The 288358-nt window shown below is 43.4% G+C and overlaps 1 protein-coding gene, 1 long non-coding RNA gene and 1 other non-coding gene across 3 annotated transcripts; 1 reads left to right on the plus strand and 2 right to left on the minus strand.

Moving 5' to 3' along the window:
- Positions 1-27788: 27788 nt before the first annotated feature.
- MAN1A1 (mannosidase alpha class 1A member 1) lies at positions 27789-137319 on the minus strand. Its single transcript, XM_053283003.1, has 12 exons — positions 135967-137319; positions 118427-118523; positions 95720-95835; positions 73447-73527; positions 70891-70985; positions 56086-56209; positions 53043-53136; positions 49840-49955; positions 46453-46672; positions 44408-44580; positions 35286-35401; positions 27789-33548 (listed from the first exon to the last, which is right to left on the minus strand). Exons 1-12 carry the CDS (start codon positions 136606-136608, stop codon positions 33425-33427), a joined length of 1998 nt encoding a protein of 665 aa, XP_053138978.1. The 5' UTR covers positions 136609-137319; the 3' UTR covers positions 27789-33424.
- Positions 137320-137412: 93 nt separating this feature from the next.
- Positions 137413-140258, plus strand: LOC128339325 (uncharacterized). Its single transcript, XR_008312994.1, has 2 exons — positions 137413-137547; positions 138243-140258. It is a non-coding gene; the product is annotated as an uncharacterized LOC128339325 (long non-coding RNA).
- Positions 140259-283203: 142945 nt separating this feature from the next.
- On the minus strand, positions 283204-283276 carry TRNAE-CUC (transfer RNA glutamic acid (anticodon CUC)). The gene has a single exon. It is a non-coding gene; the product is annotated as a tRNA-Glu (tRNA).
- Positions 283277-288358: the final 5082 nt, after the last annotated feature.

A 288358-nucleotide genomic window follows, 5' to 3' on the forward strand; every position in this document is an offset into this window, starting at 1 on the left:
CCAGGGCTCATTTTCAGTGCCAGGCCTCCGTATTGCAGTATGGAAAACAATAACAGAGTGTTGTTGAGCATGTACAGAACACTATCCCTTTACCTCAGACAACTACAACCAGTCTCCAAACACCTCAGGATTCCCAGTGTAGAGGGAAAGATGAGGAGTTACTTTGATTGTTGGACTGGAAGCAAACTAAACCAGCTGGAGGTTTTTCACACCTGCCTTTTAGTTCCTATCTCCTCCGGAATGGAGGTGCGCGTTCACATATAGGCCAAATTTACCCCAAAGTCCCTGTGAACTATCAGGGAGCACTTCACACACAGTTTGGGTTTTTCATAGTGGGTTAGAGTATAGCCTGATTTAAAGCAGGGGTTAAAAAATCCACTTTTTTGCATCAGTTTTTGGGGGGCAACTTCAAACTCGCAGTGGTGAAACAGCTGTCAGGGAAAGCTCCTGGTGCCAATGCCCTTCATACATTTAAATCGAAGTACTCACCCTCTGCTGATATACAGCTGGCAATATTAGCCTGGAAGCGTGCAAAATTGGTGTGCTTTCAAGAATCGAGGAGCTGGCTGAAGGGAATGTTGCATTAGCACTTGGTGGTGGCCTTTGCCCTTCTTATTAACACTCCCTTTGCCCAGTGAAGGAAGGACCCTCTTGTTTCCCTTGTGCTAAGCACTTCTGCAATGTTTTCTTCTCTCACACCAGACGCTTTAGCAGTATGAGTCATTTTATACTTCGAGCAATTTTCTGCTGAGAGCTTAATGAGTGCAAAAGGGCACTTTAGACTTACAAACATCACAAGGCAAAACAAGAGCTATGTGGAAGCCAAACAATTTTAAAAAGAAGAAGTATCCAAGAATGAAAAATAGATAACAATGGAAAAGTGGTGGAGGACAATACAACAAAGACAAAACAGATTCTGGATGCTTTACAATGATATTTTGCCTCCATTTGTCCTGCAACATCATTTCTAGATAATGCTTGATTAATATGCACTTAATGTGCCCGTGACATTGTGAAGGTCACTATTGCTTTGACTTGCACTATTTGAAATCATTTCAGATTTCATTTGCTGATACATTTGCTGCTCCTTAGGGGAAAAGGTCTAATTTTTTGAAACCTCTTGAGAGGTCTTCAGATTGTATTTGGATGATGGGCCACATCTTCTGCATGAAAATGAATGGAAAGGAAGATGCTGCTGGAAAAAATCTTTTAAAAAATCTTTTATCATTGAGTTTGCTGTATTCTGCCATGTTTGGAGACAAAAGAGGACTGCTTACTTTAGTCATAAGAGGCTGATCATAGCCCTTCTTTGAGGCTGGGCAATCAAGCATCCCAGATAGGGACATCGCAAGGTTGGAGTGGGACAAAAAGTGAAGAAAGGTGCCTGCCCCACTACTTCTTGGAATAAGGCAGAAAGGGGAGTGTGACAAGCAAGCTGCTTTCCAGCTAGTGTCCCCCTCCCTTCTTCAGGAACCCAGGGACATTTGTCCCTCCTTGTTCAATTATAGCTATGCCCCTGATCCCCGACCATTCCCCACATATTTGTTGTCTTTTTTTCACCTCAGGCCTTGCGCATGCCTGTTTCCTCTCCTGATGCTGCAGTAGAATCTATTTATAAAGTACATGTGCCAAGAGCAATAGCAGTTCCAGCTGCCTTTTTGGTGTTGTGTCAGTTGAGTACTTTGAAGAGATCTTGTCCCACAGAGAGAGCCGATGCCAATCCTTTTGGCTGGCTGTGCAGGTTGGAAAGGAAGTGCCCACAGTCATGGCTGGAAGTGCCCCCAAGTGAGCAGTGGCGCAGGATTTGTTCAGACATACGGCTTCAGCTACGTTTGTCATTTCAACGTGATCTGTCATTTCAGAGAATCACCATGCTTCACGTGAGGCAAAGCTTAGAGACTGGATGCGCTTCTGAATAGCCACGGGGGAGGGCTATTGCCCTGGAGGCATCTAGCTGGCCACCTCTGGAAACTGGATGCTGGAGTCGATAGGCCTTTGGTCTGCTTCAGGTCTTGTGGTATAGAAAGAGATTTCCAAAATGCTTCTTACTAAGCTGGAAATTATGGGACAAATGAGCACAGTAATGAATAATGGTTGGAGGAAGGGGAACCCCTATGTTATAGTCATATTATGGAAGTCATCAGTTTTGTATTAAATGGATTTGAACCCTAACAGATGTTGAGAAGGTGGGGATGCTGATACGAGCCAATTCATCTTCACAGAACTGAAGCCACGAGTGAGTATCTGCAAAAAACCAGGAGGTGGCAGCATAGAGCTGTCTCTTTGCCTAGTTTAGTGAATGCTGTGGAGTACTGTATATGTGGATGTCAAAAGTTGTCCATATATATATTTATATTTAGTCTTGTTTCACAGTAGGGGAGAGTTTAATCTTCACCTAGTTTAATTTTGGCAATTAAAATTAAAATTCTTAAGAACATTGTGTCATTCAAAGAATCTCAGGCATATAGCTTTATTTGCGTGCTATTTAAAGAGCACAAAATCCACACCTTTCTAAAGCTAATCCCAACAAACTGGGCAGCATCCAGACTAGTACTTGCAGGCACAGAAGTTTCATTCCATTCCACTGAGCAGTGGGGTGGGGCGTTTTTCACTGACCCACCTTCCCTTGGAGCTTCCTGCTCTCCCCCCAAAATATGTCATTGAGGGCTGGGGAATGCTCAGGAGCGGATTGGGAGTGGGGATGAAGGGAGCAGTAGAGGGAAGTAGGGGACTGATGAAAATCCTTCCATCCTTGCAGTAGCAACATTTTCTGCGTACTGGTGATGAATGGGCTCATAGCATCCCCTCCTTCTCAACATCTGTTAGGGTTCAGATCCATTTAACAAAAACCTAATGACAGTACCTCCAGTAACTGTTGCTGGTGTCTATCTTATGTTTATTTTTAGACTGTGAGCCCTTCGGGGACAGGGAGCCAGCTTATTCATTCATTCATTCATTCATTCATACTCTATGTAAACCGCTTTGGAAACTTTAGTTGAAAAGTGGTATATAAAAATTTGTTGTTGTTGTTGTTGTTGTTGTTATGCAAGTACAAGTTTGGATGCTGCCCATTAATTTCTATGCAACTGGCAACTATGTGTGAACTTGTGGCCTCTTTGTAATTAAATGTTTGTCTCAGACAGGTAAAATATTTAAAGCAAAATCATCATAACCAGCTTCATTTTTTCCAGTGTGTTTCCTTTTTGTCTTGCAAGTGGAAAATCCGTGTTTTCATTTTCATATAGAGACCACATCTCAAATTGTGTAAGTGTGCAATACAAACCATTCCTAGTTTTCTAAGAGAAGCAGTAGATATTTTTTACCACTCTGCAGTGTTCTCATTTAGGAGCCCCAGCACAACCCATCCAGAGCTGGATGAACAGAACTTGTATTTCAGATTCTCCTGACCTGCCTTTCAGGCTTATCCTAATACACTTTAATCACGACTGTTCTGAAACATACACCAATATCCCCTACCTCCTTAGTTCCTTCTGCATGTTGCTGCTTGCCAACCTTATGAACCTCCTTATCTGTTTGTGAAAACTAGGATTGCATTTCTCTTTTTGTTATGAAACCTCTGGATGGATTACAGCCTCTGTTGCTAGTGTTATAGGGGCAAGTTCAATTTTTTCTGAGGCAGCTCTTGACTTGCAGGCCAAATCAGCAGCATACGGAATTGGAAGACCTTAAATGTAGATCAGGGCAGCTTATCTAGGTTGGAAGAAGCACCATACTCTCTGATTTCTCGAAAGGTTGAAGAGCAATTGTCTGTCAACACATTAATTTTTTTTAACTAACCAGACACTCTAATAAGATTAGATCAAATTGTTTCAATTCCTTTTGGCGTTTAAACACAAAACCTAATTATCATTTCAGATTTCTGACTCCTAGGAAATTAGATCAGATCAATATTTTCCTGCAACTGTTGGAAAGTCTGCCTCAATGAAAATTTTACTTTTCCTGTCTGGTAATCAATCATAGCTCTGTTTAGTCTCCGCTGAATATGGGTTTCCTTTCTTCTACCCCTCTGCATTTTAACCACTCTCCTTCCCCTGCGATTACATACTTGTTGCCTGTGCCATGTTTCCTGATAACAGATATTGTAATAATTGTTTGGGGCAGTAAAAGCTCTCATGTATTTATAGCAGTGCAGCTATCTGAAGGGTTAAAAATAGATAATCCATAAGAGAGTTTCAACGGGACTACTTATTAAAGTAACTGTCAGTCCGGCTCCTCATTTCTTCTCATGCCACTGGCAGACTGGACATTTGGTGAGTGGAAGTATTGTGTGTGTACAGCCTAATTCTAGGTATGGCCATTCAGGAGTAAGCAGGGCTGGCCCTAGGATGAATAGTGCCCTGGGCAAGGAGCGCCTATGATATCCTCCCTCTGTGGTTAGTTGATCAGTGTTGCCAAGTTGTGTTGCTTGTGCAGGTTTGTAAAAGCTAATAGTGTAACTGGTCCTACAGTTACACTACTTTCTCAATAATGCATATGAAGAGGTCCCAGAATGACCTCAGCAATTTGCTGCTTTGCTGGCAGCAGAGTGGTGTATCTAGGGAAAATAGCATATCTAGGGAAAATAGCGCCTAGGGCAAGCACTGAAATTGCGCCCCCTGTCCAAACATCTGACACCCATTTTTCAGATAACTTTACTATAATATCAGCTGAAAACTATAAGTCAAGCTCATTAATCTTTTAAAATTTCAAAAACTATTTAGCAGTGGACGTAACCAGACCAAAACATGCTGGAAAACTACAAATTTCAGTATGCTGGGGCTCATGAAATACCCAAATACAATGTGGAGGTGTACTTGGAAAACTAAACAGAAGTGCCTGTCGAATTCTCTACTATGCATCTACTAGCATCACTATTACATAAGTTTTAAAAATAAATGGAGAATTTGACTTTTCCCAGATACTCTGAAAATAATTAAACGATATGCAGAGTAAACTGTGTCACTGCTTGGAATTTATTCTAGTATTTCAGAAAGACAGTTAAAATGGGAGAAAGAGAGCAAGAAACTCCCAGTGGGCCTTAATACTAAGGATTTCACACTGATTCAAAGACAAACTCACCATTAATAACCATATTTTTAAGACACCACATTTAACTCACTTATCATAAGCAAAGTAAGAGCAAATGAATACAATCCTAGCTCATAAGCTTCAGCTCAGTATTCACTGATTCTCTGTACATAGTGCCAAACTGAATATGTGTACTGTGACTTATATTACATTAATTTTTTTTTACCTGTAGCCCCTTCGGGGCGCTTCCTATAGGCTGTGTGTGTGGGGGGGGGGTTTCTGCAAAGGTCCCACTGTTGGCCACTAGGGCCTCACAGAGACCATTTGATCATGTGCAGTGGCCATTTTAAAAAATAATTGTGTGTTTTTTTAATGGCCACTGGAAACAAAATGGCCACCACGCATGCGCAAATGGCCTCTGCGAGGCCTGGCATGTCCTAGGACCTCACAGAGGCCATTTGAGCATGTGCAGTGGCCATTTTGTTTTTGGTGGCCATTTTTTTTAAAAAAATAATTTTAAGAATTTGCGCCCCCCTTCAAGTGGTGCCCAGGGCATGTGCCCTGCCTGCCCCACCCTAGATACATCCCTGGCTGCCAGTGCTGCCCTGTTCCAATTCTGGGATCCCATTGGAGTCTCACAAGGCTTCACTACAGACAGTACACTTAGCAAACAGCAAGCCACAAAGCTCAGCACAATGCCCTCTTCAGGTAGGCACCTGGGCAAGTGCCCAGCTAGCCCACCCCAAGGCCAGTCCTGGAATTAAAGTCCAGTGAGCTCAATTGAATTTATTCCCAAGTAAGCACACATAGGATTGCAGGTTCAGGTTACATGACCCTCTTCACAAGACCCTCTTCAGAAGTCCCTGCATTCATTCAATATAAAGGCCACATTCACACATAACACGAAACTAGAGCTGAAGGGCCTCCATTTGAAATTTGTGTACATCCAAATGCGTGCAACCACAGTTCAGGCAGAAAATCTACTCTCAGTTTCCTTTCCTAGTCGCTGATTTGTACCTACGGTTTATTGTGAGTTTTGACACCTTTAATTCTGGTTTTGCGGTGCTAGCATCATGTGCAAACATGGCACTGCCTTCCCACTCTCTGGCAATCAGAGTTGAGGGAGGAAGTTCCTCCCTCGCTCCAGCTACGATTGGCTGCGGGGCTGTTTTTTAGTCGAGAAGGAAGACTACACAGCCAGTCCCCCTCCCCCTGTGGCTGCAGTTCACCTCCTGTTTGTTACATGTGAATGCAGACAGGAGAGTGGGGGGAGAGGGGAGAAGAACCGTGGATCCACATTACATGCAAATGTGGCCAAAGAGGGGGAAGCAGGAGCCCATTTCCTAACCATGTTGATGTGCTCTTTGGCCATACCCTTTGTGCTTCCCCGCCTTTGGTGTTTATTTGCAGAATGTAGGGAGGATTCCTCCATGCAATGTGGAACTCTGGGGCTCAATGCTGCCCTCTGCAGGCAAGTGCTGAATGTGCAGAGGCCCAGGTTGTGGCTAGCAAGTGCATTGGTGGTGTGCTCTGGTGAGCTCCAGCTTGCCCCTCATGCTTTCAGACAAAACGACTGAATAGGGCTGTAGGATTGCTCATATCTTTGGCTCACAAACTAACTTAAGGCATTGAGTCATTGGATATTGCTTCCTGTTAATTACAGCCTGTGGCAACCATCTGGCTCTGTCTTCCCTTGTACAGGGGAAAAATCCCTTTCAGGATTGCTGAACTCACCCATTTAACTCCTCACTGCCACCACCGGGAGAAACAAAAACAGGCTCATATGCAGCCTTACTTTGGCTACTATACTTCTCTTCTTTCCCACAGTTCTCCCCTTGGAGCTTTCTGCCCTTGCCACAAGGTAACCTTTTTTGGTTGTGTGGTGTGGCTTTAGGCACAGGATTTTTACAAACTGGAATTCTACCGCCGCTTAAAACAAAACCAGGTTTTACTCTTAGTTAATAGCATGCATGATTACTTGTCTGACAACTGCACACAAACATTTTCTCATATTTGCTTTACTACTGATCATCAAAATTCCAAGGGTGACCTGAGCTGTGGCAAAATTCCTGTCAGTTGTTATAAACAATGAGGAAGCAACTTGTGAACTAAGGATGATGGAAGGACTGTTTCGTGGCCATGGGGTGGGGGTTATTTAGGGCCATTTGATCAGTATATATGTATTGTAGGGTTTGTTGATATTCCGATACTGAATCTTGTGTTGCAGCTACAATTGTTTTATTTCTGTTTCTGGTCTATTGATTGCAATATAGTTACTGAACAGAACTGAGGTCAGTTGAGGTCAGGCTTCTTAGGAAATAAAATGGAGGGAAAAACCCTACGGATCTAACTTTCTAATGCATACTGTTTTTCCCTATCAAATCTGATGCTTTCCTAACCTCTCTCAATTTAGTTCTTCAAATAATTACCCCCTTTTCTTTCAGATAGGCAAACTTTCCAATCTTCATACAGCCAACAGCTTCTTATCAGCTGCCCCTTATAAACTCAACTGTGCCTCTTATTTTAACAGAACTTCCTTGCCCTCAACTGTCATTAAGGCTGCGTTTGCACGTAACACAAAACTGGAGGTGAAGGGGCCTCCAGTTTCAATTTCTGTACATTCAAATGTGGGCAACTGCAATTAAGGAAGAAAATGGACCTGCGGTTTCCCTCCCCAGACTCTGATTTGTACCTTCAGTTTGTAGTTGAGGTCCGCTTCCTGTACCTTTTGTTTAGCAGTTCCAGCATTTCTTCTGAACGTGGCACCACAGTTTGGCTGTTTTGCAACTGGAGTTGAGGGAGGAAGCTCTTCCCTTTCTCTGGCTGCTATTGGCTTCTTTCAGTCAAGAAGGAAGCCCAGGCAGCCAGTTCCCCCTCCTCTCTGCAGTCTCACTGGCTGCAGAGAGGGAACAGAACCATGTTCCTGCATTACGTGTGAATGCAGCCCATCTGTCACTCTCTTCTTTAAAACTACTGAGAATATATTTGAGGGGTGTTGTTGAGTCTGTTCTGATCCTTTAAGAGCAGTGTAACCCCATTCAGGTTTTCTTCATGGAGGTGCTGTTAAGACTAGGTCCTATGTTTGGCTGATGGAAGTGGCATTGATGGAAGAATGTGGGTGACATACTGCACAATCTTCTCTGTGTGTTTTAACACACATTTGAACATTCTACCCCACTCTACAAATCCTGCCTGAGGCTACAAGCTCCTCCTTTTCTATATACTCAGTGAGGAGTAAATGGATGAGTATTCCACCATTACAAGTTCTGAGTATTCTATCATTCACATATATCACTGTGACACAAATTAGCATTAACATAGAAATCCCATTTGTTTCATTTCACCACATAGCTCGTTCATTACTGGCAATATTCTATTCTTTATGGCACCAGACTACTCTCCTGCATCCCAATCTACCACACCAAGCAGAGCACAGAACTGCCATTATGTAAGGCGGCCAAATTGGCGCAAAGCTACAAACCCAACAAAATCACCTTTTTGGGAGACATCATAACCAAGGTGTTTTTAAAAAAGGCATTCTTATTCCAAACTTGAGACAGATACCTCAAACTACACTTCTTTGTTTCTAGCTCTTCCCTATTCTGAAATGCTCTCAGGCCTTTTATAGGGCTCAGATTTCATCCAAGGGTACCACATTCCAAGAGACCTGCAACCTGTCCCACAGCTCACCTGAGCTGCTGTTGGTGCTTTAGGAAACGCACAGCAACAAATGCTCAGGCAAGGCTTTGGGTAGGTAACTCTACCTATTCTCACAACCAGTAGATGAGGTGTTTCTGAGCTGTACCACTTCAGACTGCAGATAGGGGTTCACAACAGAATGCTCCTCACAATAGCAACAGCAGCAAAACCCCAGCATATAAAATTAGCATGTCATGGAGTAAACTAAGCTAGTACTTTTCTTGTTGACATGAAATTTTCTCTGTACAGACCGGGTGGTTTGTCTACCTGTTTGTTTGTTTTGTATGGAGGAACATTTAATGACATGAGCCCTCACTTGCAGTGTGAAATGGTACAGTCAAGGAACAGGTTTACCACCTCAGCTGTTTTTGAGAATTTGGCCAAAATCCCACCTTGTTGGGGACCCCAACATTCAACCCAGAGCTACCAACCCAGAACTATATGGAATTCAGGCCTGTGTCTAGTTCCTTTTTATTACAGGAATTAATGCCTGGACTCAGGGTGAATGGACACCCAGATCTGCCTGGGTAACGCCTAGTAAATGAATTATAGAGGCAAGGGTAATCTAGCATTGTTTATCAGTGTTTGTGGAGCTCACAAGAGACTCAATGGGTCATGCTTAATTACCAGTCTCACACTGCTGAAATTAACCTGCTGTCCAGTAATCCCCTTACCTCACTGACAGGATGCTTCTGCCTTAGTCAAATGTGTTGATTAACTTGCCTCACACATGTACCCCTTTTGATGTTATAATTACACACTAGATAGAGGTACACAAGAAGTAATTTAATTGCTGTCTCACACAAATAGAAGTAACTCTTTCACTAACTCCTGACTTAACATTCTTGGGGACCCAAGAAAAGATGAGGAGATTTGAATAGGCTCTATGAGAGATCAAAGGAAAATACAACTATAAAGAACAGGCTTACTGGACAGAGAGCGAGCAGTCTTGTGCCTATGAGCAGTCTCTTGCCTACAAGCAATCTTGTGCCTACAAGCGAGATCTGCTCATGAGCAATCCAAGGGTTTGCTGCCCAAGCCGCGGGGCTAGAGGCAGGAACTCTTGCCATGGGAGAAGGGACTGTTTGTGACTTCTGCTGCACAGTGAGAAGTCAAGACTTCCCCAGCCATCGTGCTCTGACTCTCAGCCGTGCTCTGAGCAACTGCATGCTTGATCCAAAAGCTCCTGTCTCCAGCCAAAAGCTTCTCTCCTTCAGCTGAAAGATCCACCGTTCTCAAGCCTCTGATCCTGGTAATATGCTGCCTCTACAAGCCTTGGATCCCTCCATCCTTTCCCCTTCTTCTCCTTTCCCCTCGTCCCTCTACTAATTCCTGATCTCTCCAAACCATGCCAGCCCTCAGCCTTCCTTACCTCCCCCCGCCTTTTTCCGTCTATATCTGAACTGTATTAGGCTCTAGGAAGATTTAATACACACACATATGTTAGTTAGGAACACTGGGTGAATATTGGTGCTGGCTAGGGTTGAAATACTGTTAGTAATACTGATAGAATGTTCTGCTTTCAGCTCAGTTAGATTGATGTTGTTATTCTTTTATACTCAACTAGTATTTTTAAGCCCGTTAAAATAACGGGCGCTAGAACCTTTTTTTGTTTGTTTGTTTGTTTCCTTTATTGCTTCTATCTCTTTCTTTCGCCGTCCTCTCCTTTTTTATTTTTCTCTTTCTCTCTTGCACTCCTTCCTTTTCTCTCCCTCTTCCTCTGTTTCCTTTCCTTCCTTTCTTCTCTCTACCTCTCTCTCTCTCTCCTTTTCTTCCTTTCTTCCACCTCTTCTCACTCCCATCGTTCTTTCTTATTTCTCTTTTCCTCTTTTCTTTCTTTAATGGGATTGCTCTTTGCGGTTGGCTGTTCTTCCCTTTTTTCTGTCTGTTTTCTGTCCTTCTTCCTTCATTCTTTCTTCTTTCTTTTCCCTTCCTTTCTTACTTCTTTGTTTCATAATTTCCCTCCCTCCCTCCTCTGGCTGCCCTGTGCCCTCCTCCTTATCGCTGGGCCAGTGTCTTTTCTGGTGTGGGGTGCGTAATTTTTCTGATTGTTCTCCTTTGCTTGCTCTTCCTGTCTTTTGACCCTTATTTTTGTATCCGTTTTTCTTTCTCCCTCCCCACCCTTTTTTATTCTACCCTTCCCTCTCCCGTACTCTCTTCTTTCATTTCTTCTCCCCCTTGTCCCTCTGTCTCTTCTTTTCCCCTCTTCCCTCTGTCCCACTTTCTTTTGATCTGCCATCTCCCTTATTTAGTTTTTAAATACTTATGAGGCTAATTGTAGAGCATATTTTTTGTTTAAATTATTTTATTTTTTTGTTCAACTCAGTTTTTAACTTAATTTACTCATTTTATTCTTTTTTTTTGGTTCCCCCCCAACCCTCATAGTATTTCTTTATACACCACATTCTTTGTGAATGGGGATTTACCAAGGTTGGTCAGCTCCCAGCGGTACTGAGCTGCATCTCGCTTGATAGCCAGGGCGGACCCACTTTGCTGGCGTGGCCGAAGACAGGACGGGAGGAAGTGGAGCGCCGCTTGGAATTTTTTGGAAAAAGCGTAAATGTGAGCTCCCGAAGAGGAGCTCGCTCGCTCGTGCAGCGTGCTCGCGAGGTCGGGAAACCCCCGCCCCCAGCCAGTCAGCTCGCCTCCTCCCTCCTCCGCCCTGTCACAGCGCCTGCCAGGGCTTCCCCGCGCCAATACACAGCCCGGGTGGAAGGCGCTGCCTGCAGCTCAATCAGCTCCCAGCCCGCCACTCCCCACAGTCACAGTTGTTGGCCGCGCCACTTCTTAGTTAATGGTCATATGCACGCCACCCGCAAGCAGGCTCTTGCCCTTTGTTGGTCGGCAGGGACAACAGAGTGAGGTGTTGGCGAACTGCCAGGAGAGGGTTAAAGAGTGCCCCCTCCCCCTCTTCAGTGGAAAAGCATTTTCCCTGTCTCCTCCTCCCTTGAACAGCGGAGGAGTGCGCGCACCGCCTCTCGCACTGGCATTCCGGGATTTTTGAGTGGATTCTGGGTTTTCCGCAGCGGGCTGTTTCTCCCGCCTGTTTCCCTGACTGAGAAGGCGCTGTGGAGATAGCGTTTCTGTGCGGCTGCTCCAGTGTGCTGTTGATCTCGTGGCGGCCATTGTATATATCGTTTGTGGTGCGCATGCTCCAATCATGTCGGTTGTTTTCCTGCCCTTGGCCGTCAGGAGGGGGGTGGGGGCTTATAATTGGGCCTGTGGGGGGGGGATTGTGAATTCAGCGGTGTATTTTCTCCCGCCGCTTTTGCTGTTTCTGAGGTAGTTGCACCTGGGCTGGACTCACCCCCTCTGCCGTTTGAATGTGTGTGGGTTTTTTTTTTTTTGTTTGGCTTTGTTGGTTTTCGGGCGACTGGGCGGGAGGGGGGGTGTAGTGCTTAATGTTAACTTTGTGTGTGTGTGTGAGAGTGAACATGAGAGTGGTGAAAATCCCCGCCTCTCCCCGGTCTACGCGTCTTATTTGTTTTACTGGCAGGGCTGGTCCCGCCGCTTCTGCCTCTGCCTTCGCTGGTTTTTTTTATTTTGTTTGTTTGCTTTGATTCCGCAGCTTCAGGCTAGTTCCACTTCTGTTGCTTCTGCCCTTCTTGGCTCCCGCCTCTCTCTTTTTTTGTTCGTCATGCCGGTCTCTTCTCCCCGCTCTTATCTCCTTGCCGCTTTTGGTTTTTCACTCCCGCGGGCCTGTCTTTTCAATCCCCCCCCGGTCTTTTTTGTTGGTTCCCTGCTGCTCTCTTGGGTACCACGCTGCTGCCACAGCCCTCCCGGTTCCCCCACTGCTGCCTCAGCCCTCCCAGTTCCCCCGCTAATGTCTCTGTCCTCCCGGTCCTGCTGTTCTCATCTAACATGGCCACCTGGTCCCGGTGGTTGTGTCTCCCTCGGTCTGTTCTGGGCATGCGCTTCGCGCATGCCCAGAACAGCCCAGGGAGGCACGGACACACGCTTGGCTGTCCACGGACGGACACCAAGGGTTTTATTATAGAGGATACAGCCCATTGAATCATTTAGGATTGGTTTGATCTCCTTTCTTCCTTGCGCCCAGATCCTACATGGTCACTATATAAAAGAACTTGGTCACTTGGTGACACTATGAGACAGGCCTAATTTTGTATGCTAGCTAATGAGCATATTTAGTATATAAATCAGGCCTGGACCAAAACAACCTTAGCTACTTGTATATTCAGTGAGGCTGTTCTCATGACCAGCCGAAACCAGGCTAAGGTTCAGAATCTTATGAATTGTTTGACTTGAGCCATGAAGAGCCATGCATACTGGCACATGCATAGACCAGTCTCAAGTGAAAGAAAGGCGCTGAGCAGAATCAACAAGGTACAGCCAAATGACATTAACTACACAGCCCTCTCACCTTCCCCCATAACTGCTGTTTCTAGAAAGCTACAGGGAGGCCATATTGAGGTCAAATTGGTGGGGAACAGAAATCAGAAGTGGAGGCTTGTGGATTTCATTAAACACTGCCCTTCCCCTCATTCTCCTATGATTTGAGCAGCGTGTCCCGAGATTCTGCCTCTCATGTACACTATGTGATGTTTGCACTGAGATCAGCACTAGGCAACTGAGAAGATATGGTTGTTCATCCGAATGTTGCACTAAATACAATTTTTAGATTCATATTTAAAAATCTCAAAGAGCAAAGAAGGTTTAATAAAATGAAATGTTTGAAATGCATATACTTTTACATCAGCCAATGTGACATTTGTAACTTAACCTGAAGTCCTTAGAGAGCCAAAATTGTATGTGAAAGTAATGATTATGATGCAGTCCAATCTTGCAACTGTTTAGGAATAGTCTGTCTTGTTAACATTTATAGCAAACTGCAACTTCACCTCCGGATAAGCACATTAGAGAGCCAGTGTGGTGTTGTGGTTAGAGTGCTGGACTAGGACCGGGGAGACCCGAGTTCAAATCCCCATTCAGCCATGAAACTAGCTGGGTGACTCTGGGCCAGTCACGTCTCTCTCTCAGCCTAACCTACTTCACAGGGTTGTTGTGAAAGAGAAACTTAAGTATGTAGTACATCGCTCTGGGCTCCTTGGAGGAAGAGCGGAATATAAATGTAAAATAATAATAATAATAATTACATTGCGGTTCCATATTCTTTTTCTCTCTGGGCATAAGACATAGGTGAGCTCTCCTGTTGACCCATGTGTTTGACAAAAAACTTCTCACTGATATCCATGAAGAGGCTGAAACAATGAAATAACTTCATTTAGTAATGGGGGGTGGGGATCTGGTAGTGAAGGAAAATAAGAGCCAAAAGGCAGAGATGTGCAAATCTTCTACAAAAGAAGAGACGTAGCTTCGTGCTATAATTGCTTGAATTTCTCGACATGTAGCAATGCTAAAATTGCTTGGCCAGCTATTTTTAATCCTATCCCCCCCTTCTTTCTCTGCCCTAGTCCCTCTGATTACTGCGTTACAGTCAGAACTTACACTAGTATTGCTGTCTCTGGAAGAGTGACCTCTTGCAAAAGATCCCTTGGCATTAAAACTACTGAGAATATATTTGAGGGGTGTTGTTGAGTCTGTTCTGATCCTTTAAGAGCAGTGTAACCCCATTCAGGTTTTCATAATGGAGGTACCATTAAGACTAGGTCCTATGTTTGGCTGATGGAAGTGGCATTGATGGAAGAATGTGGGTGACATACTGCACAATGTTCTGTGTGTGTTTTAACAAAACACATATGCAGATGTACAAGAATGTTCTTGCACAAATGCACAGCATTGTGCAAACATAGTTGCACGATGGATGATCATTTCCAATTGCCATCCATTTCACAACACCATTTGTGCAATTTTGTGCATTGCTCAAGAGCTTTTGTGCAGTTGTGCACACATTTCATTAACACCCACACAGAATAGCTCATGCCTTCAATTAGCTGTGACCCTTCCTGAACAGAGTTCACCTGGCCAGTTTAGCCAAGCTCTAGCAATCTTCAGATTTGATTTTTACAACATATTGTATCTAGGGTTACCTTTGAAGACTACCTGGAGATTGCAGGTGGTCCAAAATATAGCTGCCAGACTGTTGAGTGGGACTGATTGGGAGAATATGCCAGTTCTTATATATTGGCAACTGGTCTGTTGCTGAGCACAGTTTAGAGTGCCTGTATAAACCTTTAAAGCTCACTATGGCTTGGGACTCAGGTGCTGAAAAGGCTGCATACAGCCATACAAGTTTGTCTGAGTACCGGGCTCATCTTCAGAGGGCCTTCTTCAATGGCTCCCACTTTCAGGCAGATGGTGTCCAGGGCAGATGGTGGCAGACGGTGATCGGGGAAAGTCCTTCTTGGTGCAGCACCACCCTTGTGGAGCACTAACCCCAGAGAGGTGTGAGGATCTGCTTTCCTGGTGCAAAGCCGAATCCTTCTTATCTAGGCCATTTCGGCTATTAATTACTGCTATTTTTCTCTTTCCTTTTAATACTGTGCTATTTTTAGTCTTTTAAAAAACTTTGATGTCTTTATTGTTTTACCTTTGTAAACTACCTTGAGATTTGTAATTGATCTAAAAGGTGATATATTGTGATGATGTCATCCACCCCAATTCAAGATGGAGGAGGCGCAAGCTGCGCAAATGGACTAACAAATCCACCTAATGGATTTGAACCAAATTTGCTACAGCTGTAGGGGAACATGGGGAAACCTCAATGGCATAGTTTGTGATGATCTCATCCACCCCAATTCAAGATGGCGGATGCATGAATGCAGGTACTCAGAAGCAGGGTCATCTCTAGTGGGGTGTGGGGCTGGGGGGCAAATCAGCATGTGCAGGGCCAGTGATTTCTCATCTCTAACATTTCCCAATGATTTCTCAACTCCTTTCAGCAGCTCTTCAGTGATTTCCAGCTCTAACCACTCTTCTTCGTTCTTCTCTCCTGGCTTTCCAAGACTATCTCAATGGCCCAAATCCTTCCCTTTTTATACATGTTACTTCACACCCCCCCCCTTTTTTTAGTTCTCAAATCAGAACTAATAAAAACCAGACAACATTTTTCAATTTCTAGACAGAACAATTTAACAGAAACTTTGAATTTTTGGCTTTAGAACACAAGCTATTAGAACACACAATGAGGAACAGAGAGCCATTATAGAACATAAGCAACTTAATATATAATGTAAAACAAGCAACAAAATGGAGGATTAACCTCCATCCTTCACAGCATGCTTGAGCTTGTGGATGGGCCTAAAGTAGCCCTTTGGATCATGCCCTAGAACCTAGATCCATCTGTTTACTTATTTACAGTCATGGTTATGATTTACGGTCATAAATGTGGCATAGTGGTTAGAGTGTTGGACTAGGAGTTGTGGAGACCTGAGTTCAAATCCTTGTTCAGCCATGAAACTCATGGGATGACTCTGGGCCAGGGTTGTTGTGACGATAAATATAACCATATACACTGCTCGGGGGCTCCTTGGAGGAAGAGCGGGGCATAAATGCAGAAACTAAACTAAAATAAAATAGTCAGTGTGTAGAACCAATGAGCTGGCTGTGGGTGAAACAAAGAAATAATCAAATGTGGTATGAAACACAGCCGCAGTTTGTCCTCTTTGCCTCCCTCCACTTCCCGGCACCTTGGAGGAAGAACAAGGTTCTGTAAGGCTCATGCAAGCTTCTTTCATGTCATCTCTTCTATAGAAATGTGAGGCACTGTTTCATCAGATAAGATTATACATCTAGCAGGGGCTTGATGTACAAGTGGTGCCAGCCTTCATATCACAAATACATGCACTGTGCAAATAATAACTTTTTTAAAAATGCTGATCGTGTTTTATTGCCCAATTAATAACAATTTGGTAATATAAATAAAATGGCATTTCTAGCTGAATGTGATTGCAGGGAAGATAGAGGATATCACCCGAAGAGGAGCTACCGGTCCCTTCACATCTGTTCCTCTATTTGTTAGATTTCCATTTTTAAATTAATTCCATTATTCTTATGAAGCCACATCCTTCCCTCCCGTCCTTTCTGCATCTGTCCCTCTGACACTGTTGTTGATTCCTCATGCAGGGAAATAAAAGCAACTTCATGGACCAGCTGGTAGAGGAGAACTCTGTAGCCTTCTTCCTATTCCCTTGTGGGCTTTCTGAACGATGTTCTTTTGAAATACTAACAGCATCCTCTGGCTTGCTCCAGATTCTTGATTAAACTCAGCCTTTCTAGTCAACATCTGAAAGGGACATCTTTAATAATTTATTTAATTCACTTTTGATTAGAAAAGTGGAAAATCAGAGTCTCTACCACCTTTTCGTCCCACTGATAAAGCACAAGCTTTTTAGTGTGTAGTGAAGGGAACATAGCAAAATGAGCCTATTTTTCAGAGTAATAATAATAATAATCCCCCAGTGAGGCACTACCTTGGCATGGTTGTGGGGCTTGCGTGCTCTGAGGAAGGTGAGAGCTATGCCAGAGATCCAACCATACTGGACAGGTCTCACCAGAGGAGCCAGACAAAGAGTGCCTCTCCCATCAACAATATGGTGAGATGTAACTTTAATAAATCTATACCGGACCGGTCGTCGCCCGGGTCAACAAGGACCGCACCAGGTGCTGGAGTCCCTGGACATCTGGTGGCAAGTGGGCTACAGGACTCAGGATCTTCAGTTGAGCAACCAGGGCTGGAGACTGCAAGGTTACTGGAAGAAACGTCGCTTAACCGGAAAAAATATACGAATAATGCCAACAAAGGAATAATGATCTGCTGTTACAAGTCTAGTCCAACTAGAAGAGGTTATTTTAAAAAAATGTACCAAATTTGGAAAGAGAAGCATCCAGATACAGAAATAACAGAACAAAGGATAGCAGAACAGAGAAGATTCATAATAAGAAATAAAGTATTCACAGAAATTGAGCTGGAAGAACTGCAAAGAGTAACACAGGCTCAAGATATGGAAGAAGAATTACCACCAACTGAAGCAGTTGCTCAGGCGCAGGTGGAGGAGGTGTTGGAAATAGAGGATGCCACTGTTGCTCAACTGTTCCAAAATCAAAACCAGGCAACCTCCCCTTTGCCTTCACCTCAAAAACCCAAATGCCGTTTAACAGAAAAGCAACAAGAACTAAAGCAAAAAATAACTGAGCACATGAACCAAACAACCACCAGGGTTCGACTTCCAGCTCTAAAAACAGTTGCCAAAAAACAACTTGCTCAGGCATTAAAAGATGTCAATGGTGCACTTGCAGAAATAACAACAAATAATTTGCAAGAAACAAACCAACTAATGTACAGTGCAGCAACAATAACAACACAAGAGCTTGGATATAAGATCAGTGCACCTGTAAAAACTGAAGTAGTACCTCACCTAAATGGAAGATTAGATTAGAAAATAAAATCCCCAGGCTTAGATCAGATGTTAGTAAATTGAAAGATATGAAAGCCAAGAAGCTGAAGAATGAAAACACCAAACAGTATCTGATCCAAAAATACCACCTAGGTTCAAGGAAAATTAGATAAGTCCTGGAAATAATAAAACAGCAAATAACAGCACTGTCAAAGAAGATTAGCAGATATGAAGCCAGAATTACACAACACAGGCTGAATCGCCAATTCCAATCAAATCAGAGACGTTTCTACCAAAGCATAGAAGGAGAAACTACAAGAAACCTAGAAACACCAAATAAAGAAGAACTAATGCAATTCTGGGGGAAATTATGGGATAATCCAATAGATTATAATAAAAAAGCAGGTTGGGTGAAAGAGGTTGAAAAATGTAACCAACAAATGCAAGATCTAATAATAACACCAGAATTAATAAGAGAAAGAGCAAAGAAAATTAAAAATTGGACTGCACCAGGTGACGATGAGCTGCATGGCTTTTGGCTTAAACACCTAACAAGCCTTCATAAACAACTATCAAAACAGTTCAATCACATTTTGCAAGGAGGTGATATTGAACAATGGCTAACAACTGGGAAAACTCATCTCATCAAGAAAGACCCAGCAAAAGGTGCAGTTCCAAGTAATTATAGACCTATCACCTGCCTGCCAACCATGTTGAAATTATTAACTGGAATAATAGCAAATGAAGTAATGCAACACTTATTAACTAACAAACAGCTTCCAGTTGAACAGAGAGGAAATTGCCCGAACACCAGAGGCACAAAAGACCAGTTGCTGATTGACAAAATTATTTTAGAAAATTGCAAGAGAAGAAAAACAAATCTAAGTGTTGCATGGATTGACTACAAGAAAGCCTTCGATTCATTGCCTCACACATGGATACTAAAATGTTTAGAAACAACTGGTGTCAGCAAAAACATTCAGATATTTATTAAAAGAGCAATGAGCATGTGGAGTACACAGTTAACGATCAATGGTGAGACACTTGGATAGGTTAGCATTAGAGGAGGTATTTTCCAAGGGGACTCACTATGCCCTCTGTTGTTTGTAATCGCCATGACTCCACTTTCACAAATACTAAACAAAACAGGCCTCGGATACCAAACATCTAAAACATCAAGTAAAATAAACCATCTGCTGTTCATGGGCGATCTGAAGTTGTATGGAAAGTCCCAGTCAGAAATTGAATCACTGCTAAACACTGTCCGTATATTCAGTAGCGATATAGCAATGGAGTTTGGACTAAACAAGTGTGCTGCATTAATAATGAAGAGAGGAAAAATAAGAAAAACAGAAGGAATAGAACAGCCCAATGGAAGCAACATCAAGAACCTGGAAGAGAAAGAACATTACAAGTACTTGGGCATTCTCCAGGCTGATAACATCGCACACACTGAAGTTAAAAGAAAAATTGGAAGTGAATACATCAGGAGAGTGAAAAATCCTCAAGTCCAAACTCAATGGCGGGAACACCGTGCAAGCCATAAACACCTGGGCTATACCTGTTATCAGATACACTGCAGGAATAATAGACTGGACCCCGGCAGAGCTAGAGACGCTAGATTGTAAGACCAGGAAAATAATTACCATCAATCATGCTCTACACCCCCGCAGTGATGTAGATAGGCTATACCTCCCTCGCAGCTCAGGCGGAAGAGGAATGCTGCAAGTCCATAAAACAGTAGAGGAGGAGAAAAGAGGCCTTGAAGAATATATCAAGGACAGTGAAGAAGATGCACTTCAAATGGTCAATAACGAGAAACTATTCAACACCAATGAAAGAAAGCAGGCCTACAAGAAAGAACAAGTCAAGAACCGAGCAGAAAAATGGTCAATATTTGCACAATATAAGTGGAAAATCAGACATCACCAAGACCTGACAATGGCTTAAGAATGGCAACTTGAAGAAAGAAACAGAGGGTTGAATACTGGCTGTACAAGAACAGGCACTAAGAACAAATACAATAAGAGCAAAAGTCAAAAAATCTACAACAAACAGCAAGTGCCGCCTTTGTAAAGAAGCAGATGAAACAGTGGACCACCTCATCAGCGGTTGTAAAAAGATCGCACAGACTGACTACAAACAAAGGCATGTCAAGGTAGCAGGGATGATACACTGGTACATCTGCAAAAAAATACAAGCTACCGGTAGCCAAAAATTGGTGGGACCATAAAATTGAAAAAGTTGTAGAAAATGAAGATGCAAAAATATTATGGGACTTCCGACTTAAGACTGACAAACATCTGCCACACAATACACCAGATATAACTGTAGTCAAGAAGAAAGAAAAACAAGTCAAAATAATTGACATAGCAATACCAGGGGATAGCAGAATAAACGAAAAAGAAATAGAAAAAATCACCAAATACAAAGATCTACAAATTGAAAGGCTGTGGCAGAAGAAGACCAAAATAATCCCAGAGGTAATTGGCGCCCTGGGTGCAGTTCCAAAACACCTTGAAGAGCACTTCAACACCATGGGGGCCACAGAAATCACCATTAGCCAATTACAAAAAGCAACTTTACTGGGACGATATATTCTGCGACGATATCTATATTAACAGCAACAACATTGATGATCAAATTTAGCCATCGGTCCTTGGGAAGGACTCGATGTCTGGATAAAACAAACCAGTCAATAACTCCTGTCTGACTGTGTAAATAAATAATAATAATAATTATTATTATTATTAAAAACAGGAAAGAGAGTAACAGCTGTCCAAGGGATGAGGAGGAGGGTCTGCCAAGAGTGAGATACAGGGCAAATGGCTCACCTGATCTTCAGCTTTCTGGTAAGGCTTCTTGCGCAGCAGATGAAAGCAGGGGGTAGGGACGGATTCTGTATCTCTCCTCTCCCTCCCAAAGCCCTTTCTCCCTGCATAAATATGTTCCTGAGGGTTGTGCAACCCTCAGAAATATATTTATGCCCAGGAAAATGGCTTTTAGAGGGAGGGAAGTGATGCGAAAATAGCTCCCTCTGTGCCAGTCCTCTGTACAAGAAGCCTTCAGCACAGGGACACTGAAGACTCCTTGTGGACCTGCAGCTCTTCTTCTGTCTGTGGACCATTCCAGCCATTGTGATTATTAATGCCTGATATTATGAGGAAAATTACTCAAAACAGTCCCACTGAAATTAAAAGGACAAGTTAGGCACTGCCGGAATTGAATCAGCGATGGTAGAAGCTTAGTTCTCACAGATTTCCCTATTGTTGTGAAAGAGGAAATCTCCAGAAAGGCTGCTTACACAAAATTGGGTTTAAAACAGCATCAGGGAAATGTTCTTTTCCATCTAAATGAGGGCTGCCTGATTACAAAGCTGGTAGGCTGTGCATCACATCAAACGAAGGTGGTGGTGGTGGTGGTGGTGGTGCTGCTGCTGCTGCTGAGGATTTGCACGGCACTTGAGAGGATTCATTCTTACAACGGTCCTGTTAAGATAGACTATTACTCCCAGAGAGGGCTGGAAATTGCTCTGTAGATGTCCTTGGAGTTGGTTATAGGTTCACCTGATGAAATCCTAGTCAAGTCTATTTCAGCTGCCATTGTGGAGCAGAGGTTCTCAGAGTGTGTCATAAGTAACCCCTGAAACATTTGGGTTTGCCCCACTGTGGATGAGCCGAAAGTAGAACAGTTGGTAGTGTATACTCTTCTCCTGAGCTTATACCACTCTTCATGGAGCTTCCAATGGTTTCCCATTCAGGTTACTGATCAGGGGTTGGATCAGATGATACCTGTCCCTGAATCTGCGATACACTATGTAGGGAGTGAGGGTGTGCCTGACCAAATGGTGTCTGCCCTGAATGTTGAACATTTGAACGGGTTCTATGCAGTTAAAAATCCAACACATGTTGGGCCAGATCACACAGATTTTATCCAGAATGTTGATTGCAGAAATGGACATACATGTGTTGGATTTTATGTGCGATGGCCCTGCTTGCACATGATGGTCTCCATGCACATTGGAGGCAGGCTAGGTGGGCAGACAAGAGAAGATATACTCTTGCTCTTCAGAAGGGTAAGGGACCAATCCGGGGACCGCTACTGTCTGACCCTGCCCCAGGCTGCAGCAATTCCTAGTGTGCAATTGTAGAATTGGGGATATCAAGGTCTTTGCCACTGAAAAGATGAATTCTCATAAATTTTTACTTGAATAGTGGCAGACAGTTGTTGCATCTGAAAGTCTTCTGGATACACCGCTTACAGGAACTGAGTAGTTTTTAATGAAGATTTTACCTTATCTGTTCCTCTTGGTTAGCATAGTTTATAAAGCCCTGTCCAGACATTGTATGTGCATACAGGTATCTGTGCACATGTGCATGTTTATGTGTGAATAACTAACCAATAATGTTTATGTGTGATTAATTAACTGTACATGTGTACATTTTAAAAGGGAACCTGGGTACAGGGCCCCTCAAATGCAGACACGTACTACTGGGTGCAGAGGCGTATCTAGGGAAAATAGCACCTAGGACAAGCACTGAAATTGCGCCCCATGTCCAAACACCCGACACCCATCTTTCAGATAGTTTTACCATAATATCAGCTGAAAAATACAAGTCAGGCTTGTTAATCTTTTAATATTTCAAAAACTATTTAGTAGTGGACGTAACCAGACCAAAACATGCTGGAAAACTACAAATTTCAGTATGCTGGGGCTCATGAAATACCCAAATACTATGTGAAGGTGTACTTGGAAAACTAAACAGAAGTGCCTGTCTAATTCTCTACTATGCATTGTAGCATCACTATTACATACGTTTTAAAAATAAATGGAGAATCTGACCTTTCCCAGATACTCTGAACATAATTAAAGGATATGCAGAGTAGACTGTGTCACTGCTTGGAATATATTCTAGTATTTCAGAAAGACAGTTAAAATGAGAGAAAGAGAGCAAGAAACTCCCAGTGGACCTTAATACTAAGGATTTCACACTGATTCAAAGACAAACTCACCATTAATAGCCATATTATTAAGACATCACATTTAACTCACTTATCACAAGAAGCAAAGTAAGAGCAAATGAATACAATCCTAGCTCATAAGCTTCATCTCAGTATTCACAAGCCCTGATTCTCTGTACATAGTGCCAAACTAAATATGTGTACAGTGAATTATATATTTTACCTGTAGCCCCTTTGGGGGGCTTCCTAAAGGATGGGGGGGGGAAAGGTTCCCCTTCCCCCCGCTGGCCTCTAGGGCCTCGCAGGGACCATTTGAGCATGTGCGGTGGCCATTTTTAAATTATTATTTTTAAAGGCTGCTAAAAACAAAATGGCCACCGCACATGCTCAAATGGCCTCTGTGAGGCCTGGCCTGGCCTAGGGCCTCACAGACACCATTTGAGCATGCATGGTGGCCATTTTGTTTCCGGCAGCCATTTTTTTTAAAAAATAATTTTAGAAAATGGCACCCCTTCAAGTGGCGCCCGGGGCACGTGCCCTGTCTGCCCTACTCTAGATACGCCATTGACTGGGTGTTGAGCATAAAGTGTGCTATGTGCATTGCCTTGCACACAGCTTGTATACGTATTGACCATAACATCTAATTAGGACGTCATTAGCTGCAAAATTGCTACGTATGATTGAAATGTATATACGGGGCCCTTTAGGAGGGACTTTTCACATTTTAAAAGTTTTTGAGAAGGTCTCCTGTCTCTCTACTTTGTTGTTAGAGCTGTGAAATGTGTATATTTGGTACTGCATTGTTTTTGTACCCTTAATTCATTGCTAGCTGCACTCAGGCTGTTGTACCATGTGGCAGCATTTCTAATGCTCTTGTTCTTTGTGGGTTATTTCATGCAGTCTTAAGAGGAACCTTGTCTCTTTGTAGCTGTGAAGTGAGACGTGTCTAATGAACTTTCCTAGCTGCTTGCTGCATTCATGTTTCAAAGAGCAACACAGTACTGACATCAACCACAGAGTTTGAGCCAGCTCTACTCATGATGAACAAACCCTTGAAACAGCCGCCTGGCCTACAGCAGAGCAGTGGACCATTGCAGAATGGAGCTTCCCTGCCACTTTCTAACAGCCTGCTCACTTGCACAGTTTTCTCATTCATATTGATTTATACTTTTACATATAATATAGTGGTGATTATTGTATGCATCTAGGTCAGGTGTTCCCAAACAGTGGTACTCCAGATATTGTTGAAATACTACTCCCATCATCCTCAGCCACAATAAATTGTAGCTGGGGATGATGGGAGTTATAGTTCAGCAACATCTGGAGTACCACAGCTTGGGAACCTCTGATCTAGGTTATTTCCAATATATATTTTTAGTCTTGACCCTCCCTTCATGTTATAGGTGAATGTTTTGTCTTGCAAATGATGGCTTTTTAAGGCATGAACTCATGATGCACACAACCCCCCCACCCTTTTTGCAAGCTATTTCCATCCCCCTCACTTCCATGGTATGCTTTAGCCATAATTTAACATTGGTGCAAAACTAGTTAAAGCTAGCCAGGTAATTAAGGTTTGGAAAAGGTAAAGTGTGCTGCCAAGTTGATTTCGACTCCTGGCGCCCACAGAGGCCTGTGGTTTTCTTTGGTATAATACAGGACTGAAAATAGTGAAGCTGCTTCTAACCAAGCCCCGCCATTGCTTCATCTCACACAGTATGACATGATGCCTTTCAGCATCTTCCCATATTGCTGCTGCCCGATATAGTACCAGTGGGGATTCGAACTGGCAACGAGCAGTGTGGAGAGCTGTAAGGGGTTTGGCGGGAAGGGGAGGCTTGACCTGCACTCCATGCACAAGAGCAACGAGCCCTCCCTGGATGGCCGGATCGGCTGCCCACGCGATTAGCAGCTCTGTCACAGAGCCAGTTGGGGCTGTGGGGACTGGGGGCCACTCGGCCCCTAGAAACCCCAGAATGCCCTGTGCGAGTGCCCCAATGCCAGGAGGCTTGTTTTAACCTACTGGTCAGGGGTCTCCGCAGCATGACAAATGGGGGTAGTGCTGCTTGCACAACCGCCTGTTCTCTCCAGTATTGATACTGCCTTACGAGTCTGCTGCAGTCCTGATGTACCACTGTGCACCATGCCAGCCATCATTTCTCTTCTGTGTTCCATATCCAAGGCTCCAAAGCACTTTCAAGACCAAGGCACGAGAACACTGATGCCAAGGGACGATCGAAAACCAGGGATAAAATTATACTCATGCAAGGTATCTTTGCACAAGTGGAACCCTCTTTTCATTCCCAAATAGAACTCCTGACGCTGTGCTGTTGCACCCAAGGTCTGGATGCCACCCCCTGCATGTTTTTGCATATTTCTTTCGCAAAGTATGCAGGGAACGGAAGGGTAGGTGGCAAGACCACTGAGCACGAGAACTCCAGCTCTTTTTCCTGACTTCTGCACCATTCCGGTGAGAGCACTCATGCAACCTTTTGCATCTGCGGAGTAAACCTTGCTGAACACAAGTCACTCCAGCAACAATCTCCTACTATTTTGCCAACCGTTTCCTTTTTGTTAGCTTGAAATGTACTAGAAATTCTGTAGGTGTTTACACTTGCACACAGATCCAGCGTGCTTCTCCTTCTCCCCCCCTTTATGTAGTGCAAACTGTAGTTTGTATGTGCAAACAAAAAAAGCCTTGAATGCTGTAGCCTTGCCTCATAAGGAGCATGTTAACCATCTGCGCTTTTTAGTTTGGAAAAGAGGCGACTACAGGGAGACAGTGTTCCCTCTCAGGTGTGTACATGTGCGTGTGCTTACAGTTTTTGGTATCTGCTCAGTTAATTTTAGATCCCGCTCAGGTTGAATCAGGAAGACGCCACTCTGAATGTATGTGTGCATACACAGCCTTGATACTGCTGCCCAGAACTCATTCCACACAAAACTCATTCCACACACAGATGAAGAAAACTAGAGAGAACACTGCAGGGAGACATGATAGAGGTGTATAAAATTGTGCATGGAGTAGGAGTGGACAGAATTTTTTCTCCCTCTCACAACACTAGAACCAGGGGTCATCCCCTCATGGGATGAAACTGATGGCCAGGAAATTTAGGATCAACAAACTTTTCCACACAGCACATGATATGTGGCATTGTTTGCCATGGGATGTGGTGATGGCCTCTAGCTTGGATGGCTTTAAAAGGGTTTTGGACAAATTCATGAAGGGCAGGTCTATCACTGGCTACTAGCTTGGTGGCTATAGGTCACCTCCAGCCTCAGAGGCAAGATGCCTCTAAATACTAATTGCAGGGGAGCAACAGCAAGAGGGCATACCCACACCTCTTGTCTGTGGGCTTCTTGGAGGCACCAGGTGGGCTACTGTGTGAAACAGGATGCTGGACTAGATAGGCCTTGAGCCTGATCTAGCAGGGCTGTTCTTATGTTCAAGGCTAGCAAATGAATGCAAAGGCCTGCCTTGTATGGCTTGCTAGCGAGTCTACAGCCATCTGAAAAAATAGCAATAATAAAAAACAGTTAAATTCTTTAATGATGAAATAGACATTTTGCTGGGCCAGAACAGAGCAGTTTGCGTTTTGAACATTTAACAAACAGTCCCAGGTCAGGTCTAGTCCTATGCAGCAGTTAGTTGCTCTGGATGGGAATGTCTGCTTCCATCTGCATCAGAAGTACTTCTAGGTAGTTCAGTCGGCCCTGGATGAACATTGTGATGCAGGAACAAGTCTGCATGTACAGAAGCCTATGTTGAAGTGTTACTCTCCTTTGCTGGATTGGAACATTTCTGTTTCGCATTCTCCATCTCCTAGCTTTTAACAAGCTGTTATTTAATGAAGCAAGCTGATTTTAAATGGAAATGCCAGGCAGTATAGAAAATTTCACTTCCATATTTTTAATGTTCTTAAAAGCAGAGGGTAAGAGGACGAATTCACTGCTATTAGCAACACAACTCATAAGATGACTTGTCTTTGAACCATTACAGTGCTGTCAGGGGGTAATGGTCTGTCTGTGCTGGAGCTGCAGAGCCTTTCTTGCATTCATCAAACTGGCAGAGTTTAATTGTTTTAACATTATTACTAATTGCTATAATGATCATTCTGTTTGTTCCATTTTGGATGGATGTGTTTAGTTCCACTAGATATGGTTAAGATGCAGGTTGCCCACACTTAATGGATTAACAGATCACTTCTGCAAGAGGACTGCAGGAGGAGGAAGTTTGTTCCTCTACATTGCTCTGTGGGATGTTGCCTCTGCCCTATTAATCAGCTTTATTTTGTAATCTCTAAAACACGTTAGCAAAAATTTGATTTCAGCATGGGACTTGAAGTAGTAAGCATTTCACTTAAAGCAGTATACTATCACGGTAGCAGAGACAGCCAATAGTTTATAAACTTGAAAAATTGGCAAACATTGGTCATGAGCAACTCTACAAGCTGGACATACAGGAAGACGTCAAATTGGCAGCTGACCAATCTACTCGCATAACCTTTAAGGGGCCCTTGTGTTCAGTTTTTTTTAAAAAAAGGTTCATAGAAGAAATGAATACAAGGAAATCAGATACACAAACAGTCTTAGGGAGCAGCAAGGTATCATCAGAAGATCCTTCTCTGCTTCTGGAAGGAGACTTGTACTCACACAAGGATGCTTAGCATGAGTGCAACTCTCCTTCCATTCCCAGGACTTCTGCAGGATCAAAGATGCAGTCCATTAACTTCTTTCAAATGTGTATACCTTCCATGACTTTAGACAGAAAAAACACCTTCCAGAATAAAGGATGTATTAAAAGGCTTTATTCACAATAGTTTTCTTTTTTTACAAATATAGTTCTTAAAAATTAAGCATTTTGATCTCTCACAACTTCAGAGATTTCTATAAAGGTGGAAAAGGACTAAGTGGGATATGCACAAATAAAAAACATTAATACACAAAATGGTCGCATGAAAAGTTTACCGTATCAACAAGGTGTCATTGGGGATCATAGAGCCGTCATACAACACACATGGCATTTAAATGTGTAATTTCCAGGATTTAATATCTATATTTAAGCAACTGCATTGTGATATGCTGAAGAGCAATGGAAGTTTAGATACTGTCTAAACAGAAAGACATTAACAATGAAAATGGCTTTACTTTAAAGTTACACACACACATATACATATGTATAGTGGTCAGCACTAGCTCCGTCACCCCATAGTTGGCTCTTATTGAACCTCTCGGGAAACAGTGCTATTTCCAGATTGGTTTGTGTGACAATTGCTAGTAAATACTAAACATCATTCTGAAACTATTTACACCACTGTAAATAGTTTCAGGATTGTAGTCTTAATATTTTAAAAATAGTGATCACTCTGAAGTTTTATACTTTGGTGGTTTTGTGTGCAACACACATAATCACTGCTTTTGAACATATAAAACATGTTTCTCTTGCACTCTGCAGTTCTACAAGTAATACAATCTTCTTGTCTACTTACATCACTTTACAAAAAGGTACATTATAGTGCATCTTTTACATACAACCTGATTACCGTATCAGTTATGGGACTATAGAAATGTTGTGCTCTTTCAAATTAACACATCCATGAGAAAGTTACCATAATCAGAACTTCTCAAAGACAACATGAAGCTGATCTAAACACTTGCATCCATGACTTCAAGGGGGATTATGTCTAGCTACGTGGTTGCTGAGCAACTCCACCTCCATGCCGAGTTGCCTCCATGGTACAATGCTGGCTGCATTTATAAACTTATTTTCCTCATTTTATTTGTAGTGACTGGCAAATATAAGTGCTATAGAAGCTCAGAAACTATTTCACAGATTGGGCGGCTTCCCCCAAATGGTACCAGAGGAGTTTGATGGTGATACACACTGAAAGCTTGGCAACGAAAGGGGGAATGGAATATTAGGCAATAGAAATGATGACTATACTTGAAATATTAACTAAATATTACCATTAGACCATTTTGAAGGAATAATTCATTTATAAAGCTTTCTATCTAGTGTCAGCACACTTTTGGAAACAGGGTGCTTTAGCTGTAGACCCACCTTAGGACATGAGGTTGCACTAACGTTTTATCATGCTATAAAATATCACATATGGCAATAGTCATTTCTTTAAAATGAACCAAATAAATACTTTTGGTGCTATGGGATTCACTGAAATCTGCCTAGCCAGGATCTTAAGATGGCTTTATGTCTGAAAATCTTCAGCAGTTCAGTTGGTGGAAGCCTAGCAGGGTAGTTTACAAGATCTACTTATATCCGGTGGTGTACATTCTCTTGTAAAATATTCTCTGGATTGTGGCCCGCTTTTAGAACTGGGAAATTTGTTTTCTGCGCAGAACAAAGCAGATCATTTTTCTGTACAGGGATTTATAGAATTTTCTTTCTTCTTCTTCTTAAAAAAATGGAACATTCTGGAAATGAACCTAAGTGCTGTAGCAAGAAGCAGCAGTTGATTGGAACAAAAAATGTCTTGCTGATGCTACAAAACATTACTTATGGAGCATGGATTTGGGAGCACTGCAAACCAAACTTCAAGTAGAAAAGAAGTACTATGCTAGAGAACTGCAAACCACATTGAACAGAAGAGGATCATTGTTTTTATTGGTTCTGTTTTGGACAAGATAAGAACATTCTGACAGGGCACTGTTGCACTTTGATTAAAGGTTTATCCTTTTTACAGGATCTCACAGAGGGAAAGATTGATTAGTATGCAACATGCTCATCAGGGTGGATGCTAGCAAGTGGTTGGAGGAGGACTGGCTGCTATAAAAAGGCAGCATTGGCAGAAATGGTATGCAACTAGGCTTCTTTATTGGAATGAGGTTTTTTGAGATAACATAATACCATGAATCACTCCTCCATGGCAGCTCCCACAGAAAATAAAGGAAACTGAAGCAAAAATTTGGGATTAGGAAATGGACACATGGCATATATTTTGTTGTTAAAGCCGCTATACAGAGTGCCACACTAAAATTAAGATGCCGCACTCATGGCTTTTCAGCCAACAGCACTGCACAATTACTAGCCCATACAAGTAATCACTGTTTTGCATGTCCTTTTCCATCATGAGTTTAAGGTTAACACAGTCTTTCAATTAGAGCCAATAAATCCCAATCTTTCCTTGTTGACAAGCTAGAAAAGCAGTGCATATTTTGACTCTGTCCCTGCCACAGTTTGGTATTTCAAATCTCTCTAATGGCAGGAGTCATTCCAATTACAGGAGTCCTCACAATTGCTCCAAAATTTAGGGCATTTAAGTTCATTCTACAATTAAGTTTCACTTGAATCTACACAAAGCAATGCTATCTATAATGTGGTGAAATGCTCAGTGTTATCTGAGAAGACCCTATAGCCTGAGAGTAGTTAAAATATAGTAGCTAAGTGACAATAAGGTTGTATTCCTATGTACCCTTATATGGGAGTAAAGGCCATTGGTTGACGATTGAAGCACAAACTCACTCAGGCCAGATTTTGACAACTTCCACTTACCCAGGAAGTGATTTGAGACACCCCCAAATGTCCAAGGGTCATGTAGCCCTAAAGAATATATTTTCAGGTGACACAAAGGACTTCCAGGGGAAGAGGAGACTGTTGGCATTCCCCAACACACCAGTACCAGTGAAGTGTTAGTTTGGAACCTTTCAGAAGCACTGGTGCTACAACAGTGCTTTGTTAGGTTGTCAGTCACTGAAAGCTTACTTCTGTAAGAGTGAACTGTAAGCTAGGGAAAGGTTTCCTTGTAAGAAAGATATTAAACTGAATGCTGTTTGGATTTTTTTTTTTTGGTCTGCCCTACAGATTTGAAGTATCTGGTTTGTTTTCATATGCAAGTTTTCCCTGTTCAAACTTGGGGGGGGGGGAGTCATAAAATAAAGATTATCTTTAGTTCTGCACTTCAGAAAGAACAGTGAAATAGTGTTTAGATTAATATTTACCACATTTTTTTTTTGCTCATCAGGCTTTCAAACTGCTTTCTAATTAAAAACATGAAGGTACAGAAATGTGTAAACAATTAAGCAAGCACATGGGGTAAGAGCTCAACATATGCAGGATGAGAAGCCTCTTTCAATGTAACTAACTGATTTTCTGAATGAGTAAAGTAGAAGTTTAGACTTATTCTAGTTAAAGAAAAAAACTTTTGGTATAACACAGGAAAGCAAAGCTGTAACTTTTATTATACTGGCTCTTGTGCCAGTATAATAAAATATGAGCCACCACACACTTACAACATAACCCTGAATAAGAATGTTTAAAAAGCATTTCTTTAGTAGAAGTAGCACTAATGTGCTAACCGGCCAAGTATCTACAAGAGCTATGATCCAGAGATATATGATGAGCAGGCGTGCCTGCATTAGTTCTTATCTGATTCTTCAACTGCCACATGCGACCCCTCAGAGAATTTTTCTAAGTTTGGGGGTGAGAATTAAGTCATTTGGCTTAGACAAAAAGAGATTCAAACTTTAGGAAAGTTATTGCTTGTGTAGTCTTTCAGACTGCCAGATGAGAGATAATAGATTATGTTCCTATGGTTCAATTCTGTGGGAATTCAATGTATCCAAAATTAAATAGTCAAGAAGTCACTTACATTGGCTCAAACATTTGGTCCTCATATTTGACGGCCTGAATAAGATTGCAATAAGCAGGCAGTTTGTAAGTTTTGCTGTCCTAGTTTCCTTGTAGGTTGCCACAAAGGCGATATGGTATACCAAGTATGGTGCCATGTGTGGTTACTACAGAGATCTTTTAGGACTAAGTTTTAACTTTAAAAGCAACTAAATTTCATACAGCATCAATGATTCGCCTCTCATTTCCCATTCTTCCCTTGCACAGTTTCTGCCAGTCCTTTATCATGTCTAGAAAGTTTACCTCTAGCAGCATCATCAGTTTCCATTTTCCATTGTCCAGGAAAGCCAGCTGTTACAAGCAAATGATCATTAAAAACCCAAACCCAACTCCAAGTGGTTATGTCCAATAGTCATTCAAGTTACTTCACTCACAGAAGGCATCCTAAATGATATCTGAGTGTTACAGGAACAGCCCAGCAACAAGGTATGGCGAAGTAGTGGATTTGCTACCTCTTCTGATCTGCTGTAGAAAGGTTTTACAGGGGGCGTTCGGGAGCACAGCAAGGGATTCACAACGGGGGTGGTGGCACAGAAAGCCACCTCAGACACTGGTGAGGTTTGAGCCTGGCCTGGCCTGTTAAACTTTCTGGCAAAATTAAGCCTTCACAGCTAACATTCCATTTCAGTCTTTTTGATTAAGATGAGAAGAAAGGTTTTTTTTAAAAATAAAATAAAGCAAAGCATTTAAAAAGCAGCAGCCATCAGGCATTTTTCTTCCTTTCAAAAGTGAATTAAAGCGGAACATAAATTTCTGAAAGATGGTATCTTTCATGCTTGTTATGCTCCTCCTACTTCCACATCATTGTTCCTGGTATGCACCAAGTGTCATAGAGTACTAAATGAAATGTTTGGTGACAGATTTAAGAACTGGGCTTTCTTCATCTCTAAAATGGAGAAGGCTCAATCACACAACAAAGGATTTCATACACCAGACCAACCCATCTTACAGGGCAAATGAAAGGTTAGACAAGAAATGAGCTTTTTCCTTCTGTTGCAAACTGTGCTGAAGCTCCATTTGACTGAGCGTGCAAGCTTTGAGGACTGAAGTCATTACGTTGTTTTTTTGGAAGGGACATGCCCAGAAGGCAGCTTCCATGCTCTTGGTTTGGTGACTGTTTGCAAAGCTAAATACTAGAACAGAATAAAAGTGGATATTAAATTTACCTATGGTTAAATTTGATGTTATGTTCTAAACAAAAATTCAGATGTTTCCAAACTCATTTCAAGACAAGTCACAGTTTTACATAATAGTGTGTCCAGATGCGATGAAAATATTCTTACGTCATTTTTATGAACAGTACATCTTCTTAAATATTCAAATTACCAGTTAATGATAGACCCGCATAAGAAGAGGCTGTCACAGTTAGATTTGTCTCTAGTGATCAGACAAACCACATTAACATAGATTAAAAAAGAAAAAAGCTCTTCATACTTAATTTATGGCTTTTTGCAACACAGCAAAGTATTACAGCTTAAAGCAGACATCTCCTCACAGAGGAGGAAAGAACTTTGCAGTCAAAAATAAAACAGAATACAAGTAACAAGGCGACCTCTCTATTCTGTTCGGCTAGATGCACACTGCAGCCTAACAAAATTTAGAGATAATGTTACCATTTTTGTCAAAACATAAATAAGATTAATTATAGTTAATGATTTTAGGTCCCTAGATAAATATTGTATGAGTAGACGTCAGACTGCAAAAAATTGGTTTGAAACAAACACAACAACTCAGGGATTTTTATAACTGCATCACGTGCCCACCCCAAAATTCAGCACGCTTATTTGTTTTTTGTTTTTTCTCCCTCATCTTTTCTGATGACTGGGAAAGGGTGTGCCTCAGTGTTAAAGACCCAATGTTCAAATGGAAGGAGGTCATCTTCAGAGAACATCAAGTACAGGTATCTGGGGGAAAAAATAAGCAAACTCACTACAAAATCATCCTAGAATGGAAAGGGACATGCATGAATCACAAAGTATCTATATCTTGTATCTATATACACCAAAACAACTCTATACTGCTACATCAATAATGGTGCAATGTCTTTGAAAATTAGAAAGTAAAGAAGTATCTGCACAAGTAGGGATGTGCGAACCGGTTCGAATCCGAACCGGGGTGGTTCAGAGGTTCGGATTCGAACCGAACCAGCCATCAGGTTCGAGCTGCAGGTTCGAATTCGAACCGAACCAGGGGGTGGTTCGATTCGAACCGGTTCTGACCCTAGGTGCTCCACAATAGGGGATATGGACTGGTTCGGGTCCCATTATACTCTATGAGAAAAATAATTGAAAATATTTCAAATATTCATTAAAAATCATAGGACTGTCCTATTGCTTCAGGGTTTGGGTGGTTGTTGGCACCCATGGGTGCTCCACAATAAGGTATAATGGCCTGGTTCAAGTCCCATTATATCCTATGAGAAAAAATAAAAATAATTTTCAAAAATTCATAAAAAACCGTACGAGTTTCCGATTGTTTTGGGGTTTGGGTGACAGGTACCCCTGGGTGCCAGCTACCATCCTACCAATTTTTGGGTGTCCGAACCAGTCCAAAACCGAACCGAACCAGGGGGTGGTTTGAACAAAACCAAAACTGAACCACCCCCTCCTGGTTTGAACCCGGTTCAAATCTGAACCGAACCGGGCGAACCAGTTTTGTGCACATCCCTGTGCACAAGTTCCCAGCTGTGGATGCGAAAAAACTGAACTTGAGCTAATTCCAGATCATTCTGATGCAAACACACACAGAAGTTTCAAGTGAAACATGCAGGGGGAAGGACAGAACTTTGAAGTGGGAAAAGGGAGGAACCCAGGGATGGAAAGGAGATGTGACATGAAGCTTATCACCTTGGCCCCTCAAGGCCCAAACATTTCTGAAGCTTGACTGATGCTAAGAAGTGCTATTGTCATCTACTAGTTTGTTTCAAGAGACACTGTAATTACTATTGAAAGCTCACAGTGTAATTCTGTTGGAAGTGCCTTCACTGTAATAAACCTAAAAGCATTTCCTTGAGCAGTCTTGAACTTTCAGACAAAGAAATGCTTGTAGCTTTACTATAGTTAAGACACTTCTGAGAGTGCAAGCACGAGCAAGCAATACTTTCAATTACACTTTCAATAGTAAGTTTAGTCCAATTTTGAGCATAGGTTACGCTTGCATCCAACCCCTCTCTAATGCCAAAACAGAAAGCTCAAGTTGGGTCAAGGAAAGGGACTCAGCATTCTTTAGTTTGTTAATTCCCCCACACTTCTAGCCAACACCTGAGTTAAACATACACCTGCCCATTGCTCAGGTCCTTATTCGGCCTTGTTGATTCATCAGCTATACTGGCCCCAATTCTAAAGGCAAAATTTGGATACAAGTTTGCTTTGAGTGCAAAACTACGTAGTGTCTTATATCCAAGATGGCATGCTCATTACTGACTTGTATTATTTTTATTTGAAAGGCGATGTATAAATGTTTGAAATATATTCTTGCTAGACAGTTAGGGATAACCTGTTTGGTTCTGCTGTCCACACTTGTTTATCCAAGTTCTCCAGCCCATTTCTTGGCCCCTTTCTCCTGTCCATTGCCTCAACTCAGCCAACGACCACCACTAATCTTTAGTACAAGTTTAAAGCAAATGAATCTCTTCAACTTACTTGAGTGTTTCTGAAAGGAAGAAACTCTGTTGCACATCATCATGGCTTTTATGGCTGCTGTAAACATCTCTAATGCCAGAATAGCCTCCATCTACTCTGCAGTATTTTTCCAGTGCCTGCATTCCAAAAGGAAAGAGTTTGATAGAATACATGCTTCTGATTAGTAAAGTTTAAATTACATAATTTGTAATAGTTACAGTAGTATTGTAAAAAAAATGCAGTACATTTGAATATCTAAATAATACACACAGCAAGTTGTCTAACAAGATTTACAGATAGATTTTGAATAAAGGTTACTTAATTTTGATAAAACCATCCATTTAAAGGATTGTACTGTTAATTTCAGTTGAACGGATAATTATGAGTCCCTTTAATTTTCAGAGGACGTCAGCATGACTAACCTTTTCTAGATCAAGATGTTAGTCTATATGGATCAAAGGGCTGAAACCAGCAAAGTTGATAGTATTCAGTGGAACTTAAATACACCTTTTTTCATTCTGCTACATTTTCACATTGATTCTAGTGACTGAGTTCCAAAAGGAAATAGTTTGATAGAATACATGCTACCTCTATATCAACCTCAATATCTCATATATAAAATTCTACAGCAATAGGAAATTTATAACGCAAGAACAGCCGTGTTGAATTAGGTCCAAGGCCTATTGAGTCCAACATCCTGTTTTACACAGTGGCCCATCAGATGCCCCTGAGAAGCCCACAGGCAAGAGGTGAGGACATGCCATTTCTCTTTCTGTTGCTTCCCTGTAATTGGTATTTAGAGGCATCTTGCCTCTGAGGCTGGAGGTGGCCTATGGCCAGACTAGTAGCCATTGATAGAGCTGTCCTCCATGAATTTCTCTAAGCCACTTTTAAAGCCATCCAATCACTACATCCTGTGGCAGAGAATTCAATAGATTAATTATGTGTTGTGTGAAAAAGTACTTTTATTGGTCCTAAATTTCCTAACCTTCAGTTTCATGGGATGATCCCTGATTCTAGTGTTGTGTGAGAGGGAGAAAAATTTCTCTGTCCACTCTCTCTACAGTAAAAGGTAAAGTGTGCCATCAAGTTGATTTTGACTCCTGGCGCCCAAAGAGGCCTGTGGTTTTCTTTGGTAGAATACAGGAGGAGTTTACCATTGCCTCTTCCTGCAGAGTATGAGATGATGCCTTTCAGCATCTTCCTATATCGGTGCTGCCTGATATAATACCCGCGGGGATTTGAACTGGCAACCTTCTGCTTGTTAGTCAAGCATTTCTTTGCTGTGCCACTTAAGGTGGCTACTCCATGCATAATTTTATACACCTTTATCATGTCTCCCCATAGTTGCTTCATTTCCAAACTAAAAAGCCCCAGACGCTGTAGCCTTAACTCATAAAGGTGCTCCAGGCCCTTGATCATCCTGATTGCCCTCTTCTGCACCTTTCCCAATTCTACAATGTCCTCCTTAAGATATGGTGACCAGAACTGTATATAGTACTCCAAATGATTTGCCGTACCACAGATTTGTGTAAGGGCATTATAATATTAGCATTTTTATTTTCAACCCCCGTCCTAAAAATCCCTAGCATGGAATTTGCCCTTTTCACAGCTAACCTGCACTGAATCGACACTTTTAACGAACTGTCCACCATGACCCCAAGAACTCTCCTGGTCATTCACTGACAGCTCAGACCCCATCTGTATAAATGTGAAGTTGGGGTGTCTGTTTTTTGCCCCAATATGCATCACTTTACACTTGCTTACACTGAGCCACATTTGCCATTTTGTCACCCACTCTTGGAGAGATCCTTTTGGAGTTCCTCACAAAAGAGCACAAAGGAAGCTCCTCACAAAGGAAATCACTATCTCTTTTAGATTTCACTACCCTAAATAGATTAGTGTCATCTGCAGATTTGGCCACTTCACTGCTTACCTCAACTTCTAGATCATTTATGGTCACGTTAAAGAGCACTGGTCCCAGTACAGATCCCTGGAAGTCTCCACATCTTATTTCCCTCCATTGTGAACACTGTCCATTTATTCCCACTCTCAGTTTCCTATCCTTCAACCAGTTACCAATTCAAAAATGAACCTGTCCCCTTATCCCATGACTGCTAATTTTACTCAAAAGCCTTTGGTAGGAACTTTTGTCAAAAGCTTTTTGGAAGTATAAGTATACTATGTCAACTAGATCACCTTTATCCACATGTCTGCTGACACTCTCAAAGAACTCCAAAAGGTTCATGAAGCAAGACTTGCCCTTGCAGAATCCATGCTGGTTCTTCTTCAGCAAGGCTTGTTCTATATATTTAACAATTTTGTCCTTAGGTATACTTTCCATCAATTTACTCGGCACAAAGGTTAAGCTAATTGACCTGTAATTTCCTGGATCCTTTTGAAAATGGGAGTTACATTAGCTACGTTCAAATCCTCTGGTACAGAGTCTGATCGTAGTGACAAGTTACATTTTTTGTTAGGAGACCAGCAATTTCACATTTGAGTTCCTTCAGAACTCTTGGGTGGATGCCATCTGGCCCTGGTGATCTGTTACTTTTTAGTTTTTCAGGACAGTTTAGAACATCCTCTCTCATCACTTCAAATTGGCTCTGTTCTTCAGCCTCCAAGCCTGAGAAGCTCAGTTCCAGAGAGGGTATATGGTCAGTATCCTCTGCCGTGAAGAGAGATGAAAAGAGCTCATTCAGCTTCTCAGCAATCTCTTTATCCTTAATTATTCCTTTCACGCCCTCATCCTCTAAGGGTCCAACCGCCTCCCTGGCAGGTTTTCTGCTTCTGATATATAGTTTTTGTTATTATTCCCCTTGACACTTCTAGCTATGTGCTCCTCAAATTCTCTTTTTGCATCCCTTATTGTGTCCTTGCATTTCTTTTGCAAGAGTTAATGTTCCTAACTGTTCTCTTCATTTGGGTAGGACTTCCATTTTCTGAAGGATGTCGTCTTCCATTTTATAGCTTCCCAGACTCTACTTCTTAGCCATGCTGACATTCTCCCGAACTTGGTGGTAGCTTTCCTCCTCCTTTGTATACATTCCAACTGAGCTTCTATTATTGTGGTTTTACATGAGTTCCATGCTTTTTGGAGTGATTTGACCCTCCTGACTATCCCTTTCAGTTTCCCTTTTAACCAGTTCCATTTTATATGCAAGTGGAGGAAGCCTGCCTTGGATCCCTCAGAGTTAAGCAACTACAGGCCTGCCTCCAACCTTCCATGACTGGGCAATGTGACTGAGAAGGTGATAGCCTACTAGCTCCAGGAGATCTTGGAGGAAACTATTATCTAGACCTATTTCAAATTGGCTTTTGGGCGGGCTATGGGATGGAAACTGCCTTGGTCAGCCTGATGGATGATCTCCAATTGGGAATTGACAGAGGAAGTGTGACTCTGTTGGTCCTTTTGGATTTCTTGGCAGCTTTCAATACTATTGACCATAGTATCCTTCTGGAACATCTGAGGGGATTTGGGGTGGGAGGCACTGCTTTACAGTGGTTCTGCTCCTACCTCATGGGCAGATTCCAGATGGTGTCTCTTGGAGACTGTTCTTCAAAATCTGAACTTTCCTATGGTGTCCTGCTCCATATTATCTGCAATGTTGTTTAACATCTACATGAAACTGCTGAGAGAGATCCTCAGGAGATTTGGTGCAGGGTGTTAGAGACGAAAGTTTGGGGCGGTGTACAAATGTAATAAAATAAATAAATAAATAAATAATATGCTGATGGTACCCAAATCTCTTCCTCTATGTCAACATCATCAGGAGAAGGCATGACCTCCCTAAATGCCTGCCTGGAGGCAGTAATGGGCTGGGTGAGGGATAACACACTGAGACTGAATCCAGATAAGTCCGAGATACTTATTGTGCGGGGTCGGAATTCAGGAGACGATTTTGCTCTGCCAGTTTTGGATGGTGTCATGGTCCCCTGGAAGGAACAGTTATGCAGTCTAGGGCTGCTTCGGGATCTGAACCTCTCTGTGGTGTCCCAGGTTGACGTGATGGCCAGAAGTGCCTTCTATCAGCTTTGGCTGATACGCCAGCTGCATCCATTTCTTAAGATGAACGACCTCAGAACGGTAGTACAAATGCTAGTAACCTCTAGGCTGGATTACTGCAATGTGCTCTATGTGGGGCTGCCTTTGTATGTAGTCCGGAAACTACAGTCGGTCCAGAATGGGGTGGCCAGTATAGTCTCTGGGTCATCTAAGAGATACCATATTACTCCTGTGTTGAAAGAACTGCACTGGCTGCCAATACGTTTCCAGGCAAAATACAAGGTTCTGGTTATGACCTATAAAGCCCTAAACAGCTTAGGCCCTGGGTATTTAAGAGAATATCTTCTTCACCACGAGCCCCAGCACCTGTTAAGATCATCTGGAGAGGCTCGTTAACACATTTAATTAAGAACATCTGCAGTTGCCATTAACACGTTTGGCGGCTACTCAGGAACGGGCCTTTTCTGTTGCTGCTTCTAGACTTTGGAATGCACGCCCTGTTGAAATAAGAGCCTCCCCATCTCTGGCAGCTTTTAAAAAGCCACTGAAGACATATTTATTCACTCAGGCTTTTAATCAGATTTATACTTTTATTTCTTTAATGTTGATTTTCAATGATTTTAATTGTATAATTGATTTAGTTTTGATTTTAATTTTGTTTTTATTTTGATGTAAACTGCCCTGAGCCATTTTTGGAAGGGCAGCATATAAATAGATGAATGCATGAATGAATGATTTTTATTCTTTTACTCTTCTGAAGTCCAACACATCTGTGTTGGACTTTCTTCACAATGCTCCACTTATGGGCATCACTTAGGATTAAGTCCAAGGTCACCTTCTCTATGGTTGGTTCCCCAAGCAACTGTCCTAAGGTACAGCCATTTAGCAAATCTAGAAATTTGGCCTCTCTGTCAATACCCCCATGTGAATTTGCCCAGTCTATGTGAGGGCAAATATCTATGTGAGCACCTAATGGTGCAGCAGGTAAGTGGCTTGACTACCAAGCCAGAGGTTGCCGGTTCGAATCCCCGTTGCTATGTTTCCACCTATATTGGGCAGCAGCAATATAATAAAATAATAATAATAATAATAAAAATAATAATTCAATTTCTAGAAAAGAAGATGCTGAAAGGCATAATCTTATACCTCATATCATAGGAGATAGTGGTAAACCCCTCCTGTATTCTTCCAAAGACAACCACAGGGCTCTGTGGTCACCAGGAGTCGACACTGACTCGACGACACACTTTACCTTTATGTGAGGGTAATTGAAGTCACCCATCATTACAGCTCTGTCTGTCCGACTTCCTTCTCTAACTCCATGTCACTCTCAGCATTTTGATCCAGGGGGCAATAGCATGTCCCTAGTAAGATTTCCTTCCAGTCCTCATATTGTCACCCATAATGATTCTGTGGAGGACTCTGGTCCTCCTATGTTTTCTAGCTTGTTGGATTCTATCCCTTCTTTAATATACAGTGCTGCTCTATGCCCAACCACCCCTCCCTGCCCTTTTTATAGAGTATGTATCCAGGAATAACAGTGTCCCACTGGTTCTCACTGTTCCATCAGGTTTCCATTATGCCCACTACATCTATTTTTTAATTTGTTTCTGCTAACTGAGCTAACGTTTTAAAATGGTGATTCTCTTTATTTAGCAAGGGGAGAGCAACTGGCCTTATCCATCCCCAGGGCAGCATCCCTCCAGTGGCTATGGAGATCTCTTATGTTACTTTTTTAGATTGTGAGCCCTTTGGGGATAGGGAGCACAAATGTGTGTGTGTGTGTGTGTGTGTGTAAGAAATCCGCTCTGGGAACTTTTGTTGAAAAGCAGTATATTGTGTTTGTGTTCATTAGCAACCAAGTACTTCAGCTCTCCCATCTTGGCTTGGGGGCTTCTGGTATTGGCATATAAACACCTATATGCAGCGTCTCTTACCTGGTGTTGGCATGTGCTAGCTCCCTTACTGTCATGTGTTTCCATCTGCTCTACTCCTGGTTCTGCTCTGTCCCCTTCTGGTTTATCTGAAAAGCTTGCACCCTCGCACTTAGGGGATATTGCTTGCCAAACCAGATACCACCCAGTTCCTGCCAGCATCCCTCTGGTGTCATTTTAAAATCTGTTCTGCGACCTTTTGGCTTTTAAGCGCCAACAATCTGGTTCCATCTTGGTTCAAGTGGAGCCTGTCCCTTTTATACAGGCTTTGCTTGTCCCAAAATTTACCCTACCAGTGCTTAACAAATCGAATCCCCTCCATGCATTGAAACCCCTCAGCAACGCCTGTCTCGTTGGCCCTGCATGTGAAACAGGTAGCACCTTAGAGAACGCTACCCTGTGGGCCCTGGACATCAATATGATACCTAGCAGCCTAAATTTGGCTTCCAGCATCTCCCGACTGTATTTCCCTGCATTGTTGGTGCCGATGTGCACCACGACAACCGACTCCTCTCCAACACTGCCTAACAGCCTATCTAGATGCCGTGTGATGTCTGCCACCTTTGCACCAGGCAGGCAAGTCACTGTGCATTCTAAACCCATCTCTGCCTCTGACAATCAAATCGCCCATTACTAGGAAACCCAAATCACCGGAGGAGTATCCTTTGTGTGAGAGGATATGGGTGCACCACCCAAGGAAGGAGTCCCCTGTAAGGGAGCATTACCCTCTTCCTCAGACTGATGCTCTCCTTCCCTGAGACCTTCATTTTCCATCACAGCTGAGGAACTATCAGCCTGGGAGTGGGATGCTTCTATCACATCCCTGAGGGTCTCATCCACAAACTTTTCTGCCTCCCTGAGCTTCTCCTGGCCAGCCACCTTGGCTTCAAGGGAACAAACTTGTTCCCTGAGAGCCAGGAGCTCTTTGCACCGAATATACACCGACGACTTCTGCCCCTTAGGCAGATTGTCATACATGCAGTACACTGGGAAGTACCCCCTCCCCTGCTGGCATTTTACCTTCATAAATGGTTTTATTGGCTATTTCAAATATATAAGAGCTTGTTTACAATGATTATCTTGAGAGTAAAATTACATGGATGCTCTGCTCAGTTCCACTGCAGTTAAGACACATAGCAGACAGTGTATAATTGAGTAGCATTTAACGCCTTCTGATCTTGCAGAGCGCTTGCAAAGTGCAAGCAGCACTCCAAATTTTTAGTCCTGTGGCACAACAGTGCACACATTGGAGGTCTGGGACAGTTGCATGTGGACTCCTGGCACGTACCCACAGAGCTTCCTTACGCATGTGCTTCATTAGTCAGGATGTCAGCCAGCAATGCCGGAAATAGAGAGTCATTAACCTTTAATGCATTACAGCAAAACTTTACATATTCCAGAATATAATGTACTTGTTGGGATCTTAGCATAAGGACTGAACAAAACTGAAGTTAGATATATTAAGCCAGACCAAGTAGGATTTATGAAAGCAAGTAAGTCAAGGTATCGTATTGGGCAGACTATAACTGTTAATAGTAATGAAAAAGCATTCAGTTGAGTACATTGGTTGTTTTTTTTAAAAAATGATGTTCGTGAACCCAATGACAACTGGGGGAATATCAGCTAGAGTTATCAGCATACAATTAAATATCAGCATACAATTAAATATTAATTTTTATAATTGTATGCTCCTACTAGGTCTTCAAGTTGCAATCCAATTGAATTATTGGTAAATTTCTTCAGTGTAAGAGGCATGGGTATTGGGATATGAAATTAAGGAAAAACACAACTTTATTAGAGTCGAAACTGAATAAAGATCTGAAACAAATATTGCACAGAATCTCAAGAAGCTATGGGCATCTAATGAAATATTTAGGAATATATCTATCTGAAGATCTTGTTGAGTTACTTGCTATAAACTATGAGCTAGCTATCAAAATGAATAAATAATTAAAGGATTTATAGTGAGAAAAACTTGAAATTATGTTGCTTTAACCAAATAGCTACAGTTTAAACCATGTTCCTAAATGGTTTCCCATTAATGTATCACCATCTAGTGTTCTCATATAAATATTTTTTTAAAATAGCAAAAGTGAGATCAGATTCTGCCAGGGGGAAAGCGCCTTTGAGAACTGGGCTTGACATGAACAACAACCACAAAAAAAGAGTGAGAAGGATTTAATTACCAAATTTAATACCATTATAAGACTACAAAATAAGGCCAGGGATTGGTTAACAAAAACAAAGTAGAACATACAGAAACCTTTAATAAACTGTAGGATGAAACATATGGGGTAATGGAATAATAATTATATTGGACAAGTTTCAGAATAGGTTTTCAGTATTTTGAATTCTTCATGAAATATAATTGGGATATTTGCATTTTACTAATAATGTAAAAAATAAAATTAACGGGACATTTACTGGTCCTGAAGACTGTTTAAAATTAAATAGCTGACATAACAAATGAAGGACTAGTGCAGCAATGGTGTGCTGCTGATGGGGGGGAGGGGTGATTCTTATCAATGTGTCCTTCCCACTGAAGCCGACTAACTCCTGAAAATGTGTCCTTGACGGTTGTGCAGCCCTCAGCGACATATTTTTAGGAGTCAGAGTTGGCTTCAGTGGGAAAGGCACATTGACAAGAATTACCCCTCCCTGCAAAGCAGCAGCACACCATTGCTGCACTAATGCTTCATTAGTCTGGCTGTTCACCACTGTGTTCTGTTACAAGCTTAATTTCTTAATCAGTTTGTTTGAATCCATTGCATGTTTATATTCAGATGCCATTATACTGTTCTTTAAGCTACTACTACAAATATTTATATACCGATCTTCAACCAAAGTTCTCAAAGTGATTTACATAGGAAAATGCATAAATAAGATGGTTGCCTGTCCCCAAAAGGCTTACAGTCCAAAAAAGAAACATAAGAGACACCAGCCACAGCCATTGGAGGGATGCTGTGCTGGGGTTAGATAGGACCAGTTGCTCTCCCCTTGCTAAATATAAGAGAATCACCCATTTAAAAAGGTGTCTTTTTGCTCAGTTAGAATGGGTATGTTGCTATATAAACATGCTATTTACTGCAAGCACTCAGACATATTTCTTCAAACTGAAAACATACAAGTTGTATAAGTTGCTTTCTAAGTTTTTCAAAAGTGCTTTGCTCAAGATTAAAAACTATTAAAGAAAAGGTTACCTCTACAGCTTCCCAAGCCCACTGCCGGTACTTTGGGTCATGGGTGAACCTCCACATATACATGTAGGTTTCAATAACTTCAGGCCGCAGGATGTAATATTTCTCATTCTGCCTGGTAGCAATTGCCTCAACTCCACCATCAAACCGGAAGGCTTCTGGTCCCAGCTTCATGTCTAGACACAATTATCCAACATCCAATAATGTCAGCACTGATATGGACTTTCAACTCTTTAACATCTACAAACTTACAAATCTCCCCCTTAACACTTTTATACTGCTTCAGTTTCACCACCCTCAGCTGTCTGATAGTCTCCTGTTCCCTCAGCCCTTTCTGCCCTTATGCCTCAAACTCCCTTCCAGAACATCTGCGGGATGCCTTATCTCTTATTTCCTTCAATTCTCTCCTCCTGCTTGAAGTCTTTTGTGTAAGCCTGTGCTTGAGCTCAGTTCAGTTTGTCCCTCTCCCCTAGACATAGGTTTTCCCCACTGCTGCTTTCAGTCTTAGTTTTAATTAACCATTTTAATGTTTAAACTTTTTTTTTTAAGTTGCAAACTTTTGATTTATATATAATTATTTTGTTTCAATGTTGTAAGCTTCCTTGGAAGCCCCTTTAAGGGCCTAAAGGCAGGATATGAATCCTTAGAGAGAAATTTTAAGTGTAGTTCAGATATAATATTGTTACATGCATGAGCAGTCAAGGACTCAGGCATATACATGCTCCATTTTTTCGTGTACAGGGATTCCATGCTTCTTGTCCTGGTCTGAGGAAAAAATAGTATGATGGTTTAGACAAAAACAGCAAGCCATGATAGGAGGCAGAGAATTGCCACATGTGAGGGGAGAAGAGCATGTGTGAGCTTGAGGTCCCCCTTTATGTGCGGGAGATGGCAATGGTAAACCCCTCCTGTATTCTGCCAAAGACAACCACAGGGCTCTGTGGTTGCCAGGAGTCGACAACGACTCGACGGCACACTTTACCTGTTATTAATAAGCCATCCATTTACATGGTACTTTACAATAGATGAGATGACAAGCTGAGTCCCTCCTTGGCCTGAGGGGCTTACAATCTACAACACAGGAAGGGAAGAGAAGGGGAGTGAAAGCAGGGCACATGGGAGAAGAATATGCACGAGTATGCACTTGGGATTAATTGTAATAGTGAGGAGTGGGTTGTGAGGAGGCCTTAATTGTGATGAGGGGGTTGTGCCAAATGCTTCACAGGCTTTGAGGAGGGATTTGAAGAAAGTATCCAATTTCTAGGTTTTTAGCCTTAATGTTTTTAGGTTTAAGGTTAAGGTTTTTAGCCTTAATGTAATCAAAATATATCTGACTTCTATGTTTATTGATTTAGATATTGTACACAACATTCTATGGAGCTTGTTTTGTCAAGGGCAGGAATAGAGTTATGGCATGTGTGTATGTGTTTGTATTTGCAAGTTTTCAAATAACTCCGTGGGAGGACTTTCTAGCTTCTCACACATGCCTATCAAACTAGTAGAGGAACTCAGGATCTGTTGGAGCTGCTAAAAAGCTTGCTACCTATTTTAAAACTTATTTTAATTAGTTAATACAAGAACAGATTTTAAACACTTGACCAATGATAGCTTCAGACTGGTTTCAGAAGTTTGGCTTACTGTTATTTTTACCATCTTTAAGTATACAGGGCAAGCCATGTATGTTGTGCTTTACAAAAAGTGAGAAAACTGTTCTTTCCAAAGGAATAAAAAAGCTACATGCTAGTGGGTTGCTAGAGCTTTTTTCAACTTTGTGCAGCAGCCCTATCACTCTTCTCCAAGATGAAAGAATGCAGTTTCTGTAACCTTGTTTCAGTTTCCTGTTTCAAGAGGAAACTCTCCAAACCTCTCTCATACATAACGTATAAAGGTAAGAACTGCATGCAACAGGGATTCAACAGAGAAACACACACAAGTCCCAGGTATCACCTATGTACTAAAAAGCTAAATGCACAGAATCAACCATGAAACAAAGACGAGTTTTAAAAGATAGCCTGGAACAGAGCTATTCAAAAGTTCAGAATGCTTACTTGTGCGATCATATGACTCGTGACATGTGCGGGCAATTTCAGCACCAAGTTCAATGTGGCGTCCAGTTTTACCCGCAGGAGCTCCATCAGCACCCAGAACAAACATCCCTCCAGCAAAACAGGTGAGGTGCCCCATTTTGTGTTCAAGGAGGCCACCCTTCCACTCAGCAATGTACATCAAGCCATTGCTAGATTTCCTGATCAGATGGGTCTCTATGGACTGGAAAAATTCAAAACAGTGTGCAGTAAATTAATACATGTTAAGAAGATGCCTAAATTCCAGCATTAACAGAACACCGCCCACCCCTCCGTAGGAAGCCAGGGTTTTTGCAGAAGGTCAGCAGAGCGAAGTTTGGACCAGCACCTGGAATCAGGAGATAGGCTGACCTCTGTTTGGATTAAACAGGTCTGTCACCCTGAACTGCAAACGCTATCTAAATAAAAGGTACTGTACACTTCTCTCCCAAATTCCATGTAATCTTAATGAAGTCAGAGTTTCTGACACAGCAAAAAAGTATTTTAGATTAAAGATTGAGAAACAGGGAAAGCACATCCTAGAGTGAAATCTATGTCAAGTGCCAAACATGTAGATTTGATAGAATTGCACCCTTTTGTTCAGTTAGTAACTGATTAGTAACTGATTAATCTGATTAGTAACAATCGCACCCACACCTTTAAGTCCGATACCTTGAAGTCCCCCTTTGTCCCAAATTTTCCCACCTTGTGCAGAAGGCAAAATCCTATAAGAGTCTCCCCGCTCCCCACCCGAGAATGATATTTTTGACTGTGGGGCTCCTTTCTGAAGTCTCCGTTGTAGGAAGTGTGGCTCATGTTGCCGCCTGCTGATCAGTGGTTCTGCCATCTGAGCAGTCATGTGCACACAAACCTTTTCCCTAAGCTGAATCACTGGACTGCTGAATCCATAAGTTGGAACAATGAACCACTGAGGTGAGCTGAAATCACTCTCCTTGAACATGATGTGTGTGCTCCTGATGTGGAGAAACTTACCCTGCCGTGGACATTATTTGAACTACGAGTCCTTGAGCTCCGCGCTGTGTGGGCCTGCCATGGGCTAATCATGGTGCTTGACTGCCTGAGAGTTCCCAGGATTTCAGAGTGAGCCGCTCCCTACATGAGCTTGGCGAAGAGGCACCTTTTAATGTGGTGATTCTCTTTATTTAGCAGGGGGAGAGTAACTGGCTCTATTCACCCCTAGCACAGTACCTCCAGTGACTGTTGCTGATGTCTATCTTGTGTTTCTTTTAGATTGTGAGCCCTTTGGGGACAGGGATCCATCTTATTTATTATTTCTCTGTGTAAACTACCCTGAGCCATTTTTGGATAGGTGGTATAGAAATCGAATAAACAACAACTACTACATCTGTGCCTGTCTCCAAGCCTTATTGATTCTTCTCTCTCCTTTATTTTCCACATTTAGTCTGCCACCAGAGCATGCTACTTCCCCTTTACAATATCACAAGAATACAATCCTTTGACTCTGCCTCCTTGGTAAGAACTCTAGTTCACAACCTCAACCCCTTGCCTGGACCACTGCAAGCTTCTCCTTGCTGGTCTTCCATTGGCTTATGTCACTCCCTCTCATCTCCATTCATTACTCTTCAGATAAGAACTTTCACCTGTCACACCAACCCCCATCAACTCCCTCCTTAATGCCTTTACCAACTTTGTTTCCACTCTCAGATCCAGCACAAGCTCCTTGTCCCTACATTCAAAGCAGTCCATGCCTTTACCCCTCCCTCCTTCTCAGGGCCCTGTATTCCATTACACTCCTGCTCATGACCTTTGCTCCTCCAGTCCTGCCACACTCAAGCATCCATAGGTCTTCTGCTCCCTCAAGCACCTGTACCCTTTTTCTCTTGATCTGCTTATGTTTGGAAATGCTTCCTGGAACACCGAGTGACGTTGCCTTTCTTATTTCCTTCAGATTCCTTCTTAAAATCCACCTCTTCCATGAAGCCTTTGGCAAAACAGTTTAATCCCATTCCTTACTGCAAACTAAGTACAAGTAAATGTAACTGAAACACTGACACATTCTTCTGCTGCTTACCATTGCCTCATTTCCCACCCTTTCCTCTATTTTTTTAGAACCCACCAAGGCAAGATCTCTTCTCTCATTTTATGTAAATGGTTAGAATAATACGGATAATATGCTACACACTTCCATGAAAATTAGTGCTAAAATGCAAATACAGCTGGAGATCAATCCAACTGTAGCCCTCAAGCAGGGGAACTGACATCCATGAAGTACTGTCTTTTGATCAGTGATCACATGCAAACAGCCAGTGGGAGTTCCAGTTCTAATGAGTTACCACTCCAATATCAATATCACTCCAGAGATATTGCTTACAATTAGAACTGATAAGTGATTAAATAGTTTTAGTGATTAATCACAGGGTAGACAATTCATTTAAATAAATGTGACTGCCTCAGAATATAAATTGTTTCCAAAAATCAAATGGTGACCTTAACACTTTGCCTCACAGGACTTCACTGACCAACTAAATCTAATATTTGGGATCCAGACGGCCATATGCATGGGTGCTTCTTGGCCTGGCTCTCCTGGCAGCAACCCCTCAAAAATGTTCTCCCAAAGTTGGGCTTTGGAGTTTAGTCAGTGAATCTGATTAAACCACAGCCCTATTTGTGTTTTAATGCAGGGGCAAGAGTTACATTTAGTATGGTATTTCAGAATATTACACATCTGTCCTTTTAAACAAAAACCTCCAGCAAATCAAACAATATAGAAACAGTCATAAAATGCATCTTAGAACAGCCAGAGAGAGCTTAGTTCAAAAATATAGATTTTCCATGTTTAGTTTTATCATCTTTTCCAGAGCCAACAAAACAACTCTACAAGCTCACTGTCAGTATTCTGAAGAATAATAATAGTTTAACATAAACATTATTGAAAAAGAGAAGAGTCACTGTAATGATTCAAAAACAGAACTTGAACTGACAATTTTCACACTTTCTATAATTGCAATTGATCCTTTTGCCAAGCAGAATACAGGATAAGTAAGTTGCATGTTTTGCCAATACAGCATCTCTTCTAGCAGATGGAGTATGTCTGCTAGAATTTTTACAATTTAGGAGACACTGAGATAGACACCTTCCTATATAGACAGGTTACAATGTAAAGAGTAGAAGGAAAACATTATGTTCTCAATTTGTAAGTTAGGAATGAGGGCATATTCATCAAGAATTGTATTAACACTTGTAGCTACTTATGACCAATAACTTAAGAATCATGTTCTCTCATTGCTAAGTTGTCAGGAATCCTAAACTGCATTTCTTCCTGATTTTTACATGTGATGAGTATGTTTGATAAAAATAGCTTTATTATACATAGGTTGCTCTCTCATTTACCTGAACAGCATCATAATACATTTGCTTGCCTTCTTCATCCATCTTATCTGACATCAGCCATGCCTTAAGCAAATATTCATAAAAACTGTCTCCAAGTCCTCCAATAGACACATGATCTGGAAAACACCAGCAGGGCATTGATTCAACAGTAATTCCATATTAAATTTAAGCAAATACAACTGCTCTGAAGTATGACAGATGAACTGCAAACTTCCTCTGTGTAGCAATCCTTCAGCAGAGACTGAAATCTCAGAATATACTTCTAACCATTATTCAGCAAAGGATGCTCCACACAAAAAGCATTTTGCATGAGGCTGGATGTATACATATATTACTTCAAGGTACAGAACACCAAAAGTTGAGCCCACTTAATTCAACAATTTCCTCTAAAAACAACACAATCTTTCACTGGGCCAGCCTGACTTGGACCAACTAGGGATGGGAATAACAGTTCGTGGTCAGAATGTTCTGACGATGAACCAGGCCATTTCAAGTGTTCTGAGCTTGGGGCAGAATGCCCTTTGAATGAAGGGCCTGTTACGAGCTTGGAATGGAATGACCCTGTTCTGACTTGGAACAGTAGAAACGTTCTGAGTGCCATTTTGCAAGTCCAAAATGGCACTCTTCTGGTCTCTGGACACACATGTGGTCAGGACCACCATGCAAATGGCTGCCACGCATGCAGAGAGAGGCCAGAAGAGCACCATTTTGTATTCCGATGGAATGATTCAGGCATTTTGCGTTCCATTCTGAGCTCGGAATGCAAAATCCGTTTCATGTACATCCCTAGGACCAACCCATTTTATTTTTATTCTATGGGACCAAAATAGTCAAATTCAAAAGTCAACTATCACATGTTAATTACTATTTAATTTTGCAAAGACTGCTCCTTTAGCTTAGAAGAATACTGATCATGTACTAAGCATTTTTCTGGATCAAATGTTATATTTACAAGAAATAGATGCACAGTATTGGCTCTGTAATCTAAGCTGAAGAATCCACACAGTTAACTGCATAATGTTTTATACCAAACAAGGCACATTGGTCTCTTCCTTGTCTTTTAAAATTATACCTTAAAAAAGGAAAAAAGACCATGGACATTTCTCCCCCGACCCCCCCCCCCCAATCATGAGAGCACAGAATCTCCCCACCCCTCGCCTTCTATTGAAGGCTTCACCTTTACAATGTGCTTCTTTCCTCATCAATCTATGACCTGGTATTTAGTTATCTTAAATGTTATAATGTTACTTCACTATCCTTTCCCAATGAAAGGTTCTGTGATGCCAAGATAGGATTACAAAGAGCTAAACAAACAGAACACTTTTTAAAAAACACTAAGGGGATAACTAATTAATTACACAAGTTTTCACAATACAAAGAGGAAAGAAGCTTTCCTCAAAAGAATGAGTGTGTGTGATGGAAGGCTGATCTCTGAATAGCAGCATTTAAATGACCTTTACAGGTTCCTAAATGAATTACCTCAGAAACTCTTGACATTTGCAAACTAAATAGCACAAGCAGAGTCTCATCAATAATAAGTCCTGCTATTATATCTATTATTGCTAGAGACAAATCTAATTGACCCATGACACTGCAAATCACTTTCAATTTACTGCCAAAGTAACAAAGGCTAAATAAATGTACAGGAACAATAGCAATAATTCAGGAGTGACCTTCAGAGAGAAAGTGGTTCTCGTCTAATAGTAACAGAATGTATTTTGTCCACCAAGACGAATGTTGAGTTCATTATTCCTTAAGTTATAGTGATAACTTTTGGGTAGGGATAAGCATGAACCGCGGTCTGGCCGAGCCTCAAATAGGTCTGGCAGTTCGAGGCAGCAGTGGGTGGGGTGGGGAGAGGCGGCACCTTTAAACTAAGGACTGAGATGCTTACCAGCGCAACCGCCACTCCAAGCAGCTTCCTGTGATGCTCCCCCCAGCAGCCCGCATGTGGCGGTGACATGGCTCATCACTCACTTGGCCTCTGCACATGCATGGAGGCCATTTGCGTGGTCAGCATGGTGTGTGGTCCGTGCACACCCTTACTTTTGGGGAAGTACTCCATAAAAGACAATCACGACTCCAGATAAAATTTCCTATCAGTATGGAGCTCTATATTTAGAAGTATTATTATGTAAATTAATTAGGGGTGTGCACAGAACCGCAGAGCTGCGGTCCGGCACTGGGGTGGGGGGTTCCAAAAAGACTAGGGGGGCTTTACTTAACCCCCCCAACAACCGCGCTGTATTTCTCCGTGTAATCGGGCGGCAGGATAGCTCCCTGCCGCCCCCTTCAAAGTCCTGCTCGGCTGGCGGCCACCCACAAGAAGACCCGTGGCGTTCAAACAGACCCATCGTGAAGTAAATCCATCGTTACGAAGATCCATCGTTAAGAAGATCCGCTCTGTGTAGTCCCCGCTTGCAAGAAGTCAAGACCCCCTCCCATTCCAAGTCACAAGAGAGGGCGGCGGGAGAACTCCCCTGCCGTACCCTTCCCCTTTGCCGGTCTGGCTGCAAATGGCTTCTAAGAAGCCTTTCACGCGCGTGCGCGTGTGCGAAAGGCTTCTTAGAAGCCATTTGCGGCCAGACCGGCAAAGGGGAAGGGCACGGCAGGGGAATTCTCCCGCCGCCCTCTCTTGTGACTTGGAATGGGAGGGGGTCTTGACTTCTTGCAAGCGGGGACTACACAGAGCGGATCTTCTTAACGATGGATCTTCGTAACGATGGATTTACTTCACGATGGGTCTGTTTGAACGCCACGGGTCTTCTTGTGGGTGGCCGCCAGCCGAGCAGGACTTTGAAGGGGGCGGCAGGGAGCTATCCTGCTGCCCGATTACTCGGAGAAATACAGCGCGGTTGTTGGGAGGGTTAAGTAAAGCCCCCCCTATTCTTTTTGGAACCCCCCAGACATTCTTCCCGAACCAAAACCACCCCGTGTCCGGACCGGTCTGGAGGCCTTTAGAATGGCCTCCGAACCGGTCCGTGCACATGACTAAAATTAATTGAACACTTTCATTTCCAGGAAACTATAATATTTCTGGTTATATTCAACCACAGCAGTATTTTATACACAAACAGAAATAGGGAAGAATGAAAGGCCCGTATATGTTAATCCAGTTCACGGAGCTTTTAAACACTTTTTAATTTACAAATACAGGAGGACAACTAGTTTTTTCTCCCCCACCATTGAGTTGATATACTTACGTTGACCCCATTGGCCACTACTAGGATTTAGGTAATTAGGGTAAAGACCTTCTGGTTTCTTCAGCCGATTTAAGACTTTCCTAATATTCATAACCTATTGCAAACAAATGTTTAAAAAGAATTGGTTTTTATTCATATCTATCACTTTTTGGTGTACATTTATACATACAGTTGAAGATTAAATTCTTTATAATATGAGAATTATACACATTATTCAAGAAGAAAAGGGAAACTCTTAACATATTCTCTCTCTTTCTCATATTTGTAAAATGTCTTATCTCTCTGTGACTAGTCTTTTTCTCTGTCTATGAGGTATCATTCCCCATGCTTTCCAATGGTAATTTCCCCCTACATTTCCCCCACATTAATGAATGTTTCTGGACTTTTGTGGTAGTGTAGCTGAAGGGCTTGTAGTTTGCAAGTATCTTCTCTTGTTGTGATTCTAGTCTTTTTCTAGCTCCATGAATTTCCAGGACATGAATGAATTTTCCTCATTTTTTATTTTGGTAGTCTTCGCAAAGTCTGGAATCTATCTGCAAAATGGCATGTTTCTATCTTTCATGGTTTGGTCTGGCAGTGTCATGTCAGTTAGTGAGGGCTTGCATTTTGAAAACATATTAATAGCTTCACTTTCTGTGACTCTAGTCTTTTGCTATCTCTATGAAGTATCATTCCCCATGCTTTCCAATGAGAGAGTTTTCTGGGAAAGTAATGAATTTTTCCCATACTCTGGGCAAGGTTTGGAACATACCTGCAAAAAAAGGGCACGGCAGAGTTTCATGACATGAACCTCTGGGAGTTTCATGTCAGTCAGTCAGGCCTAAGCAGCTTTTTGTATTATAGAGATACATGTGTGCGCCCCCCCCCAACAAACCCACAGTTTACACCAGGGTGAATATCACTCTTTTGGGGGAGCTCACAGCTTCTTATAACCCAAGTTCTCTCCCTCTCAAAACTTTGCACATTATGGCTGCAGAGATTAAAAGTGAGGTTAGTGATAGCCAAACAAATGGTGCACATGCTGGTAACATCCAGGTCTGACTACCTGCGATGCACTTTCTATGCAGTCCAGAAACTGCAACTGGTGCAGAATGTGGCAGCCAGGTTGGTCTCCCGGGCTACGTGAAGAAACCACATTACTCCCATCCTAACGAAACGACAATAGCTGCCAATACTTTTTTGGGCCAAATACAAAGTGCTGATTATTACTTAACAAAGCCCTGAATGGCTTGGATTGAGGGTATTTAAGAAAGCACTTTCTTCTTCATTAACTCCACTGTTTATTAAGATCAGGGGAGGTCCAGTTGCAGTTGCCACCAGTGTGTTTGGTGGGGACTCAGAATCAAGCCTCCTCTAGGGCTGCTACAGGACTCTGGAACACACTCCCAAATAAAATCAGAGCTTCCCCATCCTTGGTGGTTTTTAAGAAACAGCTGAAGATGTACCTTTTTAATCAGTACTTTTACTTAACAAGTTTTAAAGTTTATACTGAGAATTTAAGTTGTTTTAATCATTGTAATGTATTATTGTTGGTTGTTTTAAATTTTATCTATCTATTTATTTAACATTTATATCTTGCTCTTCCTCCAAGGAGCCCAGAGCAGTGTACTACATATTTAAGTTTCTCCTCACAACAACCCTGTGAAGTAGGTTAGGTGGAGAGAGAGAAGTGACTGGCCCAGAGTCACCCAGCAAGTATCATGGCTGAATGGGGATTTGAACTCGTGTCTCCCCGGTCCTAGTCTAGCACTCTAACTGCTACACCATGCTGGCTCTCATTGTTACATTGGTTTTAGATGTATATTTACATGTATATATTTAGATGTATATTTATATAGATCTAGCAATGTATATTTTAGGGGGTATAAAAATATGCAAACTAAAACAAAGTCATTCATCTTGTTCTGTGTTTACACACACAGACTGTATTGTGGCAAAATCCTACTAAATGCGTACACACCCTGCCCCTGGGGGAAAAAAAGGAAGCTAAAAATATTTCCTGTAGCTCAGCAACCAGAACAAACTATTATTCTGTAAAAGGCACTATAGAAGCACAACACAAGTTTGACAGGACTACCAGCTGTGAAACTGCTAATAGTGGGATACAAAACTTCATGGAGACAAATTCCACACTAAATTTGCCCCCCTGTTTGTCATACAAATGCAATTTTGTACATTTAACAGAAAGCACTTTAGTCTTTCAGCCAAAAGCATAGTGACTCTGTCGTTTTACATTTTTAAAACAATCAACTAGAGTACTAAAAAGTGACAGAGTCTGTTCTCACAACCACAGATTCCTGGCTAGGATGGGATTAACCCAGGAATCAGTGGTTTTCTGGGGAACCGGGAAGCCTCCTGACCCAGAAGCTCCAAACCTCGGTAGTCCAGATCTTCTATTATTATTATTAATTCGATTTCTATACCGCCCTTCCAAAAATGGCTCAGGGTGGTTTACACAGAGAAATAACAAATAAATAAGATAAATAAAATGGATCCCTGTCCCCAAAGGGCTCACAATCTAAAGCCATTTACCCAGATGGCTTGCTTTGTAGGCAACAAAGCAAACCATCCTACCTTTTTCTTTGAGTCTGCAGCACTGGTTCAATCTAAACTGTTCCCAGGCTGCAGATGGCCATGTTTACTGTCAGGTTACGTGGAAAGTGGGGCCAGGCAGAGCTGCTGCAGTACTGAAAGCTGCCTCTCCTCTACTCACACAATGCATTCTGGGATATGTGGAGGCCTCAGCTCCCAATTTCAGCAATGGAGAACATCGCTGTGGTTTTTGTGTGTGAGCTGCAGAGCTCAAGGAGGCTCAGGTTGTCTGGGAGAAGGAAGGTAGGATCATCCCTCCTCTCCAGCCCACTCCCATTTGGTCGTGAGAACAGCCCCATAACCTTTAGTACTTTGAGAATATTATCTTCAGAGGACCAGAAGTTGCTAGGTAAGGTTGGGCATAATCCAGACACTTCACATAATTCATCACACTTCCAAAAACATTGTGACTGTGCAACCTGAAAGACACCTGTTATGGTAAGAAACTAACCTTTTCAGCAAACACTGGATTTCCGGATAAATAGCTTAGGTGTATGAACTCCAAATGCAATGTTCCAAATTCTGCCAAAATACTGCTTCCTCCTGAAGCCCAGGGCCAATTTCGCCCAATACCACTAAAAATGAAAAATGAAGTGAAATTACAATATATAAAACAGCTCCAACATTATGCAGTGCTTAACTGACCAAAAAGAATGGTTAAAACCTTAAACACTCGTTAACCTGAAACCAGCCAAATTCTCACAAGATTACTTTAGTATATTTCCAGTGTGCTCACATTCCTTGCTATCAGCACTGCTAAATGATGTGCCAGAGTGACCCTGGCTTAGGAGTAGGCCTAGTTCAAAACAGTCAGTTAAGTTGCATCACCAGTTCATTCTTCTGTGCTCCTGATTACACTCACCAATGGAGTCCTGTTTACTTTGAGACTGTGGGTGCATACTGGCACCAAAAATAAATATGCTGTTATCAGCAAGAATCAAACCCAATGAGAATTCAGGAACCACAGCATACTGTAATGTAAGTTCCAAAAACTATGTGAACACACTTGGATTGTCATTTGAACTGATCCAATTGATCAAATTTTAATACACCTGTCATTTTCCTTTTCAATGGTGATGACTAAAGTAGTCTATTTTTAGCCTTCTTTCCAGTAGGCTTATGAGATCACCCAGCATTGTGTGTGTGTCCCCCCCCCCCATCAACTTCACAATGCCTGAACCAATATGAACTAAATCGGGTATAGTTGTAGAGACACACAAGAACACCTCAACGGTGTAGTTTGTGATGATGTCAATCACCCCGATCCAAGCGTAAACTTTTGAGGCACAAGTGGGGGGCTAACTTGTGAACTGCTTAACCAATTTGAACCAAATTTACTACAGCTGTAGGGACACATAGGGATGCTGTGATGATGTCCTCTACTCCAATTCAAGATGGTGGCCATGTGAACATCTGAGGCGCAAACTTGGACTGTCTAACCCATTTGAACCAAATTTGATACAGTTGCAGTGAGTGACACACAGGGACACCTCAATGGCATAGTTTGTGATGATGTCACCCACCCCAAACCAAGATGGCAGACGCATACACTTTGGAGGTGCAAGTGGGCTAACTTGTGAACCGCTTAACTGATTTGAACCAAATTTGCTACAGCTGTAGGGACACATAGGGACACCTCAACGGTGTAGATTGTGACAATGTCATCCAACCCAATTCAAGATGGCGGACATGTAAACTTTTGAGGTGCAAGTGCAATATCTTGTGGACAGTCTGATTTGAACCAAATTTTTCTACAGCTGTATGGATACAGATGTCCCAATGGTGTAGTTTGTGATGATGTCATCCACCTTGATCCAAGATGGTGGATGTGTGAACCTTTGAGGTGCAAGTGCACTAATTTGAGGACTGTCTAACCCATTTGAACCAAATTTGATACATTTGTAGTGAGTGACACACAGGGACACCTCAATGGTATAGTTTGTAATAATATCATCCACCCTGATCCAAGATGGTGGATGCATGAACATTAGAGGTGCAAGATATCTAACTTGTAAACCTTGATTTGAACCAAATTTAGTCCAGCTGTAGAGCCAGTGAAAGGAAAGTAGGCTGATTAGTTCTTACTAGAACAACTTGTTGTTTATACACAGGCTTTTTAAAAATTAAAAGCCAAAAAGTGGCATATATTAAGACAAATACTACCATATACAATAAACCAATATGCTACAGTAAAATAAAATGAAAAAAACCCTGCAGCAATAAGATAGCTTTGTACATGTCATCTGAAGTGGCCAAAGAAGGGACTAAACAGATATCCCTAGGAAGAGCTTTCTACAGAAAATGAACCACCACCGGGAAAGCCCTCTCTCCAGTACTTGCGAACCAAATATCAAGACAAACCTCTGAGGCCAATCTCAACACCTGGGCAGGTTGGTATGGGAAAGGAGGGTCCTTAGGGAAATTTGACCCCAGGTATTTTAGGGCTTTAAAAGGATTAAACCAGCACTTTGTGTCCAAAGGTAAATGGGTAACCAATGCAGCTAAGCCAAAAGGGTCTTGTATATTCCAGTTGCCCTTAAATTGTCAGTCATCTGGCTTATTCTGCACCAATCTAACCTGCTGAATCGTCTTCAAGAGCAGCCCCCCATGCATGTACTTTGCAGTTTAGCAACCATATTTGGAATGTTATCAGAAGTGGTATGAAATTGGATGCATGCAGCATATGTGGGGTTGAAGACCTGCTCTATTCCAACTCTAGAAAGTTGACTGAAATCATGTAAATCAGATTATGACTGTTGGCAGAAACCAAGGAGCTTTTCTGCTTAAGAGTTTGTTTTGAGATCCTACTATTACTACTGAATGACAATCAGGACGACCTTTGTAGCAATTTTTGGAAAAAATCATTTTAAAAACACATTAAAAATGTGTTTAAGGATCACAGCATTCACTCAGCCAGAAGGTGTGGGGGTGGAGAGAAAGAGGCCACCCAGATCCATTCATTATGATCTAACAGGATCCCTGTTAGAGTGTTGGACCATATTGAATGTGTGTACTTAAGTCTGGAGACCAGGGATAGACTGGGACTTCTGTTGGTGTACCGATCGCCCCGCTGCTCAATTGAGTCCCTAACCGAGCTGACGGACTTGGTCTTGGACTAGGTGTTGGAGTCCCCCAGGCTTGTGGTTCTGGGGGACTTCAATGTTCACTCTGGGACCAATTTGTCCAGGGCAGCTCAGGAGTTCATAGCGGCTATGACGACTATGGGCCTATCCCAAGTGGTCTCAGGCCTGACGCACATTGCTGGTCACATGCTTGATTTGGTCTTTCACTCTGATCAGGGTGGTGTTTTGTGGTTGGGGAATCCTGTGATTTCCCCATTGTCATGGACAGACCACCATCTGGTTAAGGTCGGACTCATAATCACTTCCCACCTTCATAGGGGCGAGGGACCTATTAGGATGATCCGCCCGAGAAGGTTATTGGATCCAATAGGATTTCAAGAAGCCTTGGAGGGATTTAGTGTTGGCTCTGCTGGTGATCCTGTTGATGCCCTGGTGGAGAATTGGAACAGCAAACTCACTGGGGCAGTAGACATGATTGCTCCCAAGTGTCCTCTCTGACTGGCTTCAAAATTGGCCCTTTGGTTTACGGAAAAACTACTGGGGCTGAAGTGGCGAGGTAGACGACTGGAGCGCAAGTGGAAAAAGACTCGGCTTGAATCCGACAGATTGCAATAAAGAGCTCATTTGAAGACCTATGCTCAGGCCATACGTACGGCAAAGAAACGATTCTTTTCTGCCCGTATCGCATACGCAAGTTCATGTCCGGCGGCGTTGTTCAGGGTTGTGAGAGGGCTAGTGAGTGCCCCTCCTCCCTTAAATCAGAATCTGGAACCATTGATTACCCGCTGTGATGTGTTTAATGAATTCTTTGTGGAAAAAATCTCTCGTATTCGGGCCGACTTAGACTCCGTCTCCACAATTACCTCAGTGTCTGATGTGGAGGTGTCCAGCGACTCCTCTTGTGTGATTAGGTTGGATTAGTTCCAGTTTGTGACTCCTGAGGATGTGGACAAGCTGATTGGACTGGTGCGGCCTACCACCTGTTCTCTTGATCCTTGTCTGACATGGCTTATATTATCTGGCAGGGGGGTTGTTGTGGAAGGCCTGGTGGAGATTATAAATGCGTCTCTGAGGGAAGGTAGGATGCCTCCTTGTCTTAAGGAGCCAATTATTAGACCGCTTCTGAAGAAGCCTACCCTGGATCCCTCAGACTTGAACAACTACAGGCCTGTCTCCAACCTTCCGTGGCTGGGCAAGGTAATTGAGAGGGTGGTGGCCTCCCAGCTCCAGACAGTCTTGGATGAAACTGATTATCTTGACCCATTTCAAACTGGCTTTAGGGCTGGCTATGGGGTGGAGACTGCCTTGGTCGGCCTGACGGATGATCTCCAATTGGCAATTGACAGAGGAAGTGTGATTCTGTTGGTCCTTTTGGACCTCTCGGAGGCTTTCGATACTGTTGACCATAGTATTCTTCTGGAGCGTCTGAGGGGGTTGGGAGTTGGAGGAACTGCTTTGCAGTGGTTCCGCTCCTACCTCTCAGGCAGGTTCCAGATGGTGTCCCTTGAAGACTGTTGTTCTTCAAAATCTGAACTTTTGTATGGTGTTCCCCAGGGCTCCATATTGTCTCCAATGTTTAATATCTACATGAAACCGCTGAGAGAGATCATCAGGAGATTTGGTGCAGGGTGCTGTCAGTATGCTGATGACATCCAAATCTATTTCTCCATGTCAGCCTCATCAGGAGAGGGCATAACCTCCCTAAATGCCTGCCTAGAGTCGGTGATGGGCTGGATGAGGGATAACAAACTGAGACTGAATCCGGCTAAGACGGAGGTACTCATTGTGCGGGGTCGGAACTTGAGAGATGATTTTGATCTGCCTATTCTGGATGGGGTCACACTTCCCCAGAAAGAACAGGTACGCAGTCTAGGGGTGCTTCTGGATCTGAGCCTCTCCCTGGTGTCCCAGGTTGAGGCGGTGGCCAGAAGTGCCTTTAGCAGCTTCGGCTGATACGCCAGCTGCATCCGTTTCTTGAGGTAAATGACCTCAAAACAGTGGTACATCTGCTGGTAACCTCCAGACTAGATTACTGTAATGAGCTCTATGTGGGGTTGCCCTTGTACATAGTCCGGAAACTACAGCTGGTCCAGAATGCGGCAGCCAGGCTGGTCTCTGGGTCATCTCGGAGAGACCATAGAACTCCTGTACTCAAGGAGCTACACTGGCTGCCGATATGTTTCTGGGCAAAATACAAGGTGCTGGTTATAACCTATAAAGCCCTAAGCAGTTTGGGCCCTGGGTATTTAAGGGAACACCTTCTTCAGCATGAACCCCACTGCCCACTGAGATCTGCTGGAGAGGTCCGTCTGCAGCTGCCACCGACTCGTCTGGTGGCCACTCAGGGACGGGCCTTCTCCACTGCTGCAAAGGCTTTGGAATGTGCTCCCTAGTGAAATAAGAGCCTCCCCATCTCTGACAGCTTTAAAAAAGTCTTTAATAACACATTTCTTCAGCCAGGCTTTTAATTAATGTTGTTTTAATGGTTTTAATGCTGTTCTAAAATATTATTTTAAAATTTTTAAATTGTTGTAATGTGTCTCCCCCCCCCATTTTTGTCTTAACGAATGTTTTACTTTGTTTTTATTCTGTTGTAAACCGCCCAGAGACGTAAGTTTTGGGCGGTATAAAAATGTTTTAATAAATAAATAAATAAAAATTCATTCTAGATTAATTCAGGCTGCCTGCTAATTATGTAGATTCCTAAGAGCCTGGGTTCTTCATCACTTGTCATGTGTTTTACTAAAGAAAAGCTAGATAATATATATCTGAACCATACAACAATATGCAGCGTTAGACACCTCATTAATGGAACAACATTGACTTGGCGAAGAAAACAGCAGATGTAAAAAACAAATCAGTGATGAGATCTGTTATCAGTGATGAGATCTGCTGTGCCACTTCAAGTTTGCCTGATGATACCTCTGAGTAGCACTCCACAAGGGTATTCCTGCATTTGCCACCATTATGTCCTCCCCTCTCCACCCAACCCAAGCAGAACAGAATGAGCCTGGAAAGTTCATCAGAAAACATGTAATCTACATTTAGTGCAGAAATTCCTGTAAAAGTAAACCATTCACATTTCCTATTGCTTTATGCACCAAAGTTTAAGCTCTGAGAAAAGTGATTGATTAAACACAAAGGGTGGGGGGATAAGATACAAGAAAAACAGGAAAGACTATCTGTGCCAGTGAGCTATCCTTAAAATCAAGTCCCTGAAGAAAAGAATGCAGTGCAGTAAATCAGAAAGTAATGGATATGCATCTACTGTTCCGTCATCCATGCGATATTAAGTTATACTATCAAGTTCTTTACAACAGTAGCTTGTGCAGTGTGGTACAAATTGAGGGATTCATTATCAATACCAACATACCACACTCTGAAATCAAAAGAAAGTCAAAGAAAAGGAAACTACTGTCTAAATGGTAACTCATTGGCCGTAATTGCATGATCAAAGGAATGGAACATGTTCTGTTAAGGTAAGTGAAGCAGATGTTGGAAGGTCTGGCTTTAGATAATGCATTGCAATATTGCATCTTTGCTTCCCAGATTCAGAGGGTAGAACTGGACAAGAGGATTGTGCTCTTCAACATATGGAACTTGTATATTCCAGTAAGCATGTGTTCAAGAAAGGGTGTTACAAGTAGAATATTCAAAAGATGCATTAAACGAAAGGCCTCTCTATATTTGGTCAGGCACTTAAAATAACTAGTAACTGGGACTCCAGAATATCAGTTTTAATGAATCTAGAGACGTTATATGGTATGCAGGGGGGAAATGACATTTGCCACCATATAGGAACGTGTTTGCTTCTACAGAATATTTATGACAACTCTGCAGATGGAGCTCAGAAATCTAATATACAATGCTTGCTGCAGTAACTATTGGGGAGTACAATTCCAATTCAACCAGCAGTTCAAAACCAAATGCAAAAGTAAACTGTAAAACTTAGTTGCAGATTAACCAGAAATACAGCCACCTAATGGCGCATTGGGGAAAAGACTTGATTAGCAAGCCGGAGATTGCCAGTTCGAATCCCCACTGGTATGGTTCCAAGACTAAGGGAAACATCTATATCGAGCAACATCAATATAGGAAGATGCTGAAAGGCATCATCTCATACTGTGTGGGAGGAGACAATGGTAAACCCCTCCTGTATTCTACCAAAGTCAACCACAGGGCTCTGTGGTTGCCAGGAGTCAACAGAGACTCGACGGCACACTTTACCTTTACAGATGCTAAAGCTTCAAAAGGCAAAAATACCATCTAAGGGGTTTACTATACACATAACTTACAATATTTAAAAAGTGAATATACTGGTTTTTGTAGCTGGTTATGGACTGAAATAAAAAGGTATGTAATGTTTATAACAACAACAGCTGTTAGCTGCCCCATAACAAATTGTTCTCTGGGCAGTTCACAACACAGCATCAAAACATCAAGTAAAAACACACCACACACTCCAAACCCACATTGGTTTTAAATTTAATGTTTTTATTTCTATTTTAACTGGTTTTATATTGTTGTAAGCCCCCCGAGAGATGGGTTTTTGGAAAGGTGTAGTATAGTGTGATTATGCTGTGTTTTTTTGGTTTTTTTTGGGGGGGGAGACACCAGTAGCAGAAAAAATACTAAGGTGATAGATGAACTTCTGCAGGAGTGGTGGACCAATTAGAAGTGCAAAATTTAGTGGCAAGAAAGAGGTTTGCGATATATTTAGCTATTAAGGGTTAAGAGAAGCAGGGACTGCCAATAGCTAGGCAGGCGCTCTAGTGTACATACTTACAATCAGCTTGTTGAGAGAGTCTGCCTCTATCACACAATTTAGGTTATGCTTTTCAAAGCCCAGTTAATTTTTTTAGGAAATTTCTCAGGAACCCATCCTGATAAACAGATCACTGGAAATCTGTGAACATTGAAACAAGTAGGGTCTAAATCAGGGCTTCTCAACTTCAGCCCTCTTGCAGATGTTGGTCTACAATTCCCATAATATCTGGCTATTGGCCACTGGCTGGGGATTATGAGAGTTGTAGTTCAAAAATAGCTGGGGGCCTAAGTTGAGGAGGCCTGGTCTAAATTAGGGATGTGCACGGACCGGTCCGGAGGTCATGTTAGGTGGTCCGGCACCGAGGGGGGTTCTCCCTTTAAGGGCGGGGGGGTAGAACTTACCCCTCCCGCCACTCTTTCCCCTCCAGCGCTGTAGTGTTAAGCGAAGTTTTTGGGCCGGCAGCGTTCCTCGCTGCCGCCCCTGCCCCCGTCGTTGTTTGTAAAGCCTTTGTAAGTGCATCACACATGTGCGCGTGTGCGTGACGTAGGTGGCGCATGCGCCGCCGCCGTGCGCACATGCGTGCTGCACTTACGAAGGCTTTACAAACAACAACGGGGGCAGGGGCGGCAGCGAGGAACGCTGCCGCCCCAAAAACTTCGCTTAACACTACAGTGCCGGAGGGGGAAGAGTGGCAGGAGGGATAAGTTCTACCCCCCCGCCCTTAAAGGGAGACCCCACCTCGGTGCTGGTCCAGACCATGCACATCCCTAGTCTAAATGAAGGGCACTTATTCGTACTATGCAACAAAGCAAGATTGTCACAAGTATGTCACTGTAAGACTAGTGAATATCAATAAAGATCCAGACAGTAGTTCTGAAGTGCAAAGAATACTGGTAGAAGTGGAAGTGTATCAAAGGAACGATCTTTTCAGATTCTGCTTGGGGGATCTGGGGAGTTGAGGGCCTGCTCTATTCCAATGGGTAGACTGTGGGAGTCTATGCTATCTCCAGAGATGGATCAGGCCAGGATTCCAGTGAGAGTGGTTTCCTTGATCTCTACCCCCTTTTCAGTCTTCTCCCACAGTCTTCCAGGGGCTGCTGAGGTCAGAGAAGATGGGTGAGAGCAGTCCCGCCTTCCCCTTTGGCTTTTTGTTTTATTTAAAATGAGCTTAAGGAAACTATTTTTAAAAAAAATATCCCTCAGGACAGAGGACTGAGGGCAGTCTGGGGGCAGCCACTTCTTAGGTGGTGGGCAGGCCATTGCAGGGGAGAAATGGTCCAAGCAATTGAGACTTGTTCCTTTTCCTGGTTCTTCTTCCAATCCTGCAGCTTCAGAGAGTTCTGGGAATACTTCAAGGATTAGGGTTCTGCTGTTGAAGGCCGGGTCAGTAAGTACAACAGAATCTGTCATCCATGAGTTAATTATGGTTGAGTGTGTTGACCTTGTATGTGCGACTGAGACCTGATTGGATGATCTGGGTCTTCCACAGTTTTGTTCTCCAGGTTTCATGATCCTACAGCAGCTCTGTCTTGAGGATCAGGGAGGAGGTGTTGCAGTCATCTGTCATGAATTCGTTCCCCTTTCCAGATGCCTGGTTAGGCAATTTGAGAATTTTGAGTGTTTGCCCCAATAGTGGGATAAGAAAGGGATTCTGTTTATGTACTGACCACTTCGCTGCACCTCAGTCTCCCTGTCTCTGCTGGCAGGGATGGTCTCTGAGATGGCATTGGGTTCCCTTAGGCTTATTGTCTTGGGGGACTTCAGTGTCTATGCTAAGGCCTCCACAGTAGGAGAGGCTAAGGATTTCATGGTCACTATGGGACTTTCAATTAATATCGGGTCCTGTTAATGTGGCAGGTCATACACTGGATATTTTTTTTTTACAACCAGGAATTGAATGATTTGAAGGTGGGGGAGCTTGATATAACTCTTTTGTCATGGACAGATCACCATCTGGTGGGGTTTAGTTTGACCACTTCAACCAACTTCTGCAGGGGTGGTGGACCAATTAGAATGTCTACCTGCAGACTTATAGATCTACTCAGTTTCCAGACAGTCCTTGGGGAGTTTCCAGTGTCCACAACTAGGGAATCGCTAAAACGCGGAGATAACCTGGACTAATGACACAGTTGCTCCTAAACACCTTTTCTGGCTTAATGGAGCCAGTTCAGCCCCTTGGTTTTCCCTCAGACTTCAAGGCAATGAAACAACTTGGTTAGATTGATGCTGGAGAAAGACATAACGAACCTAACTGAACACAAGCTAGAGCCCATTATCAAGACTACTATGTGGTGGTAGTGGTGGGGGAGCAAACATCTCTCTGTCTCCATTGTGTCTGCTCAGTGTAGGCCAGTGGAGCTGTTTCATGCAGCAAAGCAGATGCATCACAAAGGCCCTTTTGTGATGCGGGAAGAACCATTAGTAGCCAGCAGTGACTAGTTTGCTTGTTACTTTGCAGATAGTCACTCACATCTGTGCTGATTTAGGAGATGTGCCTGAGCAACCATCTGGTCCTATCGTGTTGGATTCTTTTCAGTTAGTGCAGCCTGAGGAGGTGGACAAGATCCTGGACAGTGAGTGGGCAACATCGTGTGTACTGGACCCTTCCCCTTCATGGCTAATAAAATCTGCCAGGGAGGGAACAGGTAGGTGGTTGGAGCTAATACTTAATGTCTCATTAAGGGGAAGATACCATTAAGCCACAAGCAGGCAATGGTAAGACCACTGTTTAAAAAGCCCTCCCTTGATCCCTCCAACTATGACAGCTACCAGCCTGTTTCAAATCTCCCTTTCTTAAGCAAAGTGATAGAGCACATGGTGGCTATGCAGCTGCAAAGGATCCTGGATGATACTGATATCTAGACCCCTTTCCAATCTGATTTCCACTCAGGGTTTGGGACTGAAACTGCCTTGGTCACCCTGGTGGAGGACCTTTGCCAGGAACTAGACGGGGGGTGGGTGTGGTACATCCCCTGTTGGTTCTGCTAGACCTCTCAGTGGTGTTCAGTACCATCAACCACAGTATCCCTCTGGACCGCCTTTTGGGTATGGGGTTTGGGGTACTGCATTAGAATGTTTCCAGTAATCTCAAGTGGCAGTTCCAGAACATGGTACTGGGGGGACGTCTGCTTGATTCCTTGGCCACTGGCCTATGTGGTCCCACAAGGTTCAGTTTTGTTCTCCATGCTGTTTAATATTTACATGAAACTGCTAGGAAAGGTAATCAGGAAGTTTGGACTGAAGTGTCCATCAAATCAAATCTTTATTATTTTTTTATATATATATATATATATATATATATATATATATATATATATATATACACACACACACACACACACACACACACACACACACACACACACACACCACCTGACTCCAAAAACTCTAGGCGGTTCACAAAAGTGAACCATCAATGTCCAGCTTCATATACTTAATAGTAAGTGTCAATATGCAGATGCCACTAAATTCTACCTCTCTGTCACTAGATCTTAGTGAGGCAGTGGATGTACTGAACCACAGGTTGATGGTGGTGAAGGGCTGGCTGTGGGATAGCAAACTGAGGTTAAATCCGGTCAAGACAGAGGTGCTGTTAGTTAGTCGGAAAGCCAATTGGGATAGGGAGATTCAACCAACTCTGGATAGGGTTGTACTCTCCATGAAAGAGCAAGTGTTCAGCTTGGGGGTATGGCTGGACGTGGCTCTGCAGTAGCCCAGGGTGCCTTAGCACAGCTTCGGCTAGTGTGCCAGCTGTGTCCCTTTCTCGAGAAGGCAGATCTGGCCACAGTTACCAATACCTTAGTCACATCATGGCTGGATTACTGCAATATGTTTTATGTGAGGGACTGTCCTTGAAGAATATTCGGGAATTTCAGTGGGTGCAGAATGCAGTGGCTAGGGTTCTTTCTGGAACCTCTTGTTCAGAGCATATTATGCCTATTTTGAAAGAGCTGCACTGGCTACCAATTTCTGGATCCCATTCAAGGTGCTGGTTATCACCTTAAAACCCTTAATGGTTTGGGCCTTGGCTATCTGAAGGACGATGTGCTTCCAAGGGTTTCTGCTTCTCAAACAAGGTCAGAGGGAGGTTTGTTTTCCGTGCCAACACTGAGGGAGGGCTTTCTCTCTTGTTGACCCCAGGCTCTGGAATGCTCTCACAGGGGTGTCCATTCTGAAAGCTGTGGCTGCTTTTAAAGGACAATTAAAAACAATCTCTCTGCTCCTCTTTGTCTTTTTATGGCAATTTATGGTTTTTATTGTTTTTAATTGATTTTAATATTTTAATGTAATTTCTATGGAATTTTTATTGTATTAACTTCTATAAACTGCCCTGGGATGTGTCTTATGAAAGGCGGTATAACAAAAATAAATGGGCTTGGAGCTGAATGTGTGAGGTAGTGGGGGAAAGCAATACACCTCACTGCACAGTATGTTTGGGGGAAAAGGTGAATCAGCAACTCTTGTAGAGTGATGGTTGGCGGCAGTGTTCCCTCTAACCGGGATTCTCAGATGTTATTGACTAAACCCCCAATAATCCCCAGCCAAAAGCCATTGCAGCCAGGGATGCTTGGAACTGTAGTGAACAACAGCTGGGAATCCCTGTTAGCGGGAACACTGGTTGGCTGGTCAGTCAAGCAGGTAGATCAACTGAGGAAGGCTGGTACTACTGTACATAAACCAGCTCAATGTCAGACAGCATAGGTGAGGAAAGACCAGCAGGTCTAAGAAGACATTAATACAGAGAAAGGAAGAATAGTAACATTAAGCAAATGTTTTAATTCCTCAAGTTCTGCTCCTATATCATCTGTATTTAGAGACTCCGTTTCCAGTAAAGAAAAATATAAACCTATCTTGGAACAGAAAACCATATCTATAGCTTTTGCTGTTGAATGAGGTTTTATGATTTTTGAACAACTATTCCCACTGTATGGTCCAAGATAAACAGCTAATAATTTTCAAACTTCTACATGTTTTTTTTAAATTTAAGACTAATCATCCATTAACACACTAATACTGCTAGCCACCCTATTCTCAATTTTGCAATAACATTTTATGGCAGAAAAGTGAAATCACGTGTCTGGTTAGTAGCAACTTATTTATAGCAACAATTAATTTTGTTAACTCCTGAAGTTGTTTCCCATGAAGCAAATATAGCAGTTCTTATGGGTCTAATGATGTACATTTCCTCAGCTTTTTGACTGACACCCAATACATTTTCTTTAATGCAGAAGATGCAAGAACATTAGTTGTGAATAGTGGTTCGTTCATCACTGGTGCTATAATATAGACTATGACTAATGCATAGCTGACAACTCATTGTTCCATTATATAAGAGGTTTCCTATTAGATTAATGTTGACATGGTGGCATGCTTAATTCTGCCATCAAAACATAAAATAGCAATTCTTCACTACACACCTGCTTGAATTTTCACTTTGTTATACAAGTTCATTTGCTAGAAATATCTTTATTCACCATAACAGACGTCCGGTTTGGTGGTTATTATGGCATGCCATGTGTTCACACAATTTACCTTCTACATTCTCAGGATTCCCAATCAGCAGCAGATTTTGATAACCCTGCACTCTCTAAAGCAGAGCTGTACAACTTTGGCCCCCCAGCTGCTAGACTGCAATTCTCATCATCCTCAGCCAAAATGGCCAATAGTAAGGGATGATGGATGTTTCAATCCAAAATTCTGCAAGGAGGCCAACGTTGTACAGTCCTACTCTAAAGTTTCCTTTTACAGTAGAAAGAGTGGAAATATTAAGCATATGGAGGAGCATCAAGATCAGCAATGAATGCTACAGCATAGGACAGAAACACAAAGGGACAGTTACTGTAACTGATGGTCTCTACATGACAGCTTGAGTATGTACTGAAAAGCATATAAGCAGTTGCCCTGTCGAGAATAAGAATGTGCACAGACTTATTCCTGGTTTTCAGAACAAGGATCTACACTTAACTGAACAGTCAGCTTGTAAGAGATACAAACCTAATCCATTTCATTTATTTTTCTGTGTAAACCACATTGGGAACTTCTGTTGAAAAGCGTATGTAAGTATTTGTTGTAGTATATAAATATTTGTCCTAGTAATTTGCACAAAGCATAATAAAGAATTTTGATGGCCATTTTAATATAACTCATGCTTTTAGTGTAATGAGAAACCACCCTACCAAATATGGATTAGGGCTTCCTAATCCACAATAGCTTGTACTGAATATATAAGAGTTTCTAGAACTTCCCAACCCAGAAGGGAAGAGGTACAAGCTTCTAGGTATGTTGAACATCAATTCAGGACTTGCATCAGCAGAAGTGTACAGTCATCCCTTGCCAACCACGGTTTTGAGTATTTGTGACTGGAAAATTGTGACCAGTCTTGCCAACCATGACTCGAGTATCCCCAGTTTGGAGGATTTTTTTTTTTAGTGGTTTTGGGTCCCGCCCTGACATTTTTGGGGATTCAAGTGTTTAATCCACTCTTGCTGACCCTGCCAACTCCTTGTGATGTAAAGCGACTTTGAGTGGTTTTTTGTGGTTCAAAAATGCCTTCGAGTGATTTTGGGGAGTTCAAAATTCCCCAGAGCTTCAATTTGCTCACTACTCTTGCTTATTCATGGTGATTTTAAAGGATTCCAGGTGACGTTTGGCAATTTTTTGGCATTTTTTCTTTGCGCCCCCCCCCCCAGTCTTTTTCTGACTGCAGTTCCCCTAATCTCGTTTCCTATTGATTTCAATTGCTTGCCAATCAACAATTTGCCAACGGCAAGGTTTTGCCAGAATGGAACCCTCGTGGTTGGCGAGGGATGACTGTAAACAAGTTTGCGCTATCCTCTGCATAAGAAGTTGTAAACAGCACATTTCCATTCCTTTTCAGTGTCTTTTCCACTGTAGAAAATATCAATGGAAAGCAGAATAAAAATTTGCAGATATCTTTTTGTATGAAAGAGCTAAACATCATACTTAGTTCATTTACCACTTGCTAGAGAAGTCTGAGGAAGGAATGCAACCAGAATCAGAATCAATACGGACTAATTTTTGAAAGTCTCAAGGTGAACTGCAGGAAGATTAACATACAGCTCAGAGTATTGTGATGTGGCCCGTTTTACTATCTTTTTTAGGAATTCAGAGCAGACTTTGAAAAGACAACTGTCATCCCACTGAGCACAAAAAGGCAGAATGTTTGCAACTTGCATTAAAAATACAAGGAAAAAGGCAAGAGATTGCTGATGTACTACCTCATGCTATGCCAAGAGTAATCTATTCAGGGACACTGGGAACCTAACTGGTGAGGCAATACAGGAAGGTTTGTCGGCTTGACTATCTAGATCAGCATGTAAAGCATAAAATAGAAGTTTTTTAAAATATATATATATACTACAAAATAATGCTGATTTGCTTTTACCTTTTGATATTTAATAATGCCCAAGGAATTCCTGTAGGAGTGTTAAAGGCTGGAAGCAACTTCTCTCCTAGTTCCACTGCTTTCTTTCGAAATATCTTATTTAAAAAAAGATAAGTGTCAGAAGATTATAAAAAACAAAGTTTTCTAATCAAGATATCAACTATAATATGAGTGGATATTAATCAAGAAATGATATTTAAAGATATCATTTCTTGATGAATATCAGCTCATTTCTTGATGAATATCACCACATTCCCAATTGTCCAGCCATGGTTTGGAGGATTGCTTACAGGTCACAGGCTCCTGTGCTCCCTCCCCACCCCACATGCTGGTGCACTCTTCCTTTCCTAGTTTGCTTAACCATAGGTCGTTGAGAGCAGAGATCAGTAAGCTATGGCTGAGCAAATCAGGAAAGACAAGAGGGAACTTGTGTCCACAAATAAATGCATGACCCTGCAGCACATTTCTGATCCTACATAGCATGACTTGAATGACTGCCAATGTGTCACTTGAACTGAACCGCAATCTTCAGCATATATTCCTCCTTCCAGAGAGCAATACTTTGATTTGCAAGCCATGCTTGAATTTTAGATGAGATTACGTATTTCAGAATCCAATACTTTTTTGGGTGATTTTTGCTCCATTAAAAAAAGAGAAAGAAAATGATATCCAATTCATTCTTCCTTTCCCCCCGCACAACATCAGACATGTCAACTAAATTACTTACATCTGAGTAGTCCCAGAAACAATTTGGTTGATGGGCAGGGTCTTGTCTGTGCTGCTGCCCACTTCCTAGCCCATTAGTGGAAAAGCAAAACCCCTGAAGGCGTGAGGGGCTAGGTGTATAGTGAATCTTAACCTTTAAGTATTACAGTAACTGACCAGCAGAAGTAAACACACTCAACATACAAAAAGTGTATGCATAAGATAAGATTAAAAAGTACAAAGCAATAAAAATATTAATACTAATAAGAGGGAGGGAAAACAACAACCTGACAAATAATTATACATTAACAATAACTTATGCAATCAAATAGATATCATGTCTTGATGAATTATACTAGCTATCAAGAAGAACCTGGCAACCTTTTATGATATCTTATATTGATCTGCAAGGAGATGATGCACATTAAATTCATACAAACGGCCTGTCCACAAGAATGGCACTATCAAGTAGTTTATAAAAAGAGGCACTCATGCCAAAAAGGACACCACTGTTCTGGCATTCAGGTTAACACTTTGGGACTGATGTTTCTTTGTTTAATGCTGGGACACGTGTTGAATATTTGGAAAAACTAGAACACTTTGGTAACATGAACTATGGTACTCCAGGACTTCCTGGCTGTTAGACAGACTCTGTGATACCTAAAGACACATTTTAAAAACATCCTCTGATATAGTTACATAACTTACATAAAGTGAAGAGGGGTAAAATCCCAGACAAGTTTTTCAAAATAAAATTTAACAAGATTAACAGGCATCTTTTGGGTACCATCATCATACATCAGACTGAATTCTTGCCTTTTGTTAAGAGAGCACTGGAGCTGGGTTTTCCATTTTGCAGATCAGAATTGTCAACTCCTTCGATACTTTCCTATAGGGATGCGCACAAGCTGTTCATGCAGGCATGAGCAGGGAGTAGTTCCCTTAAGAAGGTCTTTACCTGCTGCGCTGTGGTCCTACCATTTCCCCCAGACACAGTACTTGCTTGAGGAAAGGCCGCGTGCAGCTGTGGCAAGGTTCCCTGCAGGCCATGTGCAGCCTGCAGGGAACAGCACCACAGCTGTGTGTGGCCTTGCATGAGCAAGCAACGTGCCTGGAAAAGCGGCAGGAAAGCAGCAGAGCAGGTAAAGACCCCCTTACCTGCTTCTTAAGGGAACCACTCCCCACCCTGAACTGGTTTGGGGGTGGGCACCCGAGCCAGTTTGGGGCTTCCAAAGGAGATGCCGAACTGGCTCGTGCATATCCCTACTTTCCTGTTCCCACAGCCCAAGGCTTAAAAATGGTATTCTCTTCTTCATTTTGAGGGCTGAATTGTATGTGCCCGAGAGATCTGAAATAGCTTTGCCTCCCCGTTAAGGCAAATAAAGTCCCTGTGCTACCAGCCAGGCTTTGTACTGTCATCACCCTGGTGTTCCTCCAACGGACTGTGGCCCCACCCTGCCAAGTGGCTAACTCTACTCTGAGACAGTTATCCAGTGAGTCAGTGGCCGTGTTGCTGTTTGAATGATGGGCCCGACTCCAGGAGTTTATCCATTGTACTATGCTGGCTTCATAGGTGATGGATTTCATGTTTTGTTGTGAAATTGACTTGGGAAGGTTTAAGCAATAAGAAAGTTATATTTGAAGCACCTGTTTTGTTTTCCTCAGATGCAGAGTTACAGTAACCTTTCAGAAAGTTACATACATTTAATTATCGCCAATGCCAGAAAATACAATATTGGTCCACCTGGCATTTTACTGGCTTATCTAGTCACCTAGTAGAAGTATGGACTTCAGCCTGTAATTCTGTAGTACAATTTTAGAGTTATGACTAAAGACCATATATAGTCTTACCTCTTCTCCAGAAAGATAGTATGCAGACAGTAGTCCACCAACAAAGCGAATGTTCACTTCAAAAACAGATATTTCAGTATTCTAGGGAAGAGAAATAAAATTTAAAAGGTTAGCTTTCAGCATGAGGTGGTTACATAAACAGTGGTATCTGATCCCTTCTAGAATTTCTAATGTACCCAGCTTGCAAAAATTTATATTTGAATCTTCTTTATATCTATATATTTACTTCTCCTAGGCGTACCCGTTGCTAATCCCATGTGTGGCAGCTCTCGCAAGAGAGCTGCAGATTAGCAGTGGCGGGCCCAGCCACCAGGATGAGCAGGCGGCGGTGGGCCCGGCAGGAGGAAACGGGCCAGCTTAAAAGCTGGCCAAAAACTGCAGGGGGAGGGGGGATTGGGCCGGTGGGCTGTCAGAGGCACAGAAGCTCTGTGCCCGGCCCAGCTAGTTTTACTCTAATTGTTATGGACAGTTGAATTATAGGTTTACAAAATTAATCAGAACAAGCTCTAGGCCAGGCTAAGGATTTACAGTAACATTTTGGTCAATTCTGAATGCCTGGGAGAGTTCCTGGAAGTTATAACAAGACAACTATCAACTTCCACTCCAAACTTGCTTCTCTGATGCCACCCCACTGATTAATGCCAATGAATATGAGCCCTATTCTCACACACTGTTCAACTCATGTGTAACTTGTGTACAATATACACACCCATACATACACAGTTAGTTATTCACAAGTTGTGCTGAAAACATGCATAGCAGTAGGCTTCCTAACTAGCCTTTGAGGGGATCTGTACTAATATTCACTTGGGTAAAGGAAATGCATGCACAGTCTCACACAAGCACATGTACATGTGTGCAGATACATGCAATATTTCTGAACAGGGGGCTATTAACAGCAGAATCTATTCTAAATATATCTCCTTTGATAGCTGTTAACATTCTTCCTTTCTCCTCCAATATTGTACACAAAAGTTACATTCTGACATTTCAGTGAGCCACCTCTTTTCTTTCTGCATCCACTTCTATGATCTCCTCCTGTACCTCTATCTTCCGCCAATTCAATAAGTACACTAAAATAATCTTTGCTACATCATCATGTGTTATAGAAATGTCAAGTAACAGCCCATTTTTGAAGGAGTATATTGAAATATAGCACAGATACAGGAATGAGCTGGAAGTTGTCATTTGTGGCAGCTCTACTTAGATAGTAAGGATGCAGACTTAAATCAACAATACTTGAGAACTGAGAGGTTTTTTTGTAACCAGGAGTCCATGTCACAAAAATCTACCAGTTATTTACTAATACTGTTGGGTTGGAGAAACTGCTGATATTCGGAGAGAACAGATACTCTTGTTGCAGACAATATGTGAGTAAAGCACACTATGAGGTTATTCACAAACACATGCAAAACTGGGTTAAGGGAGTCCAGCCCGGTTATGCATACATGTGTGAACAGCCAGTGCTTGTCTGGGCAGGCATCCAGGGGTGGCCGAATGATCATCTACGGAGAGATAAGTGCTTTTGTGCTTTGTCTCTGAAAACCAGGTAGCTCTTTATCACTGCTCATGAGAAAGTATTATTCCTTGAGGGTTTTACAAATATTCAGACTCCTGTGTGTGTTTGTTTCATTCAAGGATTTCATTTTAAAAAGGGTACTGAGTGTGTCAGAGCTCCCAATTATGCTTTTATCAGAGTTAGGCCAGGAAGATGTTAATTTTCTAGTACTGACTTTTTTATTGCAGAAGTTCACAGCGGCAAAAGGTCATGTATTACAGCCAGTATAGCTTAGCTGCTTTATAAAATATTAGATGAAGATTATGAAGAAAGGTCAGACTTCCAGGAAAGTACAATATGATGGCCATACTTACAGGACTAGGAGATCAGTAATTTGAATTAGTGAATGTAGACGATGGAGCTCTGTGCTAAAGTTTACTTTTTATAAGCTTTTCTCTCATCACATTTTTAATTGGAAGTATTGTTACACATGTAACACACTTATTTCATCTTTTGCCTCCAATACTGGGAAATGTTTAAAGGAGGCTATCAAAATGACAACAAAGTTTTTGAAATGCAGCTTTTAAAATCTAAAACAATTACTAGCATCAGTGGCCAAAAGCAATAAGAGACCAGAGAGACTCTTCAAAGGTTGTTGAAATAAAGAGGTTTAATTGGTGATGGAATGCTATCAGTGAAGAAGCCAAATGAACCATCATGGCAGGAGAATTTCATCTGCCTGGGTGCCCCCAGAGCTCTCTCATGTGTTACCTCCAGCCTTGCTTCAGCAAGTGGTGGTACATACATGAAGTCCTAACTAGATGAATGGAGGAAATGGGTAGCTGCATATGGAGAAGGAGAGGTGGTCCTTTAGGTCATATAGTTTCTGTGCCTCTTTCTAGAATATGGGGTCACAGATGTAGAGTTACTTTAAGAACATAAGAACAGCCCTGCTGGATCAGGCTCAAAGCCTATCTAGTCCATTATCCTGTTTCACACAGTGGCCCACCAGATGCCTCTGGGAAGCCCACAGGCAAGAGCTGAGGGCATGCTCTCTCTCTTGCTCCCCTACAACTGGTACTGAGCGGCATCGCACAACTGAGGCTGGAGATGGCCTATGGCCACCACACTAGTAGCCATTGATAAGACCTGTCCTCCATGCATTTGTCTAAGCCCTTTTTAAAGCCATCCAAATTAGTGGCCATCACCACATCCTGTGGCAGAGAATTCCATAGATTAATTATGCACTATGTGGAAAAATACTTCCTCTTTTTGGCCCTAAATTTCCTGACCTTCAGTTTCAAGGGATGTCTCCTGGTTCAAGTGTTGTGAAAGAGTGAAAAATTTCTCTGTCCACTCTCTCTGATTGATTTGATTGATTAAGTGCCGTCAAGTCAGTGTCGACTCTTAGCGACCACATAGACAAATTCTCTCCAGGATGGTCTGTCTTCAGGTTGGCTTTTAAGGTCTCTCAGTGGTGCATTCATTGCTGTCATAATCAAGTCCATCCACCTTGCTGCTGGTTGTCCTCTTCTCTTTCCTTCAACTTTTCCCAGCATCATGGACTTCTCAAGGGAGCTGTGTCTTCATATAATGTGTCCAAAGTATGATAATTTGAGCCTGGTCATTTGTGCCTCGAGTGAAAATTCTGGATTGATTTGTTCTATGATCCATTTTGTTTGTTTTCCTGGCTGTCCATAGTATCCTCAAAAGTATTCTCCAGCACCAAAGTTCAAAAGCATCAATACTTTTTCTATCTTGGTTCTTCAAAGTCCAGCTTTCACATCCATAGGGTGTCACAGGAAAAACCGTTGTCCGAATGATTCTAATCTTTGTAGGTGTAGACACGTCACGGCATCTAAATATCCTTTCCAGGGCCTTCATTGCAACCCTACCAAGCGCTAGTCTGCAGTGTATTTCTTGACTGCTGGATCCTTTACTGTTGATAGTCGATCCTAAAAAGCAGAAGCTATTAACCACTTCAATGTCTTCATTATCAATTCTGAGGCTGGTTGCAGTACCTGTTATTAGTTTAGTCTTCTTTACATTTAATTGTAGTCCCATTTTTTCACTGTGCTCCTTGACTTTCATGACTGGAGCTTGCAGATTATCCACATTCTCAGCTATCAAAATGGTGTCATCAGCGTAGCACAGGTTATTGATGTTTCCTCCAACTTTAAAACCATGCTCCTCTTCATCCAAACCAGCTTCTCTCAGTATATGTTCAGCATATAAGTTGAATAAAGAAGGAGAAAGTATACAGCCTTGACTTACACCTTTGTCAATCTGGAACCAGTCTGTTTCACCATGTTCCATCTGGACTGCGGCTTCCTGTCCTGTGTATAGGTTTCTCATGAGATCAAGGAGATGTTCTGGGATGCCCATTTTCCAAAGGATATTCCACAACTTGACATGGTTGACACAATCGAAGGCTTTTCTGTAGTCAATAAAGCACATATTGACTTTCTGGTATTCTTTGGCTTTCTCAGTTTTCCAGCATGCATCAGCAATTATGTCTCTTGTTCCTTGGCCTTTTCTGAAACCAGCGTGAACATCCGGCATTTCCTTTCCCACGTCGGGCTCTGATCTGCACTGGATGATCCTGAGCATTATTTTGCCAACATGTGAAGTTAAGGATATTATGCAATGGTTTGCACAGTCTGTTAAGTCTCCTTTCTTTGGTATGGGTATGTAGACTAACCTCTTCCAATCTGTTGGCCACTGTGTCGTTCTCCAAATTTGCTGGCATAGTTTGGTTAGAGGCTTGACTGATTCTTCTTCTGTTGCCTGCCATTTTTCTATAGCTATTCCATCAATTCCTGTAGCCTTCCAACTTGGTAATGTCTGGATTGCTGATCTAACTTCATCTTCCAGTATTAGAGGTTCTTGCAAGTAGGGAATATCTTCTAGAGTATCTTGGATGTTGACATCCTTGCTGTACAGATTTTCAGTATACTCTGATCTTCTCTGAATCCGTTACTATCTGTCCTTTGGCATCCTTTAACATACCAATTCAAGGTTGGAACCGCCTTCTAAGTTCAGAGATCTTTTGGAGAATTTTCCTTGTTTTTTCATGTCTATTTCCACCCTCAAGGTCTTTACAGATGTCATTGTAGTACTGCTCCTTGTCTCTTCTAACAGTTTTCTGAAATTCCCTATTAAGTTCCTTCCTGAGGTCTCTATCTTACTTGACTTTGGCTTCTCTCCTCTTCTTGGCAATTTCCACCGTCTGTTTTGACATCCATTTTGCTTTCCTCTGTTTATTGGTCTTTGGCAGTCTCGTTTCACATTCGTCCTTAACAACTTCTTTTATTTCATTTCACAGTTTCTCTGGTTCCCTATCAATGAGGTTCAGAACTTACAAGCGATTCCTGATGTTATCTTTGGAAATGGTGGGTACATTCACAAGATCATATCGTGGAAACTGGATAGCTTTGTTTTTCCGCTTTAGCTTGACTTGGAACTTGCACATGAGCAGTTCGTGATCTGTTCCACAATCAGACCCCGGCCACGTCTGCTGTTATAACTGAGTTCTTCCACCTCCTTGCACCAATAATGTAATCAATTTGATTTCCGTGTCGTTCATGTGTATAGGCGCCACTTTGGTTGTTTGAAGGATGTATTAGCAATGAAGAGATCAATACATTGGCAGAAAGTAATAAGTTGTTCTCCTGCTTCATTTCTGTTTCCTAGGCCATTCAGTCCGACTGTTTTTTCCTCCTTACCATTTCCAACTTTGACATTCCAGTCTCCAACCACCAGCATCACATCTTGCCTAAATATTCTGTCAATTTCAGACTGAACTTGAGCATAACACTCATCAACTTCCTCTTCTTCTGCATCAGTCGATGGGGCATTGTCTTGGAAAACTGTCATATTAAAGGGTTGTCCATGAAATCGAATTGATATTAGACGGCCACTGACTGCATTGTACCTAAGGACTGTCATTGCTATATCCTTCCTGACTATGAAAGCAACACTGTTCTTTCTGTTTTTCGTGTCCAGAGTAGTAAATGATATGATTTCTGACTGAAAGTGTTCAACTCCAGTCCATTTTAACTCGCTGATGCCCAAGATGTCAATCTGTAGTCGATTCATTTCATCATTCACTGTGTCAGGCTTTCCCATATTCATGCTTCTTACGTTTCACGTTCCCATTGTAATTCTGTCTTGGTAGCTTCGGATTTTCTTTTTCCACAGGGCAACATCAGCTGCTAGACATCCAAAAGGCTTTAGCCTAACTGTGTCAAACACCCTTGGTACTCTGAGAGATCCTCAGCTCTTCCTCATTAGCGTATTGAATATCATCCAACCTGAGAGGCCTGTCATTGGCACTACATAGAATGATTGTCAATCTTGTCTATCCACATGATTGTCTTGGTAAAATACAGGAATGGTTTACCATTGCCTTCTCCTGTGCAGTATGAAATGATGCCTTTGTCACTGTCCCTAAAGTGACTGTCCTTATATAGCTGCTGCCCAACAAAGGTGCCTGCTTGCTTTAGCTGAGCAGCTGGGATGATCTTTGTGCCTTGGGTGGTGACCCTACTGGGAGTATATCTCCTGGTGTACTCCACTCATCCCTCCCAGGAGCACACACCCTGCCACAATGAGGCAACACAGTAGGGCTTGTGGGGGTGGGGGCACTCCCTCTACTCCATGCATAATTTTGTACATCTAAATCATGTCTCCCTTTAGTTGTCTCTTTTCCAAACTAAAGAGTTAGGGTTAGCCTTGCCTCATACTTTGGTATACAGTGATGTACAGAGATGTACAGTTATATCTTGTACTATTAAAATGCCCTAGTGAGAACTCATTCTGATAGTACAGTTGGTACAATTGTCAAATACATTTCAATTGGCCTTTGGAAGAAAAAAAGAGACTGACAGACTCAAATGGGGACTTAATCCCCCCCCCCCCGCTTTTTTCTGGAAAACACTGATAATACATTTCTCAAATTGACTGATAGCAGAATAATACAAGGTTCAATACAGAAAACTGGAAGTACACACTTTAAACAACCCAGTATTCTCTCCAAAAAGGCAAGTTCTGCTTTAGACCAAGAATATTGGCAGGACATACAACTAAAGCTTGCTTTACACTCAACCATTAGTTAAAAAGTTATGAATACCTAATTAAATGCCATTAAACTTTACTTTTCCCAAAAGTACAAGGGCTACATGGAAGAGTGTTAGAGATGCAACCTTTGATAAATCTAATTATTTAAACAACATATTAAAAAGCACTCTTTATTTAATCAGGTAACTGACTAAAAGTGTCTAAGAAAGCAGATGAAAAGTATCCTAAGAGGTATTCCTTCTTCTGTGAAAGAGAAGGGGGAATGCCGCAAAGGTAATGCCTGCCAAGAAGTATGTACATCCAAAAATAAAGATGACATGCTTATTTCTCCAATGCAAGTGCAACCAACCAACCCAAAACCTCCCTGTTGCTACTGTAATTTTTTTTACCTGTCTGAATTTACACATCAGCTTCAAATCTTAAAATCACAGTAGAAAAACTTTTACAGGTGAAACTCAGAAAATTAGAATATCGTGCAAAAGTCCATTAATTTCAGTAATGCAAATTAAAAGGTGAAACTGATATATGAGACAGACGCATTACATGCAAAGCGAGAGAAGTCAAGCCTTAATTTGTTATAATTGTGATGATCATGGCGTACAGCTCATGAAAAACCCAAATCCAAAATCTCAGAAAATCAGAATATTACATGGAACCAAGAAGACAAGGATTGAAGAATAGAACAATATCGGACCTCTGAAAAGTATACAGTGTACTGTGCTCGATTGGCCAGCAAACTCGCCTGACCTGAACCCCATAGAGAATCTATGGGGCATTGCCAAGAGAAGGATGAGAGACATGAGACCAAACAATGCAGAATTGCTGAAGGCCGCTAATGAAGCATCCTGGTCTTCCATAACACCTCATCAGTGCCACAGGCTGATAGCATCCATGCCACGCCGCATTGAGGCAGTAATTGCTGCAAAAGGGGCCCAAACCAAGTACTGAATACATATGCATGCTTATACTTTTCAGAGGTCCGATATTGTTCTATTCTTCAATCCTTGTCTTCTTGGTTCCATGTAATATTCTAATTTTCTGAGATTGTGGATTTGGGGTTTTCATGAGCTGTACGCCATGATCATCACAATTATAACAAATTAAGGCTTGACTTATCTCGCTTTGCATGTAATGCGTCTGTCTCATATATCAGTTTCACCTTTTAATTTGCATTACTGAAATTAATGGACTTTTGCATGATATTCTAATTTTCCGAGTTTCACCTGTATATTCAGAAGTAGCATTATAACAAAAATTTAGAATAGCAGGATCAATTTGTCTTTTTAAAAGTACGATTCCTCTGGCTTTATGCCAGTTAAAATTTTAAATAAAAGGAGGTGTGCATGCTAATGAAGTGAGCTCTGGGGATCCTCAAGGACAGGAATGTCGTTTAACAGAGAGGTTAATCTAGCAAACTGACAAACCTGTATCCCTACCATCACTGAGCCCCTGGTGGCGCAGTGGTAAAACTGCCGCCCTGTAACCAGAAGGTTACAAGTTTGATCCTGACCAGGGGCTCAAGGTTGACTCAGCCTTCCATCCTTCCGAGGTCGGTAAAATGAGTACCCAGAATGTTGGGGGCAATATGCTAAATCATTGTAAACCGCTTAGAGAGCTCCGGCTATAGAGCGGTATATAAATGTAAGTGCTATCACCACCACTCTATGGTATTTATTATCCTAGAACAGATCTGTGGACAATGGTCCTATATGTATCTGTGGTACAAGCCTAACATTATGGACATTTCTACTACATGTCCCCAGAAAAGAAATATCCCTCACTGGATTCATGATGGCCTACTTTTCTAAAAAGCAACAAATTATATTTGGTAATATTTAATAGTATGCTTCATGTGTTACATTTAACTTAGTGGCAGACAGAAGCCAAATGTCACATACAATTAAAGTTGCCTCTATTGGATGGAAGGTGTACCGTTTCATTTTTTAATAGGAAGTTACCATTTGGAGAAAATAAATGGGATGCTGTACAAGAGTGCATCTGTTCCTTTATCAGGGGTGTGCAAGCTGGCTCAGTTCAAGCTGGGCTCGATGTCAAACTGAGCCAGTTCAGAGCTCTACTGGTAAAGGGGAATCTGGTGAGGATTGCCCTTTACCAGTAAAGGTGTGGGGGGCCTCACTAAACCTAGAGGGACCAGGAGGGGAGTAACATTACTTATAAGTGCAGGCTGCGGTGGTGGCCCCCCCATACCCACCAGTCTCCCTCAGAGTAGCCAGGGCTGCCGGCGGCTTGGTTCGGGCCTCTGCACATGCATGGGGGCCATTTTAGTGGCCCTGGCTACTCTGGGGGAGGCCGGCAGGTATGAGGGGGTGCTGCTGCTGCAGCCTGCACTTGTAAATACTAAATTACTCCCCTCCCAGCCCCCTCTAGGTTTAGGGAAGCCCCCACACCTTTACTGGTAAAGGGCAATCCTCACCGGATTCTCCTTTACTGGTAGAGCTCCAAGCCAGTTCGGAAGTGGAACTAGACCAGGTCTGGTTTGACCGGTACAAAAACCAAACTAACATGGCCGGTTTTGTGTACATCCCTATCCTCTATCATGCATTCATAAACATTGATTAGATTCATCATCAGCCATCTGAGAATTCTTTTAAATTTTAGCCCAAAACAAATCTCAGATTCACTGAAGTTAGCAGTTGTACAAACTACAGCCCTTTTAGAGTACATTATACAATTCACTGAGGCATGTGGAACAAATGAAGCAAGAGATTGTGTTCAGTGTAGATTTGAAAGCTTGATCTGTAATAGGATAGTTATCCTTAAGCTCACTGTGGCAAGCTAGCATCACCCTGGAAAGCATGTGGATCAGAGAGTTTTGAAGAGCTGATGAAGGAGGTTTTGCTTCACTTCCAAGATGCTAGTCTCCATAAGACAAGAGATGGACAGGCGGGGGGGGGGGGGAGGAAGGGAGAGAAAAGGGATATACTGAAGCAGGTGTCTGATTTCCTTACAAGCAGATCATTAAAATGAATAGAGCGAGAAATCAAAGACAAGAGGAGATAGATGAGATGAGACACTTAAACATATTCTCCCTTCACTCTGGCAAGTTTGAGCAATACCGTTTAGCATGTATATCAGAGAATGAAGTATATAGCTAATACAGTTGTAAATCAGTATGCTATATAAAGATGGAAAAACAACAAAGCACAGGATTCATGGATTTCAACACCAATCGCAGTCTGAACCACAAATGTATTTCACCAACAACATACATTTAAAAAGGCAATTCATGGAACTCTGATGCAAGGGTTGGAGAAGAAGCACACATCAACTTGACAGGCTGCTGTCCCTTCCAATAGCTGTGCAGTGAAAGATGCACTCATGCATGGATTTATGAAGGAGCAGAACAAGACTTTTTTTTAAGCTGCTGTACCACTCCTGGCATTTGCCCAGTCAGGCTTGCACTTACGGTGTACAAGCAAATCAATCACGTGAATGGTGTTGGACACTAATGGACTGCGCATAATTTCCCTGCCACTGCTGTGTGATTGATATAAACATGTGTGGAACACAGAATTCTTAATTAAACTGACTCATCTTTGGAACACTTAATTCAATGGTAACAGTAACCTATAGTTATTTGCACTTGTGCAAAAACTGACATAACTGTGCATAATCTATCTATCCATCCATCCATCCATCCATCCATCCATCTATCCTCTATAATAATTACCTTGAGTGTGATCCCGTGTCCTTTGGTGGCCCGTGTCTTTCACAGCCGTTCTGGGCATGTGCGGAGCGCATGCCCAGAACGTGCGTGAAAGATACGGCCGCCCAGACACGGGCGGCCATGTTGGGGAAGAGGCGGCAGTGGCGGAAGAGCCCTGCCGTGTAAAATAACATCGGGGGACGGGAGGAGCAGAAGAGGGGAACGGGGAGGGAAGAAACAGCAGCGGCGGAAGAGCCCTGCCTTTGCAATTAATGTCGGGGGGCGGGAGGAGGAGAAGAGGGGAACGGGGAGGGGAGATGGCAGCGGAGGAAGGAGAAGCAGGATGGAAGAGATGGCGTCGGCGGGTCCACCCCTGCCGAAAAAGCAGCCATGGGCACCGGGAGGAGGAGAACCGCAGACCGGGGAGGGCAGCAGAAGCGGAGACCAAGAAGAGCAGAGGCAGCCGCTTAAAAAGGACAGGACAGGTGAAAGCAGTCCGAATGGCCAAGCACCAAAATGTAAAAAAAACCCCACTAAAAACTAAGACCCAAGTATGCACTAATCACAATACCCCCCGCCCGCCCAAACAAACCAAACAAAGCTCCATTCAAACATGTGAAAAGCACACACAGTGCCACAAACAAAAGTACCGGCCATGTCCAACGTCCCCCACCAGCCCATCCGCCCAAGAGCCAAAGGAGCAAAACACACACAAACAAAAACAACCTGCGACTACAGCCGCCATTCCCTCCCCCTCTCCCCGGTCGCCATTCCCTCCCCCTCTCCTCGGAAGAAATGATGCAGCTTGCGTGCTATCAGGAAAGTAAGCGGGTGGCGGATGGTTTGTTTTTTGTTTTGTTATGGATGATCCGGCCGCCGTTTAGCTTGCTGCAAGTTTTTTAGTAAAACTGCTCAAGTGGTGGTACCGGGGAGGGAAATGGGGGGTGGGGGCAGAAGGGTCAAGTTAATGGGTGGGTGAGCGAGCAAACGAGCGAGCTGAGAGGGGCAGTTGCGGGGGCAAACTACTTCTTTTAGGGGGTGTTTATGGTTTCTCTGCCCCCCACACCAGCCGTCCTTCCCTTTTATAACTAAGTGTGCAAAGAATATTTCCCCGGATAGCAATAGCAGATGTGCACTGCAGGCTCTTGGATCAGAATGTTCCCCTCAAATTCAGTTCCATCGATTCAGCAACAGTGTAAGCAGAAAACAATTCTTGCAAAGGACTTTTCCCCCCTTTAAACACGCCCATTTAGCAGCGCCCCGCCCTCCAACCTGTGTCCATGCCTCTTCTGTAAAGTGTAACGTGTATTAAGTAATATTATTAACTTTTAAAGTGTTTATGGGCAAGTACAGAATGCCTATCTTCACTACTGAGCACTGCTGCACCCTGTTCCCACATGAATAGGAGTAGGCTTCCTTCCAGTGCCAATGCAAGGCACCCATAAAGGTGTGAATCCCAGTACGCCACCCCCTCGCTCTCTTTTTTGGAAGTATGGAAATGCTTCATGTCTTCCTTGACAGCATTCTGAGAACACGCTTTCAACCAATCCTGAGTCTTTGGAAAGGTTATAGTTTATAGTGTAGTGTTTTTGTGCCAGGAGAGCAAGGAAGAGAAGGAAATGAAATAGAGGAAGAGGGAGAGAAAGGGGGGGGAAAGGAAAGAGAAAGAAAGAAGGAATAAAGAACAACAACAAATGAAACTAGCGCCCGTTATTATAAATGGGCTTAAAAATACTAGTATATATATAATTCTCCTGGGTGTGCCTTGGAATGTGCATCCCAGCGCCCAGCTGATAGCGGCGGACGGGCCTGATTGGCTGAGGCACACCCAGGAGAACTGGTCACCGTGGCAGCGGCAGGTCTGGCCACAGAGGCCAGAGGAAGCGGCAGGCCCGGGGGGGGGGGGAGAAAGTTGGGGGCAGAAGTGGCGGTGGGGAGGAGAGGCGGCTAGGCCTGGAAGTCGAGACTGGGGCAGAAGGTGGAGGGGAAGAGGTAACCGCCGGCCCCAAGGAGCGCACAGATGCTCTGTGCGGGTCAGCTAGTTGTTTATATTTGTTACTATTGCCTTTTGGTTAATTAAAAAACCTAGTGTCTTTAAGATACTCCTGCACCAAAAGGACATTTCTCTCTGGCTTTTTCTGGTGGTAGTCCTTGGATTCTGCCTGTGGTTCGGACACTCTTATCTGCCATCATTCTGGCTTATTCTCTCACATTGGGATTTTCCAGATTTGCTTCAAGAAGTCACATTGATCTCAAACTGAAATCAAAACTGAGGTAGTTAGATGTTCATGAAACGTGATTTGGAAACCAAATTGCAGCACATCCCTTTAAGATTGATTGCACATCCATACCTGCTTCTCCTCCACTCGCCGCCACTTCTGTTATCGCGGTGCTCCCCCAGCTATGCCCGCTTGCTGGCAGGGCATCTCCCAGCTGTCCCAGCATGACGTCAGCATGCACATGGCCTCCATCCATGTGTGGTGGCCATTTGTGTGGTCTGCAACCATGCTGCATGCATGGAGGCCATGTGCGTCACATGGGGGCACCAGTGTCACATGGGGGCACCTAGGAGACTCCCCGCTGGCACACAGTTATAGCTGGGGTGAGTGCCCCCAAACTTCCTGTAGTGGGGAGTGGTGGAGGAGCAGGTATGGACCTGCTCTCTTCCCTGTTAAAGGTGCAGGGGATGCACTACAATTTTGCTACTTGAAACACATTTCGTGCACATCCCTAGAATTATGCTGATAAGCAGCATTCCGGCTTTCGTAGCATCTATTTTTCCCCATAGCAGTTGCTGAAACAATTATCACTGTCCCAAAGTGCAATGTAAGTTTAATATTTTAGAGCCACACACATTGAATGCAATTGTTCTCCAGCTTGCCAACTTCTGCTACTCAAGAAAATCCTGAAGTATTTCAGGGCAAGCATTCTAACTACTTACATGGCTACCTAGATAATATTTATGTTACAGCAATTTCACCTTGGGTTTGTTTATAATAACGTGCTTGAATCCTAACTTTTGTTGCCTAGCTCAGAAAATAATATATGTGATTGATTTTGAACTGCACCCATCAAACAAATCACAGTACCAGCAATTATATACATGAAGGGTCAGTTCAAGTGACTGGAAACACAATATAGTGGTTTAAAGCTTACCCCACAGTAACTGCAATAGGTGGCAAAGCCTTTGATCGCACAGTTAAGTCTAGCATGGTCACATTGCCACGCCTGCTTAGCTGTTCTGGGGAAGCAGAGGGGCAACAATGCTGGCCTTTACTACATTCTGGAGGCTACATATTAGCATCTCCTTGCAAGGTCACAGGTACAGAGAAGGAAGTTTCTCAAGTGCTACCATATGACTCCTGATTATCTAAAACCACCTTCCCTCACAGATAACATGTCACAATGTGACTATTCTTGAACTTATCCTGAGGTACAGATAACAGAAATGGAAAAAAGTCCATGATTATCCAAGGAGTCCTTATCACCACCTGACTTCAGATTAGATTCATTCTGTTGTGTGAAATTATAATCAAGATCCTCGAAGTGAATTAAAGGTTTTCTATCTCAGATTAAGCAATTGTATAACCAAGCCAAAAGATGTAATACTTTGAGTTACTGGAACAGGCATCCGAGGAATTAACTCTTTAACAGACCTCTTTTCTCACTTAGAGATGCCAGAGAGGGTTCATCTGAAGCTTTTCTTCTCACTGTTCCCATGCCAATTGTTTTCTTCACACACACACACACACACACACACACACCCCGCCCCCAGCACAGTCTGGAACATGGGTAATTACCATCATTGCCCTCCTCCAGAAGGCCTGGTTTTTATCCTCACTGAAGAAAAACAAGCAAAGGAAGACTCATGCTCAGTTGGGTCAAAGGTTCATATAGGTGAGCATTCTGTTTCTAACAGTGGCCAACCAAACATTTCTGAAATGTTCAGAGGCATGAAGTTGTCATGGTCTGGTAGGAACCAGCACAGTGAAGGGGTGCGAGTGGAGGGACAACCAAACCAATCTCTTGCTTCTCCACCTTTTGGACTTTACCGCTGCCACCAAGTGCAAGTCTTTATTCCCTGGCTACCTCCAAACGGCCCACAGTATTCCAACTCCTCAGGTGGAGTAGGATTGCAAGTAAGCATGATATAAACGAGAAGAAACTCCAAGATGGCAAGAGATCTGAACAAAGTTGTCTTCATTTAAAAATGCAAGACAACCTAATTTATACTGCTAGAAATTATTTTCTGAATTTTTACAAAACCCATATGAGCAAAGTAGGATTTGTATTCCTAAAGCAGCCAGTTCTTCAGGTTTTAGCAGTTTCCTTCTTCCTCTGACTTTCTTCTTTCAATATCTCCAACTCAAACTCTGCCTTTTAAATCCTAAAAATACTTCCCCCTGCTCTAGAGCAGCCAATTAGGAGAGCAGACAATGAAGCGATTCTCATGATCAGGCGAAATCGGGCTAAGGGAGCCTAGCCCAATTTAGCCCATGTGTGAGAACCAACAGGCTTGCAGCCGAGCCCGGTCTCACCAAAGTGGGTAACCTGCTAAGACTACCCTCCCCTAAGCCCAGGTTATCAGAGCGAGCGCTCTGCTAACCCGGGCTTTTGGATCATGTGTTGCAGTGCTGCGGCTCTCTGCCACGGCAACTCACAAGTAGATCCCCGACTGGGAGGCTAAATAGCAGCCTCCCGGCTCGGGGGTCTCTCCAGCATGCCATGTACCCTCTTGCGCAGGGCATGCTGGAACTTCCGGGGGCCGTGCGGCCTCTGATCCCCACAGCCCCCACCAGCTCCATGATGGAGTCGCTCTCCTCGCTTAACCCCATCTGGTGGTTCCCACTGATCGTGAGAACAACAGTTTGCTTACCTGTAACTTGGGTTCTTCTAGTGGTCATTTGTGCTCTTACACGAATTGGCTTTACGCCTGCACAGAGACCTCGTCAGGGCTTTCCAAGCTAGATACCAGACTTTTGGCAGTAACCCTGCCCCCACGGTATATAGGCAGCTGCGCAGGCTTCCCTCTCCAGTCTTCTGAGTCTGCAATTCTGAAAGAGACTAGCAGAAAAGACATGAGAAAAGGGGAAGATGGGCAGGCGTGTCCAGTCCATGTAGATCACCAGAGGAAGTCCAGTCCATGTAGAACACCAGTGCCCTACAGGCACTGAGAGAGTGGAGATGACGCTTGGCGTCGGTGGATGGGCTCAGGAAAGAATGCAGCTAAGGAGATGGGTTGAGAGCGATGAAAGGAAGTGACAATCTTAGGCAAAAAAGCGATGTCAGGTCGAAGTACCACCTTCTCCTTGTGAAAGGTGAGGTAGGGAGGATCAATCCTGAGTGGTCCGAGTTCACTTACACACCTGGTGGAGGTAATAGCTGTGAGAAATGCTACTTTGCAAGATAGGAGGTCCAAGGAGATTGTAGCCATAGGCTCAAATGGAGAGTACATCAGGGGACTAAGGTGAGGCCCCATGCTGGAGCCATCACTGGTGGATCCGGATAAAGGTGAATAAGGACTTTGAAGAAGTGTTTGACAGTCGGGTTTTGGAACAAGGACGGCATAGAGGCCGGGGAATTAGCTACTATGGCAGCCAGGTGTACCCTTAACGAAGGAAGTTTGAGTCCTGATTCTTTGAGAGAAAGAAGGTAGGAGCAGATGTGCTCAATGGAGGGAGAGTGCACAAGGATCTCACAGTCTGCCAGGAATTTCTGGAAGCGAGTCTAATTATGTGCATATGAAGTGATGGTGGATGGTTTGCGGGCTGCATTAAGTATGCATTGAAGATTTATTGGAAGGATGAAGTGAGGTGCCAGGCTGTGAGGTTCAGGCACTGGAGATCAGGGTGTAGGAGGTGACCCTCTTGTTGAGAGAGTAGATGCGGTAGGTATGGAAGATGATGGTAGTGATGGTTGGACAGGCGGAGGAGGTGGGGGAACCAGGGCCTCCTGGGCCACCAAGGGGCGATCAGGATGCAATGGGGATGGTCCTGGGAGATCTTTTGCAGGACTTGAGGAAGAAGAGGTATCGGTGGAAAGGCATAAGTTAGGAGGTTTGTCCACGGTAGGGCAAATGCGTCCCCTCTGGAGTTGTGTCCTATTCCTGATCTGGATGTGGTGCATCCAGCACAGCGTCATGCCTTTCGCAGTCCACATTCAGTGAGAGGACAACACTACTGCAGACAGACTGAACAGAACCCGTACAGCTTCTCACGAATGGCAGTTGCACCACCCAACGGTTCTCTCTCTATTCAACCACTGGTTCCTTCCAGAAATAGACCTCATCCAGAGGTCGATGGTGAGGTACAAGAGGGGGTTGGAAGATGTGCCTCCTTGATGATTCAGATACGCTTTCGCAGTTGTGTTGTCCATTTGCATCAGAACGGATGACTGGGCAATTAGAGGGAGAAAGGCTCTCAGGGCCTTTAAGATGGCCAGAAGATCTAGGTAATTGATATGGTGGGAGGCTTCTTCCAGAGACCAGAGGCTGTGAATGTTGTGGTCCTTGGTGTGTGCCCCCCAACTTGCCATAGAGTCATCTGTCATGATTACAAGGGCGTGCTGGGGGGCTTGGAAGGGGGAGCCGACTTGGAGGTTGGCAGGGTTGGTCCCCCATAGAACAGAGTCCAGGACCCTGGGAGGGATGTGTAGGTGGTGCATGAGAGAATCTGTATGCGGTGAGAAAACTGAGAGGAACCAGTGTTGTGGGATTCTGGCTCATAGCTGAGCGTGGAAAAGGACATAGAAGAGACCATGTGGCCTAGCAGACATTGGATTTTGCGTGCTGGCTGATGCGGGTGGGAAAGCAGGTGGGAGGAGAGATCCAGTATGGCATGAATTCTGCGATTGGTAGAAAAATCTTGGACTGGATAGAGTCAGAGAGAAGGGTGCAGTTTGGACTTTTCGTAGTTGACCTTGAGACCCAAGGTGTATAGCAGGCCAGTGACCGTATGCAGGTTGTCTAGGAGCGATTGGAGGTTGTCTGCCACTACAAGCCAATGTTTAGATATGAGAAGATTTGAATGTTGTGCTGCTGTAGATAAGTGATTCACCATACACTTGAATGAATACCCGTGGCGCTGATGTCAATCCAAAGGGGAGGGCCTGGAATTGGTAGATGGTATCCGCTATTTGGAAGCAGAGGTAGCAACGGTGCTGGGGCCTGATAATGATGTGGTGGTATGCGTTGTGGAGGTCAATTGAGACAAAGCAATGGTTCTTGCGGAGAAGGGAGATGATGGTAGGAATGGTTACCATCCGAAATCTGCGGTAGGTGATGTGTGTGTTCAGTTCGCAGAGGTCTAGGACGGGGCGGAGGGAGCCGTCAGTCTTGGGGACTGTGAAGTAGTGGGAATGAAATCCTGGAGAGTGGGGGTTGCGGACCCATTCTATTGCAAATTTTTAAAGTAGTGAATCAACCTCTGCGAGGAGACCTGGGGTGGATGGAGTTGAAACCGGGAGGTTGTACAGTGGGGTCGATGTAAACTCTATGGCACAACCAATTCTGACAATAGTCAGTGTCCAGGAGTCCGTGGTGATGCTCTCTCAAACAGAAGTGTAAGGGTAGAGTATGGTTCCCCATGACGCGGAGGGGAACAAGTCATTGTCATTTGGCCGGGGGCTGAGATGCCCTAGGCCACTGCTGCTGTTTAGTGTTGGTGAACTGGGAACGTTTTCTGTATGGTTGGTACCTGGAAGAACGAAAGGACTTGTCCTTTGATAATACTGGGTTCTTGAAGAGTATTGTTGTTGCCACTTTTGAGGTTTATAGGGGTGGGATGAGGATTGTTGAAAACCCACGGAACGTGCTGTATTGTGGAGTTTCTGTACTTTTTGGAGTGTGTCATCTGTTTTCTCGCCAAACAGGGAGGTGCCATCAAATGGGAGGTCTTCTATCCGAGACCTGGCATCAGGGGTAAGGCCAGAGGAATGGAGCCATGCGTGCCTACGGAGGTCGCCATTGCCTTGGCAGCTCCTTCTGTGGAGTGGCGAATAGCATGAAGTTCCTGTTTATAAGACACTTGCGTAGCCTCACGCAGGAATACCCGTGCTGGGCCCTTTTGTTGTTCTGGCAGATGATCCAGAAAAGGGGCGATGTGGTCCCATAGGAACAACTGGTAACGGGCGTAGTAGGCCTGATAATTCGCAATCCTTGTCAGAAGGGACAAGAGAGTATAAACGCCTTCCGAAGGTGTCTAGTTTCTTTCCCTCCTTATCAGGTGGAGAAGAGAAAGTGTATCCATGAAATTTAGACAAGGAGGATTCTACAATGATTGAGTTGGTCGAAGGATGCTGTTTTAGGAAGGAAACATCCTGATCCGTGGAAGCATGTACCCTGTAGAAGCTTTTTCAAAGTTTGAGGGAGAGAGGAAGGCTTGTGCCAGGAGGCTTTGGTAACTTTTAGGATGGATGGATTTAGAGGTAGGGAAACTGACGCATGGGCATCCTCCTCAATCAACTGGAAAAGTGGATCTGGGTCAGTCTTATCCTCTTGGGAAATTTGAACACCCAGGGATGATGCCATATGGGAAATAAAATCAACCTAGATTTTGAAATCCTCCAAAGAAGAGCTAGGTCTGGGTTCCATTAAAGGTGTTGGTGGGGAGGAGCCCAAGGAGATGTCATTGGAATGAGAGGATTCTGGGCCTTCCTCATCTGAGGAGTCAGAAGAGTCCCTTGAAATGGGAGAGAGAAGATTCCATACCCTAGGCATAGCAGATGTGGGCCTGGTATCAGGGGTAATGGTGGCTGTGGCTGCCTGAGTAGAGTAGTTCTTGGCTGGAACCAGTGGCAGGAGTAGAGATGTGGTCCGAGGTGGAACTGGAGGAGGAAGAGATGCTGATCCCAAACGAGGATTTGGTATCAAGGATGTCGGTACCGATGGATGAAGTGAAGACGACTGGTCGTGAGAAGTCCTCACAATATCAACGCCCATCGCTGTTGTTGGACTACCTGGTCAGCGTAGTAATAGTCTGATTCTTGCTCTAACTGCCTCGCATAGCGTTCATCAAGGGCAGCCTCGAGTTCCCGGTTCGTCCATTGTCTGGGTTGCTCGGGATGGATGTCCTCGGGTTCAGAGTCCTGCTCGGACTCGTAGACTGGATCGTGAGGACTAGATGCATAAACCACGTTGGTCTTGAGAATGGTCTCGGTCTCGAGAGTACGGGCGCAACGCTCGGTGTTGTGGGTTGACTGTTGCTTCCTTTTTGGAGGAGGTTCCTCGTGAAGCTGAAGGTCCTTCTTTCTTTTCCTCTTTTTAGGAAGTTGGGCCGAATGCGGTTCTATGAATGCTGCCCTTGAAATCGACACCCCAATGTTGGTCTTCAGTACCGAAGTCAAAGCCCGAGCATCGGGATCGATCAGTAAATTCGCCTCAGGAGTGGATACCACGATCCCCGGAGGAAAAGAAACGGGCTGTAAGCCCTGGGCTGAAGGAGAGCCGCTTGTCAACGCTTGCATGGTCGGTTTCGATGTTGCGGAGCCTGAAAACTTTAAGGCCTGTTCCCAGAGCCAAGACCGGAGGCGAGAAGCCCGATTTGTCCATGCCTGTTTGGTAAAGGCCACACAATGGAAGCAGGAGTCAACTTTGTGAGCTTCTCTTAAGCAAAACAGGCAGAGTTTGTGGCCTTCCGTGGATGGAGTTTTGGCCTTGCAGCGACCACAGTGCTTAAAGTTAGTAGTCTTGGCCATAGGCCGAGAAGTCAAAGGAAGGATAAATTGGAGTACGCCAGCCAAATGCCATGGTGGGGAGCAGGGGTGGGGGTGTACCGGGGAGAAAGAAAAACGCTAATGAAGGGGGATTACTGAAAATAAAAGTAGGGAATAAGCTGGTACTTGGCAATAGCAAGCGAAGTGTTCCAACGATGTCGATCTGTTTGTGGACGAAGAAAGACTGGAGAGGGAAGCCCCCGCAGCCGCCTATATACCGTGGAGTAGGGTTACCACAAAAAGTCTGGTATCTAGCTTGGAAAGCTCCAACGAGGTCTCTGCACAGGCGCAAAGTCCATTCATGTAAATCACAGAGACCACATCGAAGAACCACCTCTTTGCATTCTTGGTTTCTGTTTCTTAGGCTAACCTTTTGACTTTAGGCTGCCATTTTAAAATATACATTACCATAACACAACACAAAATGGAGGCCTTAATCTCCACAGAAGGCAACAGTGCTCCCCATTTGTCCCTATTAAATCAGGTTGGGGGGAGACCTACAAAGAACCAATATCAAAGTATTACAGCTTCATGGGATGAAGCAGGGCAAAGATATGCATGTAACATGGCTTCTGAAAATGTGAGCTGACAGACTTCAAGATGTGGTGGAAAATGAATAAAGATCTAATGTTTGAACTGTTTTTGGACTGATTTCAATTATGTAGTTCCATGTGCAAAACAGAAGAACACAGTGACTGCAACTTTTTAAAAAAAAAAACACACATTGCAGCCTAGGCAAGATGTGGATATATTACTTGTGTAACCTACCTTTTGGCTCACCAGAGTCCCTTAGTTTCCCTTTTAAGGAATTCTGGTTCAACTATATCTTTTCTGAGATGGACAGACAAGAATCGCACACGGTACTCTAAATATGGCTGCACAAGAGATTTCTAACAGTATTATGATGCTTGCAGTTTCATTTTCAATACTTCTCTTTGCAACACTGAATTTGTCCTTCACTGTAGCAGAATGCAAAGCTGACATTTTAAGCTAGTTTCTTACTATGACCTCAAGGTCTCTCTTTCAAGTGGCCACAGATCATTTAGACTATCACTTATGTGTGTGAAATCTGTATATATATATATATATATATATATATATATATATATATATATATATATATATTTTGTCCCAATGTGCATCTCTGTGCACTTAGGCTGAATCATAAGTGGCTTTTGGTGTTCTTCAATCTGCTTGGGGTTTCACTACCCTAAATTGTTGTCTTTTTTCTGCAAGCTTTGCTACTTCATTGTTCACACCCATCACTCGGTAGTTCACTAAACATTATTAGGCCCAATACAGAACCCAGGGGCAATCAAATTTATTCCTGTGTAATTATGTTCCACTTCCTGTTTATGAACCAAAACTTATCCTGCTTTCACAACATTTGCAATCCACTAATTATGTATCAACTTAGTAATGTTCTGCGTTGAGTTGCAATGTGCTTCTTACTCCCATTTGTCTGGGTGGATTTAACGAAAAAATGTTGCTTAGATATTCTTTTGGTAAGATGAGGAAACAGATTAAGTTTAGGCAAAGACTTCTGGACATTTAGCAGCTTATAAATGTAGTGAGGGAAGATCAATTCACAGTGATATGGAAAACAATATATTGGGAGAAAGATTAGTCTTTACCTAAGACCTTGAGCAGAAGACTGGCAAATGGAGAAGCAAAGCCAGATGCAATTCTCTATCAGGAAGCTATTTCCTGCCATTTTAAATTGTTGCATGATGAAAATCTGAAGTAATATAGCTTCCTTCAAACTTTAACAAGAGACTGTTTGTTGCTGCTTTTGTCTAACAAAAATATTGTTTACATCCTAGCTTTAAAATTCAGGCCATCTTCTGAAAAATAGTTCCATACAAGCCTCAAAGCAGCTGATGTATGGCGTTCCTAGACTGCAGCTCAAGCCTCTTAAACATTTGTCTACATAATAGAAGTTTTAGTATAACATTTCTAACTGGCAACAATAGGCTTTAAAAAACTGTTCAAAGCAATATAACCTCCCCACAATAACCTTATATTCATGTCAATTCTTATGAAAAAGGATTTACTAGCATTTTAAATTGGTACTGAAACAAAAATGACATGCCAGAAGCCAGATTTTTAATTGTGACCTAGTTAGCAACTTGATGTTTAAGGAATCTTTCATGTGAACGAAAAAAACACCCAGCCAAAACAAGAAGAGGAATCATTTGCTCAGAACGAAACTTGTCTATGTCTACTCTCTTTCTGAGAAATCAAGGCCTCAGTACTCTTCAAATCATAATAGCTATGTATCGTCCCTTTTCAAAACAGCAGTAAAGTCCAACACTCACCACATTGAAATCTAGGTTTTTCTCCACCCATTTTTTGGCTTCTTTGAATTCATCTTTCATTTCCATAATGTATAATGTATCCAAGGCATCAACAATCGTTGCTCCTTGAATGTTACCTGGAAAGAAATACAATTACAGTACTGCAAAAAGGGAAGCCTGTCAGGAAGCCTGTCATATCTAGAAATGATGACAAAAGCTGAAAAAAGTTATAGGAACATTTATGGTTCTCATTTTAGAACACCAACCATTTTGAGTTACACATTTTTTATGAGGAAAAAACAAACACCACTATAACTACTAAATTGTAAAGCAAAGTAGTCTGCTCAATAGTGCCCTATAAAAGCAACATCGGAAATCTGATGCACTTTATAACACACACTTCTGTTCTAGGTTATAATTGCAAACATTTGTAGAAATGGATTTTTCATTAAATCTGCAAATTTAAAAAACCAATTTGTAAGAAAATGCTTCATTCTGGAGAATACTCCTGATAAAAATAGAATTATTTGACAAAAAAGGGATAACATCTGCATTAAAGCACTGTTTGGGATTGTTTCATATCCTCTTTGCAGGTTCCCCCCACTGTTTCCTTACACCTGTTTGCTGTTCTGCAATTCCCTTCCATACATGGGTTTTATTGTTCACACACACTGCATTGTTCAAGTCATTAATTTCCATATTTCCAGTCTCAAGTCTGCTTTCCATTATCTTAGTGTAGTGTTTTCTTATTTTGTTTTTTTTAACACCATTATTTGATCCTTGTATGCAGCAGTGACAAAAAAAAACCTGGTTGTGCATAAATTTTAAAAAGCTGCAGCAACCAAGTTCCAACTAAGTAATTAATTCTTGCTTTTGCTATTTCTCCTCTTAGTTACCACTCAGTTTTACTTCTTGCTTTATGTCTTGCTAGATAAGGCTTGTTACTAAGTGGTCACTTAGAAGAGAAATAGAGCCTGTTAAAATGGTAGGTAACACCTCACACAACGTAAACTTACTAATTTATGCTTTTGTGGAAGATCTTCAGATCTGGAGCCAACTGACAATTTGTAAAATATAGACATCTTGAACTAAAGCCATATTAATTAACAAGTTATCTTTCTGTTCAGATTTTGCAGATCTGTCACAGTGTGCAGCTATTGGACAAATATACAAATATTAACTATTCTAGACCTGCTCTGAAGACACACATCACTTCCTTTTTCTCCCCATTGGAACAGTTTGTGGGGAAAGACACATCCTATATTAGAGGAAGGTCTCAAACTGAACTTAAATGAAGGCGCAGTTTTTAAGTGGAAAGCAAGTCCGGAGTTTGCCATATGCTGATAAGTACAAGGTCTTGTTTATCCTCTCTAATAAAATGCTTGGTGTCCGTCCGTGGACGGACACCAAGCGTGTGTTCGTGCCTCCCTTGGCGGTTCTGGGCATGCGCAAAGCGCATGCCCAGTTCGGCCAAGACACAAATGGACACAGCCACTAGGCAGCCATCTTGGTGGCTTCACCCGGCCGCAGAAAGAACAGAAGTGGCTGCCGCGAAGCCGGAGAAGAGGCGGCAGGGGAAATTGGCCGAGGCGGTGGCAGAGCCGCCGCCTTGGCCACAGGAGCGACGGAGACCGCACCGGGAAGACAGGGACCAGAGACCGGGGGCTGAGCGGAAGCCGTTAAAGTCTAAAAGAGAAAATGCTGCCCCCGCCGTTGCCGCCGAACTCCCACCCCCCTCCCAACTTCCGATACCACCTTACCCCGGCCCATGTCAGCTGGGCGAAGAAAGACCTTAATTGAAGAGGGAGTGAGGAGCACGCAAGCAGTGCTCCTCTCTGAGCAAAGGCTCTGCCCGAACTGGTGCTTTGGGCGGAAAGGACGCAAGAGGCGTCCTTTCCGCCCAAAGCGCCAGTTCAGGAAGAGGCTTTGCAGAGAGAGAAGCACTGCTTGCAAGCTTCTCTCTCCCTCTACAATTAAGGATTTTTACCGGCCAACCGACAAGGGCCGGGATAAGGTGGTCTCAGAAGCTGGGAGGGAGGGTGGAAGTTCTGCGGCAACGGTGGAAGCAGCATTTTCTCATTTAGATTTTAACGGCCTCCGCTCGGCCAAATGCATAAGGAGAGGGGGAAAAGGTTAGCGCCCGGAGCCGGGCGGGAGGACGAATCTGGGCCCCTTCCCTTCCTAGCGCCCGTTATTCAACGGGCTAAAATTTACTTGTCCTCTATAATAAAAGGCTAAGTGAGTGTCCGTGCCTTTTGAACACTGGGGTCTGCGTCCGTGTCTCCCTGGGCTGTTCTGGGCATGAGCGAAGTGCATGCCCAGAACAATCCGAGGGAGACACGACCGCCGACACCAGGAGGCCATGCTGGCCAGTTTTATTGCTGCCGGCCGGCACTCTGGGAGGCGGGAGGGAAGAGGGCACCGGGGCCGGGCGGGCAGCAATCTGGCTGGCGGGGATGGCACTCTGGGAGGCGGGAGGAAAGAGGACACCGGGGCCAGGAAAGTTGGACACCAGGGCCAAGGGGAAGACGGCAGGTGTGGGCGGCACTGATGGCGGTGGGGCCGGCATTCACCACCTGACTGGGAGCCCAGAGGCAGCGACAGAGCACCTGGACCTGCCGCAGGGAGGCATTGCCGACGGCCGCTGCCGCCCGCTTGCCCTCCCAGCTGCCTGAGTCCTCACCAGTCCACTCCACAATAAGTCCCCTTCAGACGGGCCGATCAGGGCCCCGCAATTCTAAAAGGAGAGGAGCTCGCAAACAGAGCTCCTCTCTCTGCAAAGTCCCGGCCCGAACTGGGGCTTTGGGCGCAAAGGACGCCTGGGAACGTCGGAACTCCCAGGCATCCTTTGCGCCCAAAGCCCCAGTTCGGGCCGGGACATTGCAGAGTGAGGAGCTCTGTTTGCGAGCTCCTCTCCTTTTAGAATTGCGGGGCCCTGATAGGCCCAACTGAAGGGGGCTTATTGTGGAGTGGACTGGTGATGACTCGGGCGGCTGGGGGGGAGGGAGGGCGGGCGGGCGGGCGGGCGGCGGCCTTAGTTTGGGCCGATGTGGCCCCTAATCCGGTTGCGCGGCGGGGGCGGCTGGTGTCCTGCCGCCACAATTAATCTAAGAATTACGGGCAGCTGATCAGGAAAGCGGCGGGAGGGGTAAGTAAACCCTCCCGGAGCTCTTAAAGTAACCCCACCACCCCCCACTAGAGCCCGTTATTTAAACTTGAACTGGGGGCAGTAAGAAGTCACTAAAAGGAAATGAAGAGGGGTTTTTTGGCAGTGCTCTCATGCAATGATTTAATGCTGCTAAAAGTTAGCAAGCCCATAATGTATGCCAAAAAACAGTTCATATTATCAAGCTACCAATTAGCATGTTTTCTTCATCAAGGAGGAAGGCAAAGACAGACAGAGAGAGAGAGAGAAAGGAAGGAGTGAGGGAGGGAGACAGGACAATAGAAAGATGGAAAGCAGGAAAGCAGGAAGGAGAGAAAAGAGAGAGAAGGGAGGGAAAAGGACAAAAAAAAAGAAGGGATGGAGGGAGGGAGGGAGGGAAAGAAGGAAAGAGAGAAGGAAGGAAGGAAGGAGAAAGAAAAAGGAGAAAGGAGTGAGGGAGAAGGACAAAAGAAAGACGGAAGGGAGGGAGGAGCAGCCAGGCCCAAAGATCGAGCCCGTTAAAGTAAGAAAAGAAGAAAAGAGAAAGAAAACAGAAAGAAGAGAGTGAGAAGAGGTGGAAGTAAGGAAGGAAAGGAGAAAGGGAGAGAGAAGGAAGGGAGGAAAGAGGGAGAGATAGAAAGAAAAAAAAGGAAGGAGAGGAGGGCGAGAGGGAGGGAGAAGGAAGGAATGGAGAGAGAGAGAGAGAGAGAAGAAAGGAAGGAAAGAGAGAAAGATAAAGAAAAAAGAAAGAAGGGAAGGAGAAGAGGGGGAAGAAAGGAAGGAAAGGAAAGAGAGGGAGAGGTAGAGGGAGAGGGAGAGAAAAGGAAGGAATGAAAGAGAGAGAGAGAAAAAGACCAAAAAAAAAAAGAAGGAAAGGAGGGCGAGAGAGAGGGAGAAGGAAGGGGGGGAAACGGTACTAGCGCCCGTTATTTTAACGGGCTTAAAAATACTAGTAACCTACAAAGCCCTAGACAGCTTGGGCCCTGGGTATTTAAGAGAACGTCTTCGTTGCTATGAACCACACCGCCCATTGAGATCATCTGGAGAGGTCTGTCTGCAGTTGCCATTGTCTCTAGTGGCTACTTAGGGACGGGCCTTCTCCGTTGCTGCCCTGAGGCTTTGGAACACATTTCCTGCTGAAATAAGAGCCTCCCCATCTCTTACAACTCTTAAAAGGGCAGTCAAGGCGCATTTGTTCACCCAGGCTTTTAATTAAATATTGTTTTAATAGTTTTAACTTTTTAGATTTTAATTGTTGAAATGCGTCAATCTTTTTATTGGTTATTTTTATTGTTTTGTAAACCACCCAGAGAACTTGTGTTTTGGGCGGTATGAAAGTATGTTAAATAAATATAGTATGTTAAATAAATACATAAAGGGAAACTGGATGATCTAGCATAATCTCTTAAATGAACAGGAAACAGAAACTGAAATTAGAGCATATTGAACAACAATGCCATCACAGAAGTAGAAACACACTCACTTTACAAAGTAAATTAAAATAACAGATTTTTATATTCTCCAAAATTGCACGGTTTTTCAGTGCATATAACTCCCGCTGAGTTACTTCAAAGTAAACATGAATGGGATTATACACACCTAGTGCACAGCTCATTCTAGATATCATCTAATATAACTCTTCTGTACCAGAGAGAGGCAATATAGGCTACAACTACAACTCCCATCATTCCCACCACAATAAACTGTGGCTGGGCATGATGTGAGTTGTAGTTAATAACTGGTGAATCACGACTGCCTACCCCCGTTCTATACCATAATATGACTCGCAGTCACACTCAAGTATTTATCAGTGAAGTCTATCAAATGGTAGTATTCACAAAAGAAACATTGGTAGACTTACCGTGAAGGGTTCTTTTTCTGGTATGGGGAGGGCATCTGTCACACAATGGGTTATCAGGCTCCGTATGCTCCGAGACAGGGCCAATCAAATTCAAGCATGCACTCTATCCCCTCAGTACCTCCCTAACTGACCCATTTCTGGTCGTGTAGAGAGAATAAACTGAGGAAAATACATCACTTCATCCAAGCCAGAAAGTACAGTTATAGTAAGTAAAGGCATCAAACAGGGAAAGGTAAACTGAATACCCTAGGAGTTGCCCTGCCACCCAGAAGTCCATCTCCCACATCCGCGGGAGGGCCGGATGCCCTCCCCATACCAGAAAAAGAACCCTTCATGGTAAGTCTACCAATGTTTCTTTTTCCAGGGTATGGGGAGGGTATCCGTCACATGATGGGACTTACCCAAGCCTGAAACCAGGTAGGCAGCGGATGTCTATACCACCCTTTGAAGTACGGTGCGACCCACAGCAGCCTGTGGTTCATAAAAGGATGGAATTTTGTAATGCTTTATAAAAGGTGAAACAGAAGATCAAGTGGCTGCCTTGCAGATTTCCTCGAGAGGAACCCTAACAGAAAAAGCAGCCGAAGTGGCAGCACTTCTGGTCGAATGGGCCGTTATCCCTTGTGGCACAACCAAATCCAAGGATTCATAGGCCAAAGAGATAGTAGCCTTAATCCACCTGGCCAAGGCCACCTTGGAAGCTCTTAAACCTAACCCTGAAGGCTGGAAAGACACGAACAGGGAGTCGGACCTACGCCACTCTTTAGTGCGTCTAATGTAAATGCGCAGTGCTCTGCGAACATCTAACATATGCCATACCTTTTCTTTTGGATGTTGAGGATCCAGGCAAAACGACGGTAAAACAACAGATTGAGTTCTATGGAATAATGAATTTACCTTAGGTAAGAAGGTGGGATCCAATTTCATGACCACCGAATCCTTTTGGAATATACAAAGTTCATCCCTAACTGAAAGGGCTGCCAGTTCCGACACCCTCCTAGCTGAAGTAATGGCAACAAGAAAGAGGACCTTAAACGACAACAATCTCAAAGATACAGAGTGAAGGGGCTCAAAGGGAGATTTTGTTAGGGCATTTAACACCTTATTCAAGTCCCATGAGGGAAAACGCTGTACCAGAGGGGGAACCAAATTTTTGGCGCCTCTTAAGAACCGCCGGATGTCGGGATGAAGATCTCTAGAACCCTCACTCGAAATGTCTAATACGGAGGACAATGCAGACGTTTGACGGCGCAACGTACTGGGAAGCAACCCCTTATCAATACCCCACTGAAGGAAATTTAGAACTTCTGGGACACCAGCCTCCAACGGAACCACGTTACAGGACTTAGCCCAGGAACAAACGCAGACCACGTGACCTGGTAAATACGTGCCGTGGAAGAACGTCTGGAAGCTATGATAGTGTCCTGTACCCTTTGGGAGTAACCTTTCCTATCTAGCTTTTTCCACTCAGCCTCCAAGTGTGTAACTGCAGCCACCCCGGATCCGGATAACAAACTGGCCCCTGCATCAGCAGGTCTGACCTGTCCGGAAGAGGCCATGGAGCACGGACCGAGAGGTTCAATAGGTCCGAAAACCACGGTCTTCGAGGCCAATAGGGAGCCACCAATATCAGCTCCGCCTTCTCGAACCGCACCTTCCTGATAGTTGCCCCTAAAATTGGGAGAGGAGGAAAGGCATAAAGGAGGCCTAGAGGCCACCTGGTCACCAACGCGTCTATCTGTTCTGCCTGTTGACACTGGTGTCTCGAATAAAATCTCGGAACTTTGTGATTGAACTGATACGTGAACAGGTCTACCAAGGGCATGCCCCACCTTCGCACTATCGTATCGAAAACCTCCAGATGAAGAGACCACTCTGCTTGGTCCTGAGATTGCCGACTCAACCAGTCGGCCTGTAAATTGTTGACACCCGAGAGGTGTTCTGCATAGATTAACTTCAGGTGGTGTTCCGCCCATTGAAAGCACCGGTCTGTCTCCATCATCAGCGATCGTGACCGAGTTCCCCCTTGATGGTTGATATGTGCCTTCGTCGTGACGTTGTCTGTACTTATCAGTACATGTTGATTCTCCAAGATGGTTCTGAAACTCAGCAACGCCAACCTGACTGCTTTTAGCTCCAGCCGATTTATGTTGTGTGTCAAATTGTCTTGATCCCATCTGCCCTGGGCATGCTGGTTGCAACAGTGAGCCCCCCAGCCGAAAAGAATCGCATCTGTTACTACAATTTTTTCGGGAGTAACTAGAGAGACCCCTCGCTCTACCACTGTTGAAAGCCACCATAGGAAGGACCGTTGCACAGTTCGGGAAATCTTGATCCATACAGAATGCTTCTCCATGATAGCCTCCTGGTGTGGAAGCAACAGCCACTGTAGTGGTCTGGAGTGCCATCTGGCCCACGGAACACAATCCAAACAGGCGACCATCAGTCCCAATATATGCACCAGATGGGATAGGGTGGCCCTTTTTCTGTGAAGGTATGGAGCAATCGCAGCCTTCATCTTCGATAGTCGTTCTCTGGGTAAACTTACAGTACCCGCACTCGTATTGAACAGCACACCCAGGTGTACTAGAACCTGGGATGGAAGTAGGTGACTCTTTACCCTGTTTATAATGAAACTGTGGTCCTCCATCAGCTGCACCGCGCATTTCACGTCCTCCTTTGCCTGAGGGGCTGAGTCCAATCGAATCAGGACATCGTCGAGGTATGGGTAAGAATGAATGCCCTCCTGCCTGATTCGAGCAATGACTGCCACCATCAATTTTGTGAAAACCCGGGGGGCCGCCGAAAGGGAGGGCCCTGTATTGATAAAACCTCTGGTTGTAAGCGAACCTGAGAAACTGGTGAGACTGGGTCCGTATGGGAACATGCAAGTATGCCTCGGATAAGTCTAGCGATGCCAGCCAGTCCCCCGGTAGTACCGAGGCCTTGATGGATCTGAACGACTCCATCCGGAATGTTTGTTTCTTCACGAAGCGATTCAAGCGTTTCAGATCCAGTACCGCTCGCCAGGAAACGTCTTTCTTGGGTACTAGGAACAAGCGAGAAAACACCCCCACTGGTTCCGCCGTCATAGGAATCACCTCTATGGCCTGAATCTCCAGGAGGTGTCGTATGGCAACTTCCATCAACTTTCTCTTTGCCTCGCAATTGGAAACTGGCGTTTCGAAGAAAAAGTCGGGGGGGGGGGGTCGCCCAAAAATCTATGGAGTATCCTTGAGAAATTGTTTGGTTCACCCAACGATCTGCGGTTGAATTGCACCAGACCGGGGCAAAGGCTCTCAGGTGACCTCCCACCTGTAGAGAGTTGTCGTTTTCAGGTCTGTTTAGACTGGTTGGAAGGGAAGCCTCCCGCTCTGCCCTTCCCCGTACCTCTATTCCTGAAGTTCCAGGATTGTCGCCAGTTTGGTCTGAATTGACCCCCTCGGTAGTCACGGTCTCTGAAACCTTCTCGGAAACCTGAAGAAGGATCAGTAACGACGAATGGAGTTTTGAAAATTGTTACCACCCCCTCGAAAGGGTCTCCTAGAGTCCCCTCGACCCCCTGGCATAGCCTTTTTCTTATCATGGGTCTCCACCAGTATCGGCTCTAGGGACTCCCCAAAAGGTTTAGTGCCCTGGAATGGGGTGGCCGCTAAGGATGCCTTTGACTTGGCATCAACTCTCCAATGTCTTAACCAGAGACCCCTCCTCACAGCCACATTAGCTGCCATTGCTCTGGAGGCATGCTGAAGGCAATCCAAACTAGAGTCAGCCATAAGGGTGGATGCCCTGGCTATCTTGTTCAGACCCTGTCGCAACTTAAGGTTTTCCGGAGGCACCAACTTAGCCAATTCTTTGATCCACAGAATCGTTGCCCTGGCAAAGATGGAATTCGTGGAGGCTGCCCTTATCACCGTGGACGATGCGTCGTGGGCTTTACGCAGAAGGTGATCGGTCTTCTTCTCCTCTGGTGACTTTAGGAACTCCGCGCCCTCTCTATTCACCAACGATCCAGACACCAATTGCGCCACAGGTGCATCTACAATTGGAACAGCTAGCATGGACATAACATCAGGAGGTAGTGTATACAATTTTTTAGGGAAATGGGAAATGGGCTTAGCTGACACAGGGGAACCCCATTCTGCCATCATGACCTCCTTAAATAAGGATGGGAAAGGTACGGTGGCGGGCGTAGAAGCCGTTGATGGAAACACCTCCTGGTCCAAGTCCGAAACTGGTTGACCACCCGACTCCTTAGAGACGTCCTTGATGACCCTCTTAGCCTTTGCCAGAATTTCTCAAATTCTCTTGTTGAGAAGAATCTGCCTGTGGTAGGCTTCTCAGATGGTGTTTGCTCGTCCGAAAGCTCTTCCTCCTCCTCTGTACCCGAAGAACCAGATCCCGGGTCAACTGGGGGTGTCTGAGGAGGCAAATTAGAAGGTATATGGCCAGTACTAGTTCCCTGGGAAACCTTCTCAGTCGGTATGCTCGTGCTAGCATCCACATAGGGCCCCGCAATATTAGCAACTTCACTAATACACCTTTTAGAGCGGGGGAGGTCCTCCTCGGAGGAACACGACTCACTCTGGACCCTCCTAAAGTGGCGTTTCTTATAACGCCTAGCAAACCAAACACGTTCCCCCACGGGAATATGGCGCCTGGCAGGACTGGAATCTGGAGAAGACGAGAAGGATGGACGCCGGGCTCTACGACTAGAAGCCACATTAGTAGCTAATTTTGTAGCTGTCACGTTAGAAGGAGTGGCAGCAGAAGCTTCTATATTCACCCCGGAGCCCGAAGGCGCAGAAACCTGACCCAGCAATGGGGAAACCAATGCCATGCATTGATTTTTAACAAAATTTCCCAGCCATTGTAACTCCTTGACAGAGAGTTGCTCACCATTAGGGCCCCTTATACTTGCCGTTTCACTGCCCACATCCGGGGGGGGGGAACCAGTCATAGCGCGACCAGAAGTTTGCAAATTCCCCGCGCTACCACCAGCATTAACCAATTGATTAGGTAACTGCCCCATGGGCATGGTACTTAGAGCACTTGATTGCGACACGGAGTTAGGCATCGATTCATTCGTTGCAGCATGCTCGGTCGCTCCTAAAATGGAGGAGACGTTTTCGGCGGGAAAAGCGCGAAGCGGCTTGTCTGGCGTTTGAGCCCTCACCGCTTTTATCTGTAAGCGCTCGCTCAGGGGCGTAGCGCTAGCGGCATGTTTCTTCTTCTTCAGCTTCGCGCCATCTTTCCCCCTCAAATGCTTTGCTTCTTTTTGAGCTTTTTTGAACGGCTTAGGAGCCGTTGAGGGAATCGGGCTTTCCGGGCACTCCTCCTGCTGTAGCGCCGCGGCTGCAGTGCTCTCCGAGCCAGCTGTTACTGCCCTCTACGAGCTCGCTGCTATTCCTCCTCTTTGGGGCGCAACCGGGGCCGAAGCTCCCGTCGTTGCCGTGCTAACCGGGGCCGCAGCTCCCGTGCACGAAGCCTTCCCACTCCGCGGGGCAAGTAAGGGGACATCTGACAAAGGCCCTTTGGAGAGGGATCCTTTCAACATGTCGCCCGTGTGTGCGAGCTCCATATCTCCTTTTAAAACTTTCTGCCCGTAACGTTAAGTCAGGAAAGTAGCGGAGGGAAAGAAAAGACCAGCAAGGTAAGGCAGAGAAACAGAACAATAGAAGACCAACGAGAAGCACTAGAACGGAAGACACAATTTTGTGGTGTGGAGGGGGGGAGAGGGGAAAGTGATAATAAGAAAATGAAATGAAATATACTGAACGATCGCAGAGAAAACGTGCAAACTCCTTTCCCCCCCTTGCACACAGAGAAGTTAGAAGAATACAAATAAAAGATCGGATCGCAGAAGGCACAATTGTCCACGGAGCTAGACAGGACCAGAACTGGGTCAATCAGGGAGGTACTGAGGGGATAGAGTGCGTGCTTGAATTTGATTGGCCTTGTCTCGGAGCATGCGGAGTCTGATAACCCATCGTGTGACGGATGCCCTCCCCATACCCTGGAAAACGTTTATTTATATACTAGCTGTATTGTGCAAGTGGATAGTGTTCTGTTCTAATCCAGTATTTCCACCATATTCTTCTCTAAAACAAAGCTGTCTTGTCCAAGAGACAAACACAGAACTTGACATAGCATCATTGGGAGGACAACACAGCATAACACAATTTTAAATGACCATGGTACAAATAGGATAAAATTATTTGATTTACCAATAAATCTTGAAGCTAGTTAAGTTGCCAGACAGAAGTGTTATTGGATTTAAAATAGTTTATTATATTAAATCAGCACAAGCTATAAATACAAACTTCAGTTTATGGCTCCAGAAGGACAATTTAGCTTTCTAAAGCAGCCTATTTCACAACAGGTTCTAAAAGCAGAGTACACAGAGAGAGCAGCAAGGTTTAGCTTTAAGAGATACATGCCAAGAGGCCATAAATAAGTCATTCTGTGCAGAATCCATGAATCTGTGTGCCGAGCGCAGCCTTACAGACAGGTATTGTGGGAGTGCTCATCTTGTCCCTTTCTCAGCCCTCTATGCCTGTTGTAACTGCCTGAGAATCTTGTTTTGCTCTCTGAAAGCAGAGGTACAGTCACTGAAGAGGGGAGAGGGTAGAAGAGTGCCAGCAACCAGGACATACCACAGTACTATGCAAACTGAAAGAATGCGGCAAGCAGGTACATATTAGTAGGATAAAATATGCTGCTCATTTTCTGAAAAAATGTTTGCTTGGGTGACCTGTTATTAGCCACAGGCAAGAAACTACAAGGCTGTTGGAGCAAACACAATCTTATTGAAGGAAAGCAGTAACAGGTAGTCCGTATTCATAATGACCTGCAGCTTGCTCATCTACCCAAAGCCTGAAATTTGAACATAAAATGCCATTTTAATAAGTTATTTCACATAAACCCTCAAGCCTGTTTATATTTCAGAAATAGCTCATTTCTGTTGCTGGTTTGCTAGAGTTCAGTGCCTTGTACCATTCTGTTAAACTACTGGGACCTGAAACCAATTAGGTCTTATAGCCTTTAACTGCACTGTTATGAATGCCACCTACTATAACCAGGCCCTGCTTGCAAAATGCTAAAAGTTCATACCAGGACTACACAACTTTGGCCCTCCATCTGTTGTTGGACTACAAGTCTCATCACTCCAAGCCACAGGGGCCAATAGTCAGGGATTACAGGAATTATAGTCTAACAGTTGGAGAGACAAAATTGTGCAGCCCTGACTCATACCAATAATTGTATATTTACCTGCCTATGGTCACTCTTTAAAAACAGACAGCACTTGCTTAAAGACCTATTCAAATTTTGTCCCCCACCACCCAGAATGGACCTGAAAAGAATTGGAGTGGGGGGAAAGCAAAGGAAATCCTGCTCTTGCAGCTACCTGCACCCCCTGTACTCTTCCAGTCCCTGTCAATCTACTTGCTGTTCCCTCTCCTTCCAGTCTCCTGCTCACGATGCTTTCTCCACTCTCACCCTGTTTAGTCTGCTACCTTCTCCTCAGAAGTTTCCTCCTCTTGCATCTCCCCCTGTACTCTTTCCAGTGTTCTGTTCCCTCATAAAAAGCCTTTCTGTCTCAGGCTCAAGACCCATCTAGACCAGCATCCTTTTCCCCACAGTGGCCCAGCAGATCTCTCCAGGAAGCCTGCAACCAGGAGATGAAGGCATGCTCCCACTCCTGCTGTTGCTCACCTGCAACAGGTATTTGGAGGCATCCTGCCTCTGGAAATAGTATTTAGTCATCAAGACCAGTAGCCATTGATAGATGCATCCTCCACGAATTTGTCCAAGCAGGTTTTGAAGCTATCTAAGCTGGTGGCAATCACTACATCCCTCGGCCAAGGAATTCCATAAATTATATGCTGTGTGGAAAAGTACTTCCTGCCAATCAGTTTCATGGGATGATCCTTGGTTCTAGTGCGGTGAGAGAGGGAGAATGACTTATTTTGACTCCATGCATAATTGTATAAGCCTCTATGTCTCCCCTTAGTCACTTTTCTTCTAAAGAGCCCAAACACCTATTTACCCTAACCTCCACTGGCCTGCTTACTGTTCTTCTCAGCACAGCCTCTTGCCTCCCACTCATCCCACCTTCCTCAGTTGAGCTCAACCTGCTCTCCTGATGCCTCTTTGCCATCATCTGCCTGCCTAGCTGCTCCTCCCCTTATCTTCTCTGAAGGAGCAGAGCAATAAGTGCCTGACAGGAAAAGATATAGATAACTCAGCCAACATCTTCAGTGGGTGGATTCTTCCTTACACTGAAACACTCAAGACAGTGAGGGGTCAGCAGATAGTGATTGCAAAGGTTCAGGACAAGAGGGGCTGTGCAGGCCAAGTGCTTGAACTGGAGGGGAATGTAATTCACAAGCCCCACCTTGAGTACCACCAGTTTTAACCAAATTGTGCTCCACTCAGAGGTGCTTCCCTGGACTTTGGGGCTGAAGTCCAGGGCCTCCACACCCCCTGGCCCCCCCCAAATCCTTTTTAGGATGTCCTGGGTGGTGTGATCACCACACTGCTGGCCCACACTGCGCTGGATGCTGAGTGTGACCTCTGGTTTAAAGACAGAAGGGGGAGTGGGGAAATAAATATGTGGGATGGGAACATGCTGAAATGTTCCTCTTAATGCATATTTGCATAAATATACCTGTTTTATATTATTGTGAGTTCAGTTGCTGTTTGTGCCCTCTAGAACCTACAGGTTAAGAATACTGCATGTGTCACGGTGTGTGTAGTGTGATTGTGCTTAACATGCAGGGGCGGGGGGGGGGCTCCAAAGGCCTTTATGTCCAGGCTCCAAAATTACTGAGGTGCATCTCTGGCCCCCCTGTGGCTTCCTAGCAACAGTAGCTATGGGACAGCACAAAGTAAGAGTATCAGGCCCCCTCTGCATCCCCTCTCCATAATTTAAGCACTATGTGACTGGTGGCTTTGACTAAAGTGAAGTGTGCTACTACAGGACAGAAGCCCAACTGAGTTTAGAGCCTAGGTTAGCTGAGCCAGCTTCTTCAGTCTTCTGCTCTTGCTTTCCCTGAAATCCCTACTGAGTCCAATCCACCTGTTTTCACAGCAGGCAAGCCCTATTAACCTAGCATCTCCACTTCGTCACTAAAGAATTAATGTGTCGTAGGCACTAGGCAGGCTAAAACAATGGCAGGCTGCCTGCTTCTTTGCAGCCACTAGAAACCCCTGCCCTAGCTAAATGATAGCGAAGCCCAGACTGACTCAATTTCTTCAGCAAAGGATTCTTTCAGTGGCCTGTCTTCCTCGTGGCACACTTTCATGGGTTTGCCAAAATACAGAATTTCTAAAAATTAAGAAAATGGCTCTCATTAGGGTTCTCTTATAGTTAACCTCAGATTCAGGCATGCACAGTAGCAATTTGCCAACAGTATAGCATTAAGTGAAGGAGAGAAAAGGGGGGAGGGGGAGTGATTGGGAAGAAAAGGGAAGGGAGCAAATAGTTGCTGTTCTTGTTGTTTTTAGCCAGAAACCGCAGAGAAGGGCCTCTGTCATCTTTCCTTCAGAACTGCTACATCTCAGTGCTCGTGTTTGGCTTTTACCAGCCTCCAACCTTGTGCCTTGTAAAGGGAAAGGGACGTTGTTCCTTGTAAGGACCAGAGGGCCCCCTGGCTTTTAGGAGTTGCACAACAGGCAGATATTCAACAGGTGTAACTTTGCCTTATGCAGAATCCAAGGGAAAGAGTTGTGGTATGCAAGGACAAGGCAGTGGAGTGGAATCAGGAATATTAATAATGTAATGAAATAGATATGTACAGAGAACAAGTGCACATTGCTTTTGCTGCTGGCTGTTTGTTAGTCCCATCTTTACTCCAGGACTGGAATACAAGTAACTAAAGCCCCATTCAGAAGCTGGCCTGGATCAAGTAACGGATTAACCAAAAAACATCACACCTAGCATATGAGGATGCAAGCATATTCTGCCTCTACTTCTGCTGCTCAACAGCCAGAATGTCAAAGGGCACAATTTCAATCTCGAAATGCTGGGGAAGCTCCACCAGCTGAGTTTCTGCCTGTCATTTAGCAGTTAGACACAGAGCACCAGGCATAGTGGAAACAAGTAATGCTTCAACTATAAAAGATATTATGCATGCTAACTTGCATACTCATATGCTAGGCAAAGTTACACATGTTGAAAATCTGCCTGTCACTCAACTACGAGAAGTCTTGGGCCCTCTGGCCACATTCTCCCACCTGAGAATGAGACAGCTACAATATCTGTTTGCTGGAGACAAGCAGTGGTTGTCAGCATTCTGCATCATTGATGTGCCTTTGCCTGGAAGAACTGTTGACTGCTGAAAGTGGTAACAATGTAATCTCTTGACTCATACTTACATCCCTTTCTACTGGTTTATGCCCAATTAACATCTGGTTCAGGGAAAGTGACCCACTGGGCATTTTGGCTGGGCATCCACATCAGCCCATTTGGGGCATCTCCTCTTTAGTATACAGGAGAACCTGATTCAGCATACAGGTTCTGTTCTCTGCAATTATCGCAGACACGGAAACCACAAATACTGGGTCATTTAGGCAATGGGATTGCAAGGGTTAGGTTCCCAGAGGCCTGGAAATTGCCAAAAAACAAAACAAAAACAAAAAAGTTTAAAAAGGCTAAATAAAGTGCCCTACTGTGCTCTGTGGGCCTCCAGAGATCCAGCAAAGGCCCCCAGAAGTTGGAAAAGGTTTTTTGTTTTACACTTTTCCTGCAATTTTTCATGGGGGTTTTCAAGTAAGTGAGCCACAAAACAGCAGCCAGACGTTTCACAAAACGGCAGCCAGAAATGACCTTTGCAGTAATTTCCAGCTGCCTCTGATCTGGGGATATGTGGAATTAGCCCCTTGTGGGCTGGTCCCCCTCCCCCGGTGTATGCTGAGCAGAGGCACCCTTACTTTTGGACTTCTGGGCTGAAGTCAAGGGCCTCCACACCCCCTAGAAGCTCCCAAATCCTCTTTAGAAATGGGGGGGGGGAGTAGGGAAAGAAATATGTGGGATGGGAATATGTTGAGTGTTGAAATGTTTCTGCTAATGCATACTTGCATAAATATATCTTTTTAATATGCTTACATTCTTGTAAGTTCAATTGCTGTTTGTGCCCTCAAGAACCCATGTGTTGTGTTAAAAATACTGTGTGTGTCACGAGGTGTGTGTGTGGGGGGGATGATGCTTAACTTGCAGTGTGGGGGGTGGGTGGTCCAAAGGCCTTTAGGTCCAGGCTCCAAAATTACCTAGGTGCACCTAGGTAATCTGATGTTAAGGTCAGATGTCAATCACCTGACCGCAGAAATTTGAAACAGCAGATGCTGGATTCGCATATAGCGATGCCCACCTGTATTTGTATACTGCCTAAATTCACATCTGAGTGGGTTACAACATAAATTAACACATTAAACACAGTTTAAAGTCACTACTCTAGTTAAAAGCTTGGGTCTTGAGAATCCTTTTTAAAGCTGTCAGAGATGGGGAGCAGCAGGGAGCACATTCCAAAGCTTTGCATTTAACTTAATGATTTTTGTTACCCTCCACACTGGTCTAGCAGCTTGCTATATCTGCATGTTCGTCAAAAGTTATGGCTTGTTTTAAACCCAAGCACTCATATCTGCCTCTATTACACCTTGCAGTGCTAAAGCAGTATTTTCACTTTCCTTATACTGAACACACTTCTATTACTAAATTGTTATTAAGTATGGCACATACGAGATCCTCTGTTTTAAAAAGCAAGCAAATCCAATTAAAGCAAAAAACCTTTAGTTCATAGGGTTAGTTATGGGTGTGGCAGCCCCAACTGAACTCCAAGAAGTGAGGAAATTCAATGGCCCATGATCACGCCATGCAGGTCTGAGGCCAAGGTAAAGTGTGCCACCGAGTCAGTGTTGACTTCTGGCAACCACCAAGCCTTTTGGTGGGGAAATGACTTGATTAACTAAGGGGACAAGTCATGCTTGCTACCATAAGACCAGCTCACTTCTTTTAGTGAGCAAGCCAGTCTGAGATATTGTTTTCTTTTTAGCAAGCCAGATATTGACCTACAAAATCATAACTTTGGAAATAATTTGGCTATGTCCTCAATTAGTTCTCTTTTACTAATTGTGTTGACTGTAGTTGTTGCCTGCTGAGGTAACAGAAGTCACCTTATGCTCAGAAGCACATGTTGCCAAATTCTTCTTAAACATTGCTCTAACACGAAGCTGCAGCTTTTATTGTTGCTAGAAGCCTATTCACATAATGGTTTGGAGCATGGAGGACCTAGCCAAATTGTGTTTCCATGGTTATAGTTTTGAGACCAGTACACAATATTTAAACTACTTATTTGTTTGCTTGTTTGTTAAATTTATACCCCACACAAAATTACGTCTCTGTTTATACCCCACCCCTCAGTACACTACTACTTGGAGCAGCTCACATAATTAATAAAGTAGTCTTATTTTATGTTGTATCTAATGAAGTTAAAACAAGTTAGTTAGTTAGTTATTAATTAATTAATTAGATTTATATACCGCCCTTCCAAAATGACTCAGGGCGGTTCACAACATGATAAAAACAAATTAACAATTAAAATCAAACTATTAAAACACAATAAAACCAATAAAACAGCTAAAAGCCCTGAAAATCAGGGCAACAGTTTAAAACAGTTTAAAACAATTAATCATTTAAAATTCTGGAAGGCCAGGCCAAATAAGTACGTTTTAAGGGCTCTCTTGAAGGACGGCAATGATCTCAAATTACGAATTTCTGCCGGGAGTGCATTCCATAGCCCAGGAGCAGCTACAGAGAAGGCCCGCCTCTGTGTCGCCACCAGATGAATTGGTGGCAACTGGAGACGGACCTCCTCAGATTACCTTAACGTGCGGTGGGGATCATGTAAAAGAAGGCGCTCTCTTAGATCAAGTTAAAGGACCAAGCTAAAAGATGTGAGCTGGTCTTGTGGTAGCAAGCATGACTTGTCCCCTTAGTTAAGCAGGGTCTGCCCTGGTTGCATATGAATGGGAGACTTGATGTGTAAGCACTGTAAGATATTCCCCTTAGGGGATGGAGCCACTCTGGGAAGAGCTGAAGGTTCCAAGTTCCCTCCCTGGCATCTCCAAAATAGGGCTGAGAGATTCCTGCCTGCAGCCTTGGAGAAACCGCTGTCAGTCAGTGCAGACAATACTGAGCTAGATGGACGTATGGTCTGAATCAGTATATGGCAGCTTCCTATCCATAATTAAAACAACTTTTTTTTTTAAGTTTCAGATTAAAAGTTACTTTAATTTGATTTAAACTGGCCCTATCCACTCCCAGCACAGTACACCTCCAGTGACTGTTGCTGGTGTCCGTCTTATGTTTCTTTTTAGATTATGAGCCCTTTGGGGACAGAGATCCATCACACATACACACACAATCAATATCTATGTGAACCGCTTTGGAAACTTTTGTTGAAAAGCAGTATATAAGTATTTGTTGTTGCTGCTGCTATTTAAAAAAAACTAAAAACTGAGAACTATAAAAACAAATGAACCTACCAGATATAAGTAGAAGAAACAAAGGTTAAACAGTCTCTTTTAAAAGATGTGTTTTTAATTGGCAAAGCTCTTCATGGAGGGTGTTCCAAATCCAAGGAGCCACAACCGAAAAGGCCCCATCTCTAGTCCCTGCCAACCGGATCTCTGTTAGTGGCGAGGCCATGAGCAGGGTCTGAGCATGTCCCTGACAGGTTCATATGTGTACGTGTACATACATCTGTATCTATGCAACATTATTTCCTGACCTCTTTGATGCACTGAAGCATCAAAACTAGCTGGTCTGCACCAACTGCAGACCATGATAAACCTCCATTTTAATAAATAGATAGATAGATAGATAGATAGATAGATAGATAGATAGATAGATAGATAGATAGATAGCTTAAGATGGGGACAAGTGGATCTGCTGCCTTTTTGCTATTTATTTAAAAGCTTTATAGGCCACCATTCTTTTCTTCTCACATGAATTTATGGCAGCTTACAACAAAATTGATCACACAAGAACTTGCTCCTAAAATCAAGAGTGCACAGATAAAAGACAATGATGAAAACATTGAGTGCTCTCTTTCTGTAGATACAATTAGATTGCAGTTTCCTGCTATGCAATTTTAACTAATCTGGCTGGTGATACATTTACATAGCCAAGACCTTCTGTAAGGAAAAACACTGGTCCCAGCTGGGTGCATATGAATATCCAGTTCCATAGTAGAGCAGCAGCATATATTTTCTATATGGAATTAAAATACTTGCTCATAAATTTATGAACTACCAAGATGTTAAGTTTTGTTTAACTATAGTAAGAGCAGGATCCAGCTAGAAAGAGAATGGAAAAGAAAATAGTGTTGAAAACATAGCAGCAGAACAAGCTCTTCCAATGCCAATGGCAAAACTTGTAAGATGTCTAGCTGCTACCATGCACAACGGATGGCACAAGTATTACAAACATTTTCACAGCACAGCTGGTTCCAGCTGCAACAGGAAGACAGTATGTAGGCCCCTTTTGTTACACAAGGGTAAACTTTGGAGCCAACAAGAATGTGGTGTTGTACCTGCTGCTTCTATGCCACTAGATCCTTCATACACAATAAGATTATTGTATTTAACAATTCCACCAAGAGCAAGGCTGTAAAGTTAATGGAAGAAATTGCTTTTTGGTAGAAAGACAACTATAGAATACACACTTCAAGGGGTATGACTTTGAAAGGTTCAGTTTATGTTTTCTGCCATGATGAACCAGACAAACTCAAATCAGCCCTGAGTGAAAAGTACTTCATATTGATTCTTTCCACAAAACAAGTTTTTCAGCCAGAATTTTTCCCAAGGAACGTACTGCAGGCTTCAGTTCCCCATTTGTTAAAATTATGTTGTAAAGTATATTTATTAAAATATGTACCAAAATGGTTATTAAAAATTAAGGACACATTTATTTATTTACCGTTCAATTTTTATATTGCCTTTCATAAGGAATCACTAGGCAATTTATAAAAGTTAATACATAATAACATTTCATTAAAATCCCATTGAAAACTTTAAAAACAGTAAAAGCAACACACCAAAAAAACCTACCATTAAACAAAACAAAAAACCAAACCAAACAAAAGAGAAGCAGAAGAGCTGAGAGACCTGGGAGCCCTTAAGGGGTAAAAGCCTGAATAAAAAGGTCTTAAAACACAACAAAAGAACAGCTACAGATGTCGGAGAGTGGACATGGATCCTGTATACTTTCATTAACAGCAGTGCTGAATTGAAAATAGGAGTGATGTAGATAATTTCACTGAGATTCATTCTTTCCTACCCAGTGTATTTTGACGATAGTACAGTTCGAAATAAGGGATACGTTTTCAGAGATAATTGAATTAAACTGAGGTTAGGTCTAGATATTACAAAAAACTAAAGCCCAAGAAACAAGAATAGGAGCCCCTGCGTCTCATATTTTTATACCACTCTTCATCCTAAGACCCCAGAACAGTTTATTTATTTATTTATTTGAAACATTTGATATACCGCCCACTCCGAAGACTCTGGGCGGTGTACCAAAACATGAAAAACAAGACAGCATTAAAATTACATTCTAAATAAAACTAAAGTAACTAACAGCGGGCGGGCGGGGGGGAATAGAGTAAAAGCCTGGCGAAAAAGAAAAGTCTTCAATAAAGATTTAAAAATCGACAAAGAAGGAGCTAAACGAATCTGCAGGGGAAGGGAATTCCAGAGAAGTGGGGCGGCAACCAAGAAAACCCTTTCATGGGTTCTAGCTCCCCGAACCTCTCAGAAATCAGGGACTGACAAAAGGGCCATCTGACCAGATCTGACCGGACGGGATGTAACTGGATGGGAGAGGCGGGTCTGTAGGTAAACAGGTGCCAAACCCCACAAGGTTTTGAAGGTCAAAACCAGGACCTTAAATTGAACTCTGTAGCGAATAGACAACCAGTGCAATGACTGCAGGAGAGGTGTTACCCTGTCATATTTTCTGACACCCATAAGTAAACAAGCCGCTGCATTCTGGACCCATTGTAGCTGTAGTTTAATGAGATAACAATCCTAGACGTTCAATTAAAACAACTTCAAACAAAAGCATACTTAGATGCAACCTACAAAGAGAGCTGGGGGCCAGTTATTGGCCAAAAGTCTGGATAAAAAGGCTAGGAAAGAGGGAGCCATGTGCATCTCAATGGCGAGGAGGCCATCACCAAGATGGCTCCGCCTGTGTGCTCAACAAATGAGCCTCAGCTAGTGTCAACACATCGAGGAGAGCCCTCCCAGGCGGAGGAGCCTTCCCATGTGGAGCAGAGCCTACCTCGTCAGGTGGATAGATTCAGCTGGGAGCAGGCAGTCCTTGAGGCCCAAGCCATCCTTTACTTCCTCTCCTCCATAAAATCAAGGTAACATGATATCACTACACCAAGTTTATCTGACCTCACAACCAGAGATAGAATGTGAACAGAAGCTTGCAGCAAGATCATGCTATGTATCCAGGAGCTCTAAGCATTATTGGGAAGCACACAAAATTGCTTTCAATTGCTTTTAAAAAAATAGTAATAATGGCAGCCTCATGTTTGCCCCAATATTTAGTTCTCTCCTGAGAAGCTAAAAAGTGTACAGGAAAAGCTCATTATATGCAGATTCTATATCTGCAGTTTCGTGTATTCACGAAATCTAATTGTATCTAATTGACACCCGATTTCAGTATCTGCAGATATGAAAGTGTTAAAACCCATGTATCCACAGTTACTAGAGGGCTGGAAGTGACTGAGGTGGTCACTTATGGCTGCCATTTTGTGCCTAATTTCAGCAAAAAAAGAGGGAAAAATCCATGATTTTGGGGACCATTTTGGACTTTGGGGGGGCATTGCTGGATGCCAGAGACGCATGCAGCACAGTAGGTCACGGTTTCCCCGCCTGTTTTGGTGGTGTTTTGTTATTTTTTAGTCTGAGTTTCCATAGACTCAATTACTCATTATCTGCGGGAACACAACCCCCATGGATAATGAGGTCCACTTTTATTCCAAATCTGGAGATTGCTAAATTGAGGCAACACCAAAGCCACAAATAGAATTCTACTACTTTAAGTACAAAAGGAAAGTGACTAAAGGGGGTGGGCGAAGGATTCCACAATACAAAATATGCTTAAAAAAAAAAGAGTTCTAAAGTTATCCTACCGTTTAAGAAAATACCCTCCAGAGAGCAAAGAAGTTTCGACTGAAGGGTATTATACAATGAGAAGCAGACATTCAGAGATTGCAATACTACAAGTCTCACTGTCAAAGCTAGAGGGCACCCCAGGACTCCACTTCATTATATGTTGTTAATAAGCTTATATTAGAGAGTCTTAAAGCATTTCAATGAATTTGACATGGAACTCCCCAAAAATACTTTGACTTCTTTTTTAAAATGATGGGTTCTTGAGATGTTAAGCCTTCCAAGGAGCCATGTATCCTCAAAATAAATAGTGAAACAATTGTGTTCAGCTGGTACTACAGTTGTACATTTTCTATAAATGAAGAAAACCGCTGAAACAAGGCAATGCTGCCTTGGCTATTTTCAATAACCAACCATTTAAAGAAAGCACATGTCACAACAGCTGCTTAAGAGCACACATGCTTTCAATGTAATCTCTAACTTCAGAGCAGTAAATCAGTTGATGTCTCTAAGCACAAAAGCACATATTACTTACCAAATAAATTGCTTGAATGTCCGTGTTTTGATATGGGTTTCAGTTCATTTAATCCCCATGCGTAACGTTTATAATTATCCCAGGCATGTTTCATCATCTGGTGGGGAATGAAAGCAGGATTATAATGTTGATTTAGTAAAACTACTGTGGTAGATACTAGCAGAAAATACACTGTACACTGAGGATCAATGCATTTAATTCAATGGTTAATTAAATTCATATTGTATTATGTCTATAATACTTTAACATTAAGCATTATTAATATCATTATGCTGCTGTTGTATTTTTAGTTCTAGCAGGGAGCCTGTTTTTATTCAATTCCATTCCCCATTCTTAATTAGGAATTTGTAATACACACCCATTAATTCTCATTAAGAAGTTTAGCATACAGGCTATTAATCCAATTAAGAATTTCCCTCTAAGATGATAAGCTTCTGAAGCTAAGATACTACAGTAAAGTTTAGATAGATAGATATTTTATTCACCTGCAACATATGTTTGCAAAGTTATGCAAGGTAAATTCAACGTCTGGCAAGCAAGACAGCGCTTGTTCACAAGCTAGCTGACTGAAAAAACGCACGTTATGTGAAAAATGCGAATGAAGAACCATCAAGAAAATACAGCAGTGAGCAGCTGAAACTGGATTTACCTCATTCACCCATACCCACCCGAGCAAACAGTGGAGACTTTGTTGGAACTATAGAGAAGACCTTATAGGTAGGGACAGCTAGGAACTACATACATTCTCTAATAGTGTTCTCCCAATTTTTTTCATCCCAAGGCACACTATAAGGTTTTTTTAAAAAAATAAATTAAAAAGGTAAGAAGAATGGGGCACACTGTCCCCTCTACATGATCCCTGGAAGCTGATAAGTTCCACCATGACTGCCATCACATTTGCCTATTCAAAATACCACCATGTGTTTCCAATATGTCTGGCAAGCTGATAATTGAGGAAAGGAGCAACTGCACAGCCACAGATTAGCTAGTTGAGGTCTCAAATCTGTCCCTCCTTCAAACAGAGTTCTCATTAGATAGCTAGAACATCTGATTATGATGATCATTACTGAATTTCTCTGTTTTAAGGCTATTTTATTATTTATTGTTTTTTTTAAAAAATTATTGTGTTATTGTTCTTGATACTACAGGAGACCCTAGTTTTCCACAGGTTGTATTGTAGTTTCCGATATTCATGGTTGGGCCATAGGGACCCCGTTTCCATTTTTTGTAGGGGTGAAAATGGGCTATTATTTTGCTTATTTGTGGTTCTTGTGTGCCCAGAAAGAACTTGTGGTGGTATTTCTGGTGGCATTTCCAGCCCAGAGGCAGCACATAGCTATTTTGGGACTATTAGGATTACAGTTGAAACGTTTCAGCACAGGGTGAGGAGTACCTTTAAAAGGAGGCACGCAGGTCCTACCTGTCTGCCTCCTTTTAAAAGGTACTGCTCCCCACCCCAGGACACGCACAAAACATTTTGTGTACATCCCTACTTACTTTTGTAGAAATGCCTTCCTAAATCAGTAAAACTTAGACATTATGTGCCAAATCATAAGCTGATCATATAAACCCACTCCAATGCCGATGCATACATGCTATGTATGAAAAAAATATGTTCACAAGTTGCTACCAAAGATTCACACTCCAAAAAATAAGAACTGATCCCTACCTCTTCCCAGTCTAGCACATATTGCTAGATAGAGTTAAACTAGACAAGGCATTAAACACATCATATCTTGTACAGTCTGTGTCATTTCAAGCACCGCTTTTTAAACTAGCAGACATGGGGTTGGGGCAGAGAAGTGATCTAGTCTGAAATGGTGTGGGTGGAGGGAGGCTTTAACCCTTGGCCCAAGTGCCATGTTCCTGCTGCCACTCCCCCTCCCAATCAGGTATTTGCCCCTGAAGGTGTCACTGCAGCAAATGCCACTATTGGGGCAAAAAACCATTTCAGGGCATAATCCAAAAGAGCAAAAGGCTAAGCCCTGCTCCACCAACACCACAAACGCAATCAGGATCAGCTCCCCTCCCAACAGAAGCTATTAAATAAGCAGACACAAACATGCAGGACACATGTGTTTAACATCTCACGGAGTATGGCTAGTGGCATTCTCTCAGCACCTGATTCTAGCACATATGCACTAGCCATGGGAATGGTGGGAGAAAAAACACAACAGTTAAATACCAGCTGCTTCTCTCAACTCATATCCAAAACATATCTTTCCCCTTCAAAATCTGTTTGGCTGCCTGATTCTCCTCCAACTTCAAGGAAAGCAGCTCCAGGGTTATCACAATGATTTTACAGAAGTAGATAAGCCCCAAGATGGCAGTTTTGAAACAAACACAACTGACATGACGCTACATGTATCATCTACTTTGGGCCAACTTTCCCTTTCAAACAGCAGACTAGAGGACCCCCGATCCAGATAAGAACAATGGCATGGAAGTATAGTATATTGAATCCTTTAATTCTGCACTGCTCTCCTGCCAAAAATTGTTCTTCCCTCAATGCCATTGCAGCAAATGGCACTTTGTGCACAGGAAAATCACATGGAATTAGAGGATTCAGCACCCAGTATCTCTAAGCCAGTGTCCCACTCTGGACTGTTCTGCTCTCACTCCTACAATAGTTTGTCAGATTGAGGCAACAACGAGGAGTGCTTTTTATTAGCTTCCGCTGATATGCCAGCTACATCCATTTCTGGGAGAGGATGACCTTAAAACAGTGGTGCACATGTGGGCAACCTCCAGGCTCAACTATTGTAATTGACTCTATGTATGACTGCCTTTGAACATAGTCTGTTAGTGAAAAATTCAGCAGCAGTTTGGTCTCTGGGACAACTCAAAGAAACCACAGTACTCCTGTCTTAAGAGCATTACACTGTCTGCTGATGTGTTTCTGGGTGAAATACAAAGTGCTGGTAATTACCTATAAAGGCCTAAATGTCTTAGACCAAGCTTATTTAAGAGAGCACCTTCTTCTATATACTCCCCACTGCTTATTAGGGTCAACTGGGGAGGTCCTCCTACAACTGTTGCTGGCTCATCTGGCAGTGACGACTTGGGTCTGGCCTCCTCTGTAGCTGCTCCTGAGCTTTGGAACCTGCTCCCTGATGGGATACAAGGTCCAACTTAATCATCAGTTCTTAAGAAAACCTTAAAGACATACATTTTAAACCAAGCATTTGGTGACTGTATGGTTCATGTTTTGTTTTAATTTTGACCATTTTAATTGTTGGCTGTTTTGTAGGCTGTAAGTCACCTAGAGACTAGTGACTGGGCAAGTATAAGTATAATATAAATGAACTTTTTGAAAGCAAGTCCGAAACTATGCGATTATGCAAGTTAGGATTTGGCTAAGGGAAGTAGCCTTTGGACACTTACAGGACTGTACCCTTTTATTTTGAGACAAAGCCTCATGATATACAACTTTTTAAAAAAAACTATTTTGAATGTGGAAGATATTATCCAGATACATATTATCTGAAAAAAGGTTACAGAACGATGCTTTGTAGTACAAGCTTAAAAATGGTCCATTTCCAGGATAGAAATATGGACAGTTATGTAACATGCAGCAAGGTTCTCTGCTGTACAGAAACACTATGATGTGGATAGTTTTGTGGATCTTCTGCATCCTCATTTTAAAAGTGTGTGTCTCTGTGAGGATATTTGTATGAACTGTGACTAAAGAGCTGCTTATCTATAATACATGTTCTAATTTAGGAATGCCAATCTTCCAGCATAATCCCTTGAAACAACAAAAAGTGGACCAAATATGGGCTGAGCATCCCTATGTTAATAGAATCCTTGGCTCCAATTAGGGTACCAGCTGTTGGTAACCAAATGCCAAGTGTATACCTGTCAAACAGGAAATAGATTGAGACCAACTCTTCACATATGCTAATGGACAAGTATCAGATGGTAATAAGTTTAACTTCTTTTGACAGGTGACTGATTATGGCTGTGATCAACAAGCCAATTAAGCCAGAGTAATTTCAACCCATCTATTCCCCATATTAAAAAAAATTCAATAAGCATCAGCTGAAGCACCTTTGCTTAATTAGCTTGGAGAAACAAAACAATTTTCTCTTTTCATCTAAATTGTATGTATTATTAAATGACCATCACATGCAGCACTTTCATTCTCTTCCACAGGAGCTGCCTTTCTTTACAGAAAATACATTTCATTGAATCTTTAATTTTATCAATAGGTGGGAAGGAAGAGGCCAGTAGTTATGCTAGCATAAACCAACTGCCATTATTTCAAGTAAGACTAAGACCAATGTCTACAATAGCTAAGGTAACAGTATTCCCTACTAGTGGCTTACTCAATAGCAACCCAAGGACAAAACAACTGATTTATGATATGATGTGATCAAGTTGGAGAGCTGGTCTTGTGGTAGCAAGCATGACTTGTCCCCTTAGCTTAGCAGGGTCTGCCCTGGTTGCTGACTCAGTATATGGCAGTTTCCTACGTTCCTATGTAAGTTGCACCAGAGTTAAGATCTGTTTCTCTACTATTCCCAGTTCAATCTTGGGCAAGCATTCCTGTTTTGAGTGTACTATGGCACAATAATGAACATTCAAGGAACCTCTGACTTCTGCATCCCACATGCATGCCAATTCCCTCCTGTTTTGCTGTTGGCCGCATTTAAAAATAACAGATAACCAGAGTTAAACATGGCCAAGGTTGTAACTCCATTATGTTGTAATTCCAGTTACAGACCAAAAGCAACTTCCAGTTTGCTTCTCCAAACTCCAATTTGAACTTTCGGTTATCTCTAAGCTTCTCCGCCAAGACCTGAAGTTTTGCCGCCAAAACGTTACACCCGATTCGTGGTGCAGCTATAACCGTGGTTTCATTCAGATTTTCAAACCACAATCAGAGGCAGTGGTGCAGACTCATATGAGGAAATGGCTGCTACATGCTTTTGGCGTGTCTCACCAGCAGCCTCTTTGAAAACCAGCCCCAACCCTCCTATCAGCTATGCTGCTATGGAGTTGCCAGGCTACAGGAAGGCTGCCATGCCCCATCCTGGATTGGTCAGTCTGTCAAGCTGCAGAATTATGTGGAGGCATCCCCAATTCCCACTTTGTCCCTTGCTCCCCCCCCCCACACACACCTGGCAAGCAGCAGTGTGAGGGCACAGGATGAGCACAAAGTGCTTTGCTCCCCAAGAAGGGAGTAACAGCCGTGTATGTTCATAAGCACAAGTACTCCAAGTGGCAACATAAGCAAGGCACCCCATCACAGTGCCGTGAGGGAGAGGAGCAAATGGCTAGTGGCGGGGGTTGGGAATAAGAGGCAGACCCAAGCGGAGAACCTGGAGCAACCAGGTTCTATTTTCCCCCACAGAAAGTTTGGGGAAGGGGACCCAGCCCCTTCCCCAGTGGGGATATTTGCTCTGTCAGGACTAAGTGGAAATGCACAGGATGGCAGCCCTGTTGCATGGAAAATGGCCATTACCATGCTGGAGACTTAGACCATTCTCCCATGGACCACTCTCTCACATGTGTGGCAGACTAAGGGGAGTGAGGGAAGATTCTCTATGAAGGAAAGCCACTGAGATGGGCACTTGGGTGAATGCTGGCCTAGTCCTGGCAACTGCTGCCATGCTGCTAATGAACCCTGCGCCCTGCCAACCTGCATGCCAGGCTGAAGGGAGAGGCCAATGTCCCGGGCTAGCTGGAAACTGGGGCTCTTCTCTCCTGGGAATTTCTGTGCCAGGAGATCTGCACATGGTGCAACACCAGACTCAGCCTGGGAACTTTAACAGGTTTAAAGGTCTATGCCCAACCCCTGTGTCTACACCATCCATGCAAGTGGGTATGCTCTGGCAAAGGGCCCCCTCATGGCAGGGATTGCTAGTATGAGCAGGGCATCCCCTCTCCACCTGGGGAGCAATTTTTTTTGGGGGGGGCACTCCTGTCTGGGTTTGAGGGGCTGCCACCTTCTATCTTTCTCACACAAAAATTGGGGAAGGGTGGCCCAGACTCTTACCTTTTGGGGGGGTTTGTGTCTCCCAGGCTTACTCATGATCAAGGCCTGTCACCAGGGTCAGTATTTGATAAACTGAAATCCTTCTTCAAGCAAGACTCCACAAATCCTATCAGAATGCTAGGGAATGTGGTGAAGTCTTATCACTTGTGCAACTGTTTGGGGAAGGTAAGAAACAGTAAAAGATGTTTGCTTTTTCATACTCTCTGCATATCACAGCATATCACAGAGAGAAATCCCCATGTCTTCTTGAAGCGCTCTGCATAGGCTAGAGTGGGGTAGGTAATCTTGGCTCTCCAGATGCTGTTGAACTACAGTTCCCATCCTGCACTATCACAATTAATTGTGGCTGGGGAGTTGTAGTTCAACAGTAGCTGGAGAGCCAAGGTTGCCTGCCTCTGGGCTAGAGGACTGGAATGATGGAAAAGAGGGGGAAGTAGTGGGAAGGACAAAAACAGAGGTGGCTAGACGGTCAAGCTAGAATTTGTGGACCCCTGCCCTGACTACTGAATGTAAAATGTAACTAAAAGCAGGTCACTGACTTAAAAAAAAAAAAATCCAACACAGACACATTTGGATAACAGTGTACTGCCTATTCTTTGGATAACAGGGAGAAAAATAATGAGTAGCCCTTGTCCCTCCCCACCACAGCAGAAAGCAGTAACTGAGTAAGCTGGGAGAGCCCACATTATTTCAAGGCAGGTTTCCCTAAGTTTGACATTTACACCCAAGTTGAATACAACTGAGAGTCAGCATGGTGAAGTGGTTAGAGTGTTGGACTGGTATTGAACTTGGGGAGACCCAACTTCAAATCCCCACTCAGCCATGAAACTCACAGTGATTCTTATCTCTCAGCCTAACCTACATCACAGGATTGTTCTGAGAACATAGCAATGTACACTGTGGTGGGCTCCTTGAAAGAAGAGTGGGAAATAAATTTAAATAAATACACCAACATTTTAAAGCTGAATCCAGATAGGACAGAAGTGCTGTTGATCAGAAATTCTGACAATCTAGATGAAGAAATCTAAACGGTTCTCGACATCACACTATCCTTCAAAGACCAAGTATGCAGCTTGGGCTGCTTTTGGAACTTGCTCTTGTCCCTGGATATCCAGGTGATGGTTGGGGCCAGGAGCCTGTTTTACCAGCTCTGCCTGGTACACCAGCAGCATCTCTACTTAGAGAAATCACACCTGGCCACCACAGTCCAAGTGCTATTTGAATGTAATAGACAATAATGTGCTGTATGTGAGGCTACATCTGAAGACTGTTTGCAAGCTTCACCTAGTTCTAAATGCTGCAGCAAGACTGCTAGTGCGACAGATAACCAGGAGCCTGCATATCTATCTCTAATCTATTATACATTATTCAGCTGCACTGGTTGCCAACTTGATTCCAAGCACAATTTGAAATGCTGGTTTTGTTCTTTAATGACCTTTATGACCCAGGGCTAAGTTATCTTGGGGACCACCAACTAATGATCAACCTGCCCAAACTTCAGTTCAATATCTGGTGTCCTGCTCTCAGACTCATCATTTAGAAGACACTAGGGGACAGGGCCTTTTCAGTAATGGTCTCTCATTTGCAAGCTCCTTCTGCAAAGAGATCTGAATGGCAACCTCACTTCCTCCACAATTAATGTCTTCAAAAGACTGAACACCTTTTTTCAGAGGGCCTTCTCATTTTGATATTTCCCCAGATGTTTTGTATTCTGCTACTGGATTGGATTTGTTTGCAGCTTTTAGATTTTGTTGGTACCTAGTAGGTTAGTGTTTTGTTTTACTATTGAGATTCTGTAAGCTTTTTTGAATGTATAATAAAGCAGGGTAGAAATCTATTTAATAAGTATACATGTTGCAACTAAGCTGGGCTCCAAGTCATGGGTTGACACAGAATGTCTCTCACAAATTACAAGAAATAGTAGCTAAGATATATATTCTAAAAATCAGCTTTATTTGCCACCTTCTCTTCACCGTTTTAAAATGCAATCTAAATATAAACACATTAAAACCTGCACTTAATCTCTTGAAGCCAAGTCCATGACCTATCAAACAGGTTGGGTTAAAGACTAGTCAGATAGAGACTTACAATGCTATAATTTGATAGTTGTAATAGTAATAATCTTTATTACAGTCACAGACCAGAGAAATCACAATACAATCAGCTGGTAAGTCATTAGGGAAGAGCAATCAGCTCTTTCAGAGTTCTACAAGCAGACAAGCAAAGTTTGGCAATGTCTGAAGAAATTACATCATTTTGATCAGAGAGTAAATGTTGAAGATAGAAAAGATCTGTATGGCCTGGAAAGTTAGTTAATAAGGGCAATATGGATAGCACTAGATTTGCCACTATATTTCTTTAAGGGGACCTATGCATCTTCTCAGCTAGATTTCAGTATGTTACAGGGGTACCAACTAATGTTGTACTTAATAGTGCAGAATGAGTTTGACAGTGCTCCAGTAACAACTGGGCATTTCATTTCTTTCTTTCCTTTTTGGAATGCTATATTACTTGTACTGTTTCAGCAAGACCTTCACGTCTAATCCAAAAAGGCTGGACCAAACACAATCTAATCTACATAATAGTGTGTATGATTAGTGGAGGCTGGAAGATTTCCTCAAATCTAGACAAAAATGGCAGTATGGCATATGTACTTCCTTTTCAAAAGTTACTTTTAAAAGAAACCTTGCTACATACAGTTATAACCCTCTTACATACTAGTTTGACAGAGTTCCAAGATCAACAGGAAACTCTACAGTTACTTCTATATGGGCACAACACTTATGTGGAGACAGATGAGTTACCAATCAGTTTCTTCCTTAGCTTTTGCGCTGCCCTGAATAGCAGGAAGGTCAGGAGAGTAGACTCTCTCACCAACCAAAAACCAGCAGAGGACATGCTTTATTGGAGAGAAGATGTTCCAGCCCTAGATCACTAAGCTCAGCAAGACAACTGAACAAGGTATTTAAAAATTCTTTCAATATTGGTATACTACTGCAACCATGGATTTATTTTAAAATGAAAACTATCGCGTCCTGCTGGCATAGCTGCATCATACATGCAACATGAGAGCTGTTTGTGCAATTCTAGTTTACATTAGTGCTCTTAATATTATGGTATTGGAACCTACATGGTAATGTTATTTAGTTCAACAGGAGTTGAAACTAGCCAAAATTACTTGAGATTAATACAACGATTTATTGAACAGATGTCAAAGGAGAAACATATATTATTACTAACTTAGTGTATTGACTAAGGAGAAGTACACCCTGGCCTCTGCTCTCAGTCACAGGATTAAGGGTCACTGGAAAACCTTCCAGTATCACCTACTTCCCACCATAGCAAAGAGAAAGACTCGCCTGTCCACAATCATCAGCCAGAGGCGCAGCTGCAGGAAGCGTGCTTTCTCCTCTTCCTTCCAGAGAAAAGTCCGACAAATTTCAACAGTCACTTGCTCTGGGATTGCAGAAGGAAAGCACACTTTGACCTCCGCCACCAGCTATACAACTAAAGGCTGCTGAGTGAGCAACTCAGTGTGTGTGATTGCAACAATGCCAGACAATCTGTTGTAAGCTGCCTCAAAGATCATTCGATCAGAAGACATGATATAAATCTTTATAAACAAAAAACAAAAATAAGAAATAGTATTCACAATGAAACTTTTAATCTTGAAAGGTAACATATAGCATGCATTTCTCAGAGCTGCAGATGGGTGGAGAACGAGAACCAAATAAGCAAGCCTTATTGTTTCTTACACAATACAACTAGCAAAGGTATGTTTTAGTAAGTATTCAACAGTTATCCACTCTAAAGTAAGAAAGCAATGTCAGAACACAGTATCACACACATACATGTATGTGAATTTCAATCAGTGAAATACTCAATTTCCTAATGCAACATTTGCTCCCTGTAATCAGGTCACCCTGCTAACTGGGCAAAGAGGCACCTTTTACCATGGTGATTCTCTTTATTTAGCAGGGGGAGAGTAACTGGCCCTATCCACCCCCAGGGCCTAGTACCTTCAGTGACTGTTGCTGGTGTCTATCTTAAGTTTATTTTTAGAATGTGAGCCCTTTGGGGACAGGGTTCCATCTTATTTGTTTCTTATTTCTCTGTGTAAACTGCCCTGAGCCATTTTTGGAAGGGCGGTATAGAAATCAAATTATTATTAATCATCATCATCATCATCATCTAAGGCTGCTAGATTAATTGTGGTAGTTTTCTTCTTAACTGAATAAACTTTGATGTTGAAGTTCTCCCTGCTACACAACTTACAAAGACATAAGAGCTCTGTGCTAAACTGTACTGCAGTTCTGGACCATCCAAGCTAGTTCATGTGAAGACAGGACAGCCAATTATAAGAGATGATATACAGAGGTGTAGCTCACTCTTTTGCATGTTTACTCAGAAATAAATCCCACTATGTTCAATGAGATTTATTCCCATGTAAGAATGCACAGAACAGCAGTTTAATATTTAAAAGTAGTGTTGAAGAGTATCTCCCACAAAATATTCTTGAGTAGCTATATTCCTGGACACTCATGCAACTAAATGTTGTGTCTAGATTACAACATTATTCCTAAAACCATCTCTTTGCTGGAGCAACCTACTATGTAACAAGATAAAACACCTGGAGAAGCAATATAGAGTTGTTTTGCTCTGGTCACATTTGCCTCTAAACAAACCATGTGCAACCATGATAGGGTAGCAGCCAGTGTTCTCTCTAACCCCAATCTGTGTGCGGAATGAATTTTGTTCTGAGCGCCAGTATCAAGACAGTATGTGCACACATGTGTTCAGAATGGGCCTTCCTGATTCAACCTGAGTGGGATCTAAAATTAACTGAGCGGACATAAAAAAAACATGTGAGTACATGCACGTGCGCATGCATGTGGACAAGAGGGAACGATGTGTGCATGCGTGCGGACTTAGAGGAAACAATGGTAGCAGCAGCAGGTCCATCTCTCAACAAAAACTAACAGAGACTGGAGTTTCTGTCTTTGGCACTCAATGAGAACCAAGAAGCTTTCTCTCCCAACAATGAGATGAAATACTCTTGTTTGCTCTTCATCTGTGGAATGGTGACAGCATAGACTATGGAACGCTGTCACCATTCCATAGATCCTGAAGCCATAAGCTCAATCAGGTCTATTCCCATTCTCTGCCTCATGTTCTGCTCTCCCTGTGCCCATCAGAAACCTTCAACATTCTGTGGCCACTGCAGGCCTTCCAAGTTCCATCTCCCCCTCCTTCCACTTTTATAAGTGCATTTGCTTATGTGTATCTACGAAGTCCTGAGCTGGCTGAAACTGCTAACTCATTTTGAGTACCATCCAATCAGATAGGTACTCAATCATCTGAGTTCACTATTAACATTCAAGTGAATGATGGAGGGAAAAAAACTTTGACCAAATTAAATACATAACTGTATCACATCATGGGTAAACCATTCAGCTAAGGCTGCCCATCAACATTTGCCAAAGTACCATAAAAGTTATGCCATAAGGATGACCAAAGCATATTGCTGTTTTTGCTGTCTGCAGCACATCTTTTTCTCCAGAATTTGCCTTCTGAAATGTTGAACTTCAGCTGCAATCCCAAGCATATTTCCTTAGAAATATGCTCCACTGGACCTGGTGAAAGCTTCTGAGTAAATATTGATGGAGCTAAACTGACAAGGCACTTTCACTGCGGTTCAAGCCAAGTTGCACAGATTTGGGTGCTTCTATTGCGTGGCATTCCCCAGGTTCCTTTATTCCAGAACAAGAACTCTTTGTTCCAGAGCAAGTGAGATAGTACTGTGACCACCACCCATTATGCATTTGGAAAAGTCACAAAAAAAACCCACCAGAAAACCCTAGTTCACAGCAGTGCTGCTAAGTTGCAGCTCAAGACTGAGTAGAAAATTGCCTCAGAAGTTCTCCATATTATAAGCAGTTTTATCTTACAAAGTTAATAAAGCTGATTGGGTCAAGCAATGCTTTGCAAATCAAGTGTTATGATAAAAAACTATAGACTGTACTATAAAAACTATAGACTATTAGCATGTTCAGTATATCCTACGACAAAATCCTTAAGCAAGGCTGGGGCATGCAGGAAGTATTGAAGACAAACTATATAAGGAACTGGACATAGCAATAGCACTTACATTTATATACCGCTCTATAGCTGGAAGCTCTCTAAGCGGTTTACAATGATTTAGCATATTGCCCCCCAACATTCTGGGTACTCATTTTACCAGCCTCGGAAGGATGGAAGGCTGAGTCAACCTTGAGCCCTTGGTCAGGATCGAACTTGCAACCTTCTGGTTACAGGGCGGCAGTTTTTTACCACTGCGCCACCAGGGGCTCTGTGTGTGTGTGGTGGGGGGGAAGACTTTTGTTCACACAGCATTATGCAAATCCAGAACCTGATTTGGAAGCAACACAGAATTAGAGTTTAGGAAGACGCATCTAGTGTATATACACATCCACAAAAAAGCAAGAAGTTTTAATACATAAATAATCCAACCTTGAAAAGAAAAACGTGATATGAACATTGTAGTGGTAAAAATGCTAGCTTAGCAGCAGCAACAACTGAGAAAGGAAGGGGTGATACAGGATGTGGAGATATAGTTCCTGTTTCTAGAGGGTAAAGATGTATATCAGCATAGACAATATCTAATGCAGACATTCTAAAAACTGTAATCCACAGTAAATAACTCACATTATATGTGTGGCACAGTTTACAAAATCAATAGTCCAATGACACTTATGATTATACAGGTTCTGTGACTCAGGGTTTTCAACTGGAGGTAACAAGAGTTGAAACTGGGACTAGAAATGTACATGAATAGATTTTTTTGATTTGATTTGTCCCTGAATTGTATCACCCCTGGGGTTTTTTTTTGGTTCAAATCCGTTCCCTAGAAACACCCTCAGATTCGATTTGGATTCGATTCAGATTGATTTGAACCACTTATAAAGGTCCTAGGGACACCAAATCTGGGTGGTAGGTAGGTCCCCATGCGTGTCACCTACCACCCGAATTTCAATGCCATGGGGAACTTGGTTGGTTTTTAAAAAGTGTTTACTGACTTTGTATACTTCCGCCATAGGAAATAATGGGGATTTGAAGTTGCCATATTCCAGGGTGGATTTGATTTAAATCACTAGCAGGGTGGATAAAAATCAATGATTTTTTTTAAAAAAAAATCAAAAAAATCTGATTTAAATTTTAAAAAATCCAATTTTTTTGATTTTTTTAAAAAAATCATTGATTTTTATCCACCCTGCTAGTGATTTAAATCATGATTTAAATCGTGATTTAAATCAGTTTGATTTAAATCAAATCCACCCTGCCATATTCTAACCCTAAAACGAATCCCCAGCTTTTTTTTTTTAAGCTAAGCTCTAGCTCTTGTAGAAGTGAAGTTATGGAGCAAAATGTGTGGTCACTATTTTTCAACTGTTTACATTCTTTGGTGTCTAATAACTTTTCCTCATAATCAATCCCTAAGAGGATTCATGATACACCTTTGTTTCTTCTGTTCATTTTGACTATCATTGGACAGTGCCAACTGTCAAATGCCATGTGCCAACCCCCCCACACCCCATCTGCAAGGCAGTGCAGTACTCCGTTTATTTTTTAGGAATATTGGTGTTTAGATTCTTTGGTGTCTTCATTACACACTTTAATTTCTTTTGTTCATTTTGACCCCACTGCTTTGTGGGTAGGGAATTAGTGGCATCTCATGTGCCAACTACCCCCCAACCCACTGGGTACTCAGTTTATATTTTAGGAAATTTTGAGGTATTTAGACTCTTGTGTATAATGAATCTTCATAGGGATTCATTATGAAGAAAGGTTATTAGACACCAAAGAGTCTAAACATTTGGAAAAAAAATCCTAGAACATAAAGTAGTACCCCACTGCCTTGCGGGTGGGAGGGGGGTTTAGCTGGCACATGGCAGTTGACAGCTGGCACTGTCAAAAAGACAATCAAAATGAATAGAAGAAATGAAGGTGTGCAATGAATCCTCATAGGGATTCATTATGAGGAAAAGTTATTATACACCAGAGAATCCAAACAGTTGAAAAATAGTGACCACACATTTTGCTCCATAACTCCACTTCTACAAGGGCTAGAGTTTAGCTTTTTAAAAAAAGAAAGAAAGCTGGGAATCTGTGGAAATTAATAGGAGGAATCTGAATCTTGAATTGATTTGAATAAAATCAGGCGCAATTCAATTTGGACCCGAATCTAGCCAGTGGACCACAGGGGTGATTTGTTCTGTCTCCAAATCAGCCGAATCAGCTAGATTCAGGTACAAATCAATGTTTACCCGAATCTATCTGCACATCCCTAACTGGGATCCTCTCCATATAAAGAACATGCTCTGCCACCAAGCTTCTTAACCTCTCCTTCCAGACTTCAGACTGGGCTGAAAAGAAGTTATGCTAGAGTACAATTTGTGTGACCATTTAACAAAGCATATTCATTTAAATCTTCCAGTCCTTGAGGCAGATGAGTAGTTTTCAGATATGTGAATCTGGATGGAATTACTACAAATGAAAAAGACTACTAGCCAAGTATCATTGGGTTTTAAAAGAACGTCCAGTGAAAGTGCACCAACAAATGTAATGAGGAGTTGGGATGAAGAAAAGAGGCTTCCAAACAGGACTTGAAATATTTCGTTAAGATAGGCAACATTCTGCAAGAACAGGACCACTGCAAGGCATCAGCTGTGCATTCATGCTAGTCTGCTACAATGCATAGTTAGAGAGAATGACCAAGACGATCAGATGTGGGAACAGAGAAGTGATAGTTCGCACCATAAAGTTATATGCTCACTCAGGTTCCATCAACTGCAGATCTGTTGTTCTGGTGCAAAAAAGAATAGTATGACATGGTAAGGGGTACAAAATAGTGATTCCCCCAATGGGCACAAAGCACTATTTCTCTTATAATTTGCCTCATAAGGGAGGCACTTTTTGAACACTTTATAGGAAGCTTAGCTGAACTCAGGAACCATGTCCAAGTAAAATATGCATAGAATGAGTCAGTTGAGCTGTTTAAAAGGCAAGCAGGCACAGGCAAATTAACCTCTCCCTAGGTAGCGTACACCTGAGACACTCTCATGTCACAGCAATTTGATAGACATGACTCAAGAACATGCTTTTAACTGTACAACCCACGGTCAACAACGTTTACAGTGTGACTCTATACCACTTTGGCTTTTCTCTCATTTCTTTCTTCCTGTTTTTCACTTGTTGCAAACATCAGTGATGCCTACACGGTATCAGGTTAGATACATGGATCCTAACAGTTGCTCAATAGTTACAGAGGAAGAATCGAATAGTCTTAAGACACAGACTGCACAGTCTCAGAACACTTTTGAACATACGTATCCCTGAGATGGTGCTGGCTTGTTTAACTGTCTTCTGTTCACAAAATCTAGTCTAAGCTGTACAAAACACCAAGTGACAGGAATCAAGGGAAATGCAACAGGCATTATGCTCTGCACCACTGTCAGTGTGTCCTCTGATATTGACTCCAGAAGCTTTTGAAATAGCCTTAAGCCTATTTCATAAATCATTTGAAACGGAATCCTGAACAACCACTTTGCCCTTATCACACAAGAATGCAACACAGGTAAAACATCACAGACCCATGAAATCAGACTCTTGTAATTACAAGCTTGATGTGTCAACCAAAGAGTCACTGATCACAGTAGCAGCTTTGATCCTAGATTTAATTAGATGATTTACTGAGCTATTCATCCAAATAACATTAACCTACTAACAAGATCAGGAAGCTCAGGCTATTCATTTCATAGAAAGCATTAAAAACCTGAAGGGTACGGTTTTACAGCATGCAACTATCACAACATTTTCATCAGAGCTACTGCTACTTTCTGATTTTAAAGTCCCCTTTCCCCAAACACTAGCAACAAAAGCAGCTGGGCACAGACTCTCCCCAAATTACAAGGCTTTGCAGATTAAGAGCCAGCCTCTTGCCCCCCAGTCAATTCTATGTAGCAGTTAAGTATGATTATTCTAGATTTTCATCCAAGCCTTCTACCCTATCAGCTCATTTCTGAAAAACTTTTAAGAATAGTGTAATGCTTAAGAGCAGAAAGTAGCAATAAGTGACAATAATTAACAGGTTATATAAACAGCACAATTTGAGGTACTAATCAAAACTTTATTGGCTGTGTTCTTGCCCTTTCGTTATATAATTTATCTCCCAAGTATTACTGTGCACACAAGATCCCCTGCCACTGTATGCAAAGCATTGTTCCACACTATACATTGTTTCCACATGTACATTTCACATTTAACTCAGACATGGTAGTACCTTGCATGTAGGCATTGTCTGACAAGGCAGCCCTTTTTCAACTTTTTATTAAGTTTTAAAAGTTAAGTAAGACCTAACAAACACAATTCAGTTTTCCATAAATGATGATGCTTAATTGGTATACCGACTATCGTTTCTCCAACATATGAACCGATTTACAGCAGTAAGTATAAGCAGTAAACTCCTATCTTTCTCCAAACAAAAGGAAAATAGTTGTGTATGTAAAAAGCTGCTAATAGCAGAAAGAAACAAGAACAAGCAGCAGAAAAAGCCAACCACAGTCAGATTAATACATGGACAAGAAAGACAGCTGCAAAAGGACATGTTTAGTCTGGGGATCACTATTATGATGATTAGAAAGTCCATCAGTTACTCATATGCTTTGAGGAATTGCCTATGTTTTTAAAAAAGTGTTGCTACTAATTTAAAATCCTTTTACTGATTAAGTTTGAAAAAATAGATTTTTAGTATTTTAGAAAAATTACATAATCTAGTTTTCAATATTTATGGTGTGCTCTGTATGACAACTAGATTTTGCTTTACACATTGAAATCTAAAGTGGCATTTGCTCTTGGACAGAAGCATGAAATATCTTCTGGCAGAGGACAGAGGTAGAGTTATTTTGTTTTTGTTTTTGGCATGCCTTTAGAAGGACAAAGTTGAAGCCAATGCAAAAGAAAAAACATCTTTCAATCTCTCTATGCCTGGTGCGAGAGTGACACCATGGTTGCCACTGCACTCTCCATCCGCTCCCCTATAATTTTCACTAACTGTGGTTCCCAGTTTGGGGTGGGTGGGGTGGAGTAAATTCCTGTAATTCAACTCCTCACCAGTCTTGGAGAAGATTTTTAAAGATGGAGTAGGTCATCTTGCCTTGTTAAAGCTGTCAGTATTATCACCTACAAGACACGACCGTGGCGTCAGAAGTGCCATACTATTCACAGTGACACCTGTACGACTCTTCCCCATTAGAAGTTTTCTGATGAGCTCAAAAGACGCAAACGAAGCTCACTGAGCCGCACCCAAAGAGGGAAACAATGAAAGAAGAGGAACATTGGAGGGTGGGGGTCATAAGGTCACTGATGACTGTGAAAGGTGGGCAAAAAAAGTACAAATGAAGGAAGAATCATGGAAGAGGTGTCCAGATTACTTGTTTGCAAGATCGTGGAAAGAGATGTAAAGAAGAAGCAAGTCACCCACCTCTTTGATCTTCGCTCTTTTCTGCTGGATGTCGGGGTCTGCCGGTTCCCCTCCGACGGCCCCGATTGGTTTCTGGAAAAGCAGGTCAGGCAATCCGGCGGCCCCTGCCTCCTTCCTGCCTAACTTATCCTGGAGAAGAAATTGAGCTTTGTCGTGGTGGATGTCTCTGCGGATCTCCTCGGGCAGTTTCTGCAGAGTCTCTTTAGCCTCTCGTAGAGCACGCTCGTGGTCCTCGCGGATCTTGGCCAAGTTCTCCGCTGCTTCCCCAGCAACGTCGGCCCCATAACTGCTGCTGCTACTGCCCGCTCCGACGACGTGTCCCGGTCCGGGTGGCTGCGGCGGTGCGAGCTGATCCCCCTGCGCTGGCGGCGGCGGCGGCTGCTGGAGGGTGGCCGAGTGGAAGAAGACGCCACTGAGGAGCTTGGAGGAGTCCGGCAGGAAGAAGATGGCCCCGAAGCAGAGCGTGATGAAGGCGCTGAACACCAGCAGCAGCACGAACTTCTCCGTCAGCCGGAACGCGCCGCTGGGGCCGGACACCTTCCTCCCTCCGACGCCACCCAAGGGCCCCCCGCCTAGAGAGCCGCCCACGGCGCCCGGACCCGCGGGGCTGCCGAAGAGCGGCAACAGGCTGCCGGCGGGCATGGCCTCCCCGCAGCGGTCAGCGCCCCCTACAGGCCCGAGACAACCACGGGGCAACAGCCGCTCGGAGTCTCCGCAGCAGTCGCCGCCACGGCCAGAGCGGGTGTCAGGCTGAGGCCAGGGGCTGGACCAGCCCGCGCTTCTTGTCCCCAGGCAGCGGCGGCAACTTTCCCCGTCCCCTTCAGCGACAGGAAGTTTTCTAGGCGGAAAGTCCCTGCTGCTGCTGCTGCCGCCGCCTCCCTTTTGGGAGTCGTGGGCTCACTCGAGGCAGGCGGCGGCGGCGAGCTGTGGCTGCAAAGCTGACTGAGCCCGGAGGTTCGCCGAGGTGGGTTACGGGCACCGGCTCTGTCAGCTGCTGCTGCTGCGGCCGCTTCCGCCGCCGCCGCCCCTCCCCATGTTGGCGCGTCCGCCGCTTGCCGTCAGGTACCCAGCGAGGAGGAGGATCTGCTGTCACCGGTTGTCACAAGAGACACCCCGCTACTTCACAGAGAAAGGGGGACTCCCCCGCGCGCTGCCAGTGCCTAGCACGTCCCAGCCGCTGCTTACTCGAGCACGGAGGAGCGCGGCGCAACTGAAGCAACCTCGAGAGTCGGGCGACTAGAGGGGAGAATGGGAGGCCCCGCTCGGCTTGGAAGGAGCCAATCGCCGGGAGGGCGGAGGAGAGGGGCGGCGACGGGAGAAGGAGAGTAGGCGGGGCCTGCCAAGGAGGGGCGGGGAGCAGGGCCGCTGGGGCGGCGGTTAACGTTGGGGAAGAGAACGGTTGGGGTTCCGTTGACGGCGCCAGGGGAGAGGTCGGAAGGGCGGGGAGCGGAACGCATGGCCTGGCGGAGAAGCAGCCCAGTCCCAAACACACACAATGTGTAGCCGCCGCCGTTGGCTAGGCTAGCTTTATATTGTGATGTTCCCCCATACAAGAATGCACCCTCCTCCCCACCATCATTAGTAAGCAAGAGCCCCTGGGTGGATTCACACGTGCGCGGCTGATCTTAAGTGTGTGTGTGTGTGTGTGTGCCCATCCGGATGTAAGGGAGTAGATGAGTTTGCTCCCGCGCCCCGGCCCGCACTCCCCGATCACCACATTTTACAGAGATTAACCGGGCCAGCGAGCGTGCTCCTCCCTGCCGGGCTGCCTCCCGGGCAGCAGGCTTTACGCTTCCCCCTGCCGGTTGAAGCTCGAGTGTGGTCGCGGGTTGCAGTCAAAATTGTAGGCGTGAATGGGCTCCCCTTCCTCCCCCGCTCCCCATTACTGCCTTGTATGGGCTCAGTAGTGCCAGTATAGTTAAGACGAGCAGTGTTTTCAACATTCCGCCATGCTTAGCCGCGAACGTAGGTGCTACCTCTGTGGGTGTGGGTGTGTGAGTGAGTGAGTGAGAGCTCGGGAACTTTTTCTCCTTGGACATGCTACGTCCTCGTGCCAAGCGAAGAAGGGCGGCATGCCTTTATTTATTATTATTATTTTTAATTTTATTGCACACGTATATATCACCCTTCGTTCAAAGATCGCGGGGTGGTGGTGGTGTCAGACATCATAAAACACAATAACATCAGATAACTCTCAAAAGAAAATACCGATAAATAAAATCCCACCGAAAGCAGGACATCTCTCTCTCTCTCTCCCTCTCCCCCTGTTTGTATAGGATAACCAGCTTCAAAGAAAGACAGAGTTCCAGTACCCTTCCTAATTGTGTAGAAGTAGAACGGTGGTGGTTCCGAATGTTTTTAAACCAGAAGGGTGTATCCCTTCGGTTGTAAGCGTTCAGCTCAGGTACCTCACAGAGATTTTTATAGTGTATGTTCACACACACACACACACACACACACACACACACACACACACACACACTTAAATGGTACAGTTATGAGACACTACTCCAGTCTCTGACTTACAACCAGACTAAGTTACTCATGAGTACTCCTATCAGAGGCGTAACTATAATAGGGCAAGGGGAGACAGTTGTCTGGGGGTCCACTGCCTTGGGGGGCCCCCAGAGGCAAGTCACATGACTGACTCCCCCAGCCGCACACCTGCCCGGGCTTCCTTCAGTTGTATTCATTCTCCAAAACTGATGTGAGTGTGAAGACCTGGAACTACCAGAACAGCATATCCTTCTCTAGTACCATTAAATGACTTGCATCGTCCACAATTTACAAAACCTTTTAAAAAATAATTTAGGATGATGTTCTATTGTGGCACATAGGTGTGTGTGTGTGTGTGTGTGTGTGTGTGTGTGTGTATATATATAAATTTTTACTATGCTTTTTGTTACCACTATTCAGCCTCATTTAAGGTTTCTTTACTTCATGAGTGGAGCTTGGGGGGGCGTCCTTTTTAAAATCTTGTATCTGGGCCCATTACAACCTTGCTACGCCCCTGACTCCTATTGAACATTTAAATTTGTATGTGTGTACCTGTGTACACATACAAACACAAATGTGAGTGTTACAGTTAGGGAGACAGGCTACTCCAGTTACTGTTACTCATAAGCAGTTGTATTGAAAATAATGGGACAAGTTTACTTGTCCTGTTAATTTCAATGAAGGTACTCTGCTTATTTTCTGAAGTCTGTCAGTCAGGCTGAGGGGAGCAGTAAGCTGAACTTCAGCACATAGCCAGCCAATCAGGAGCATAGGAGGAGGGATCAAAGTCCTCTCTTGTACATTAATGCAGTATGCACAGGAATCTGTCCCCTCTATCTGCCTGTTCATTAGACTTATAGCCTGCCACACCCCAAGGTCTTAGGGCAGTTAACAGTATGTTTGTTATTGTACTATGTTTTCTATATTTCATGGCCACCCAAAGCCATTTCGGAGAGACCATGTTACTCCTTTACTGATGGAGCTACACGGGCTGCCAATAGATTTCCGGACAAAATACAAAGTGCTAATTATAACTTATAAAGCCCTAAAGGACTTAGACCCTGGGTATTTAAGAGAGCGTCTTCTTCACTATGAGTCCCACTGCCCATTGAGGTCATCTGAGGAGGTCCGTCTCCAGTTACTGCCAGCTCATTTGGTGGCTACACAGAGGCGGGCCTTCTCGGTCACTGCCCCGAAATTGTGGAATGCACTCCCTGCTGAGATATGATCCTCCCCATCTCTGGCAATTTTAAAAAAACACTTGAAAACCCATCTTTTTGCCCAAGCTTTCTCAGCTTCCTAATTTTTTTTTTTGGGGGGGGTGTTAATCTCTGGTTTATTTTTAAATTGTTAAATTGTTTTAAGTTTTTTGTATATGTTTTTAACTGGTTTTATGTTATTGTAAACTGCCCAGAGACGAAAGTTTGGGGCGGTGTACAAATTTGATAAATACATTTTGAAGATGTACAGGCTTGAGCTTCAGGCATCTAATCTCTAGGGGGAAATAATTCCAAATCTGTGGGGCAGCATTAAAAACATCTTCCTTCATGTCCTTGCAGACATATAGATGATTTGGCACACAGATGGTATACTTAAGAAAGATTCCCCTGTGGATTTTAAAGGTTATGATGGACATGGAGGGAGTTGGAGACAGTCTCTTAGTTATGTTGGGCTCACAGTGTTTAGAGGTTTATAGATTGTCAGTCACTAACACTTCAATTTGAGCTTATTATTATTAACCTTGATCATGTTTATGTACTGTAATCTTATTGCAATAAAAAGAAAAGAAAACATTATACTCTGCTGCACATCTCTTATGGACCTTAACCATGGAAAACACAAACCCTTTTAGGAATATTGATCTCAAGGATCCCCAAGCAAACATGCACAGGCAAAGAGATTTGTTGGGGTGAGGCTGCAAATTGTAGGAATGGGATTGAGCTAGAACAGCCCCACATTCTTATAAAAAGGGATAGGGTTGCCCAGAAAGAGACATTTGGAAAGCACTTACAGTAAAAAGCAGAAATTGTCTGCTATGTTGTCAAAAGGGGAAAAGGTGGTGGTGGTGGGAATGGAACATTATTATCATTATCATTTTATTATTTTTATTTTATTTTATTTTAACAAAAACCTTGCAGTGAGGAATGAGTCAACATTTTACTAAACTTACAAAGATACATTTTCTATGGGAAGTTATGTAAAGCTACGCATTTATTGTTCATGGCCCTGTGCCCAAAGCCCATTGCCAAGCAGTAAATTATACAGTGGTGGTGTAATGAACATAGAAATGAAAGGAACAGCTATAAAATGGTTTAACAATAGCCTGCAAACTCTTTGACATTAAAACCACATTTATGGTGCAGTTACTCTAGAACATCTCCAGTGACTTCATGCAGCTACTCTTCACCATAAGGTTCAGAAAGTGTGTGATGAGAAATGAGAAAGAACCTTGCAGTAATCCCAGACTTTTTATTTAAACAAGTTAATAGTTTTTCAGTGGAAGATTTGAGACTTGAGATTTTACCATGGGACCACAGAAAAGCTTGATCAGCTTGCAACAAAATTATCCATGTAAATAGATTCCCCTTAGACTAGTGATTCTTTTCATTATTTTGTGGTGTGCTGTTCAGTTTGCTTGTTCTTTCTGGACCACCGTATTTTCTCATTATAGCCACTACAAATGAGACTGCTTGAAAGCCTTTGGAGTTAAAATTCGATCCTTTCCCCATTTTGATGCAGATGTCCTGGGCAACTGGGGTGAAGGGAAAAAGGGAGGTTGGCACGTATTCATTGTCTGTAAGATTATGTTTGTCAGCAAAGATACTACTAGAAGTTGAGTTTTAATCCAGCATTTACTATGTGCTGTGAAAAAGGCTTTCAACATTTTCCTGTATTATTTCTTGATAATTTTAAGGTTCATCTGGAATCATCCTATGGACGAACAGTAATTCCCAGATCACACTTAGAACCTTAGGTTTAGGAAATGAGGATAATAATGTAGGACTTCAAGCCAACTCAACATTTGTTAATCATTCTGACTGGCATCCTTAAAAGTGCACGGTTGCCACTGGAGAGTGCTTCTGAAGGCTCAGCTGGCTACACTGTTGGCTCCGTGATGGGGGCAAATTTTGAAAATCTTCCCTTCCCCAGAAAGCACTCTGTGCCACCCAGAAATATATCCCTGAGTGTAATACAGGAGACATATTTTTGAGCAACACAGAAGGACTTCTGGGGAAAGGGGAGGTTGCTGAAATTCACCCCTCTCTCTCACACACCAATGTAACATTAGTTTGGAAATCTCCAGACACATTGGTGTTACACCAGTGATTCTCCTTTTGCACCATTAGGATGTTAACCACTACATATTGATAGTTTTCTGTGTCATTCTCATGGAAGGTCATTTGGTAATATTTCAAAATCTTTAATAATTTAATTATTAATTTCATAATTTCATAATTTAATCCTCCTCTTTAATGAGGAGAAACTCAAGTATGTAGTACACCGCTCTGGGCTCCTTGGAGGAAGAGCGGGATATAAATGTAAAAATAATAATAAATAAATAAATAAATAAATAAATAAATAAATAATCCGTCTTGTGCCCTCAATTTTCTTTTTCAGTTATTATTATTATTCCATTTCTCTAGTCACCAAATTATTCAGTAAAGTCTATGTCTGCTGTTTTTTCTTTCCTGATGGTCTTCAGTGTGGTTTTACCAATTAAACACTACAGAAATTGCTTACCAGTTCTCTTCCTGGCCAAATTTAAGGCTCTTTCAGGATAATAGCTTCTGTTGCTGACAGCAATATTTAGTTGCTGAAAAGCTGCAGTTCTCCCACCAGTTAATGTTATAATTTCATTTGCAACTGCTGTGTAGAATGCAGCTGGGTTCTTCATGGAGTGCTCATTTAAGATATGGGATTTCTCTCCAAAATATTTACTTTCATTGGGACATGATGCTGCCAAAGAAATTATTAAACAACGTATTATGGATATGGAGAAGCAATCTGATGTAAGTCTTGTTAATCTTAGAAGCATTCCAGGTGGCTTCTCATACTACCCTCAGCCAGTGGTGTACCTTACAGATTTGACCACTCTAAACCAGAGGAGAGCGTTTTCGCTGGTGTGGTTTAATGCCCTGCTTTCTGCCATTATGGATGGCAGATTTAAGAGAATACCGCTCAGGAACCGGTTATGTCCATGCAGTTCAGGCAATATTGAGTCCATCTCACATGTGCTTTTATACTGTTTATATTATAGGGACATCCACATTGCCTGGATTGAATCACTTATAAAAAGCATGTCAAGTGGTTTTTAACACATGCTTTCATGCCGCGGGGTATCTGAAGAACAAATGTGCTTTGTAGCAGATTCACAAGATGTAGCAGATGCAGCAGATTCAGGGGATTAAATGGACAGTTCACATAGAGTTGACTCCTCTCTGCAATCTCTGGCAGATCTTTTTCCTGTGCATTCCCACCAGCTTGCTCTGGGATTTTCCTCCAACCAAACACAAATTGCATCACAGAGAGGAGGCGGCGAGAGAGTTTTTTTGTTGCTGTTAGTTTGACAGCTACGGAGGAGAGGAAGACTGGCATGACAAGTTGCTAAAAGCTGGATCAAACAGCAGAACCCTTGCCTTTGTGAGTGACTTCCTTCATCACCTCATGCCCCCCCCACACACACATACACACACTCCAGATGATTTAAGAGGCAGGGAAGTTTAAAGCAGAAATCAGAGCTTTCTCTCTGTCATGAAGAAAGTTACAGGCTAATGGAATCAGCTCAGACAAAAAAGTTCAGGTTACATCCATTTTGCATATCTAAAGCCTATGTAAACTCCACTGAGTTTTGAAAAACTCAGAATTACTGGCATGGCCACTTTACACATCAAGGGAGAAGTGGTGGGGCATAACAGAAGCTTTGGATTTTGGGGGATTTTTTAAGCCGCTGAAACTAGAGGATTTTCTTAAGCCGGACTTACTTCTGACTAAGCCAAAATGCACAGCCTTGATTTGGGGGGAAACAGAGTCCTGTCTGTACTGGTCCCTAATAGTCCGCAGCTACTTTGGGGTAAATGCAACTAATATGTGGACTGGCACACTCCATTCCAGAGGAGATTTGAAGTAAAAGCCCTGTGTAAAAGCCTCCAGGTAAATCAGAAGAGTATTACACTTTCTTTCTTCTGGTGTTTTCTTTTCATGTGCTTAAGTGTATTGCCCTTCATTTAAAAAGAAGAAGTGAAAAATGGCAAGAATGCTATTGTTTCATGTCCTATTATAATTCCTGAAGCTGAATGACAGCACTGTATATAAGTGATTGTAATGGGCAGTTCCCCATCCCAGGATATTTGCAAATATACATATATTTGCATATCAAACCACACACATTAGTGGTATGGGAAGGCAAGAGGGGGCCATCCCTACCTTGAAAATGTCCCCATCTGTCTCCCTTGTCTGATTAGAGGTTTCTATTGTGAATGATAGCTCCTAGGCAGGATTAGTGACTATACCAAACTCTATGATGATGTGAAAATGTCAAGTTATCTCTGTGTTTTTCCTGTCTCTATGATTAGCAAAGGGGTGGAACAGTTCAGCAGCTGACATGCATGCACATTCTGTAGCCTCACAGAGAGGAAGCAAACCAGGCCAGTCCATTTCCATTTTGCATATGGGCAGAAGCTATTTGAGTTAAATCTGGTTCAGGAGTTTAATCCCTTTCAAACTTTTCAGAATTTGTAGTGCAGATCACCCCTTGAAGAATTTGCACTGACTCTCCATTCCATCATCAAGCATTCAGTCCTTAAAGCACTTTACCTTAGCTATTTCTCCTTATATACCTTTCCTTAACTGTCAGTTCTATACCACTAATCTCTTTTGCCCCCTTTTCCAATTCCTGAAGTACTGCTTCCCTGGAACCATTTTCTACTTCTTTTGACTCTTACCTAGGGTCTCATCCCATGTATTGTGAATTTGGTTTGTATATGACTGTCAGCACATGTCAGAACATGTATCTGACTGCCATCTTGAAACAAATGGTGGATCGGCAAAAACAAAAACAAAAAACCCCCAACCCTGTTGGGATCCTCTAAAACCCCCTCTTATTTGCTGTGAATTTAAGAACTTAAGAACAGCTCTTTTGGATCAGGCCAAAGGCCTATCTAGTCCAGCATCATGTTTCACACAGTGGCCCACCAGATGCCTCTGGGAGGCACACAAGCAGGAGGTGAGGGCATGCCCTATTGTTACTCCCCTGCAACTAGCATTCAGAGGCATCCTGCCTCTGAGGCAGGAGGTGGCCTATAGCCACTAGACTGGTACCCATAGACCTGTCCTAGACCTGTTCCCCATGAATTTATCTAAGCCCCATTTAAAGCCATCCAAGCTAGTGGCCAGCACCACATCCTGTGGCAGAGAATTCCATAGATTAATTATGCACTGTGTGAAAAAGTACTTCCTTTTATCAGTCCTAAATTTCCTGATGTTCATTTTCATGGGATGGCCTGGTTCTAGTGTTGTGGGAGAGAGAGAAATTTCTCTCTGTCCACTCTCTACATGAATAATTTTATATACCTCTATCATGTCTCCCTGTAGTCGTCTCGTTTCCAAAGTAAAGGGCCCCAGATGCTATTGCCTTGCCTCATAAGGAAGGTGCTCCAAGCCCCTGATCATCTTGGTTGCCCTCTTCTGCACTTTTTCAAGTTCTACAATATCCTTTTTAAGATACGGTGACCAGAACTATACGCAATACTCCAAATGTGGCCGCACCATAGATTTGTATAAGGGCATTATTATACTAGCATTTTTATTTTCAATCTCCAAATGATCCCTAGCATGGAATTAGCCTTTCTCACTGCTGCTACGCATTGAGTCTACTTTCAATGAACTGTCCACCATGACCCCAAGATCTCTCTCCTGGTCAGTCACCGAAAGCTCAGCTCCCATCAACATATATGTAAAGTTGGGCCTTTTTTGCCCCAGTATGCATCACTTTTCATCACTTTTGCTTACACTGAACTGCATTTGCCATTTTGTTGCCAACTCCCCCAGTTTGGAGAGATGCTTTTGGAGTGCCTCACAATCTCTTTTGGAATTCACTACCCTAAATAGTTTAGAGTCACCTGCAAATTTGGCCACTTCGCTACTTACCCCAACTTCTAGATCATTTATGGACAAGTTAAAGAGCACTGGTTCCAGTACAGATCCCTGGGGGACCCCATTTCTTACTTCCCTACACTGTGAAAACTGTCCATTTATTCCTACGCTTCCTGTCCTTCCACCAGTTACCAATCTACACATGAACCTGGCCCCTTATTCAATGACTGCTACGTTTACTCAAGAGCCTTGGGTGGGGAACTTCATCAAAAGCTTTTTGGAAATCCATGTATACTATGTCAATTTGGTTTGTGTTGGACTTTAAAGGCTAATGTAGTTAGAGGGACATGCACACAGACTCACATGGGCATCAGGGGCGTACCATCCATTAGGCAAAGGGAGACAGTCGTCTCCTGGCCCGCTGCGTCAAAGGGTTCCCCAGAGGCCAGTCATGCACACCTGTCCCCCATGGCTGTGGTGACCACCTGATTGCAGCTAACTGCCTGGGCAGGCTGCACATTGACTGGCAGCCTCGGTGTGGTGAGGGCAGCGATTGGAGGGGCTTTCCCTTGCCTTCAAGGCAAGACCTAAGCAGCTGCGCCTGTGCACCCTCTCTCTCCCGGACCAGGCGGGGGCGGGTCAGCAGCCACCTCCCTGGTCTGGCACTGGGACCATTTCCAGGGTGCCCCAGCCTGTTTCCCCCCTGCCTGCCCCCATTTGCCCCCACCTGCCCCCACCTCTTTCTCCCCTCTCCTCCACCCTCCAGTGGGTGCAGCTGATGAAGCATTGGTGTGATATGATCAATACGTCCAGTCCCAGTTAGTAATCTTTCAGCCCTGTTTTGTACCAGCTGCAGTTTCCAGACTGCTTTCTAAGGCAGCCCCTGCCCTACGTACAATGTATTGCATTAATCTAAATGAGAGGTTACCAGGGCATGAGTAACTAAGCTATCTCTGGTCAGATAAGGTCCAGATAAGTTGGCATATCAGCCAAAGCTGATAAGAGGCACTCTGAGCCACAGAGGCCACTTGAGCCTCTAGTGACAGTGCTGGATCAATGAGCACTCCCCAAACTGCAAACCTGGTCCTTCAGGGGGAGTGCAAACCTATCTAGAACAGGCTGGACATCATTCACCCAGGCAGAGGAACCACTGATGAGCAGTACTTCTGTCTTGTCTGAACTGAGTCTCAGCTTGTTCACCCTCATCCAGGCACTGATTCAGGACAGTCACTGCCTCACTGTCTGATGAAAAAGAGAAATAAAATTGAGTGTCATCCGCATACTGATGACACCTCAGGCCAAATCTCTGGATGACCTCTCCCAGTGGCTTCATGTGGATATTTAACAGCATAGGGAAAGAATGGAACCTGCAGAACCCCAAAGCATAACTGCCAAGGGGCTGAGCAGTAATTCCCCAGCACCACCCAAAAGGGTGGTGTCATCCCACAGGAACCACAGTGCCTCCCACACCCAACTTGGTCAGTCTATCAAAAAAGATACTATGGTCAATAGTATCGAAAGCCTCTGAGAGATCCGAAAGAATTAACAGGGTTGCACTCCCCCATCTCTCTCTCTCTCTCTCTCTCTCTCTCTCTCTCTCTCTCTCTCTCTCTCTCTCTCTCTCTCTCTAGGTCATCCCACAGGACAACCAAAGCAGTTTCTGTTCCAAAGCCAGGCCTGATTGAAATGGAACTAGATAGTCCGTTTCCTCCAAGAGTGTCTGGAGCTAGTCAGCTGCTACACACTCAAGCACCTTGCCCAGGAAGGGAATATTGGCCACAGGCCTATAGCTGTTTACATCCTCAGACTAGATTTCTTTAGGGGTGGTTGAATAGCAGCTTCTTTCAGTGGAGCTGGGACCACTCCTTCTCTTAATGTGGCATTTAGAACCTGCTGGACCCAGCTAAAACTTCCCTCCCTGCCAGATTTAATAAGCTATGAAGGACAAGAGTCAAGCATGCACGTGGTTGGCCAAACTCGGACTAAACACCTTGTAGACATCCCTGGGGACCAATAATTGAAATTCCTCCAGCAAAGCTAGACCAGATGTTACTCTGGACACCTCTCCCAATGATCCTGCAACAGCCTAACCCAGCCTATCCTACCCCTTCCTATAGTTCATTCATCCGTCTATGACCTCTCCATGCACCCCTTTTTGTTTGCATATATTCTGCCTCGCAAACTATTGTCATTTTTTAAAAAGTGAAATGGTAGTGCTACCCAATTACAGCAAGATTCTAAAGCTACATATTGAGTATGCACTTCTGTCTTTTTACTTCAATTATACTGTAAGAATGATTTCCCAACAATTCTTTGCCAAATCAGATTGAACTCTGAACCTCTGCATGGTGATATAAAGGCAGTGCTATATTCATACGTTTGCGACTTTGACACTCTTGTGCACAATTTATTTTCTTTGTCCTTTAACCATTGTCTTTCAGACCTTTCATGTATACCTTCATGTATACCTTGTACAGTGTTTCAGAATGAATTCAACTTTGTAGGTCATGTTGCTGTAAATAAAAGTCCAATAAAAGGACTAATAAGTAAGACTGGTAGTGAATGACTTTTGTTGATATGCCATTTCTCTGTTCAGTCTGATGTAGAAATGACGACGACAGGATATTTTTCCAGGCTGTAACTCAACACTGATGCCTTCGATCGAACATTTAAGTAACTATGTTTAGTTACCAATGTCTCCCTCTTTTTTCATCTCCAGTTCTGTAGAAAATGTCTTTCTGGTGCTATGCAAGGATACATAATTCTTGTTACCAGTCCTTTTCATTTGCCTTTGTATAATATTAATACTTTCCAGAAAGTAAGGGACATAATTTCATTATATGGCTAATGGGCAGCAGAAAAGAAAGGAGAATACCAATCTCTTTCCTCAATCTGTCTCCCCAATGCCTCTGATCCTCCCCATGAACAACTGACCTTGTGGGGCTGGAAGCCTAAAGGTTCTGAGCTTAGGATTTCACAATGGGCCAAGCATGAGTGGAAAAGGAGAGGCCAGGGGCATATCTAGGGGTAGGGCAGGCAGGGCACATGCCCCGGGCGCCACTTGAAGGGGGGCGCCATTTTGTAATTTTTTTAAAAAAAAATGGCTGCCAAAAACAAAATGGCCACCGTGCATGCTCAAATGGCCTCTGTGAGGCTCTAGGTCATGCCAGGCTTTGCAGAGGCCATTTGAGTATGCGCGGTGGCCATTTTGTTTTCAGTGGCCTTTTTTAAAAAAAAAAAAGATTATTTTTAAAAATGGCCACTGCACATGCTCAAATGGTCCCTGCGAGGCCCTAGAGGCCAGCGGGGTGAGGGGGGATCTTAGCAAAAAAAACACCCAGCCTTTAGGAAGCCCACCAAAGGGGCTATGGGTAAAAATAATAATAATAAAAATATAATATAAGACACTGTACACATATTCAGATTGGCACTATGTACAGAGAATCAGGGCTTGTGAATACTGAGCTGACGCTTAAGAGCTAGGATTGTATTCATTTGCTCTTACTTTGCTTCTTGTGATAAGCGAGTTAAATGTGATGTCTTGCTAATATGGCTATTAATGGTGAGTTTGTCTTTGAATCAGTGTGAAACCCTTAATATTAAGGCCCACTGGGAGTTTCTTGCTCTCTTTCTCTCATTTTAACTGTCTTTCTGAAAGTCTAGAATATGTTCCAAGCAGTGACACAGTTTACTCTGCATATCCTTTAATTATTTACAGAGTATCTGGGAAAAGTCAAATTCTCCATTGATTTTTAAAACTTATGTAATGGTGATGCTACAATGCATAGTAGAGAATTAGACAGGCACTTCTGTTTAGTTTTCCAAGTACATCTCCACATGGTATTTGGGTATTTCATGAGCCCCAGCATACTGAAATTTGTATTTTTCCAGCATTTTTTGGTCTGGCTAAGTCCACTGCTAAATAGTTTTTGAAATATTAAAAGATTAACGAGCTTGACTTGTATTTTTCAGCTGATATTATGGTAAAGTTAACTGAAAGATGGGTGTCAGATGCTTGGACAGGGGGCGCAATTTCAGTGTTTGCCCTAGGCACTATTTTCCCTAGATACGTCTCTGGGAGAGGCAGCACCTCTGCATTTCATTATACAGTATTCTGCCACTGTGCAGCCTATGATAACTGACCATGCTAGACTTAGTGTGCTGGGAGATTGTAGGGCTGTTCTTACAATCCTCTTCAGGGTAGTAGGTGCAGCTAGGCTGGTTTCAAGAACCATGTGCACATCTGCTTGGCCATTGTGAGAATTCTACAATAAAGGTAGGAGGAGGGGGAAATGTGTTGGAGCTAGGACCCTGGAGCTAGGACCAGCATCAGCTCTCAGCTGCAATGTCTCATAGTGACCACTGCGGGGGGGGGGGATGGTTTAGGGTCATGGATAAAAGTGCTGGACTCCTCCCCTCTTTGTTCTTCCAGTGTTAATCTCCATTTTGTCTCTCCAGAGATGGCTGTTTGTTTTGGTCTCACTCTTTAGCCATGAGCTACAGCTGAAATAAGCTGCAGGCTTTTTCACATTTGTTTGTAACCTTTTCTTTAAATAAATCCTTGCAGTTCTTCAATACTAAAGAACTGTTTAGTTCTTTAGTATTAAAGCTGGAGTGAGCAGTGAGGTGGCCAGATTTGCAGATGACACTAAACTATTTAGGGTAGTGAAATCCACAACAGATTGTGAGGAGCTCCAACAAGATCTCTCCCAACTGGGGGAGAGGGTGACAAACTGGCAAATGCAGTGCAATGTAAGCAAGTGTAAACTGATGCACATTGGGCAAAACCCCCCAACTTCACATATACATTGATAGGATCTTAGCTGTCGGTAACTGACCAGGAGAGAGATCTTGGGGTCGTGGTGGACAGCTCATTGAAAGTGGCAACTCAGTGCTGTGAAAAAGCTATGAAAAAGGTTAATTCCATGCTAGGAATCATTAGGAAGGGGATTGAAAATAAAAATGCTAATATTATAATGCCCGTATACAAATCTATGGTGCAACCACATCTTGAGTACTGTGTACAGTTTTAATTAATTAACTAATTAATTAATTAATTTCCACATTTATAGCCCGCTCTTCCTCCAAGGAGCCCAGAGCGGGGTACATGGTCATGTCTGTCCTCACAACAACCCTGTGAGGTAGGTAGTTTTAGTCTTCATATTTTAAGAAAGATATTGTAGAACTGGAAAAGGTGCAGAAGAGGGCAGCCAAGATGATCAGAGGCCTGGAGCAGCTTCCCTTTGAGGCAAGGCTACAGCATCTGGGGCTCTTTACCTTGGAAAAGAGGCAACTAAGGAGAGACATGATCAAGGTGTATAAAATTATTCATAGAGTGGAGAGGGTGGACAGAAAGAAATTTTTCTCCTTCTCTCACAACCTTAGAACCAGGGTCACCCCATGAAATTGAAGGTTGGGAAATTTAGGACCGACAAGAGGAAGTACTTTTTCACATAGTGCATAATTAATCTATGGAATTCCTTGCCATGGGATGTGGTGATGGACACCAACTTGGATGGTTTTAAAAGGGGCTTAGACAGAGTCATGGTGGGCAGGTCTATCAATGGCTACTAGTCTTGTGGCTGTGGCCTACCTCCAGCCTCAGAGGCACAATGCCTCTCAATACCAGTTGCAAGGGAGAAACCGCAGGACAGAGGGCACGCACATATCCCTTCCCTGAGGGCTCCCCAGAGGCATCTGGTGGGCCACTGTGTGAAACAGGATACTGGACTAGATGGCCCTTGTGCCTGATCCAGCAGGGCTGTTCTTACGTTAACTGTCACAAGACCTCTTACTTTTCTGCTTTCTCACCAAACTGGTTTTGCTCTGGGGAGTGAACTGCCATTCTTCCCCTACAAAATGATTATCTGTGAGCTGGGTACAGAGGTGGAAGGTGTAGGGAATGCTTCCTTCTACCCTCATTCTGGAGCTGGAACAAGTTCTGGGCTCACACTGACTGCTTACCCGCATTTTCCTCTCCTCCTACTTTGCTTGTAGAATTCTCATGGTGGCCAATCTGCATCTGACACAGGGTGTGTGACTTGGGGCACATGCACGCTTTAAATGTGTGATTGAAAATCTTAGGGGGCGGGGAAGCTGCCAGAGGACTTTGTCCTCTGGCCGCCAAATTGCTCCCTACGCTCCTGAACAGAGGCCTTGCTCCAGTGCCTGTGTTATCAGCAGTTAGGACAGGTAGCAGCTGGAAAAACAGGGCTTTTTAACGTAGTGACACCCAGACTTAATAATTCTCTCTCCAGACTGGTTCATGTTGTTCCTTTTAAAAATCTTTCTGGCACCAAGCTAAACCAGTTGTATTCAGGCAAGCTTTGGGAAGTTTAATATAGGCAAGCATGGGGTTTACTATAGCTTTGTTTCTGCTGCTGAGTTTTAGACTTTTGTATGTATTATTAAAATTATATTAGGTTTTAGGGGATTTTTTATGTTTTGTTTAAAAAAACCCTATTACATTAGCTACCTTAACTGCCACGGTAGAAAGGTAGACTGTTCATTTAAACAAATGGACAAACCAACACACTGCATAATGTTCCTTCAGACCATGTTCTGGGTAGTCTTCTGGATTATCTTTCCACTTTCTTATTCCTCTGCTCTTCCTTGGGTCTACCTTTCCCTGGAACCTTGGAAGTGACAGGTGTCTCCACCTCCCTTAGCCATGCTGAAAGCTTCATATGACCATGAGGCAGAAGTTCTAGACAGCCTTTTACAGATGTATTGTTACAGTGATTTTTTTTTTTTAAAAAAAACTAAGACGACTTTGGTAGATCAAATGTTCTCCCTTATTACTGTTTCTGGTGTATACTGTGAATATGGTTTCTTGTGGCTGGTTTAAAAATTTCTCTTTCATTATTTTACAGCAAAGCAAAAAGAGTTTGCAAAATCTTTTTGATTAGAGGGCATAGATTCAGTCAGCTAGGGACCAGTTTAAAAAGTCAGAAAATTTATGGGTAGCGCCAGCACCAGCATCCCTTGAGTCTGAGTTTGCAATTGCTGGAGATTTCTTTGTCCTTTGTTAAGAAACTCCCTACATCGAAGGATGAATATATTTCAGATCTGGAACAGATTTCAGATCTGCTTTCTGACAAAAGCTTGTCAAAAAACAAGCTTTTGCAGATGGTTTGCACCCAAGTCAAACGTAGATTATGAGGTTTAAATACAGATTTGGTAGCAAGAGTCAGTATTTGAATTTTGAGATTTATACCATGATTTTTTTATATTAATGGTGAAACTAGTAGGTGAGACTCAGGGGACAGACAATGTGGAAGAACTCCTTTATTTGATTAGGTCCTTTTTGTGTGCACACATTATTCTCTAAGCCACCAATGAAAATCTGATTATAGTGCCCATAAGGTTCTTCCCATAAACATGCTGTACAACAGTACACACAAAACAGAAGTTTTCTTGTCAAAACAATTGTAAACATTTGTATGTCACTTGTTATGCACAAAGCATCATTCATTTAAGGCAAGGCATACTCTACACATTTTGCAGGAAGATGAAGAGGGAAAATAACATTCTCGTAGTACTGAGTAGGGTGCACAGGTCAGCAGGGATTTAAATCCAGTTCTAAACTAAACTAAAGTCATGTGAGATATCCCGCTGACATCCGTGGCCCACATGTTATGTAAGCTAAGGAGCCATGGAACCAGTAAACTAGCTGCACTCAAGTCTTGCATCACAGCACAGTGCAAGAGGAGGGGAATGAGGATGTGATTTTTGCTTCTCTCCCCTCTCTGCAAAAGCCCATTTTGTTGCCGGGGTATTCCATGAGAGTTGCGCAACTCTCAGAGACATATATCCATGGTTGGGGAAATGACATCCAACATCAGCATATGCGGGTGGGGGGGGCACATCAACCTTGTGTGTCCACAGGTCGGGGGTGGCCGCGGAGGTAATTTACAGCCACCATTTTAGGAACCGGAGGCACAAAATGGCTCCTGTCAAAAACAAAACAAACAAACAAAAAAGAACCCATAATTTTTGGCTGATTTTGGGCCAAGTGCAACTTGGGGGGGAGCAGCAGAGACAGGTAAGGATCCCCCCCCGTGAAAATCAGCCAATTTTCAGCTGTTTCCGGCCAAAAATGGATGACCGGGAACCTAACCCCCACAATCCCATAAGGACAAATGATCCAATATTCACGGTTTCCATTTCCATGGCACAGCTGCAGAACGGAACCCCTGCGAATATCGAGGCCCACCTGCATGTCCTTATTCCCCTCCAAGCACTGTGAGGCAAGCCTTGAGTGCAGCTAGTTTACTGGCTTCTTGCGAGAGTGGAGCTCTTCTTCCACCTGCCTGAGCCTGCATAAAATGAGGGCCACAGGTTCCTTTTAATGAAGACTACTACATAAGTCACTCTGTTTTTGGCTAGACATTGGCATATTAGGGAGTGAAATAGCACATTTTCGTTTACTCTATCTATCATCTAGGGATGGCTAACTTTTTTTTTGAGGGTGTACTCTACTTTCCAAATGGCAGTCTGGGAGTAGAAGTGAATCTTGACACACAAACCGATTCCATAATAAATTGTTATCTAGCAAGAAGAATTTCACAGGTATGATGTAAATTCACATGGGCATAACACTAAGTAACAATATGTATATTTACTGGGCCTGTGCACACTTGAAAAAGTTGGATCCAATCTGAATCCAACCTTATCCGATTCTTTGCCCTCTGGGCATTGCAGATACTGAGTCAGAGTTGGATTTCTAGTCAGAAATGATCAGGGGATGGAATTAAGATCCTTAAAGGGGCTTCTGATCTAGAACCTTTTTTTAAAGTTCTGGTTTGAAACAAGCCAGTTTTAGCCTTTATTAAAATTTTTAATTTCTTTTTAAAAATTCCCCCCAAATAATATGAGTTACCCATAGCCTTGAAAAAAATAACAGAGTCCTGCCAATATGGAATTCATGTGTGCCAGATTTCATAACTGTATGCCCATCCATTCCTGAGATATACAAGTTGTTCTAGTAAGAACTAATCTGCCTACTTTCCTTTCACTATCTCTACAACTGGACTAAATTTGGTTCAAATCAAGGTCCACAAGTTAGATCTCTTGTGCCTCAAAAGTTTACGCATGCACCATTTTGAATTGGGATGGATGGCATCATTACACACAAATATCCCTGTGTGTCACTCACTACTATTGTACCAAATTTGGTTCAAATAGTTTAGACAGTCTTCAAGATAGTGCGCCTGCACCTCAAAAGTTCACATGTCTAACATGTTGAATTGGGGTGAATGACATTATCACAAACTATGTCATTGGGACATCCCTATGTGCCCCTACAGCTGAAGCAAATTTGGTTCAAATTTGTTAGGCGGTTCACAAGTTAGCCCACTTGTGCATGAAAAGTTTATCCGCTTGCCATCTTGAACTGGGGTGGATGACATCATCACAAACTAGATGGTTGAGGTGTCCCCATGTGTCCCTACAATTGTACCCAATTTGGTTCATATTGGTCCAGGCATTGCAAAGTTGATAGGGGAAACACAGACACAGACACACGGACACACAGAATGCTGGATGATCTCACAAGGCAACTGGAAAGTAGGCTAAAAGTGAGGAGCAAAAGGGGCATGCTGTTACCCCTTTTCATGATGACAAAGTGCAGATTCCTCCTCATGCTGGTGGAATGATGGTCCAATGAGGGTATTCAGTTTCAGAAGTTTTCATAACGTTCTGGCTTGAAACAAGCCAGAATTCACATTTTTTAGCCATTTTAAACAAAAATTTCAAAAATTTGCCAAAAATCATAGAATTGACCAATTCTCTTCAAATTCCCTATAGAGGGCCCTTACTTCTTAACGACATGTGTGTCAAGTTTCAAGGCTCTAGGTCCAACTACTGATTTTTAGTGAATTATTTTCAATTTCCCCATACACCTCTGGGGGGTGGGGGATCCTATTTTTGGAAGGTTTTAAAATGACAGTTTCCACCATTTTGTACCTCTGATCTCCTAACATGATTCCCAGCACGAATTCTAGCTTTCTGACACCATATCGGATATGTTCAATCTGATACCAGAAAGTCAATGTTGGATTGGAAATGTCAGATTTTTAAAACTGATTTTGCAAATCTTGGATGAATTTCAACATTTCCAATCCAACTTTGCACAGGCAAAATATTTACATATTCACATATTTTTACAATTTAAAACTGTTTTTTAAATTCCATTGAAGTGGAACTGAGCAGATCTTTTACCACACCTCATAGGTGACTAGTTGGCCACTCTTAATCTATATATGAGCATATGTCTCATCTCTCAGTAGCAATAGCAATAGCAATAGCACTTACATTTATATACCGCTCTATAGCCGAAGCTCCCTAAGCGGTTTACAATGATTTAGCATATTGCCCCCAACATTCTGGGTACTCATTTTACCGACCTCGGAAGGATGGAAGGCTGAGTCAACCTTGAGCCCCTGGTCAGGATCGAACTTGTAACCTTCTGGTTACAGGGCGGCAGTTTTTTTACCACTGCGCCACCAGGGGCTCAGTACTCGTTGCTCTCCAGTTACATCTCACTTTTCAGCATGCTATATCTGAACACAGATGCCATTCTCTTCGGCAAGAAATATGACAGCAGAGAAAAGGATTTTCTGCTATGAATAAAGAAGAACCCCTATACTTTTTGAAGAATTACTGCTCCCTGTTTGGCATTGCTGCAGAGTTGAACATATTTTGTGCCTTAAATGTTGGAGATGCAGCTCCTCATGGCATTGACTCTTAGCACCAGCAAGAGTCTATTGACCGGTAGGGGCATTAGGGGTAGAGATAGCCAATAAGGGCATTCCCCCTCTGAGCATGCTTCCTCTATTCTGCTTCCCCTTTGTTAGATGGATAGTTTCAGGATTCGTTCTGTCACCTTGAGCGAGAGACTTCCTTCTTCTTCCTTCCCTCTTCCTGTATGAGCTAGCAATGAGGCATGATAGGTCTTATCTATCTCCCTGATGGATCTCCTAAATAAACGGCTTCATTTAGAACTCTAACTCCATGTTTCCAGACAATATTAATTAGTAGTGCTCCCTTACCTGTGCACTTCCGCTGTAGCTGAGGCAGATAAAGAAATCCCTCCTCCTCCTATCCTTTCTAACATTAAGGATATGGCCTGTGAACATATTCCATGCCTTTGTTTCTCATATGTACGGACATTCTTTTGCAAATATACATTTCGAAGAGCCCTTGCAATCTGACTCTCTTTTTAAGCTTAGTTATAATAGGGCAGTTTTGTCCTGCAACCCTCAGTCTAGCTCCATGCATTTCAGTTAGCACAATTACTCATGAGAGAGAGCTTCTCAGGGGGCAGCCTGCCACTGGTTGATTAATGCTAGCTGGGATGTCTGTGTTCCGGGCACACTGTTACAAATATTTGTCTCTTTCCAAATGAAATCAAGGACTTTCACTCAGTTTTCTAGCCCTAGTACTGTAGCCTAAGGCTGCTTTGTTGATGGATTTACTCTGTTGGCTCACTTTTTAGCCTACAGTACTTTCCTTAAGGAAAGTAAGCTTATTAGATCACCTAACAGTGTGTGTGTGTGTGTGTGTGCATTTGTGTGTCCCTCACATCAATTTTGCATGCCTGGACCAATATGAACCAAATTGGGTACAGTTGTAAGGACACATAGGGAACCCTCAATGGCATAGTTTGTGATGATGTCATCTACCCTGATTCAAGATGGTGGAGGCATAAGTAGGCTACCTTGTGAACTGCCTAACTGATTTGAACCAAATTTGCTACAGCTGCAGTGACTCATAGGGATACCTCAAATAGCATAGCTTGTAATGACGTTATCCACTTTAATTGAAACTGGTGGTGGATGTGTGAACCTTTGAGGTGAAAGTGGGCTAAATTGTGGGCCGTCTAACTGATTTGAAGTAAATTGACTATAGTTGTAGTGAGTGACACATAGGGATACCTCAATGGCATAGTTGTGATGATGTCATCCACCCCAATTCAAGATGGCATATACATGAACATTTGAGGCGCAAGTGGGATAACGTATGAACCACCTAAGTGATTTGAAAAAACTGTGGACACATAGGGACACCTCAGTTGCGTAGTTTGTGATGATGTCATCCACCCCATTGAAAATGGCAAACGCATGAATGTTTGAGGCATAACTGGGCTAACTTATGAAACACCTAACCAATCTGAACCAAATTTGCTACAGCTGTAGGAACATATAAGTATGGCTCAAGTGTTTCATTTGTAATGATGTCATCCACCTTGATTCAAGATGGTGGACATGTGAATGGTTGAGGCACAAGTGGGCTTACTTGTGCACTGCCTAACCGATTTGAACCAAATATGGTACAGCTGTAGTGAGTGACACATAAGGATACCTCAGTGGCATAGTTTGTGATGATGTCATCCACCCCAATTCAAGATGGTGGACATATGAACATTTAAGGCTGAAGTGGGCTAACTTGTAAGGATGGCAATAATTAATTAAGATTATAGTGAAAGAAAAATAGGTAGATTATTTCTTACCAGAACAACTTGTTAAATAGGAGATGACTAAACAGTATTGGGAAGAAAAATCCAGACTTGGATACCTCATTGATCCCCATGGGTAGCATAGGTGTCCCAATTTTTTTAAAAATGTGCAGCCAGATAAAAACAAACAAAAAGCCTGCAGGCCACACTCCTATTGGCCACACTACCACTAGTAAATGAGAAGCATCTTCCCAGCATATATAAGTTGCTCAGCATGTACAATGGAAGGTGATCACTAATTGTACATGGACTCCAAATGACAATTTTAACTGGAGCATAACTAGGTAATGAATTGTTGGCCTTAATCAGGACACGCATTAAATCCTGGATTTACCTTGTCATCCATGCATATTCAGTTTCTGTCTGTAGAATAAATGCATTGTGAAGTTTCTGATATGCAAGTGACTTAAATGCTTTGTGCTCTTGTGGCGGGTTCCCCCCCCCCCCGCAACCAGTCTCTTTATTTGTGACTGGCAAGATGATATTTGTTGTCTTTCTTAGTCTCTAGCTAGAAGAATAAATCAATTGTGCCTGATATGTGTATTAGCAATCTGTTAGATCTTGCTGTCCTACAACTTGGATAAAAGTTGTAGGGGTGTGCTTGAACCATGGTTTGAGTACCAGTTCGAGCCCTGGTAGGGAGTGGGAAGTGGGAGCTTTAAGAAAGAGGAGAGCAGGTTCTTACCTGCTCTCCACTGCCCCATGCAGCTCCTGCTGAGGTGGCACTCGGCCCCAGTACCCCCGCTCAGCACCAGCATGCACATGGCATCCATGCATGCGTGGGCACCCCTAAAAAGTTGGATGACATTTTTTGTAATATGTAAGGACATGTTGTGAAATAATATATACTAGCTGGCCCGGGCGCAGAGCATCTGCGCCTCTAGTTCTTCCCCTCCCCACCTTGGTCTTGGTCCTCCCCCATCCCTCTTGGCTCTCTCCGCTTCTCAGCCCCCTCCCTTGTTTTCGGCCTTCCCCCTCCCCTCCCCTTTTCTCCCCCTCAACTCTTCCCCTGTTCTTGGCCCATTTCAGCCGCCGCTTTCCCGCCTCTCCTCCTAGCTGCTTCCCCCCTGCTGCCGCTTCCCCCCACCACTTGTCCACCTCCCCCCACTGCCGCTTTCCTGACTCCCCAGCCACCGCTTCCACCAGCACCACTTTTGGCCGTCCGGCCATCCATTAACCTGCCCATTTGCTTTCCCCTCGAAGCTCGCTTGCGAACTCTCGCGAGAGCTGCCATGTATGGGATTAGTGACGGGTATGTTTAAGAGAAGTATATATATATATAGAGAGAGAGAGATTAACTCAAGCAAGAAGATGTGACTCTGTAGTTGTCTCAAACATTTTCTGTTCCTTCTGTGAAAGTCCTCTGCTTCTCTTTCATTTCCCATTCTTAGTGTTTCCCATTACTGAAAAGGAGCACAAATACCTTACACATCCTTCATATTCAGACACCTCAGTGAAAAAGCATGCATCAAAATCTCAGAAAATAACTCAAGTACAATATGTAAGACATGTAAGAACAAATAGAATATAACTGATTGAGTAGCAAGTTGAAAGGAAAAAAATGTATCAAAATCAACACATGAATGAGTAGGGGGGGGGACGTGTAATTGAGAACTGAAGAAAGGACAGCAGGTGGGATATCTTTGTCAGACCAGCTAATGTTTACACTGTAAAGGAAAGCTTTTGAGTTAATAGAACTTTTTCCTCAGGCGTATGTGTTCAGATAAAAAATTAACAAGCAAATAAGGGATATGTCTATAGACTGATGATTACCCACAGACCATTAGCTCAATAAATTGTGGGAGGGAGATACAGAAAAAAAAGATAAGGGGACACACACTCCCCACCAGCAGAAAGCAGTGTTAGAAATTTGGGAATGGAAAATTCATTCTTCCTAAATCCAGCTCAACAGGAAAACTATGGATATGGAAACAGGATATGAACATTGTGTCTATAGAACAATGTCATTGGAAATGAGGGAACTACATCCTTTAATGCTTCAGGGAATAGTCCCCTGAGTACCAGTGTTACATATTCTCGGTTCATTTCAATGGAACTTCTATAGAAGCCTGATTTAAATCCCATTGAAACAGATGAGAAACACAATGCAGCAGTGCTTGGTGGAGTCACCCCTTTTCCCTAGCTGGAAAGATTTGTTTTAAGAATCAGGGAATCTGATGTGAGCTGTCAGTAATGAAGAAAATTAGCCCTGGAATCTGAAACAATGTCCACGTTAGGGAACTTGAATATTCCCCAGTTCTTAAAGAAATAAAATATTCAAGGCAGAAAAATGCATTAGTAATAAAATGGCCATAATTTTACATAATCATAATGCTAAAAAGGACCAGAAAGCACACAACCAGTTTATTACACTTTGCTTTTTCTACTTTATGAAAATTATCATTGAATTGCAAATAAATTGTTTTTATAGGATAATTTTTATCACATCATCTAGGTAAACATCTCCTGAGACTGCAGCTGGCCAGGAGCTCACATTTCTCTCTTGTAACATCTGTGCAAACTTGCAGAAGCCATGAATCCTGATAAATATTTCTCATAGGGGGGAAACAACCACAGCAAACCTTTCTTGTATAAAATATTTCCCCAGTAGGATCTTTCTAAAGAGAGGCAAACAGGTATTGGCTACATTGACATCTTTTGTTGGAAAACAAAACAAAACATATGGCACAGAAAGATTTCCTATGTAAACAACATTTAATGACCTTCCCAATATGGGCCATTGGCTTTATCCTTTATAACCTTCCATTGTTCCAGCAAGGGCTGCACATTTCAAGAAAGGTTAATAGAATGCATTAAAGAGTGCAACACTGAAATGGATCTCTTATTCAGTACTGTGAGTTATTTCAGAAATATTTACTTTTTAATTTAATTTAATTTTTATATTTATGACCTTCTCTTCTTCCAAGGAGCTCAGAGTGATGTACATGGTTATGTTTCTCAAAATAGCCCTGACAGGTAGGTTAGGCTGTGGGATAAGAGACTGGCCCAGAATAACCTAATAAGTTTCATAGTTGAATGGGATTTTGAACTCGGGTCTCCTGGTCCTAGTTCAACACTCAAACCCAGGGCTACTTGAGATGTGGCCTGCAACCTGTTTTTTTATGCCCCCCTTGAGTCCACTTACCATGCTTCAGATGAACCTCTGAGGCTGCTTGCAGCACCTTTGGGGGGCATAGGGAAGCCGGCGGTGAGAGCGTTTCCCATGTCATCAGGCAGCGCAAAGTCCGATGTTCTGGGGTGCATTTGCTTGACATTCAGCTGTGGGTCCAGGGTGGGGCTGGCAGCACATGGAGCAGAACCAGTGAGAAGCAGCCAGCTCAGCCAGCTCGCTGTTGGACAGCTCTAGGGCAGTGGGAGGTGGGCAGACTAGGGTTACCCTAGCCACCAGGGTTTGGGAGGCTGCAGTGCCACTGACCAAGGACAGCCCTCCAGGAAGGGGAGGGAGGGAAAAGGGAGGGGAGGGGAGGAAGCGCAGGGGCTACCAGGGTTGTGATGACTGCACATGGCTATTTAAAGGGATTGCTGCCACATGTGAGAGGGTAGATGATGGTGCCGACATGGAAGGAGGGGCACTCAGGACTCCTGGCAAGGAGCTGAGTCAGGGGCATTGACCTTAACCTGGATGACAAATTGGATGGCTTAACCGTCTCCCAAGGGCTCTGAGACACAGCAGTGGTCATGAAGGCACCAGGAAAAGTGTGCCATATACTGTATAAATGGGAGCTGAGTATTGAGTAGTCCTGTTAATCTTTGGAGATAGTATTTTCAAATTTCAGGTTTCTTCCCAAATGTGTGATGCCACAGCTCTCTGGCTCTGTGTGTAAACATGTTCAAGGGAGGACCATGGGACAAGAATCCTGTCTGAACTGGGATGGCGCCACGGGGAGAGGAGCAGCAAGTAGAATCCTTAAATAAGATGAAAGCTGGGCCTTACCTGTTCTTTGCTGCACCATGCAGCTTCTTGCTGTGGCGGCGCTTGTCCCAAGTACCCACGCATGGGTTCATGCCCATCAGTGTGAACGTAGCTATTACTGGCATATATAATTGCATGTATGCAGCCACTGTAGGTTGCGTCCCTTGACATGTGCTGTCATATCATGGTGTCTCCCAGCGCTCCAAAAGCTGAGTACTCCAGCTCTAGCCACTGTGCCACACAGAAGCATACCAGGGTTGTAACTAATTTATTTAGTTTAGTTGCATGTGATGAGTACTATTGCTATATTACTGCTAATTCTACAACTACAAATCTTTCCCCTGCTAACTGGGCAAAGAGGCACCTTTTAACATGGTGATTCTCTTTCTTTAGCAGGGGGAGAGTAACTGGCCCTATCCACCCCCAACACAGTACCTCCAGTGACTGTTGCTGGTGTCTGTCTTATGTTTCTTTTAGATAGTGAGCCCTTTGGGGACAGAGATCCATCTTATTTATTTATTTATTTATTTATTTATTTATTTATTTATTTATTTATTATTTCTCTTTGTAAACCACCCTGAGCCATTTTTAGAAGGGCTGTATAGAAATCGAACAAATAACAACAACAACTACTACTACTACTATTATTTATATACTACTTTTCAACAAAAAACGGTGATCAAAGTAGTTTACATAAAAAAGAATAATGAGAAGATGGTTCATTGTTCCCCAAAGGGCTCACAGTAAAATAATAATAATAATAATAATAATAATAATAATAATAAAATACCCCCAGTGAGGCACTACCTTGGTGTGGTTGTGGGGCTTGTGTGCTCTGATGGTGAGAGCTATGCCAGAGGTCCAACCATACTGGACAGGTCTCACCAGAGGAGCCAGACGAAGAGTGCCTCTCCCATCAACAATATGGTGAGACGTAACTTTAATAAATCTATACCGGATCGGTCGTCGCCCGGGTCAACAAGGACTGCGCCAGACGCTATAGTCCCTGGACATCTGGTGGCAAGTGGGCAACAGGACTCAGGATCTTCAGTTGAGCAACCAGGGCTGGAGACAGCAAAGTTACTGGAAGAAACGTCGCTTAACCGAAAAAAATATACGAAAAATGCCAACAAGGAAATAATGATCTGCTATTACAAGTCTAGTCCAACTAGAAGAGGTTATTTAAAAAGAATGTACCAAATTTGGAAAGAGAAGCATCCAGACACAGAAATAACAGAACAAAGGCTAGCAGACCAGAGAAGATTCATAATAAGAAATAAAGTATTCACAGGAGTAGAGCTGGAAGAACTGCAAAGAGCAACACAGGCTCAAGATATGGAAGAAGAATTATCACCAATTGAAGAAGTTGCTCAGGCGCAGGTGGAGGAGGTGTTGGAAATCTAGGATGCCACTGTTGCTCAACTGTTTCAAAGTCAAAACCAGGCAACCTCCCCTTTGCCTTCACCTCAAAAATCCGAATGCCATTTAACAGAAAAGCAACAAGAACTAAAGCAAAAAATATCTGAGCACATGAACCAAACAACCACCAGGGTTTGACTTCCAGCTCTAAAAACAGTTGCCAAAAAACAACTTGCTCAGGCATTAAAAGATGTCAATGCTGCACTTGCAGAGATAACAACCAATAATTTGCAAGAAACAAACCAACTAATGTACAGTGCAGCAACAATAACAACACAAGAGCTCGGATATAAGATCAGTGGACCTGTCAAAAAAGAAAGCAGTACATCACCTAAATGGAAGATTAGATTAGAAAATAAAATCTCCAGGCTTAGATCAGATGCTAGTAAATTCAAAGATATGAAAGCCAAGAAGCTGAAGAATGAAAACACCAAACAGTATCTGATCCAAAAATACCACCTAGATTCAAGGAAAATTAGAGAAGTCCTGGAAATAATAAAGCAGCAAATAACAGCAAGAAAATTAGCAGATATGAAGCCAGAATTACACAACACAGGCAAAATCTCCAATTCCAGTCGAATCAGAGACGTTTCTACCAAAGCATAGAAGGAGAAACTGCAAGAAACCTAGAAACACCAAATAAAGAAGAAACAGTGGAAATTATGGGACAATCCAATAGATTATAATAAAAAAGCAGGCTGGATGAAAGAGGTCAAAAAATATAATCAAAAAATGCAAGATCTAATAATAACACCAGGATTAATAAGTGAAAGAGCAAAGAAAATTAAAAATTGGAGTGTGCCAGGCGACGATGAACTGCATGGCTTTTGGCTTAAACACCTAACAAGCCTTCATAAACAACTATCAAAACAGTTCAATCACATTATGAAATGCGGTGATATTGAACAATGGCTAACAACTGGGAAAACTCATCTCATCAAGAAAGACCCAGCAAAATGTGCAGTTCCAAGTAATTATAGACCGATAACCTGCCTGCCAACCATGTTCAAATTATTAACTGGAATAATAGCAGATGAAGTGATGCAACACTTATTAACTAACAAACAGCTTCCAGTTGAACAGAAAGGAAATTGCCCGAACACCAGAGGCACAAAAGACCAGCTGCTGATTGACAAAATGATTTTAGAAAACTGCAAGAGAAGAAAAACCAATCTAAGTGTTGCATGGATTGACTACAAGAAAACCTTTGATTCATTGCCTCACACATGGATACTAAAATGTTTAGAAACAACTGTTGTCAGCAAAAACATTCAGATATTTATTTAAAAAGCAATGAGCATGTAGAGTACACAGTTAACAATCAATGGCGAGGCAGTTGGACAGGTTAGCATTAGAAGAGGCATTTTCCAAGGGGACTCACTATCCCCTCTATTGTTTGTAATTGCCATGACCCCACTTTCACAAATACTAAATAAAACAGGCCTCGGATACCAAACATCTAAAACATCCAATCAAATCAACCATCTGCTGTACATGGACGATCTGAAGTTGTATGGAAAGTCCCAGTCAGAAATCGAATCACTGCTAAACACTGTCCGTATATTCAGTAGCAATATAGCAATGGAGTTTGGACTAGACAAGTGTGCTGCATTAATAATGAACAGAGGGAAAATAAGAAAAACAGAAGGAATAGAACTGCCCAATGGAAGCAAGATCAAGAACCTGGAAGAAAAAGAACGTTACAAATACTTGGGCATTCTCCAGGCTGATAACATCGCACACACTGAAGTTAAAAGAAAAATTGGAAGTGAATACATCAGGAGAGTTAGAAAAATCCTAAAGTCCAAACTCAATGGCGGGAACACCATACAAGCCATAAACACCTGGGCTATACCTGTTATCAGATACACTGCAGGAATAATAGACTGGACCCAGGCAGAGCTAGAGATGCTGGATTGTAAGACCAGGAAAATCATGACCATCAATCATGCTCTGCACCCCTGCAGTGAAGTTGATAGGCTATACCTCCGTTGCAGCTCAGGTGGAAGAGGAATGCTGCAAGTCCATCAAACAGTAGAGGAGGAGCAGAGAGGCCTTGAAGAACATATCAAGGACAGTGAAGAAGATGCACTTCAAATGGTCAAAAACGAGAAACTATTCAACACCAATGAAACAAAGCAGGCCTACAAGAAAGAAGAAGTCAAGAACCGAGCAGAAAAATGGAAAAATAAGCCCTTGCATGGTCAATATTTGCACAATATAAGTGGAAAATCAGACATCACCAAGACCTGGCAATGGCTTAAGAATGGCAACTTGAAGAAAGAAACAGAGGGTTTAATACTGGCTGCGCAAGAACAGGCACTAAGAACAAATGCAATAAGAGCCAAAGTCGAAAAATCCACAACAAACAGCAAGTGCTGCCTTTGTAAAGAAGCAGATGAAACAGTGGACCACCTAATCAGCTGTTGTAAAAAGATCGCACAGACTGACTACAAACAAAGGCATGACAAGGTAGCAGGGATGATACACTGGAACATCTGCAAAAAATACAAGCTACCTGTAGCCAAAAATTGGTGGGACCATAAAATTGAAAAAGTGGTAGAAAATGAAGATGTAAATATATTATGGGACTTCCGACTACAAACAGACAAACATCTGCCACACAATACACCAGATATAACTGTAGTGGAGAAGAAAGAAAAACAAGTTAAAACAATCGACATAGCAATACCAGGGGACAGCAGAATAGAAGAAAAAGAAATAGAAAAAATGACCAAATACAAAGATCTACAAATTGAAATTGAAAAGCTGTGGCAGAAAAAGACCAAAATAATCCCAGTGGTAATTGGTGCCCTGGGTGCAGTTCCATAAGACCTTGAAGAGCACCTCAACACCATAGGGGCCACTGAAATCACCATCAGCCAATTACAAAAAGCAGCTTTACTGGGAACAGCCCATATTCTGCAACAATATCTATAACAATTGACAATAAAATTCAGCCATCCCAGGTCCTTGAGAAGGATTCGATGTCTGGATAAAACAAACCAGTCAATAACACCTGTCTGACTGTGTAAATAAATAAATAAATAAATAAATATAATAAGCCAGCCACCATCAACAGCCACTGTATAGTTGCTGTGCTGGGGATGAAAAGAGCCAGTTACTCTCCTCCTGTTTAATATATATAGAATCATCATTATGAAATGTGCCTCTTTGCCCAGTTTGTTTGTTTGTTTATGCCAGTTAGTAGGGGCACATAATTTTAATTAATTTGTCAAAGTACAATTAGGGGTTTGTTGCACATATAGTTCAAATTTGTGCAATGAAAACAGCAAAGCATATTATCAGATGCCAGGATGACAGTGCTGGTACAAGGGAAACCTCCTCTCCTTGCTCTGTCACTCAGAAGGGTCCCCATCCTTTGCAGGATTACCTGACAACCCTTCATGCACTGGAAGGTGATGCTGGCTTTATGGGCAGTACTTCTGCTGGCAGGAGGAGGGGACCTAAAAGCTCCATAGGATGTGTGGTTCTTGGCTGTTGGCTGATATATTTTATCGTATTCGTAAAATATTTTGTTTTAGAGAGCATCAAGTATTTTTTTAAAAAAAAATGAGTGAGAAAAGGGGCTTATTGTTTTAGGAGCAGAATGACACAACTTTGTTTTCTCCACTAGGCAGAAATAATCTACTGCAGTGCTAACCACATAATTTTGCTTTCTACTAGGCTCCTTTTGTGGTTAAAATGACAGCACAGTACATTTTCCTAATGTGTTTTGTCAAAGTAGCAATTTTGTAATGGTGTCATACAAAAAGTAGAAAATGACACAAAATGTTTGTGTTTTCTATTGATCTTCAAAATGACCCTAGTCCTTTTCAGCATACGTGACTGACAATTACTTGGCAGATAACCCATGCAGACACTGACCTCAAAGAATTAGAGGTAATCTGTTCCACGGATGAAGTGTTCTTGAACAATTTCTCTGAAGAATTGCACACAAAAGTACTTTCCTCTGGCATCATTCATGCATGCCCTCCTGTTCCACTCCCTGTCTGTGGGTCAAATGTGATGCTGTAGTCAATGTCGGGGGAGGGGGGATGAACTTGTTTACACCTCATTTCTCAGTTCCTTCCTTTCATAGACTGCTACAGCATCATATTCATACCAGTGCATTAGTTTTTCATCTCTGTTTTTGGATTGCTGATGGTCAAGATCAAGTCAGCACCATTATATAAAAAAATACAAAATGTTCTAGCCATGGATTGTGCCCCTCCTAGGAGTTTGACAACCAACCAACCAATCAATCAATCAACTAACCACCACCACCCGCCTCATTTTTGTAGAGCTAGGTAGGGATTTAGCATTATGTTCAAAGTGCTTCACATAGATTACCTACAACATAGGCCAGTATGTTTATCCCCATATTGCAGATTTGATGACTGATACTGAGAGGATTCCCTCAAGCCACCTAGTAAGTTAATGGCAGAAACAATGCAAATAAGGAATGCTCTATTAGCTACAATGCCACCTGAATAGAAAGGCCACCAAAACAGGATGTTTATTGAGCCCCTCATAGGCTGTGCTGAAGGTGGATCACAACCTCCTTAGGTGCTGCAAAATGAAATCATAAGCAGATTCTTATACAGAGACAGAAGTGTAGTCCATCTGGCTTCATACTATCAGGCTTCATTTGGTATGAGATAAAAAGAGGGATCTCCAGATCTGCTATCTAAGATTCTTCCGACACACAGAGACCATGTCTTTGATGAGGACTCTAAGTTCAAAACATGTTCTGTAATACATGTACTGTAATACATGATATTTACCTTCTCTAAACGTTTAGATCATGGATTCTCAGCATTGGGCCCCCAGATGTTATTGGACTTCAACTCCCATAATCCCCAGCCCCAGTGTCCTTTGGTTGGGGATGATGGGAGTTGAAGTCCAACAACATCTATGGACCCAAGGTTGAGAACACCTAATCTAAATGATTACCAGAGCTGTCATTGGATTAAAGAAATATTAAAGGTAAAGTGTCCCATCAAGTCAATTTTGAGACCTGGCACTCACAGAGTCCTGTGTTTTTCTTTGGTAGAATACAGAAGAGGTATATCATTGCCTCCTAATGCGCAGTATGAGACTATGCCTTTCAGCATCTTCCTATATCGCTGCTGCCTGATATAGTATCAGCGGGGATTCGAACCAGCAACCCTCTGCTTGTTAGTCATGCACTTCCCTGCTGCGCCACTTAAGGTGACCAAACAAATCTTACAGCAGAATTATTTGCATCTTTATCTGTATATAAACTTCACTGTGTATAATGAGGAGGCTTACTCCTCATTGTGTGCACATGATTACACCCTGATTAATTAAACATGTTGATTGATGGATCAGTTGATTAAATCTGCATATACTTGAATAAGCATAAAATAATGTTGAAGAATAAAGCATTCTATCTTTGTTTTTTGTTATGCATATACATTTTGCATTGGTCGCCATCTTAAAGAAGGCATCCCCCCTTGTACAGAGAGGAGAATCAATGCCTTTTCTAAGACAGTGCCAACTTCTTGCAGCTTTTATAAGCATGTGTTTTTAAAAGAATTTATAATTTGTTATCCAATTAACTGGACACTTTTAATCAATCAAAATATTTTTATTCAGTGGTTGACATCCCCACTAATGATGTGGAGGCACTACATATAAAGCACCTCCACAGCGTTTAGTAATCCAGAGTTGTGCTCTGCACGATTGGTGGTTTTTGCTAATTTCTCCTCTCACTGGTAGTGCTATTTAACATGTGGGAAAATGACACTGTGGGTTACATTGTCCTCTGGGACATATCTTTGCACTTTAAATAGCACATCTGGGAGAAGGAGAGGTCAGTGAAAATTGCTGCCACCATGTGTGCACTATAACTCTGGATTACTAAATGCTATGGAAACATTTTGCACATAGTGCCTCTGCGCCATTAGTGTGGATGTTGGCCAGTTAATCTAGTCAATTAATCAACAAAACATTCGGATGGTTGGCAACAGTTCCTGGCTAGTTGCCTGTTTCCAACAAAAATCAGCTGAAAAGATTTACAGTCAATCAACTGTGCTGTTAGGGACAATGTGTAGTAAAAAAAAAATCTCATTCATTAAAATGGTTTTGATATACATTTGCTTTGTCCATGTGGGAGAAGCAGAGACCGCTTTCTAAGTGTTACCTGTATAGTGGATGACAATGACAGTATAAGTGGTTTCAGAATTATGGCCTCAGTGACTTAGTCTCCATAAGTTCATTAGGCAACAGTAGCATCTTTTCAAAAGAAATAAGAAAAACAGGCATAGACACCACACACACATGATTAAAAATGATGGACTGACACAGCAGTCCTTCTTTCATTTGTGTTTCTTTTCTAGACAATAAAATATAAAGCTCTTTGCTAAATGAAATGTTAATATTTGTTGTTTATGACTACAGCAATGACTGTAGGTGTTAGGTTTTTGATAGTATGTCATATTCCTTTTTGTTATTCAGTTGACTGATTCATACAGTTTACTAAAGGTTATGAATTTCCACATAATTTTGAGGTTTGAATATGTGCCTGAACGGTAAAAAGAAATCTTATACAAAATAAATTTTTAAAACATAAACTATAAAAACTGCAACATAGATATGTAAAGGTATATGAACCTGAAGCATTTAATTTTATCACATCTGGAGTCTTTGTTCTTTCTATTGGAAATAAAGGAAAACATCACCTTGACTTGTTATATGATGGACCGAACACTGGACTTGTTAACCAAGTCATTAATACATTTAACTGAAATCTAATTTCCAAAAATATAAAAATATTTTCAGGCAAAGGAGTGATATTATAGCTCTAGCTTCCAAAAAGACTATAGCAGTGTTCTAATCATGATGAAATATCTGGGGTGTTTTTTTTGGACAATGTACTCCACAATTTTCCAGTTCTCTTCCATGAAACAAACAATTAATTGCTTACTGTAGGGAGAAAAAAACTCTACACTATTAAAAGTACTATAATACTAAATGTTATAGCCCACACTATTAAAAATAAATTAGGCAAGGTGCTCAGCAGTAACTAAGAACTGCTGATTGAAGACAAAGTTTTCTGGGGAGAAAAATTAAAATTTTAATATTTCCCAAGATTCTCTAATTCTAGAACAACTGTTTCCCCAGGACTATCCCTGAGAAATAAAGTTAAGAAGCCTGAAGCTGGCATCAGCTAGGATTCCAATGAAGCATTAACCCAGGTGATATGGTAAATGTCAGGACCCACCTGTGTCCCGACCATGAACACAGTTAAGACCTCTTCTGAAGAGAAGCACCCCCGCAGGACTGTTCCACCAGCAGCTAGTAGGAAGAGACTAAACAGGTATATTATTTATGTACTTACTAGTATTTTCAAGCCCGTTAAAATAATGGGCGCTAGTTGGGTGATGTTTTTCCCCTCTCCTCCACCCGGCTGGGCCCACCGCCTCCTCTGGCCCCACACTCTTGCCTCTCTTCCCCTCCCTCCCACCCCAATCTCTTGCCCTCCCTTCCCTCCCTCTCACCCTCCTGTCCCAGTCCCTCTTGCCCCTTTCCCCTGCCCCACTTCCAATTGCCCTTCCCCCACCCCACTCCCTCTTGCCCTTCCCCCTCCCCCACTCCCTCGTGCCCCTCCCCTCGCCCACTCCCTCTTGCCCTTCCCCCACCCCACTCCCTCTTGCCCTTCCCCCTCCCCCACTCCCTCGTGCCCCTCCCCTTGCCCACTCCCTCTTGCCCCTCCCCCTGACCCACTCCCTCTTGCCCTCCCCCTCCACCTCCCCCACTCCCTCTTGCGCATCCCCCTCCCCCTGCCCCACTCCCTCTTGCCCTTCCCCCTCCCACTGGCCCACTCCCTCTTGCCCCTCCCCCTTTCTCTCTCTCTTGCCCCTCCCCCTGCCCCACTCCCTCTTGCCCCTCCCCCCACTCTCTCTTGCCCCCCTCACTCCCTCTTGCCCCCCCTTTCTCACTCCCTCTTGCCCCTCCCCCTGCCCCCTCCCTCTTGCCCTTCCCCTCCCCTCCCCCTCCCTCTTGCCCCTCCCCTCCCCCTGCCCCACTTCCTCTTGCCCCTCCCCCCGCCCCCCGCATTTTTAAATCTTCTTCTTACCGGCCCGCCGCTCCTCCTCCAGGTAATGTTTAAGCGGCGGCGAAGCAGCAGCAGGAGGCGGTGACTGGGTCCGATGCCGGCTGCGGCGGGCCCGCCATGCCACGCGGCCTGCCGTTGCCATTGCCGCCACTTGTCTGTCTTTGCAGCCGGCTGCCGGACAGCCACCGCTCCCCCCATTCCCACCTTCTGCCCCTGGTATCGGGGTCCACTGCGGGCTGCCCATCCGCTGCTGGGCCGGCCCCGCAACCCCCAACCGTTGCCCCGCCACTGCCGCCATGGGCCCCACTCACTGCCGCCATCGCTTCCCCATTGTCCCATCACGGCGGCCGCCGCCGCCATCGGGCCCTGTTGCCTGGCCGCGGCTGGCCTGGACCCGCCACCTCTGCCTTTCCCGCTCGAGACTGATAGAGGGGGATGGGATTATTTCTGGTATGGATTTGGGCTTGGTGTGGGGGGGTTGCTGCTCCTCTGGGTGCTTTAATTTTAATTAATTTTGTTTGTGCTGTCTTACAGGTGTTTTGGTGGGCGGGGGGTATTGTGCTTAGTGCAAACCTCTGTTATTTTTGTGTGTGTGTTCAAGGCACCGTTTTTCTTTAATTCTTTTGGGCTGTTTTTTCTTGGCTGGTGTTTCCTTTGTCAGGGCTGGTCTCTTCTCCTGGTCTGGCCGACCCTGTTTCTGCCGCTTTTCTGCCCGCCGGGTCAGGTCCGGTCTCGTCGCCGCTCTCTATCTCTTATCTACGGCCGTCCTGACCTGCTATGGCCGCCATTTTGTGTTCCTTGTTGCGGTCCAGTCGGTCTCGGCTCCTCTTTTTAATCTCTCCGCAGCTGCTGTTTTTATTTTTTTATTTTTTGTTTCCGCCGCTGCCGGCTCTGTCCTCCTGGTCCCCTCGCAGCCGCCTCCACCCTCCCGATCCCCCTGCTGCCGTCTCTGCCTTCTCTGTAGTCCATTCTGCGCCCGCCGCTCTCTAAATTTTGCCCTCCGTGTCTTTGCGGCTGTTTTCCATTGCCCCCGCTGCCCCCTCTGCCCTCCCAGTCCCCTCGCAGCTGCCTCTGCCTTCCTGTTCTCCACGCTGCTACTCTGTCCTCCCCTTAGCCCGTTCTTTCTCTGCCGCTCTTTCCAACATGGCCGCCCGTGTCCCTGTGGCCGTATCTTTATCAGATGTTCTGGGCATGCGCTCTGCGCATGCCCAGAACGGCTGAGAAAGACACGGGTAGGGACACGGGATCACACTCAAGGCTTTTATTATAGAGGATCATACTTATATACTGCCTGATATGTGCATCTCTAGGCGGTAATGCCTAGATGTCATTAATGTCACTAACTGTTCTGATTCTTCCTGAATCTCAGTCTGACCCTGATCCAAAGCATGTGCTTCTGTTTGCAACCTTCTCCAGAGTAGGCCTACAGCACAGGCTGAGACCTGGGACCCTCCTCTCCACAAAGGCTGAGGAGCACTGGAAGGTGGCTTCTCAGATGTCTCAGACCCTGCACAAAGAGGCTGCAATATCAAGGGACTTCATGCCCGCCATCAGTCTCATAAGGGGCTCAATAGACCTTCTTTCATCAGGGTCATGAGACCTCCAAGGCCTCAGGAGCAACAGCAACAACCCATTTGTGTGGAAGCCCCAAACAGATGACACATCACCTATTTGGCCTCCCAAGACCCTTTTTTCATCGTTTGTACTCAGGAGAAGGGTGCAGACACATGTTTTGGATCCAGGCCAGGCTGAGATCAGGAAGAAGTAGAACAGCTAGTTCCATCATAAAACCTTGCAATTCCTTACAACTAGCTGCTGGTGCAAAAGCTTGTTATAGGAAAGCTTCCCCTCTATTTTTGGTTTACGCTCTATACTAAGTTAGATTGGCAGAGACCAAATGCCTGGGGTCATGGGTGGGGGCGGGTTTAACCTCCTTTTGGACTGAAATAGGAGAGCCATACATTCCTAAATGGGTGCAGAGAAACTGGGGAAAGTGGAGACCACACCCAAGACTCTTGCATATTAAATAAGGCTAAACTCAGGAATGCTGGGCCAGTGGCCAGTACATTTAGTATCCATGTAGTAAGTAAGGAGCATAAATACTGAGCCACCTTTTCAACCATTGCCAGTTAGCTTGTTAGAGTTCTGTGGTATCCAATCAATGTTCTTCTATTATCTAGTTAAGTAAGTAATATGTAAGTACCCAAGAATACAGTATGTTATGCGGTAATAACTAAGAAAGGAGGGAGGGAAATTGATTCTTTTATGCATGTCTTTGCATTAACTCTGTAGAAAAAGAATATTTCTGATTTTTTCTTTTCATTTTCATAATATTTGTTATAAATATTATTAAATAAGTCGGTATAACGACAATTTCCTAATACTTGTCATAAATGAGTGGATATATTTTTCAACTGGCTAAACACTCGTTACATTGTGCAATCACTTACATGAAGGTTTTTAAAAATAAGTTCAAATTATAAAACAGAACAGAAATGCCCTATTTAATACCTCAGAAATATGAATGGAAAATGTCACGTCCATGATGTGCAAACCCATCTCTCTCCCACTGAGGACTAGTGCCTGTAAAGGTTGCAAAAGGCCATTGACAAGAATATGATGCTTCAGAAAACAGAATGGTCATTTGATAATGGCCATCACTATATGAAAATCACAGCTGAATGACTATTGTTACATATCAGTAGAAGGACACCAGAATTACTGGACAAAGAAGAGAAAACGAAACAGATTTGTTCTGATTTATGACCTTTTAGCATTGTAGGATGGATGCTTCTGTGAACACTGAATCTGTGCCAAAGCAATTATTGGATGGCCTCACCACATATCCAGATCATCTATCACTACTCTCAACCCACTTTCAGAAGTTTTGCATAGAAGTGTGCAAAACTTGGAGGAGAAATTTTGTTTCAAAAACTGTTTTCCCAGCTCTGAGCAATAGATCCCTGTGGAAAATCTGGCTGACTTTTCAGATATCAGCTGAATCTGTTTTGCCTGTTGTACTCGGCAGTATTGTAAACTGCTTGCTTAACTGGAAGAAACAGACGATTTCACAGATCCCTATTTTGTATTTACACACACTCACACAGTCACATTGCATCATTGGTTTTCTAGTAGGGATGTGCACACAAATCGATTTGGCGTGGCCTGCCAAATGGTTTTTGTGGGGTGGGGAGCAGTACCTTTAAGAATGAGTAAAGCAGGTCCTTACCTGCTCCTCTGCCACCCTTCTGCTTTCCTGGGTACAGCGATGCATCACTCAGAAATCCTCACGCAGCTGTGGAGCTTCACCATCAGACTGCAAGCGGTGGTAGGATGCACAGGGCCACTGCACATGTGTGGCTATCGTGTGCATGGTCAACAAGACCATGCTGATCACACATATGGCTGCTGCGCATGCACAGCGCCCATGTGCATCCTGCCTCCACCATGCACAGGCTGCTGGGTAAAGCCCTGCAGCTGTGTGCAGACTTCTGAGTGGCGCAGCACAGTGCCTGGAAAAGTGGTGGGTTGGTGGAGGAGCAGGTAAAAACCTGATTCACTCATGCTTAAAGGTACCTTTCCCCGCCCTGCCAAAACATTGGTGCACATCCCTATTTTATAGCCTTATAGCTGCATAAACTAGAGATGTGCTGAAGAGGCAGAAATGCGATTTGGCTTCTGAAATTGCAGCACACTCCCTTTAAAATCAAGGCCTTACCCAGCCCCTTTAATGAGAGGAGAGCAGGTCCATCCCTGCTCCTTCTCTGCTCACCGCCATTGCCATACTGGTGGCCCTTCCCCCAGCTATCAGTGCAGGGGCGTAACTACTATTAGGCAAGGGGAGGCAGCTGCCTGGGGGCCCCCATGCCTCAAGGGGCCCCCCAGAGGCAAGTCACATGACTATATATTGTGAAGTGTGTGTGTGTGTATCAGTGAGGGGCCCATTTTAAAATTTTGTCTCTGGGCCCACTCCAACCTTGTTACGCACCTGTATCAGTGCACACTGGCGGTGCTCTCTCACAACTACCCCCACTTGGCGCTGGCACACACATGGCCTCTGTGCATGCGCGGTGGCCATTTGTGTGGTAAAGAATGCAAGTTTTCATAAAGTTACTTGGAAGGAAAAGGCTACCATGTGTAGAATAAAACAATTGTGAACATCATAGAACATCATAGAACATAGAACATCATTGGTCTGGTGCTAAGAACAACAGAACACTTCCTAAATGAATATACAGTCGGTCCTCCAAAAGAAATGTGGATTTTGGTACACTTCTCTGCTTTAAAACAATCTCAGTTTTTTAGCTTGAATTCCAGTGGGTTTTGTCCTGAACACCAACAACAAAATCTGAACATGCGAGGAGGAAAAAGTTAATTTGCTGATTCCTCTCCTCTGCACCCCCTGAAAATCTGCTTCTGAGTTGCAGAATAACGTTTGGAAAGGTGGCTGGCAGCCTCCCCTTGGGTAAATACTGTAGAACTTCTTCTGCTTGTGGATGAAGACGTAGGATATAATCCTGTATCGATGGAATTTATTTCTATGTAAATAAACTCTTCTAAATAAATGGATCACAAGGAGGAACGACTCTACCAGGTGCAACATCATCCTGTTCTTAGCAAACACACAGGGTAACTTAATAAACAAGTTTGACAGTACTTATAGCAAAAATAAAACAATTTTTTCCTGCTTCTCCTCTAATATTCCACCGGCACACTGGAAACAAAATGGAGAGTCCAAACCTAGTTCTGAAGGGCTTAGAAATGATACTGTTTGTTTTAATCTGTGCTGCAGAAAAATAATTGGGTTACTCTTTCCAGTTGTTTCTACAAAATTATTAAGCCATTTTTAACATAATCATTATTGTGACTCCAGAACACTATGGCTCTTTCCATGCTAAATCCCTTTATTGGCTTTCCTTCTTTCAAAAATGTGCTATTGCTTGACAAATCACATAACAAAACTGGATGAAACTAAATGAGAAAATAAGATATTTTTATATTAGAGACATGAGTATTCTCCATGCGTTGCTGTCCCATATAAAAAAGACATTACTTGGACTCACTCAGAATAGTTAAGGTGTCTACAGGGGCATTGATTGTCAAAGAAAACAACAGGAAAATAATTAGCTCTATGTATTTGTCTGTTATCTCTTGGCACTTTCGTAAGGTGGGGAGAAAATTAAATAAGGCCCTAGGAAAATTAATGATTCATAGCTGTGTGTGTGTTGCTGAATGACCTCTCATTTCCCCATTTAGCCCTTTATTCATTGTTGTATCAGACTCATCAATATACACAGTTCCTTAATTTTGTGACAGTCATTGTTCATAGAAAATATCTTCCCCAGGTGATATTCTCCATGTCCATCCCATTAGTGTAAGATCTGTAGAGCCAAGAATAGGCCTTTTCTCTTTTTCCAGTGTTAGCATGGAAGCTAGGTTCTTAATAGTGCTGAGTCCATTTCTGAATGGCAGCTGTCGTTCAGTGACATAAAAGAAGAAAGAGAACTCATACAGCTGTGATAGTAGTTGTACAGTTAAGACACTTCCCCGCTTATAATGATAAGTATTTCTTATCATGATAATGCTGTTTATCATAAATAGCAGGACAGTTTACTCTATCAGGCTGAAATTTGGCAAGGGAAGCTTACATGATAAGTGGAATCCACATGGTGATAATCGGACTAAATTCAGGAAAATCCAATAAGGAATAGCTGAGTGACAGTTGTATCTGAGGTGCAGGGCTCCCACCATTTCTATTTATGACTTCACTTTTTTCTTTTGCCAATTACAATTCTGATTCCTCCTGCTTGTGCTAAGAGCCAATTCAAATGTGCTCTCATGAATCTGTACGAATTTGTACAGTGAATCTAAGTGAAACCAAACACTTCTCATCAGTTCACCAACAAAGATGGTTGTGCTCCTATTGCCTTCTACAGTGATGGTGAAAACTCACCTGAGGGTGGGTGATTTGGCAACAGAATCTCCTTTTTCTTGGTAAAATGCATACTTACCCCACATCCTGTTTATGTGAGACTCTGCTAAAACTCTTTGTAAGAGGGGCAGTTAAGTCAGGACACAGTTTTGAACTGTTGTAGAGGATGGGAGAAGGAACTTCATGACCATGAGTGGTGGAGTGTTTTGTTAACCTTGTGGTGCTTATGAGGGACAGATGGAGGATGTTCAAGAATCATGCCTTGAGGCATGGTTTCCTCTTGCTGGTGGTCTTGTGTTTATTTGTGTGAGGGCCTTGTTCTTGTAGTCCTAGTTGCAGGAGCAGAGCTGAGGTACACTGAGTTGAGATATCTTATGTTTGGAGTTGTGAAGTAGAGTACCTGTATGGGGTTTAAGAACAAATGAGGGTTCTATTTTGTTGTCAGCCGTGTTCTCTCTCTCTCCCTCCCTCCCTCCCTCCCTCCACTCCCCTTGCACACACACCACAGTTTGTTGATTGTGCAAAGTGCTGCCTTTGTGCTAAGTGCCCTTTCACCAAATTCTCCATCTTAAAAAGTTTCCAGTTGACTGCTCATCATTCTATAGACATGAGTAACAAAGTGACATAGCCTTGTGTTGTGTGCCTGGAAGATGAGCCATGCTACCTTATTGGAATGTTTCCTGATAATGTGCCTTGATTGACTCTGGAATTTAACAGAATCCTATCCACTGATGTGGCTGTGTGTGTGAGCGGGGGTGGAGGAGGGAGAGGGAGATGGGGGGAATGAGCAGAAGGAACGGTTGTTCAGAACTCTTCATTAATACCACTGGGAGTGTTTTATTTACACCATCTAAGTTGCTGGCATAACATTATGCTGGTATTTGTGGTGAGACTGAGTGAGCAAAATTTCACTCCTTCCTGGGTTCGAACAGAACCGGGCTGGTTTGACCAGTTCGGACCCAAAATGGACTGGATCCAAAAAAGGGGTGCTGGTCCAAGATTGAGCCAAACTGGCTCCAGTTCTAATGGAAACATTTCAGAAACAGTTCAGCAGTTTGAGGGACATGCTTGTAAAGGGGAATGCGGTGAGCATTCCCCTTTACAAACAAAGGGGGGAAATCCTGCCTTTAAAATACTCCTAACAGGGGGTGGCAAAAGGGCACGTTGATGGTGGTGGCAGTGAGAGTGTGGCTCCCCCAAACTCTGGACCGGGTCTAGTGCAGCCTGGTTCCGGCCTCCATGCATGTGTGGAGGCCTCAACAGGGCCGCACTGGACCCAGTCCAGAGTTTGGAGGAGCCGTGCCCTCTCACCGTCCTCCATTAGGAGCATTTTAAAGGCAGGGTTCCCCCCTTTGCTTGTAAAGGGGAATCCTCACCAGATTCCAAGCATGCCCCTCGAGCTGAATCAAACCAGTTCTGAACCAGTTTGGCATAGTTCGTCCCTCAGACCATGTGACCATGCTCAGATTTATACAAACAGATTGGTTTGTTTAAATTGGGTTGTTGAATTCAAACCAAACCACCGGAATCGGTTCCATGCTGTGACTCCTAAACTGTGACTCCCATCATGCCCTGCTGTGATGGACAATATGGTGATGGGCGTTGGAGTCCAGCCACAGGTGGGAACACACAGTCTGTATAAATCTGAATATGGCCACATCACTGTCTTGAGAGCAGTGAGAAAAGAACCCATGTCCAATTCTTCTTCTCACCCATTAAACTAACCAGGTTACCCTATGCCAATCCTATGCTGTGCCAATCCATACTCCAATCTCTATGCCAATCCCATCTCAAAAAATTGATTAATTTTTTATTAATAAAAAATCAAATTGGTTAATTTTAAAAAACTATTTGTACTTCCATATCTTACAACAAACTGTCTTTTTCAAAGAAGACATGACTATCTCCTCTGCTGAGAGGCAGTAATTCCTGGTGCTAATCAGCTTCCATGTATATGTAAAAGAAGACATATTTAACCTTTCATAGAACCATCTTTGTGCTTGAAACAATAGGATTTTATGAATTCAAATGTTGGCTGTCTTTGAGAATATCCATGGTTGAGAATACTGATGCAGTTTTATTTTTTTAGCAGTTTCCTCCTTCAGGTGCAGAATATCGGGGGGGGGGGGGGGGAATCAAATTGTAGAATTTCTTTTCCAAGTCTAGCTTCAACCTCTGTCATTGAGAAGCCAAGTTTAGGTGTAGGAATATGCTCAGTATCTTCTGCTGTGAAGACATATGCAAAGAACTCATTCAGCTTCTCTGCAATCTCCATAACTTCCTTAATAATCCCTTTTACTCATCATCTAAGGGTGCAACCACTTCCCTGGCAGCTTCCCTGGCAGCTTCTGATGCATTTAAAGAAATTTTTAATATTCCCCTTGATGCTTTTAGCTAAATGTTCCTCAAACACTCTTTTCACATTCTTTATTGTCTCCATGCATTTCTTTTGCCACAGTTTGAGGCTATTCACATGTGTGTGCAAAACTGGGCTAAGGAAGCCCAACCCGGTTTTGCATGTGTGTGCGTACCACCAGGATCAGGCCCAATCCTGGAGGCACTGCGGCGACAAACCGGCCTATGGAACATCCCTCTAAAACGAGGTTAAAGGAGCCTTAACTTCATTTTCCTGATCATCTATCAGCTGCTAGCAGACTTGGGGAGCGGGATCCCCATAATGCACTGCACACTCGTGCAGTGCATTATTGGAGTTCCAGGGGCAGGGCGAAACGGGGTGATGCGTCCCGGCACCCCAACCATCGGAGTTACCGGCAGCAGCCAGTGCTTGTATGCGTGAGTGATCCGCCCGCCCAAGGAAAGATAACTGCTCATGTGTGGGGAGGTAAGCTTTTCAGGGCTTCCTCCCCACTAACTCTACTGCCCTTTCTCTCTGGTCATGAGAAATACTATACTGTCACTCTTCAAAATAGGTTTCATATTGGCAAAAACAATTGATATATTTCAAAAGGCAGGGGATGGGGATGGCAGCGGAAAGGCAAGAAGCTGGACATATGTGGGGGAAGAACAGCAGTAGTGCTGCTGGCAGATAAGGGGAAGTTGGGTGGGATTGGATTTGTGGGGGATCAGCAAGAATACAAAGAGGAGGGGTAACTGGCTTTTCTGGATTCCTTCTTGCTTAAAGGACAGCCCACACAGCCAATCATGCACACAGAGAGGGAGGAGCTTCCTCCCTCAACTCTGGTCTGATGCAGCCTCCAGTGCTGCATTCTGACATAATGGAGGCTCAATGGAACTTCCATGATTTTGAGTAGTGAAACTCACTACAAACTGGGGGCTCAAACTGGAGTCTCTGGAGAGAAACCTCAGGTCATGGAAGGAACGGGACCAGAGTTGCACACATTCAGATGTAATGCTAGATAAACCTCTGGCCCCTGAAACTCCAGTTCCCTGTTATGTGAGAATGCGACCACTAATTCTTACCATTGGTTCTTCAGTTATATACATATTATGGGCTATACCTAGCACTTTCAAGGCATAGTAAACCATAATTTGTTGACCCCAAGGGCTTGCTTAAAGGTACAGATTAAACTTTAGAACAGGGAAATCAGTTTTAGCTGGAGTACAAAACAACCAATAAACAGTTATTACATTTATAAAAGTTAATTAGGTGCAAAATCACCCCTTCTTCCAATACACTTAGCTGCATTCTCTCTGGATCTGGACATATTCCTTCTGTTTCTTGGTTGCTTTCAGGGCCCAGCTAGATAGAGCTGGACCCAGAAGAAGCCTCCTTTGAGGAGGAAGAGGAGCTAAAATCTTCAGGAGCTTCTGGCACTGACCATAAGCTGGCAGTGGCCAGTCCTTGAAGAACACTCAGAGCTAGCTCTGCAGAAGGAGCTTGAGATCTCCGGGCATCTGCCCACCACCCCTCACCTGGATCCCTGATCCACTTTAGGCTTTTTGGAATAGTTTCTGCTGCCCCCAGAGCAACAGTGGCACAGAATCAGGGCTGACAACCAGAACTAGTAGAAGAAAGCCCACCTGGCTCCCTGAGGCTTGCCTCCCAATGGTTCTGTTTGGGAGGAGGATGAAGCACATGTAGATGCAGGATTCAAATCAAGGCCAAGCTAGCTCCAGAAGAATGGGGAACCTCCTAGTATTAAATCAGCCCTACCTATCTTTGCCTCATCTGCTGTAACCTCACCAATTGATGTGGTCGCTGATCCTTGTGCCTCATAAGGTCCTTCTTGCTCAGTCTCTTACCAGTGCATGGGCAGTGATGTTTGCACGGATCAGAGATTTCATGCAAGCCCCATGCAGGTGACTTATTGAAATGCAACTGTATTGTGAATTACTCCATCTTGCAAGCCATTTACATGAAGTATAATATAGGCACATGCAGCAACCACTCAGTAGTTTTTCCAGCTGCTGGGCTGGCCCCAGTGTGCCTGCATGTTTGCATTGGTCCAGTGAGGGAAAGCTAGATTTGCCTTGCTATCAGGGCAGCTTGCTAATGACATGCGAGGAGGTGTCTGCTTCAGGCAGAGGACTGGCAACTGTGGCAGCACGGGGAACTCCATGTGTGCCTTCACTGGCTGTCTCACTGCACCATTAGCTGCCATCTCTACCTGGTGGTGATGGCGGCAGCAGCAGCAGCACCAATAATGTTTCCACTTCACCCGCTCCCTGTCTCTTCAAAACCACCCTGAGCCATTTTGGAAGGGTGATATAAAAATCAATCAATCAAACAAACAAACAAACAAACAAACAAACGGCAGGGGCTGTGGATGTCAGTAGAAAGGCAGGAAGTGGGACATGTGGGGGGAGGAGCAGCAGCAGTGCTGCTGCCAGAAAAGGGGAGGTCAGGGTGTGTGTGTCAGATTTGGTAGGGAGATTGTGGTGGGGAGGGAATTCATGTGCTCTGCATGTGTGGGGGATCAGGTGCTGGGGGGAGAGGGCAATACCACAACATAGGTGCTGGGACATGTGGACCAGGCCTGCTTCTTGTATTTCTTATATGGTTCCTAGGAAGGACTCGGGGTTTTTTCCTCCCTAATTATCAGTCCACCATCATGGCTTTTAGTTTGCAATCCTGTTTATTCTAAACAATTGTGTGTCTGGGGCCTTCCTCCATTTCTCCTCATTGTGTCTGGGCTAAATCTCTTTCCTGAGCTACTACACCTCTTGCCACTTTTTAATTGGACAGAATGCTGTAGGGTGTTCCACCATTTTAGGTAAGCCTGGATGCACTTGCAAAAGCAATAGCATGGCATTATGCAGCAGCAAATGCTTGTCTCCTACTGTATGTATATCCAGCAGAGAGTTGTGGCCAATCCTGATTCCTAGACATGTGTACCCATATTCTGCATGTGGCCTTACAGGCTCCTGTTTAATTTTTGAAACAATGTTTTACATGGATGTTTTGAAGATACAGAGGCTGTTCTCATGCACAGCCTAGGTTAGGCTGCACGTGAGAACCGCCAGAACTCAGCCCGATCCTGGTGGGGCAGTGCTGCCTAGCCCAGCTTTTTATCATGGCTTTTAGCTGAGGTTAAGGTCACAAGTGCACCATTAACCCCAGCTCTGGGATCATGTGTTCACTCAGGCTGCGTTCAGCCCAAGTGGACACAGAGATGGGCACCCAGAGCTACCAGCTCCTGCAGGTTCCCATCAATGCACCATGCTTGTGGCATGGTGAATTGTGGGATATCTGGAGGCCAGAACGCATCATCCTGGCCTCTGGAGCTCCGTGCTGTGTGGTGCAGTGCAGATCATCTGGGAGCTCAGTCTTGTCATGCTCTCACCCATGGACAGTGAAGAGAAGGGGGAAGTTGGCAGCCTTCCAGCAGAGGAAGAGGCACCCGAAGGGTAGAGCTCAACAGTCGGGCTGCAGGAGACAGCTGAGACAGGCCAAGATGAAGCTGCAGCTCCAGAGAGGCCATCGGAAGCAGAAGAGATGGGGGGTGAGCAGTCAGGTCCTGAGCTGGAAGGACAACTTTTTACACCTCAAGAACGAAGGCGTGCCAAACACTGACAGCAGCTGCAGCCATTAAGGCAAAGTCAGCATCTTTTTAACAGGCGAGGTAAACGCTGAAATCTCCAACAGCTGGCTGGGGGAGGAGAGTCATTAACCAAGCACTATAAATTAGCCAGCAGATAACATCCAAGCTCTGGAAAGGAATGCGTTGCATGGGCTTGTTGCAGACCAGCCTTCGGCTGCTTGGATTTTCTATCTCCTTGTCTGGACCCTTGAGACCCTGACTCCTGCTGCTTTAGACCTGGTTCCCGAGCCACACATCAGGCTGCTTCACTTCGCCTTGAGACTTCCCTTGGTGACATCGTGGACCTTGAGCTCAGGACCTTTGGAATCTGGTGAGCAACCTAGGTATGCAGGAGACTGGTTGAACTTGATACTTGCTAGTGATTTGTTTCTCTTGTGCTTTGTTGCAGACGCAGAAGGATCCCAGAACTACTGACTTCACGCCCGGTAACCTTGGACTAAGCCTCAGACAGGCGAGCTCGTGACAGGTCTGTGCCCCAGCAATATTTCTGCTATCCTCTGGGGGAGAAGATAAGTTGCACCAGCCTTCCCCCTGTCCCACCACCCACCCAGGCACGTGATTGGCCTCACAGTGTTTGAAGTAGGCCTCGATAGAATTCAGGGGGGCTACAGTTTGGGAGAATAAACCAAATATGAGCAAGCTTTTAATCTCTTTTGCATTAGGAAACTGGAAAACTCAGCACTGTATGATACTGTGATGTTAAAACTTTCATGTGGAAGATTAATCACAGGCTCACTGGCTGATATGTGGAAAGAAAAGTTCTGTTTGCTTAATCTTCCTTACGCCAGTTGTTGAATGGACTTTTCACATCCAAGAATGAAGACTGTTAAGCAAAAGTTGTTATGTATTGTTCTGCAAGAGAATAAGCCCATACAAAGCAGTCTGAACATTAGTCCATATTAATCATTAACACAAGACCCAGTGTAGAATGTGACAGTTCAGTGCATTGATGCTTATGTTGGAAATCAAAGTCCTGTGAAGGCAGGGGGCTAACTCTCTAACATGCTGGGTATTAAACAATAAAGTTTCAAATGGTATCTTGGACTACAGATCTGGAAAAATCAACTCTAATTCATGGCACTTCTAATACATCTTTTTCTACTTAACAGTGTTCAGCAGACAACAGTAGTTAAAAGTTATCAACTTTCCCATTAGCAGGCTCATTAGTCTCCATTGCTGCTTCTTTGTATATTGTGTGGTTATTTTTATGTATGTATTTTAATTTTTTAAAATGAGATCTGCTTTTATATTTTAGCATAATATTTTAATTGTGTAATTTTTATAGTCCTGTTTTAATTTTTTCTATGTGAACTGCCTTGTGATTGTTTTTAATGAAAGGCGGTATATAATGTTTTTAATGAAAGGTGGTATATAAATTTAACAATTAAAAAAATACTACTGGCAGTGCTATGAGTGGAATAGCTGTACAAGTTCCTGTGGCTGGAGCCATCAAAGTCACTGTGTTAAAGATAGATTGGTTAGAAATCTACCCAAACACCATGTTTTGGCTTGACATCAAATAGTTGTACTCACATTTATTCTCAAGTTCAGTGCAGTGCAATGTTAATGTAATGTTTTCAAATTGTCATTCTGTAAAAGGTAGCTATTAAAAGAATAGTCACCATCTTGCCCTGATAAGATCTGCTTCTTGTTTATATGAAGACTTGTGTCTGCTGATTTTTAGTGACAAAACCTACACTTGTATTGCTTTTTAATTCAGATAGCGATGAAGAGTCAAACACAGCAAAGAGAACAAGCGGGATTCTATTAGCACTTGTGCATCCATAAAGTCGATTAAGCCTCAATCACATTTATGCAGACACACAAGCAGTTATAAATGAGGACCAGATTTAGTCTGCAGAGGATCAGCTAATGGCAGTGATGTTGAGAGAGAGAGAGCGAGCGAGCGCAAGCAACAACAGTTATCAGAAGGGATGTGTCTGGCCAGAAAGTACTATCCTAATTCTTTGGTGATTGCCCCTCATCATAACACTCATTCTCCTATCCACTCCTTGCCAGTAAATTAAGAGCTATTTCATGTGTTACATAGTAGCAAAAGTTGTGTCATTCACCACATCTATATGTGGTGGGAGCTATAACAATTCCTGGCTCTATGGTAACCCAGATATATTTCAATTGTATACAATTTATAGACTTGCATTTGTCATATGCACACATTAAGTTGATAAATATACCTTGAACACATATGGCATGAACCAGCCGAAACCAAGAGCTTTTTACATTCCACTGATTTGAATTGGAACATTAGGTATGTGCTTAAATGTATTCGATTGAAATTGAGATTTAGACATGTGTAACTTTGTACAGATCATGTCCAAAATGTGTGGGGAAAAACTGTGATGTGAATCTGATACCTCACATCAAGGATTGGTTCACATATTACTTTTCTTAGATGTGTATCTAGGTTGCTTTAAGTATACATTTGAAAATATAAAATGCAATTCAGGGTTTCAGAATGGCAAATTTGTGTTTGTGGACATATGTAGGATTAGGGAGTCAAAACTTGCTGTGGTTTCCTGCAAGTGTAATTTCAGTAGTAAATCTGGGTGTGTCAATGAGTAATTTAGGCCCTAAATTATTACAATTGTGGTTATTACGTTTCCATGTAATATTAGAAGTGGAGGAGAAGCATTTAGGAAAATTGTTAAAACCTTGAACTCAAAAGCTTTATGCCTGAGTACTTGTGCAGTGTAATGTCTGTAACTGACACAATTAGTTACAGAATTAAACACCACCACCTGTCTGAATTGTTGAACCTTGAATAAGATTTATAATGGTCAGGATGTAATGACTTGTTACTCTAATAGCACTGAAACACTGATAACACTGGGAAGACTTTCAAACTGGTTGATAATGATTAACAGTAATGGCAAGTCGGGCTATTTGGTAAGTGATTAGTGAAGTTTATACATTATTTTTAGTTTGCAACCCCGGATCTAATTAACGACAGGACACACGTAGTTGGAAGAAATTAGGGCCACTTTATTAAATATTTATAAACCTGCAACGAGGAATTGAACTAAAGTGCGGGTATCCCCTATGTGGGTCAATCTCATAGGAGGTATGCCCACAGGAGGGAGAAGGACCAGGCTTTGATTCAGCTTGGAACCAGTCTGAACCTTATCTCTTCCACGAGCTTACCCCCGTTGAGGGGATGCATGCCAGCCTACCTCAACCCAGGTCACGCGGCACTGAGCGGCATTTGCTGGCATATGTCTGAGTGAGAGCGGATCCAGCCCGAAAGTCATGGGATCACCAAGCCTTCCTCTGTATTCCCACTCACCATTATTGTCCTCCAGCCCCACACCAATGCAAATTAACCTACTCCAACCTGCACTCAGCTGCAAAGTGACCAAATAACCCTGTGCCAACTTTAACAAATTCAGTGAGAAGTAGGTGGGGGAGAAAAGCCCCAACAATAGCCAATGAGCTGAGATCCAAAAAATTCCTACTTGGCTCCAAAAGGTGACTGGAATATCCCCCACTGAGTCAAGTGATGGGCAGGAGGGTGCCTGCCCACAGAGCAACTGAGAAAGGACAGACAGAGCTGGCTGCTTAAGCAGGTGCTCCTGAGCTCCAATTGGTCCTCCCGCAACATGTGATAGGAAACAAAAATGGTGGCCCACGTGCTTGTCTCTTGGGCCAAGCCCGCAACTCCGCCTTGCACTCAGCCAGTATTGCTGCTCATGCAGCAAAGGGGATGGGGAATGGCTTTGTACTGATATTTTCCATTTTTGGGTTGAAAGCAGCAATTTCTGTGGAGTCAACATCTCTTTCCAGATCAATAAACTGTGCAAATATTTATGCATTTGTTTCCTTTGGCTCATTCCCCCCAGTCCTTCTTGGATTAGTCACATGAATTATCTCAACCCATCAGGGATCACATAATAAACTGGATAACACCATGACACAATGTAGTCGGTCAGAGTTGGCTTCTTTATAATGTCACTGAGAGCAATTGACAGAAAATACCAAAAATCATTAAAAGGAGGGTTAGGTTGGGCACTGCTGAAAATGTTTTCAACAAACAGGGAGGAATTTTGGATCAGCCCTAATTTCAAATAATAATAATAAAAATTAATAAAAAAACCACACACACACACACACACACACACACACACACACACACACTGCAACGGTTTATTGTTGCACTATGACTGTACTCTGCTTTCCTTGTAAAATGAGAAATGGATCAACTGGTAGAGTCAGGTGATGGAAAAATTGCTCATTAGAAGAAAGATATAGGTGCAGTCCAGAAGGAATTGGGCATGTCCATGTACTACAACCCCCACTAGGCTCAACAGACATACCAGCCAAGGAAGCACAAATGAGCCAAAGTGGCTCTCAGGATACAACCTGATTACTATAGGACAGGGGTTCCCAACCTTTTAAAACAAGTGTACCTCTTCTACGGCAGACCTTCAGCTCAGGTAGCCCCTTGGAGATTGTGTGTGTGTGTGTGTGTGTGTGTGTGTGTGTGTGTGTGTGTGTGTTTTTACAGAGCCCAGTTGCTGGGCATGACAGTAATCTTGCATTACTTGGATGGACAATTAACAAGTGGAGTACAGGGATATGTCATGTGTGGATATGGTTAATTGAATACATAGAAGAGAATGCAGGGCACCTTGAGATCCTACTTTGTTGTGATGTATAAGAATAGCCATAGAAGTTGCTAGTCATCAGAATAAAAATCTTCTATTTGGCCCAGAGAAAATGGCAAATCAATATGAAAACAATGCTCTTTGCAGTGGAAGCGGCAGATGCTCTCAATTACAAGCAGCAATTATCATACATGGGGAATGGGAAAGCTCCAGTAGTACATAACAAACACCAAATAAGCTGTAAAACCTTCATGGCTCTAATAGTGCCTTCTTAGAAGCCCACAAAGAATTTGCTCAACCTAGCATAGTGCATTTATAAATATGTATGCACTTTCAAAGATGCCTTGACAATGATAGTCATTTAAAAATAAAATAAATAAAATAAACCCATGACACTAATAAATCAGCCCTTTACCATCTAAAGGGAGTTGTTGCTTTGTGCAGCAGAGGCAACAGATAATCCTGACTAAGGTTCACACAGCAGAGATCATCTAGCCATTTCTGGAGGGTGGGATAATTGTTTGCCGAAATCAGTTACTGGCTGCCTGTGGCTGCTGAAATTTAAAAAGCCATTTGCAACCTGTTTCTGTTTAATTTTACCAGCTTTCAGAATTCTGGGTCTACAGAAATTGTAGTGATAATATAACAATGTACCATTTCTGTAGGATGGTGGTGTGAGAGAGCTTGGAGGGAAGATTTCTTGATCTACCCCAGCTGCAGCCGAAGTGCACCAGTATGTACCCCAGGTGCAGGTAAGGAGAGCACCGCTAATTGATAGTGAAGCTCTTTGCATGATCCATAGCTTCTGTCAGGTCTGCAAGGAGAGCGGGCTTAGTCCACTCTTCCCACAGATGATCAAAGTGCAGCCCTGGGCAGCTGAATTGGCCGTCCACACGACCGGTAGCTCCGTCACGGAGCCGGTGGGGACTGAGGGGATTGGGGGCTGCAGGGCCCCCAGAAGTCCCAGGATACCCTGCATGAGCAGTGGCATGAGCAGGGGCTGGCTGCAGCCTCCTGGTCTCATGTGTTGACGTGAGCCACAGTGACACACGAGCAAAAGAATGAAGTTAACGGAGCACTCGGTCCATGAACCTCATTTAAGGGGAGGGGGCATTAGGTGGGCTAGCCGCCTTGGGAGCACCGGGAAGCAGGCTGAGCTTCCTTAACCCACTTCCCAGTGATCATGGGAATAGCCTCATTGTCTTGATACATGGAATTAACATTCTAAATAAAGCAGTTTGTTTTGGAAATCCATTAAGGAGATGGATAAGGCCTACATGCCTTGTTCCTAGCTACATAAAGAAAGACGGAAGGGAGAAGAAGGAAGTCTCTCTCTCCAGGTGAGAAAATGAAACCTGAGACTATTGTTGTATCGTATCCAGTATCTTTTTGTTTTGTTATTTAGAAGTTTGTCCCAGTGGGAATCCTGCATAGTGTGGGAAAGGAAGGGGAAGGAGAGGGAGAATATGGAGATGTGCCTGAATAAACTCTTAGTGATTTCTTCATAGTTATGAGGGAAGCAGCTATAAAACATTTGATGATGAGATTTTGAATCAGCTAAGAGTGTAAGCCTGCAAATCTTGTAATGTTCCTGCAATTTTAATTTCATTGCATCACTGGGCCTACATTCCTGAACTGCTTTCTACTATCACTGCTGCTGATTGTTTCTTCAGCTTCCTGACCTGAACAACCCCTGAAGGTACTTTTTACTTCTCAGTTCTGGACTCTGCTGTTCACTGGATGCCCACTGCAGCATGGCTCAGATCCCACCACCACCCTTTTTCTTGTCCATCCCAGTAGAACCTGCTCTTCCCTGGAAACAATGGAGGCCCTATTTCTGCAATCATCTCCTTACTATACAGAACCCTGATTTTGCTCCAGCACAGCAGAAGGCTATATTGTTTCACTGCCTGGTCCCTCAAAGCCAAAGGATATATAATTTTTATATGTCAGTATGTCACAGCATTGCGTGCCTTAAGTATGACAAGAATGAGGCAGATGAACTACTTCCTGACAGCATTTTAAGTGTGACAGACTCAGAGCCTGCTTCTCTACATTGTCAAGTTAAACATAATGGCCATGAAGTGCAGATGCTGGCTGATTCTGGTTCTACATACCCTTTCATTCCCCTTCTACTTTACCAGAAACTCCTTACAACATCAGATCTGCACTTGCAGCCTTCAGACATCCACCCATGGGGATATGGAGGTTCCCCTATTACCATAAATGGACCAAAATATTACCACTGCTGTCCTGGAATACAAAAGATGTACTGCAGAAGGGAAAGTGTATGTGCCACAAAAAGGAGTCTTAATTTTGGACTGGAAACATCAGAAAGATCTCCAGATAGTGTCAGACCCAAATAGTACGGAACCCATATTACAGATGATGGAGCATCCATATGCTGATACTCCTGGCACTGCCATGCATTTCAAATATAAACATCAGATGAAGGCAAATACAATATCTGTAAGTAAAAGTAAGTAAAACTTTATTTCGGTCGTAGACCAGCAATACAACAATATTAAAATAATGATGATGATGATAATAATAAGATGATAATATAAAATCAGACTACATTTATACGCATTTGGCATATTATATAACAATATTTGGCCACGATATGAATAACATCCGGGTTAGGATTAGTGAGCAAATAGTTTAAATAGAAATCCTCTCCACGACCCGGAAAATTAATCAAAAGTGGGGCAATTTGTCGGCATCTTATGTCTCTGTAATATTCACAATGCAGTAAAACATGAGCAGTTGTTTCAACGTTACCAGATCCACAAGGGCATAATCTTGATGCGTATGGTGTACCCTGGAATCTCCCATGGAGCACAGCTGTTGGGAGAGCATTTACACGGGTAAGTGTTAGAGCTCGTCTAAATTTTGGAATTAAGATGCTGCTTAAATATGTAGCAGACTTGAGCTTGGTACACTGACTACCTATGTAAATGCTACTCGGTAACTTTGCATGTTCCATCTGCAACTCCACGTCATGGTCTACGACCGAAATAAAGTTTTACTTACTTACTTACAATACCTGTACAAAGTGAGGAATGTACCCATGGCTTTGCATCAATCAGGGGTGTAGCTAGGGGAGGGCGACACTTGTTCACCCTTCTCCCCAGCAGCCCCTCAGAATGAGGGTGATAATGAAGAAAATAGGTAGGGGTGGAGCCCTAAGGAGTGGGGGGGAGCTGGGTTCTTTGGACCCATCCACTCAATTATAGCTATACCCCTGGCACCAACCACTTAGAGAGGAGACTACAGCATGCTGATATCACAGAGACTGTTGATTAATCAGAATGGGTCTCTCCCATTGTGAGGAAAGCAAATAGTATATTTCAAATGTGCATAGATTTAAGAGATGTTGACTCCAATACGGTAGTGGATTGTCATTCATTACCCAACATCAGTGAAATGCTGCTTACTCTGGAAGAGGCCTCCGTGTTCACAACTTTGGACTTGTCTTTGAGCTGTCATCAAATTCCTCTGCTCAAAAGTTCTCACAAATACACAGCCTTCATTACCCCAGAGGTCCAAAGGCTGCCTTTTGGATTACCCTCTGCAGCGTCAGTATTTCAGAGAATGATGCATGCAATTTTTGGGACTACGGGTGGCTTCACTTACTTTCAGGATAACATTCTAGTGTATAGCAAAACCATTGAGGAGCATAATGATAAACTGACAGAAGCCTTAAGAAAACTCTGACAACATGGACTTCTTATCTCTTCAGAGAAATGTCAGTTTTGCACACACATGGTGATGTACTTGGGACACACAATATATCTGAGTGGTGTACATCCCAAAACAGTTTTGGTGAAAGCTATCTGGGAAGCACCAGAGCCACACAACAAGGATGTACTTTGCTCATTTTTAGGACTTTGTGAGTATTACTCTAAATTTGTTAGACATTTCCCTCAAAAGTTGCTCCATTGCATCTTCTTTTTAAAAAGAATGTAGGATTAACTGGGATGCATCCTGCACGGGTAGTTTTCAGTGTATGAAATTGGCCATTGCTGAAAGCCCTGCTCTCACTTCTTTTGACACCAATAGGCATACAGTTGTAACCACAGATTTTTCTCAATATGGTTTGGGTGCTGTCTTGACCCTGCAAAAAGGGGACAGGGAAGTTACAGTTGCCTTTGCTTCCAGAGCACATACTGCATCAGATATGATGTATTCTGTCATTGAAAAAGAAGTTCTAGTATGTTTCTGGCTGGTGAGGCACTTCAGGACTTAACTGTCGGACAGAAAATTCTCTTTACTGCCAGACCATAAACCCATATTTGATTTATTTACCACTCGGGGATCTAGACAAACAACCCCAAGATTAGCCAAATGGATCACCAGACTTATGGACTTTCCAGGTGTAATATCTTCCAGGTCTTCAGAATACAACTGCAGATTTTTTTTATCTGGACTTCCACTTCCAAGCCAATTGGAGATCTCAGAAGACAAGGATAGCAATAGCAATAGCAATAGCACTTACATTTATATACCGCTCTATAGCTGGAGCTCTCTAAGCGGTTTACAATGATTTAGCATATTGCCCCCAACATTCTGGGCACTCATTTTACCGACCTCGGAAGGATGGAAGGCTGAGTCAACCTTGAGCCCCTGGTCAGGATCGAACTTGTAACCTTCTGGTTACAGGGCAGCAGTTTTACCACTGCGCCACCAGGGGCTCATTCCTCAGGATGAAGGAATAGTAATGTGCAAATAGCTTCATCCACTCACAGAGTGATCACATCTTCTGAATGGAAAGCGACTGTCAGTGCTGATCAAGTGATTGTTGAACTTAAACCTTATATAACTAAGGTGCCAGCTTCCTTACAATCAAAAGTGATCAAAATTGCCCACTAAGCTCATATGGGCATGAACTTGACAAAAAGGTGAATCAGAGAGAGTTTTTGGTGGCCAGTTATGGACAAACATTGAAGATGTGATCAGGCACTTTATGGCTTGTGCTGTACAGGCACAAGGCGCAGAAGAATTTTGCCACTCCCCCTTTCTCTGCCAATGGTCCCTGGCAGAGGTGCACATAGGTAATTTTGGAGCCCGGACCTAAAGGCTTTTGGAGCCCCACCACCACCGCCCACAATATTTTAAACACATTTTTAACATGGCCATACCATCGAGGACAGACTAAAAAGGATTTGGGGTCCCCGGGGGTATGGAGGCCCCAGATTTTGGCCCAGAAGTCCAGGGGTAAGAGTACCTCTGGTCCCTGGGAAAAACTCGATCTGGATATAATGGGGCCTTTTGATAACCAACCCACAAACCAAATACTTGTTATAATGATGGTGGATCACTATTCCAGGTGGCCAGAAGTTTCATTTGCTGACAACATTACTACAAACCACTGGGAGAGATCATCAGGAAATTTGGTGCAGGGTGCTGTCAGTATGCTGATGACACTCAAATCTACTTCTCCATGTCAACATCGTCGGGAGGGGGCATAACCTCCCTAAATGCCTGTCTGGAGGAGGTAATATGCTAGATGAGGGTGATCAGGCACTGTATGGCTTGTCCTGTACAGGCACAAGGCGCAGAAGAATTTTGCCACTCCCCCTTTCTCTGCCAATGGTCCCTGGCAGAGGTGCACATAGGTAATTTTGGAGCCTGGACCTAAAGGCTTTTGGAGCCCCCCCCCCACCGCCGCCCACAGTATTTTAAACACATTTTTAACATGGCCATACCATCGAAGACAGACTAAAAAGGATTTGGGGTCCCCGGGGGTATGGAGGCCCCAGATTTTGGCCCAGAAGTCCAGGGGTAAGAGTACCTCTGGTCCCTGGGAAAAACTCGATCTGGATATAATGGGGCCTTTTGATAACCAACCCACAAACCAAATACTTGTTATAGTGATGGTGGATCACTATTCCAGGTGGCCAGAAGTTTCATTTGCTGACAACATTACTACAAACCACTGGGAGAGATCATCAGGAGATTTGGTGCAGGGTGCTGTCAGTATGCTGATGTCACTCAAATCTACTTCTCCATGTCAACATCATCAGGAGGGGGCATAACCTCCCTAAATGCCTGTCTGGAGGTGGTAATATGCTAGATGAGGGATAACAAACTGAGACTGAATCCAGATGGAGGTACTCATTGTGTGGGGTTGAAACTCAGGAGACGAGTTTGATCTGTCTGTTTTGGATAGGGGCACACTTCCCCAGAAGGAACAGGTATGCAGTCTGGGGGTGCTTCTGGATCCGGACCTCTCTCTGGTTTCCTAGGTTGAGGCGGTGGCCAGAAGTGCCTTCTATCAGCTTTGGCTGATATGTCAGCTGCGTCTGTTTCTTGAGATAAACGACCTCAGAACTGTGGTACATATGCTGGTAACCTCCAGATTGGATTACTGTAACACTATCTATGTGGGGCTGCCCTTGTGTGTAGTCCGGAAACTACAGCTGGTCTAGAATGCGGCAGCCAGGTTGGTCTCTGGGTCATCTCGGAGAGACCATATTACTCCTGTATTGAAAGATCTACACTGGCTGCCAATAAGTTTCCGGGCAAAATACAAGGTGCTGTTTATAACCTATAAAGCCCTAAATGGCTTGGGCTGTTCTGAACCCCACCACCCTTTGAGATCATCAGGAGAGGTCTGTCTACAGTTGCCACTGGCTCATTTGGTGGCTTGGGCTTTCTCTGCTGCTGCCCCAGAGCTTTGGAACGTGCTCCCTGCTGAAATAAGAACCTCCCCATCTCTGACAACTTTTAAAAAGTCTTTTTACCCAGGCTTTTAATTAAATATTGTTTTAACAGTTTTATCATCATTTTAAAATGTTTTAAATTGTTGTAATGTTTTTACTTTCACTATGTCACTTATTGTTTTCAACTACTGTTTTAAGGTTGTTGGTTTTTTTTGTCATTTATTTTAACTAATGTTTTAGCTTTTTGTTTGTTCGTTGTAAACTGCCCAAGGACGTGAGTTTTGGGTGGTATAGAAGTGTGAAATAAAACAACAACAACAACTCCTGCTAACTTGGCAAAGAGGCACCTTTTAACATGGTGATTCTCTTTATTTAGCAGGGAGAGAGGAACTGGCCCCATCTACTCCCAGCACAGTACCTCCAGTGACTCTTGCTGGTGTCTATCTTACATTTCCTTTTGGATTATGAGCCCTTTGGGGACAGGGGTCCAACTTATTTATTTGTTATTTCTCTGTGTAAACTGCCCTGAACCATTTTTGGAAGGGTAGTATAGAAATTGAATGAATGAATCAATGAATGAATTAATATCAACAAGGTGATCCAATTCATGGCTGAGGTGAATGCGAGAGGAGGTCTTCCTAAAGAACTAGTGACTGACAATGGGACACAGCTTACCTCATTTGAAACAGAGCAATATTTGCATAACCATGGGATAAAACACAAGACACTTGCCTTGTACCATCCTCGAAGGAATGGCATAGTGGAAAGAATGAACAGATTGGTGAAGGAATGAACAGACTGGTGAAGTTTACAACTGGCAACTATGCAGCAACAACCCTGGAAAGAGGCAATCCATGAAACTTCATTTGCTTGTCAAACTACTAATTCCACTACAGGAAAATCACCTTTTGAACTGCTGAGAGGAAACAACTGATATGGCTTTCCATGCTATCTGAGGATCAGAAATTTGTAATCGGGTAAGCAACAAGCAACAAAAATACAAATTGTATGTGGATCAGAAATGGTGCGAAACAGCAAACATTTCAGGTGGGGGCAGCTGCCTTATAAAGTGAGAAAGGTATGTTCCCAATATTCTGGACCAAAACAAATAATCAAAATCTGAGGAGATGCTGTCATATTGGATGATGAAAAGAAATAGAATAGTTTGAGACTTTCTAGCATGCATACTATGAGGAAAGAGGGAAGGGAGTCTGGTCTTGAGAGAGGAACTGGAGAGGACTTTGATCTTGCCTCCAGTTTTGACTTCACAGAGGAGGCTGATGAAAGTGACGGACAGTTCTTGATACCAGAAGAAAAATCACAAACTGCCCCAATTTACCAGAAAGCACATCACTAACAGCTTCTGTACCAGAGAACCCCCAAATTACAAGAAGTGTGTATGACAGGAGGCCACCTAAAAGATTTTAAGACTGTGTCATGGATTTTTAAATCCATTAAATTGAATTCTGGTTGCTATAAAGGGAAGGGATGTGTTGTATTCTATCCAGTATATTTTTGTTGTTGTTTAGAAGTTTGCCACAGTGGGGATTCTTGAGAGTGTGTGTGGGATGGAGTCAGAAAGGAAAGGAGAAGGAGAAAATTGAGTTGTGTCTTAGTTAAACCAAATTAAGACGACTTCATTTTTATGAGGGAAGCAGTTCTAAAACAACTATCAGTCTAACAAAAGGGGAAGTAAGAGAGGGAATGCCTTTACTAGCTGTTTCTACCCCTAATACCCCCATTGGTCAGTATGGTTGCTGGTGCTAAGAGTTGATGCCATCAGGAGCTGCATCTCCAACAGGTGGCACAAAACTGAAGATTAAATGTAATGACAAATGCAAAATGTAGAGCTATGGGATGCAGGACAATTCTGGATGGCAACAAACACGGTTGATTCCGTCCTTACAAACTGAGCCGAAGTTGTTAAATGATCTGTGTAAACATGAATATCCCAGTTTCTAGGGACTGATTCTATATTTCTGTAGGGGTATAAAAGACTTAATCCCAATGTTGCTAAATTGTACTGCCTTACATATCACACAGTGATCCATGGCTCTAAGAGAGAGGTGCATTCACTGCTGCCATGAAATCTAAAGCATACCTGTACTGCTTGCAAAGGTGAGGCTGCTTTGTGGCTACTAAGCAGCAGTGGAAGTCGGTAACTTCAGACTTTGGGCCTATTAGCCTTACAGGGAGCCCTCCCTTGTTTCAAAGGTCCCCTTATCAATAAAAGATCTCAAAGCAGTTTACACAGAAAAATAGATAATTACGAACTAAATAGATAAATAATAGATAAATAAGATGAGATTGAAGAGGGGGTTGTATGGACATCTCAACTCAAGGTTATGACTATGCAGGAATCTTCCATTATGTTCAGTGATGACCACACCACCCCGGATATTGACTTAACCTGTATCTTGCAGGTGGTAGCTAGAGATATAAGAAGCAGCCTTTCAGAAGCCCAGCCCTTTGTGGTACCAAAGGAAACCTAGGCATTGTAGTTCAGACTAATTGAAGGGGGGTTGGGGGGAAAACTGGTGCAGCCTCTGACTTGTGGCTTACCTGGTAAACCACTGGCTGCTGCCTTTCAGCCTGAACAGAAAATCTGGCAAGAAGGGGTGGGGGGTGGGAAAGAAGTCAGCTTTGCGGCTCAGAGGACTTTTCCAAGTACTCTCAGCACTCTTCCAGAGATAAGCCAGGGCTTATCCCCCCACACACTAGGGAGGGCTATGGGGGGCTCAGGACTTGCACTTGGAAATCCAGCTTTAATGGCAGCACTGCTACTAAGTAGTGCATGAATGCAGTTGTGATGGTGCTCTCATCAATTGCCGTTGCAGCTGCATTTATGCACTGCTTTGTAGCAGTGAGTGCACCTCTCTCTTCGGATGACGGATTGCTGTGTGGTATGTAAGCCACCCAAGGAAGTGCCCCCTGCTCTATTGTCTGTTGTCTTCCTTTTCTATACAAACAGGACAGCTATGCAAGATTTCTATTCAGAGGGTTATGTTTTTAAGAACTGCTGTATACTGCTTCAAGTGGTGAATCTGAAAGGGAATCATTTGCAAGCCATCAAGAACTGCTTTGTACATACTCTGAATTAGGGATGGTATCAACATTTTGTAAAAGTGAAATTTAGAATGAGTTTCAGGGGTTCTCTCCTGGTAAGATATCTGAGTTTTCAAGGGAAGTCAAATTCTAAAAGGCAAGTGAAATTTCTTGGGAAGTTTCTGCACATCGCCACAGTCTGGATGCCCCTTCTTAAATATGTGAATATGTTAGACTGAGGAGGCATTTCTGCTACAAATATATCATAGGACCAAAAAAAGCAGCTTTGATTCATATTTTGATTATCTTTTAAGTGTAGTAAGAAGAAATGACTAAGAATGAGATCTGCCCTTTAGACAAGTGCTTTTGTGATGCAAAAGTAGGGTATGGAAAAGCCATGATCTTGAACATGTTAGTTATACATGTGAGCAGCCTTAACACTGGATCTACTTTCAAAAACTAACAGCTATTCAAAGAGATTTGCATGTGTTCATTCTCTGAACTAAACTAGATATTGAGGTCATTCACACAACCTCGTTCACATGATCTTGAGCTGGGGCTTGGGGAGGGTGGGGGGAAGGCAGAATCGTACCAACTTTCCCCCACAGCCACCCGTTCCTGCCAGCCGTGCCATTTGTGTGCCCACATGATCCAAACTGCAGTGAGCGATGCAGGGTGGGGAAGTGAAGCCTGGCCTCCAGGAATCCCACAATGCACTGTGCAAACAGTGAGGTGCATTGCGGAAATTCCTGAGGCTGGGTTGCTCTCCCTCCCCCCACCTCTATGATATTAATGGCTGCCAGCATCTCAAAAGGAGCTGCTGGCAGTCCATGTGCCCACATAACTGGGTGGTGAGGTAGGAGGGCATGCATGCACCCTCATTTGTAGCCTGGGTACTAAACCCAGGCAACCATATGAAGACGCACTGGGATCAGAACCGTTCCCAGCAGTTCTCACGACCAGCCCAACCCGGGCTAGCGCTAGTCACGAGAATGATGACCTCCTTATGTCATCTATACTGACAGACTTAACGTTTCTCTCAAAAACAGCACAGGAGGTTTTAACTTTTTGTTTCTGCCATGGTTCCAATCTGTACTGAAACCAATATAATTTTGTTGTTGGTGTTTAAATGTTAGCTGAAAAGGAAGCTTGATCTGGACTCAGGCAAAGAGTTAACCCTCAACACCCACCCCTCACCCCCATCACTGTTCTAAATTGTACCTCTTCATGGCTGCTTTAAAAAAAATTATGGCAATCCTCACTAATGATAGGCTTAATGTAACCTCCCAGATGCTTCAGCCCATTTTAGGGACTTCTCTGCACAGTATGTAGCAATTGTCAGACATTTGTGGCAGTATGCTAAAAGCCAAATGGTGTGTGTGTGTGCCAGTGGTGAAACGTAATTGGTTTGTTGTAGACTGATGCAGCTGGGAATCAAGAAGAGAGTTTTCCACAATGTACTGAAGAAATTGTGTGAGTTGGCCCTCAGAGCTAAACTGCATGCTTTCAGAACTATATCCTCCGAAACGTACCTTCCCATTCCTTGAGATCAGCTCAGGAGGTTCTCTTCTTATATCCTTTTAGTGTGTGTGTGTATCAGCATTTACAGGCTGCTTTTTGGTCACATGACCTGAACATGGGCTCACAATCCAAACAAAATACAATAAAATAATTAAACATTCGGTTTCAAAACTTGTGCATGTGTGTGGCGGGGGGGACCAACCCACCTAGTCAAATCCTTTTGATATGTTGGGGTGTTTGGAGGAGGATCTTTTAAAATGATGGTTCCATAATATGGGAATGGCCTTGGCAGAAAAGTCATGGAGATGACACCTCTGTGTAATTTTCATTGCCAGACTATCATATCAGGATTTTGAATTTGTAAATTGTTCAGATATAAGTTTCACTGCGCTGGCAGAATGTAGAGACTTTATGCTATGCTTTTAGGCTGTTATATCGGTTTTTATGAGGGCTTCTTTGTTCTCCTGTTTTGTAATATTGCTGGGCTTCGTTAACAGAAGTGTTCAATAAACAAGATAAACAGTGCATTTTAGGAACATAGGAAACTGCCTTATCATCATCATTGGTTCATCTCTCAGAGATGATCATCATTGGTTCATCTCTCTCAGTATTGTCTACACAAACTGGCAGCGGCTTCTCCAAGGTTCCAGGCAGGAGTCTCTCTCAGCCCTATCTTGGAGATGCCAGGGAAGGAACTTGGTATCTTATAATGTAGTGATCTGTATTCTTAAGTTACTACTTATATCTTCATTACCTTGCAGTTTAAAACAAGGTTGTGTGGCTTGGTTCTCAGTTTTGGCTGGGAAACTTGTCCCTCATTATTGTGTACAGCAGGCATGTGGCCACCATTGAGCAGGGGAGGATGAGCATTCCCCAGCTTCCATGACCCTGAGCACTTCCAGGGGCTACCAGAGGTTTGCCCCCACTTTCCTTCACATCTTCAGGGGGCCACCAGAGTCGCTCATCCCTCTCTGTACCAGGTGTGCTGCACTGGACTTTGTTCATGTGACTGGAGTTCAGTAAACAGTGGTGTGCGAATGAGGAGCCAAGTGCAGCAAGCATCTCACCCATCTTGCTGCTAGTGACCACACCCCCTTGCATCATATGTGGGGGTGTGGCCAGCATTCACTGATGCGTGCACCCATTGGCACGGGCAGGGGGTCACTGGAAGAGCTCGTCCCATAGCTCCCAGAAAGTTTCCTATGCTCCTGCTGTACAGGTAAGTGAAAGGGGCATGTAGAATTAAAGAGAAAGAAAGAATGGAGCAAGTGCATAAGAATGAATAGGACAAAGTTTGCTACAGCTTTAAATGTGAAGGATACATAAAAAGGGAGAATATTATTACAGCAAGAATGTCTTCAGGTATGCATGAGAGGGAAAACCAAATACAAATCAGAACTAAAATTAGATAACTATTTTTCTTTTTCCTTGGCCTGCCTGCTTACATGGACCAGTTCCCTGACCTTTACCAGATCCATCACTGGGTAGTGTTATGTGAAAGTACTGTGTTACAATTCATTTTGAAAATCTCATTACCTTGCCTATTATTATTAATTTGTATAATAATGAGAGCATTTCCAGAGGCCATTGTCAGAGTCTCAATAGTCTAGTGACAGCAAATAGATAGGTGGTCATTTCCTACAAATAATGTGTTTATTAATTGAAGATCTCATTGAGGAAAAGCAGCACAAATAAATAGGAGCCAGAAACAGAATGACGGCAGCTAAGGGAAAACCTTTTCCTCTCGGCTTGATGGAATATTGATAATAAAGGGTTTCATTTTATTTCCCCCGGAAGGTTTGTTCCTATTTTTCTTGAATGCAGACAAAGGCTTGAAAACCTGATTGAATTTTGAGCTAAATTTTCAGAAATAGTCTGGGTTTGGTTTCCTGTCAAGAGTGGGCAGGCCCTTTGTAATGCTCTCCCTCAGCCCCCTGAAAGACTGGCAATAGAAGTCTGAGTAATAAAACAAAGAAAACAAGTGGTGTGAGCATATATGGAGGCAGCATTTCAAATATATTTGAACCCCCTGTGATAGGTTCCCTGTCAGGAGCCTGTCTGTCTGGTGCTGAAGTCACAGTCTCCATCAAGGTCACTGGAAGGTCCTCAGAATCCTCTTTGGTCTGCAAGAAAAACACAAGAGAACAATTTACTACAGTATCAAGTTCAGACAGCTTCCCCCACAAACTCAGTTTGCTCACCAGATTGCACAGTTCCAGAGCAAAAGGGGTGCAAGGTGTTCCCAGGGGAGGCATAGCAGCTAGGTACAGTTGTCAGGACTTGGTCAGTTAGCAGCAGTAAAGCAGGAAAAGCCTGGGTCTCTAGAGGCCAACACGAAGCTGGGGTTCCTCTGAGTCTGAGGCTCAGCTGAAGCAGGCTCCAAGAGATGTGTTGTCTTTCAGCGTTTGGCTGCAGCCTTCAGACTTAATTTATAGCCTGGTTTAATTGCTCTCCGCCTTCAGCCAGCTGGCACAGATTCAGGGTTTATCTGGCTCAGGGGCGTATCTAGGGTAGGGCACTTGAAGGGGGTGCCATTTTTAAAAATTAAAATTTTTTAAAAATGGCCACAGAAAACAAACTGGCCACTCTGCATACTCAAACGGCCTCTGTGAGGCCCTAGGCCATGCCAGGCCTCGCAGAGGCCATTTGAGCATGCATGGCAGCCATTTTGTTTTCAGCGGCCATTATATATATAACCACCGCACATGCTCAAATGGTCCCTGCAAAGCCCTAGAGGCCAGTGAGGGGAGGGGGAACCTTTGCAGACCCACCCACAGCCTTTAGGAAGCCCTTGAAGGGGCTACAGGTATTTTTTAAATTTAATATAATATAAGTCACTGTATACATATTCAGTTTGGCACTATGTACAGAGAATCAGGGCTTGTGAATAATGAGCTGAAGCTTATGAGCTAGGATTGTATTCATTTAATCTTACTTTGCTTCTTGTGATAAGTGAGTTAAATGTGATGTCTTAATAATATGGCTATTAATGGTGAGTTTGTCTTCGAATCAGTGTGAAATCCTTAGTATTAAGGTCTACTGGGAGTTTCTTGCCCTCTTTCTCTCATTTTAACTGTTTTTCTGAAATACTAGAATATATTCCAAGCAGTGACACAGTCTACTCTGCATATCCTTTAATTATTTTCAGAGTATCTGGGAAAAGTCAAATTCTCCATTTATTTTTAAAACTTATGTAATAGTGATGCTACAATGAATAGTAGAGAATTAGACATTCGTTTTCCAAGTATACCTCCACATAGTATTTGGATATTTCAAGAGCCCCAGCATACTGAAATTTGTAGTTTTCCAGCATTTTTTGGTCTGGCTATGTCCACAGCTAAATAGTTTTTGAAATATTAAAATATTAACAAGCCTGACTTGTATTTTTGAGCTGATATTATGGTAAAGTTATCTGAAAGATGGGTGTTGGATGTTTGGACAGGTGGCACAATTTCAGTGCTTGCCCTAGGCACTATTTTCCCTAGATACGCCTCTGATCTGGCTTATCAGGTTCTTCCACCTGTTGTCGGCGTTTCATCAATCTTCTCTCTCAAGGAGGCAGCGAAGGAGTTTCGCCATTTACCCCAGTGATCTGCTCTCCCTCCCTGTCTCTGCTGCCTCTGAAGCTTCGACCGGACCTGCCCCAGGTATCTCCTGTGGGCTGAAAGCTGGGCTCTGCTCTTCAGGTATCCCTGCAGCTGCTGGAGGACTGCCAGCTTCCTCTTCCTCCTCGCTATCTGAGGACGGCGGGATGACATCCCCCCCCCCAGCACTGTTTTGATGATTTTCTCAATCTTTTCGGAAATAAGTGTAGAATTGTTCACAAGGAATTGGTTGTCAGGGAGACAAGGGAACACATTTCTGTTGGCTACTGCTCCGTCACCCGAATCCAGCTACACTTTGGTCCAGTTCAAATTAACAGCGGCCACTACACATGATAATGTCGAGACCATGGAGAGAATATGCCCACTCTGACTTCACTAAAGGATATGCTGATGCAAACTTGGCACATCATTTATTTGTGTGTGAGGGGTATTAATCTTCCTAGGCAATAATAGGGATGCATATTATCTTCCATCAATTTTCAGACTGATGATAATGAAAGATGTTCATTTGCCCTCACTGAGGTCTTACATAGTCAGATCTGATTGGCTTCATGGCACCAGGACATCATAATGTTCACCACATGACCTCCAGTTTGCTGGGATCACGAAGTGAAGAAGCCCTTTCAAATTCAAAATAAATTTGCTGAAGTCAAAGCAGCAGCAGACTTGGGGAACAATGACTGAGAACAGATGTTTAAAAATACATGGAATAGTTGGATATATTTATTTATCATATTTTTATACCACCTGATACGTACATCTCTAGGTGGTGTACAAAGTTTAAAACAATATAAAACAGAGTAAAAACTGTTAAAAATTTACAAAATACAATTAAAACAGTCTGATTTTACTCACAATTCCTCCCCCACTTTCTCATGGCAACATTTACAGTGAACACAAAAGGTTTGTGTGGAAATAACAAAAACAATAGCTGGCTGATTTGTTCAGAATGTTTGTTTTGCCCTGATGTTAATCATATCTAGGTGTGCGAAGATAGATTTAAAAATGACATTAACCTTTATGAAGACATGGGGCCTAAAAGTTTTCAACTTCTCTCCCTCCCTCCTCTCCGATAATTGCACTGCAGGGTTCCCTTAGCTTCCTTCATAAAGATGCCTCAGCTCTGACTTGAAAGTGATGCCCCCCCCACCACCCCGCCAGTGCAATTGGCTTAGTTCATATTCTGCATCCATGCCGCTGTTGACGTGCATGCTATGGCTGCTATGAAGGGTGCCAGTTATAGAAAAGGTATTTTCTTTCATCTCCTTTAATTTAAAAGAAGTCATACCATAGAAGCTGCCATATATTTTTCAGAATAGTTACTGTTGTTAATCTTTATCCTGCTGACCTGTAGCAGTAGGCAGCTTACTTACTGTATTTTGGAAAGCCATGGGGTACTTGGCAAGTGCCCCACAATCACATACAGAGATTACAAGATGTTCTTCTGTTTTGCTATCATGGTATGGAACGGTTGGGTTGAGCTGCCAGTCTGTAGACAATGCTGAGCTAGATAGGCCAATGGTCTGACTCAGTATAAGGCGGCTTCCTATGTCCCTCAGTTCTTCTGCTGCTTGAATTAGGATGGGCAATACATTCCTGTTGGTTGCAATGAATATTTGCTCTAAGTGAGTAAATATACATTTTTGTCTTCTAAAAGTGCTAATTTAGAAGAAAATTAAACGAGCTTCTTTTTTAGAGCTGGAGAGGTTGTCAAATGAGGGGGATAGTGTGCAAACAAGTCTGAGTGGGAGATGTAATTTCCCACTATTTTCCTGGTAATTAAAATTTCAGTACAAGCTATGGTGGATATGGGACTCTTGAAATATTTAAAACAGTATTTTTATCTTGACAGATGATAACTTTTAATATTGATGAATGTTTTACATTGAATTCAGACACCCTAACTTTGGAATATATATATATATATATATTTACTTTGAAAGTTGAAAATACACTGAGGTTATTCTCACGATCCCCTCTCATGAGGGGAGCCTAGCCCGATTTTAGCAGACTGTGAGAACCACCAGGCTTGTAGGTGAGCCCGGTTGCCTCAGAGCGGATCACCCGCTTAGGAAGCCCTCCCCTTAGCCCAGGTTAGCAGAGCGAGCGCTTCACTAACCAAGGTTTCCGGATTGTGTGTTGCTGCAGTGCAGCTCCACACCACAGCAACTCACGAGGAGACCCCCGACCTTGAGGCTAAAAAGCAGCCTCCAGGCTTGGGGGTCTCCCCAGCATGCTCTGCACGCTCGTGCAGGGCATGCTGGAACTTCCGGGGGCCATGCAGCCCCCGATCCCCGCAGCACCTGCCTGCTCCATGATGGCTGTTGTGTGGGTGGCCGATCCAGCCACCCGGGGAGGGCTTAAGGATCATCTGTGGGGACAGCGGGCTTAGCCCGCTCTCCCGGCAAATCCTCTGTAGGTGGGTCTCACCGATCGTGAGACCCGCCTCACTATGTGCTTCACAAGATGTTTTGAAAAATGTGCAGAGTTGTGCTAATTTAAAGATAATGCAAATCTGTGTTTTGATGAACTCTTTAACCATAATTAGTGACCTTTTGCTTCCAACGTTAAGGCAGTGTATCTGTCCAGTGCAGTATCACTATAAGAACACTTCCTTTATTAATGCCATGATATAAGAGTTATAGTCAGATTCCACTTCTCACCTTAGGCCCTCCAGTTTTCTGTTCTAGGTTAAAGAATCCTACCCATGCAACTCTGTCCTGGTTGGCATTGAAAAGCAAAGTTATGCTGGAACGAGAGGCAAAGGCCTGTTCTAACACATCACCTTAAGATGTTGCCTATTGTGACATATAGTTGCACAAGATGGGGATTCCTTGAACGTAGCACAATAAATAACCCAAAACTGCTTTTAAAAAAAAGGTATAAGTGACTCCATGGTGCAGAACTCAAACAGATGCAGAGCAGATAACTCAAGGAAGTGAGCCAAGCAGGGCTGTAGCAAGACCGCTAGAGGTGCTGGGGCAAGCTGCCATTGCTGAGCATACTACCCCGTGCCGGCCATGCCTGTTACCCCTGCATCAGCATGGTTACAGAAGGTGAGGTGCCGCACATTTGTGCACAGTGCCAGCAACACACCCTGCATTGGTGTGCTAATGCAGAGGAAAGGGGTGTGGCAGGCATGGGGTGGCACACCCAGTCTTGGCGGCAGTGGGAAGCGTGGCAGGGGGGAGGGATAATGGAGTGTGGGCATTAAGGGCACCTTGCAGGGTGTGAGGGAGTGCCTTAGAGGCTTCCCAGACCCCCAGGGGCTGGGGACACTCGTCCTCCTACTCCATTATCCCTATGCACCTGAAGCCAAACCACTGACTACAGGCTCACATATCCTAAGTTAGAGTCATAGGAATTAAGGAATATACCTGCTATGCTCCATCTACTGCTGCCACCCATGCACCAGTGATCTCCACAGAAGTCAGCAGTGGGCATGCTGAGGCTGCATTAGACCAGCATGAGGCAAGCTGGCTCAAAACAATGATGGCTCACACAAGGGTTGGCTTTACCGTGCCTCATTTAAATGCAGCTGCCTTCCCCATTCCTGCAAAAAGCTATAATGTGGATTTTTCAGGAAAACATGGTTGTGAATGGAAAAGGAACATTATTACAGTCACAGCAGTGACAGTATTTAGAAATGAAATATATACTTTAAGATACTCCACTATCCATTACCAAAATAAACGCCATCCCTCTTTATAGCATGTAACTAGCCCTAAAGGTAAAGTGTGCCGTCAAGTCGATTTCGACTCCTGGGGCCCACAGAGCCCGGTGGTTTTCTTTGGTAGAATACAGGAAGGGTTTACCATTGCCTCCTCCCTCACAGTATGAGATGATGCCTTTCAGCATCTTCCTGTATCGCTGCTGCCCGATATAGTATCTCTCACATTATCTTAAAGGACAGTATACTTGCATACACCGCCCAAAGTGAGAATGGAAGTTCCACTTCCTGGTGTCGGTCATTCCTCTCACTCCCTGTCCCACACTGTTCATGCTTACAGGCCTTGTCTGAAGCAGTGAAGGCTGTAAGCGTGTTGGTGGAAGAATGGCAGACTTGGGTACCCAAGCGCAAAGTCAGTCTAAAATTAAAAATCCCTCCTACAAACCATGATATGTCTAGTCATCCTAAATCGTTCTTCTTCCACTCTTTCTTACCCCAGACAATGACCAGGAACATAATATTACCCCTAAAGTCCTACATGGCTTCCACCTTCATCAACAACCAGATTTGCCACTGAAATTTGCCAGAGCTTGAGTTAAATATCAAGACTATGCAGAACCAGCATAGCGTAGTGGTTAGAGTGTTGGACTAGGACCGGGAAGACCCGAGTTCAAATCCCCATTCAACCATGCAACTCACTGGGTGACTCTGGGCCAGTCATGTATCTCTCAGCCTAACCTACCTCACAGGGTTGTTGTGAGGATAAGCATAACCATGTACAAACATAACATAACCTCTGAGCTCCTCGGAGGAGAAGCAGGATATAAATGTAAAAATAAAATAAATAAATACATTTCTTAATTGTTCTTCAAAATGTCTACCAGCTATCCTCAAAATGTTCATGGATTTTAATGAATCCATTGCATGTGAACATTTTACTCAGGAAAAAATTAAGGGTTGGATGTTTTTGTTTTTTTTACTGTTTTCAGACTTACATCAAGGGAATTGGTCAATATTGGCATACTTATGATAACACTATTCTCACTTTCATATCAAACCTTTTCATACCAAGCTATTTCATGAGTCACTACACTCTGTTCTTGGTGTCCGCCCCCCTGCTTTTAAGGACTATATTTTTATTTATTACAAATAGGGCTGCAGTGTTTAATTGGTTATTCAGTGAGATTAATAAATTAAAACATTTTAAGATGACAAAAATTCACCCTAGATTAATAGGGCAGCAGTTATCTCTCTCACACTCACAGAAGAGGAAAAATGTCTCCCTTTTTGAAATACATTTTAAAAATACAGTTTCCATATGAAGTGGAGTCCTGTGTTACATACATACATAATCTATAAGCAAAGAAGTTGTCTTGCTTCATAATGATCTTTTAGATCTATATGTAGATTTATAAAAATGTAATTGATGAACTGATTAATCAGGAAAAAATGTATAATTGACTAAAATGTTCTTAATTCATTGACAGTCCTAATTTCAAACTTCAGAGTTTGTCATATTACAAAAATACTAATTATCTTATGATTTGCATGTCATTTCTTTGCAAACTTTGCACACAACAAAGCACCTAATAATGGATAATTGCAATCCATTATGTTGTTCTGTTCATCTGGAATAATTTCCTAATCCTCTACTGAATTTATGATGCATCCCAAACTTTGGATCCTGGCAAATTCCATTAACATGTTCCTTTTCTGTCATCTAAGACACTGATAAAAATGTTGGAAAGTGGACTCTTATCACCCAGTAGTATCCTTTCTCCAGTTTTGTCTCTCAGACAGTGTTTTCTTCTTACCTTTATCTAACAACTCGCTTATCTTCCAGTACCTGTATTAATCCCCATCTTCTACAGCATAGCTATTAATTTCCCATGTGGTGCTGTATCGTATGGTTTACTGAAATCCAAATAGACTAGATCATCAGCATTTCCAGTGTAGAAAATCCATTATCTTCCATTAAAAAAAGAGATTAGATTAAACCAAGAGGATCCATAGCAGACCCCTTACATGTCCCCCACAGAGTTTCTTTTATCATCCTTGCCCAAGGTGAACTTAGCCCAAATACTGATTCTGTTTCTTCCACATTGTCACTCTCTGTTTCTTCACTATCACTCATATTGACATATAATGCTCTTCTGTATTCCCCCCCCAAGAGAGAACAAATTCTCCTCAATCCCATCATTCCAGTCATGATTGCTATTCCTCATATACAAGCTATGCACACAATATTTCAATTTCACATCTTACCCTAGAAATTCAATTTCTCCCTTTAACAACAGTTTTAACATTAGTATACATTTATCTGGGCTTCCCATTATTCACACTCAATCTTGCACAAGAACCTTAAATCCACTTAAGTGGAAATAAATTCCACGGATTTCAATGGAACTTATTTCTTAGTTAACTATGCTTTGTATTGGATCTAAAGGTAAAGTGTGCCATCAAGTCGATTTTGACTCCTGGAGCCCACAGAGCCTTGTGGTTTTCTTTTGGTAGAATACAGGAGGAGTTTACCATTGTCTCCTGCCGCACAGTATGAGATGATGCCTTTCAGCACCTTCCTATATCGCTGCTGCCCGATATAATAGCAGCGGGGATTCGAACCGGCAACCTTGCCTTCTGCGTATTAGTCAAGCATTTCATCACTGCGGTATTGGATCTAGGTGTAAATGCAATTAACTTAAGGCTATTAAGGCTGCAATCCTATACCCTCTTACTTCAGAGTAAGCCCCATTGAACTCAGTAGAGTTTATTTCCAAATAAACATGCATTGGATTGTGCTGTCAGTTCTTATGTTGACACATATAGACTATTATATATGAAGTCTTTTGACCTCCCACAGCAATTAATATATCTTGTCTGTGATTCAAAGCACTGCATTTGGTTTCTCATGCGCACATAGAGGCTTTTCAGCTGCTCCCTTCTGAATCAGTCTCCTCTGAACCCAAAAGTGCCCTTGAAGGCTAGGAAACATTTTGGAGCATCACTCCAAAAAGGATGGCCACAAAAAAGGAAATGTGAGAACCCCAATGTGTGCCCATGACATGCACATACTCTGCATCCAGACCCTCTGCTTAAGTGAACACATTTTAAAAGAAAGGGGAGATCTAGCTATTTCTAAACTGAAGCTTTACTACCATGCAAGTTGTCTGACTTGAATTTCTGATTGGATTCAATTTCTGTACGGATATTTTATGGACATGGAGGGGTTTGATCTTCCAGAAGGCTTACATAATCTTCTATGGACTAATACAAAGAGAAACAGTCAGGACATACAATTACATTCTATCAGAAACAGAGGCTATTCCCACGATCAGCCGAAATCGGGCTAGGGGAGCCTAGCCCGATTTCGGCTGATCATGGGAGCCACTGGGCTTGCAGGTGAGCCCAGTTGCCTCCCAGCAGTTAACCTGTCAAACAACCCCTCCCCTTAAACCGGGTTTGTGGAGTGAACACTCCGCAAACCTGGTTTTTAAAATCGCGAGTAGCCGCGGTGCGGCTCTGTGCTGTGGCTACTCATGAGTAGATCCCCGGAGGGGAGGCGAAAAGCTGCCTCCCAGCTCCGGGGGTCTCTCCAGTATGCCCTACGTACTCATGCAGGGCACACTGGAGCTTCCGGGGGCCATGAGGCCCTCAAACTCGCCAGCCCCCGCTGGCTCCGTACAGAGCCAGCAGTCGTGTGGGCAGCCAATCCGGCCGCCCAGGGCTCCCGCCCTGCTCATCTGCGGGGAGAGCGGGCTTAGCCCGCTCTCCCCGCTTCGCTTCACAAATTGGGTCTCACTGATTGTGAGACCTGGCTCATAGTCTTTTACGGGTTTGGGATAAATACTGAAAAAGAATAAGTCCTGGATTATTACAGTTGGCTTCGATTTTAAACATTTATCTCCATGAAGAAGAACAGTCTAGTAAATATAAACTTTGGAGAGCAAAGGCACATACTTTACAAAATTTGACTATGGATAATGTTAAACCAAAATCCATTCAAGTTCTTACATTGGAATGGTCTCAAAAGCCTCCTTGGTTTCAATATTTACAAATTAGCTCTATTGTTCAGAGGGAGATATAAAGACAAGGAGGGGAACTCAGAGAATTAACTGAGTTTGAGGAATTAATAAATAAAAAGACTGATCATTTGTTGGGTGCGATATACAAGTTGTTATTGAAGTATGACACAGAACTGAACAGATTAAAGAGTGCATGATCAAGTGGATGCAGAACATAAATAGGACAATAGATATCCATGGTTGGGAATATCAATGGACAAAGAATATTAAATTTACCTCTAGTAATAATAACTTAAGATAAAACTGGTATAAAATGTTTTACTGTTGGTATATCACTCCAATGATTATCAACAAAGTTGACAATAATTACCCAAAGGGATGTTGGAAATGTAACCAGCAAGTGGGGACGTTTTATCACGTGGTGGACTTGTAGTAAGGTCCAATTTTTTTGGAAGCAAATTCATTCCAAGATGGAGCAAATTTTAAACATTAAATTTCCTTTCCTGCCAGAACTTTTTCTTTTAAGTATGACCAAACCCAATATTCCCACTGAATGCACTGAGTTAGCTTTATATAGGATTACTGTGGCTCAGATTTTAAATGCTGCCAATTGGCGTTCCTCGATTTTTCCATCTATGGATGATTGGTTATTGAAATTTTGGGATTATGCTTTACTTTCCAAGGTCACACCTTTTATGAATTATTCTTCAGTAGAGTCATTTGTGTTGGTTTGGGAACCCTTTATAAAGTTCAGTATTCAGCAAGGTTATCATTTGTTTCCGAAATCCGGCTTTGATCTGTGAGTTATGACTTTGAACTATTGCAATTAATCTACTATTGAGGTCAGCACCTGAATGGCTTTATTGTTTTTATTGCTGTTCTCCCCAGCCCCCCCCCCCACTTTCTTTTTTGGTCTTGAACTTCAAATGTTTAATCCACATTGTGTTTTTTGCTATTTCAAGAGATGTAAACATGCTTTCTCTTCTTTGCTTTTCATCTTTTATCTGTTATCTTTTATAAAAACAAAATAAATAAAAAATTTAAGTGAACATATTTTGGCACATATCAGGGGTTCCAAGCATTTTAAACAATTGTACTCTTTACATCACAAACCTTCAGCTCAGGTAACCCCATAGATATCATTCATTCATTCATTCCATTCATTTTCTCTCTCTCCTAAATGTTACAGTAATGAGACAGGCTACTCCAGTCACTGGCTTACATCCAGACGAAGTTACTTATGAGAACTTCCATTTAAATTAATGGGACAAGTAAACTTATCTCATTAATTTCAATCAGACTATGATTAACTTAATCTGGATGTTAGCCAGTGACTGGAGCAGGCTGTCTTCTAAGAGTATTATTTAAATGTGTGTAAACATAAAAACAAATTTAAGTGTTATAGTTAGGGAGACAGGCTACTACCATCATAGGCAGATTACCGCATAGGCAATAGAGGCAATTCCCTACTGTGGCAAATCCTGGAGAAGCAGCGAATCTTGGGGTGGGTGAAAGTTGAATCTTTTTAAAAAACTTTTGAAACTGCCGCTGCTTGGCGGTGGCAAGAGCTCCTAGTGGGCTTGCCCACCTCCCAAAACATCTCAGGCTCAGGGGAGAGTTGTGGGGTGTGTGTGTGTGAAGTTCCTCCATTTACCTTAAAGCAGCATCCGCTGCTGCTGTGCAGAGGAGCAGCGAGGAAGAGCTCTTCCCAGCTCCCCTCCTCCCTCCCAAATGAGTGCACTCTCCCTTTACAGCCCATCTTGGACCTTTCTCCATGTGCGGTGAAACTCCCCTTCACACACACCACAGCAGGCACTGCCACCCCATCCCACCACGCAGGCAGTGGCATTTTAATGTAAAAGGGGGGACTTTTCCCTCATCCCCCGGTCCCCGCAACCGCTGCTGTGTGGCCTTTGCTGCTCCCATCCCACCACTGTGGTGGCTTTTAGGAGAGAAGGGGCGGGGGCTTACCCCTCGCCACCCCTACCCTCACTGCAATGGTGGGGACGGCAAATCCTTGGCCGCCTACGAGCGGCAAAAGGCATCATCTGCCCCTGACTACCATCACATCCAGATTAACTTACTCATAAGCAGTCTGACTGAAATAAACAAGACAAGTTAATTTTAGTGGGAGTACTCAGTGCTAATTTTCTGAAGCCTGTCAAGCAGACCGAGGGGAGGGGTATGTTGAGCTTCAGAACGTAGCCAGCCAATCAATAGTAGAGGGGACGGTCCTCACCTTTCTCCCTCCACTTCTGTAGCAGACATGTAGCTGAGGACATGACGGCTTCAAGCCAGCTGGAGGCTGTTCTCACGTGCAGCCTTAGGCTGTGCATGAGAACCACCGGGATCAGGCCCGATCCTGGAGGAGCAGCACTGCCTAGCCCAGCTTTGAAACCCAGTTTTTAGCTGGGGTTAAAGGTGTGAGCGTTCCCTTAACCCCAGCTCTGGGATTGTGTGTTCGCATGGGCTGCAAACAGCTTGAGTGGATACAGAGACAGGCACCTAGAGCATCTGTCCCCTGGAGGAATCCCTGATGCACCACATATGTTGCACAGTGCATTGTGGGATATCCAGAAGCATGGTCTCAGATTCCGGAGGTCCATGCTGCATGGCACAGCATGGATCATCTGGGAGTGTGGTCTGTACTCCAGTAACATTCATGGTCATCTGGGGGGAAGGTGAGTTGGTCTAGCTTTCCTGCCTGCCCACTTTCATGGCCATGGGAATAGCCCCATAGTGCTGCTGGGAGCCTTTCATGTAGTATGGCTGTACAATTTCCACTTCCCAGAGTCCCAAGAAATTCCAAAAGGTCGCCCTATTCAGATACTGCTTTCTTTTGGAGAGAGCACTGGAGACTTGCAGCGTTTTGTAATGTTATATATTCTGTAGTTTACAAATTTACAAAATATACAAATTACAGTCCCAGGCTGCTGATTATGGAAATGCCTGCCATCACGGTTATGGTGCTTGCCTCTTCAGATGAACACCATCCTAAGCATGAAGAGTGTGGTGGTGGGTGAGTGATGGATGGGGGCAGGACTTCCTACCTGCTTTGACCAATGTAAGCATGCACAGCAGGGTTTTTACTGAACTCCTGTACAAGGTTCCCCCAATGGCCTACATTATGGGAAAGTGGAGGTCCCTTGACCTTCGGTTCCAAAACCTGAACATATAAACCCGGGCAATTACAGTTCAATTAAAAAAATGGACCAGCGGTTTCCCTCCCTAAATTCCATTTGTCGCTTTTGGTTCGTAATTTGTTTTGCACTGTAAACTGTATTTCTTCAGTGCTAGAGATCACGTCCAAACCTAGGAGCGCAGTTCGCCTTCACTGCAAACTGGAGTTGAGGGAGGAAACTCTTCCCTCACTCCGGCTGCTATTGGCTGTGTGGGCTGTCCTTCAGGAAAGAAGGAAGCACACACAGCCAGCTCCCCTGCCTCTCTGCAGTTTCACTGACTGCAGAAAGGCAGCTCTCTGTTATGTCTAGAGAGCTGGTGGAGGGGGGCACAGAACCGTGGGTCCTGTGGTTTTGTGCTACATATGACCCAGGTTCACTGTCTGTTCCTTCCAGACTGCAATTTCACATGCAGATCCCCTGTCCCTTTCCTTTAGATGAAGGGGGTGGTATGAATGGTTTTTCTATTCTAGATATTCAAGGAAGAACTCTGTGTTATATAGATATAGATATAGATATAGATATAGATATAGATATAGATATCACACACACACACACCCCTACACCTCTAACAATTAACTCCAACTGAGGGAACATCAAGCATCCATGCTGGGACATTTAATAAGTGATCTGCCTGTCAAAGAAATGTTGGACAGCAGTACAAAGGAATGGCTATCTATCTATCTATCTATCTATCTATCTATCTATCTATATGACAACAAGCAAAATAATTTTAATAAATTAAATTGGAGAAGGTATGAATACAACCACAGTGTGGAAAACTCTATTAAAATAACTACTTCTCACCTTGCATTTCCTGTTAAATATACTTTGTATGTTTTCACTGACTTTATTTCCCCCACCGCCCTTTTAGTGCAAAATCAGTTTGGTTCTGGGCCTCCCTTGAAATATCCACTTTTGTAAGGACTGGCAGGTGTAACCAAAATGACTTTCTCAAATGAAGTAGTATCCTCTTTCAAATCACTATTTGACCTTTTCCATGGTTCTCAGTTCTGTTTTCTCCATCATAAATCAAGGAGGCTTGGAGGGGGGGTGGGGGACAGAAAATATATTATTCAAATGTGAATCCTAATTCTAATGAGTACCTTCAATCATGAATCTCTGGGGTGTGTTTACAGCCATGCACTGCTGCAAGCATCCTCTAAGAAGAAAGATGTGGGTTGTGTTCCAGAGGAGTGTTAGCACCACTTTATGGTTTTATCATGTATCATTAATCCTTTATGTAGGAATTTCAGTGTACAAGGTGATTTACATAATGCTTAAGGGTGCCTTTGGACATTCTAAAGAAGTTGGGGAAGCAGAAGCATGGGTGAATTGTGAAGCATCTAAAAAATTCTCACAAAGTTTAAATGAAGTTGCTTGTTTATTTAGGGTCTACAAATTCTGCGTACATTAAGCCAGAAGCATGAGAATGAGGAAGCTCAGCTCACACTTTTGTTTCCCTGCGTGTTTAGAATCATATCTGAGCTAAGTGAGGGAGTATCATCTCCATCATGTGCCCCTTCACGATGAAGGGAGATCAGGAAATGGAGTCCATTTTGGGTGCCATCACCATGTGAGATAAAATTTCCCATTACTAGAAATAGGGCTTTTTGGTGGTAGCTCTTTGTTGTGCAATTCTCTCCTGAAGGACAGCTGCCCCATCAACTCTTGTCCTCTTTTGATGTTAAAAAAGTGGAGTTGAGGGAGATGCTGAGTGCTGTATTTCCAAGGGGCTTCTATTGACTCTTCTAGGAGGGCAATGCAGATGGGTCTTTGTTATCAAGTTTTTGAGCTATAGCTGTTGGGAGTTTAAAATGTTTTTCAAAATTTAACTGACATTACAAATGTTTGTGGTAGCAATTAAATAATGAGAAGAAGGGTCAAATGGCACATAATTCTAAAAACACCATTTTGTTTCCATCCCTTAACCTCCCACCACCAAACAAAAAGCAGCATTGGAGAGCCTAATCTTGATTGGAACTGAGGTGGGTGGAAGGGTTTTTAACCTGTTCTTCCATGCACTATGGTGCCAAGAAAAATTGCCCCAGAAGCTGCTGTCTCCCCTGGAAGGAAGCTGTGATTGGTGCCAGGGCTAGCTAAAGCTCCCTCTCTCCATTGATTGATTGATTGATTGATTGATTAAGTGCCATCAAGTCAGTGTTGACTCTTAGCGACCACATAGATAGATTCTCTCCAGGGTGATCTGTCTTCAACTTGGCCTTTAAGGTCTCTCAGTGGTGCATTCATTGCTGTTGTAATCGGGTCCATCCACCTTGCTGCTGGTCATCCTCTTCTTCTCTTTCCTTCAACTTTCCCCAGCATTATGGACTTCTCCAGGGAGCTGGGTATTCGCATAATGTGTCCGAAGTATGATAATTTGAGCCTGGTCATTTGTGCCTCAAGTGAAAATTCTAGATTGATTTGTTCTATGATCCATTTGTTTGTTTTCCTGGCTGTCCATGGTATCCTCAAAAGTTTTCTCCAGCACCATAGTTCAAAAGCATCAATGCTTTTTCTGTCTTGCTTCTTGAAGGTCCAGCTTTCGCATCTATAGAGTGTCACGGGAAAAACCATGGTCGGAATTCTGAGACTGGTAGCTGTACCTGTTGTCATTAGTTTAATCTTCTCAACATTTAGTTGTAGTCCCATTTTTTCACTGTGCTCCTTGACTTTCATTGCTAGAGCTTGCAGATCATCCACATTCTCAGCTATCAGAGTGGTGTCATCAGCATAGCACAGGTTATTGATGTTTCTTCCTGCAACTTTAAAACCATGCTCATCTTCTTCCAATCCAGCTTCTCTCAGTATATGTTCAGCATATAAGTTGAATAAAGAAAGTATACAGCCTTGTATTATTCTTTTGCTGATCTGGAACCAGTCTGTTTCACCATGTTCTGTTTGGACTGTGGTTTCCTGCCCTGTGTATAGGTTTCTCATGAGAACAATGAGATGTTCTGGGACGCCTATTTTCCTAAGGATATTCCACAACTTGACATGGTTGACACAATCAAAGGCTTTTCTGTAATTAATAAAACTTATATTGACTTCTTTCTGGTATTCTTTGGCTTTCTCAATTATCCAGCATGTATCAGTAATGATGTCCCTTGTTTCTCAGCCTTTTCTGAAACCAGCTTGAACATCCAGCATTTCCCTTTCCACATAGGACTCTAATCTGTGTTATGTGGTCCCAATTTGGACTGTCCTCTCATAGCTGCCTTTTTTCTTTTAACAGGACGGAAGTGCATGGCACTTCTAAATTGATGCTCAAATGGAATTTTCAGATTGATTTTAGATTGTACTTCATGGTTTATAATGTGTTTTCATTATATTGGCCCACATATTCTGCAGCCTAATGTGGATCATGCCAATCCCCTCACACTGCTAGGTGCTTAACAAAGTGCCAGTAGTCCTGCACTTTTGCACAAAAGAACAAATGCTTAAAGTAGTGCAGCCACACTTCACAAGAGCTGCTTAGATTGTAAGGAAGTGCCCTATCCATCCTGAGTACAGCATCCCTCCAGTGGCTGTTGCTGGTAGCTGTCTTATGTTTCTTTTTTAGATTGTGAGCCCTTTGGGGACAGGGAACCATTTCATTCATTCATTCATTCATTCATTCATATCTATGTACTGCTTTGGGAACTTTTGTTGAAACACAGTATATAAATATTTGTCGTATTCGTTGTAGATTGGAAACATGTCACCGATGGTCAAGCAACATATTTCCATTCTTATTAGTGCTTCTGTGCAGGCATGCTATGTTAAGTATTTGCACTCTTGCACAAAGCACCAGACTGCCGGCATGTTGTTAGGAACCTACAGCAGTGTGAGTGGATTTGTATTGCTGACACTAGGCTGTAAGAACATGAGGGTCAGTAATTTTAATACTGAGATTATAATGTCTTGTTTCGGAACTATTGTATTGTGTACTTGCTGCCAACAGGGTTGACAACTTCTAAAAAGTGGGTAAAAGCAAACAAATAAACCATATTAATATTATTGTTGCCGCTTTACAGAGGAAGAAATAAATCTAAGTAAGTAAATCCTTTATTACAGTCTTTGACGAGATATAATATAACATAATGGTAATATAATAAATCTGAGAGCTTTTCTCCCTCTCAGGTGAAGTTAAGTGTGGCTGAAACTGACTTTTTCTCCCAGGGTCATGGCGAAGTCCAGCTGTATCCATTAGATCAAGTCTGCCCTTTATGAATGAACTTTCAGTTCGAATTTTGTGTAGTACATGCAAACACCCCAGCAGAAGCATTTTTCAGTTTCTTTAATTCAAAAGACCGCCTATGGAAAGGAGTTATATAATACATGTTGTTGAAATCTGTTACTGTCAGACCTTAATTTTATAACAGACTTTCAGCAACTCAAAGTTCCAGGAATACCAGGCTTCTGTGCCAGCCACCTCATGTGATTTACTGAGCTTTCCTCCCCGTGCTTTTCTGATGCAAGAGTTCAGAGCAGATTTCATCCCTCTTTTGATGGGCATTCAGTTTGTGCTTATTTTGTAAATTGCTTGTTGGGGAAACAAACCTGAGTGTGCGTTAAAGAAGTACTATGGGGAAATATAGGGGTCATGCCCCCAGATGATTTGGGCAGTGATTCCAAGGCAGAAGAGTTTCTGTGGCCCAGGGGGAGTCTGCCCCAGGGATACCACAGACTACCAACCGGCTTGAGGCTCAGTCTGAGGGAAACCATGCTGCAGCTCAGAGGAAGAACACTAAACTCTATCTCTGAAACCAGGGATATTTTCAGACCTCTCAAGTGAGGAACCAAAACATAGAGCTTCATCAGCTCTCCAGCTTTTCAAGGTCCCTCACTTTTCAATAAACTGAAATAAAAGAAAGGATGTACCTAGTGGCCACCCAGCAACTCTGGATGCAAGACACCAAGCCAGGGCTCTGCTTATTTATTTTTATTGTTTATTGTTCAGTTTTTATACTGCCTTTCATAAAACATCCCAAGGCAGTTTACAAAAGTTAAAATACAATAAGATTCCATCAAAACCACTTTTAAAAGCTTTTAAATCAGTTAAACAGTAAAAATAATAAAACACCAAAAAACAACAACCATTGACAAACAGAAGCAGGAGAGCTGAGAAACAGCTCCTAAAGGTAAAACCCTGAACAATTTTTTTAAAAAGCCTTTAGTTGTTTTTTAAAAGCAGCCACAGATGTCAAAAACAGGACATGTATTGAGAAAGCATTCCAGAGCCAGAGCTTATTAAAATACTTATTATCTAGTATTTATATTGAAATGTATACACTACAGCCAGGTTCAGACATAACACAGAACCAAGGATCCAATGGAACGGTGGTTCCATGCCCCCCTTCCAAACACTCACTAGATGTAACAGAGAGCTGCCTCATTGTAGTCAGTGGAACTGCAGAGGCGGGGGATCTGGCTGTGCAGGCTGGGGATCTGGCTGTGCAGGCTTCCTTCTTTCCTAAAGGACAGCCCACACAGCCAATAGCAGCCAGAGTGAGGGAAGAACTTCATCTCCTAACTCTGGTTTGAGACAAAGCTAACAGCGGTGCCAGAGTTCGGATGTAATGCTGGCCCAACCAAACTGGAGGTTGAGACACCAAAACCTAAAGAGAACTGAAGGCAGCAAATGAAGTTTCAAGAGGGAAACCACTAGTCTGTTTTTTCCTTTAACTGCAGTTTCCCACATTCACATGTTCGGTTAGCAAAACCAGTGCTGTGGACACCCTGATTCCAACATTAAACCCAGAGTTACTAATCCAGAATTATGTGGAATCCAGGCCTGTGTCTGATTCCATTTTATTAAGGAATCAATTAATGCCTGAACTCAGATGAACTGACCAGTACATGACACCCAGGTCTCATGACTTGCCTCTGGGACAGATGGTAATTGGTTTGTGAAGATAGGGGCAATCCAGCATTGTTTCCCAATGTTTGTGAAATGGGAGACAGAATGGCCAGGCTTGGTTTCCTGTCTCACGTATATCCAAATGCTATCACTGTGGAGCTTACACCAGTCATGGGTGATTGCTCTGCTATCCAGTGCATTGTCTTGAATTGCCAGGGGATAATCCCATCTTTCGCTGAGGAAATATCTGCTATGTAGAATTAGAAGCATTGTTTATACCCTATTGCTGTCTTTAGAATTCCACCCTAGGTAGATGCACACAAAAGAAAATGATTTAACTTCTCTCTCACACCTATAGCTTTGAATTTTCCTTCCTTATGCCTTTTAACACTCTCGGGGGACCAGGTGCCAGAAAATCTAAGGACAAAAGAAGATGCCCATTTGCAAGCTCAAGAGATGCAGATTTGCTGTAAACCCACATCTGATTCCCAAGTCCTTTGCTGGGATTCTGCTGGGATCTCAGCTTGACATCATATCTTGGTTATGGAAGTCAGGTGGAAGTTGGGGGAATGTTGGGTAGAGAACTCAGGAACCAGACTTGGGCAGGTTCACATGATACACACACTGTTAGTATCATGCTGATTCCCAACATTTCTTCATCTTCCTTATTTGCAGCATGTCAACTAAGCTTACCTTTAAAGTAGCTGTCTTAGTTTCCAGATTGCTTGGGCCAATGTTTTTGCTTAGGTGCTCAGTTGAGGTCAGACTCCTGTTGATCCATGTTTCCTGGGGGATTGCACTGGGAAGATGTCCTAGATCTTGCACAGTCTTGCCTACCTGGAAGAACCTTGGTATTTCCTGCTGGATTATGTCTAAATTGTGTCCCTAATACAGTCAGTGTCAACAGCTCCTCAGTCTTTCCTCAGTTTTTCATTCAGCTTTCTTTTTCCTGCTATACCTCTGGTCCTTCTTCCTCTGGGTTTCTTCCTCTGGAAGGAGCTTATTCCTTTATTTTTAATTCTGTTAAATTGCCTTGGGATAAAATGTATGAAAAGTGGTAAAAGAATGTAACAATAAACAAATGAATGAGAGAAAATAAACAAGTGCCAGGCATTAAATGCAAATGAGGAAATAGCATCCTGATCAACACTTGAACATTTAATATGCTGCTATTCAGCATAAAATGAGACCCAAGGATGGAAGGATTTTAATTTGTCTTAACTCTCCAACTTTATATTCTTGAATTTTTGCTTTTAAAGAATAAACATTTTAAGAATAATCAGTCCTCTTGATTCTTTTCTCACTTTGAAGCTATTGATTTCATTAGAAGCAGAAGATGTACCTTGGTATCCTTGACACAATGTATTTACATATGACATAAACACCAGTCCTAAAGCAACGGGTGGCAAATGATGGTGTGCTGATATGTAAGTACAGTACAGTAGTGACAAATCTGCAAAAGGTAGCTTAGCCAATATCTCACTGCAAATAATGAAATTAGAATGAACTTAAATCCCATTGAACTCAATGGGATTTAGTCATGGTTTAATTTTTGCCAGATTATTCTGGCAAAACATTACTAGAACAATTGACCATTTTGGCTAGTCGGCACAGAAATCATGTCAGCATGAAAAGCAGCCTACAGTTTCTCCTTGCCACCTCTTTACCATCTGACTACTATACTGCCATGTACTTTCTGATTTTATGCAGTGGTGACCAGTATGGTGGTGGGGGATAGTAAATGAGCCTCAGCTCCATCTCAGCTGTCTTTTTCTCCCTCATCACACTTAGCTGTGATGTTAATCCCTCTCTCCCTGGTTGATCATATGCTGGGTTGAGAAACTGGACAGATCACCAGCCCGTGAGCGAGGGAGAGTGAAGCAGCAGAATAGGGTGTGAGGAGTGAGAATTCCTCCACCCCTCATCCATCCATTCCTGTTACCACTGCTTTTATGCACAAAACCTATCTCGTGGAGTTTCTATGTGGTGGAAGCAATGGTAAAATGGTGACCATCTAGACTAACCTTCCACGAATGGGCAGGTTTTCTTAACTGAGTGAGGGGGTGGGGAAATTTTAAGTGACCCCCTCTCCCTCTGCAGTTGCCTGTGCCTCCCAAAACTATCTCCCTTAGGGTCCTCCAACTTCCAGGAACATAGTTTCTGGAGGCACAAGTGGCTGCAGAGGGAAGAGGGGATTGCCAAAAATAACTTCTCCTCTCCCATGCAAAAGAAACAAAAACTGGTACATCTACAGAAGGTTAGCCTGGCTGTCAACCACTAATTCGTTCAGCAAGTCAGTGATTTTGAATACATTAAAATTATGCTTAGGTTCAACTCATCAGTTTGTTCACACTTTCTCTGCATTGACAAGTGCTTACTTCAGTTGCTTTAGCTTAACATGCTGTTGGCCCACATCGAAAGTTCAGCAAACTATTGCATAATCTACATGCTCATCAAAAGAAAACTCCCATTGAGTTCAGTCGATGAAGAGACCGTGCCCTGCAAATACAAACTGTGTGCGGGAGGACTTTATCTCTTAAGCCCAAGGGCACAATTTACTTTTACAGCTCCTCCCATTCTTTCAAAACATAGATCTATCACCAAATAGTACATAAATGAGAAGAGAGCAAGCGGAAGAGCCAGGGTTTGCCATTTATTAATTCAAGCATGAATGAAAACAAACAGGGTTCAGCTTAGTGGGGGGCTAAAGGGAGGGGGGAGACTCTGAACAATGCATTAAAGCTTGGTGTCGCACTAATCTAATGAGTTTTTCAGCAAATGAGGCATGAAATATATTGCTGGAAAATATACCCAGTAAAATATCCGAATTACTGCATAATGCCATTGTGTGTTTTATTGTATTGGAAGAGCTGGTACCAAATGCATTATCCTTAAATTTGCTCTACCAGCAGAAAAGCGTGTGTGTGTGTGTGTGTGTGGAGGGGGAGAGAACACCATCACCCTATTTTATGAAGTAATTTGCTATTCAGATAACTTGCTAATAACAGCATATCATGAGCTACTGAGATCCCCATGAAAAATATACCTGAACCTCCTTTGCAGGGATGCATTTTAAAACCAGGGCTCAAAGAGGCTTTGGTTTGGAATTTTATTTATAATTCTTGTTTATTTTATAATATATTATGAGAGCGAGAGCCATAGCAGAGAACAAAAGGTATTTGTTTTCTCATATTGCTCCCATGTAATTAGGAGCTGAGGCATTGGAACTTATCAAGTCCCCAACCAACCAATTGCTTCTCCCACCAGAACTCCCTTCCATGAAATGATGCTCCATAGCTGCTAATCTAGTTTCCCAAGGAGGGCAACCGGTCTTAGCAGTCTAGTGTAGGCTTGATTCATGCGGATCTTACATTATGAGGAATGATGTACCCAACGTTTGAATTTTCTGCCATGGAAATACAGTATAGATTTGATGTCTTGGAATTATCACCTCAAAAATATGGCTGTCAACCTGGCATTACAGGTCCAAGAGTTTTTCTTGCCATGGATCTTAATCTGACCTGGAAAAGACTCTAAGTCCTTACACCTTATTTCCCCCCAGCCAACACACACACACCTCCTTCCCCCTGCCTCATTTGCTTCCTTGGTGTGAAAGGAATTGAAATGCAATGCATTTTGGTAACAGCTTTGTTGGTATTAATTGTTACTGTGATATTGTCACTTTAAAAAGGAAAGCCTAGTGGAACTCTGGGGAAAGGGACGGCAAAAACCCAGGATAGTTTTCTAGACAGAAAGCAACAAGCTTCTAAAAGCATCTGCTGAGCTGTGAAGCAATACATGGTAGATTTTTTTCACAATCTCCGTGCATTGTGGTGTAACAGTGGCAACAGGCCAGACAGAAGGAGCAGTAAATGTAGCAGCATGCCAAGAGTCAGAGAGAAGAGAGGGAGGGTGCTTCCACCCTGGACAAGCTCCAGGTTTCAGGGGGAGCTCAGCAAACTGCCCTTCATAGGCCGCCTCATGCTTCAGAGAGCCCCAAGAAAGAGTCACTCCACCACCACTGCACAAAGGTTATGGGCACAGAGGTGGTCTCTGGGCCCTTGGAAGCTGCCCAACAATGCTAACCTCTGACAATGGCCCTGCTCCCTTTCTACATTCCTCAGTCACTACTGCTAAACAAATTAGCAGGCTGGAGGGGAAAAGTGAAAGTTTAGAGAGTCAGTAGGGAGGCTGGAGGGGATTCATACTTAAGGGCTGTGACAAGGTGTGAACTGGGTTCAGAAATATGCATCATATTGTTGGTTGTGTTGGTTCTGAGGGTAAAATTAGATGTGAGATGGGAATTGAGGGTCTGGAACACCTGTCATTTTATAAGATCACCTGTGTGTGTGTGTGTGTTCCCCACTATCAACTTCGCAATGCCTGGACCAATATGAACTAAATTGAACAGCTTAACTGATTTGAACCTAATTTGCTGCTGCTGCAGGGACACATAGGGACACCTCAAAGGCATAGTTTGTGATGATGTCATCCACTCTAATTCAAGATGGCGGATGCATGAACGTTTGAGGTGCAAGTAAGTTAACTTGTGAGACTGGTAATTATCAATTAAGATTATAGTGAAAGGAAGGTAGGCAGATTAGTTCTTACCAGAACATCTTGTTTTCATTTTCAATACGCTACAACAGGCCCTTCAGATTGGATCAGGGTCATGCATGGGGCAAAGGGTGCCTAATCCTTTACCCTACACCATAGTGTCAATCTTATTAACCACAGAGTGGAACAACATTCATCATATATAAATATCCATCATACCTTTGGTGCCTGCAGAAAAGAAAAAATGGGAGTTTATAATCTACCTAGATTTTTAAGAAAACTGAAGCAGTAGTTAGAGGAAAGTTCATCTTCCTAACACTGCAGGATTTTGTTGCTTAAGGTAGCAGTTGTAGCTGCGTTCTCTAAATGGGATGTATCCTGTGGATTCTGGCAAATTCCTCTAGCTGAAGTATATGCTTAACTGACCACATTGATAACATGATTTGAATGATATTGCTTTAAAATATATTGCCACTTGGGATCACCAGTGCCTCTAAGATCTTCCAAAAGAAAATTATTATGTTACTAAAGGACTTCATGAATGTTATTGTTTTTATGGCTGACATTTTAATATTTGAAGAAACATGATAAAACTCCCAAGCAAGCCAGGACTCAAGCTTAATAAAGAAAAATGCAATTTCTGCCAGCATCAAACTGAATTTTTGTGGACAGGTGATAAGCAAAGCCAGCAGAGGTCCACGCCCAGGCAAGATTTGCATGATTAAAGAGCCTGGATACACCCACTGATATTCCAGAACTTAGGTGTGCATTGGAGATGGTAAACTAGTTGGACTGATATCTGCCAAATTTATCTACAACAGAGGTAAAACCATTGAATGAGATACCAAAGAGAAATGCCTGGCGGTGGGAGCTGGCAGCAGAGTCTGCTTTTAGGAGAGTGAGAGAAAGCACCTCGACTCACCTTGCCTTGAAATTTTTATGGCCCAGCTGAGATCACATTGGTGAGTGCAGATGCTGATAGTGATGGCGGCAGAGGCATACTGTGACATCTGCATGGATCTGAGTGGAAAGCAGCTGTATTTGTTTTTGCATGCACACACAGATCAAGAAGGACTGTTTGGTGAGTCTATGGGCACGTGAGGACTCGTACAGATATCTGAGCAGACTGAATCATGTTTGGCTAGCAAAGACCACAAACCTTTTGTTACCCTAATGAACATGAAGGACCTAATCCTAGGACTGTTGAGATGCCAAAGTCTTCAGATAAGGCTAATGCAGCTTAACCCAGTCACTGAATTTGTTCCTGGAAACAAATTGATAATGGCAAACAGACAGTTGTGAAGCTCAGTGTCAGAATTATGTGGGGATTCCTCAGGACTTGAAGAAAATATAACAGCCTATGGGGCTACTGTGGGAACCTATGGACAGAAAAGAGGTGACAATAACTACAAGAGACATCAGAGGCAGAAAAGCAACCTCAATAAGCTATTAGATACATCCACTCAGGATGGCTGAAGCACCAAAAGAACATTAACTTAGGGTGAGGATCATGTACTTGTGGGCAGTTAACTTGTGGGCAGTTAAGCGATTAATGGTACATAAGGATTGCACTAAACCTGTGCACAGCAGATTTTGAAATTTTTGAATCCAAAACAATACAATATTTTCCAATATGATAATTTTCAGAATTGGAATCAGGGATCCCTAAGAATTTTGGATACCAGGTTTCCATTCAGCTATTTTAACATTAAGGTCAATGGGAAAATGAAAAAAATCATACATCAGGAATGGCTGGGAAGAGGGCTCTGAAATTGGGCACACATGTAACACAGGATGACAGGACTCTGTATATTTAACTTGAAGCAAATCAGTGCATCCTTTGATTTTTTTAATGAATGTTTGAAAAACAATTCTAAAAAGCACTCTAAATGGCTTATTTCATGGTATAAAGTTGCAATTCCAACATTAGAATTATGAAAATACACAGGCCTAGATTGCATTGTCATCCAAAGCACCTCAGGGAAACCTATTTTATACCAAAGCTATGAGGGACATCAAGGACTTACAAGGTGTCATTTGTGGGCCAAATGGGAGGTGTGATGGCAAGCTATCAGTACATTTATGAGCCATAATGTTTTCGCATGTGAATTTTGTAGGACAAACAGACCAATACAATGACTCTTATCACACCACCTTTACAACAGAAGCCCTGGTGGCTGAAATGTGTGAATATAGGGGACAGAATTAACTGTTGGTGGTAGTACAGAGGAGAGCTGGTCTTGTGGTAGCAAGCATGACATGTCCCCTTAGCTAATGGGAGACTAAAGTGTGAGCGCTGTAAGATATTCCCCTCAGGGGATGGATCCGCTCTGGGAAGAGCAGAAGGTTTCAAGTTCCTTCCCTGGCTTCTCCAAGATAGGACAAGATTTATTTTTTTTCAATAGGACAAGATTTTTTTATTGAACCAACAAACTACAAAAGCATACAGTATGTTGCCAAAGCACAATTATATACAAAGTGGTTGTTTGTACATGATATATCTACAACGATTTACACACAAGGATTTGGAAACTCACAAGGTTATGAAGTATATGCAGGTAGTACTGTAACTCGGGGGTGGGGGATTACAAGGCACATCAGGTAATCGGGGGGGTTACGTCCAACATCCATTTCCATAATTTGTCCCATTGCTGTTTAGAAGAGATACTCTTGTCTTTTTGCACATAACCATACAAACTTTTCCAGAAGAGATTTACTGTCTCATCTGCGTGAACCTCTTGGTCACGTCTTCCCTCCCTATTCCTATGCAGGAGCATTGCATAAATGACATACAGGTTTACTAACCTGATTACGAGAAGGGGAATGTTCCAGTTCCCTAGTATGAGGGCACCTGTTCCATCCCGTTTCCTTGAAGGTTTCTTTCTGGGACCTCGAAAAGAGGTTCTATCGCTCAAACCCAAGGTTAGTTCTTCCCAAGTCTGTTAGATAGGGCTGAGAGAGATTCCTGCCTGCACCCTTGAAGAAGCCGCTGCCAGTCTGTGAAGACAATACTGAGCTAGATAGACCAATGGCCTGACACAGTATATGGCAGCTTCCTATGTCCCTATATACTTAGAAATATTACGTTTTGAAAAAATACAACATACCACAGCATTATGATAGGTCAAGTAGGAGGCTTCAGAACACTGAAGACGTTTGTGACAGACAAGACACCACCATTCACTACTGTAGAGTTCTAACATACATATGAAACTGCCTTAGAGTGAGACAGACCAATGGTCCATCTAGGTCAGGCCTGCTCACTTAGTCCCCGGCCCGCTGTTTTTGGATTCCAACTCCCATAATCCCCAGCTACAGTGGCCAATAGCCAGGGATTATGGGCCAACATCTGCAGGAGGGTGGAAGTTCAGCAGCCCTGACTAGGTAGAAGTTGCCTACAGTGACTGGCAGTAGTCCTAGGGATTGAATCTGGAACTTTCTGCATCTAAGCCAAAGCTCTGCCATTGAGCTACAACTAATTGCTACAGTTCCTGGTGAAATATGACTTTGATCACATTGCTACCAGCAGCCCACATTATCAATAAGAGAAGAGCGAAGCAGAACAGACTGTTTAAACAGCCAAGAGATTCTTGCTCTTTTAAACTACAGGTCACACCACTAGGAGATATGGCTGCACAACTCTTGATAGGCCTTATCTCTTTTTAAAATGGAAATTCCAGCTGATGCAGTACTTGCATTTGAATTATAATCATGGGAAGAGCACTAACCAATGTAGGCAATACTTGTGAAAACAGCTAAAGAATTATACAAACAGGAGGAAAACTGCAGCAAATTAAAGGGAGCTTTTAGGAAAGGGAAACATACTCATAGCCAAAATCTGCTGGGTTCTGAATGAGCAAGTGATCTGGATGTTAAGAAGAGTTTTCTATCTAAAAGGAAGATAACCTTATCTGTTTCACTAAAGGTTGGTGCTAGGCCATTAACGGAAACTGAATATATAATTTTTGTGTCCCACTTAGTTTGCTCCAGACATACAGCACCACTGACTGTATACCCATTCCTTTGTGCAGAGAAAAAGCAGAACTTCCTTTCCTCAAAGATTTTAAAGCTAGACTTGCACATCACAAAGACAGGCCCAACTAATATGGGCTCTTCTTCTGTCAGTTTCATAATGTACGAGTTGGAATGTGGAAAATGATGAAAGATGTGGAATAAAAGTGCAGAGTTCCCCCCTCCTCCAGATTGCTGAAAGCATGCTTAACCACATGAACACTGCCATTCCCATCATTCTCCATTTCTTTTTTAAAAATATTTGCCCTCCTGTTTTTGGATTGATACACAATTAGATGAACCTTGGGGTGAACCTGAACTGGAGTAAAATCAGGCTGAAGCCCATGATGTATGTTTACAGATCATGGGCCTGAGCCTGATTTGACACCAGTGCGGGGTCACGCCAAGGTTCATCTGATTGTGCATCAATCCAATAAGTTGTTTCTTTAACTGCTTTAGAATGGCATTCATAAAGGGTATTCAAACAATGATCCCGGGCAGGGCAGGGGGGCAAGGTAGATTCCATCTCACCTTCCCCCCAGATGATTGCTGCACTTTTCTTTAGGTGTGTTGCAGCATGCCCACGATCCACTCTGCTCCTGGCAATGCATACCTCCGGAGGCTGGGACAATGTGTCTTGATGTCCTGATATCTCACAGTGCACCGCGTGATGAGCATAAGAATGTAAGAAAAACCCTTCTGGATCAGGCCCAAGGCCCATCTAGTCCAGCATCCTGTTTTACACAGTGGCCTACCAGATGCCGCTGGCAGCCACAGGCAGGAGTTGAGGGCATGCCCTCTCTCCTGCTGTTACTCCCCTGCAACTGGTACTCAGAGGCATCCTGCCTTTGAGCCTAGAGGTGACCTATAGCCCTCCAACTAGTAGATAGGTCTATCTATCCTCCCAGATAGACCTCTCCTCCATGAAGTTATCCAAACCCTTCTTAAAGCCATCCAGGTTGTTGGCTGTCACCACATCTTGTGGCAGAGAATCCAACAAGTTGATTATGTGTTGTGTGAAACAGTACTTCCGTTTGTTGGTCCTAGATTTTTTGGCAATCAATTTCATGGGCATGGTGCATTGGGGGATATGCCGGTGAGATGGATGGTCTAGGCACCTGTTTCTGTGTCCACTCAGGCTGCTTGCAGCCCAAGTGAACACACAACGCTGGAGCCAGGGTTAAGGGCCATGAACACCGCTAAAAGGTCAAGATTCAAAGTCAGGTTGGGTGCCACAGCAGCACCAGGAGTGGGCGCACTCCTGGTGCTGGACATGAGCAGTTTAGCCCCAGCTGGGCTGCCCTAACCTGGGCTAAGATGCTCCTGATAATAGCCTTTTAGGTGTCTTTGAGCAGTAGGCGTGACTATAGCTGGCCCAGTAGCAAACTAAATAGACTTTCTGTATGACCACAAAATTGAAAGCAGAGCTCTAAAAGCTGTTCCCCTGCAGTGAAGCTTTTTGTACCAGCATAATCTAGAAGTTCCAAATAGTGCCATCTTACAGCCAACATTACACAATATTTTGTGTGCAGGAAATAATGGGAAAATTATGCCTACTAACTGAGCAAAGAGGCACCTTTAAAAGTGAAGATTCTCTTCTATTTAGCAGGGGGAGAACAACTGGTCCTATCCAACCCCAGTACAGCATCCCTCCAGTGGCTGTTGCTGTTTTCGATCTTGTGTTCCTTTTTAGATTGTTAGCCCTTTGGGGATAGGGAACCATCTTATTTATTTTCTTTGTAACTGCTTTGGAAACTTCTGTTGAAAAGTGGTATATAAATAGTAGTAGAGAAAGCCACCTCATGGCACAGCAGGGAAGCAACCTGCCTAGAGAGCAGGAGGCTTTTGGTTCGAATCCCTGTTGGTGTATTTCCCAGAATATGGAAAACTCCTGTATTGGGTAGCAGTGATATAGGAAGGTGCTAAACGGCATTATATCATATTGTGTGGGAGAAGGCAATGGTAAACCACTTCTGTATTCTACTAAGAAAACCACATGGCTCTGTGGTTGCCAGGAGTTGACACCGACTCGATGGCACAACCTAGTAGAAGAAGAAAATATTTTAGGATATGATCTCCAGTAACACAATAAATTGTCCATAGACTTTTATCCTCTGAACAATCACTGATGTCAGCATCAGAATTTAAAGTTGGCTAGTTTAAACTTTGGTGCAAATTATTAGATTTTGGGGATAACATCAGAAATGTTGACAACAGGAAATCTTCCTCATTTATCTCGTGATTTAGAATTTTATTTTCGTATAAAAGTTAATCTTTTTCCCCCTGCTCAGCACAATGAAAACCATATTTTGTAATAACAGTAATTGCCTTTGTAAGCATTCTGCTTCATTTGGCATGGTATCATGCATGCAAATGAGATATTGAAATACAAGTATCTTCCTTGTTTTTTATATGATGATTGCTGTAAAGAATACCTTGTACAGTTGTGAGTACAGTACTATGATATAAAGAATGTTGACAAATTAGAAAGGATTCAGGAGAGACATAAAAGGATGATAAATGATTTGAATGGAAAGTCTTTTGGGAGAAAGACTGGAGTTACAGTATATGTATTTTAGTCTGAAGAAAAGTAGTGTGGGTGGAAGATACAATTGTTATTCATGTCCAACAAGGAGAAGGGGAGAAACAATGGGCTTACGTACATTACAGGAATGTCAACATTTCTTAACCATTCAGCAAACAACAGAACAAGCTGCCCCTGCATTTTTCAAGAACAGTTGAAAGCTGTGCAGTACAATCTTGTGCTTGTTTACTCAGAAGAAAGTCTCACTCAGTTCAGTGGAGCTTACAGCCCAAGTGCATTTAGCATCATATCAGATGGTTGGACTCAACTAGCCCTTTCAGCTTTTATAGTACACTATTCTGACCTGGCACAGAGCATCTGTGCCCCTAGTTCTCCCTATCTCCCCCCCCATCCCTTCAGCTGTTCTCCCTCCCTCCCTTCAGCCCCAGTTGGCTCTCCCCCACCCTTCAGCCCCAGTTCATTCTCCCCAATGGCCGACCTGGCTGCCGCTTCCCCTCCCCACCAGGTGGCCTGCTGGCCTGGCCGCCACTTCTCATTGCTGCCCGGCTGCTGGCTGGCCTGGCCACCGCTTCCTCTTGCTGGCCACTCGCCTTCCTCCCCATCTCCCCTCACTTGCGAAATCTCACGAGAGCTGCCAAGCATGGGATTAGCAATGGGTACGCCATATCTCTATCTCTATCTCTTTCTCTATCTCTATCTCTATCTCTCATTGAACAAATCATTCCAGGATTTTTACTTGAGGCACAAATGACGAGGCTCAAACTATCATACTTAAGACACATTATGCGAAGATCCAGCTCCCTTGAGAAGTCCATAATGCTGGGGAAAATTGAAGGAAGGAGAAAAAGAGGCCAACCAGCAGCAAGGTGGATGGACTTGATTACAACAGCAATGAATGCACCACTGAGAGACCTAAAAGGCCAAAGACAGACCATCCTGGAGAGAATCTATCTGTATGGTTGCAAAGAATCAACACCGACTTGACAGCACTCACTCACTCAATCAATCAATTCACATGACCACAAGGGGGGGTCTACTGGGGAGAAGGCAAGAGCCTACCAACCTTCCCCCAGATGACCAGAGCCTGACCTGGGCTCTGCTGCCTGCATGTGCACATGAGTGGCACTGCGGCGAGTCAGGTGGCTCTCAGGGGGAAGGAAGCCAAACCTCCAGGTATCCCACAATGCACTGCACAAGTAGCGTCATGCATTGGGAAAACTCCCTGCTGCTGGGCCACTCCCCCACTCCCTCCGACTCCATGACCAAGACAGCCCACATGACCTGTGAGTGAGGTAGTATGCACACACACACTAAAAGCCCTGGTTTAGAATTAGGGGACCAGGGCGCGAGACCAGTGGGATTGAGATCAATCTTGGGACTTCTCATGACCAGCCTTACCTGGGCTAACCCTGTCTTACCAAGGTAGGGCTGGTCATGAGAACAACCTTTTAATGTTGTTTAAGTCTATGAGAAAACAGGGTAGGAACCAGTGAAATATTTGGAGAATAAATAACATCATTACATCTAAGGGCAAAAAACAATCATTTAATGTTTCCTCTATTTAGATACTTGAAGTTCAGTTGCTGGCTTTCATAGCCACCTAATGGCACAGCATGGAAATGACTTGATTAGCAAGTCATAGTCCCAGACTATGGGAAACAACTATATCGGGCAGCAGCAATACAGGAAGATGCTGAAAGGTATCATCTCATACTGCATGGGAGATGGCAATGGTAAACCCCTCCTGTATTCTACCAAAGACAACCACAGGGCTCTGGGGTCGCCAGGAGTCGACATCAACTCGATGGCACACTTTACCTTTAGACACTGATGGTCCTACCTTTGGTATCCTTACCTTATTGGAATGGGATGATCACTCAGTGAAAGAGGCCACAGCAGAGGCCTTTGGGAGAAAGCCCCCTTGGCCCATGGAAGGAATTGCCTCTTGCCAAGAGAACTGTGCAGCTTATTCCATCCTCCCCAGGCAGATTTTCTTTCCCTAACCCTCTGAGAATAGGAAGGGAGTTGCTGCTGAAGCCATCACCCTATGCTCCACACTGCTGATAAACTTGGGGATGCTGGATCCCACATGCCATAAGGAGGGGACCTAGGATTGGGCTTTGCCTGGTGCTGGCACGGATCCTAAGGATGGTTAAGTATATATATAATGAGTGAAATTATTCCTGCTTCTATGAAAGCCTATTTGCAGCCTTATAAAAAGTGTTTAACTTTGCTACTAGTTGGAAAAGGCCCTGAGCAGCAAGATTTTCTTTGTTGTTTCTTTGTTGGATTTTCTTCTGTCAAGGCAGCTTCCAAAGGCAGCTTCTATCAAGATCACCTATTCATTCATTCATTCATTCATTCATTCATTCATTCATTTATTCAATTTCTATACCGCCCTTCCAAAAATGGCTCAGGGTGGTTTACACAGATAAATAATAAATAAATAAGACGGATCCCTGTCCCCAAAGGGCTCACAATCTGAAAAGAATCATAAGATAGACACCAGCAACAGTCACTGGAAGAACTGTGCTGGGGGTGGATAGGGCCAGTTACTCTCCCCCTGCTAAATAAAAGAGAATCACCATGTTACAAGGTGCCTCCTTGCCAAGTTAGCTGAGGTGACATACAGCTATACAGGCCCTGACCAGACCTCAATCCACTTAGGTTCAGTCAAGTGGCTGCTTCACGTGCCTGCCTTCAGATCATACCCTGGGACCCAAGATAGCTATCCTTTACAATGAATTACAGCACAGAAGGGGTTATACTGCATAATGGTTAATTGGTCCCTTGGTACAGGATGTGCCTATGCCAAAAGCATTCCGGCTCAGGATGCTAGGCCCATTATCTTCCTCTTCCAGAGTTCTTGCAAGTATCATTAAGACTGCTTGCTTTGTACTTGTAGTTCAAAACGGCAATTGTGCTAAATGGACCTCACAAAAATACTTTCATTGCATTTGGGCATTCAGGCTGTGATTCTGAAGGTCAATCTCATTGAAGATATTTAGCTTACTGCAGGATAGACACATCACTTTTGGGCAGTGAGTAGCATCAAAAGGGACACTGACCGATGTCCCTTGTTGCATTGACCTGTGTCCCTTGTTTGACAAACCACATTGAGTTGTGGTGCATCATTGCATGTAAGTTGTATATACAAAGCAATTCTGTTCTGGAAAACATATGCCCAATTGTGGACCTCACATTATCTCTTTTCAGTAGACTTGGAAAAGAATATTTGCCAATGCATTTAATAGAATGGATAGAATAATTCTCTGAAATATTCTCTTCAATTATAATTAATGCATTGGTGAATATTCTTTCCCAAGTCTACTTTTCAGTCCCTGAGGGCATTCCAAATACATATCATTTGATACTAGTTGATACTAGCTGGGTGACTCTGGGCCAGTCACTTCTCTCTCAGCCTAACCTACTTCACAGGGTTGTTGTGAGGAGAAACTTAAGTATGTAGTACACCGCTCTGGGCTCCTTGGAGGAAGAGCAGGATATAAAATGTAATAATAAATAAATAATAATAAATATGTATCATTTGTAGCCTTTTCCCATCTCATCGTGGCAACATCAAAGGCATATCAAGCCTGTGAAAAGGGAGGATGGGAGTGTGTCTGGGCCTGCATTGCTCCTTCTTTCCCTAGATGTATGCTAGAGTTTCTACAGCTTTTCTCCAGCCTGCTGCAAACAGTCAGCCTTGCTGCAAGGTCCACTTGTATCTGAGACACACACCTTCTGAAATCAGTGGTGAAGAACAGAGATTGGGTATGCATGTGAAATAGGGCAAAACAAAAACTGAGAATGGAGGAAAAAGAAAAACAGGGGGAAAGGAATGGGAAAATGGGACTGCAGAGAGAACTGTGTATGGGGAAACAGAGAGAGGAGATACAGGAAAGAGAGAGGGATGAAGACCTGTCTGATGCAAGGAGGAAGAGAGAAGAGAGCATGTGCCAAGGGCACAGAGGGACAATACTGTGTGATTGAAAGAGAAAAGGAGGGAGGGTTTATCCATATTTAAAGAGAAATAATGATGATGGTGCAGAGAATCTATGGAATTCTTTGCCATGAGGTGGTGATGGCCACTAACTTGGATGGCTTTAAAAGGGGCTTAGACAAATTCATGGTCTATCAATGGCTAGTAATCTGGTGGCTAATGGCCACCTCCAGCCTCAGAGGCATGATGCTTCTCAATACCAGTGGCAGGGGAGCAACAGCAGGAGAGAGGGCATGCCCTCACCTGTGGTCTTCCCAGAGGAATCTGGTGGGCCATTGTGTGAAACAGGATGCTGGACTAGATGGGCCTTGAGCCTGATCCAGCAGGACTGTTCTTATGTTCTTAACAACACACCATAGAGTGCAGAGGGAAAAAAAGGGTTGATAGCAAATGTCTAAAAAACCAAACTGCGACTTACCATGTAAACAAAAATGATTTGACATAGCAAAGTGGCCCGCAGAGTGACTTCAGTTGTGCAATCCACCTCAGTGACATAGCAATGTTAATAATTGAGAGGAGAGGAGAGGAGAGGAGAGGAGAGCTGGTCTTGTGGTAGCAAGCATGACTTGTCCCCATAGCTAAGCAAGATAGGGCTGAGAGAGATTCCTGCCTGCAGCCTTGGAGAAGCTGCTGCCAGTCTGTGAAGACAATACTGAGCTAGATAGACCAGTGGTCTGACTCAGTATATGGCAATTTCCTATGTTCCTATAATATGTAAAATGGGCCCTCACTCCAGAAGCAGATCAACTTAAATTCCACATTTTCAAACACTGTTCAATCAATAGTCTATTATTGCCATTGTAGCCCTGCAGCAGCAGCCCTAGCTTGATGAGGCTATTCTCATGACCACAGGAAAGTGGGCTAAGGGAGCCCAGCCTACTTTCCTACAGTTGTGGGAACCACCGTGAGTTGTGCTGCTCCTGGTGGTTAGCCTGCTTAAGTTCCCCCCTTAAATGAGGTTAGCCATACGAGCACTCCACCAACACCATTTTATTGATTGTGTGCCACCGTGGTGCGACTCCGTGCTGTGGTGACAGATGAGTAGACCCCCGACTGGGAGGCTACAAGCAGCCTCCTGGCCTCAGGGGTCTCCCCACTTGTGCAGGGCATCCTGGGACATTCCCAGTCCCCGCCGCCCCTCTGTGATGGAACCAGTAGTCTGCTCTGTGATGGAACCATTAGTCATTTGGGCGGCCCATCCGGCCACCCAGGGATGGTTCCCTGCTTGTCTATGCCCGGTAAGGCTCTCCATACTGCCCGTGTGGAGAGCCTCAATGTGTACAGTTCATCAATGATTATATTAGGCATCTGGGTATCAAGAACAGTGTTTGTTGTATTCTATCTAGTAATCTTTTATGTTTTGTTGTTGAGAACTTTGTCCCAGTAAGGATCCTGTAGAGCAGGGATTCTCAAACTTGGGTCCTCAGGTGTTATTGGTCTTCAACTCCCATAATCCCCAGCCTCAGTGGCCTTTGGTTGGGGATTATGGGAGTTGAAGTCCAATAACACCTGAGGACCCAAGTTTGAGAATCACTGCTGTAGAGTGAGGGGTCAGAAAAGCAAAGGGAGGGAAAAGAGAAGGAGAAAATGGAGTTGTTTCTAAATAAACTCTTAATCTACATACAATTTCTGTGAGGGAAGCAGCTATAAAACATCTGGCAAAGAGTTTTTGAACCAGCTATAAAGCTTGTGAATGTTCCATCCTGCAACCTCATTTCACTGTATTACTCGGCCTACATTCCTGAACTGCTTTCTACTGTTGCTGCTGCTGATTGTTTCTCCAGCTTTGTGACCTGCACAATCCCAGAAGGTACTTTTCCCTTCTTAATCCTGGACTCTGTTGTTCACTGGATCTCAACTGCAGCATGACTCAGATCCCACCACCACCTTTTTCTTGTCCACCTCTGAAGAACCTACTCTTCGCTGGAAACAAAGGAGGCCCTATTTCTGCAATTACCTCCTCACCATACAGATCCTTGATTTTACTCCAGCAAAGCAGAAGACTATATTGTTTCATTGTCTTGGTCCTGAAGGCCAAAGGATATATATAATCATATGCCCTTTCCTGCCACCTTAGAAGGGCCTGCCAATTCTTATGAAGCTTTAAGCCTTAGATGATTTTTCCAACCCTACTTTGAATGTGATTGCTGAACATTACAAGATCTATTCTAGATCCCAACTGCCTGGCAAATCTGTCAATTAACACTGTGTGCCTTAAGTGTAACCTGTGAGGTTGCCAGCTTTACTGATGAACTGATCAAGGATCAGATTGTTATGAGAACCAACTGCTCCAAACTGCATGAAAAACTGTTATCTGAGTGGAAAGTTGCCCTGGAAAGTTATAGAGATGGCTAGGAGGGTGGAAAATGCTCTTCACTGTGCCAAATCACTATCTTTGGTCCCCTAACCAACCTCCTGAAATCCAGGCTGTATAACACAAAGTGAGGAGCATAGCCATAGCTTTGCATCAATCAGGGGCGTAGCTAGGGGAGGGGAACACTTGTTCACCCTTCTCCCCCCCCCCTCAGAGGGTGAAGAAAATAGGTAGGGGTGGAGTGGGGGGGCCCTAAGGAGCTGGGGGGCCTGGGTTCTTTGAATCCATCTGCTCATTTATAGCTACACCCTGGCATCAACCACTTAGGGAGGAGACTACAGCATGCTGATATCATAAAGCTTGTTGATTCATCAGAATGGGTCTCTCCCATTGTGAGGAAAGCAAATGGTATCCTTCAAATATGCGTATATTTAAGAGATGTTAACTACAATATGGTAGTGGATTGTCCTCCATTACCTAAAATCTCAATGAAATGCTACTTACTCTGAAAGAGGCCTCCATGTTCACAACTTCCGACTTGTCTTCAGCCTATCATCAAATTCCTCTGCTCTAAGGTTCTCACAAATACACCATTACCCCACAGGATATTTTTCAATACAAAAGACTGCCCTTTCAATTAGCCTCTGCAGGTTTGGTATTTCAAAGAATGATGCAAGCGATTTGGGGGACTATGGATGGCATCACTTACTTTCAGGATGGCATTTTAGTGTATGGCAAAACCCTTGAGGAGTATGATGCTAAACTGAGAGAAGTCATAAGAAAACTCTGACAACACCAATGCCAGGTATTTGAAATACCCCTGCAGTTGCATGGACCTACGGTTCTGCGTTACATGCGAATGCAGCCAAGGTCTCTAGACAGGAAAGCTAAGCAAAATCTTATTTGCTTTCTGAACTGATGCAAACCAAGCTGAGAGAATGCATTCCATACTGATGCTTTTAATTATACAGTGGGATATTTATTGTATGGGAAGATTTTTTTTAACTTCCATTTTTTATGCATAAACTTTCAATTTGTGAAGAAAGAAGCTTTCAAAAGTTCAAGCTGTCAGGGGGAAAAACACCCTCATATTCGTCAGGCAGTAATTTCTTACAAGAGTGAACAATGTCATGACAAGCTGTTCATTAACAGAGGGAGGGAGGGAGAGAAGAAGAACTAGAGAGCTGAGACATCAGTAAAAAGCAGGCAAGAGGAACATTGTGAATGTGATATTGCTTGAGTACTCTGTGTGTGTGTGTGTGTCCACATATACATGTGAAATCTATTAGCACTCCTCACGTTCCACTTCTTTTGTGAAGGCTTTGGTTTAACCCCTTAGTCCTCTTCCCCCCAAACAAAACAAAGCATAAGTACGAATCAATTTATGCATAATCATCCAGCATCTTACTTTCTTCTTTCTCCATATGTCTCCCTCTTGTTTCCCCTGCTGTTGAAAGTTAGATTGTTAAATCAGATATTAAACTCCTCAAGGAAGAGATAGGTGGGTTATTTTGGGTTTTTTGGTTGTTTAGTTTACTCTGGGAAGCACCATGACGTGACATGACATGCCATATACATTAATGGTATGATATAAATCAGGGCTTTTAAAGAAAATGTGCAACCAGGCACAAAATGTGCTGTTCCCCAAAAAAGGAAAAGGAGGAGGGGATAAAGAGAGAGAGAGAGAGAGAGAGAGAGAGAGAGAGAGAGAGAGAGAGAATGCAGTTTCAAAATAACATTTGTGCAATTCAAACATTTAAGTCATGCAAAAGATGCACTATATTAGATGATGTAAAAAGTGACTGGCAACAATGAGAAGGCTCCTTTAGAACCCAGACCCTAATCAAGCATATAAAATTCTCCTCCCTCTGCCAGAGATGCTTCCCACAGACTCCACTGCTACTCCTCACAGAATCTTCCCCGATGAATATAGCAATCTGCATTAGTGCTGTCAAATTTCCAGTTCTGAGGATTTTCTCCCACTCTAAGTAGACTTCTAAATGTCAACCAAGTATGTGTATATAGAAAAGTACACAAGTGTGTGTTGTAGTAGTGTGTGCTATTTGTGCAAACCATTGTGCAGTTTGGAATTTTTTTTTAAAAAGAGAGAAAGAGAGCGCCATGAAATGAATGCCAAATGGCATGTAGTAGTCCCTTGCCAACTGTGAGGGTTCTGTTCCTGGAAACTCTCGTGGTTGTTGAATTCATGGTTGGAGAGCCATTGGTTTCAATGGCAAACAGGATTAGGGGAATCGTGGTTGCGAAATGACCAGAAAAAAGGTTAAAAATTGAAAGAATCCCCCATCCCCCAGAAATGTCTCCCTGACCCCCAGAAATAACACCTGACCCTCAGAAATGATGCCTCAGAAATGCCTCAGAAATGATGCCCCCAAATTACCACCAACCCCCCTTTTAATCACCAAACTGCAGATACTCAAGTTGTAGTTGGTGAGGGCTATCACAATTTTCCAGTTACGAATACTCAAATCCACAACTGGGAAAACCGCAATAGGTGAGGGACAACTGTACACATGGAAAGAAGGCATTAGGATTGCTTCAACTAGTTCCATGAGGGGATAGCCAAGAAAAATAAACAAACAAACAAATAGGAACTATTTATAATTTATAAATAGTTTATAAGAGTTATTATAGTTTATAAGAGTAGTTTATTATAGTTTATAAGAGTTTATTTATAAGAGTTATAAATAAATTTTATTTATACATTATTTCTCTGTGTAAACCACCCGGACCCATTTTTGGAAGGGCGGTATAGAAATTGAATTATTATTATTATTATTATTATTATTATTATTATTAATAATAATAATAATAAACAAGACCAGGAAAATCATGAGCATCAATCATGCTCTGCACCCCCGCAGTGATGTCGATAGGCTATACCTCCCTTGCAGCTCAGGTGGAAGAGGAATGCTGCAAGTCCATCAAACAGTAGAGGAGGAGAAAAGAGGCCTTGAAGAATATCTCAAGGACAGTGAAGAAGATGCACTTCAAATGGTCAAAAACGAGAAACTATTCAACACCAATGAAACAAAGCAGGCCTACAAGAAAGAACAAGTCAAGAACCGAGCAGAAAAATGGAAAAATAAGCCCCTGCATGGTCAATATTTGCACAATATAAGTGGAAAATCAGACATCACCAAGACCTGGCAATGGCTTAAGAATGGCAACTTGAAGAAAGAAACAGAGGGTTTAATACTGGCTGCACAAGAACAGGCACTAAGAACAAACGCAATAAGAGCAAAAGTCGAAAAATCCACAACAAACAGCAAGTGCCGCCTTTGTAAAGAAGCAGATGAAACAGTGGACCACCTAATCAGCTGTTGTAAAAAGATCACACAGACTGACTACAAACAAAGGCATGACAAGGTAGCAGGGATGATACACTGGAACATCTGCAAAAAATACAAGCTACCTGTAGCCAAGAATTGATGGGACCATAAAACTGACAAAGTTGAAGAAAATGAAGATGTAGAAATATTATGGGACTTCCGACTACAAACAGACAAACATCTGCCACACAATACACCAGATATAACTGTAGTTGAGAAGAAAGAAAAACAAGTTAAAATAATCGACATAGCAATACCAGGAGATAGCAGAACAGAAGCAAAAGAAATAGAAAAAATCACCAAATACAAAGATCTACAAATGGAAATTGAAAGGCTGTGGCAGAAAAAGACCCAAATAATCCCAGTGGTAATTGCCGCCCTGGGTGCAGTTCCAAAAGACCTTGAAGAGCACCTCAACACCATAGGGGTCACAGAAATCACCATCAGCCAATTACAAAAAGCAGCTTTACTGGGAACAGCCTATATTCTGTGACGATATCTATAACAATTGACAATAAAATTCAGCCATCCCATGTCCTTGGGAAGGACTCGATGTCTGGATAAAACAAACCAGTCAATAACACCTGTCTGACTGTGTAAACAAGAAATAATAAAATTGGGAATGATCACCAAAGGAACTGAGATTCTTAGATTTTCACAGTAAGCCTTTTTCAGACAAAAGGAAATCTTAAATGTCACCTCTTCAAATGTAAGAAATCCAAAATAGACAAACATGTGACTTGTTTACTGCTAGCACACATTCTCATTTTAGAACTGCAGGCAGATAGGTCAAAGGATATATTTGGATTGATTTAAGACCCCAAAGAGAAGCCTCCAGGTAGTCTAACAACTCATGTAAACAGGGCTTGTGACATTAGCCTGCAGCAATATTTAGCAACACAAGGAACAGGGAAGATACAGCTCACATTCCTGCCTGCACAGGACTGAAGTGGGAGGAGGGAGCTTATCTTTTGGACCAGTCAAGATACACACAAAAACTGCTGAGAGATGTCAGAGAGAGGCCAGTAATTGGCTTCTTTGGCACCTGCCCATGCCAACTACCACCCTGTTTGTGCTCAATAATCTTCCATTGTAGCCTTATTTTATTGATTGATTGATTGATTGATTGATTGATTGTTGCATTTATATACCGCCTTTCATTAAAAGACAACCCTAAGGCAGTTTACAAAAGTTAAAATATACAATAAAAAGACAATAAAAATATTAAGCTAAAATATATAAAAACAAACCAAATTTAAAATCTATAAAATACAAGCATAAAAACAATACAACAGGTAAAAACACACAGAAGCAGCAGTAAAAATGATTACCGTATTTTATGGACTATAAGACTAACTTTTTTCCTTGAAAAATATCCGCCAAAATTCAGGAGCATCTTATATGTTTTAACAGTTTAATATGTTAAAACTCTGAAAAATTGGATTAAAATTAAGGTGCGTCTTATAGTCCGTAGCATCTTATGTCCGTAAAATATGGTATGTAAAAGACTGGATAAAAAGCCAAGTTTTAACAAGCTTTCTAAAAGCCGTGATGGAGTCCGAGGAGCGAATGGCCACTGGGAGATCAGTCCAAAGTCTGGGGGCAGCAACAGAGAAGGCCCTGTCCCGAGTGCACGACAGCCGGGCCTCTCTCATTGTCAGCACCCAGAGCAGGGCCCCCTCAGATGTCCTCGTCAAGTGGGCAGCAACCCTTGGGAGCAGGCTGTAATGTTTTGCCTTGCATAATGAAGATAACCATGGACATAGGTGATGCTGATGTAGGGTATAGGGACTGTGTCACCTAGATTCAAGCATTTTTATTCTTTACCCACCATGGCAACTCACTAGAAAAGGGAGCCATAGATCTGCTATCAACAACACTTGGGCGCCACCAATGCAGATGGCCAGAGGGACACACTGAAGCTCACTTGACAGAAACTGCCAGATAAGAAAGGGGGGCATTTGGATTTCACTGGGCCCTATAGAATCTCAGACATTGGCCTGAATCCTTAGGGTGAACTTGTCTTTTATGTAAAGTTCAAGTTGCCTGCAGCCTTCTTGTAGCGGCTTTTGTGAAGATCTGCTTGCGGGCTTAGTAGTTTACCTTCCTACCAGCAAATCAATTGATCTGCTTTGCTTCACTCCATTCATTTGCCTATCGTAACCACCAGCATATCCAAATTGAATGTGGTGGTGCCTCTGGATGCCAAATTCATCACCATGGCATCATGGTGCCAAATTCATTCACAATTGATTCTACTTTTGGATCTTTAGAACTAAGCAACACAGCTGAGATCAAGTATTGGAATAGGACTGGGGAGAGCTGGGTTCAAATTCCTAATCAGGAGAAGGCATAACCTCCCTAAATGCCTGCCTGAAGGTGGTAATGGGCTGGATGAGGGATAATAAACTGAGACTGAATCCAAATAAGACAGAGATACTTATTGTGTGGGGTCAGAACTCTGGAGATGATTTTGATCTGCCAGTTCTAGATGGGGTCACACTTCCCCTGAATGAACAGGTGCACAGTCTGGGAGTGCTTCTGGATCCTCATCTCTTGCTGGCATCTCAGGTTGAGGCTGTGGCCAGAGGTACTTTCTATCAGCTCTGGCTGTTACGCCAGCCAGCTGTGTCCATTTCTTGAGATGAATAACCTTAGAACAGTGGTACATATGCTGGTAACCTCCAGACCAGGGGCGTAACTATAGTAGGGCAGGGGAAGACAGTTGTCTGGGGGCCCACTGCCTTGGGCCCCCCCCCAAGGCAAGTCACATGACTGACTCCCCCAAACACGCACCCGCCTGGGCTTCCTTCAGTTGTATTCATCCTCCGGAATTGATGTGAGTGTTAACACCTGAAGCTACCAGAACAGCATGTCTTTCTCTAGCACGATTCAATGACTTGCATCATCCACAATTTACAAAACCTTTTAAAAAATAATTTAGGATGATGTTCTATTGTGGCACATAGGATACACACACACACACACACACACACACACACACACACACACACACACACACTTCAGTGAGGGGGGGCATTTCAAGATCTTGTCTCTGGGCCCACTCCAACCTTGCTACACCCCTGCTCCAGACTTGACTACTGCAATTTGCTCTATGTGGGGCTGCCTTTGTATGTCATCCGGAAGCTGCAATTGGTACAGAATGTGGCAGCCGGTTTGGTCTTGGTGTCATCTTGATGAGACCATATTACTCCTATACTAGAAGAACTACACTGGCTGCCAATAAGTTTCTGGGCAAAATACAAAGTGCTGGTTATAACCTATAAAGCACTAAATGGCTTAGGCCCTGGGTCTTCTTTGCCATGAGCCCCACCACCCATTGAGATCATACAGAGACTCATCTGCAGTTGCCACCAGCTTGTCTGTGGTCACACATGGATGAGGCTTCTCTGCTGCTGCCCCAAGACTCTGGAAAGTGCCTCCTGCTGAAATACGAGTGTTCCCTCTATCAGGGAATCCCAGATGTTGTTGACTACAACTCCCATAATCTCCAGCCAAAGGCCATTGCATCTGGGGATGCTGGAAGTTGTAGTCAACAACATCTGGGAATCCCTGTTAGAGGGAACACTGCTCCCCATCTCTCACAACTTTAAAAAAGTACTTAAAGGCTTATCACTTCACCCACGCTTTAACATTTGACTGTGATTTTGAATTATTTTTATTCTCTGTGTTTTTAACTTGCTTTATATTGTTGTAAACCACCCAGAGACGGAAGTTTGGGGCAGTGAACAAATTTGATAAATCAATAAATAATCAGCCATGAAGTTCACTGGGTGATCTGGGTTACCATTTCTCAACCTAACATCTCACAGGGTTTTTCTGTTTTGGAGGGCAAGAACGATATATGCTGTCCTGAGCTTCTTGTGGAAAGGATAGGATATAGTTATAATTTCATTTTATTCTTTGAGTAAACTAAGGCATTACAAGGGGAAAATCGCATGATGATTCTGACTACCAGACTTGTTTTCCCAGTAAATGCCATGGAGAGTTGTTAAGTCAGAAACGCAAACCATTACCTTTTAAAGATGTTCTAATAAGGCATGGGCAGCTGCTAGAGGAGCCAGCCACAGACTCTTTTCTGATACCTCTCAGTCAAATTTTTGTGTGTATCTTCTTGACTGGTCCAGAAAACACCCCCCCCCTTCTCGCCTGCCTCAGTCTTGTACAGGCAACAACGTGCACTGCATTAATCTATTAAGTTCAAAGTGCTTGTTTCTCTCATTTGCCACTAGATCGCTTCCTGCATAGACACATAAGCAAACTCATTCCAAAGTCCATTAGCTTACTGGGAGGCACTAAAGCCTTTTATAATAGGCAGATTATCTAGACTTGGGGATTTAAAATAAACCATTTCAAACCTATCATTACCACATATAAGTAGTAACCAGAATTAGAGGGCCAGGGAAACATTCCTTAGGTTAAAGCTGCCTAAGGCTTCTGGTTGAAGGTCTGTCCTGGGTTTAACATAAGGAACAAAAACATAATTTAAAAAGACTGCTCCTTAAATGTGCATTAAATAAAACAAGTACTAATCAAGTACTAATCAAGTACTAATCAAATCAATCAATCAATCAATCAATCAATAAGCAACATGATGGCTTCGGCACTTTTCTATTTTGTTTGTGAGAGATGTTTGAGAGAAAAGGGGGAAAACCAAGACTAGGATATGGACATGACCAGCACTGGGACAGGCAGCAGAGCTTCATCCACCCATAATTTTCCAGTATATATACAGATTCCTCATTCTTTGGTAAAAATGGATAGTAGATTGCCACCATCACATATTGTGAGGAACCAGTGGCATAACAAGGCCTGAGAGAACTTGTTTTCAAAAACAGAATATTGGGTCTTTCTTTCTTTCTTTCTTTCTTTCTTTCTTTCTTTCTTTCTTTCTTTCTTTCTTTCTTTCACAGGGCCATGGACACTGCTGATTTTTTTTTTGAAGGAACTTTCCCCTCCTGCTGCAGGGGTGGCAGGCAAAAATAATCTCACCCCAATTCAAAGCAGAACTCACTGAGGCAGGCTGAGGCTCACTGAGGCAGACTGAGGCAGGCTGGCATGTCAGCTCCTCTTGCTGCTGCCCACTGAACAGCTTAATCAAGCTTCTGAACTACATCCCCTCACTGCCACCCACCTGCCATACAGCTGTTTATCATGTGAGCCACTAAGGCAACATTGGCACACTTTGGAGACCATCCTGTTTGCCATTGGCCCCCTCACTTCCTGCTCGCCTTGTCCATACCCAGCCGGCCTATACCCAGGCACTGTGCCCATGGTCCTTCTTCTCAGGTGCCCCTCCCCACAACCAAAGCCCCTTTGCAGGTGGCTCAGGTTCATTGAACATGTCCGTTCAATTGTGGCTCCCCTCTGTCAGGAACAAAAGAACAAGAGTTCTTTATGTGATAAGATTTTTGAGATATATTAATAAACAAGATTTTGTAAAGCAAAAAGCAGAAACCAACATTATTCCTGTTGCTTTTGCTTTCCTGAACTCTGTCTCTGTCTCTATCTCTCAACTATGCATCCTTCTCCTCTTTCAATAGTGCTGCATGCTTGAACCCGAAATTTGATTCACTGTTTTGATTCCCCTCGCTGACATTGTTTTATTTTAGCTACACTTGGAAGAGATGAGGAAGGCAACTTGTGGCTCACAGAGTTGACAGGGCCCACTAGTTCAACCCCTTATGCAAAACCAAGGCCACCAGACATGCCCCCTATCTAAAAGCTTATGCAATTCCCATCACTAACCCAAAAGAAGGGTACTACAGGAAGGTATCTATAGAGCTGAACCCAGGTGACTGTGCAAATAAGCCAAGCCATATGTTGTAGGGAAAGGTCCTAAAAAGATATATCCCAGCCAAGAGAGTTCCTTTGGGGAAATCTCTATACTATGGGGATCAGTCAGACCCGGAGTGTGAGGGGGGAAACAAACCACTCACCCCAAATAAATTGTATTGTGCTCACATGCTATCACCTAGATGCCCCAGAGAGCTTTAATGCTAATGCTAATCTGGAAATGCTGGAAGCACTCCCCAAAAGAACACAGATATCCTTACCCCCAGTGCATGTCTGCATTACAAATCTGGTCATGTAAACTTCATGGCCGTCAACACACTCATCTCCTGTCCAGTCCCATGCATGCTTACTTAGAGGCAAGCCCACTGAGTTTAGTGTGGCTTACTCCAGGCAAATGTGCACGAGAGTGCAGCCCTAGACTGTGATTCTATCATGGAGTGGCCTGTGAACACACTTAATTCTCACTAGCCTAAAAAGCCTTCCATTGCTATTTTCATTACCCCAAAATAATTCTGATTTTTAAAAAACTCAGGTTAAACATACCTGTGGTCATCTGGGAATAAAAGAAGTACATGTGTCATCAACTAATGCAGGAATAGGGATCCCCGCCCATGACCCATTTTGTGGGAGATTTGGGTGTTTTGTGAGTACTAGCAATAGAGTTATGTTGGCCGCTCCAGAACTACATCTGCAGATTAACCCACTCTAATCCTCCTTTGTCCTTGACAATATTCTCTCCACATTAATACAATATGTATGCATGGAAGGTTCCCTAAAAAGATAGCAAGGCAAGTACAGCTCGAGACTGTATAAACAGTATGTTAAGATACAAACAGGAAAGATATGCTATTATGATAAAAAGCTAAAAATCCGCTAGGCAGGAGAATTTAGATAATGTAATACAGAGGGAGAGAAATAGGATGCCATGATTATGTGCTAAGAAGGTAAAATGTTTTGATAGGTAGGATGTGAGAAATGAGGCAGGGCATTTGGGTTGGGAAAATACTAGGACAGTGCAATGGGAGGGGAAAATCGGGCAGGAGGACCGTAAGTAAAGGAAAGATGATAAAGGAGCACAGGTGGCTTAAATTCTGCATTGTTCTGCTAATAATCTTTGATAAAAGTAGCTTGGAGGTGCCTGAGGGTTTTCTAAAACCCTATCCACCATTGCCCAGGGGCTTGAAAGAATCTCTCTCTTTTGTTCAGAACAAAAGTATTTTGTCACACTAAAAATAGTACAGAATAACCAATTATTCTGTAAGATGCTCTGCTGCCATTTAAAGCACATACTCAATTTTTTTCCATTTTGCAAGAGAAAAATAAGATCAGAAGCACTATTAAAGTGATGCACAAGCAGTATTATGCACCCAGTATATAGGAGCTACATAGGAATGATGGTAGTCAATAGAATCCAGACACAAACTTAATAAGGCTGGTTCTCACATGCAGTCTCATCTCTGGAAGATGCAATATCATGTGTGAATGGGTCATCACAGATCTACTACCACAGACTGGGTAAAGAGGCACCTTCTAAACTGGTGGTTCTCTCATATTTAGCTGGGGGAGAGCATCTACCCCTATTCAGCCACAGCAAAGAATCCTTCAGTGGCTCTTGCTGGTGTCTCGTGTTTCTTTTTAGAATATGAACACTTTGGGGGTAGGGGCAGGGATCTAACCTCTTCCTATTATTCTTTTTTCTTTGTAAACGGCTTTGATAACTTTTCTGTTGAAAAGTGGCATATAAATAATAATTACCTCCCATCATCTAGACACAATAAGGCTGATCTCCCGAGCACCCTAACCCAGGGTAGGAAAGCCCAGCCTGGGTTAGGCTGCTTGTGTGAAGTGCTGGGATCCATGCAGATCCCCGCACACTTAACCCTGGCACTGGGATTGTGTGTGTGCTCGGGCTGCTTGCAGCCCGAGCACACACAGAGAAGGGCACCTCGAACACCCATCTCATGGGGGAATCCCACAATGCAACACACTCATCATGTGGTCATTGTGGGATATCCGGAGGCTGGGACACGCTGTCTCTAGGGATATGTGAATTGGCTCGATTTGAACTGGGCTCAACATCAAACCTGGTTAGGGCAGTCTGAATTCTTTCTTGTGCACAAGAAGGGATTTCTGTCCATGGATAAGGCAGAGCCTTATCGTGATGTGACTGACGTTTGCTGCTAGGCAGGAGATGCAGCTAGGATGTCCCATATCCAAGCCTTGCTGGCTATGGCAGCCCTCCTATGGTCCTGATTGAGTCCTTGGACTTGCTGAGCAACAAAACTATAGCATTCTGCAGGAGTTCATGTAAATGCCATCCTATTTTGGCAGTAGCAGCACTAGCAAAAAACCTGAGGGGGGCACAGAAGGGACAAAATGCTTTAATGAGTGGGCGAGCTGTCTCCCACATATTAGATTTCTGAGGCAGAAATGGTGGGGTGGAGTGTGCATCAAACTACTTGTCTGAGGGGGTGCTTGTCCCCACTCTGGAGTTGCCCTTGTATATTGGCAGTTAAACTGAGGTCAGTTTACTTCTATTGATCAGGCTCTTCATACCACATTCTATTTCTGTCTGTCTGCTACTATGGGGAGACATGATAGAGGTATATAAAATTATGCATGGAGTAGAGAGAGTGGCCAGAGATAATTTTTTTCTCCCTCTCTCACAACACTAGAACGCAAACCTAAATATTTGACCATGAAACTGATGGCCTGGAAATTTAGGACCGACAAATGGAAGTACTTTTTCACATAATGCATGATTAAACTATGGAATTCTCTGCCACAGGATGTGGCTACTAGCTCATATGGCTTTAAAAGGGGCTTGGACAAATTCATGGAGGACAGTTCTATCAACGGCTACTAGTCTGGTGGCTGTAGACCACCTCCAGTCTCAGAGGCATGATGTCTCTCAATACCAGTTGCAGGGGAGCAAGAGCAGAGGAGAGGGCATGCACATACCTCTTGCCTGTGGGCTTCCCAGAGGCATCTGGTGGACCACTGTGTGAAACAGGATGCTGGACTAAGCCTTGGGCAGGGCTGTTCTTATGTTTTTATGTCTGCTTCTTTTCTAGAAGTGGTTAGTAATGCTTACCAGTTATCATTTGCCTAATCCTATCTTTCTATCCCATCTACTCTACCTGCTTTTGTTCTTTGATTGATATCTCTTGCACCAATTCAGCTGAACTCCCAGCTCTGAAATGAATGCAAATATTGACTGTAAGTCTCCTTTCCTTCTTTTGCTTTGGTGGTCTCCATTCTCATTCTTGTTGCAAATTTACCCTGCAAGTCTTCTGAAAGGACTGACTCTTCACAATAAAAAAGATTAAAGCGGTAATCCTAAACACACTAACTTGGAAGAAAATCCCATTGAAATTAATGGGTCTTACTTCTGAGTAAAAGTGCACAGGCTCAGATTGTGTGATTGTCAGCTGAAAATAGTTCTAAGATATCTTTTTTTTTTTTAAACCAATTTGCTGAATAAATATTTTGTTCAAGTTCTTTGCTGTGTAACATTTTCATTTGTGAACTTTGATGCAAGCAGATGGCTCATTTGATGATCCATATTAGAATATGGATCAAATGAAAGTTGAAGTTACAGGCCAGATAACATGGACTGGATGCAGCAGCCTTGGAGGAATGGAAGTGTTAGGTCCCATAATGCCTTTCACAACCTTGTTTCTTTGACCCTTTCTCCATTTTCTAATTATGGATCCCTTTACAACACTGTGCTCAAAGATACAATCTTATCTTTTCTGGAACTGTCAAAAATGTTTACTTGCCACATTAGTACTGTGTTCATGGCCTCGTAACAACTACCTACATTTCTCTTGAAAGGTTTTCTTCAGTGACTATGTACTCTTCATCTTTTCCTTTACATCATTAGGGTGTGAGTATATCATTCTTTCATATTAGGAATTGTGAAAGAATATTATTCTCTCACATTTCATATGAAGAGGAGTTCTGTTTTAGAAATTGTACAGGAAGAATGGCAGTTCAGCCCCCAAATAGCAAAGCAAAACCAATTGTTTCAAGAGGTCTTGAAACAGTTCTTTAGTACTGAAGAACTACAAGGATTTATTTAAATAAAAGGTTACAAACATAGGCAAAAAAGCCTGCAGCTTAATTTCAGCTGTAGCTCATGGCTGAAGAGAGGGACAAAAACAAACAGCCATCTCTGGAGAGATAAAATGGAGACTAACACTGGAAGAACAAAGAGAGGAGGAGTCCAACACTTTTATCCATGACCCTAACCCCCCTCCCCACCCCCATGGTCACTATGAGGCACTGCAGCTGAGAGGTGATACTTCCAGGGTCCTAGCTCCAACAGAAATAAGGACATTTTCTGAGGTAATAGCATGTGACCACCATGGCTCTCTTGACACATACAAACATGGTTCAGACAGGAGACAGGAGACAATAATATGGAGGTCACTTCCTCTTGTGATCTCACACTGGTGGAGAGTGGATGTGATGATTCCAGTTACAGGGCTAATCATGTAGGTCTTGTCATGCAGTTGGTATTTTGCTTCCCAACAAAGTAGCAATTCAGTAGGAAAGATCCATGTAATTAGTCCAGATAGATAGATAAACTTTATTATGATCGTAGATCAGACTGTACAACAAAAAACATTACATAAATCTGTCTCTTAGTCCAGATATGTGGACCAGATAGTGGTTTGAACAATTTGGTTATTTAGACTTCTATGCCATCTTTCATAAATTTATCCCAAGGCAGTTTACAAGGATAAAATACAACAGTAAAATCCATAAAACCACATTAAACCAACCCACGATACAACCATAAAATACAGAGAGAGCAGCAAAAGAACCTAGCACCCTTGAAGGGACAAAGGCCAGAATAAACAGCAAGGTCTTTACTTGCTTCTTAAAGACAGCCAAGGACTGTCATGGACAAGGAATGGACACCCACTCTCTCTCATACAACTCACCCTGTCCTGAACCTCATGGGCTGGTCATTTGGCTGGTTGCACCCAAATCAAGCTGCTGAACTTTCCTTGAAAAAAGGGAACTTCAGCAGCTTGCTTTGGCTGTAACTGTGAGAGACAACCGAGGCAGGGAGGAGCAAAATTGGGAGTTACAACTGCTGTTCTTTCTCTGCCTCCCACAACTCATCAGCACGAGCTGCCAGTTGACAGACCTGGCCTCTCTAAATTTGTCGAATCCCATTTTAAAGCCATCTAATTGTTTTTCTTCTTTTAAATGTTATATTTTATTGTGTTGCTGCTGTGAGACACCCTGGACAGTATTGTATTAGAGGGGGTGGGAGATAAATTCATACATACATACATACATACATACATACTTTGAACTGCTTGTTTTTATGTCTTCAATAGTTAAACCCATTCTGATGGTTAGAAACCAGACAGGCAAACTAGTTAGAAAATGATTAATGTATTGGTTGCAGCAGGCCTCGCGACAACATGGCTGGCAGGCTTGGGAAGGTGAGAAAAGCAGCAAAGAATGTAGGTGAGGGCAGGAAGTGGACTTACAGTCTCAAAACTGTAGATGCAAAACACAAAGATGTCTTAACATTAACTTAATAATAGAAAACAAGTTAGATGTAGAAATATCTTGAGGCATTATTGTTCCTGTTGAGGACTTTCTAACCAATAAAGCATTGTCTGCTTTTCAGATGTGAGTAATTATCTATTTTTATTTTGTGATTCTTGTTATTGATGGTCCCTTGGGGATTATGAAAAGCCAATGTGAGAATTCACAGACTGATTAGAAAGAACAAAAAATAATAAGGCTGAGCTGTGGGCTAATTTTTGTATTAGGATTGTTTTCATTGAGACAGTGGAAAGTTCTCAGGGGACTGAGTACAAACCTGAAGAATGATCAAAGGGTTTGAAAATGTGAATCTCCTTCATGAACTTGAAAACAACTCTTGATTTCATCTTTGCTTTTACACTGATTACTGGTCCTGGAGTATGGCCAAAACTCCATTATATTGAGATTCCTTTTTGTGTTAGAGAAAAACCTTGCCAGAATTGTTACAAAACACATATTAAAAATGTATCAGGAGTTATGTGAGACAAACTGATTAGGAATCCTGTCATCCAGTAACTTTCAATCTTTCCTTCACTGATATGTATCTCTGAGTCTGTTTGATGTTATGAAACCCATTTGGTTAAATGCTGGAAGGATGCTGAATGGGCTGTCAATAGCCTGAAGCAATGTAGCATTAAGGAATGAATGGAATCCATTCTTAGACTATTTAAAAGTGGAAGCACCCCTAAGTCCTTGCTTCAGCGGGGATTACATCTGTGTAAATATGTTTAGGGCTGGGCTTTAGGATTTATTTGGTAGAAAATAGAAGATCTTTAAGGTTGATTTAACTTTCTTATTGTGAAGACCGTTGAAGAGTGGCCTGCAGGTATAGCACGTTCTACATCGGCCAGCTAGGAAGAAATGATATTGTAAAAATAGTCTGGTAGCTCTAATAGTGCAGCTTTTAGCCACTGGAGACCTGCTTCATACCCATTAGTGAATCCTAGCATCACAGGAATGTGGTGCTGGTGCTAAGTAAAAACAGGGTCAATCTGAAATGTCAAGGTTGCAAAACCTAGATCCAAAAAGCTTTGAACTTTGGGGATTTTGAGGGGTTGGTGTTCAAAAACACATAATGGCACATTATTGAAGGAGTAGGTGATAATTGTGATCCTTGTCTTGTTCTTAAGGCCATATCTTATAAATGGATTTTAATGTTCTATTTTCCTGCAGCCCATGAATCTTGGAGACTTAGGGTTTCATGATGTAAACTGCTTTAATGTCCCAGGAATATGAGAAGCACTGTTTCAAATCCATATTCTATCAACTCATGAGAACTCTGTGTTAGTGCTTAAAATAGTACTAGGTAGTCCTCCATCTGAAAAAGTTTAACAAATCCCACAGGCACCACAGTACTTCTGAAGAGTTTATTTTTGAGAAATTGATCCAGTGCAGAGGCTAGAAATTGGCATGGAGGAATAACACCATCACTAACAGAGAACAGGATTCAGACCTTACACATGGGGATTGGTTAACATGAGTGCACACTCAAATGCCAGCGCCTGCACCTGGCCTTGGGGGAGAAGGCATATTGAAGGAGAAGTGGCCAAACACTGCATTCTAGTATCACTACACTAGAAAGTATACTGATATGCAAAATCACCAGAAGAATTGCTTTTCATTTCTATTTTCTGAACTTGACCACCCAACCCTCCTCCGAGGACTGAAGCTGTTGCAGATCATCTGCACATTCTCCCAGCAGTCTCTGCTGAATATTCTGGAGATTGCTGTGAGCTCACTGGGGCTTGGGCTTCTTGCCAGTCCGTACTGTGTCTCCCAGTGGGCTGAAAGGTGTGCACCATATGTCAGATATCCTTATGAGGGCTGCAGGAGACATGCCACCTACTATGTGACTATGTTTTGGCTCAAGTGGGGGAAATTAGTGTCAAATGGGTGCAGACACATGAAAAGCAATAATAATACCATAAGAGCTGTGCAGGAGGCGGCCCTGACGTGGAGGCATTAGAAAGGGAAAGAAAGAGAATAGAGACGATGTTTGAGATGAAAGAGAAATAAAGTGGAAAGCTGTTTTGTCATACCAACTTAGATCTCACTGTGGGAATTCTTCTCTCCAGGGAGTTCAAAGACAGAGCGAGTTCATTGGCACACCTGGGCATGGGGGTGCAGTACCCAATGGCAAGGTGCACACAGGTGCATGGACAGCAAGTGTGGCAGATACAATGGCAACAGCAAGGCATGATCGCAAAAGCAAAAGCATGATGATCTCATGTTTGAAGGGGGTTATTGTAGCCAAAAACATGTCCTGAGGCAAGGGGGAGTCCAGCAGATGGTCCCCTCCAAGAGTTTCCTGATGACTTCAGGAATTACTGTTGGTGATAAGTTGTGAATATTAGTTGTGATTAGGTTATGTCTGTGTGGTGATTTCTGGTATGCTCCATGGCAAAGGATATTCAAAGAAGGAGATGGCTAGAGCAATCACATGGCCAATGGGGAGAGAGGAGGGGACATCACACCTTCTGGCACAGACTGGCTCAATTATGATAAGGATAGGGAGGAACTATTCATTCATCCCATTCCATTCCATTCCATTTCTAGACTGCCTCATGCAAAGACTCTGGGCAGTGCACAAGTTATAAAAGACATAAAACAAACACCATCTAAAACACACTGCTTAAAACAATATAAAAATGATTTAAAACTGATTCAAAACCATTTAAAACCAATTAAAATACCCCCAAACAATTAAAAAACCTTGGAAGGCCAGGCCAAACAAGTATGTTTTCAGGACTCTCTTGAAGGCCAACAACGAGACTAAACTGTGGATATCTGCCGGGAGTACATTCCATAGGCCAGGGGCAGCTACAGAGAAGGCACAGCTCTGAGTCACCACCAGATGTACTGGTGATAACTGGAGACAGACCTCTCCATATGACCTCAATGTGTGATGGGGAACATACAGAAGAAGGTACTCTCTAAGGTAGCCAGGCCATTCAGGCCTTTAAAGGCAAAAACCAGCACTTTGTATTTTGCCTGGAAACATATAGGTAGCCAGTGAAACTGTTTTAAAACAGGCATAATATGGTTTCTCTAGGTTACCCCAGAATTTCTCTGGGTTACCCCAGAGACCAGTCTGATTGCTGCACTTTGAACTAACTGAAGTTTCCGAACTATGTACAAAGGCAGCCCCACATAGAACACATTGCAATAGTCAAGCCTGGAGATTACCAGTTGATGCACCACTGTTTTGAGATTATCTCCAAGAAATGGATGCAGCTGTTGAATCAGCTGAAGTTGATGGAAAGTGCTCCTGGCCCTAGCCTCTACCTGAGATACCAGGGTGAGGCCTGGATCCAAGAGCACTCCCAAGCTGCATACATGTTCCTTCTGGGGTAGTGTAACCCCATCCAGCACAGGAAGATCTAACTCATCCCTCAAATTCCAACCCCTCACAATGAGCACCTCCATCTTGCTTGGATTCAGCTTCAATTTGTTATCCCACATCCAGCCCATTATTGCCCGCAGGCAGGCATTTAGAGAGTGAATGCCATTTCCTGATGATGATGATACAGAGAAATAGATTTGGGTTTCATCAGCATACTGATAACACCCTGCACCAAATCTCCTGATGACCTCACCCAGCGGTTTCATGTAGATGTTAAAAAGCATTGGTGACAGAATGGAGCTCTGAGGGACTCCATATAATAGTTCCTGTTTTGAAGAGCAACCATCACTAAGCTCCACCATCTGGAATCTGCCTGAGAGACAGGAGTGGAACCACTGCAAAGTAGTGTCTCCTACGCCTAACTCCCCCAGGCAATGCAGAAGGAAACTGTGGTCGATGGTATCGAACACTGCTGAGAGATCCAGAAGAACCAACAGAGTCACAGTCCTTTTGTCAAACCAAAGAGGGAAGAGAGCTAGCATTCCTTTCTCTTTTGCTCCTTAACTTCCAGGCAGGTCTGTTCTGTATTTCACGTGCTTATGCCATGATGCAATCAGTGAGGGAATTTCCTTGGACTTGTTCCAGGTCTTTTGCAAATGCACCTGAGTATTGTTTTTTTAGGAATATGCTTTGTCAGAACAACCTTTTACCTGAAATGCAGTCAGTGTTTCTCTTTATAATAATCATAGGTACAGCAAATTGCTGAGGCTTGAGTTTAGGAATTACCTGAAGAACCCCAAAAATAGAAAAGCGAGTGGGTCTGGTAACAGTACCAAATCATTTCTTAAATAGCACACATCACAGGACTTCAGGCAACTATCAGGCAATAACTTAGAAAGCTAGTAAGGCCCATTCCACCAACTGAAGCAGAGGTTAGGCTGTGAACGAGAGGTAAGCAGATGGACAACAAAAGCTCTATGGTGGTGACTTGCAATGTATGTGTGTTGGATACTTCTGGTTACTTCCAGTAAAGGGGGCAATGGGGCGGCAGGGAGGTATGCTGCTGCCCTGATGCTGCTGCCCTGACAAAACAGAATGCCAGCGGAGGAAAAGTGGAGGGAGGGGTAAGTGCACCCTCCCGCATCCTTAAAGATGCACACCCTGCCTTTGAACCACCCCTGCCTGGTTCTGTGCACATCCCTAGCAGCAAGCTCCACTCTCTCTGCAGTCTCCCAGACTACAAATCACATTAGTCTGGAAGCAAACTGGGGACTCTGAGGAAAACTGTGGGTCCATTGGACCTGTGGTTTGAAGTGTAGGTCTGAAGTGTACCCATACTGTTAGAAGTGAAAATGCTAAAGCATTGCTCTTAGCTCTACAGTAACCTCTTCTGGCCACTAGAGGCATGAGGAGTTATGTTAATAGGTATCTTTTGGTCAGTTAAGAGTCTGTTAGAATGGTTCAGTTGTTTGTTTATTTATCAACTTGTTGAAGGCTAGTGCCTGTTTGTGTATGTTATTCAACAACTCTCTCTCAGTATGTGATGTTTTAGAGTCTTAATACATCTTTATTTGTTTTTGAACTCAGCCTAACATCTCCAGATAATCTCTCGGGCTGAACTTCTTTACCACTCTGCTGTGCGAGGACCAATAAGCATTTCTCCTCACACCCCTCAACAAATACTAGGCCTTGTCCTGTGGCACAACTCTCAAAAAAGGCTTGAAAGGTGAGGCAGGTAATCTGTTTTTGTAAAGCAGTTTTCAAGATCTCTGCAATGAGGTGACTATTCAAAACAATCAATACCATGGTAGGGAAATTAGTATATAAATTGACCTATAGTTGTAAGGAATTTATTATATTCAACTGATCTCTTTAGGAGTTCAGATAAAAAATAGAAGTATAAAAATAGAGAGATCTTTTTTTAAAGTATTACTGGAGATAATCCATTTGCTGAAATAAATTAAGAAAAAATGATCACATGCTTATCTGTTTGATTCAGTAGGAAAAGGGTGTAGCCAACTTGCCTGGGAAGCAAAATAAAGACTGTGTGCATACAGTATGTGCATGCGCACTGACTCACACACAATACACTAAGGATTCAATATGGCTGAACAGAGGTTTTAAATGCAGAGAGAGGTAAAAGAGTGGTAGAACTGGCATGAGCAGGGGAGAGATGGAAGCTGGTTGGGAATGGAATAGTACAGTAGTCTATAGCTACAGAAAGGGTCAAAGAACCCAGGCCCCCCAAACCCTGAGTCAAACCCAGGCCCCTCAAATCCTGGGGCTTAATTTAATCCTGAATTAAGCCCCCTAGTTCCACCCCTCCCTAATTTCTTGGTTCTCTGCCTCTGAAGGCATGCCAAGGAGGTTTAAACCAGATAAAAGATATAAATTTATATTATGTCATTTCTAAAAGGACTCTGAATCACAGACTGTAATAATTCCAAGTTATTCCAGCTTTCAGAGCTTGCACTTTTAGGCAACTCTTTGGGGGCTTAATTCCCTTTATGCTATATCTTTAGTAGTGGGGGCAATTAATGCATTTGAAGAGGAGTAGGACACAACTATACAATTGCATTTCTTCCCCCTCTGGTAAAGTAACCGACATTGTGGATAAGGGGAATGCACTTGGTATAATCCAATCTGTATAATATATCTTGATGTTCTTCAGGCTGTTGATGATTGTAGACTCATAATTAACTGGGAGAAATGGTGATTAAAAACTGCTACCATAAGGTTGATATAAATTGCTTGGAAAACAAATTAATAACAAACTGTCAAGCAGGGAAGAGGTAGTATAGAGCAAGAAGCCACATTTATCATTTTCCAATTATTTCCATGACTAATGTTCGCATTTGAAAAAGAAATCTTATTTTAATGGCAGCTATCTTTATAAAATGCAAAATAGAGGATTGCCATTTAGGGATGTGAACAAACCAGTTCAGAGGCTCTGTTACGGACCTCCGAACTGGTCCGACGACAGTGGGAGGGTTACCTTTAAGGAGCAGGGAGGGTGGAAACACCACCCCCGCCATGTTTCCCCCACCAGCGCTGTGATTAAAAGCGGTCCCACGGGGCAGCAGTGTACCTCCTTGCTGTCCCGGTGTACATTAGACCGGAAGTGCACATGCGCACGTCGTGTGTATGCACGTGCACCGGGCACTTCTGGCCCAACATGCACTGGGGCGGTAAGAACATATGCTGCTGCCCCACAGGACCATTTTTAAACGCCGTGCCAGCGGGGAAAATGTGGTGGTGGGTAAGATCACCCTCCCTGCTCCTGAAAGGTAACCCCCATCCATTGAATCGGCCGCCGCTGCTTCCGTGCACATCTCTACTGCCAGTTCTATTCACATTTGCTACCTTGATTTTTGTAGGGTTCAACTGCCAAAGGAAGCTGTCTATTGAACATAAGCTGCCCAGTGGCCTCATGGGGTTTCATGAGCATTTCCATAGCTTCCAGTGAGCTTGTTTTTGTTTCAGAATCACAGGTTCCTTTTATATAAAGATTTTATAATGGAGCGACTACTGTTGCTTGGCTTTCATCCCTTATGCCAGATCCAATGATCTTCTACTTTAGCACAATGGCTTATTGTAATTAAATTTAACTTGTATGATCTTTGTTAGATAGATAGATAGATAGACAGACAGAGAGATACAGAATATCAGCATGCTTATATGAGCATAGGAAGCTGCCTCATACTGAGTCAACCATTGGTTGATCTAGATCACTACTACCTATGCTGATTGACAGTGGCTCTTGAGAATTTCAGGGCTATCCCAGTCCCAACTGGTAGGGCTAGGCTTTTGCATGTTATGGGAGGCTCGATAGAGCCATTCCTTCCCCTCATCATGTGGAAACAGCCAATCCCAGGGCAATTGCCCCAGGTTGTATGGTGGTTGTGGGTTGGTGTGTGTCCTTTAATTCCCAACTCAGCACTGGCACACAGGACATGGGTTGTATGAGGGGAATGCCAGGAGGGTCTGTGGGAAGGGTGGGGAGACACACAAGGGAGGCTGGGAATGAGGGCAGGGAGGCTGGGGGAAAGCACAGGGATGCCTGGGGATTGTAGTTCCTCCCAGAGCTTTTCTAGGAACTAGTCTCCAAATATCCCTGCACTTTTTCCCAGCCTCCCTTGCATGTCTCCCCACCCTCCTTATGGACCCTCCCAGCAATCCTTGCACCTGCCCAGCCTCCCGTGCATCAGTGCTGGGTTGGGAATTAAAGACCCCCCCCCGCTGCAACCACCATACTGCCTGGGGCAATTGCCCTGGGATCAACTGCCTCTGTGTGATGGGGGAGGGAATGGCCCCATCAGGCCTCCCAAAACATCTGAAAGCCAAACCCTACTAACTAGAATTACCTGGTGTCCTTTGGTGTACCCTACATGCACTCAACCACTGAGCGGCAGTCCCTTTCCAAAATTATACCAGAAGCAGCAATTTGCATAGAGCAAATCTGTTGTAAGAAGCTGTCCTTTGTGCAGAGTAACTGGTAAAAAACAGAAGAGCAGTTCAAAGATGAATAGACAACACTACATATTCATAACAGAATTTTTTTGTTCCTCTTCTACCTATATTTCTTGTACAGCCCTTGTATTATAGCTGTATTTCTTGTTTCTCTTATACTTGTATGCATTTCTTGTACAGCCCCAGGTATGCATTCATGTTCTTCCAGTTTTCTGTGTTCTTCCTATTTTTGTTGATCACCTTTTCTCTTTCCCTTTTGTATGTGCCTCTAGGGCTTCTAACCTTGTCATGAACATATTCCCCCATTGTTTAATTCACTCTACTTCCCAGCTTGCTTCCTCTTGTCTTTATAACCCTTCTGTGATTTAAGCTTTTGTAACAGAATGTGGAACTCACATACAACCTCTCCACTCCCTGACAATGCTGCACATCAACACTGAACATTTTGCTTTTGCTTTTTTATAATAATCCTCCTTAAAAGTAAAGCAAATATCACACAAGCCTGTATGGTGGAAGAGATGCCTGTTTCATGTGTTACCTTGGTGACATGACCACAAAGAGCCTTGTGTCACCTTAAGAAAAGTCAGATTCAAAGTATCATAAACCTCTTTGTCTCCCTACCCCCAACAGACTAACACAGCTACCCCTCTAGAATTCAGTGACACATGATAATTGCCAGGTCCCTTCCCCAAATATCTATGTGCTCAGGCTTCCAAGTACCAATAGTGACATTTGTAAGCACTGATGATCAATGTGGAGTCAGGAGAATGGTTCATCCTAATGAGCCAGGCGGGCACTAAATGAGGCACAGCTGCCTTTGGTTTCTGGCAGCTCTGGTTGCGCCTCTCTCTCCCATCCAGTTCCGCCCAGTGTCATGCTGCCTGCAGGCTGGCCATATGTCAGGTAGAACTTCATGGACTGGTTCATCATTGATGCAGTTTGTGGTGCCTACAGCCACCCTATGCATTTAAAGTTTAAGAGGAAGTTTAAGCTTAGGACTCCCTGGCTGAAGACCAGCATTCTAGATACTGCACCGCACTGGCTAACATTATGGTGAAAATATCCATAAAGGTAAATCAGGCTTCAGTGAAAGAGAATGCCCAAGAGCCGACTTCTCACAATCAATACAGGCAGATGGGCCACCCACTTCAGGCTGCTAAATTGCCTGAGTTTTTGGACAGGTGCAGTAGTAAATCCTAGCCTCGTGAGGAGCAGACCAATTATACAAGATACAAAAAGGACAAACATAATACATTATGTAAAAGGAAAGATAAGCACCCCCAAAGCAGATCATGAGTGTTAGAGTCCAATTTCCTCTGATGGCTTGAAGTGATCATTTTATCTCAGTCCACCATTCTATGGTGATTTCTAAACTGGCCATCTTCCCATCTGTCTCTTTTAAGGTGATTCCAAAGTACTTCTCTTTCATGTAATTAAGATGACCAGAGATTAATGAGGGATTCCCACTGCCCCTGCTCTGCTCTGAAACAGTCTCTGTGCTCTGAAAACAGTGCCTTGGGCTACTGATGTACAATGCCAGACTGGTAAGACTACATTTCAATAAGAAAGGGATTGCCATAGTAGGGTAGGGCAAGAAGAGACCTGCAGGGTATTTTCTGCATTGTGCAACTACACTTTCATACATTATCCAGAAGACTGCATGCCAAGAGCAAAGAATAGGCACAGCCGTGAGGCATCAAGCCAACATATTATATAGGGTAAGAATTTGTTTCAATAGAACAAATATGAATATTGTGTGGCACATATAGTTACCTTGTGTTTTATAAAAGAAATCAAAGTACCAGGCACGCACACACACAACCCTAACATAACTAAGGCAAAGGTCTCAAAAGCATTTTTACAAAATCATACTTTAGTGTTGAGATCAGTGTTCTGCACTAATATAAAGACCCCATTCACATGTAATGCCAAACCACAATTAAATGGGGCAGAGTTTGGAATTCTGGCATGTCTGAACTCATGACACCGTGGTTTTTGCAGCAAAAGTGACCTGTGGCTTCCCTTGCCAAACCCCAGTTTTAACCTTCGGTTTGTAGAGAGTTTTGCCATTCCAGTCTGAGGTTTGGGGGCTGCAGTGTTATGTCTGAACACAGACGCCGCCCTAACTGTGGTTTTGTGCTGTTTCTGGAACTGAAATCATAGAGAGAGCAGCTGAGACCTGCCCAGGAATGCAGCCACTCCATGCCTGCTGCCCTTCTCAATGGCCACCTCTCTGAGCATTTGTCCCATCCCCGGTCTCCGAGCTACTCAAGCCATTACCCGGAAACAGGGCTGCTGCTACATGCCATCCCAAGCTTCTAAGCCTGTCAAATGGAGCAGACCGCTCTCTCGTGAGAGCAAAAGGCCATGGGGACACCCATGCACTACTCACGAGAAGAACCATCCTGGCGTACGCATGGATTGGGCAGAATCACTAATGATGTATGACAATGTGTGGCAATGCCCCTTCTGCCATGGACAGCTCTCTCATAAGAGTGTAAGGCCATGGAGACATGCCTGTGAGCTGCCCAGCCTGGTTGCTTCACACAAGCAAGCTGTGGGGATGGGTACCCCGGCAACACCTCTCCCTCTCTTGGTGACTGCTGCAAAGAAGCAGCCCAAGCAGGCCCTCTGCCAGACTGGCTGCCCATTGGAATTTATCCAGATGGCATGGCGATTCTGCTCTCCTGGGATCATTAAGCGGTGCTCCCCTTTTCTGTGATTCCCCATGACGGCCCATCTGCATATGCTGCAACATGGGTCTGAACCTGGGAAATTTGAAAGAGAGTGAAGATCTATCCCCAGTCCTGGTGTTTCCCTAGTCTTCCTACCCGGTACTGCCCAGACATATAAAGTGACCAATTCTCCTATGGGTGCATGGAAGGATTGCCTGTAGAGAAGGGGGGGTCTCTGTGTAAAAGTTATATATTATATACAAGAGAGAATGGGGGCCCAACACAAGCAGGGCCCCATTTATTTGGATGGCCTTCCTCATGAGAGCACAGTCGGATAGAGGAGCGAAAGTCTTGGAGCTTCTGGTCCAGCCCAGTAGACTGGCCCTCTCATGAGAGAGATAATCTCTGGACAGCAAGTCAACACAAAGGCAGGAGTGTGGTTTGGTGTTTCAGATCATTGTAAGAACATCCTTGGTCACAGTGAACCAGGATCCTTTGCCCTCCCTCATTTACATACTCCCTCCTAGGAAGTCAGCATGATCCCATCCTGGACTTAGAGAAAAATAGTGCTCCTGGGCATCCCCCCATTGCCAGCAATTGTGCTTGTGCGAGACTGTTTTGGTGCGAGGCTCTCACAAGGGCAGCAGTGCAATAGCTGCCAGGAGAAGGGCTTGCATGGAAGGATTTAAATTCCCTTTCCCTTCTGAGGGTGGGCAGTGACATCCCCACAGTCTGGTGACACTAGTGCTACAGAGCTTGCTGGGATGCAGTCTTGGTGGAGAAAGGAGAGGGAGGGGCCGGATTAACATAGTAGCAAATGTAGCATTTGCTATGGGCCCCACGTTTTCGAGGGCCCCGCACGCCTGGTTTGAACGTCTGCCTCCTGCCCCTTCTTTCTGCTGTCTATTGGTGCTCATGCTGACTCTCCTCATTGCTTGCTGCTGCTGCCCAGGCCATTCTCATCTCCTGTTGGGATGGGAGGTGAGAATCGGCAGCACAGCAGCATGTTCCACTCATCATTGGGAAAATGAATGAAAGAAAGAGAGAGTCCCAAGGGGGAGGGGGGAGTCTGGGCTGTGGCTTCTCCCCCCTTTCAGGGTTCCCCCCCAGGGGTGATGCTTGGAACGGGGGGGGGGGGTTTGCTGCTGCTGGCGTTAGTGGCTGTGTGGCAGGCAAGCGGCTGCACGAAGCTGCCCTGTCTCTCTGCGCGATGGTGCCTCCCTGCTGGGGCTGCTCAGCAGGGGCTTCGGTGAGCACCAGCTCTGGGAGTGTCTTCCCTGATCGCGCCTGGCAGACGGTGGCATCGGCTGTGGGTTGCCTTCCCGCCTTTGGGGAGATCCTGACACCGAGGTAAAGAAGACCCATCCCCAACCATCCTCGGAAAAGCGGGGGCGGGGGGGGGGGGCGGGAGGATGCGTGGTATGCTTTGCTGGGTGGGGCGAGGGGAGGAGGGGTGGGCGAGGGCCCCCGTAGAGGCCAGACAAAGAGTCTCTGCCTTACTCGCCATCAAGGCTGTAGAGGTGGCTTTTCCTGGGCTTCTCGCAAGGAGGCTGCCTCGCCCTGTGGCTTACTGGCCTCCTAGAAGGCGGCCTGCTTGCCCATGTTACAGACCAGGCCTGATCTATATACTAAATATGCTCATTAGCTAGTATACAAAATAGGTCTGGACCGAGTTCTTTTATATTGATGACCACGTATGATCTGGATTGCAAAGAAGGAAGGAGATCAAACTAGTCCTCAAAGAGGTTCAATGGGCTTTATTGAGTATAAAAACTAACAACATAATCTAGCAAAGCAGAAAGCAGAGCACTCTATTAATATTAATTAGCAACAGTATTTAAACAGAACATCCTAACCAGTACCAGTATATTCCACAGTGTGCCTAACTGACACATGTGCGTGCAATTAAATCTTCCTAGAGCCCAGTACAGTTTAGCTACAGGCGGAAAAAAGGGGGAGGGAGGAAGGAAGGCTCAGGGCTGGTATGGTTTTGGGGGTTCAGAAATTAGTAGGGAGGGGGGAGAGGTGAAGGGTGTAGGAGAAGGGGAAGGGATGAGGGAATTCCAGGTTTGTATGAGCTGCATATTTACCCAGGCTTGAGAATGGTGGATCTTTCAGCTGAAGAGAGGCTGTAGCTGGGAGCAGCAACAGAGCGATGGTCTGGCTTCTGGTGGTCAAGCAGACAGTTTGCTCAGAGCGAGGCAGAGAGTAAAGGTGCCATGGCTGGGGAAAAGTCTTGACTTCTCACTACGCAGTAGAAGTCACAGACAGTTCCTGTTCATGAGCAGAGTTCCTGAGCAAATCTTGCTGTAGGCACAAGATAGCTAGCGTGTGAGCAGAATGCCCATAGGCACAGAACTGCTAAACTGCCATGTCCAGAGACACCTTCTTATAGTGGTTCCATCCTTTGATGTCCCTTTTTAGTCTTCTGGATCACAAAAGGCATTTATTCCTGCTATCCTTGGAATATTGTCTTTTAATTACCAAAATTAGCTCAGGATATTTGATCAGTCCAGAGAGATCTCACTCTCATCTCCTGTTAGCTGTTATCTTGAGGAGGGGACAAAGTCCAAAAGCAAATCTGCATCCCAGATGTGCTAGCCTGGTCCCAGAAGGTGTTAAAAGTTAGCAATTAGTGAGAGGGAGTTAGTTCTATTTGTGTGAGACATTATTTCTTGTATACCTCTATCTAGTGTGTATTTGCAACAAAAGAATATTCAAAGTATCATCAAAAGGGTAAGCATGAGTGAGGCAAGTTAATCAACACATTTGACTTAAGGCAGAAGCATCCTGTTACTGGACACAGGTTAATTTCAGCAGTGTGAGACTGGTAATTAAGCCTGACCCATTGTCTCAGTGAGTTTCCACAGATGCTGATAACCAATGCTAGATTACCCCTGCCTCTACAAATCATTGACCAGGCAGTCATGAGATTCACCTCCAGTTCAGACATTGAATTGAACTCTTAACAAAATGAAATCAGACACAGGCCTATATTTCTGAGTTGGTACCTTTGGTTCTGATGGGTTATGACCATTCACAACACCCAGTCCACGGTTCCGATGAGAGCACTTGTTGTTTGCTCTTGGTTGGAGATGGGCGGGTGGGATGGAAGAAGCCCCTGAGGGCTGTGCTCAGATCTGTGCCAAGTGCTTCCTGGAGCCTGCTGAGACTTTGGCACTAGCCAGCAGGCAGTGAGGAGAGTCCCTCCTGAGTTGGCCACGTCCGCCCGCCCGTCACCATTCAATATTTATGTGCATTTTTAAAATTTGGGGCCCTTTATATGCTATGCTACAGGCCCCGCACTAGCTTAAACCAGCCCTGGGAGGGGCTCCCCTACTCTGGAACTGGAGGTTGCTGGGCTGTGGTTGGATGAATGTCTGTGATGCAATTCACAGTTACAAAAAATAACCATGGGTTTGGCAACCTCCAGTTTCACATTGCATGTGAAAGTAAGGAAAGGCAAAAGTGTCAAAAGCTTTAGTATTGAGATCTGTGTTTTGCTGCTCTTTTTATTGCATTAATTATCGCAACTTTGTTGTGTTTTGTTTCTTATTGTCTGATGGTGGTGAGCTGCAAAAGTCCCTCAATAAGATGGGATATAAATATATAGCAAATAAATAACACATTTCCAAAAAGTGCCTAGGTTGGGGTGGAACTTCATATTAGCTTGGTGATATGCATCCCCAATCTTGTGTTTGCTGAGGTGACATGAATTCAGGGCAGAAGGGGACAGATTTGTAGTGGAGAACTGGTAAGCAGGATGAGTGGCTGCCCATACCTACTGATTGTCCTCTACAAAAATCCTGTGAAGCCACTTCCCACCCATAGTGCCAGCTTTCTGACACTCTCTGCTTGAGGGGAACAACAACAAGCTGCCTTGCCCCTCCACCCCCACCCCCATGCCTGGGTGAGAGCCTGCACTGATGCTGCTGCATCTCCTGGTTGGTGCCACTCCCACCTCCTTTGTAGACCCAGATGTTGCCAAGCCCTCTTCCATTTCACAGCTGCTGGGGTGTGCCATTGCTGCTCCTGTTTGCCTGGTGTGAAGCAGCATGGAGTGTGTCTCTGGCAGTGCCAGATGGCCTCTGCTGCACCAACACCTGCCCACCCTCTCGTGTCTCTCCCAGGGGTGTAGCTAGGGGAGAGGGGGCCCGTGTTCACCCCTCTCCCCAGCGGCCCCTCGAAGTGAGGAAGAAAATGAAGAAAATGAGGGGTGGAGCTGGGGGCCCTGGGTTCTCTGAACCTGTCTGCTCGATGATAGCTACACCCCTGGTCCCTCCTCTCTTTCTCCCCCCCTGCCCCGCCCTAGCTGTCTCTGCCCTCCAGTACCAAACTTGTCCAGAGACAAAGCAGATAAGTTTATGGTAGGAGGGGACAGACAATGAGAGAGAGAGCGAGAGAGCGAGCGAGCGAGAGAGAGAGAGAGAGAGCGAGAGAGAGAGAGAGCACTAATGCAGGCTTACCAATGCAGTGGCAAAGAAGAAAAGCCAGCACCAGCTCCCTCCCCCTCTCTCTCCCTCCTACTGTCTCTCCCCTGCAAGCATCAAATCTGTACACCTTGTCTCTGAACAGCTTTGGTGTTGGAGGGGAGAGGCAGACAGCTGGCACCACCACAGCAGCACAGAAAAGAGGCCAACCAGCGATGCCAGAGGCAGCCTCTCTTCTTCTTTGCACCATGCAAACAACCAGCAGCAACTGTGTGCCCCAGCAGCCAAGGCTGGCAGTGAGGGAGAAGAGGGGTGGGTGGGGCCTGGACTGGCAAAGGAGTGGAGGTGAGGCCAGCTAGAGGGCAGAAACTGAGGGAGACAAAAGACCAGAGATGGAGTACTAGCAGAAGAGTTGAGGTTGGGTTGATGGCAGCAGCCAGGCGAGGTGAAGAGTGCAGTGGGTGGGGTGCCTGCACTTACTGCACCTTTGCACATTTGGCACTTGGTGTTATCAACTCACCTGGCCTCATGGGGGAGCCACCCCTGCCTACCCAACTAGGCTTACTTATAGTTTTGGAGCCTGGCAGTGGGGTGGGGGTGGGGATAGGCTGCAATCAGTGAAGGGTATCAAGCAGCCCTTCTTCCCTACTGATATCTATCCTACAAATCTCCCCCCACCACATTAGTGTCACAAACATTGCACAAGGCACTCCATAGTCACCACATCTTTCTATACTCTGCTGTGTTTCTCATTGGGTTTCTGTCAATACAGAAGTACCATAGTACCAACCCATTCTTTTCACCAGCATAGCATTCTCTGTTGATTCACAAACGATATTTTTGCACTGGCCTAGGAGTTATTGTGGCCTACCCCCGTGATAATTTTGGCTCACATTTGATCCCTTTGATAGGACTTGTAAAAGGAGATTTAGACTGCAGTTTTGAAATGATTCACCCTGGTGGCATATTCCTGGAATGTTCTTAATAGGAGCAGGAATAGGACAACTGTGGAGTTAATGGTTGGAGGACTGTAGCTCTTAATAGTTAAGCTAGTATCCTTAAGTTGCTCTTATGGTTATTGAAAGGAGAGATGAAATCCTCTTAGCAGATCATGAATTTTATAGCCTGAATCTGTCTGATGGATGGAAATAATCATCTTATCTCAGTTCACTATAGCTGTAAACTGGCTACCTCCCCATTTGTCTCTTGGGTTATAGCTCCAAACTCACAGAGTGTGTCCCGTGCTTGCAAGGCACATGAGTCCTGGACTGAGCCCACACTGATTCCTCACCCATTTCCAGAGAAGGTGAAAACATTATCAGTGTGGGCAGCATTGTTCACACTAGCTAGACATGTGCACTTCCGCTTTGGGAAGAGGGACACATAGGGTTGCCAGCTGTCTATCATGTTACAAAACTGAACGTTAAAATTGTATTTTTGGTGGTAACCAGTTTATCAGGGTCTGAAAGGCTAATAAAATTCAGAGCCAGCTGAACAGAATCAATAGAACCCCCAACCCCAACCCCACTGGCCCATCTCCAGGCTCACCAGGTGCTGCTCACGCCACAGATTCTACCAGGTTCCATTGGGGCTTCACTCCTTGCCCAGTTCTGTAAGATTGGATTTTGTGACCGGAATGGGTGCTGAGCTCACACACTTCCATGGCATGATCTGATGGCATGCAACTTAGTCACCTTCCTAAAGCTAAGTAGCTCTGGCCAGTACCTGAATGGGTGGCTGCCTGGAAATCTCTTGTATGCCTTCATAATGAAAGAAAGGCAGAATATCAGTGTAGTAAACAAGCAAGCAAACACTCTCTCCTTAATTCTTTCCTTTTCTCCTGACTTCAAATGAAGAGCTGTGGCATAAGAAGTTCTGGTTTGTTATACCTCAGTTCTGCATGTTGTCTGAACCCATGAGCTGTGATAGAACTTTGGCTTATAAACCAGGATATTAAACCAGGAACAATTCCGGCATGTGGAGTTATGATTTAATGAACTACAATTCCTTCCTCATCTCCAGGCATGTAAGGTACATAGGTAGCTTTGGTCTATCTAGCTCCGTATTGGTCTATCTAGCTCCGTATTGTCTTCACAGACTGGCAGCAGGCTTAGCACTAGTTCAGGTTCTTGGATTGTCTGAAGCTGACCTCTGTGTGAGTCCATACACATGGCCATATGCTGCAGTTTGCCCGTCTGAGTAACCCCTGGGACTGAATTTAAATTGAACTGCACGTCTCTCTAATAATAATAATGATGATGAGAAAAAGTCTGTGGAAACTTTGACCTCCGCTTTTAATATATGTTCATGATATTCACATACATACTTGCTGATCCAAACCTATGCATGCAAATTATCCGACCTTAAAACATATGTTTCAACTATTATATGAACCGGTCTTGCTTGGTGCGTAAAGATGAAGAGGAGTGCTGTGGTTCATAATGGTATCATTACTTCCAGATAGAAAGGAACCCTGAAAGGAACCCTCCTAACCCCCACCCCTCACCCCACACACAATGTACAGTCATCCCTCGCCAATCATGAGGGTTACATACCTGCAAAACCCCGTGGTTGGCAAATTCATAAATGGCGAGGCATTGAAACCAATGGGAAACAGTGGGGTAGAGGAACTGCTGCTGCGAGATCACCTAAAAACCAAGGGGGAAATGTTCGAACACCCCGCCCCGCATCATTAAAGATCTCTAAATAGCAACAGAATCAGCAAGAGTTACCAAGAGTCACCAAGAGGAATGAGCAGATTGAGCACCTTGAAAATCCCTGAAGTCCCCCCAACCACTCAAATGCACTTTAAAATCACAAGAAAACAGCAGAACACAAGGAATCTTAATGAGAAGCTTTCCCTACCTGACAGCCATGCCGCTGGTCAGGATGCTGAGGAGGAGGGGTAGGAGGGATGTGGTGGGTTGCAATCAGGAGGAAGGGAACTGTGGGAGGGGTGGATCTGGGGGGATTTTCAAGGGGAAGAGGGGGTACCAGCACTCTCCTCCTCTGCTGCTGATGACAGTCTGTCTGTTGCGGGCAATTCACAGCTGCTCCCCAAAGTGCCAGGCTGCTCTGAAGTGCCAGGCTGCGCTCTCTTGAAAAAGCTCAGGAGGATTGGCTGTGACATCTTCTTCCTGAGGCCTTTTTGGACCTCTGTGTAGGGCTCATTCATTCCCCGTCTGAATGTCAGGCTGTGCTGCATAAAGGGGTCCATGTCCACTGCCTCATCTGCCAGCTCTGAGGCATGTCTGAGGAACCTGTGGGTCAACCATGGAGGTGGGTCAGCTTTGCTGTGGCCCTGCAGTCTTCCTCTTCTTCACCACCTTCTTCCTGATCACTGGAGGATTTGATCAGGGCCTCCAAGTCTTGTTCTGTGAGCTTCTCAGAGTGTGACTGCAGGAGCTCAGCAACTTCATCCGGCTGGATGTCCTCAGAGCCCTCGCTGCCAAGTTGTCTGGCAGAAGCCACAATCCTCCCAACCTTTTCCTCTGCAGTAGGCATAGAAGTGCTTTGTCTCACAGCCTCCTTCCACAGCTTCATCCAACAGGCATTCAGGGTGCTGCTGCTGAGCTCATCCATCGCCTCCTTGATGATGGTCAAAGCATGGGCAATGTTGTAGCCCTTCCAGGCTTCCTTCAGGGTCATGTCAGGGTTCCATCCATCAGGTCAACAATGTGTTCAAAGTTCCACTTGGTGTAGTAGCTTTTGAAAGCCTGGATAATGCCTTGGTCCATTGGTTGAATGAGCCCTCCTTCAGGCAGTTCAAGACTTTGGTTTTTGTCCTCCAGGGACATGACATTCCCTGGCCTCTTGGTCACAGCATCTTCCTTTCCCTTGCCTGCATGCTTTGGACCCATTTTCTGATCCTTCGCTCTCTCTCTCTCTCTTTCTCATTCTCTCCCTCCTTCCCTCCCTCCTCCGCTTCTCTAAAAAGCAGTGCGAACACAACATTGAAGACACAGCAGCCATGCAGCTCCCCAGCATATGCAGGCTCCCCTGAGCAGCAAATGCAGCAGTGAAGACACAGCAGCCATTACAGCCCCCCAACACATGCAGGTTCCCCCCCAGCGGCAACCATTGCCTCCTCAGCAACCATTGCGCATTGCCTCCCAGCAGCAACCATTGCACAGTGTGAGATGATGCCTTTCAGTGCCTTCCTATATCACTGCTGCCCAACACAGATATTTCCCATATTCTGGGAAACATACCAGCAGGGATCCAAACCAGCAACCTCTTGCTCGCTGGGCAGGTCATTTCCCTACTGTGCCATTAGATGGCTCCACAACATCTACAGCCCCCAATATTGCACAGTTTCTACACATCTCACCTCCGTCCTCCGCCTCTCCAAATCTTTCTCTTTACTCCACCTCTCCAACACAGCAATGCCTCTCCAACACATCTCCAATGCTCCTCCAACTCTCCACAATGCTCCTCTACTCTTTCCCACACTCGCCCTTGGGAAATCGTGGCAACGAAATCCAACGAGAATCACATGTACTCAAGTCGTGGTTGACGAGACAGTCCACAATTTCCCAGTTGCAGATACTCAAAACTGATTGGCAAGGGATGACTATATTAAATTTGATGAGGTGAAATGCTCTGATTGTTTTTAGCAGCGACACTTGTCTGCAAAAAACTTGGAGAAGTCTCTTGTGGCTCTAACACTTGCGACTGATGCATTCATCTCAAAAGCACAGTAATAAAAATGGTTATAGCGCCTTGCAAAGTATGGTGAGCTATAAAGATCACTGCATCACTATGCATTTGGAATAGCCATATTACATCATTGCACGTCTCCTCTATAAACATTCCAGCTTGCTGTCTTTCCTAGCAGAGTAATCCTGTTCTGTACAGATGGCATCTGAAGTTAGTCCTAGCATTCAGTGTGCCGCTGAAAGATGCTTTCTCCTGCACTGTGAATTTTTCATATTGTTCCTCATGTTGTCTGAACTCTGTGTGAAGGCCTTTTTGTGTATTTAAAACATTTCTTAGCCATCTTTCCACAGCTCATATGTGGCTTAGGATAACTAATAAAACAGATTAAAATATAATGGAAATACACGACGCATATATAGATATGGCAGCAGGGAGCTAACAGACTAGCCAGCAAAACCAAAAGGCAGATGGAAGAGGCCTCACGACCCCTTCTGATAGCCAATAAGGAGGAATTGCTCAGCCAATAGCAAGGGAGAGCTGTGGATCTCAGTGGGCGGTGGGTAGAATTGTTCCACAATTTTGGTACAACTGATGTCAAGGCCTTGCTTTCTAGGCATGGCAGTTCTTATTGCACGTGGAATACACACACTAAACAGAGCCTGATTAAAAGACTGAAGCTTGAATGGGGGGTGGTACTAAAGAGGCAGTATCTGAGATATGCTGTCAAAAGCTGTCAAAAGCTAGGACCAGCACCCTAAATTGAGTCTGGAAGAATGTTGGCAGCCAGTGCAGCCAATACAATATTGAGGCTATTCTCATGAGCAGCCTAGCCCAGGCTAGGGCAGCCCAGCCTGGGTTAGGCTGCTAATGTGCAGCCCGAGCATACATTGAGCTGGGCGGCAAGAGCGCACTTCCTCCTCCGGCTCCCTGTTCTGCCGATTGCCACAGTCCCATAGATTGTGTGTAGGGAGGCAGGCACAAGGGAATGGCGATCGTGTGCAGGGAGGCAGGCACAAGCCTGCCTCCCCACCAGCCCTTCAACCAACAGTGGTCTCATGCATGACCTTATTGACTATGTATGCTTGCATCTTCCAACAACCAGTAGGAGATGTGCAGCAACATTTTGAATGCGGTGAAGCTTCTGAGTTGTTTTCAAGAGCAGCCGCATGTAGATGACATTACAGGATTCAGATCTGGAGCTTACAAAGCATTAACACTGCAAGATCTCCCCTGTTCAGGAAGGGATGGAATCTACCCAATAAACGGAGCTGGTGTAAAGCATGTTTAGCAACTACAGCAACCTGTTTATCGGGGTTTATCAAGTTAAACAGGATTCTCAGAATTTGTACTTCTTCCAAGGGAAATTATAATCCCATTGATCATAGGAAAACCAAGGTACCAAGGAGACCTCACAAGGCCACAACTATCACCTTTGATTTATCTGTATATAATATGGAATAGGGTGAAGAATACCCCTGTGTCCCACTTCTAATCCTCTGTTGGTTCTTTTGATTATCTTGCATAAGTCTCCAATGATTTTTGATCATGCACAGGCCTATCCAGTATCATTGGAAGCAATGATACTGGATAGGCCTGTGCATGATCAAAAATCTCAGATCAGATTGGATCCAATTTTTTAAAAAAATTAGTTTCAGGTTGTACTTTAGACCCCTTCAAAATATTGGAGTGGGATTTTCCAACTGGAAATCTGATATTTAACCAGGTCAGGAGTAGGCTTGGAGATACTTAGACGCATGCGTGTCTGCTATTTGTGTGGTGACTTTCACTGGGGCTGCAAGGTGGTATCCTGCAGCCCTGCACCAACACTTTTGGGGAGAGCACCGGTGGGGGGAAAGTGGCGGGGCAGCTAAGGGCACCTTCCCTGCCCCTTAAAGGACCCCCCCCTCCCGCTTCTGAACCGGCTTGAACACTGGACTTTCGAACTGGTTTGGTGCCCCAGAAAAGGAGCGCCAAACGGGTTTCTGCACATCCCTACTAGTCACAGAACTCAGTGTCAGGATCAGCTGGGAAGCCTCCAGAGCATGCAGCCTGATGCAATCAACGCTTTTACCTCTGAGCTCCTCAGCAGGGAGGAATCTCTGCATCCATTAATGCGAAACTGTGGGTTCAAGGGTGGCTGCTGGCTCTCGTTTTACTGGGAAGCCACTGTTTGAGGAAGCAGTGGCAAGATTCCTCCTAGCCCTTTTCTCTTCTTTGCCAATTGCTTCTTCTGATTTTCATGGGTACAAAAGCCTTTAGGTGGGGAAGGAGGGCTCCCCAGTCCAGCTGTTCTGTGTTGTGTAAAGTGTCAGGATGTTTGTGTGGTTCTCAGCAGTCATCCTCCAGCGCCTTATCTCTTGTGCCACCAGCACTCTGTTCCAGCTGCAAGCCTGGTCGAGTGACCTCTAGCCTCCAAGGGCACCATTTATGCTTCATTATTACCAGTTTGTTTGAGCATTTAGACAGTTGACCCAGGGACCTATCCTAGTGCACTAGATCCAATAAAGCCCTGATCTCCAAGTTAGATTCTCAGTCTGAGCAACATCTCAAGGGTGAGGACTTTGATGAAAAGCATACCTAAGGACAAAATTGTTAAACATATAGAAGAAAATTTTAAAGATATAGAAGAAACATATAGGCCTTGCTGAAGGAGAACCAGCATGGCTTCTGCAAGGGAAAGTCTTGCCTCACTAACCTTTTGGAGTTCTTTGAGAGTGTCAACAGGCATGTGAATGAAGGTGATCCATTGACATAGTATACTTGGACTTCCAAAAAGCTTTTGATAATGTTGCCACCAAAGGCTCTTGAGTAAACTTAGCAGTCATGGAATACGGCAATAGGTTCATGTATGAACCTGGAAACAGAGGACAGGAAACAGAGAATAGGAATAAATGGGCAGTTTTCACAATCGAGGTAGGTAGGAAGTGGGGCCCCCTAGGGACTGGTACTGGGACCAATGCTCTTTAAGTTGTTTATAAGCAATATAGAAACTGGGGTAAGCAGTGAAGCGGCCAAATTTGAAGATGACACTAAACTATTTAGGGTAGTGAATTCCAAAACAGACTGTGAGGAGCTTCACAAAGATCTCTCCAAACTGGGGGAGTGGGCAACAAAATGGCAAATGCGGCTCAATGTAAGCAAGTGTAAAATGATGTCCATTGGGGCAAAAAACACCAACTTTACATATATGCTGATGGGAGCTGAGCTGTCGGTGATTGACCAGATCTTGGGGTCATGGTGGACAGCTCATTGAAAGTGTTGACTCAGTGTGTGGTAGCTGTGAAAAAGGCTAATTCCATGCTAGGAATCATTAGGAAGGGGATTGAAAATAAAGATGCTAATATTATAATGCCCTTATACAAATCTATGGTGTGGCTACATCTGGAGTACTGCATACAGCTTTGGTCACTGAATCTTAAGAAGGATATTATAGAACTGGAAAAGGTGCAGAAGAGGGCAACCAAAATGATTAGGAGCCTGCAGCATCATCCTTACGAGGCTAGGCTACAGCATCTGGGGCTCTTTACCTTGAGAAAGAGGTGACTAAGGGGAGATGTGATCGAGGTGTATAAAATTATGCATGGAGTGGAGAGGGTGGACAGAGAGAAATTGTTCTCCCCTGCACACAACACTGGAACCAGGGGTCACCCCATGAAACAGAAGGTTGGGAAATGTAGGACCGACAAGAGGAAGTACTTTTTCACACAGTGCATAATTAATCTATGGAATTCCTTGCCATGGGATGTGGTGATGGTCATAGGAAACTGCCATATACTGAGTCAGACCATTGGTCTATCTAGCTCAGTATTGTCTTCACAGACTGGCAGCGGCTTCTCCAAGGTTACAGGCAGGAATCTCTCTCAGCCCTATCTTGGAGAAGCCAGGGAGGGAACTTGAAACCTTCTGCTCTTCCCAGAGCGGCTTCATCCCCTGAGGGGAATATCTTGCAGTGCTCACACATCAAGTCTCCCATTCAGATGCAACCAGGGCAGACCCTGCTTAGCTATGGGGACAAGTCATGCTTGCTACCACAAGACCAGCTCTCCTCTGGATGGCTTTAAAAAGTGCTTAGACAAATTCATCGTGTACAGGTCTATCAATGGCTACTAGTCTTGTGGCTGTGGGCCACCTCCAGCCTCAGAGGCATGATGCTTCTCAATACCAGTTAGGAGAGAGGGCATGCACATATCTCTTGCCTGTGGGCTCCCTGGAGGCATCTGGTGGGCTACTGTGTGGAAGAGGATGCTGGACTAGATAGGCCTTGTGCCTGGTCCAGCAGGGCTGTTCTTATGTACTTTGGCTTGCTCAGGCTCTCTTTTCCTGATTTTGCCTTGGATTTTGATCTCTGCCTGGCATTGACTAAGGACCTGCTTCTGCTCTTTCCTTGCTTCTTTGGATCTTGACCTTGGACTAGCATATGAAGCTGCCTGACTGGCAGACCATTGCTGTCTAGAATGACTGGCATTAGCTGTCTTGAGTTGCCAGCAGGACTCTTTCCCAGCCTTTCTCGGAGATATCAGGAAATGAACCTTCAGCATTCTGCATGCAAAACACATGCTTTGACATTGAACTATGGGCCATCCCCATGCCTTTGGCCACACACCATTCTCTTGCCCCTCTGATTCTTGCATGCTGCTCTGGATCTTGACCCCTGCCTACTTTGGATGTGCACCTGTTTGTGGCCTGTCGGAGAGACAGGCATCTCCTTAGGTCCTGATCATCTGGAGTTTGACTCTGATGAAGCCTGACAGATTATGGGCTTCTGGTTAGGGAAGTTGTAAGTATGACAGCTGAAGCTTACTAAGGATGTTCTCCCTCCCTCTGAGAAATTGCATGCCTGTGTGCACTACTGATGGGGACCCCCCCCACACACACACCAAATGAATACTTTCTCCCATTGATAAGGTCAGAGAAATATTGGGAAGCATCTTCATTCCTTTATGAGGCATGCTGCATGAAGGGGGATGGCTCTCAGGAGGTAGTGCCTGTGGAATGCTAGAAGAGCATTGGAGAGCATGGAGGGTTCCTTCAAACTGCTCTCTCTAGGACAGGGTCACGCAGTGTTGGCCTTCCAGCTTCCCATCATCTCCAGCTACAGTGCCCAATAGTTCTTTATGATGGAAGATGTAGTCCAACATCTGCAGGAGGGTGGATGTTATGCAGCTCTGCTCTAGGCTGTGGCTGGAGCCTCTGAGCAATGATAGCACCAGGAACTGCTAGCCAAAGTAAACATATATACAGGTTTAAAGAAACCTTGAAAAATTATAGACATTATTATTCCTGAGCTGAATTCTATCTGTTGGTTGTTGTTGGTTTTTTTTCCTCTTTGTGTGTTTTTTTCTTTTGTACATTTCTGAAAAAGTTTAAAATAAAAAAAATATAGGACAAAAAGAAACTGGGAACAGAATTAAGAGTTGCACTGTGGTTGCAAGATGTGCTAAATAGTATTGAGAAAAGCTAAAACCAGGGTTCTTTAAACATGTAGTATGTATGTATGTATATGACCAAGAAGAAAGTAACCAAGGAACATATGGACAGCAGAAAGCCATAGAAATACCTATGAAAAATTGATTTTCTATAACGATAGAGACAGGCCAAATGAATTCACCGTAACTTCATAACACCGTAACTCTAGAAAATAACCTCTTCTATGGATATATTATAAATTAAAAGAAAAAGAGAAAAATCAGCATAAAATGATCTATGAGCTTCATATCTTCATCCTGATAACTAATAAATCATTTTTTCTATCAGCCAGCAACTGCCAAGCAAAATAGCAAGGGGCAAATATTCGGCCCCAGTGAACTAAAGATGTCTTATATAATAAAATACAGTTAATATGTCCAAGTGACCTAAGCTGCCTATGACCAAATGGATGGTGACAATGGAGATCTCCTGTGACACCCGCAATGTCCCTCAATCCTCTGATTCACACTGTTTAGCTGTCAATAAAGGCTATGCATTGTGGGTGCTGATACTCTATGGTGTGAATCTTAACAATAACAAAGGATAAATTCATTTGAGCACGTTCAAATCAGAATGATGTGATGCTATTTTCAATGTTAAAAGACAGAGTATAAACAAAGAATTAGACAACATAGACCAAGACAAAATGTGACAGCACAGCATTAATTTGCATTGCCTATAGATATGGCATCTTAATCACAGAAGCAAAGGATGAATCTGTTTGAACAAATTAAAATCCTATTTTGTTCAAAATATTCAGCAAAAAGCAGTGATATATTAGAACATTCTAATATATAAGGCTATAGATGGGACAAACATTGCCAGTCTTCTTGACCTTGATGAACTTTTCATACAAACTTGAAATTTCACTTTATTATTTTCATAGTATCTTCTGTGCTTTTATGTAATTTATCCGAGAAGCCAGATCCATTTCATATATTATGTGGTGGCAAACACAAGGTGTGTGTGCTTTGTGGGGACACACACAATGGATGTACACTCTAGCGGTTCACCCAATCACAGTTCCCTTATGAGTGTAGCTGTATATGCATGCTTGCAAATGCACATTGCATTCACACATTTCTTTTTAGTTGTATACTTACAGTACTTTCAGTTACACACACATGCATACACACTGTCTTCCCATGAGCATGAACATTTTTATTGTATGGAGGAGCCTCAGAAATATCAGAAGATAGGGTCAGCTTATTGGTCAGGGATTCCCAATATTGAGACTACCATCATCTGCCAGCCTTCAGCCATAGTGGCTGGGGATGATAGAAGTTGTAGTCCAACAGCATCTCGGGGACTCAAGGTTGGGAACCCTGATCAAGGTTATTATTGTGACTGGCAATGACTCTCAAGGATTTCAGCTGGGAGTCTTTCCCAGCCCTACTGAAAGCTGCTAGATATTAAGCCTGGAACCATCTGTGTGTAGTTGGGTCGAACTGACCAGTGGGGCCAGTCAAACAGATGAACCAGCTTGAACCAGTTTGAAATGGTTCACAACCGAACAGTTCAAATTGGCTTGGTTTGCAGCAGACTGGCTTGATCATGAATTGGTTCTGCATACCCCTAGTTCAAAGCAGGTGCTCTAATACTGAGCTATAGCCCTTCTCCTAAAGATGAGATGACCATATTTTTGTTCTTTCTTGTGTTTTACTTAGAGCTAATTCCAGTTATGACTGGTGAAACCTTTCCTTGTATATTCACAAGTAGAACCATCCACAATAATTATATGGATAGCAACTCTGGCAGATAGCCAGAACTGATACATTTAATAGCTTTGAAAACAGTTCAAAACTATTGCTCAGAGTATCTGGCTTGGTTTCAGCTACAAGCAGAGTAAATTAATTCTTACACATCTTTCAAGAAACAGAGCTTAGGCAAGGCCTCAACTTCCCAATACATTTTCAACAGCTGCATAAGTGAAGAACTTTGACTGAATGCTACTCCGATGCAGTTTTAACATTTCAAGATTGGAAGGAGTTCTTTCTCACTCAGCATGGTCTGCTGGGCACAGAAGATAGTGGTTTTTTGGGAAATGATATATTAAACGATTGCTGCCATCCCATAAGGAAGATACATCCAGTCATACTATGGTTGATTTTCCATTCAGCTCACTTTGATATACGTGTGTTTGTAAGGGAATTAAATAGATTCTGGCTACATTTTCAGTCTGTGTAAAGTAGGTGGAAATATATCTTTGACTGTACTCGTAATGGCATCAGGGATTCGATTTCTGTAAGGGAAATGTGGGTCTTAAGCAGTTATCTCAAGCCACCCTTACTTGAAAATGTGTTCCAATGAATTCAATGGAACTGAGGGCTGGTTTACCTTTAACAGTGGCCTCCACAAGAGCAGCTAGGGACCTCACAAGGCTACAACTTGCTTGTGGCTAGGCTGTGCTAACTTTAAGGACACTGGCGGACATACCATGCAAGGAAATGTGGGTAGTTGGAGCACCACCTGCACTGCTGCGTGACATCTGCAGAAACCGTGCCAGTGGTGTTGTGCAACAGGACAGTTCTGCTTTATCATAAAGCTGAGCAAAGGTAGTTGTGCAGTGCACTGCCCATTGGAAAGAGTGGAGGTCGGGCAACCACACTTGCTTAACTCTACAATGGAGTGGAATTGTCTTGGGGGTTTTTGTTTTTTGTTTTACTGTTGGCAGTGTTTCTACAGATGCAGCAGTGCGGGCAGTGCTCAACCACCCACATTTCATTGCACATCATTTCACGGTGTTTCCACAGACGTAGCAGATAACTGTTTCTTGTGCATTATGTCAGCCATTGTGTGAAACAGTGTCTTCACACGTATGTATGGGTTATATAAATGGGTGGTACCATTCCAGTGATCATGATGGTATAAAATGGCTGTTGTAACCATACAGGCTGAATATGCAGTCCTCAGGTAGAGGCAAGCATCCACATATATGGCACCTTTCATTAGCTTGGCTTGATGATGATGATTTACATTTTATATCCCGCTCTTTCTCCAAGGAGCCCAGAGCAGTGTACTACATACTTAAGTTCCTCCTCACGACAACCCTGTGAAGTAGGCTAGGCTGAGAGAGAAGTGACTGGCCCAGAGTCACCCAGCAAGTATCATGGCTGAATAGGGATTTGAACTCGGGTCTCCCCGGTCCTAGTTCAGCACTCTAGCTACACATGACAGACCTGCACACTCCTGAGGCTCTCCCCAGGATGTGGGGTGGGATGCACCACCCACACACAGAGTAATTTGTGATGAAGATTGGAGCACTGGGAAACCTTTCCCCAAGACTGAGGCAATGGTCAAATTCTAACATTATGTGGTGAGTGAAGAATTTTATTTTATTATTTCTGTTTGTAATTTGCCTTTCAAATTGTATTTCTCTCCCCTGTGGAACAAGGGGAGCTGTTTCTGGATTTAAATAAAAGCAAATTAATAAACAAACCAGCATGTAGTACTTGTCTCAGCTTCCTAGTTCCTCATTACATGGAATATTTTCATTCCATTGCTGGTGTGGAACATCTTTGTCTGATGAGAAAACAGAAAGCAGAGACTAGTACTACACATTTCAGCCACAACCAAACATAGTTAAGTGAAATCAGTAAGTTTGTGTGCACTTAATTCTATGTTGGATTGTAGTCTTTGGCTGTGGTGAGGGGAGCATTTTCCAGTGGACTCCAGCCTAATGACCATAACATGCAATGCAGCCCTCAATGAATAGTAATGGAGATAGAAATGCTGAAGAATTTTATGCGAATAAAAGGGGAAGAAAGATTAGCAGCTGACAGATGCACATATACTATCCCTTGGTACAATAATTTAAGACAGCCCATAATAAATTAATTAGTTTTATAGCCTTAGCTATAGCCATCATGAAAATTGTCCTCTACTCCATGAACAAATAATATGCCTATGATAAAGCTATGATTTAGGGCTGGCCTATTGGCCATAGTAAAATGAATAAGAGCTTTGCTAAAAGCACCTGTAAAGTCAGGGTCTCATCCTAATGAAGGTAATAACACTTCAGTATTGTGTGTGTCTTATTCATAACTCACAATACTGTTCCATCCACTCACTCCCCAGAGTGGTGGGAATTCTCAGGGCAGGTGTGTGTGTGTTTTTTGGGTTTTTTTTACAGGGCCAGTTTTCTTTTGGATGAGAGTGTATATTGTAACAATACTAATCTGATACAAATCCAGAGGCTGAACAAGTGGCTTGACTCAGGGTGGTCCTAAATTCCACAGGAAGATGGTACAAGTCACAAAACAGATCCACCCCAAGTACAACACCTCTGGTGACCCAGGCTAGCAAAAAACACTGAGCTGTTTTCTTGCTTGTGCTAAATGGCCACCCTTTCAGATCTCTTGGTCCACTCTCAGATTAGGCAAACCACCAAACCAGTTTTACAAGCTATTCCCATCCTGATGACCATTGAAATGGCTGAGGTTATCAGCTTCTTTGATTGCTCATTATTTTCACATCCATTGCTAGTGCTCAAACCATCTCAATGCCAAGAATCCCCCTCCCCTTGGCCTCATGCAGAGGGGAGGGAGTTTGTCCCAGCCCTGCCCTGCACGAGGCCCAAGAAGTGGGCCGATTGGCCCTTTAGGTTTGGGGGTGTGGTTTCGGCCGGGATCGGCTGATCCACGCCCCAGGTTCTTCAGTTTGGCCCGGACATTCCCCTCCCTCCCTTCCCTGGTGCAGAGCGGGTCTAGTGATTGGTCGCCCGAGGGGGCCAAGTACGAATTTTTTTGCTCCCAACGCATTGGCCACTGTTGGGGTTTTTTCCACCTACTCCGTTCTGTACCCAGGTGTTTAGTTAGAAGTTAGGCTGGTCACAATGGCAGTAACAGTGCGGGTTGGGGGGTAAGTTCAGGGATAGAACATTGGTGAGCACCCTTGGATATTTAAAAGGTTGATTGGTCAATTGCTCCTTTGTGGCCTGTGCGGCACGGGGAGAATGGATTGCCATGAAACCTGCTTCAGGACTTCACCAACCTTTGGGCTGTGCGGTCTGGGGTGGGTGAAGACCTTGAAGTATCCAGATCCCCTCTTCTAAAGGGGGGGGGTTGGCTTTGAAGGATTTGGGTGGGGCATACCTGCCTGTTTCCCGAGCCAGGGTGTGTCGCCCAGCAAGGCGCTGGGTAGGACGTTAGTCTCCTAACCTGGGCCTAGTAGCCCGCACTGTTCTCTAAGGGTGATTAATCACCTGGTGTTCCAGTCCACCACGTCTGTGTTCCTGTTAATAAAGTTGTGGCCTTTTTTACCCATTATATGTCTATGTGTCTTCTTGGGCTGGGGTCTGGGGACAAGGCAAGTTCTGAATACCAAGATTGCATGGCCTACATTGATAAAAACTTTATAAAAGCTTCACCTTGCTTGGAAAGGATACTACATAAGGATGCATTACTTGTCATTTTGCATCTTTGTTTTGTTTTGTTTATTCTGATTTAGTAAAATAAAGAATTGTTCAGCTATGGCTCCGTTTACCTGAAAATAATACTGCATAGGCTCCTGTTTGCATTAGTGATTGTGAAGAGACTTTTTTTATCTCCATTTTGCAAACCAGGAAAGGATTGTCCTTTAGAGGAGATGACTCTTAATCTCAGCTGTTTGAAACAGCAAGTTGAGGGGTTATTTATTGCTAAGCACTGGTAGTGTATTCATCGCTGTGCAAAGATGGGTTTCAGACTTGCTAAGATTTATACATGAGAGTAGTCACCTTCAGTTCAACAATCTTTGCCCCAGTATCTCCCCCCACCTTCTTATTTCATTTATCATCCCTCCAGAATATAGATTTTGGAGATGCCATTATGTCTTCATTCAAACTTGTGTCTTTATTTCTTCCAGGAAAGTGCCAGTAGGCAGACCACTCCACAAAATCTTGCACCAGAACAAAGTGCAATAAAATGAATTGGCTTCCTGTGGCAATATAGTTTGGGGAAAATCAAAGCTGAAAACAGCATTTGCGATGAATCCAACCCTGGGATTTCCTCAGGAGCAGAGCTGCTGGATCTGCCCTGCCTGCAGCTTAGGAACATAGGAACATAGGGAACTGCCATATACTGAGTCAGACCATTGGTCTATCTAGCTCAGTATTGTCTTCACCGACTGACAGTGGCTCCTCCAAGGTTGCAGGTAGGAATCTCTCTCAGCCCTATCTTGAAGAAGCCAGAGAGGGAACTTGGAACCTACCTGTAGATGCTCTTCCCAGAGCGGCTTCATCCCCTGAGGGGAATATCTTGCAGTGCTCACACATCAAGTCTCCCATTCATATGCAACCAGGGCGGACCCTGCTTAGCTATGGGGACAGGTCATGCTTGCTACCACAAGACCAGCTCTCCTCTCCATTAAAAACAGAATTCCCTGACCGGGAATCGAACCCAGGCCACAGCGGTGAGAGCGCCGAATCCTAAACCACTAGACCACCAGGGAGCTTCTGTGCCTCAGATTTCCAGAGAGGACATTCCAGCCTCCCCCTTGTCCTCCTTTGGCCAGGCTAGCTCCTCAGCTGGGCTCCTCTTTGTGAGCAGTGGTCATCACTGCAGCAGCCTCCTTTTCCTCCTTGGAGCTGATAGTACCTGTCCCAAAGGGGAGGACAGCTGTTCTTGTGGTAGTGCGCATGAATTGTCCTCTTTGCTAAGCAGGGTCTGCCTTGGCCTGTATTTGGATGGGTGACTACATGTGAGCGCTGTAAGATATTCCAGTGAGGGGATGGGGCCATAGCTCTGGAGAAGAGCATCTGCTTGCATGTAGGAGGTCTCAGGTTCACTCCATGGCATCTCCAGGTAAGCCTGGGAAACCTTGGAGAGCTACAGCCGGTCAATGTAGGCAATACTGAGCTGATGGATCAATGGCCTGACTTGGTATTAGGTAGCTTCCTATGTCTTGTGAGAGGGTTAAAAAAACCCCTCACGGGGGGGGGAATCTTGACCTCCCATGAAACCACCCAGTAGCCTATGCTTTTCCAGCCTTCTTCACCTTCAGCTGTGCTGCTTGCCAGATCCTCCCTCCAGAATCAGAATCTTTTTTATGGTCACTGACCAGATGAAATACTCATAGCCAGGAAGCACACAGGTGTGGCATCTCGTATAAAACATATTCAAAACAAATAAATTATGTGTCAACTAAGCATATATAAACTATATAAACATCAGTGATCTGACTCAGGGTGAGCTGAGCTGAATGGACCAAATTTGCTTCTGATGTTCAGGGTGAGCTTAGTTGAAAGAACCAATTTTTTGGTACTTAATTTTGCACCAAATCCCATCTTAGACAGAATTCAGTGGAAACCCTAGCTATAGGCAAGAAGGAAGAAAACCACAGAGATCATATCATACACTTATTTGGTAGCATGATAACTAGTACTTGTGCAAATGAAATGTTTCTTCTTGGAAGGAGTGATTGTAGTTAATTCCCCTTCCCTGTGCAACCCTCTGTAGCCTTCCCCTGAAAGTATGTCCCTGAGAGTCCCCCCAAGGACATATTTTCAGAGGGCACAAAGGGCCACAGAGAGGAGATAGGCAAAAATCATCCCTACTTCTTTGAGTAAAACTCATGCAGGACTAGTCAGGATGCTGACATTTGATTTTGGGGTGGTGGTGGGGGGAGAAAAAAAGCTAGAATAAATTTTAAAATGAAGTACATTTCATTTCTATTATCCTCTATGATTTAAAACACCAATTCATTTCTAGATTGACACAATTTCATGCAGTGGGAACAAGGAAATATGACAAAGTATAAAAATCTAATTAAACATAACAGAATGTGATCTCTGGGGAAATGGCAAGAATTTTCATTAAGGTTAAACTCAGTTCCATCAATATTTAGATATGTATTATCTATCACAAAGATTAAGGGAATATGTGACAAAGAAATACTTACAGAATTAAAAAGATCATTGTTGTTGACATACTCTGCAGAAGTGTTGAGAACAAGTACAATTGGAGACCCTCAGTTATGAACTGAAATATAAGTGTAACATTGTCTCACTAGAGTCAACAAACAAACAAACAAACAAACTTGTGTCACATATAGAAATTGAAGGCATTATTTTTGTCATCAATAAATACCCAATTAGACTTGGAAATGCCTTCACAATATTAGGCACTACCCTGTTTATTTATATATGTGACATTTCTACAGTTCTGTACACCTAAGAAAGTGTACAATAAAACATTTAAAAACACTGGCTCACATATTCTACAGCATTAGAAATGCAGAGCACCCAGAGGCACTCTTTCCCATAGACTTCAGGGCCAAAGACCAGGGCCTCCACAACCCCTGGAGGCCTCCAAATCCTCTTTTGTCTGACCTGGGTGGTGTGGTCGCCTAGCAGAGCATGATGATGCTTAATTTGCAAGGGAGGAGGGCCTCCAAAGGCCTTTAAGATCAGGCTCCCAAATTACTTAGGTGCACCTCTGGGAGCAGGAGCTCCATCCATTCAAGAGGTTGCTTCAGAGATCAGCAAGATCATTGAGGAGCAGTCAAACATTCACAGGTGAGAGGGCAAGGGGAGATTTTCTCCCTCTCACATAACACTAGAACCAGGGGTAATCCGATGAAACTGATTACCAAAAAATTTAGGACCAAGAAAAGGAAATATTTTTTCATACAATGCATTTTTCACATAACGCATAACCATAGGTTATGCACAATTCCATAGCCTATGGAGCTCTCTGCCACAAAATGTAGTGACAGCCTGCATCAGGGGTGTAGCTATAATTGAGTGGATGGGTTTGAAGAACCTGGGCCCCCCATCTCCTGAGGGAGCCCCAGCTCCACCCCTCCCTATTTTCTTCATTATCTCCCTCACTCCAAGGGACCGCCAGGGCAAGGGATGAACACAGGCACCCTCTCTCCTAGCTATGCCCCTGGCCTGGATGGCTTTAAGCAGGGTCTAGATAAATTCATGGAGGATGGGTCTATCAATCACTACTAGTCGGAGGGCTATAGGCCAGCTCCAGAGGCAAGAGAGAAGGCATGCCCTCAGCTCTTGCCTATGGGCTTCTCAGCAGCATCTGGTGGGCCACTGGGTGAAACTGGATGCTGGACTAGATAGGCCTTGGGCCTGATCCAGCAGGGCTGTTCTCTTGTTCTTTGCAAATATTTGGCTGCTCAGTAATGATCTTGCTGAGCTCCAAAGCAAGCTCTTGCATGGATGGAGCTCCTGTTCTGCACTTCTAACACTGTGGAACATGTGAGCTGGTATAATCAATAAATAGCACCAACAGCACATAAATAATATAACAAATCACACAGGAGATCAGATGAATCCAGCCTGTGGGATGGTGAAACAGGGTTTTCAGAAAGCCAAGCTGTTTGGCAGCCCTGCAGCTGTAGAATAGAGGTGATCTGAAATAACATTTGAGGCTGTGGTGGACCACTCTGTCCTCCTTTTAAAGTATAAAGTCCTCCTTTTAAAGATGCAGTTTTAGTGTTGCAACTGAAACCAAACTCCTGTAGGTGTTGTGGCAGCTGAAGTGGACTATATATCACAACATCCCATTTGGCAGGGGACTGCAGGAGATGGACTTGAACTACTTAATTCCAGGGGTTGTAAACACGTTATAACTGTATATAGTGTTCTGACTTGCAGTATATTGGCTATTAGAGCATGAAGAGTAGTTTTATTTTATGGTCTTCTAATTCAACGTCCTTTCAGATTTATCTATTAAGCACTTTCCTTTTCCTTGTATTTTCTTCCCTTTTCCTTCTTTGTGTTAAACCATTCTCCGTCTCTGGGAAGCAGATGTGGTTGCCTTTTTATCTTCTTTTGTCAGGTATCTTTCCTCTATCAAGCTGTTTCATGCTATGGACCATCATTTACACCTTTAAAGTACTATGCTTCTGATGGTGGCAGTTTTGATTATGAAGGGTATTTAACTTTCCACACAACCAGAATACCAGCCACATTTTAGCCTTCTGCAATATTTATGCAATAATGTGACTGACCATTTATACCTAATGGATGCGATAGCCCTGCCAAAGGCATATCCTGGCCATACTGCCCTTAAGATAGTTCTAGTTGGACAAGGAAGAGCTAGAGTTTCCAACTCTGAAGCCATCTCTGGAGATTTCCCCCTCCAATATTTTTTCACACTGTCAAGCCATTAACATCTCCAGGATTGCTTTCAACAGTGACCTGAAGATTGATTAGGGGTGTTTGAGCTGACTCAAATTGAGCTGAACTCGAGGGCTTGTGCTCGAGCTGGACTGGCCCCATAAAGAGTGAAGACAGTCTGAGTTTGAGTCAAGCTGGGCTCTGATCAAAGAGCCTCGAGGGGCATAGTTGTAAAGGCGAATCTGGCAAAGATTCCCCTTTACAAGTAAAGGGTTTTCCTTAAAGTCAACGTGATGGTGGGGAGCGTGGTGGCAAGAAAAGGTAGTCTTTACCTTAAAAATAAGGCAGCAGCAGTAGCGGGGACAGCAGTAGTTCCTCCCGCCGTCCTCCTAAATGACAGGCCAGGCAGGCTGGTTTGGGCCTCTGTGTACATGTGTGTGCAGAGGCCATTTGTGTCTCCCACACACATTAGCACTATGCAGTACACAGCCTGTCAACTCACACACTGCAACTTAACACAGTAAGAAAATGAACATCATAGTAAACCAACTTCAGAGTAGAACGCTTAACTGTAGCTTACTGAAGTAAGCGATTCAGGTGACACACTGTAGTGAAAGGCAACTCTAGATAACTAGCCAATCAGGTTCAGAGCAGAGCAGTTACCGTATTTACCTGAATCGAAGACTACTCTAAATTTAAGAGGACCCCTATTAAAATACAGGTTAAATGCGGGTAAAAATTGTATTTTACTGAAAGGAGGAGGACTCCGAATTTTTATGGTATGTTATTGTATTTTAACTTTTGTAAACCACCTTGGGATGCTTTATGAAAGGCAGTACAAACATTGAACCACAAACAAACAAACAATCAAATGACCCCATGATTTCTAACATTAAAGAACTTGGGGAAAACCTAGTCTTGGATTCAGGTAAATACAGCGTATGTTCCAAGCATATCTTTGTTCTTTTGTTTAATCATTGCTGGTCTTTTAAAGGCAGGACCGACAACTGCAAATTAAAATGAATGCATTGTAGTGTTTGAGTAGAACACATCAATGTGTAAAAGGGGGCAAAGCAGGCCTTGGCCGTTACCTTTGTGAGAAACAAGGGCTCTTGCAAGTGCATCTCTAATTTCATCTATACAACACTGAAGGATATGTACCAGCCTGTGTGTTTCTAGTGTCTTCTGTAAGCTGAGCCCAAAGGAAATTTTAATCCTCATAGAGGCACATCTGCATTGGAGCTTGCTTCCACCCATCTGAAAGAGGATCTGTGAGCACAAACAAGCACTGTGAGTACAATTCCCAGCAGCAACCTTGATTCTCATGCACCCACACCACGTTTATCAGCAATATTGCTAATAATCCATTTGCAGGGTAAGATAAAGAACAGGGGGATGGATTCAATTCCCCCTAGTCCATTTCCCCTTAAAAACCGGTGACTAGCACTATTACC

Source organism: Hemicordylus capensis, chromosome 1, assembly GCF_027244095.1.
Source record: "Hemicordylus capensis ecotype Gifberg chromosome 1, rHemCap1.1.pri, whole genome shotgun sequence".
Lineage (NCBI taxonomy): Eukaryota > Metazoa > Chordata > Lepidosauria > Squamata > Cordylidae > Hemicordylus > Hemicordylus capensis.

Coding starts and splice junctions, on each gene's coding strand:
- MAN1A1 (XM_053283003.1), bottom strand. CDS start 136,608: ATGCCCGCCGGCAGCCTGTTGCCGCTCTTCGGCAGCCCCGCGGGTCCG. Junction 70,986..73,446: donor ACTATCTTTCTGGAGAAGAG/GTAAGACTATAT, acceptor TTTTTAAATAAG/ATATTTCGAAAGAAAGCAGT. Junction 44,581..46,452: donor CGAGTCATATGATCGCACAA/GTAAGCATTCTG, acceptor AATTGTGTCTAG/ACATGAAGCTGGGACCAGAA.